Source organism: Vipera ursinii (genome assembly GCF_947247035.1).
Source record: "Vipera ursinii genome assembly, chromosome: 6".
Lineage (NCBI taxonomy): Eukaryota > Metazoa > Chordata > Lepidosauria > Squamata > Viperidae > Vipera > Vipera ursinii.
The window spans coordinates 61,818,043-62,106,400 of NC_139515.1; the positions used below are offsets into that span (position 1 = coordinate 61,818,043).

The 288,358-nt window shown below is 38.7% G+C and overlaps 12 protein-coding genes across 16 annotated transcripts; 8 read left to right on the forward strand and 4 right to left on the reverse strand.

The window, feature by feature from the left end:
* Positions 1–15,621: 15,621 nt before the first annotated feature.
* On the forward strand, positions 15,622–30,702 carry LOC310641992 (extracellular serine/threonine protein kinase FAM20C-like; the record flags this gene model as incomplete). Its single annotated transcript, XM_083365369.1, has 10 exons — positions 15,622–16,112; positions 18,581–18,741; positions 19,914–19,992; positions 21,582–21,674; positions 23,391–23,506; positions 23,844–24,024; positions 25,545–25,654; positions 28,093–28,174; positions 29,096–29,155; positions 30,465–30,702. The coding sequence occupies 10 exons, from the start codon at positions 15,622–15,624 to the stop codon at positions 30,700–30,702; spliced, it is 1,611 nt and encodes a 536-aa protein (XP_083221495.1).
* A 3,550-nt stretch (positions 30,703–34,252) lies between these two features.
* SUN2 (Sad1 and UNC84 domain containing 2) lies at positions 34,253–68,258 on the forward strand. 3 transcript variants are annotated; one of them, XM_083366488.1, is made up of 16 exons: positions 34,253–34,459; positions 39,702–39,873; positions 43,716–43,912; positions 45,336–45,473; positions 47,139–47,234; positions 47,754–47,847; positions 48,699–48,769; positions 50,704–50,825; positions 51,336–51,551; positions 52,751–52,828; positions 53,843–54,058; positions 55,356–55,440; positions 56,013–56,128; positions 57,145–57,312; positions 61,469–61,561; positions 63,023–68,258. In XM_083366488.1, exons 2-16 carry the CDS (start codon positions 39,740–39,742, stop codon positions 63,137–63,139), a joined length of 1,941 nt encoding a protein of 646 aa, XP_083222614.1. In that variant the 5' UTR covers positions 34,253–34,459; positions 39,702–39,739; the 3' UTR covers positions 63,140–68,258. The 3 variants fall into 3 exon arrangements, with proteins under 3 accessions (XP_083222614.1, XP_083222615.1, XP_083222616.1); XM_083366489.1 differs by having other exon boundaries at positions 43,716–43,810; XM_083366490.1 differs by having other exon boundaries at positions 43,872–43,912.
* Positions 68,259–68,381: 123 nt separating this feature from the next.
* Positions 68,382–95,680, reverse strand: GTPBP1 (GTP binding protein 1; the record flags this gene model as incomplete). The annotated part of the gene is made up of 12 exons (XM_083366486.1): positions 68,382–71,163; positions 72,964–73,164; positions 74,223–74,401; positions 75,148–75,283; positions 76,021–76,203; positions 77,800–77,944; positions 79,866–79,980; positions 85,872–85,995; positions 87,038–87,386; positions 90,491–90,671; positions 94,001–94,112; positions 95,456–95,680. 12 exons carry the CDS (start codon positions 95,678–95,680, stop codon positions 71,071–71,073), a joined length of 2,043 nt encoding a protein of 680 aa, XP_083222612.1. The 3' UTR covers positions 68,382–71,070.
* Positions 95,681–99,062: 3,382 nt separating this feature from the next.
* On the forward strand, positions 99,063–108,826 carry JOSD1 (Josephin domain containing 1). Its single transcript, XM_083365787.1, has 5 exons — positions 99,063–99,293; positions 100,416–101,236; positions 104,667–104,795; positions 104,889–105,083; positions 106,714–108,826. Exons 2-5 carry the CDS (start codon positions 101,052–101,054, stop codon positions 106,811–106,813), a joined length of 609 nt encoding a protein of 202 aa, XP_083221913.1. The 5' UTR covers positions 99,063–99,293; positions 100,416–101,051; the 3' UTR covers positions 106,814–108,826.
* Positions 108,827–109,229: 403 nt separating this feature from the next.
* Positions 109,230–114,028, reverse strand: TOMM22 (translocase of outer mitochondrial membrane 22). Its single transcript, XM_083365793.1, has 4 exons — positions 113,904–114,028; positions 113,333–113,451; positions 111,341–111,458; positions 109,230–109,803 (listed from the first exon to the last, which is right to left on the reverse strand). The coding sequence occupies exons 1-4, from the start codon at positions 114,006–114,008 to the stop codon at positions 109,729–109,731; spliced, it is 417 nt and encodes a 138-aa protein (XP_083221919.1). The 5' UTR covers positions 114,009–114,028; the 3' UTR covers positions 109,230–109,728.
* Positions 114,029–117,916: 3,888 nt separating this feature from the next.
* Positions 117,917–122,366, reverse strand: CBY1 (chibby 1, beta catenin antagonist). 3 transcript variants are annotated; one of them, XM_083366495.1, is made up of 6 exons: positions 122,256–122,283; positions 121,681–121,777; positions 121,049–121,208; positions 120,769–120,874; positions 119,532–119,647; positions 117,917–118,248 (listed from the first exon to the last, which is right to left on the reverse strand). In XM_083366495.1, the coding sequence occupies exons 3-6, from the start codon at positions 121,073–121,075 to the stop codon at positions 118,168–118,170; spliced, it is 330 nt and encodes a 109-aa protein (XP_083222621.1). In that variant the 5' UTR covers positions 121,076–121,208; positions 121,681–121,777; positions 122,256–122,283; the 3' UTR covers positions 117,917–118,167. The 3 variants fall into 3 exon arrangements, with proteins under 3 accessions (XP_083222621.1, XP_083222619.1, XP_083222620.1); XM_083366493.1 differs by lacking the exon at positions 121,049–121,208 and having other exon boundaries at positions 122,256–122,366; XM_083366494.1 differs by lacking the exons at positions 121,049–121,208; positions 122,256–122,283 and adding an exon at positions 121,913–122,249.
* FAM227A (family with sequence similarity 227 member A) lies at positions 120,247–150,488 on the forward strand (the record flags this gene model as incomplete). The annotated part of the gene is made up of 17 exons (XM_083365370.1): positions 120,247–120,295; positions 123,799–123,855; positions 124,005–124,126; positions 125,097–125,182; positions 126,742–126,820; positions 127,309–127,397; positions 131,432–131,578; positions 134,032–134,133; positions 136,126–136,230; positions 138,059–138,182; positions 139,195–139,302; positions 141,614–141,684; positions 142,054–142,165; positions 146,681–146,799; positions 147,636–147,819; positions 148,346–148,520; positions 150,371–150,488. Coding segments are annotated over exons 2-17 (1,743 nt in total). The 5' UTR covers positions 120,247–120,295; positions 123,799–123,853.
* A 15,067-nt stretch (positions 150,489–165,555) lies between these two features.
* Positions 165,556–186,104, forward strand: DMC1 (DNA meiotic recombinase 1; the record flags this gene model as incomplete). The annotated part of the gene is made up of 13 exons (XM_083366491.1): positions 165,556–165,612; positions 167,012–167,056; positions 169,557–169,703; positions 177,109–177,191; positions 177,986–178,038; positions 179,159–179,200; positions 180,215–180,287; positions 181,023–181,114; positions 181,919–181,992; positions 182,813–182,927; positions 183,446–183,506; positions 184,434–184,550; positions 186,035–186,104. The coding sequence occupies 13 exons, from the start codon at positions 165,556–165,558 to the stop codon at positions 186,102–186,104; spliced, it is 1,029 nt and encodes a 342-aa protein (XP_083222617.1).
* A 2,995-nt stretch (positions 186,105–189,099) lies between these two features.
* Positions 189,100–216,389, forward strand: DDX17 (DEAD-box helicase 17). Its single transcript, XM_083366487.1, has 13 exons — positions 189,100–189,404; positions 197,750–197,888; positions 198,991–199,090; positions 199,331–199,464; positions 203,670–203,735; positions 204,426–204,567; positions 204,940–205,100; positions 205,188–205,360; positions 206,352–206,462; positions 209,702–209,763; positions 209,912–209,971; positions 213,775–214,011; positions 215,029–216,389. Exons 1-13 carry the CDS (start codon positions 189,361–189,363, stop codon positions 215,544–215,546), a joined length of 1,947 nt encoding a protein of 648 aa, XP_083222613.1. The 5' UTR covers positions 189,100–189,360; the 3' UTR covers positions 215,547–216,389.
* A 1,510-nt stretch (positions 216,390–217,899) lies between these two features.
* Positions 217,900–227,700, reverse strand: KDELR3 (KDEL endoplasmic reticulum protein retention receptor 3). Its single transcript, XM_083366492.1, has 5 exons — positions 227,215–227,700; positions 221,161–221,261; positions 219,432–219,590; positions 219,028–219,280; positions 217,900–218,313 (listed from the first exon to the last, which is right to left on the reverse strand). The coding sequence occupies exons 1-5, from the start codon at positions 227,303–227,305 to the stop codon at positions 218,273–218,275; spliced, it is 645 nt and encodes a 214-aa protein (XP_083222618.1). The 5' UTR covers positions 227,306–227,700; the 3' UTR covers positions 217,900–218,272.
* A 41,813-nt stretch (positions 227,701–269,513) lies between these two features.
* Positions 269,514–270,653, forward strand: LOC310642479 (endosome-associated-trafficking regulator 1-like; the record flags this gene model as incomplete). Its single annotated transcript, XM_083366205.1, has 1 exon — positions 269,514–270,653. One exon carries the CDS (start codon positions 269,514–269,516, stop codon positions 270,651–270,653), a length of 1,140 nt encoding a protein of 379 aa, XP_083222331.1.
* Positions 270,654–280,113: 9,460 nt separating this feature from the next.
* KCNJ4 (potassium inwardly rectifying channel subfamily J member 4) lies at positions 280,114–285,507 on the forward strand (the record flags this gene model as incomplete). Its single annotated transcript, XM_083366653.1, has 2 exons — positions 280,114–280,151; positions 284,175–285,507. 2 exons carry the CDS (start codon positions 280,114–280,116, stop codon positions 285,505–285,507), a joined length of 1,371 nt encoding a protein of 456 aa, XP_083222779.1.
* Positions 285,508–288,358: the final 2,851 nt, after the last annotated feature.

Sequence of the window (288,358 nt, forward strand, 5' to 3'; positions counted from 1 at the left end):
TTTTTCTGATCTAAAAAATAAAGTTTGTGCCTGATTTCTATAAAGTTCTGCTTCATCTCATCCACTGTGGTTTCTAATCTGCATGAATTCAATTTTTTTCTGATGGAGTGTAAGGCATAACAAAGAGATAGGAAGTGACCTGTAAGTATAAAAATTAATTTCTGAGGTGTTTTATTTGACGCTTTACCATGTGGTTCAAGAATGAATTCAGCTCTGAGTTGTTTTACATTTTCAAAAATAGATTAAGAAGATGATTATTCAATACATTGAATGGCATTGTCACAAGGACATAGCAGGAAAAAAATGTTGCTGGGTCAGCCTCATGCTGTGGCTAGGGTGCAAGTAGGGAAAGATCCACAAACCCTTACAGTATAGTGATACAGTTCTACCACAGTATTCAGGAAATTCACAATGCATCAAAACCACCAGTTGAGGTATGCCTTCAGATCAGACCTGGTAGCCTTCATACACAGGGTAATGTTTTTTTACACCAGAATAGAACTACAAAAGAAAGCAAGGAGAATTGATTGCTATCAAAGAAACATTTTCCCAAGAAAAAAACAAAGGTTTCATATAAATAATTTAATTAAAATTATATAGTTGAAAGGAAAATTATAAATATCTATCAAGGTGAGAAGTTTCACACAAAGCAACAGATTGCCTAACAATAAGGAAAAAGTGGCATTTCTACAAAGATTGTAGAGTGGGGGAGAGGATGAGATGGAGCAGATTGATGGTTAAAAAACAAAAATAAAATAAAGTGTTTAAATTCCACATGGAACCTACTAAAGGATGCTAAAGGAAAGTGAATGTGATCTTGATTTTAAAAAGAAAATATAAAGAGAGCTGAAAAATATCATACACGTCAAAACTCTTCTCCTCTTAAAAATAATTAATTTAGTAAATGGAAAATTTTCAGATGGATACCAAAACATTCAGTTAATATAAATATTTATATTCAAGAGATTACTGGAAATTAAAAAGCTACCTTTTGTTCAGGAATATCAAATAGAAACCCATGGAGAAACTTCCAACCACAGACTTTTCTCAGTGGCCATTTGCACATTATCAAAGAAGAAGAAACTTTAAAAATATATTTGCATAAAATGAACAGGCATAAATTGAACAATTTACATAAAATAATCATATGCAAACATAGAAAATATATACATGATTTGTGCAAAAAGAAATTTACTTTTGTGCTCTACCCCAGTTAATGCACTGCCTCTATCATCTATCTATCTATCTATCTATCTATCTATCTATCTATCTATCTATCTATCTATCTATCTATCTATCTAATTTATATAGCCACTCATCTCACACAACAAGCAAATGTTGGTGGCTTACAAGTTAAAATAATCAATTAATACTTAAACATTATATTTCTTAACAATTAAAAATAAAAAAACTATCAAAAAGCTGAGTTACCTCAAAAGTAGACAAAGCGACTCATTTATTTATTTATCTACTTTTTGTTATGTTTTGAGATTTCAGGTCTTGTAAAAGGTATGAATTACTGTATCACTTTAGCCTATCTTTCCAGTTTACACATTTAGAAATCTCTCAGGGGCATTACTTATATTCAGTTCAGGAATTCGTCCAAAAAATATTATTGAACGCATAGAAACTGTGTCATGTGCAGAGATATTGTTCAACTGAAAGCTCAGGAGGTTGCCTTTAAATGGAAGAGAGGAGCCCTAATTCCATTACATAGATTATGTTCCATTAACTGTAGCAGTACAAATGGCGGACGTTCTTTGAATCATTACTGTAAAACATTATAAAATGTCTAATATGCAATTCTAAACAAGCACAATTGAGAAAGAATCAGAAAAACACTGACGGTAATCTTGACGGAATAAAAATAACCACAGATGCTAGCAGGAAATGAAAGCAGTAAAGCTCATGAAAAATTTAGAAGACAATCCCAAAGTACAATATAAAGCATATTTTCTGAAATACAAATACTTCCAATATATTCAAATACATTAATTGGCATTACTGATAGACAAAAACATCCATAATTATAAGACTATCATTAATGAATCTACTTCTTTACTGCTTTGTGAGGTCTGCTGAAATCCTGTCTTTCCAGTTGTCAAAACTGAACATCTGGGACACTCTTTTTGTAAAACTGGTGCTCTGTAAAACCTTTCCCAAAAATGTTACTTACTATATATATCTTAGGTATGAAGTAATCCTCTTATAGTAATTTGGAAATCCATGATTTCTTACAGATAATAGATAAGAATTTGGACAAAATATTAGCAATTTTATTCCATAGTTTTGAATGCTTGAGGACCTGAATGCATAAATCAATTTAGAATAAATAGATATTCTCTGAATTGAAAGGTGTTTTTTTTTAAATCTCAGGCTTCAAGACTGCTTTTCATTTTACTCTTCACAATTGTGTGACATATTTTTTGATGGAGGAGATTAGGTAAAATATGAGTGGAATAGCTCAATGGGGGAATCATATTTTGTATAATTTTATTGAATATTTGTTATGCTAATTATTCCTTTTATTTTAAGTAGCCCTTTTTACTCTTACAGCAACCTTCAACAAAGCCAGCTTGTTCTGAATTTTCCTTTTCCTGATACCTTCTCTGCAGTTTATGGATACCTGCATTTCTCCTTCTAAGTGATTTACCACCACCACCCTCTACTCTTTACCTCCTGTTTGTGTTGTTTTTCAGTTTCAGATCTTCATTAAGCATTTTGTACAGCCACACTGGCTTCCCCCACCATCCACCATTTCATAACTGGAATTTTTTGCAACTGTGCATGTATTATATTGCACCATCCAAAACCTTTACATATGTATAATCTCTCTCTCTCTCTCTCTCTCTCTCTCTCTCTCTGTGTGTGTGTGTGTGTGTGTGTGTGTGTGTGTGTAGGTGAATTGGGAATGTGGTGGTTAGTGGCATGTTTGTATACAGAGGGAGAGAGAGAGAGAGAGAGAGAGAGAGAGAGAGAGAGAGAGAGAGAGAGAGAGAGAGAGAGAGAGAGAAATATATAAATATACACACAAAAATATAAATTCTGTATTTGTTCTTGTTAAAATTCATCTTCCAGATCTTAATATTGTCCTCTATGAAGTTTATTATTTGTCCTATCTTTCCATATTATTTCTCTTCTCTTTCTCCCATTTCTCCTTTTTATCTTTCTTCTACCTTTCTATATTTACAGCATTATATTTGATAATGCTATATTTTTTAACCCATTACCCAAGTCCTGCATAAATTTGATTGAGAGCTGCCCAGACTTGGTTATAAGATGGGCAGCTATATAAATATTTTAAATAAATGAATTTGACACAACCTTTCAGCATGTATTAATATACATTTTGTACAGGTAGTCTTTGACATATGACCATAATTGAGCCCAAAATTTATGTTGCTAAGGGAGATATTTGTTAAGTCAGTTTTGCCCCATTTCTTGTCACAATTGTTAGGTATAAGTCTTTATTGATTAGCCCTTGGGCCATATCAAAACAATTGTTAGGTGAATCCTTGTAGTTGATACGTTAGTAATCTGGTTGTTAAGTGAATCTGGTTTACCCATTGACTTTGCTTGTCAGAAGGTAACAAAAGATGCTCATATGATCTGGGGACACTACAACCATCATAAATATGAACCAGTTGCCAAGCATTCAAATCTTGGTCACGTGACCATGAGGATGCTGCAATGGTCATAAGTGTGAAAAATGGTCATGTCACTTTTTTCAGTGATGTTGTAACTTCAAACAGTCACTAAATGAACTGTTGTAAATCAAGGACCACCTTTATATGATTGCTCTGAGAACTCTGGCTGTATAATCCAGCCAAAAATTTTGCCATACTCCAAATAAGATCTTATTAGATGCTGTCAAATAATTTACTGAAATCCATGTAAACTAAGTCTACTGCATTCCCATGGCCAGTTAAACTAGTCACCCTATGAAAAATAAAGTCAGGCTGGTTTGGCATGATTTCTTCTTCTTGGTATATCCATGCTGGCTCCTGCCAATGATTTTTTTCCTAACTACTCATAATTTGAGTGCTTGATAATATGTTATAGAGTTTTGCCCAGTATTGATGTGAAGCTGATTGGTGTGTATTTACTTAGTTTCCCCTTTTTTGAAGACAGGAACTATTGTCTTTCTCCTGGTGAAATGGCAGATTTGCAATTTGGTTGACTAGCCACTCAATTTAAAGAGAGCCTTAGATGTTTACTAATCTGCACATACAGACATAGACAGTATGGTGCTTACCTCAAAGTAAAATTAAGTAAAATTCAAAAAAACAACCTATTACACCAGACAAGAAGCCCAATTTTTTTCCCTTCTTGAACCCCTTCATAATTAAACCATGTATAACTTTAAGAAAGAAGGACATCAGTATAGCTGTTTCCACAAAAGATGAATGCTTGTTACATCAAATTATCATCATTTCAGTCCTGTAGCTTGATTTCAGTGGAGGAAAACACTTCTTTGTCATTTCTGTTATAAAATCATTGGTAGCCAAAACCCTTTTCCGATCTACCAGAAATCACCCTAAATCTATTAACAGCTTTAACATCTTGCAATTACCAGAGGAGCCTATAAGGAATAGAAAGCCATTGACATCTTCCCTTAAGGCTACCTTTATGATAAGAAATGATTGCTGGTATATCGACCTATTTTCTATTGCCTAAATAAATCACTCAGTAACAGAAGGACTCAGCAGCCTCCTATTCTCTACTGTTATTACATTTCCCCACACCACCCCCAGTCCTAACTAGACCAGCACAAACAAAAGACATGGTGGGAAGATTCAGTCTCCTGTGACTGAAGTTCTTTCTGTTTATTTCCAGCACTCACACCGGCTGGAAGAAATCTGAGTAAAATTGTTGTGTACTGGGTTCGTTGCGCAGAAATGAAGACGAGGCGAGTGAGTTCAGCGAAGATCATGGTTTATTGCTTGCAGGATCTGAACTAGAGAACAGGGCTGCAGATGCAGCAATTTATACCCTGGCCCCTAGGCGGCGGCTAATAGTTTGAAGCAACCTATTGCTGCCATGTTGTTGTTGTTAGCTGTGAAGTTGTGTCCGACCCATCACGACCCCATGGACAATGTTCCTCCAGGCCTTACTGTCCTCTACCATCTTCTGGAGTCCATTTAAGCTCACACCTACTGCTTCTGTGATTCCATCCAGCCACCTCATTCTCTGTCGTCCCCTTCTTCTATTGCCCTCAATCTTTCCCAGCATTAGGCTCTTCTCCAGTGAGTCCTTCCTTCTCATTAGGTGGCCAAAGTATTTGAGTTTTAGCTTCAGGACCTGGCCTTCTAAAGAGCAGTCAGGGTTGATCTCCTCTAGGACTGAACGGTTTGATTGCCTTGCTGTCCAAGGAACTCGCAGGAGTCTTCTCCAGCACCATAGTTCAAAGGCCTCAATTCTTTGGCGCTCAGCTTTTCTTATGGTCCAACTTTCACTGCCATACATTTATTTATTTATTTATTTATTTTATTAGATTTATATACCGCCCCTCTCCAAGGACTCGGGGCAGTGTACAGGGCAATTAAAATGCTAACAACACGCAAGGTATAAAAATTAAAATAAGATTAAATCAATAGCCCTAAGTAATAAATACAATCTAAAATTTAATTTTTTTTTAAATTTAAACACTAAAATCCAATCCCTCAGTCCAGGCTGGCCTGTTCAAACAACCAAGTCTTCAGGTCGCGGCGAAACAAGCGAAGGTCGGGAGCCATCCGGAGCTCAACCGGAAGCTGATTCCAGAGGGCAGGCACGCCCACAGAGAATGCTCTTCCCCTGGGGGCCACCAGTCGACATTCCTTGACCGATGGCACCCTGAGGAGGCCCTCTCTGTGGGAGTGCACAGGACGATGGGAGGTTAACGCCGGCAAAAGGTGCTCCCGAAAATAACCCGTACCCATGCCATTTAGGGCTTTATAGGTCATCACCAGCACCTTGAATCTCACTCGGAAGACAACTGGAAGCCAATGCAGCTCGCGGAGCAGAGGTGTTACATGGGAGTATCAGGAAACCCCCATCACAACTCGTGCAGCTGCATTCTGCACCAGCTAGAGCCTCCGAGTGGTATTCAAGGGCAGCCCCATGTAGAGAGCGTTGCAGTAGTCTATCCGAGAGGTCACGAGCGCATGAGTGACTGTGCGTAAGGCATCCCGGTCCAAATAGGGCCGCAACTGGTGCACCAGGTGAACCTGGGCAAAAGCCCCCCTGGTCACAGCTCCTATATGATCTTCAAAATTGAGCTGTGAATCAAGGAGGACGCCCAAGTTGCGAGCCCTATCTACAGGGGGTAACACCTCACCCCCTATAGATAAAGATGGAATAGAATGGACAACCCGAGATGCCAGTACGCACAGCCACTCGGTCTTGTCGGGATTTAGACAAAGCCTGTTCCTCCCCATCCAGACCCTCACCACCTCCAGGCAATGGGACATCACAGAGAGGGCATCACTGAGTTGATCTGGAGTGGAAATAAAAAGCTGGGTATCATCAGCGTACTGATGATACCCCACCCCAAAACCATGAATGATCTCGCCCAGTGGCTTCATATAGATGTTGAACAGGAGAGGCGAGAGGACCGACCCGAGGGACTCCACAAATGAGAGGCCTCGAGGGCGACCTCTGTCCCCGTCAACACCGACTGCGAATGACCCAGAAGGTAGGAGGAGAACCACTGTAAAACAGTGCCACCCACTCCCAACCCCCTGAGGCGCCGCAGTAAGATAACATGGTCGATGGTATCAAAAGCCGCTGAGAGGTCTAATAGGACTAGGACAGAGGAGCAATACCTGTCCCGAGCCCACCAGAGATCATTCGTGCGACCAATGCCATCTCCGTGCTGTACCCGGGCCTAAAGCCCGATTGGTAGGGGATTGCAACTGGGAAGACCATAGCATTGACAATACGCACTGCTGCCTTAGGGGCAACCAATAGCAGTGCTGGAGATGGGTTGTCTGAGATGCTGGGAGCCATTAGCTAGCTCCCTGCTCAAGCAGCCTACCAGCCGTTACCACGTGGTGTTAACAAGCAAGCCCAATACATTACAAAAATATCCCACCAACAAAATGAAAATGGTGGCTGGGTGGAAACATCTGCTGTGGCTCCATGGTTTCTTGGTGCTTGGTCTTATTTTTTCCCCCACCCACTATATTTGTTCAGGCTTTGGGGGGAGTTGATACCTTTACTTTATTATGGGTGATGATTCTCAGTTCTGGCTGTTTCATTTAAGAAGTGGTCCAGATAATCTACTTATGCTGCTCTTTTTAAAAATGTCTCCAAATAAAAATAAGATGGGATCAAGAGAAATGTAGTGATTGATCAAGGTTTTGTTTCAGAAGTCATTCGTGAAGTGAAGAATCTTCCTTTAGATGAAGTTTATCTGCTTATATTTGGAAGAGTTCTTGGCATACTCTTTCAGAATCCAAACTCATCCCACCCAGATTTTCCTCAGACTTTTTGTTGTATTTTTGGATCAGTTAACAATAGTAGATTTCTTTTCAGTAATTTTGGGCTATTTCTTATTTGTATACTGGTTTCATGAAAACTATTTTTGCGTTTAGTGTGTGCAAATTTATGTGAGTGGTTTAATATTGCTCAAAAGATGCTTGACTCTTATTGAACTGTTTCAAGGTGGAATAACGCAGGAGGGATTGAATTTATGAAGCTGTACATCATAGATAGTGTGAAAAAAGTTAAATCCAACTTGTTGCTACTCCTTGCTGTCGATCTGATTTCCTGAGAGCAGATTTGGGGAGGGAGGCAGTTGATTTCTCTCTGCTTGTATGACAGCTGTCTGGTTGTGAGAAATGTGTGACAGCTTGAAAATTTTGACCCAACGAATGGTTGCTAAGGTAATTGCCCTTCCACCTCCTCATTACACCTACAGAGCATTGATATAGTTTGTGAAACGCATGGCACACAAATAGAACTATTTTGCATAGCATGTGGGATAGAGTGGGAGTTTCACAATGCCAATATGTTGTTGAGAAACTGGAGGGGGAAGAAGCTGTAGCTAAACAACCAGTTTCTCAAACTTTACAATTGTACTTCTATTCTATAGAGACTAATAATGTTGTCACATCTGGTATTTGATCAAGAGATCTGTGAGGACATTTTAAAGAGTTAGTGTGCAGTTGCAACTACACATCTGCTGGGCCAGCTTGGTTTGTTTGCTTGTTTGTTTATTGCAGACACTCTGGTGTTTTGATGAATAGAATGGTCCTAACTGTATTTTCAACATAGCTTTTTTGAATTTGAAGAATTAAGGGTGTGTATGTGTGTATACATAAATGTTTGAGAAATTTACTCAGAATTGTATGTACATGTATTAGTGTTAGGGAAGTACATAAACATATTTCAATTTATGTCTCAAAAGACCTGGGTACATGATTTAGTTCAGAATTATGTGTCTAAATTATTGGCGGATTCTTTGATAGGAACTTGCCTCCAACCTTTCATTCAAGATATCAGAAATTGTCATACAATCCTAGGTCACATGGACATCTAGTTCAATTGGAACCTTTAGTCAAGAATTAAGTGACTTAGTACTTCAAATACAGTAAGCAAGTGACCCTGAAAAAAGAGCTGGGTTTATTGCCTCTATGTCCTGTTCATTTTCAACATCTCAAATGGGTTCTTTATTTTCTTGATCGCGATAGAACCATATGCTGCCCCTAAGTACTTCTGAAACCTGTGGCCAAATGGTAAACTCAATTTAACAAAAGAGGAACATTATTAAACATGTATCTAAGAAATAGCATTAACTAGAGTACATTGAAGTTAAACTGAAATTAAATCAATTTTTATTTTTTATTCCAATTCTATCCAACTCAAAGTCCCTTGCCTCAGGTAAAATTATGTCCACAGATTTAAAACCTACTCAACATTTCTCTGCTTTGGTCCACCTACCATCTGTTCTTCTTGCTATGCAACCAGACCATTTCCATTTCAGTTCTTTTGATGATATTGTATACTTTCATTTGTTCTCTAATCCATGTGCAGATCTTTCTATCTTATAGTGCTGAGCATGTATATTTTCATGGCTCTTTGTGCCACTTGTAGCTTTTGTTTCGAGGTTAGTGTACATGTTTCACCGACATATGTTAGAGCAGGTAGCACAAACTGATTGTGTGTACCACCTGCTCTAACATAACATAAAGCAGGCAGTACACACTGAGCTCACATTGTAGTCTCCTAGCTAATGTAACAAGGCCATACACTAAACAAAATAATAAATCTTTATCTAGTTTTAGGACTTTTGTAGGAGAGAGAGAGAGAGAGACAGAGAGAGATTGTTAACATGGAAATATACTGTGAAAAAAAATAATAAAGTAGTGAAAAACAAATATCATCTAAAGCTAACAGAACATTATATAAATTTCCTGTAAACAGTCTCAATTTAGTAAAAGATGAGCGTTAGGGTGCTGCTGTTATAGAAAAGGCCATTGTAATTGTGCTGTAAACAACTTAACCTAGTTTTCTGGGAGCAATAAAAGAATCAAACATTTTTTCTTCTGAACAGGTGACTTGATATCTCTCTGAAAACTATTATATGTAGAGCTATGCTTTGAAGGGGATAACAACACTGCCAGGAGAACTACAAGAACTTGAGAGACAAAAAATGATAAATAAAATCAAGAAAGAAAGAAAGGAAAAAATTCTCAAGAAATTCAAAGGGGTGAAACCTTCCTATAGAAACATCTTACCTGTTTTGCCTTCTGTACCTGCAACATTTTTAAGATTATGGAAAGATTCTTTGATTCAGCAAAGCATATTAATCAGGAAAGATGTTTGGTAAATTTTTTTTAAAAAAAGGCTAAAGTAAGAATCAAGAAATTAGATGATGGGATATGGATAAATATTTAAAAATTAAACATCTGTTTGAATATGGTTAAAGAAATAGAAAGATTTTGGATATAAATGAAGATTACTTTAAGAGATAGGAACCCCTCAAGTAACATAGTATTTTGCTTTCTTTTTTCCTTTGTGTTTGACATGAAACATATAAAAATGTTGGGATGCTTTATATAAAACAAATGTTTTCTCTGAGTTTTTTTTCCTTTCCTTTTTTAATGTATGAGAAATGTAAAAGTGTTGAGATGGCTTGTATGAGAAAAAAAAGACTTAAATACTTGTGTACTAATTTTGAGAAAATTTTATCCAGTAAGAATGCTTCAAATATTGTGGGGAAAACAAATTTAAATAAGAATTCTGTAAACAGGATCTATGATGAGGCAATCAGGGCAATCAATTAGAAAAGAAGCATTATATTGATGTGGTTATTATTTGCAGAAACATGAGAAAAAATGTCTATATTTAATTGTCATTTATTCAAATAATAAGAACTGTATTAATTTAAGGTTGGCAAAAAAGAATATTATTGGAAGAAGAGAAAATCAAGCAAAGCCATTATATGGACTATAGAATTATAGACATTAATTGATATTGGTTGTTTTTAAATACTAACCCAGACAACACGCTGTTTACCAAATATTAAGGTGATTGTGCTAAAAATCAATAAAACTTTTTTTTTAAAAAAATGAAAACCTAAAGGAACTAAAGGGTTCAATGTTCAATGTCCCATCACCAAGAGAACATGTTGTTCAAAACATCCTTTGTAGGACTACTTTCTTCCCAGCTAGCAGTGGAAATATCCCATTCACCTCAGTGACATTTCAATGATTTATCCCATTCAGAAGAATCCAATCAATATTCCACATATCATTCTTTGTTTCTCAATGCTACCAGGCCTGTTTTTCCCATTAATACATTACATATTGAGATGAGAAAGAGGGAGGAAAAATATTGTTTGATTATAAGATGAGGCCTTGGAAATCCTTGCTTTCTGAACATTGAATCTATTTTTGACTACGTTGAATTTATTTTTGACTATAGCTACTTTAGGAATTTTACAAAAACAAATTAAAATTAATTCTTTTCACACATGTATAAAAACGCATGCTCTTTTGTACACTGGTCATAGTGACCCATGTAGTAGCCAGGATGACCCACAAAAATTCTAATTACTAAATAGAAGCTTATCTAAGCAACCTATTTCTTGGCTGCTCTGCTTGTCTCTTATCTGTAACCAGTCATTATCATGTGAGGTGTAGCAATGACCTGTACCAAGCAAGCAAGAACAGCCTGTATTAGCTGATCTCCATTTTCTTCATCAAAACCCACCCATAAGAATGCTATCTGTAGCTGCTGCTGCTGATATCCTAATTACCTTGGCAATTGTCACAGGTTGTTACCTTTTGGCATGCTTCATCCTATTAAATCTTCATCTGATATAATTGGTATTTTCTTTATCTTGTCAAAATACTGGCATCTTTACTGTACAGCCTCAACAAACGTTTTGGCAATGATTATTTCTTTTTAACTCTGGAAGGCTGTGTTAAATTTTATTCTACTCAGTCCTTTCTCTCCCCCAAGTTTACCATTTTGACTAACTGGAAGGCAAAATCTAGAGAGAGCAAAGCAAATGTCTGTTGAAGGCTAGGTTGCAAGACTTTACATGCCATTGAAGGAAAACCATTGTTCAACCGTGTTTCCACAGCAAGGAGGATATTTGAATGCTTTGTTGCTAAGGCTAGAATGTTACTTACATACCCTATAGTAGCAATGGAAAAAGCTTTACAGGGTCGTCAAAAAGCTTTCTTTAGTAAAAAAAAAACATACTTGTGGTTTGACCATTGAGATTATGAAAAAAGAGAGCACTATCCCACTACTTTTGCAGGTTGACATTCTATAAATGTGCTGGTTAATAGTTTCTTAAAATCTCAGCAAGCAAAATCTAAATCTGGCTGGGAATTCTGGAAGTTGTATCCCAACAAATTTGGAGGGTTGTGCCAGCTTGGAGAAGGCTGCAAATGTCTGCCTTCAGGTTACAGTTTTATTAAAAACAATGCTAATGTGCATACACTCTATCATTCAACCTATAAGTTAAGTTCTTTTATTCTACATTATCCAAGAGTGTGAAGAAAAGAAACACTGCTTTTCTGTACATTTTCAGCTAGAAATAATTCCTTGCGTACTTAAGCATATGGTAAAGTGCACAATGCATGATATTTACCCTGGAGTTGCATGAGATGATGACATTTTGAACATGATTGTGCAAGAAAGCCACAAGCAAGTCCTAATTGGTTCATAAGTGCATTTGCTTTGGCACATATCCCATCCAAGCTGAATATTTGGCCATCCTAAGAGATTGCTATAACCTGCCTCAGTTCTCGGCAGTTAAGTGAGCCTGATGCAATGATTGTATGTGAGATGAATGCCTTGTTTTCCTCAGGGTCTATGTTGAAGCAAATTTCAGCCAAGAATCTCCTTTCAGTACTACATATAAGTTCTGAACTATATGCAATAAGATGTGCATTTGAAATAATGTGGGTAGAACACCTTCCCACTCACAAATCAAATGCAACCTTTATGGATTTAGGATTTATAGATGTCAGGTCCACACAGTCTGGGAGCTCTTATATAGGTAAAAAGAACAGATTGCCTCGATTGAAATTCATTCTATTGACTTAGAACATAATGCTTATTTCTCACACTAACCTATAATATGATTTGTTTTGTTTTGTTTCAGGGTGATATGTAAACCAACCATTCTGGCTTAAAAAGAATTTAGAAAAAGTGCACAGAAAAGGCCTACCTCTGCAAATCTAGAGAAAAACAGATAATCCTGCCCCCACATGTGTGAGATGGTTCCTCCTTCTTTACCTCATTGCTCTGCCCAACACAGCTCTTGACATAACAAAAAAGGCAGCCTACAGCCATAACAATGTTCTCCATAGCTAACTTAGTGTAAAATATGATCCCAACTAATGTGTAAAGTTCTCTTGAGCCTTGTGGGACTCTCAAATTTGGATAAATGGCCCCTAAATGTTCCATGCCCAGGCCCTACCTCATGTTTATCAGTCACCAATTCCCCCTTTTTCTGAGCAGAAAATTCTATTCCCAACAGGTTTTGTGTACAAATGCAGAAAAAAAGATCTGGTTGCTCCAGAAAAGCTTCAGGGAGAAAAACAACTTACTTTGCTTACTGCGGCCTTGATATGAAATATAGTGTTCTCAGAATCTGGGGCAACTGAAAATGTTAGCTGGAGACAGTTACTAGGCAACAGCTGCACCACGGGACATGAGTGAGCAGACAGCTCATCATTCTCTCAGCAGCTTGGGGTCTTTTTGTGGGTGGCAAAGGAAGCAAATGTGACATTATGAATGCTCACCTGTATGACGCAAGTGGCCTACATTTGAGAAACTGGCTGAGTATTTCTAGATAAAATGATATTTCTTGCATGTTGGATGTTCATCTCCCGTAAAGTCTTAGTAAGCATGTCTGACACAAGCATAAAAAGTTCTACACCGTCACTTAATTTGGAAGCTCAGTTGCTGGCAGGCAACTCACAAACTGCCATATGCTATAATGTTATGTGGATGTTTGTCACTTAGTATATTATATGATGGGTGATCCAAAAAGGCCTGAAGCAAATGGAGAAATACCACTTGAGCCATGAGGAGACTCTGCTATTTTTTCCCATGGTATATGTTTTGACTCCTTTTTGGTTGCTGTAGTGTTGCTTCTCAGACTGATAAGCAAATAGCTATTCTATAGATGCCATTCTGAGGGAAAACCTTTGAGAAGCTCATTCTGAGTGATCTGAGTTTTATTGATTTTCTCATTTTTACAATTGGATATTTAAAAAGCAATGTGATGACTGGGTTAATCACTAGTTCAATAGTGTACATAAATCTTTAGTATAAATCTCATATTACAAATTCAGATATTTCCTCTCTTTTTCCATTAATATCTGTTATCTGATATTAGGCTGGTTCAATTCTTATTGTTATCAACTAAATAAAAACATCTTTGTTACAGTTATCAATAATTTTTAGCTTATATGTATCCTAATTGCGTTTGTACTTAATCCTTGTATACAATCAATGTCCTGTTATTGCTTTTTTCAGGCTTTAATTTCCCATCAATATTCAAAGTAACACTATTATTTATGATTTCCAAGTATTTTATATTTAGGTGACCAAATGTTTCCCTTATCTCAACTTCTCCCTTTTTCCCTTATCATACTAAAGTCTAATATTCTGGTTACACATCTTATCAGTTTTATTATAATATTGCTCTGTTTTCTAAAAGTTATCTGTTTTCCACCATGTTCGATCATCTAACTGATAGTACTGTATCTCCTAATAAATCAAAACCATTATAGGTGTTGTCTGGGTTAACCAATAATTCAGTAATATACATACATTTTTAGTTTAAGACCTTTCAAAGCAACACCTGTGTAGTGAACAGCAAAGAGACAAGCTGTTTGGCTTGAAAGAGGGGTAAAAGAATCCATCTATGGATTCCTCCCTCAATAGAGGTGGGAGGAATAAGACAGGGCAGTCCTGCTCATTCTGCAGAGGAGATGGCCTGGATTCCTCTCCCATAATCGTGGTCTGATGGCATCAATTATTGAGTCTTCATTGACATATTGAAAGCCATTTTGAGAAGAAACTCCTGAAGTTAGTGTGGCAAGAGTTGGCGCATTCCAATGGCTCTCTGATTCTCTGCCTAACTAATTTTTCTCTGACTGATAAAGTTGCTTGGATGACAATGAAACATTACAAATTAACAAAGTTTGGTCCAGTTGCCATGATTCAACCTTTAGACAACTTTGATTTGGATGATTGAATTTTCGTTGACATACACCAGAGCTAATATATACAATTATGTTTTCACAGAGCATATGGGATTTGTTTAAAGTTATACAGTGAAATCTTGATTTAATAGGCCTCAGTTTAATGGATTTCAAATATGATGAAGACAATTTTAATTCAAACACCCTCATTTAATGATTAATGCTTATTAAATTTGAGGATGTGCTTATTAAAAAAGATGTTACAGCTACAAATAATGCCATTTGCTGTAATGATATAAATTCATGCAAATTATCTAATGGATATTCTGAAATAAAAATAAAATGTTTTATTTTTACGTTGTGGGGACAAAGTGACATGTTTCCATAATCAATATTTGTGAAATGACCATATGTGCCTACATCTTTACCTATACATCAGCCATTTGATAGCTCAAGCTTCATCTTTTTTTCAGCCAAAAAGTTCCAGTGCAAGTTATCATGCTGCAATAGCAGTTTTAACAACTGCTGTTACATGACACTATGATTTGAAGAGACCTACGGATTGGCTAATCTGCTACTATTGATTCGGAATTTGGCCTCTTCAAATTAACCTTGACTCCACCTGCTCTTCTCTTATCAACATAGTTAAAATTCATAGACAATCGCTCTTCCCCCTCTTTCTTGCTGTGGACTACTTGATGAAGGAAATTTTTGTAGCAGAAGTAGCTTTATTTTTTTCATAAGTAAGGGTAGTTATAACATAAATGAAGAGATTATAGTTGTTTATTTTACCTGGAAAAGGTTGAATTTCTGCATTTCTCCCTGGATTATAGTACTGGAAGTATTATTCTTACTGCTGCATTCTTACAATTAGGACTGAAAAAGAAGAGAGACTTTTTCCTATTTTTATGTGAATTTGTGATATTCCATTGCATCTTGCTGTACCTAAGAATCCAAGAAGATGGTACGCTACTTGCCTTTTTTGTTCCAAAGGAAACTCAAAGCCACCCTTTGTCTTTTTCTCCTTATGGTTGTCCTGATACACATTGTGTTGGATTTGGTGCCCTCTGCTGATGATAAGTCCTGCAGGTGTCTATCTAAAGCAACAGGTACCTTGGACCATTTATCACCCGGTTCTATATTAGCAGCTCAGAATAAGCTGAATCTGCGGAATCTTCAGGATTTTAGTAGCAGTAACAGTTCCCTGGAAAAAGGATTTCACTCAACAGAAGTTGAGTCACATGTGGATGGCCTCAACAATGTGGCTCTCCAAGATGCCAACATCAAGCAACAGGAAACCAAAGAAAAACCCAACCAGAAAATCAAATCCAAATTGTCTGCTCTTTTTGATCACCCTCTGTATAAGATCCCAATCCCAAAAGTTGGAAGGAAAGACAAACTATTTGGAACCAAACCAAAGATGAACCTCTTCATAAAAAGTAGTGATGAACGGTGAGAGACCCTCTTTTTCTTCTGGATGACTCCCTCAGTTTGGCATGTTCCTTCTTGGATGAGCTTGTGTCTATTCCTGCCCAGATTCTATTATTAAGTGCATAATATTTTATTTCCCCATTTTGGAAGGGTTTGGATCTCAGTAGATTATGTTGAAAAGAAGCCAGACTAAGATTATGTTATGTAATTTGATTCTGACTCCTCCCTGAGGCATAACCTCCCATGTGATATAGTATCACCTTCTCCTCATTAGTGATTGTAACCAGTTCGAGCAACTTTGTCATAAAGTGAAATGGTTGCTAAGTGGACATGTGACTAAGAGAGAGAGAAAGAGATGGTGGGAAGATCACTGATTGTTGCCCTTTCATTCAGATGAAGTTCTGTCATGCAATCTCCTATCATGACCCATTTTCCTTTTATGCCGTTGTTGAAATAAGAATGCCCACTTATTATGCAAAGAATTGTAATCCTAGCTGAAATGCTCTTATACCACTACTTCCTGTATAACAACGTCAAAGAACAATATATAAAATCAGTACTGCCAGGATCCAGATTCAGAGGGAAGTATTTTCCACAGGTTGCTGTGATCATATTATTATAATTTACCACTGTATATTATGTTGATTTCCAAACATCCCTCTGTATTCAGAATGAACCAACATCCTTGCACGTCTCCTCTCTTTCCAGTTCTTTTCTCTATTATTTCTAATAGACAATTATGATGCTACTTATGATGTATTTGCTTACATCAGGATCTGCTGAGCCTTATCTTTTCACCACACAGCATCATTGCTAAACACAGCAGTGCTATTTGATGTGGAAACCAGAAACTAGAAGAAAAAAGTATATATATTTTTTAAAATAAAGAAATTGTCTTCTGGAAAAACAGCTCCAAACTCCATCCTTCTGTGATATGATTTTGCTCATTTCTATCATTACCCCATCCTTTGTAGCTCTCATCTATTAAATACTATCCACTGACATCCCTAGCTTGGTCTGTACTACCATAGCTACATTCCCTGATGTACATGCCACCCAAAATGACATACAAATGTTTTCTAAAGTATTTCATTTGTTTAATATAAAAAGTATAATCTAAACAAATAAATGACTATAGTATCCTTATAAAATGTCAGTTGCTATAAAAAGGGGGCCACATACAGTATGCTGGCCAGAACTGAGATTCCATCAACCATAGTTATCTATCCAAATATATAGCCACACATGCAAATGCGCACAATTTTCTCTTCTACAGTAGAAACTATGGGATGTGGCTGCACTATATAAACCAGATACTGGTTTAAGGCTGGTTGTAATAGAAAATGAGATCAGAAAGCTAGGCCATGCAACTAGGTTTTAAAATGAGCCATCACCCCAATTCTAATGTTTAGACCCTTCATTCTATGTTATTACTATGGCTGGTTGCAGTCAGCCAGATGTTTAGCCTGGATCTGGCATTTTTGTCTATCTATCTATCAAGGCTTTCGCTAGAACCTGGAATAGGCAATTTTTATTGTTTAATAATATTGAAGTATCATTACTTGATGTAAACTGTTCTAAGCAAAACTGCCTTTTGCAATTGACTGATGATGATTTGATCAATGCCAATGTTGTTTGAGTGGTTCTCCAGATGTTTTGGATTTGTATCCAAGGCACCTATTACTGTTGGTATTGTTTTTGCTTTCATTTGCCACAGTTTTTCTATTATTTGCATGTCTTTATATTTTGCGATTTTTGTATACTTCTTTCTCTTCTCTTCTCCCAAAGATGCTTTCTTGTTTTTCTTTGAAGACGTTTCGCTTCTCATCCAAGAAGCTTCTTTACCTCTTTCTTTCTCTTCTGTTCTGCTGTCTCCAGATGTTGTTCTGGGAAAGATAAGAGGAAGACATATTAGGAATGTTCACTACTTGAATTATTTATAAAAATAATCAAGACAGGAAACAAACAAGCGCTTGTCTATTTGAATTCTAAGTCCCAGAGTACGTTAGCGTCTTTATGTTCTATTGCTTCGTCTATGTTGTTCTTGTTCTTGTTGTTCCATTGGTTCTTCCTTGGAGGCAAGTTGCCTTCCAGACAAAATACTTGCTTGCAGGCCACATCTCTTATGCAGACTTTGTTGTCTTTCTTACCCACAGTTGCTAAGTCTGGAGTATTACGTGTCAGCTTTAATTATTATTGTTATTTATGTGTCAGCTCTAATTATTATTGTTATTTGTTCAAAAATGTGAAATCACAGCTGCCAGTTCTTTAGCTGCTGTTGGCCTTCATATGCATTGAGTTATTCCTAAAAACCTAGGCTGTCATAATGTTGTGGGGGGGGGGTATTACTTCTCGATAATTCAGGATATGTTGATATCTTTAAACTGCAGCTTTGCTTTGCTTGTAACTCAGTGTGTATATTCAGTATTCATATATAGGATGTAATAATGACTTAACAGAATGCTTGATTTTGTGTGCTGGATCTGCAGAATCAGAAACAACAATGCAGAAGGTCTTCAGAACCACAGTGCTCACCCTGCTTGGCTCAGTTTTTACGCTGGAATCAATCGCTATGAACTGTATGCCCGCCATGATCCCTCTCGCCATGACTTGATGGAGGATTTGGCCAAACAGAAAATTATCAGTTCAGGTACTACTAGCATTTCAGATGCTCCATCTAACTCATTGTTTCCTCATCCTGTTTTCTCTTTTCAAGTGTTTGTTTTTCTAGTGTTTCCTTTCTTTAGTTCAGTATAAACCCAGTTAAACCATCCACAGAGAAGACTGCTAGAACAGGGAGTAGTACTAACCAACCAAGATAGGGACTATCTTTTTGTAGCCTACAGCCACACTTTTTATTAACAAATTTTGCCTGAAATCCAAGGGTACAGAGTAATGACATCTTGAACAGATTAGATTTCCCTGTTTGTTTTACTGGATGTTTTATTTACATGTGTTAAACCAACCTGACATCTTCTCCCCTCCTCCTCCACCTGCTGGGAAAATGAACTCTTTGTGTCTGGCAGTTTGTTTCTGGGCTATTTGATTTGCAAAAGTGAACTTTGGGAGCCAGATAAGCTCATTAATTACATCCCCCATGCCAGGAGTTTGCCAAGATCTTCAGTGCAAACAAAGACAGCCAGGTTTCTCTCTTGGTTATTTTTAATATTTTTTTTTATTTAAATACACACATGCCACTGGCAGATACATGACAGCAGAGTTAAACAGCTTGATAGCTATAGCGACTATTTAACATGTGGAAAAGCATATTATAATATATAGTATACATACATACTCTGTATTCTGTTATAATAATTCTAACAGAAAAATACTGAAAGTTGGAGATTGGGGAAATAATAATTTGATTTTGAATCTAAAATGCATAAAAAACCTGAAGCTAATGAAAAACACTTGTATTAAATAATTACTGGATGTTATAACTATAAGAGGACCTAGCACAATAGGTGGTCAGATCAAAAATTAAATTTAGGGGTCAATTATTATTAAATTACTGCAGAACCACATACAGAGGATAAGCAGTCTCTAAGTGGTAATAAAACCACCACAGCAATTGGTCACAAAACCCAGTTTGGCAGACATCATATTTAGGATGAAATTTGATATGAAACAGTAAAAGTGTGAGAAAGAAGTTTACCTTGTACCATGTAGGATCAGTATTTTTATTCAACAAACACTTTTCAAGGATGTATCCTTCTTTTTGAATGAATAAGATAAATGGATCATTTTACTCTCTTCTATAAAATGAAAATATCGCAATCTGAATCTCTTCATGAGCTCTAATGCTTGTTAATGTCATTTCAGTCCAGAAGCCTGGAGGAACTCAACTGAAGCTTATCATGACTTTTCCCAATCATGGCCAAGCTCTCTTCAAACCTATGAAGTAAGGCATCTTGATTCATTAATTGTGATCTCCTCCAAAATGGTTTGTTTGGATATGATGAGAGTGCAATTCCAAAGTTTGTTAGCTGAAAATTTGGGAATTTCAGTCTGAGTTTTCTTTATTAATATTCTGAGTTCTCTGAGTTCTCTTTATTAATATTCTGACCCTAAGCATTTTTTTATGCATTGCACCGATCCTTGATGGGTTTACATTAAACCTGCACTTTGTAAATTAATTGGCAGCTAAAGCATCTTTGAATAGCAACCTGATAAGGTAATCCTGGCCTTGGCATCTGTATCCCAAGTGAAAAAGAAGTTTGTACCATTGGCTGTATTTCTAAACACACTATGCAATAATTCTGTCAGAAGCAACTTAACTGTAAGCATCAAAATATAAAAGTCAAGTACATCTTCTGCTGACTACAAGGGTGCCTCCATATTGATTTCTTGGCAAAAGGGGATAAAACTAAATAATACATGTACCCCTTTGCTGGGACAGTCTGTTTCTATATTCCATATAGTATATTTTATAAGGCTGGCATTGAAACAGAAATGGATTGACTTGCTCTGTATTTCTTATGGGGTTTCATCTGCAGAAAAAAGGTCACGGCCACAGAAATAATAAAATTAGACAGAAATAGTATAATAAATCATCATCATGTGCAAATCTGATTACAAGTTAAAGACAGAATTTAAGTGTTCTTTCAAAAATGGGCAGGTTCTCATTGTATTGGGAACATAGGAAAATAGCTCAAAATACTAGCAGGCAGTGCCATATTTTAATTAGAATTAGAACCAAAAAATATTCAAAGCTCCAGACAAAAAAAAAAACATTCACAACCCTTTAAAGCATGTTGTAATTCCTGTATCCTAGCAAAACAACAGCAATCTTGCACTTCTGTTCCCTATCAATATCCCTGCTTTCCCCAACTTAGTGCCTTATTCATGAGTGTTCAGATTGATTGCACTAAATATTTAATAGAAATATCCTTAAAATTGCTCTGAAATTTTATACCACAAGATGGTTACATATGGCGCTGTAACAGTAAAAAATAGTTATCGTTATTACCACCCTAGCGCAGTTGTAGCTACTGCAGCCCTCATCAACAGTCCGGTTTTGATGGAGATGTGCGACCTCTGCTGGTGAAAGGTTTAAATTGAAGCTCTTAGTGTTTTTCAAACTGGAATTCAGAATCCCAACACTTCCCATTCGGAAATAATGGACATTGTAATCCAAACATTCCTGGAAAGGTCTGAACTGAGAAAAATACTTTAAAGTGATAAAATTGAACAGCGTCAATTGGATGCTAGTTTGTTTGAACAGATTCAGCTGAAAGACTGTAAGAACTTTGCACATTCTTATCTCATATGCACAATGATCTCCCAGGTGAAAGGAGATACGGCTTTGACTTCAGCCACAAGACACCTATTTTCCTGACAATTTCTATATGAGCATCTGCCAAATGTTGACATCTTCCCAGAATTCTCAGTAATGCCAAACTATCGGGGAATTCTGAGAGCTGGATGAAGTACATTTTAGGGAAACTTGTTTCTGATAATCCCATTCTACTCTTCTCTCTGCCTTCCTAGGCAAACCCGAGACCAGGAGACTTCAGCAGACTTCTTTTACTTTTCAGACTTTGAGCGGCACAATGCAGAAATAGCAGCTTTCCACTTGGACAGGTAAGTTCAGTCTAATTCTCTTGTTCAAAATACATCTATGCTTTGTTTTCAGGAGGTGTTAGTAAAAAAAAATAGTAGAATATACTCTTTGTCTGTAGATAGACTCGGCTTTTGGCATTTTCTGTTACAGAATAATCCCAGTAGTACAGGGAAATAACTCTACTTAGATTCTTTCGAGCTGTTGTTAACAGAGTAGATAAGGCTGAGCTAGTAGACGACAACTTCCTGCCCTGAATGTGAGCAGAAAGAATGGTGAGATATACATCATAATAAAAATAACAATATAACCAGCCTGATGCTTTAAAATGCTGCAGTTTGAGAAGACACCTGAAAATAACATGGACAGCACTGAACAAATGAAGCAAGTGTTCTCACTCAAGGATCAAATGACCAGATTCAAATTATCTTACTTTGGATATATTATGTGAAAAACTGGATCTCTGGAGAAGGGTCTAATTCTGGAAAAGTGAAAGGAAAGAGGAGGAGAAGAAGGTGATAGCAGCAAGGTGGTGGATTCAGTTACAATGGCAATGACTGCTGTTATGTACTGGACTCACGTGGGTTGCTGGAGCAGCTAATGGCTCTCCAGCAACCCAGACTTTTAGTCTCCTGTGCTGCAATTGGCTATCTCCAGGTGGCAATGGTTGTTTCAAACCTATTGGCTGCCGCCTAGGGGCTAGACTATATATTGCGGCTAGTTGCAGACAATTCCCCAGTACAGTTCCAGCACGAAATAAACAATGAGTTATCCTGAACTCAGCTTTGTGTCTTCATTCCTGCACCAAAGAACCCGCTATTTAACAACTGCAATGTTGAAAAACTTGGAAGACTAGATTAGGACAGATCATGGAGAAAATCTATGTGATTGCTAGGAGCTGAAAATGACTTAAAGGCACATAATCAATCAAAATAGTGATTTCAGCTGATATGAGATCCAGGCATATAACAAGTTATAGAACAGGATTCTATAATCTATAACCTTTTAGATTTTGTGGGGAAATAAATCTGAATACAGAATTAAAATGTTTACTTAAAGGAAACAGGAATCCTAGAACTTCTAGAAGGCCACAAGTTTTCATCATTTGATTTAGTATGTTGAGACCACGACAAAGTTATTAGTAGCCGTTCTGAAACTCTATCTCTGCTTGGGGTATCCAGGATTCTGGTTATGACAGAACCTGACTAAGTATTTCATGTTTATATGAGGCCTGACCATTTTAAAGCTTAGCCATCACAGATTAGACATCAGTAAAAACTATCCTTGAGGGGTACAGTCCAACATCCAGCAAGATTTACCACACCTTTGCCCTGGTTCTAACTAAGCAGCTGGGAAGCCCCAATTAAATTTCAGAGCAACGGAGCATCATGAGAAATTTAGGTAAGGTTTCTAATTCATTCAGAGCATTGCGGTTACAATCCAAGCCTCACAAGGTAAGAGGCAATCCATCAAGGAATCCTTCACCAAGAGTTGCATAAAGGGGCAGAAGGTGATTCAAGATACCTTCAATACACCCAGTCCATAGCAGTTTGCTAAGCTAGAAGGCAAACCTCAGGTCAAGCCCTGAGGCCCACATCATAATGTGATAGCTAATGCAACTATTAGAAAAAAGTTAATTGATATTGTTTGATTGTTGGCTTTATGATATTAATAGTGTATAGGCTAAGCTATCTGTTCTTTATTCAAACTTTTCTGCTGTATTTGCCTTTTCCATGCAGGATCCTGGACTTTAGAAGAATTCCCCCAGTTTCTGGACGGTTGGTGAACATAAGCAACGAAATCCGTGACATTACAACAGATAAGAAACTGTTTAAAACGTTTTTCATCTCCCCAGGTGCGTATCTCCTTGTCCCATTCTTGACACCAACTTTGGAAACAATGAATGATTGTGTCTTTGAATTTACGGAGATAATTGTATAAATCTTTCCCAATAAACTGGCCTCTAGATTTAGTGTGGCGCCTACAATTCCTGGCTAGCTTCACTACTGCATTGTAATAAACACAACAGGTTAGAGAAGGCAAAGACAGATTAACTCTGACAGGAATTTAAACTATTCCCTTCTCTCTTCAAATCTGTAAGGCAGGTGGTGGCATGATCTATCATAGAAAAAATGTTTCTGTATTGCAGTTCCCTAACTTTTGCTTCCCTCCATTTTGCCTGGATCAACCAGCTGGCAACATCTGTTTCTTTGGCGAGTGCTCCTACTATTGCTCTACTGAACATGCTTTGTGTGGCAAACCTGACCAGCTTGAGGGATCCATGGCAGCCTTGTTGCCTGACAAAGAGGTAGCTGAACGCCAGTCTTGGCGGAGTCCCTGGAGGCGTTCCTATTCCAAGACCAAGAAAGCTGAGTGAGTATCCAAAAGGAGAAAAGAAAAGCCAGAATAGTTTTTTTAAAAAAGATTTAATAGGCAAAAAGAAAATTCTAGAGTGGAGACAAATGAGATGGTTGGAGAAATAGGACAGTCAAAGAAAGGAGAAAGTGAGGCATGTAGTCTAAACATAAGGGAATCTATACAAACCATGAAGGTATACCCATCAGCCCATCATTTTGGATATCACTATTTTACCTCCTCTTATTTGTTTTGCACCTGTTTTACTGTTTTTATTCCCCTTGCTTTTATGCTCACATAGGCCCACAAGAGAAGTCTGGTAAGAGAACAAAGAACACCAAACCTGCAGAATAGTCAGTGGCTCCTTCATCACTAGTGATTTGGAGAACCTGATTCTGTTTAAAAAAGATTAGTATGGGCCTCAAGTAACTAATGGAAATAGCTTTTTATATTTTTTTCTAGATATAAATATATTGAGCTTCGGATGAAAAAAGTTTCAGAAATCTAAAATAAAAAAATGTAAACATATAACCGTGACAGAAGATGGATATCAACAGAAAGATATATTCTCCCATTTACCATAGTATGAATAAATTCTGATTTGTCACCTGTCTGACACTGTCTTCTGGAAATGAAGAAGAGGAAATTAATATCTTAAGAGGTTAAGATATACTGCTTCATACCTCTGGAAAAGACTCATGTCACAAAAATACATTATGTTTCAGGGAAAGCATGCCACTTTCTCTATTTCTGTTGCTTTTCCTAAGGTCCCAGGATCAAGGTTCACCCTATAAGCAGTGAGAAGTGCCAGCACATTTTCATTGCTTTGAAAAGGGAGTAGAATTTTATTGTACGACTCATTCTAATGGTAATTTTACTGGCAAAAAGAGAAAAAGATGCTTCAGAGATTTCTGATTTGTGTGTCATCACTTAATATGCATATCTGCATGAGTGAAAAAAGAGAGAAGACTCATTTGCAGCTCAGCCCACACAGCAAAGTATTTTGGCCTTTGCTTAAGTAACTGCAGCATCATGCAAACAAGCTCAAAAGAATCTCTGCACCCATACAACATACATTTGCAAAATGACAAAATGGATAAAGTGACATGAGGAAGGAGTTCAACCAAAGCTGCTTCTTTTTTCCAATATGAGATGTATTGTATTATTGCTGTTAAGACTTCATGTACTACTGTTTACCAATACACCTCAGCAGTTTAAAACAGAAAGACAAAAATGAAATTAAAATGAAGAATAACTTAATTATATTTGAAAACACACCGTAGATATTTTATGTTGGTAAATATTCTTAAATGCCACTGGAAAGTGTAGAACAGTGGTGGTTTAGAATTCTAACAGGGGGAAAGAAAACTGGATACATGGATAGAATACTAAAAATGAACTACTGTAAATGACCATCCATTAGAAAGAAGCCTGTCCAAAGCAATGAATTTTTAAGGCCTTTTGGAACAGAGACATTAGCAGATACGTTTAGCAGAAAAGTTTAGAGATAATATTTCACAATGGCTGACTTTTCCCAGGTGGGAACTGAATGAAAATTACTGTGCTCAGGTCCGAAAGACACCACCCTATGACAACACAGCCCGACTTCTCAGTCTCATTGATATGACCATGCTTGATTTTCTCATGGGTGAGTATGTTAATGAATTTATACTGGGGACAAGAAACCTGGATCAGTGGTAGCGAAAGGCAGGAGCAGAAGGCCCCAGATCATGCCTCTGATTCAGTCTCTGTCTGGCATTTCCACTGCAGATGTTTCAGCTCAGCTTGCAGGAGGGAGACTGGGATGCTAGAGTTTCTTAGCCATAAGACCCACTGCATCTTACAAAACAAAGGATCTCTCTCTATATAAAACTGGCTGCCCACCAGCTTCTCTAGAATAGGCTTTCACTGGCAATACATGGTGCTGAAATTCACAAGAAAACAATTGCTCCTTTAACCTTTCTCAGAGTCCCTTGTTTTGGCCTGTTTTTTGTTTTTAGCAGTGCAGTGCCTTACTATTCCATAAGGCAGGGGTGTCAAACTCAATTTCATTGAGGGCCGCATCAGCATTGCAGTTGCCCTCAGGGGGCCGGGTGGGTATGGCCAGGGTGGGCGTGGCCTACTGGGTGGGCATGGCTAGAGTGCGTATGGCCTACTGGGTGGGCGTGGCCTACTGGGTGGGCATGGCTAGAGTGGGTGTGGCCTACTGGGTGGGCGTGGCCAGTTCTACATCGTTCGCATCAAGGGTGCCTATGGGGGCCTGGGCAGGAGTGGGACAGATCTGAGGGTCTCTGGCAGAAGGAGGGTCTCTGGGCCAGGGCCAAGGCAGTGGGGGCTGTTCCCTCACTGTTTCCAGGATGGCTTCGCGGGCCACATGAAACCACTTCGCGGGCCGGGCCTTGTGTTTGACATGTCTGCCATAAGGGGATATTCTTTTTCTCAGTTGTTTATCCCATTTCAGAAGAACTAAATTCACGCCAGTTAAAACTTGTCACAATAAGGAATTTAGAAGCCTGCATCTTAAATAAATTTCTGAATAATTTCAGAAAGTACACTGAAGGGCCTTATATTCACCTTTTACCAAAGCCTACTGTTGGCCAATTTAGACCTGTTCTGTCCAACCAATTGCCAATGGCTCTGCCGGTTTGATAAATTGTCCATGTTATATAGCACAAAAGTGTAACTTATTCTTGCTCTTTTCCTCAGCTTCAGATTAACTTGCAAAGTCTCACCTTTCAGACTTACACAGAAGCAAAACTTAAACCTTCGTTGATTGTTTTCAGGATTCATGTAAGAAAATTCAGATAAAACGTGGCTAGCTAAAAACTCCCGTATTCAAAATACTGCTCAACATGCAATGTTTATTTTATGGTTTATAATAGCAAACATGTTTCACTATACCCTCTAGTGGAAGCACTGCATATTTTCATATTCATATTCTATATCCCATATTTTAACAATTGAAATATACAGTATAAGCATTTAGACCATGGGTATCAAACTCACTACGTCACGTGGCCTGTCGCGACATATTGAGAGTTTTCTCACATTGCTGGAGCTGGGATGGGCACAGCCTCCGGATGATGCAATCAGCCCACGGGCCGGCAGTTTGACAGCCCTGATTTAGAAGATTGGCTACCCCATCTATTCCCATTTTTTGCTCCAAAAATGCAGCTGCTTATTATGTATTGTCATTACAATGTTTAACTGACCAATCAGACTAACCTATTTGATTAGCGAGCAGCAGAAGCACAAACATAGCATCTTAAAAGATAATCTAATCTATTCAAATACTGATAATCTACCTTGGTGATGTTCCTTAGTTAGAGGCTTAGAAAAAAAGGTTTATTTGAATACACATACACATTCACTCTCCCACCCTATAAATCAGGTTATATACTACATGACCTTTGGCTTTGAAAATCCATATTCTTTATATCTTGCAGAATAAAGTATATTTGCTGAAAGCACATTATTTTTTGTAGATAGGTGGACTCCATCATGCACTTAGTTTATATATTATTAAATACAGACATTGTGTTTTGCCATCATAGCTTATAATTTTAAGTGTGAAAAGATAAAATTAAATTAAACATCCTACCCAATTTTGGGATGTGGTTCTTAGCATCTGCTCAAAGCCTAGCATACAGAAGCTGTAGCATCCTGTTCTAGCATTTATTTGCTGGCTATGTCCAAGTTAGGCTTGAAATTGTATCTTGGGCTCCAATTCATTAAGCAAAATATATGTTGTATTTTGTTGTACCTACTGGTGACTTATAGAAGAAATCACACCTATTCCTGTGTTTACATGGTAGCTATGTAGACTCAGACAAATACACTGATAGTGGCAGAAGAGCAGTGTATGTGTGTATTCCAATATTATATATTCTAATGGCCACCTCAGAAACGGGTCACTCTCAAGACAATTCTCTGTGTGAACAGATTCATTTCAGAAACAGAACTGAGTGATAGTTGGCATCCATATTTTCCAAAGAACAAATGTACTGTATACTTTTGGCCTTATAGTTCAGGTATGGACAAATTTTGGTGACACATTTTCTTTCAGTGCTTTTTCTTTATCTGCAGGAAATATGGACAGGCATCACTATGAGACATTTGAAAAGTTTGGTAACCACACTTTTTATCTTCACCTGGACAATGGCAGAGGGTGAGAAAGTGCTGCTATCTTCTTAAGGGCGGGCAAGAGATTTTGGAAGGCTTTTGAACTCTGACGTATAATGATCTGCATCTTTGAAAACATGGCTAACCTCAGCCCAACCTTCCCCAAGGTTATCTCAGTACATTCTTCAGATGTATGGGGGAACTGTAGCTCCAACACATTTTGGAAAGTCCCAGATTGGGAAAAAAAAACCCTATTCTGTCCTGTACTGCACTAATCCAAAATAAACCACCACCCCCATTGTGGGATAGTCTTTGAAAGCAAGAGTTTACAAGTTAAGGATTTCGAACAAGGAAGAGCTAGTTGCAATGTACTCTTGTGCTAGAATCCAGTGAACTAGTCTCTGCAGTCCCAGCACTTGGCAAATATTATTTGAATGCAAGGAATACTTATCTACTGGCTCTATTTACGTATGATAAGGAGCATTATAATTTAAGACTATAGTGATAATACTATACTAAAATTTAACAGTATGATAATGTTATATAAAATGTCACACTACAAGCAGTATGATTAGAATAATTCCTACCAACTTTATCATGTTTTGCCTCTGGATAATTCCGTTCTTCTTAGTAATACAATAAGATAGCTACATTATCCAGCTGTGCCTTATTTTCACATTTTATTTCAGTGGCAGCATTTGAAATGTGTACAATAATCCCTTGAGATGAGCCCATGTCAAATACTGATTAGTCTGTTGGGCTAGACTGGGAAATCCAGATCCAAGTTCTCAAGTAACAGGATTATTCAGTTTTAGTCCAGCATACCTCAGTATTGTTGTGGGGATAAAATTAAAGGACAGAATGCAGTTTTATGCTACCTTCTCTCTTGTGAAAAACAGGGAAATTGTAATGGATCAGTCCTCCCCCAAATTATGCCCTAATCTGTTATTTTTGTCCTTGTTTTCAGGTTTGGGAGACATTCTCATGATGAACTGTCTATTCTGACTCCTCTTCGGCAGTGCTGCATGTAAGGACAACTTTTTACCCCTCAAAATTTGCCCTTGCCAGGGTAATACAGTATGATTTAGGATAGTTTAAGAAAGGTCAAGTTTTCTGCAATGAAAAACTGATCTTGCTCATAAATGAGATTGTCAAGGTGCCCTCTCAAAAATGCTGTGTTTGTAGTAGGAGGACACCAAACATCCAAATCCTCCTCTGTTTAGTTTGTTCAGGAGAATAGGAGAGATTGTACGGTGGGAGCTGGCTTGATTTCTGTTGAACGGTTTCTCACCACTAGTCCACTACTGCCAAGACTGTTCAAACTTCTTTATTTAATTATGAGATTTATTTGCCACCCATCTCAACAATTTGGATACTGTTTACATAACAAAAGGCATGCCCATTAATTGTATTTAGTACTCAACTGACTATCATACTATGGCCCTGGTGGCCTAATTCAGTCTTTCTCAAAAAGAATGTCCTCAAGAGACATTGGGCTATAACCTCCTTAATTTTCACCCAACATGACAATCATATTTAGAAAATACTAAATCTAATTAATCTCAAATTGTAGGTTAAAAAAGAAAATTATCAGAGGTTGGAATATCCAATAGTACAGAGGATGTGACATTTGTGTATTTACTTCTGAGTGAACCTCAAATCCTCTTATAAAAGCTGAAGATTAATATATCTAAAGAGCTGCATATTGGGCAATGTGACTTAATGTGACTCTGAGTAGATTAATTTTGAAAGTCAAGTTTTTGTCTTTTACCCAGTTCTGTAGTTCCATGAACCAGCTCTCTTTCCAATTCTGAAGTATGAATTATCTGAGGCTGATGGCAGGTGCCAATTGACACATTTGGACGTAGGGCAATTCAGAATGCAAAGGAGCATGTAACCATGTTTCTGGGAGAAATCTGTTAAAATGCACATGCTCTGGGTAGAAAAATGCTTGCCAAACTACTTCCACTCTAGATCTACAGGAGGATGCATTTGTTTGTAATCTGAACCAGGGAACCTTTTGTAAACAGCACCAAATTAAGGTTGATTCAGCTGGGTCATAATAAGGAATGGATTTTTCCCACATACCTAGAGCAGAAAATTATTATCAAGCTTAGCAATCAGTGCAGAAATGACATTACTTTACTGAATTCCATAATAGTTATAAATATTTTTCACCTTGATAGTTTTAAGTCTTCTCATTACTGCCCTGATTCATACTGGTATTTCAGATCCATATATATTTATTTTAATTGAATTGAATTGATAGAAATACTAAATATGATATTTTCTCTCTTCTATACATATTCTCTTTTCCTTGTTGTTACTGTCTCCAGTATTAAAAAGTCAACTTTCCTGCGGCTGCAACTGCTTGCTACTGAGCCTTATCGCTTAAGTGACATCATGCGTGAATCATTAGCCTCAGATCCCCTGTCTCCAGTTTTATCAGAGGCTCATCTAGAAGCACTGGATCGGCGACTCAAAAAGATATTGGCTATGGTAGAAAACTGCAAGAAGGCAGATGGACATAAAGAAGTAATAGTTGATGACTTAAAAGGAAAGCAGTATTTTTAGTTTAGAGTAGCTAGAGAAGTGATAGTGATCTTACCTACGGTAGACACACAATATCCCCAACCTGCTATTTGTTTACTCATGAAGAAATTATTTCAGATCTACCATTGCTATTTATTGAGGATTTATAGTTCCTTCAGTTTATAGTTCCTTCAGGATTTATAGTTCCTTCAGTTCCAATATGGTACTGTGAAGTTTGTCCACTGCCAGAGTAGGCCCTTTGTTCATTTATAAGGTCTAGATGACTTATTGCCTTAACAATCATGCATAGCACTTGACCTAATTTCAAAGTCTTGTGTAAGAGATCAATTCAGATTATGATGTCAACTTTCAATCAATTCCTCCAGACTGCCACTTGAGAAAGGAAAGAATATCCAGAGTAAAAAGGGATTGGAGGCTTGGGAGAGTTCAGTGTCTCTTATGACACTAGTTCCTTGAAGTTGCTCAGGAGGTTGCCTCTGCAGCTCTTGATAGGAAAAATGCTATCTACTTCTGACAACTTCTAGTCAATATTACTTACTAAGGCCTCAGGCACCAAGTTTTCTATCATATGGTCTTTATAGAAAGGGCAAGATGTGAATGTGGAATCTTCTGCGTGCAAAACATATGTTTAGTTGAATAATTAGTTCAATGTATTATGCAGATAATGCTTCAGATAATGACCAACCAAATGGGAATATATTTATTCTGTACAGTACATAAACTGTTGTAGTGGAGCATAACAAGTTGATAATGAGCCATCCAACCTTTATTATTGACCCTGACTAGCAGTAGCTCACTGGTGGTTTTTTTTCCAAGTCCTTCTTGGTGATGCCAAGAATAAAATGTTAGATCTTTCATATATAAAGCGAAAATGCTTTATATGATATGTGAAGTCTATCCATAGAGGGGAATGAGTAGACTCAGGAAAGGCTCTTATTGGGCAGGTATCTCCAGATATTCTTGTACAACACCTGCTAGCAACATACAGAAGCACCAGTCAATCACACATCTAATGAAGGTTGCTGTTTAAAAACATATTGACAGACACAGGTTGCTTACTCCTGTCCTTGGATAGGTGAATTCAAAGAAAAGCATCCATACACAGTTACATGAATGATTTAACATGGCTGCCCATAAATTGGTTTTATGGTCTTTTTGGTGGAAATTTTGTTTAAAGCAATTGAAGAAGTACTATTATAGCTACAGTTTGAGACTAGTCAATAGCTGTATGACAAATTTATTGGGAATTTCAGGTACAAGTGTTTTTATTTCTCTAAGAATATAACAAATGAATGAATAACAAATTGTTTTAATGATATTTTAGGTCTTTAAAGGAGTTAAGAAGCCAAGGGCATATTTTCTGCTGAAAATAACAATGAAATGTGTTACGGTTTATTCAGGGCAATGTGTTCACTTCAAAAAGATTGTATCGTGTTTATTAATTGTGCCTCAGTGTTCATACGTATCTTTTTCAAGTTTTTCACAGTAACAGATTTTCTAGATCCTGTTAAATAAGAGTGTAAGATGAAAATAAATATCCAGGATATGATATAAATATGTTTAATTTCTATATTAGCCACACCTATGTAGTGCAACAGGCAATTTTCATCTTAAATTGAAAATTAATCTTCAGTACAGGGTCATCCTCAGGTTTGGCCTATTGAGGCCAAGTGGTAGTACATCTGGAAAAAAAGCCAAAAATTGACAAATCTCCTCCGATTTGATGTATATTCATTGTGCACATGAGTGCCAAAGAATCGAGGCCTTTGAACTATGGTGCTGGAGAAGACTCCTGCGAGTCCCCTGGACTGCAAGGCGATCAAAGTCCTAGAGATCAACCCTGACTGCTTTTTAGAAGGCCAGATCCTGAAGTTGAAACTCAAATACTTTGGCCACCTAATGAGAAGGAAGGACTCACTGGAGAAGAGCCTAATGCTGGGAAAGATTGAGGTGCAATAGAAGAAGGGGACAACAGAGAATGAGGTGGCTGGATAGAGTCACTGAAGCAGTAGGCGTGAGCTTAAATAGAGGACAGGAGGGCCTGGAGGAATGTTGTCCATGGGGTTGCAATGGGTCGGACACAACTTCGCAACTAACAACAACAACAACAACAACATTGTGCACAAATATATTGATATGGCTATAGCTCTTAGTCTTATGCAGTTAGGAGTCATGCTGGCATAAACTCTGCTTTTCCTTCACAGATGATCCCTATTCTGCCACAGCGATACACCTGCTGAACGATGCTGTTCTTATATACTTATTGTGGGCTACCCAAGGGAAAGGGATTGGCCGATTTACCAATTTTGTTGTCAAAAAGTACCAACTGCAGATGGGAAAACCATCTCTCCCTAAGTGGGATGAATTTAGGTGAATGCTTACAGCAAGTTTTACCTACCCACAATGTTGCTTAGCTAAAAAGTTCCAGGAGCCAAGGCGAACCACAAGATGATGCAGAAGGCAGGTTCCCCACTACTCCTTAGCACAGTTAAGCACAAGGAGGAGCCTTGTAAGTCATTCAACTTTTCCTCCAGCCTAAGCCTAAACAGCCATGGAGGGCAGTACCCAGCGCGGGGAGGACACGCCCTCAGCAAGTCTAAGAACATCATCACACCCCAGTACAAAAGTCAGTAAACCTGTCACATCACAACACCAAGTGTTTGCGGGCAAGAACGACCTACGACCCTGACCTACGCTCATTCCGCCGGGACCTGAAGACCTGGCTCTTTGAGCTCTCTGACCCAGGCTGAGAATTTTAACTGGGGTTTTATTTTCAGGGATAATTTAATCTTTTAATTCTCTTTTAACTTTGTATTTTATATTGATATGATTTTAAAATGCCCTGTAAACCGCCCTGAGTCCTTCGGGAAAGGGCGGTATATAAATCTAATAAAATCTAAATCTAAATGTAAAATGCTGCCTCATGTACGGGCGAGATTTCACTCACACACACACACACGCACACGCACACGCACACACAGACACACAGACACACAGACACACACGAATGTCTCAGCACGTTCCTGCAATGCTTGAAACTAACGCGGAAAACCCTCTTCATGTACACCCAACACCCACTGCACCCGCATGCCGAGCAACTCCTCCCAAAGTGGGAACGAGCGCCCCGCCTTCCGGCCTTTCTTCCTATTCCAGGGGTCTTCAAACTTGGCCCTTTTATGACTTGTGGACTTCAACTCCCAGAATTCCTCAGCCAGCTTTGCTGGCTGAGGAATTCTGGGAGTTGAAGTCCACAAGTCATAAAAGGGCCAAGTTTGAAGACCCCTGTCCTATTCTATGCCACGCCTAACCGGGGGGGGGGGAGGGCGGAGCCAGCCCTGCTGCAGTTTATACCGCCCCGGAGCTTTTTCTTCTTGCGCAATCCGGCAACTGACTCCACAAACCGAACTGGAAGGGCGGGCAAAAAAGGACAAGGCGACCAACCGAGAGCGTTTCTTGTTCAAACCAGCCAATAGGCGGAGGGCATGGCGGAAGACTGACAACCCGAGTCAGGTGCGGCTCCTGCCAATAAGCTCGCGCTGGTTGAGGTTTGACAGGCGCACGCACCGAAGAAGAGGGTGAGAGCCCGTCCAGGCTCTATTGTTGGCGCGCGGGCGCTCGCTGGAGGCTTCGAGCGGACCGAGCGAGCAACGGCAATTTCCTGGGATTAATCAAATCGCTTAAAAAAAAAAAAAATCCCGCTAACTTCGCGTGCTGGGGGCTGCTCGGGCTTTTGTTTGGAGTTCCTTTTCGCGCCTCTCTTCTGCAGCCGCTGTAAAAGGTAACTTCGTGCGCTTAAAGAAGAGAAAACACACAAGAGCACGGAGGAGTGTGTGTGTGTCTTCCTTGGCTTTTTGCCCCCTCTGTCTGTACCAGGGGTCGGCAACCTCGGCTCTTTTATGACTCGTGGACTTCAACTCCCAGAATTCCTGAGCCAGCTATGCTGGTTCAGGAATTCTGGGAGTTGAAGTCCACGAGTCATAAAAGAGCCGAGGTTGCCGACCCCTGGTCTGTACTGAGCCTCTGGCGGGACTTCCCCCGACCCTCCGTCGCTCTCGCCGGTGTCCGAGCTGTTTCCCGTTTTCCAAACATACCAGGCGGCGAGCTATTTCCAACCCCGTCCCCTTGCAGATTGTCGGGAGGGGTGACAAGTCCTATCTTGCCAGGGACAATCATTGGCTGGGGATGATGGAGCTTGTCCCACGTTTTGTTGCGGACTTCCCCTCCCTGCGGCTCATTTGTCTTGTGGCCTCTTCGAAGATTGCGGCTGCATTTCTAACCTTTCTGGTATAATAACGCAGTTGCTTCTTTTTATTTTTCCAAAGCGAGGCTCGGCTGCTTTCGCTTCCTTCCGGCAAGCGGTCGCTGCGATTGTTGCTCTTCTTCAAAAGCGGGGGGCAAGCTGCAGTTTGGAAGTTTGCATCGGAGATAAAAGAGGAGGGATCGGAAAGGAGGGTGGGGGGGGGTGGGGGTGGGCGAGTGAAACCAATACGCCCCGATCCTATGCAAGTTTCCTGCGTGGATTTGCAAGTTGTGCCGCGAACGTGCTTGCAGTTGAAAAGCGTGAGGCCGCCGTTGTGGATCGAAAAGAGGCAGAACGCTTGATTTGCTGCAACTGAAATAACGGAAACGGTTTGACAGTTTTGCTGCTGCCTTAACCATTCTTTTCCTTCATTCCTCTCTCTTGGCCTTTCTTAACATTTGTAAATTGAGAAGTGGTTAAAATTATAGTTACGAAGTAGCGAGGGATGGGGTTAAACTATAACAGTTCTAGACATGTTTAATTTATAAAGAGAAGGAGGGAGAATTTGCCGGCGGGAGGAAATCACGCCTCCTAATTTGGAAATTCTACCCGAAAGAGACCTAGATTCAAATTCCTCTTAAATGATCTTGGCTCATTTACAACTCAGTCTAACCTATTGGATTATTGTTGTGAGGGAAAGAATTACTTTGTTTTCAGGGAAATAATCCCGTGTACTGTTTTAAGCCACTGAAAGAAAATGTGGGATATTTATTCTATGTAGTGTTATGAAACTCCCAGGAGATTAGTGGTGACATTGCATATCACTTTTACCCCACTGATTTTCACCTCTCAAAAGAGCCTTACGATGTAGTCTCAGTGAAAAATATTCATATTTTTCTGATATGCTGATTTCTGCAATTTTAACTCTGCATTCCCAAACCACATAACCTGTTTTCTTTTAGACCAAAAAATGCACACAGCTTTGCTCAAGTGCTGAAACAGTTTAGGACTATTATTCCTATATGGGGGGGGCAGTATTCAAAATTGAAAGTAGGAGCAGCTTGACACCACCTTGTGAATACAACACAGAATCCAAATGCAGTCTGAATTTCTGTACACTACACTTTCTCTGAAATTTGTCTTTAAAATGTTCTATTTTAGCAAATTGACCTTACTGATGAAAACAGTAGAGCGGTTTTTGCTCCATAGGCCCTGAGTAGTTTTGTTTCTCAGAGGTTGAAGCATAAAAGTTAAGGGGAGAGGGGGAGAAGAACAGATCTGAAAGATGTGAAGGAAAGGAGGTCACTTTGTCTCCTGGGGGTAACGTACTCGATTTCAGTTGAATTGCCTAGGGATAAATGTGCATCTTAATTGAAATGAAAAGAGGCATTAGTACTTTCTTTTACTCTTGGGAATTTGACACAATTTTTCTTTGATTTTGTTCTTTGCTTCCTACATATTGGGGTAAAATTATGAGAAGGATTATGTGCTATAACAACAATTATGGCTATAATTATAGCTACTAGCTACTAACAATTAGCTACTACATTTGGGCTACAAAATCCTGACTACCACTAGTGCAGCAGAGAAGAATAACTCAAGAGTCTTGATATAGTGATGGTCCAAAGCAATGTTTCTCAGCCTTAGCAACTTGAAGGTGTGTGGACTTTTAACTCCCAGAATTTCCTAGCTAAAATCCACACATCTCCAAGGTGCCACGGTTGAGAAACTAGTGTGGACTTTTGCAATCCAGGTAGAGTGTTGAGAATAATGAAGAACAGGAGGGGATGTGGAGAATGGCAGCAGCATGGCTTATGATTAAGCAAGGGAAACCCTCTTGTACACACATGTAATATGACTTGCTGAACATTGGAAACATTTCCCAGGAGAACAGTTGTGTTGTAAGAGTAGAAATGCAGGCTGAGGCATGAAAGAAATATAATTGGAGTATTAATGATGTAAATGTTGATAAACAATTGCCAGGGAACAAACTTGTGACTTCATTTGCCTATATGGCAATGAGCAGGGAGGGAGGTTTTTTAACTGTATAAGGAGCTAAGAAGTGAAAAATAGGCACAAGGTCAGACCTTCTGCTGTTTGGGTTTTTTCCCATCTCAGCAGGCAAATCTGCAGAGTGGCTGATGCTGTATAAATAGAGTTGTTGTTGCTGCTGGGGGCGGTACTTGACTCCGTTCCAGACCAGCCTTGTCTTGGCTGGCATATGTACTGTATTCTGCCTTGCCCAAAAGCTCTACTGTTTCCAGCCAAGATGCATTTGGTTCATGATGCTCTGATGGGAGTATCTCATGAATCTGTCAGCGGGCTAGAAATTGAGCTCACATCCCAGTGGCAGTTGGAAGGTGACCCTGCAATGTAACTCGGTGCAAGAGCATTGGATATTAGTCCCCAATGCCTTCTGAAATGAAGAAAAATAAATCCTCAAATCAAGCTTAGATCCTGATAAATGTAGACAAATACAGTTATGCTGGTTTCTTGGCGATTGTACTGAAGTAGTTTGCCATTATTTTTGTTTCTGTTGTCACTATTGTTTATTTACCAAAAAGGAAGGCACTGAGACAATATTTGAAGTAGTCACTCAGGTCTTGCAAAGATGTGCCTGCCCTGATATTTAAAAAAAAGTTACATTTTTGAAATCATGTCTTTCAAATGATTTACATCAGGGGTGTCAAACTCAATTTCATTGAGGGCCACATCAGCATTGCAGTTGCCCTCAAGGGGCTGGGTGGGCGTGGCCTACTGAGTGGGCGTGGCTAGAGTGTGTATGGCCTACTGGGTGGGCATGGCCAGCTCTACATCATTCGCATCAAGGGTGCCTATGGGGGCCTGGGCAGGAGTGGGACAGATCTGAGCGTCTCTGGCAGAAGGAGGGTCTCTGGGCCAGGGCCAAGGCAGTGGGGGCCGTTCCCTCACTGTTTCCAGGATGGCTTCGCGGGCCACATGAAACCACTTCGCAGGCCAGATCCAGCCCCCGGGCCTTCTGTTTGACATGTCTGATTTACATAGTCTGAAGTTCAAGTCAGCATTGATTCTTGGTGACTGTCTGGACTAGTCCCTACACTTTTCTGGGCAAGATTTCTGTAATTGTTTGTCATTACTTGCTCCTTAGGGCTGAGAGTCAGTAACCGGTCCAGAGTTGCTCAGCTAGCTTCTTGCCTCAGGCAAGTCTAGAACCTATGGTCTTCCAGTTTCTAGTCTGATACCTTAACCATGAAACCAAACTGGCTCTTCACAGACTTAGTAGCTACTAGACAATCCATGCCCTGCTGGGTCAGAGGTAATTTCTTATCTAAACAGAGAAACAGAATGACTAGAGGTGAGCAAAAAAGCAGTGGGACTGGGAGCAATTTCTGACTTCCTGCTGTCTTTCCTAGTGAATCTCCTTGTGGAAAGTTGTCAGAGGGCATCAGAAAACTTCCTCCCTCCCTCCTTTCCCTCCCAAGAATTTTTGCCAGGTCCCCCATTTATTTTGCTTGCAAGAAGCTTACAGAGAGAAAGTCAATGGGGAAACCAATAGGAAGCTGCAAGTCCAGCAGGCTAGTAAGTGGCTGTTGCAAGGTGCAGGAGTGAGTGAGGGTGTGTGGGAGGGGGAGGGGCTGCAGGTAAGGAATTATATATGAAAGTGCGTGAGAGGTGTCATGCAAATTAGGAACTTATGTGGGTGTGCACCAGAGATGCCATGCTGGTCAGATAGGGTGCATGGGTGGATAGGGTAGATTGGGAAAGGTAGCTATGGAATTGTGCATTGGGGTCATGGGAGTGTGTGGGTAGTGCCATGTGGATCAAGAAGGGTGCAGTGTTTGAGCGTGTGCATGTGTCATGAAGAATGTAAGGGGAAAACAGTGTGTGAGAGGTGCCTCAGCAATTAGGCATAGTGTGAGGGGCTGTGACATGGGTTGGGAAGGTTGCCTGGGGGGGGTGCCTGGAGAGGACAAAAGGGTTAGGGTTAGGGTTGGGAAGTTATGTGGGCTATCGGGGTGCCCAAGAGTTGCTGCATGGATCTCGGAACACACAGCAGGTGATGCAGGTTGGAGAAGACACCCAGGGGAATGACACAGGTTGATCCCGCAGGACGGTGGCATGTTCTAGGAAGGGTATATGGAGCTCTTCCTTTCCACAGATAAGTGACTGCTGCTGGGTGGGGGAGGGAGTGAGGAATTGCAAGACTGGCTGGGAAACTGTCACATGATGTTAAAAATGAAAGTCATGTGACCACAGGTGCAGCTCAGCAGCAGCCAGTAGCACTGAAGCAGCCACAATTTCCCCAAATTTCATTCCCTCAAAACACATAGGTCACAGATATTGGATACTTTCTGTAAGTTAGCCTATTTGAGGTAAGTTGGCTCAAAAAATGTTGCCCTATGATTCACCAATTTGCCTAGTTAAATGTCAAGACAGTGAGAATTTTAGTAATATATAATTAGTTACTTCAAATAAAGGGAACTTCCCTATCTAAGAGCAGTATACATTAGAACAATGGTACACTTTGGAACAGGTTACTGGGATTCTTGGAACTGAATTTTGCTATGGATTCTGAAGTCCAGATCAGAAAAGTGGAATATGAGCAATAACAAGATTCCAGTTCCTAGTTCATTTAGGTAGCCTTTATAGAGAAATCGGCTTGACCAGTGGGAGAAAGAATGCTAGCCTTTGTAAACTTTTCTTCTGGACTCATTAAAACTGTTCAATCATAAACTATCTTCAGAATACTTATATCTGACGTAAGTCCTGATGTTTTCTTCTTTGTGTTGCTTCCTCTAAGAATCTTGACACAAGTGTGGCAGCCGCTCTTTTTTGATCATGTCTCGACGAAGCCAACGCATTAGTGGGACTTACCGCAATTATCAAAGTGAGGATAATGGCAACAATAGGATCAGTGGAGGAAGTTCTCTGTTAAGTGGACCTCAGCCCCTCTTTATAGAGAATTCAAACAGGTAAGTCAGAATGAAGGAAGAGGGAGACTCCCTCATCTATGTTGTGTATGAGTTACAGGGTTTCTTCATCTTTTGAGTGGTAAATTAGTTCATTATTGTTGCTTTCCATGCTTTGAATAAGATCGTTTACCCCAATTATCCCCAACTTGTTATCCATTATCAATGTCAGAAACAATTCCCATGATTGGGCTTGGCCTCCCGAATTGGGAAAAATATTATCAGGCAGCAGCATCTGTGTGGATAAAGGACTGGATAAGTCTAAAGAACAGAAGATTGCTAGCATTAGAAGGCCATGACATGCAGATAGAGTGGCATGCGATACTGTGGGACAGGAAACACAAGGCACATCAGTACTTTCAGAAACACTACATTAGACGGGCACTAATAGAGGTGTGGACTAAAATTAAAAAAATTCAACTATATAGAAATACCCAACTGGATATCAACATTGGAGATATTTATGCACCCAAAATTCATGAACTTAGGAAGAGTAATTACAAACAAAGATATTCTAGATAAGAATGGAGAGCTGAAAACAAGGAAAACACTATTAGAAGATGGTATAGAGCTGGAATGGTGGGCTTACTTGCAAATACAGACACGATACAGAAAAGATAAAAAAAAGAAACCGGGATAAAATTAGAGCACGCAGAATTAGATAAAATCCTATTAGAAGCAGAAGATAAAACAATAAAAAAGATATATCAATATTTATTAGAACAAAATATGTTAGAAGAACAGGTTTAAGATATAATGTTAATCTGGAGCAAACGTTTTGGCTATACCATTGATCTAGACAATTGGCAATCACTTTGGGACAGTGATTGCCAATTGACACTGAGCGGTGGCTCAGTGGGTTAGGATGCTCAGTGGGTTAGGATGCTCAGTGGGTTAGGACGCTGAGCTTGTCGATCAGAAGGTCGGCAGTTTGGCGGGTCGAATCCCGAGTGCCGCGTAACAGAGTGAGCGCCTGTTACTCGTCCCAGCTTCTGCCAACCTAGCAGTTCGAAAGCACGTAAAAATGCAAGTAGAAAAATAGGGATCACTATGGTGGGAAGGTAACAGCGTTCCGTGCACCTTTGGCGTCTAGTCATGCCGGCCACATGACCACGGAGACGTCCTCGGACAAGCGCTGGCTCTTCGGCTTTGAAACGGAGATGAGGAGCACCAGCCCCTAGAGTCGGAAACGACTAGCACGCATGTGTGGGGGAACCTTTACCTTTTACCTTTTATGGGACAGGAACAAGAGGCTAACGCTAGCCACCACCTATAAAGAAAATTTATACAAGATGTTTTATAGGTGGCACCTTCCCTCCACACGGCTAGCAAAAATGGATTAAAAAACCTCACTGACATGCTGGAAATAGTAGAAAGTTACCCGGGACCTATTATCACCTGTGGGAATGTCTAAAAGCTCAAAATTTTGGGCACCTGATAAAAAATTGGCTTGAAGAGATAACATTACGAAAAATTGAACTAAAACCCGAAACCTTCCTACTAAGGATTATTAATGATAAATGCAACAAAGGATCTTTATACTTAATTCTGCATATTTTGACTGCAGCAAGATTGGCTTATGCTCAAAAATGGAAAAGGAAAGAAACCCCTACTGAAGAAGAATTAGTAAGCAAAATCCTATCCTGCGCTGAAATGGATTAGAGATCAAAAACAAAACCGAAACTATTATGAAATTTAGAACAATGTACAAATGGCTAGGTTAAGGAAGAACGCTGGGATGAGTACGGACTGATTAGTTCAGCGTTTCCCAACCTTAGGAACTTGAAGATGCGTGGACTTCAACTCCCAGAATTCCCCAGCCAGCATAGCTGGCTGGGGAATTCTGGGAGTTGAAGTCCACGCATCTTCAAGTTCCTAAGGTTGGAAAACGCTGGATTAGTTGATAGTTTAGAAACCTTTTACAGGATAGAATTGAAAGATATTTAATTACATTATAGATGAATGAAAGAATGTTCACTAGAAAACTTACTGATGTTATATGCACATTTTGCTACAATGTAACTTTCCTTTTTTCTTTTTCTTTTTTTTTTCTTTATATAAGGTAATACTAATAGCAATGTTGAAACCAGGGAAGCTGTAACATGTCCACTTCTGTTTTTAATTGTATATTCAATAAAATTTGTTTTTTTAAAAAAAACAATTCCCATGATTATTAGTTGCTGCAGAATAAGCAGGCAGGAAGGAGAGTAGGCTGAGTATTCTCTCTGTTGGTACATTGCCTCCACTTGGTTAAAGAAGTGTGGGTGGATGAAAAAGATGTTACCACCTGTCTGTATTACTCCCACTTCCTCCATACCCATGAACTTTAAAGAAAAATTTTATACACAAAAAAGCTGCTTGTGTTATTTTATTCTCTCCTTGAAGTGTGGTAGAAAATTCACCCCAAAAGTGCCAATGTTTGGAGAGCACCCAAATGATTGTTTTATTAATTCCAAAGCCAGCAGGTTACAATGAGTCATTGGTCTCTTGCAAAGTGCAGAAGCTACAACATTACATAAATCTTAGGTAGAATGTTGCTTAAATACTGCATACGCAGCTACATAGCAGAAAACCCCAAATACAAAATAATGGCTTTACAATTAATAAGGAAACAAGATAACCACAAAAGGGAACCCGGGTATACTACTGTTTATGGAATGTGAAATCATTAAAGATGCATTCCTAGAAAGAAATACTGTGTAGCATTTTTGGTGTATGACTTAAACCAAGGCTTTGGTTGCTATCCTAACAGGCAACCGTGCATTCGCGGCCAGAAATAAGGAGGCACAACAGCTTATATCCTTGTGTTCTGCCCCCACTCAAGTGAATAGTATTATAAATTAATCACTGCCAGACACATATTACCACAGTTCAAATCATTATTAAAGCATGTTACATGAAGGTTACAGGAAAGGGCATTAAATAAATGTAATATACAGTACTATACTCATGTGAGCAATCATGAATATGGCTATAAACTGATTCAGTCCAAGTTCTTATTTCAGTTTACCACAGCAGCAAACTATGCTTCTTTTAATTCTCTACAAAGCAAGGTTTCTGGATAGTTCTAGTTTCCTCTTATATTCAATATGTCATAAACACTTCACTGGCTATTTCTTGAGTGCCTAGCTATAATATAGAACGGTGTTTCCTAAACTGGGATCTTCTGGATAAACTGGAACTGCATCTATCCTGGCCATGCTTGTTGGGAATTTTGGTCTCAGCATATTTGAAGGGACCCAGTTGGGAAATTTGCTGTAAAGTGTTGATGGACAGGAAATGGCCTCACTTGCCCAACCTATTACAGTTGTTCTGTTCCATAGTGAAGTTGCATGTGGCTATGGGGAACACCCTCCCCCCCCCACACACAATATGTAGTTTGGGGAAACTGACAGAGAGTACTACAACCCTGGAATTAAACAAGGCAAAATACAAAGCAGGCTAAAAGGAAATTATGCTAGAACTCATTAGGTAAAGAAAGTTGCAGTTGTCACATGACTGTAACTTTTTCCAGTCCAGCCTCATCCACATGCAATGGGATGGCAACTTCCAGAAATCCAAATTATATTTGAACCTTGTACCACAAGATATTTTCTCCACTTGTTTAGAGTGATCAGGTTCCAACTTAAAATATCTTAGGAGAAGATTGCTTTTCTTTCTTCTTATCTCTTTCCCATTCAATTCTATTCTTAGGGGTGTGGATTCTCTTAAGTGGTAGGAGTTTATTAGTGCTATTTCTAAATAGCAGCACTTATGCATGTGTACAAATGCATATGCCTTTGCACATTCTTCATCTAACATGTACTATCTTATCAATATGCCATTTCTGGTTTCTTTTCCTGCAGCCGAACTCTGAGAAGGAAACCAAGCAGCGTGAAACGTGTTTCTCCTGCACCTAGCCTAGGGTTCAGTTCTACTCCCCACACTACCTCCTACTACAGTGAGTCTGTAATTAGTGAGTCTTATCTGACTGATGACAAAGGATTTTCTCTTAAAACTAGCGCGGCCTTTGATGAGCCATTGGAAAGCAGTTCTTATTGGAGTAAGTATTTCTCTGAAATGTTCTGTAGCTTGCATGTCCTAAAATATATGGAAGATACTTGCTTGGGAGAAATTAATATAAACTGCAAAACAACAAATTGGAAACTCATAGCCCTTCAGATGTTTTTGAATTAGACTAGCAATTCCAGTTGGGCCTGATGAGAATTGGCATCTGCAACATCTGTAGGACCACATAAGCTTTTCATTCTTATTGACTCTAGTCATTGTACAAATTTGTTGTACAACTGTTTTTCACCTGTTGTCCAGTCTTTCAATGAACTCTGGTCTGTAGTTGGCATAATTCATACCCAAGTCAGAATATTCTCCTGCATCATCTGACCTACATGGGACTTGGACCAACTATTTCCAATTTGACGCTCTTGGGGGGGTGTTTGGTTTTTATTTCCCCCCCCCCCTTGCTGGGTGGTTGCAGCAGGTTTTGGTCACTTCACATGACCCTGGGACACTGTGACCGTCATAAATATGAATCAGTTGCCAAGCATCTGAATGTAAATCACAAGACCCTGGAGATGCTGCAACATTCCAGCTGATCGACGCTTCTTCTGGGCTCAGAAGCACCAGAATCAGTGTCCAGCTCCAGCTGGAGCCTGGTGCTGATCCTGGTGCTTTTGCTGAGCCCTGACAGCCCTGCAGCTCCAGCCGTCTGTTGCTCAGGCTTGTGCGGTGCTACCACTGGTTCAGCTCATTCCCCCTCCCCCGCTACCACTTTTCTAGGATGGTTGCGTACTACCTGCCAGGTGCCAATGTACCACAGGTGGTACCCATACCACTGGTTGAAAAGCCCTGATTTAACACTATTTATACAGGAGGTTTGAGAGAGTTGATTCAATATTTATTTCTTATATGTTGTCAATATACTTCTGACATTGTATCATTTTTTTTTCAATTGGTGCTCATGGATATCAGCCAAATGATATGGGAATACTAGTTCTGGCTGATGAAAGTTGAAGTATAGCAATACCTGAAAGGCCATGTATGGTCTTCTCTGGATTAGTCGGTGGGATTTTGAATGCAAGACAGTATTAAAGACAACTGAGGGAGAATTGGGTTGGGACATGTGCTGAAAATCCAGCAAAAGAAAGACTGTTCAGGGGATGCTGATTGGTGGAAATTCTCAAACATCCACCCAATTAATATAAAATATTGTAGCTCTTGAAGATGATATAATCCATCACCTGCATCATCAGCAACAGTTATTAAACATTGACATGGAGGGGAGGGTAGAATTCCAAAAATATACTCAAGGCACAAGGGCATTAATCTTAAACTCTCCTGCAGTTTTCACTAAATGGTATGCTTCATTTGAGCTTGTCTAAGGTCGATGGTATCTAGTTTTCATACAAGCTTTTGGTAGGAAATGTATAAAAATGAGTTTATTTTTAAAATAAATTTTTTAATGTCAGGTGAGGATCTTTCATCGAGAAGGAGAAGAGGTACGGGAGGCATCGAGTCCAGTAAGAAAATCAATGGATTAGGAGATAGGAAGACATACGACATCTATGGTTCTTCATCTGGTTATTCCTCTGAGGATGAGTACACAGGTATCGGGAAATGCTATGTGCCTAAGCAATCAGAGGAAATCCTAGAGGAAAAACATTGGGGATAGAATTTGTTAACATCATTTACAGCAAAAACTGGTTAGCCATCAGCTAACAAAAGGCCTGATAAACTACTCGAACTGCCCGTATTGAAGTTTGCCTGAAAGCTGTATGTACTTAAAACCTGATTTTTGGTTCCACCAGAGGTCCTTGTTATGCCATTCATCACTCAGGAAATTGCTTGTTTGATAGGTAGTTTTTTTTTAAAAGTTATATATTCATTTTTAGTTTTGTTTTTTTTTTAAAAAAAAAACAACTGTTGCAAAACTGACCTGCAGACTGGTAATGCAGAGACAGTAGTCAATACTTACCATCTTCATACAGTTGGCAAAGGATAAGTTTAATTTATACAGGGGAAAGATTAACAACCATGGCTACAACCTCCTTTCATATGTCAGACTAACTCAGCCTCCAAAACAGTACCGAGTTAATCCTCCCTGTGAACCTTGAAGTGTGGCACTCTATAGAGATTCAGTGGGCATGACTGTAAGTGGAATGACTGATTGTTTCAATAGTACCTCTCCACTGCATTTCTGTTCCCTTAGTTCATTTCTGTTGCTGCTGTGATTGATTGATTGAATTTATATAGTTGCCCGTTTCATGTATGTGACTTTTACTTACAAAAACCAATGTTCCATTACCCACTTGGTTTTGAGGTGGGGCATCACAGTAGCAGGTAGACCAGTCAACTCACTGACTTACTAATCCAAAGCTGATGTGCCAAATGCAACACTTTATGTTTGATTCTGGAGATTAATGTGCCCACAGTAGCCCGGAAGGGAGGGAGGGAAGGAAGGAAGATGACATGAAGCCCTCTAATACTGAATTATGCAGTTTCGTTTTTATTTAAGCCTCCAGAAACTTTGGGTAGTCAAAATATGTGTGTTCAGTGTGATGATTGGTCAACTGCCCAATGAAATTTAACAGTGCAGACTTCAGGACTTCAGTATGGGCAAGGAAATCAGGGCCAAAGAAAAGGGAAACTGCTAGAAGCAACTGAAGATATAAGATTCTTACCACAGGATCCAATCTGGGTCAGTCACCAGGACCAAAGTTTAGCTTTCAGACTTGTGCTGGAATCCATCCTCAGGGAACTAACAGAGTGTGCGCTTTGGGCTACTCTGTATGTGGTACTTATATGGTGCCTATATATATTTATATTTATACCACACAGAGAACAGCCCAAAGCATGCACACTGCTAGGGAGAAGTTCCCTGAGGATGGACTCCAGCATGAGTGTGAAAGCTCGGAAGGCTAAATCTCTGCTCCTGGTGACTGATCCAGATTGGATCCTGCAACATTATCCTGGGCCACATATATTTGCCTTCGTTCTTGCCACAGACCATGGAGTGTGCATGAGCTGTGCCCTCTATTAACTGCATGCAATGCCTTGAGGTGAATTGTGGGGAAAACCACTACTTTAAGAGCACCTTAACTTGTTGAGCTTAACATAAGGTGGATGTTGAAACAGAAGTTGTAAGATATAGACATATCCCTAGAGATGGTTCGTGGGCCATTATCATACTGGGGCAAACATGTGTGGATGTGTTCAGAGAAACGGGGGGGGGGATTACGACTTGTTAGCTGACTATCTTCTGCTTCACGCAGGTGGTTCTTCCATGGACCAGAATACATCCAGTTTTGGGTTCAAGAATGTCCTCTCCAAAGTAGGCTCCATTCTTTGGCTGGTGTTTACAGCCCCAGGTAAGTGGAAAAGAGTTGTTAGAAATTTGATTACAGTAGTTATTACACAAGTTAACAAAGGAAGCTATATAGCAGAGTCTATGTCTCTGTATTGCATTTTCAGTACTAAGTTATCTGATGTGGACTTCTTCAAAATAATGCTGAAAATGTTCATTTGGAGGAGATATAGAGATAGAGATATATCAAGAGATAGCCAGAGGCTTACAATCAAGTATCTTGAGAAATTCTAATCCTTCAGATTCATTCTTTGACATTAATTTGTCCAAGAATGCAATTCAACTTGGAAAATTTTTATTTAATGTTTTGAATAATTTATAAACTGTCCAGAATCATTGGGAGTCAAGGGGCATACACAGTATGTGTAATTAATATCTTGTGGTCTTTGAAAATCACCTTTTCTGCTATTGAATGTGCAAGTATGGCTTCTGAGAAATTGTGCTGTAGAGGAAGGGAAGAGATGGAAAGAAAGCTGAGCTGTTGCTCTTTTCAAAGCTGTTCTGTTGTTGTTGTTTTTTGCAGGACGGTTCTTTGGCTTGTTATACTGGTGGATTGGGACCATGTGGTATCGTCTAACAACCACAGCCTCTCTTCTGGATGTCTTCATTTTAACAAGGTTAGTGGGAATAGAATTTGAAATATAAAGGGATGTGGCTAACTTTGATTCCTGGATGGACTGGAAAAGTAACTGAAAAAGAGGGAAATAAAAGAAATTCCAGCAGGTGCACAGCTTGGAGTATCCCCAAATTGACCAGCATTTTAGAATGTGTGTGTGTGCTTCTGCTACAGCCCTATTTCATTTAATAACTGCCTTAACAACTAGATGCTTATCATGTGCAAACGAACAGCAGATGCTTAAGAGCTGTGGGATGGACTTAAAAGTTTGAAGTGGCTCAATTCTACTGTGGTTGATGATTGGGCTTACACATTTTTGCTAAATAATTTTTCACTGTTCAATTAAACCATGATTGGCTGGATTAATATAATACTGAATCATATTCCATGTACCGGTAGTTTACAAACCATAGCTGAGTCTACCCAACACACTTTAAGTCAAAACAACACAAACAGACTATAGTTACCTAAACACATTGGACATTGGGTTAGCAGATATAATCTGTGGCTTATAGCTTAGTATATTATATGTATTTAACCATACATATAATATACTAAGCTGTAAGCCACAGATTATATCTGCTAACCCAATGTCCAATGTAAAGAACACTGTACAATATGTGAACCAGGTCTATCTGTTTTGATTATTTCCAGTATTAACTGCAGCACTTATATTTGATATGACTTCATCATGCCAATAATATGAGGTTGGGGTGTAAACCTCACTTCTTTGTGGCTCACTTCACATGTTCTATTTTCATAGGCAAGCTGAGGTGCACTATTCTGCTTGTAATGCTTGATTATGCCTTGTATTAACAGTTTGCTCTCTCTCTCCTGTTGTTTGGTGCCCAGGAGCTATCCAGTGTTGAAGAAGATACTGTTGTTTATGCTTCTGCTTTTGCTCCTGAGCTCTGTTGGTTATGGTGAGTTTCAAGTTTGCCTTTGTCTGTCCTTTCTCTGTACCTCTTAGAACAGGGGTCGGCATGCCAGCAAGCGGTCGGCACAAACAAGCAAAGCCCCATCCACGGGATGTAGGCGGCACACAAAACCACCCACTCTCCGGTCTGCAGAAAAACCTTTCTCCATGGAACCGGTCCCTGTTGCCCAAAAGGTTGGGGACCTCTGTCTTAGAAAGTATGAGATGACATCACCCTGAAAGTAGTATTCTTGTAGATCTTACATTTCATCATGTGATTCTTTCTGCAGACTTTTGCCTTACATTGCACAACTGTTGAGGAAGGAAGGAAAAAATGTGGGAAAGGAAACAGCTTTTTTCTAATGTACTATTTTTTGTGTGTGTTAAAAATTGCTTCCTCTATAAAAAATTGTACTTCTGGTTAGAAAAAAATGTGGTTTCTTTTGCGACATTTGAGCAGATAAACTCAGCTGGAAATCTTTAATTAGGAAAGCAGTGCGCAAGAAGAATTGGGAAGTCTTTCCCCCTCCTTATACAGTTCTTGTTCTCAGGAAAATATTCCCACTCAAGCAGTGACTTGTCCTAAACAAAATGAGATAAAACTGTTTATTGGTTCAGATTGTAATCAAGTAAGTTCAAAAACTTGCCACTCTTGGAGATAAAAGCGTAGAGATTCTTGGCTTAGCTTCAGAAACATGGTTAACAATGCTGTAACTAATTCTATTCTGCAATGATATGAATCATATATCGGGGTCTTATAATATCTTCATTCTATCAAGTATTAAAGCTGACTTTTAAAAGACTAGCCCTTTTTTTAAAAAAAGGTGTTGGCTTCTTCTTTGAGAGAGACATGTGGGAATGAGTGAGGATCCAACAGAGAAAATATTGTGGAAGGAATCTGGGCCAATTTCTTAAGTATTATAGGGTTTTGGTATTTCCAGATATAACTGGAAGCTGAACTTAGAAGGACTGAATTCTGCTTTTCCTCCCAGAGTGGTTGGTGCTATCACTATACTATACTATGTTATATCTCCTTTCCAATTGCAGCCACAGCTCCATTTGATCAGATAATATCTACAATAACTGTTGAGGAGCTACATCTAATGTCTAGAATCACTTTTCTTGGAAGACCAGAAAAATATAAATATAATTTTAAAAATGGCTTTGAAGAATTACATTCATATAGCAGTGTTTCGTAGGGATGCGGTGGCTCAGTGAGTTAGGACGCTGAGCTTGTCAATCAGAAGGTCGGCAGTTTGGCGGGTCAAATCCCAAGTGCCGCATAACAGAGTGAGCGCCTGTTACTTGTCCCAGCTTCTGCCAACCTAGCAGTTCGAAAGCACGTAAAAATGCAAGTAGAAAAATAGGGACCACTCCGGTGGGAAGGTAACAGCCTTCCGTGCGCCTTTGGCGTCTAGTCATGCCGGCCACATGACCACGGAGACGTCCTCGGACAAGCGCTGGCTCTTTGGCTTTGAAACGGAGATGAGCACCGGCCCCTAGAGTTGGAAACAACTAGCATGCATGTGCGGGGGAACCTTTACCTTTACCTTTAGTAGTGTTTCTTAACCTGCAGGGACTTCAACTCCCAGAATTCCCCAGCCAGCAGTAGGATAGTAAAAGGAGCTTGTTTTTGGTGACAGGATTAGTTATTTCAGTATCTGATTTTTTTCTAATTATTCTCTTCTAGAAATATATATCTTTGCATTATACCTTTCTGAAGGCATGGTCCTAAAATCAACTTATGTTGATTTTGTTATCAACAAACAAGAACTTGAAAAATACACAGTGTAACACTGAACTCTACAATTATGAGATCAATAACTTGAGTTTCATTGAATACAGTCTGCCAGCCCTCATCCAACCTGTTTGGAATCTTCTGGAATATACTCTGAAATTATCATTTTTTATTTGATGTTCTTCCTTTTCTAATTATTTTAGGCGCCTGGTATTTTTATCCCTTTGGGCTCCAACCTTCTATGCTTCCTTGGGGAACAGTGAAATTATTTCCTTCAGGCACCAAGAAGGACCATGAAATGGGAGAGACTGCTATATTTTCTGAGGTGTGTATTATATGGGTATTTGAGGGACTAATCATGTTAGACATCAACTATTGCAAAATTCTCACATTTGCTGAAGATGGACAGTGTTTTAAGAGGAATCAAGGATTTCTCCACCTAAGTCATAATTGTAACATAGACACTTAACCAGCTTAGTTATTTTGGTATATACTTTCAGACTGAAAGGTGATGTGTAATGGTTAAAAAAATAACTTAGAAGTCCCCTAGTTTGAATATTGTTTTTGCCATGGAGTTACTACATAGAATATAATCTGAGTTTCAGATCCTTCTATTTGCAATGTATAATATTGATTTGATCTACAAAGATATCCCACAAATTTTAACTATCTAATGCACCTTCAATAAGCAGTAACAATATGCAGTGTGATATCAGTATCAAACAAGAATATGTATAAACCAGTGAGATTATATGTATAAATCTGGAGATAGTTAAACTATGGATGAGAACAGCATTTTATTCTTTTTTCTTTCACATTTTCTCTTGATTAAAAGGCCCAGCAACAGGTTTTGTCTAAGCTCCAGGCTCTGGAAAGACGTTTTGAGACCCTGGAAACTGCAGCTTCTATACCAGAATTCCAGAAAAGGAAGAACACAGAAGGTGCCACTCTGTCACATGAAAATATCCTGGTGCTTTTGAATAAGCTGATGAGTCAGCAAGAGGCAGCCATGAGAGAGAAGCTTCTCTCAGACACAGATCTTCATCTCCAGGTCAGAGAACAAGGAGGCCAGCTAGGACTAAAGGGAAGGTGCACTGTAAAAACTTGAATTATTGTGAACCATAGCCACTAATTTCGCAAAGAATGTTAAGCTCCAATCTCAATATATGTATTGGAACCCTAACTAGAAGCTCATCAGACATTGCAGCTCTACTCTACCATAATTTAAACAGACTTTTGGTAGCTTACCATAATATAAAAACTAAGACATATAATACAAAAAACAATAAATACCTAAAATACGTAAACCACTACCAACAATTAAGTGGCATCATGCTTCCCTCTGGAAGAATTCCATCTTCCACTTCTGGAAAGTGAGCAGTCTCAAAAATAAGTAAACCTCCAAGAAGAGGCCATACCAGAGGACTGGCCCAACCAACAAAAATGCTTCCAGCCTTTAGCCTCCTTGAGTTCCAGAAAATGGGGAACAACCAGTTGTTTCTTCTGGCATAGTCAAATTGGTCAGACCAATTTCAGGGGAGAAAGATTTAGCCTGCAAATAACTTGCAGAATTATGAGGGTTTTTTATAGGTTACAACTAGCATTTGAAATTGTACTTGGAAGCTAACAGGAGCTGATGCAGGGCGCACAATACAAGTATAATCTGATCCTACCAACTGCCACAGGTGAGCATTTGGGCCATTGCATTTTGCATTCACACAACCTCAACATTTAATAAACTTGACAAAACTTTCACAAGATAAAGAAATGGTAAAGATTGCATTGATATTGCCTGAAATCTCATAAGAACTCAGAATGAGATTGCCACTATTTCATCAAATATGTATGCATACAGACTCCTGATATCTGAAAATATTGCTGTTTTTTAGAATAAGAACTATGTACAGTAATGTGAAAAAAGTTGGACTCTAGATCATGGGTGTCAAACTCAATCACATCACGTGACGTATCATGACGCTTTTGCCTTTAGGGAGCCAGGGTGGGCATGGCCTACGTGTGATGCATCCGGCCCGCGGTCCACCAGTTTGACACCCCTGGTCTAGATGAACAGAAGAGAGGATTGCTCTTTATAAATTACATCTTTGAGTTGGATTCATTTTTATATGTTAAAGAATTTTGAAACTAATAAAATTTAAAACCACTTCAATTTAAAGAACACCATTTAACTTTTTTAATCAGCATTTTTCCTATTCATTAATGTTTGCGTTTCTTTTTTTCTCTCTTGTATAGAATAAGTTGGATGCTTTCCAATCCCAGATGCAGAGGAATTTTGACAGTCTCCAGAAGAAAGTCTCTCAGGCTTCTGAGGTAGAATTTGTTTACTGTTTGTTACACAGAGGGCAAGATGTAATGGTATGGGAAAGCCTGTCTTGCTCTGTAGAGTTTATGCATATAACCTTTATGTCAATATTTCAGAGCTGTTTTTCAGAACTTTTTGAAACATCTGGCAATACCATTGGGCATGATCAATTAAATTTTCCTATTTAAATATGAGACATGGATCTTATTCTATGTACCACTGAATTTTAGTGGACTTAATCCTAAAAAAGGAACTTCCATTTATAAAAATAGTTCAACTGTTATTAAGGACAGTGGTCCAAAAAGAATAGTATTTTAAATTCACTTCCTCTGTGCTGTCCCAATAGAGATTGGTGGTTGGGGGAATTGGAAGGATTGCAGTGAGTCTGTTTAGGGAAGCAAAGTCAGCTGCTCATGGCACCCTTGTGGAGGATTGAGGATTTTCTACCTTTCTTAGTAAGTGTGGCAGACTTGAGGTTTTCTTTTTCAGCCTATGTTTAGGGGTTAACTATGTTTAGGGGTTAACTATGTTTAGGGGTTAACTACAAGATGCCATTCCAGCTCCGTTGGAGGGAAGAGGGCACTTGGGAGCACTAGTATAAACTGAATAGGCTATGCCCACGTTTTGTAGATCGCTCGGGTCTTCAACAGTATTACAGAAAAGGCAGGAAATTTCTCAGGTAAATTTAGGAAACTTTCTAGAGTGCCTGGGTTTTAGACCATTTTAACTAAATCTACAGTGAGTTACAGTAGCCATCACTGTAAAAATTGTCAAAAAATCCATTCATGACAACATCCCCAGCCAACAAAGACATTTCCTAAAGATGATGAGACTAAACATATTTAAGGAGGTATGAGATTAAGGAAGATCTGTTCTTTTTAAAAGACCACAATAATTCAGAGATTCTTCTGAAATGGACAATACACTTGCTATCTCATTTGATAGAAAACCAGACATGATACAAAGAGTGGGGATGGAGGAACAAGCTGTTCATCAAATCTGTTCTTCTCTTAATGATTTAGATGGAAATTCAGTTTCCGACATGGTTTAGCCAATTCCTGTCCCAATCTAGAGAGGATAAAACGGGAATACCTTTTGTCCAGCATGAAGAATTACAGGAACAACTACGCAAATCGGAACACAAAATCCTTGCCAAGATCTTGAAGGACCAAGAATTGTCTGTGCAGGATGGTGGGGTCACCCTTCACAAAGAAGGAATTACAGGAGCAATTGAAGAGGTATGACAATGTTTTTTCCCAGTAGGCCCAAGAGAATAAATGGATGTTGTTTATATAAGATATTCTTGTACATGTGCAAATCTAGATTGTAAAACCTCTGTGATTTACATGTATATTAATTGCACTGTTTTGTATCTGAATGGTTAGCATCCATATCAGAGCACGAACGTGTGACAACCCAGAAGCAGACACAGCAAACAGTGGTTTGTAACAAATGGTGGTTTATCGACAATATCTACAGTGCTATACAAGTATCACTAGGAACAATATACATTACACGTGCTACGAGCAGAATCCAACAAACAGCAAATACAGCAGGAAAGGGAAAAGAAAGAAAAAGACACACTAGCAGAGCCTCCCCTTTTTTACACAGGCTCCTAGAGACAACAGCCAAAGACCCTGCTGACTCATTCCCATCACTGCATCAGCTGGTCAGGTCTTAAATCATCACCTTGACATTCCAGAATTAAACTATCATTTTGTGACATTCTGCTACCAACCATAAATAGAGCCTGAATAGAAAACTCATCCTACATTGGGCAGAATTTGGGCAAAAATCTTGGGCAGCAAGAAGAGGGATGACAGCCTTTAATTTTTTTCCTCTTGATCTCTATACTCATCCCATTTGTTAAATATAGACAATATGTTTATGCATCCTTCCTGTGTCCTTAAACTAGTCTCAGCTGCTTGAAGGAGGCTGTTCCATCACTACTTTTGTCGGCTTTTGTAGGAGGAATAGGGGTATATGCCCCTTACCTTGGTATCAAAAGGTTTTGACTTAACTTTGTTGAACATTTATCCTGACCAAGCTTGAAGCCATAAAGTTGTGAGAATAGCATTTGTTCCTTATCTATCACCCTGTGGAAGGGCAATCCTTGTGAAACATTTTCTGGCTGTTACCACAGGGATGGGCAGATTTTATATCTCAGCTTAATTTCCCTTTACACTCTATACCAGGCATGTCAAACGTGCAATGTCACGTGACGTCGTGTGACGTATCATGACTTTTTCCCCATTGCCAGCAATGGGGTGGGCGCGTTTTCAGTATGATGCATCCGGCCTGCAGGCCAGCATTTTGACATGCCTGCTCTATACAAACAAAAATAGATTATTTCAGATGTTTACAAGCAGTTTGTTTCTTGGAAAAGTGAATGTCAGAGAATAGGTGTCCCATCACTTCACGTGTTCCAGCTCTCACATGATCCTCAGGTAAACACCCTGAGAGAATGTGATCCTTTATAAATTTTGTATCGTTGTATCCCTTTAAATCTTGTATTCAGTCTTGCTGTTTTTTTAGCAAATTCATCATATTGTGAATGATGCCCTGAAGCGCTACAGTGAAGATCGCATTGGAATGGTTGATTATGCCCTTGAATCTGGAGGTAGGTTACACACAAAAACCCCCACAGCTTTCGTATCAAGAAACTAGAAATATTTCAGTCAGTTTCATCTACAAGTTTAAACATTTGGAAGGCATTTTTCCTTGCTCTCTCTCTCTCTCTCTGTGTATAAACTTTTTAAGAACAATAATAACTAATTCAACTAAATTAGAACAGAGACAATGAAAAGGGGAGAAGTAACAGAAAAAGTGAAAAGTGCAAGAAAATGGAAGAAAGAAAAAAGTTATAAAGAAAGAGTTAAAGGTATAAAGAAGTAGCTTCCAATATTCTTCACAGCACTTATAAATACAATTATACTGTAACTTCTTTCTCTAAAGTTACAGCATGAGTTCATAAGATGTGCTGCGTTTTCAGGCTTATTGCTTCCAAAAAGGTGGCATTTCTCTCCCCCCCCCCCCCGATTCATTCTCTGCAAAAAAAAAAAAAATCCCAAGCATGAAGTAGGCAAATCTGTGTAATAGTCTTAATACCAGCTTTTTAGTTCCTCATTTACAGAATGGTTTGGGAATTAGCACTGTGCACAACTTACCTTCATCCATTCACTTTAATTATAGGGGCCAGTGTTATCAGCACTCGTTGTTCAGAAACCTATGAAACCAAGACTGCACTTCTTAGTCTTTTTGGCATACCATTGTGGTATCACTCCCAGTCTCCAAGGGTCATTCTACAGGTATGGGTTCGTTTTCAAAGGAACAATAGAAACACTGTCCTTTTTTTCCACTCCCTGTTCACTCCCCAGAGCATTTTGCTTATGTCCCCTATTTGTCACTCTGTTAACTTCCTGTGGCTTTTGTCCCATGATGGGGCAGATAGGTTTTTGTAGCAAGGGGAAGGTTTCTTCCTTTCTCTAGCGTTTATTGCAATAACCATGAGATATCCATAGTTATTTTGTCACCTAGTTCATTCAAGAAGATAAGAAGCTTCTCTGAAATGTGCCATTTATAAACTAAACTAAACTGGAAGATGTACTTCGCTTGATAAAGATAGAGATGGAAGAATCCCCTGGCTTTGAAAAAGCATTTAGGGCAGACATGTCAAACACAAGGCCCGGGGGCCGGATGCGGCCCGCAAAGTGGTTTCATGTGGCCCGTGAAGCCATCCTGGAAACAGTGAGGGAATGGCCCCCACTGCCTTGTCCCTGGCCCAGAGACCCTCCTTCTGCCAGAGACGCTCAGATCTGTCCCACTCTTGCCCAGGCCCCCATAGGCACCCTTGATGCGAATGACGTAGAGCTGTCCACGCCCACCCAGTAGGCCATATGCACTCTAGCCATGCCCACCCAGTAGGCCACCCACACCCTGGCCATACCCACCCGGCCCCTTGAGGGCAACCGCAATGCTGATGCGGCCCTCAATGAAATTGAGTTTGACACCCCTGATTTAGGGAATGATAAATTTAGTTGAATGTGGTCCTATTATTCCACTGGGAGCAAAGCTCCAAACATGCTTCTAGAAGAATTTTTTGCTAAAATTCTTTTACAGTTTGTTTTTATTTTGAATAAGATGGTGACTTCATAAGGGTCAGTGATAATTTTAATCTGTGAATTTATATCAAAAGACTTCCCAGGGCTTGTGATATTCTCTCTTTTGGTTGAATAGTATATTCTTGTGCCTTGAAAGAAATAAATTGGCACACAAGGATTTATTCCTTTTACCTCACATTTTTGTTTGTCTTATTTGATAACAGCCAGATGTCTATCCTGGAAATTGTTGGGCCTTCCAAGGCTCCCAAGGTTTTGCTGTCATTCGCCTTTCAGGCAGGATCCATCCCACTGCTGTGACGTTAGAGCATATCTCCAAGTCGCTTTCTCCCACAGGAACCATTCCCAGCGCCCCCAAGGACATTGCAGTCTTTGTAAGTCTGGATAACATAGCAGGAAAGATCAAATTATAGTAAGCTCTTCCTTTTTTCCCATCACAGGGTAAACACAACCCACAATGGGCAATTCCTCTCATATCTGATTGGCAGTCAAGGACTGCAGAAGCTTCTGAACTTTCTCTGTTTGGGAATATCCTCTTTCTTGCTTCCAGTTTTGCTAAAAGATTGTAAAAAAGTTGTCAACTCTGTCTATATTCCAGTAGGAGAATAAGTTTCATTTTAAAATGTTTTCAGCACTTCCCTACCGATACAGTCTTCTAATACTCACACTAAATTAGTGAATAACTACCGTATATACTTGAGTATAAGCCGACTCGAGTATAAGCCGAGACCCCCAATTTCACCCCCCAAAACTGGAAAAAGTTATTGACTCGAGTATAAGCCGATCCGCCGTTCTGCAAGCCTCTGCCGCCAGCAGAGGCTCGATCCGCCATTTTGCAAGCCTGAATACACAAGAATACCCTGTGTGGCCGCGGCTCTCGGGGAAGCCCTGGCTTTCCGCTTCCTCGCTCCACGCTGCCATTCGGGGCCCGCGCGTTCCCCGGGCAAATCGCGGCGCCCAGCAGGCGAGGAAACACGCCCGCTCCAGTCGCCCCCCCTTCCCTCAGGAGACGCGAAGCAAGTGACCGCCCGGAGCTTACCGAGGACTTGCGCGCGGCCGAGGCTTCGGTGCTTCCAGGATCGCGCGCACCTCTCCCAAGCCGCCGCCGTCCGGAGACCTGCCGAAGTTTGGGGAGGTTTGGGGAGGTGCGCGCGCACCTCCCCAAACCTCCCCAAACGTCGGCAGGTCTCCGGACCTCCGCGCCCTGCCTGCCTGCTTCTTTCCGCTGCGGAAAGAAGCAGGCAGGCAGGGCGCGGAGGAACGGAGACCTGCCGACGTTTGGGCGCCTCCCCAAACCTCCCCAAACGTCGGCAGGTCTCCGTTCCTCCGCACAGACCTGCCGACGTTTGGGGAGGTTTGGGCGCCTCCCCAAACCTCCCCAGGTCTCCGTTCCTCCGCGCAGACATGCCGACGTTTGGGGAGGTTTGGGCGCCTCCCCAAACCTCCCCAGGTCTCCGTTCCTCCGCGCAGACCTGCCGACGTTTGGGGAGGTTTGGGCACCTCCCCAGGTCTCCGTTCCTCCGCGCAGACCTGCCGACGTTTGGGGAAGTTTGGGCACCTCCCCAAACGTCGGCAGGTCTCCGTTCCTCCTGCCGACGTTTGGGGAGGTTTGGGCGCCTCCCCAAACCTCCCCAGGTCTCCGTTCCTCCGCGCAGACCTGCTGACGTTTGGGGAGGTTTGGGCGCCTCCCCAAACCTCCCCAAACGTCGGCAGGTCTCCGTTCTTCCTGCCGACGTTTGGGGAGGTTTGGGCACCTCCCCAAACCTACCCAGGTCTCCGTTCCTCCGCGCAGACCTGCCGACGTTTGGGGAGGTTTGGGCGCCTCCCCAAACCTCCCCAGGTCTCCGTTCCTCCGCGCAGACCTGCCGACGTTTGGGGAGGTTTGGGCGCCTCCCCAAACCTCCCCAGGTCTCCGTTCCTCCGCGCAGACCTGCCGACGTTTGGGGAGGTTTGGGCGCCTCCCCAAACCTCCCCAGGTCTCCGTTCCTCCGCGCAGACCTGCCGACGTTTGGGGAGGTTTGGGCGCCTCCCCAAACCTCCCCAGGTCTCCGTTCCTCCGCGCAGACCTGCCGACGTTTGGGGAGGTTTGGGCGCCTCCCCAAACCTCCCCAGGTCTCCGTTCCTCCGCGCAGACCTGCCGACGTTTAGGGAGGTTTGGGCGCCTCCCCAAACCTCCCCAAACGTCGCGCAGACCTGCCGACGTTTGGGGAGGCGCCCAAACCTCCCCAAACGGCAGGTCTGCGCGGAGGAACGGAGACCTGGGGAGGTTTGGGGAGGCGCCCAAACCTCCCCAAACGTCGGCAGGAGGAACGGAGACCTGCCGACGTTTGGGGAGGTTTGGGGAGGCGCCCAAACCTCCCCAAACGTCGGCAGGAGGAACGGAGACCTGGGGAGGTTTGGGGAGGCGCCCAAACCTCCCCAAACGTCGGCAGGTCTGCGCGGAGGAACGGAGACCTGGGGAGGTTTGGGGAGGCGCCCAAACCTCCCCAAACGTCGGCAGGAGGAACGGAGACCTGCCGAGGTTTGGGGAGGCGCCCAAACCTCCCCAAACGTCGGCAGGTCTGCGTGGAGGAACGGAGACCTGGGGAGGTTTGGGGAGGCGCCCAAACCTCCCCAAACGTCGGCAGGAGGAACGGAGACCTGCCAACGTTTGGGGAGGTTTGGGGAGGCGCCCAAACCTCCCCAAACGTCGGCAGGAGGAACGGAGACCTGCCGACGTTTGGGGAGGTTTGGGGAGGCGCCCAAACCTCCCCAAACGTCGGCAGGTCTGCGCGGAGGAACGGAGACCTGGGGAGGTTTGGGGAGGCGCCCAAACCTCCCCAAACGTCGGCAGGAGGAACGGAGACCTGCCGACGTTTGGGGAGGTTTGGGGAGGCGCCCAAACCTCCCCAAACGTCGGCAGGTCTGCGCGGAGGAATGGAGACCTGGGGAGGTTTGGGGAGGCGCCCAAACCTCCCCAAACGTCGGCAGGAGGAACGGAGACCTGCCGACGTTTGGGGAGGTTTGGGGAGGTGCGCGCGCACCTCCCCAAACCTCCCCAAACTTCGGCAGGTCTCGGACGGCGGTGGCTTGGGAGAGGTGCGCGCGATCCCGGAAGCACCAAAGCCTCGGCCGCGCACAAGTCCTCGGTAAGTTTTTTTGTTGACTGGAGTATAAGCCGAAGTGGAATTTTTCAGCCCAAAAAGTGGGTTGAAAAATTCGGCTTATACTCAAGTATATATGGTAATTTGTAGTCATCAGTTCTAGTATTTTTAAATAGCTTTGAACTAGGTGGTCAGAAATAATGGCTGGGTGGTTCTCTGTGGTTTTTTTAAGGAACAATGTGGCTTGTAGAGTATTGCCTTAGCACAATAAGTGATATGTAAACAATGATATATGACTGAGCATTTGAACACAACCCTTTTGACTTTTCCAATAAAACATGGTTAAAACATACCACAGAGGATCACTTGTGGTGCTTTCAAGCACCAAGATAGAAACCAGGAAACCAAATTCTTATCCTCTGTAAAGCGTGAAGCCAGCTGGGTGACCTTGGACCCAAGATAATCTATGTAAAGAAATATTTAGACTAATTTACAGTTTAACTACAGTTAAATAAAGCCAGAGTAAAATAAAAATTGAATACAGTAAAACAATATAAATACAATAAAATAAAAGAGAAATAAATGTCATAATGTCATTCATCCAAGACTAGGACATCTTATGGCTTCTTATAGAAATTGCTGCAGGTAGAAACTTATAACTCTGTTGTTGATGCTGGATTTATTATTGTTACTAAACTATCATAACGGTATGGAAATTAAGAGGAAATAAAGTTCTTTGCTGGGGAAATTATTCAAAGCATACTGAAAAGTGGCTGATGGCAGCTAGACTGCAACAACTCAGGGAATTTCTCAATATAAATCTGGTATGGACTGAAATTCTGTAATTAGACCTCCTTGAGGGTGGTAGATTATATATTTATAATGATCAGACTTCTTTCTTTTTTGCTCTGTTGTTTCTATATAGGTAGTCCTCAACTTACGACCACAAATGAGTCCAAAATTTATGTTTCTAAGTGAGAAATTTGTTTCCCCCCATTTTACGACTTTTCTCACTACATTTATTAACTGAATCATTATAGTTCTTAAATTAGTAACGCGGTTGTTAAGTGAATCTGATTTCCTCATTAACTTTGCTTGCAGGAAGGTCACAAAAGGGGATCATATGGTTCTAGGACATTGATATGAGTCAGTTGTCAAGCATCCAAATGTAAATCCTGTGACCATGGGGATGCTGCAAGGGTCATAAGTGTGAAAAATCATATGTCACTTTTTTTTAGTTCCATTGTAACTTTGAACAGTCAATAAATGAACTGTTATAAGTCGAGGAGTACTTGTATGTCTCTTGCCACCTGTGTATTTTATTTTGGTACACAGCTACCCAAGTGGCTCTAGGCCTCCCTAGCCTCTCTCTCATCATGGTTTTTCTGGACTCCTCATGACCTTCAGCTGTCTCCTTTCCCCTCCCCATCCTCACTTCTTTGCTCAGGGCTTAGAGGAAGAAGGGCAACAAGAAGGCGTCCTCCTTGGGAAGTTCACGTACAATCAAGATGGGGATCCTATCCAAACATTCCACTTGCAGGTAAGAAAAAAGGAGAAGGAATGGGAGGGAGGGAGGGGAGGTAGACCAAGGGCTTCAGAGCCTGCAGGAAAACAATGGGCCTTATTTGCTGTTCTTATTCAGTATTGTCCCTTTTATTTATACAGTCTTCCCTGGATTAAAAAAAACAACTTTTTGTGAAATAGGCTTCAAACAATAAAATGTAGGGATTGTAATACAGTAGCAGTTTTTGTTTTTCTAAGTATAACTGTTTTGGTCTCACTGTGTTATGTCTTCAGAGCTACCCAAGGATTAGCCGTTATGATGGCAGCAGATGGATTTTACTGATGTTTTAAGGGACATAGCCCAAGAGTCTGTTCCTACTAAAACAATAATAATAATAACCTTTAATACCATCAAACATTCATATCTGCCTATCCCAGATCCTTGGGAAGGACTTGATAAAAGGATAAAAATGCCAAATATAGTCTGAACATCTGGCTATGCAATAAATTACAATAATACAATAAAGAAATTTATCATTTTACTATTCTGCCCCATTCTTTCTCTTATGTTAATATCTCATGGCCAAAGAAATGGACTTCAAAGCTTTCCCCAACCCAGTGCTTTCCAGATGTGTAGGATTAGATCCCCTACTATCTCTGTTCAAGACTGTCATGAGTTGTAGTCCAAACTATCTGGTCTGCATAGGTTGGGGAAAAAGGAAGGCAATTTGTACCCATTTGTCAATGCTTGCAGAGTTCTGACAGGGATGCTGAATTAGGCAGTTATTATATTTCTATAAATACTAGAAACAAATTAGAATCATGTTTGAGACCTTAATCCTATTGGTTTGTTTGAGACCTTAGTCCTTTAAAGTTTGTTTATACTTTTGGAGGCATGTACCCTGCATCTTGCCTTTAATTTGTGGCTCCTAAGATTCCCAGATTGCAAAATCAATTTTCAGCATTTTTACATTTAAAAAAAATGTGTACATCAAACATTTAAGAACTTATGACATGCACTTTTTCCCTTAAGGCAGGGGTCTCCAACCCCGTCCGTGGACTGGTACTGGGCCATGGCATGCCAGCAACCGGTCTGCACAAAGAAGCAAAACCCCATCCATGGGATGCAGGCAGCACACAAAACCACACACTCTCTGGTCCGTGGAAAAGCCTTTCTCCATGGAACTGGTCCCTGGTGCACAAAAGGTTGGGGATCTGTGCCTTAAGGGAAATCATATAAAAAAGGGCCCTGTTCCATGCAGGCTTTACTCTATAACCAAATATATTTCTAGCATCTCCAGGGAGGAAAGTAAAAATAAAGCCTGTGGCTGAATAGGTGACATATTCCTGTTTTAACTGATCAAAGACATGTTACTGTTCTCCAGGCACAAGTGCACTTTTGAAATAAACTAGGCCAAGCTAAAGGAGCAATCCTCCAGCATTCTCTCTGGGTCACATTTTTAAAAGTCAACTTTTCCTTCTCTTTTCCCATCCTCAGGATATAGACAGGGAGGCAGCCTTCCAGCTGATGGAGCTAAGAGTTCTCAGCAACTGGGGCCATCCAGAATACACCTGCATTTATCGTTTCCGTGTGCATGGGGAGCTGGTCTCGTAACATCTTCTTGAACCACTAACTCAAAAGTCACCTACCTCAAGATCTGCATTTCAGACTGTGAAAGGCAGTTGGGAAGTAGTGCCAGGAAGGCAAGCAACTTGGAATGGGCAATATATCTTTTTTGCTATGTTGCACGGAGACAGGATATAAGTTGTGGCTCTCCCTGATCAGTCAGTTCTTTCCTGGAAACAACAATCTTCTGAGTGCAGAGGAAGAAAGAGGCCTTTTGGATTTGGTATTTAATATTTAGTTGTTCTTAAAGCAGATTTTTATACATACTTTCAGATTTATACCCCATCCTTTATACTTCTCCAAACCTGATTTTTGGTTAATGCTCAATTTTCTGGGGACTGAAGGCATATTTAAACAAGCTAAGCAATGTAGAAAAAATTGGCAGTGACATAAGATTTGGTGTGAAGTAAGGATATAAACCTTTTGCCACATTCTACTGGCCTGTTTAGGCACTTATTAGTGTTCTGCTCCTCCCCCCCCCCAAAGCCTCAACCTCTTCATAGAAAGGTTCCTTTTACCTGTATCTATTCTGAATGGCTCTGGGGGATACAGAAGGTGTGCTGGAAACTCCATGCAGTTGAAAGTTTTAAAAAAGTGGTGTTGTAACTTTTATATCATCAGGTTGTGTGGAGGCAGGTAGAGGAATCTTTTCATGAAATCTGTCACAGATGAGGATTGTAGACTTAGGGCCATTCCTCTTCCTGTGTAGACAGGATCCTGGTGATTGTTTTTGGTAAATTATCCATACAAGATTGAGATTGAATTCTGTGGAAGCAACAATGCACAGATTCAAAAGCTATAGAGAGAAATGGTGGATTGTTCATTAGGGCAGGGCTTTTCAACCTTTTCACCCATTGTACCATAAATATGAATCAGTTGCCAAGCATCTGAATGTAAATCACAAGATCCTGGAGATGCTGCAATATTCCAGCTGATCTGTGCTTCTTCTGGGCTCAGAAGCGCCAGGATCAGCGTCAAGCTCCAGCTGGAGCCTGGCACTGATCCTGGCGCTTCCGCTGAGCCCTGACAGCCCTGCAACTCCAGCCATCTCTCGCTCAGGCTTGTGTGGTGCTGCCACTGGTTCAGCTCATCGCCCGCTACCACTTTTCTAGGATGGTCGCATACCACCTGCCAGGTGCCAATGTACCACAGGTGGTACTCGTACCACTGGTTGAAAAGCCTTGCATTAGGGAACTGTGATGTGTTTAAAAACTGGAAGCTGCAGTTTAGAGTTTTTCTATGGGGAAAATAGTGTTAATATGAATTAAGAGTTATTTGTATAGGTTAAATATGTAGTGTTTTGTTTCTTAGAAAATAAGATAATATTGTCAGGCCTTCATCGGCCTAGAAGCAAATACAGCAGTTCCTAATAAGAGGAAGATTGCTAATGCTCATGGCAAAGTACCCAGCATGTGTTCAGAGATGAAATATCTCTGAATTTTGTATTCTTGAATATCCCACATACAGTATTTCACAACAGTATTACCATATGGCCTCCAAAGATGAAACTTGTTTCATGTTAAACACTGTCTTTTGATCTGCTTGCAGAAGACAGAGAACAAGCTGCTTATTGTAGTTCACAAAAAGTTAAGACTCCTGAGTCAATTTCAACTGCTGATAATATAGATATATCAGAAGCTGCTGTAATTTGGACTGTATATGTTTGAAAGGGATTAATTGCTTTCTTTAAAGCTTGCATAACATATATATTAATCTCATAAACCATTAAGACTAGCAGGAACTTGAACTCCCAATGTTCCACAACCTTATATTTCTAAGCTATTTGAATTTTCAGCCATTAATTTGAATAGTTCCTTGAAAGAGAGAGAAATGCAACTGTGTATAACTTGCTAAACTAGTCCCAGGTATGAGCTGTCTAAATAGTAAAGAAAACTACCGTATTTCTGCAACTTATGTAGCAAAACATGAGGATTAGTTAGAGTCCTGAGATGGTGGCAGTGAAAATTGTCCAAGGGGAAGAGATAATTTTTAAAATATTCCTTATGGCATGAAAAAGCAGCCTCCCTTTAGTAGAAAACAAACACAGCAAAGAATAAAACAGCAAGCCAAAGAAAACCTAGCTATCTCCCTGTTATGCTAATAGTTGATCCCCAAAACAATTTGACAGGTGGAGAGATTTAAAAAATGGGGTTTTTTTTCTTTGCTCTAAAGTGTTACACTCAACTGCCACCCTTTTTAGGGAAAACCTTTGTTCTTAGTACCAGTATATACATATGTGAAGAACATTTTTCTTTTTGCTAAGTGAATCATCTTTGAATGAAATCTCTGCTCGATAGATAAAGCCTTCTGGATTGTTGCCTAAGTAATTCCTCTTTCCACCCTCAGTTCAGAAGGAAATAGCCATATATGGCCAAACAGCAAGGTGGGCCTCAAAATACCCAATTCTTCCTGCTTTAGAAAAAAGAGCCAAGGTTGCCTATCCCTGACTAGGTGCGGGGGAAGACATACAGCCTTGTCCAGCATTTCCAGTTTGGGTCACTCCAGATGTGTTGGTCATCCTAGAGGTCTGTCAGTGTGGTCATTAATAGTTGACTAGTTGACCCCTAATCCATCAGATAGGTTGGGATTACCAGAACAGAGATCAGATTGAAAATAATTGATCTGGCATTTGGAACACACTAGCCAACATGAATATTGTCTCTATTTTTGACTGCAATGATTTTAATTATTATTTAAATGAAGCCACTTAAACACTTAGTTAAGTAACCATGCTGACGACTGAAGTGAAAATGTAGAGATACCTGGTAGCAGGAGGGTATAGTGATCTATACCAAATATGCTTTTACATGTTGAATGTCCTGGGTTCAATCTTTGATATATCTGGTTAAAATTAGGAAAAACCTTAGTTCTGCAAATGAATGATTGTTGCCACCACTGTCCAAAGGAGCTGCAGCAGTTTTCTTGTAGCAGAAAAAAAAACATAGTCCAATCAGGTCAACTGGTTCCTTTTTTCCCTAAGGATAGATGACAGTGGACTAGGCTTGGCTTGGCCATTTCCCTGTTTTGGGGCTTTGTTTTAAAAGCATTTTTTCAATTGTAAATATAAACATAGTAGTCAATGTGCACAATGTGCACAGGTTTACTGCTGCACTTTGGTAGCTACAATGCCAGAATAGTATCTGTTACTCATTCCATGCACCTATTGAGAGAATAGGTATGGGGCAGAGGACAAAGTTTCTTGCAACTAGAACTGGTTCGTGATTATAACAGTATTATAGAAGAAATAGTATTACTTGGGCCTTGCCTCACTATTTTGGTTTTAAGTTGAATGTGACTGCTGTGACATAAGTGTGACATAGCATGTTAAATGCCTGAGAAATATTTGTTAACATATTTGTTAACATTATTGGACTCTATACACTTTGTTAACCAGCTGCAAAAAACAGAAAGATCTAGCTAGTATTTGTGATGTTGGTACAGTCCTCCGGTACTATTTGTCTTTCCTTGTGTGTACCTGTAAAAATAACAGGTGGGTTCTATCAGTCCATTTGTTAACAATAATAAGGAATTGCTAGCTGTTCATTCTTCCAGCATCTCGTCAGGTGCCTAGAATCAGGTAGCATCTTATTCTATCTTTCAGGCTCCAGTAATAAGTCCTATGTTCTTTGGCCTATAGTAATTTTTGAATTGATGGCTTCCCCTTCAACATTACAGTAAAGGCTGTTTCCAGCAGTCTTTTTTCCTTGCCAGAAGAACTCTAGTTAGAAAAATTTGTTTCAACATCTGAATTCTTATGCTCCTTCAGGCAAATTATAGGCCTGCATTAGTCCACTACTTGGAATAAATTTTGACACACAACCCATTCTCCATGGTCTTAATATATGTGTGTGTTTTTTGTTATGAAAGAGTGACTAATGGATGGTTCTGTCTAGAAGGAAACTGAAACTTCTGGAATAGTGCATTTTCAAAATATCTGATTAACCTAGGATTTAATATGACACAATGAACATATGGTGGTTTTGTGAAATAATGAAACAATATTGAGAAAGATAAATATCGTGAAGGTAAATAGCAGTTGTATTCTTGTGACACACAAGTTAAAAGGCTTAATTAAGGAGCACTTACTAGTATTTTATGCCCATCTGATCTTATTGTCCTGTAGTCAAACTTCATGGCTTACCACCATGTCCAGGTGCATCACTTGGAGGCTCTCCAATCTGGGGCCTGAGACTAAGTTTTATTTTAAATTAATTTCTGGACACCATTTGATTCAACCAATAAGTTTGGTTTAAGACCTCCATATGGTAGGGATGATAATAGCTACAAATGTGCATTTATTAACCAAGCTTTTTAATTTAAACATGTAAAATACAACCAGACTGAAAATCCAGTGGTACCAAATCAACAGTGATGTGGGGAACGATGCCCTTTCTGACCTGTGGACTACAACTCCCAGAATTCCTGAGCCAGCATGGCTGGCTCAGGAATTCTGGGAGTTGTAGTCCACAGCTCGTAAAGGGACCATTGTTCCCCACCCCTGCGTTACAAGTATTACACTTTTATGGTGCCAGTGCCTTCACCTGTCATTTGCATGCAGCTGCTCTCACTACTTGCATACCTAACCTTTTTCACATAACCACAGACCACTCATAGGAGTCATACATTTGAAGATACTAAAGTACAGATGGCTAGTTAAGACTGCTGACTGGGAAGCATTCTAGTAACTATAACTATACATGTGCAAAGGTTACCATCAGGAATGCTTTTATACAGGATGTTTTTCAAGTGGATAAAGAAGTGAAATATGAAAAATATGACTTCTCTAGACTTATTTTTGTCCTTAGGAAGGTACCCCACAGATTAACGGTTGTAATGATGTCCTACTCCTAAGAAATCTATTTGTATTGAGGGTTGGGAGGAGCGTATCTACGTCTATATATTACAAATGTTGTACAGTCTGCTATTTTTGTTGTAATTTATACCTATGCAAGATAAATCAATAAATGATTTTTCTTAAATGTGGTGAAACTAGTCATTAATGAATAAGGGAGCTTTTGTGTGTCAGGGAGGAGTAAAGTAGAAGTAGAGTAGAATAAAAATTCTGATCAAAGAATAGTGGCACTGAAGGTTTCTGTCAAACAGACCACAGACCATATGCATGCAGATATCCCCCTCTCGTATGTCAATACAACTCTCCTATGATAGAAGGGGACCGGAGAAGGGCCAATCGGCTAAAAAGGTTACATAATTAAAACAATTTATACTGCCATTTAAACTACTGTAGTTTAATTTTAAGAAAACATTTGATGTCAAGGATTAACTAAAATCAGGATTGCAACTTTTCCAATCTGAGGTTTTTGAAATAGCAATAGCTTTGAACTTATTTTTTAATTGTGCACATTTCTTATGAACAGCTGTTATGAATAGCCCTTGAAATGCTTCGTACAGTTCTGGTCATTGCATTTCTTTTGTAGAGCTAGGAAGGAAGTAAATAGGATACCCAAAATAATTAAGCTGTCTTCTAACTTGAAGACTACAAACTATTTTTCATTTAAAAATTGATAAATGCATATAAAAGCTATGTAAAAATTTTCCTAAAAATACCAGAACTTGGCAATCATGCATCAGGGTGAAACTCAGGGAGATACAAGATAATTCTTTATAAAGCACATAGATTTGCTTCTATAGATGAATGTGATTGGTGACACTGGTTTATATCTGTTTTTAAAAAGCTAGTCAAATCTGTAGAGGACTAGCTTATCAATGGCTACTGGTTTCAGTGAAAGTATAATACCTTCAGAATGAAAGGCAGCATTTGCTAAATACCAGTTATAAAATCTGACTTTGCTCATGCTTTTGAACGCCCCCTTAAGTCACAGTATAGAAAAAGGCAGATTTGATTCAGCAGGATTTTTCTTATGGCACAAGTTTCTTTTGTCAATTTGATTTTCTACAAGGTTCTGGAAGTATTTAATAATCCCCACTTCAGGAGAACAACCAGCCAGCCTTCAAGACTTTTCAGAGAAGAAACTTCAGCCATATTAAACATATTTACAAATTACATCTAACCTGATTTATGAACCAGGATTAGTGAAGTAATACCTCATTTCCTTTAAAATGGAGAGAACAACAAAATTTTATTTTTTACCAAATTGTTCTTTTTAATGTTGACACCATGCCAGCCTCAGTAGTCCATGTGTGCGGCTCAAAAAGGAGAACACAGCACTGTGACTTTCTTAATTCTTGCCAGCATTGTACAATCATCTTTCTGAACAAAAAAATGAAGTAAAGAAGACACCAGACTAAGGCCTCTGCTTCCCTTGGTATTGGAAGGTAAAGGAGACAAATGGAATACAGGGTAAAAAGCAATAGCACAGGTTGCTACCTTGCATTAATCATCCTTATCCTGATTTGTCCTCACAGGGTGCTCTTAATGCTGCAGGTGCTGAGCATCATGTTCAAAAAGCAACTTTCCTTAGTCTGGCGTCTTCAAGATAGATTGGTCTGCAATTTCCATGAATCCCATACAGCATATATTTGTTAATCATGCTTACTGGAGAATTGTAATTCAACAGATATACAGTGCATCAAATTTGGGAAAATGGCATAAGTAGTCCTACCTGCTCTTTAATGTTTATAACTTAAAAAAGACTGGTCATTCCAAAAATGCTTAGGATGGAATAAATCTAAGAAACACTATATCGTAGGGGAAAATGCTATTCAAAGTTACAAACCAGTTAACTACAAACCACATTTTTTTCATGCTTTCTCCTTTTTAAAAACATGATGCAGTTAAAATAAGTCAGTTCAAGAATCCGTGCCTTGAAGAGACGCTACTAAAGTTATAAAATCACAACTATGACTGTAAATTTTAATGGTGGATTCAAGAAACCTCAGCCCATCTCTATGAAATCTCTGTAACTGCCACAGGAAAAATATGGAGAGACTGAAACAAGTTTCTAAGTTGATTTCTAAAGCATTAAATTAATTAAACAGGCAGTTATTTCTGCAATGTGAAGGGAGCTGAATATGCAGAGGCCGTCAACAGCATCTATTCCTGGTAGGTAGGAAATGTGGCCTTCAAATTGGTTCGGAAGCCATGAAAATAAATGGGCAAATAACCAGAAACAACCTTGCACTCTTGCTGTCTTGTTCCTAATGTGCCCACATAGCTGGGTGCAAAACTAGATATAGCATGCAGCCTCTAGTTTGCTCTATAGGAAAAAAGATAAAATTCTGAACATAATATAGAAAATATGAAATTCTCTTCAGCCTCCAAACTCACTTTCAAAACTCCTTTTCTTTCAGAAGGATGAAGTGTGTGCAAACAAGCTTACAAATACACAACTTCTAGGATTTCATTGAAATCTAAGATTTGGAATGAGGCTGGTTTGGGAGCTTTCCTTTGTGACAGTTACCAACTATGGTCATGGTGAAATTACAGCGAGAGACCTAGTATCTGTTTCAAACCATTGGAAACATGGGGGAAGAACTGCTATCTCTTCCCAGCCAAATATCACATATTCTTACTCTTAAGGACTTGGGATTTCAGAAATTCCCAACTGCAAAAGAGTAAGTTAGCTAACCAAATGATGAACATGAGAATAGAGAAGACACAGGTACTTTTTTTTTCTATACCTGTATTCTCCTGAATGCACATGCTCACAAGCACACTCACATACACACCACCATAATAAAAACATAAAAATCATGACTAAGAGCTTGAGGTGTACAAAATGTTTTAGGAAAAGGGAGAAGGTGGCTGCTGGTCAGTCCCACTGTTCTTTGTCACCTTCATTAGTTTCACTTCCCTGGAACTTCCTCCCTCCCCCCCCCCGCCCCCCAAAATCTTCCACAGTAGAAGATCAGCTGCAAAGGATTTTGGTTAAGCTGCTCCCGGTTTCTGAATTGAAGAAATGGAGGGGGAGATGTGAATTTCTCAATTACTGAAAAGATGTTCAGCAACCACCAGCTGGAGTCACAATAACTGCTTGAGATTTCACTTTATGACGCTGGCCGCCACGCCTCCGGCCACCACCTCCAACCTTTGCCTGGGGAAAGAGGGAGGGGGAGAAACAAGAGCCCAAGTTAGAATAAGATGGACAAGAGATTTTGGATGACCAAAGAAATTGAAAAAAATGCGCAAACACAAGTCATAATGTTAGGTATTGGATATGTGTAAGCGCCATAAAAACATCTTCCATATAAGCCTTCCCAGTCCTATTCAGAAGAGGACATCTCCCCGATGCTTTGTTATGGTCAAGATGGTGGGGTATTCTCTGCTGTTGTAACTGCTAAGTGGAACAAACACCGCAGCTAAATAAAGAGGGCATGGAGCATTTCCACCACGAATTAAAGACCAGTGATACAAGAGTGATTGTCAGCTACCCTAATATTACTGGTATAGTTTAGGTTTTATTTGTGTATTTCTCTTTCCACTGTAAATTCCTTTGAAATTTGTGACAAAACAAACTGTAAATAAAATCAAATAATAAATGAGAAACGAGAGGATGAGAAAGCATTTTCATAACAATTCAACCTGAAGGTTCCTGAGCTTCATGAAAATTCAATTTAAAGGCTATGCTTGTATGCTCCTAAGGCATACAAGCCATAGTAGAGGAAATACCTTATTTCCCTCTTGATTGTGGGATTCTTCATCCAAAGCAGGCTGAAGGAAAGCATTGGGAAAAGAAAAGCAGAGGTAAGCTGAACACAGGACAGACACAGATAACCAAGACAAACAACTAAGATATGGACTGAGATTGAGAGACTAAAAGTTCTATTCCAATTCATCTGGAAAACACTAGACAGACAACACATGGCAGGAGACAAAACAAAGGCACACAGGCCAAAGAAAGAAAGGAGATTGACATGCTAGATCAGACATGTCAAACTCGTGACGTCACGTGACATCGTGCAACATATTGGAGCTTTTTCTCCATTGCCGTTTCCTGATGATGCGTCCGGCCCGCGGGACGGCAGTTTGACACCCCTGTGCTAGATAAATAATGATTGCATGTACAGAACACAAGTATCTGACTAAAGGAGCACTGCTATGCTAAAGCTCTAAGCTTTTGTCAATTTAACCAATTTATGCTACCTATCCAAAGTTTACAATGGCATCTTAACATTTGAAATACAATAGAATGCTATAAAATTCTGCAAAAGAAAACCTCGCAAAACAGTAAACCCCTCTTGCCAAAACAGAAATTTGAATTGGATACATTTTATGCCTTCAATGTAAGTCAAGGAAAGCTCCATAATTCAGAAGGGAGTTCATTCTACACTTTGGGACAGCTGTAAAATAAGACTCAGTTGGATCCACACACTGCAAAAGAACTGCAAGCTCATGTGAAAAAGATTTAATATCCCATGAACTATTAAGGACACTTAAACCTGAGGCAATCAGCTGTCTCGCTTTGAACTAAATAAAAAGTGTACGATGTTCACTATGGGATGCATGAAAAATAAGCTTCCATTTTAAAAGGAAACAAAGATACAGGCAGCTTCCTTGGCTACAAGATTATTGCCCTGGCATCTGTGCCTATGTTGGGACCCATTTTTATAATGTAATCATACCAATTCTGGACAGAAAAACAAATGAGAACATACACTATTAAAAATGAACATACCCTGCTTGGTTATTTTTTATTTCATTTTTTTGACTTAGCAGGGAATGTGAATCAGGATACGAAGGCTTGTTCAACCAGGTCTAGTTTAAAAAGCATTTTCTTAATATGAACTTGGCCAAAATCAGTGGAGAAACTGTGTTCTCCCTTTAAGGTAAGCCTGGGAAAGGTATGATGACACTGACAAGGGTACAAAGGCACTGCACAGGCCGCTTTATCTACCTGTGGTTGTTGAGCACCAGATGGTGCTGGGGCAACGGTTGCCAGTGACGCTGCATCCTCTGCCACAGTGGAAGTCAGCACTGGTATGCCAGCCTGGGCTCCACTCTCTTCGCGCTTGGTCAAGGGTCCTTTTTTTGTAGACTGCATCTTTATTTGCTGGGGCTTCGAGTTCATAGGAGAATTATTGGTGGTCTGGAGTAACTGCCAGTCAAAAACAGATAACCAGAATCAGGATCTTTGCTGAGTGTTGGGCTTCATTTTAAAGCACAGAATCAACCAAGCAAAGTTGATTAGACTTTTAAATACTTAGAAAAAGAAGCTAAACTCTCTCAGCTCATACAACTCCTGAAGCAAGAAGAGACTATTTTTTTTATTCCAGGAGCTGATAGGGAAGGTCAAACATTATATAAAAGAGAGATTTTAACAGCAGAACAATATTTGAGCCATTTCATTGTACATAGGATTCAACTGATCTATTTGGATCATATATAAAATTATATTCTGATTTGGCAACCAGGACCTTCTGAATTTGCCATGCTTAAAAAAAGGATGGTTGGCACGCTGCATTTATAAATACAAAGAATCCATTGGAATAATACCTTAATTCCAAACAGAAGTAGGCTTAAACGACATAGAACTGTAACTGGGTTTGCAAGCCTTTGGAAAATATGGGTATTGCAGCAATATTTTATTTCAACGGACTGAGGCAGGGCACCTAAGAAAATTCCATTTTGGATGGGGTGAAAATTCTAGAAGATACTTGACTTGTTGCAGCAACTCTAAAAAAAACAGAGGGAAAGGCCCAAAACAGCAGAAATAGACTCCATTCTTTTCTCACTAATTTCCCAGTGGATCCTTCCAGCACAGCTAAATGCAAATTCAGATAGACAAGCAACATTTTGCCAAACTGCGTACCGGGTTGGAGAAGGCTGGACTAAAGTTTCTTACTGAACAACCATGCTCAAACCTGTTCTAGCTACCTGGGCTGAAAGCTTTGAGAAAATGGGAGCAGAACCATCTAAGCATAGAACCTGCTGTAAAGTTAATCCCATCCAACATACTGTAAGCTTTAAGAAAAAAATATGTAGATACTGGAAAATAACAAAATTGTTATTTTGTTACGGTACATCAGTTAGGTACCCCACCAGTAGAAATAAGCAGTAACTGGCATCAAAGCAATAGACCATTTATTAAATGAAGAAGAGAAATTATGGAACTGCAGGTACCAATTTGTGAAACCCCTCCCCATCCACTATTACCTTGGTGATAGTGCCGACCGCTTTGGTACGCCCCTCACGAAAAACCAGCCGCTGGTCTATGTGCAAGTACTCTGGAGTCTTGATGAAGCGGAAGTGGACAGTGGCTTTATCCCCAGTGCGCAGGCAGTCTTTGTCCATGCTAAGGATAGTGGCTGTCTGGCGAATGCTACCACAATGTACTAGAAACAGTAAGAATCTCACTGGCACTCAGAATGTCCCCAAGGAAACAAATATTGGCAATATACATGAATGTTATTAATTCATCACACACAAAAATTCAATTTCCTTTGTTACGTATCTGCATCTCTGACTAACAGGATCAACATCGAAACTTTACTCTTGTTACTTTCCCTAGTGAGCCCAGATCTTCACTGCCCACTGGCATCCCAGTGAAGGATTCCTCCAGTGACAAATCTGAAAGCCTACTATATGTCATGCTTTCCTCAAAAGCATGTATCTTGTAACATGCAGGTTAAAAAAATCACATGCAGTCGTTCCCCTCCCCCCCTCCCCCTGGTCATCCGTCAAACCTAGCACTAAAATGGGATTTCTACAATGGTGCAAGTCAAGCATTCTAGACATGGATCACCCAACATCTTGACGTTCTGCCACATTCCAAAAGTTTCACAATGAATAGTGCTCTTTTGCTCATTGCTGGTGCTTTAAGTTAGAAATGCAAAATATTAAGAGCTGCACCGGGCCTCTTAATGTACGGTTTGGGGAGGGAAGGATTAAGATAACAGCAATCCTCCTAATCTATTTTAATTTTACAATTTAGAGCATAAGGAAGTGCAGAAGACGGTCTTGCACTTATGTTGTGCACTCCTACCCTTATGGGGAATAACCACTACCAGTAATATATTTAATATTTCAAGCTAAACTGCAGCAGGTGTATATAAAAGACATGGAAAGCAATGTCACATACCCATTGCCTGATAACGTGGACTGATAGTGGTAGGATGGTGAAGTACCAGAATCTCTGCTTCAAATTCCCAAGAGGCTTGAGGATTCAACCGAGGTGATACCATCACCATGCCTTTCCTGATAGAGGAGCGTTTGATCTGGTAGTGGAATAATTAGAAGAGAGTTATCAAAATCAAAAGTGGGTTCACTAGAAAATATTCTGTGGTATTTACAGAAGACTACACCAGCTCTTTAAATACAACCTCTTCTGGGAAGCAGTAGGATGGCCATCCATCCAACTATCCACACAGGAAACCATTCCAAGAAGAATAACTTAAGGTAATGATTTTGGTCAAAACCATTTACTAATAAGTCTTGGCAAGATTTTCAGAAGTGATATGCCATTGCTTTCTTCCTAGGACTGAGAAAGAGTCACAGGCCCACAGCTACCCAGCTGACTTTGTGCTTAAGGCAGGACTAGAACTCGTGGATTCCCATCTTCTAGCCTTGTGCCCTTAAACTACTATGCCAACTTAGGTCTCTACACTTACTTATCTGGGACTAAATCCAATTGAACTCAATTCATTTCCTAAAATATTAAGTAAAATTGACAAGTAGAAAGAAAATTATGTAAGAAAATAAAAGGGACTGCCTGTTCCCTCATGCATATATATCATATTTCTCATTAACTCATTCCCAGTGGGGGCAATTTTGGTGTGTAATTGCAGAGATGAAATTTGCTATACCTTAGCCATCTTAAATATACAGACCAAGGAATAAACCCTCTTAACCCAGAATCTATATACTTCTGGATACACATCTTTACCACTGCTTTGTCAGATATTGAATATAAATGCTTTTCAAAAAACTAGAGCCATAGCAAGTTGGCACTCACCTTTTTCAAAGCAAAAGAAGCAGTCTGACCACCCCGCACCTCTTTGACTGGCATGCGCTTGCGATGAATGGATTTCACTGCAATAGGCAAGAAGTTGCCGAGCGGATCTGGGCCTAGAAGCAAAGTGTCATTTAACTTGATTAGGCCTCTCAGGGTTGTCCCAGACACCACTGTTCCAACACCCTATACCAGGAAGAAAGTAAAAAAGGAAACAGGTGAATCATGTTAGGACAGCAAATAGCAGATAATTTCTTTACTTTTTTCATCTCTGTAAAAAAATGGAGAGTTAAATTTAAGATAATGCAAGATACGTGTGAAAGAGGTGGTCTTAAAATGCCTAATTTTAAATTATATTATGAGGCTGCTGCCTTGTCAGCGATAAGTGACTGGTTTAATTTAACACAAGGGAGATTATTAAATCTTGAGGGTCATGATTTGTTATTTGGTTGGCATGCATATTTATTGTATGATAAGAAGGTGGATAATGTGTTTAAGATACATATTTTAAGGTATGCTTTGTTGTATACTTTGGAAAAAGTATAGACATAAGTTAAATTATAAGATACCCATTTGGGCAATACCTAAACACGCAATAGAAAATATAAATGTGGGATTTAAACATGATGAGACTACATATAAGGAAATCTTAAGTTTAGAGAGGAATGTATGGCAATTAAAGCCATATAATATTTTAAAAGAAGAAAAGATTGTACAAACTTGGTTTCAGTATGGGCAATTACAGGCTAGATGGAAAGAGGACCAGAAAGTTGGTTTTTCGATGACTGATGAAAATTTGGTAAAACAAATTAGAGATCAAGGTCAAGCACATATAAAAAGGATATATAATGTATTGATAGAAATTGATTCAGAAACGGAACTTGTTAAAGACTGTATGATAAAGTGGGCTCAGAATTTTCAAGAAGTTATAACAATGGACACTTGGGAAAAGATCTGGGTTAGAAATGTAAAATTTACACAGGCCCAAAATTTAAGAGAGAATTTTTATAAAATGTTTTATAGGTGGCACTTAGATCCTAAAAAATTAGCAAGTATGTATCCAAACTGCCAGCCCAAATGTTGGAGGTGTGGTTGTGAGGATGCAACGTATTTTCATATATGGTGGACTTGTAAAAAGGTTAAAGCTTTTTGGATCAAAATTTGGTGGAATATGCAAAAGATATTTAAGAAAAGGATAAAGTTTTCTCCGCAATTGTTTTTATTGGGTATTATTGCAGATACTACTGTTATAGATACTAAGTTGATATTGAATTTAATTACGGCAGCGAGACTTTTAGTAGCGCAATATTGGAAGAAGGAAGAACTGCCGACTATAGAAGAGTGGACTTTAAAAGTTTCTAACTTGGCGGAAATGGCAAAGATTTCAGCGTATTTGAAAGACCAATCGCAACAGAGATACATTGTGGAATGGAGGAGATGGATTGAATATATTCAGAATAAATATGGGACTAAAAAGTTTCATTTAGCATTTGAATAAGTACTGGATCTATATGATGTATAACTAGTTAGTAGTTATTTTATTAATATTTTGACGATGGAGAGTTAAAGTGCAATAGAATTTAATGTCTTATTATTGTTAGCATATTTTAGATTATGCTTGTTTGTATTTTTATACCCTGTATTCAGCTCTGGGAAGTCGGGGGGGGGAGGGTAGGATGGGGAGGGGTTGGGGAGAGGGGAGGGGGAGGAGGGGGGGTTGTATTTAAAAATGTATTGTAAAACTTTTCAATAAAAAAAAATGGAGAGAATACTTCTGCTTACTGGCACAGAATAAGTGTCATCAATCTGGAATTCCGCAGGTTCTTCCTCCCGGTAACTTGTCCTTGGAGACAGGAGATTGAGAAACATCTTCAGCAATTCCAAATTCTCACCAGTGACATTGGAAATCTGGAAGATTGGGCACATCCTAGTGGGAAAAAAGATTATTACAAAACAAATGATTCAGGACTCTCTGCTATCTTATTCTTTATGTTTGGTACATCTCTAGATGATATAACAAGTATACCTAGTGATGGAAGAAAGGTGCCCTGCAACAGGGCTTCTCAAACTTTGCAATTCTGTGATCTAAGGCACGGGTGTCAAACTCGATCGTGTCACATGACATAGCATGACGTATTGCAGATTTTTTGCCTTTGCGGAGCAAGGGTGGGTGTGGCCTGCACGTGATGCATCCGGCCTGCGGGCCACCAGTTTGACACCCCTGCCCTAAGGCAAGGATGGGCAACTATGGCCCCTTTACAATCTGTGGACTTCAACTCCCAGAATTCCTGAGCCAGCCACTCCGGCTCAAGAATTCTAGGAGCTGAAGTCCACAGGTCATAAACAGGCCATAGTTGCCCACCACTACTCTAAAGTAATAAATGAATTTGGATTGCTTTATGAATAAAACTAATGATTTCATTGGATTAGGCTTGAATGAAAAAAATACCACTTTTGTTGCATTTTAACTTATAATCTGCGGCCCTTCGGAGGTTACTGAACTGCAAATTCCAGTAGTTCCAGCCAGTCCAGCCAAGTGTGAAGGACTATGGGCACCATAATTTGGCAATACCGGAAAGGCCACAAAATGCCTGCTGCAGAAACGGCATCTTTCAAATAGAAGTTTAATCTCCAAGGAAGCTACATTTGTTTTCACCCACCCTCTGGTCAAATTTCCAGTATTTTTCTTAGAAGAGACAGAAGTGGCCTAATTGGATATCTCTCCAATTGCTATCCCAAAACCCATCCAGGGTTTTGTTGCAGCTCATTCCTGCCTCCTTAACCTCAATTGTGCCCCCAAATAATCTTTTTCCAACTTTTGCCTTGCAGGAAGAGCCCTATTCCTTACTCCCCCCTCCCATGGCAAGTCTCCCATCACCATCAAGGACCCACACTCACCCATCCTCAAGCCCATTTTGTGGAAGACTGCTTGTGATGATGCTGAGTTTTGTTTTTTTTTTCAATCTGGGGAAGATCTAATACTTTCACATCACTGTTTTCTTGCCCATGAATGAAGGAGAATCAAGTGGCATCTTTCCTTCACTTTTTCTCTAAGCTTCCCTTCACCAAGACGTAGGTGTCAAAGAAAAGGTTGCATCAGTCATACATGAAAGATGACTTTCACTGGTCATACATGAAACTACATTTCAACCAATCCAAAGTTGAGACAGGGCTGCAGCCCTGTCTCTCCACAGCTTCACTTTGCTCCTACTGGTGACTGCTCTGGCCCAATGACTTCTCCTTGTTAACTGGGAGAAAGTGAAACCAGAGAGAAGGGGAATGGCATCTCCCTACCTTTTACACTTTTGCTTCCTGCCCACCTGTTTATCTACCCCCAGAAAGCCATCAAGCTTTGTTAAAGGGAAAGGCTGAGAATGAGGTGGTGGAGGCCAGCAAATCAGCACACACCAGATATTGGTCATGCCAGTGGATTTAGCATTGCTGGAGCTCTGGAACAGCACACTCCTTCTGTGCGTGGACGTGTGCTTGGATATGGAAGCCAAGAAAAAAACTGCAGTTTTGATAGGATTAGTTGAGAGTAGGAAAGACAGACGGAGAAGGATCACCTTCCTTTTGTCAAAATAGGATCCTAGGTGATGGTTCCTTTACAATTTTGCCAGCTTGACTATTGGTATTATTCCCCAGCTGACAACAATGTAAAGAGCACAATGAGTCTGATTCATTCAAATAGCATTTCAAGTCTGTTTATGAGACTTCCAGAAGATGAGGACCCAATTTGAAAACCCCTACCCTTCAAGGGACTCCAAGTATGTTATTCCTGCTGCCCCTAACACTGGTAGTCTGTTGTAAGTTATCAAATTGGGATTCAGCTTGCTTTCATTAATCACCTTTCAGAGCTGAAATTGGAGGCAGTAACGATGACATCATCTTTGCTCTGGACCAGCACCGGGATCTTCCTGCATCCTGGGGACTTCAAAAGTCGTTGCAGGAGCTTTAGTGTTTCTTCATGAACAAAATGAAAAGAATTAGGCCTGTTTGTAGCACTTAATTTTGATAGGGTTAGCTGAGAGCAAGGGTGGGGGGAGGACAGAATCATCTTCCATTTGTCAAAGTAGGCTCCTGGATGACAGTTCCCTTACAATTTTGCCAGCAGGACCATTTGTTCTCCAGCTGACAACACTGCAAACAGCACAATGGCTCATATTCAGAACTAATCAAGTACTATATAAAACCTGTTTGAGTTATACGGCAGATGTGTACACTTTCAATTTATTTGAAATATGTACATGCCTGGACCACCAGGATTTTAAAATTTATTTAAAAGGAGAAAAAAAGAAGTCTTAAGTAGAGCTAGAATTTAGAAGGTAAGATACAGACATCTAGCGGGAGATTTTAACACCACACGGTTAATCAAATTAAAATTTAAAGACTAATAAGAACTTTGGAGGGACTAAAACAGCTTCTTGTTTCTGCTCGCTTACAACTTTTATTCTCTATAATATGTACCTTTTTTAAAAAAAAATCAGTCCCAAAATAAAGCAATTCTTATAGGTAAAATTTAATCTGCATTATTACTTTGATCACAACTTAATTTCACAAAACACAATTAATAGTTTAAGAAATTTTACAAAATTTAATCTTGTTATGTGATCTAGGATCTTGTTTTGCTCTCAATATCTATTTTCAATAATATTTGTATTAAATTTTAAAAGTACAAACTAAAAGAAAATATTAAAAATAAAAAAATGAAAGGTGCAAAAAAGGATGGGGAAAAATATATAAGGAAAAAAAACATGAAATGACTGCCCCCTTCACTTAAAACAAACATTTTTAGTGATTGATCACCTTCTTTAACATTTCAAAGGATCTCATCTTCCCGTATCTCATTCTCATCTATGAACAAATTATGAAGACCGGTCATTCAATCTTAATCAGCAAAAGTCCACTAAGAGTTAAGCAAAATAACAACATATATAGTTCAACTACAATCAAATAAATCAATTTGTATTCCGGTTCAACACAATGATTTATTGTTTTCTCTAATACAAAAAAATCTTCCCATATCTTATCTCTTATATATAAACATATTTTGCCTCCTCTTTTGAACTGTCGAGAAAAATCCTTTAAGAGCTACTAGTAAAAGCAACAAATTTAAAATCATCTTTAGCCCCTTTGATTGAAGTTCATTTCTTATTGTTTTCTTTGTATCCTCTTAGAAACTCCTTTGCAAGTTTAACACATAACAGAAGCAACAACATATATATTTTAATCTTAATTATATAAGCCAACTTGTGTAATCCTTTACTTTTAACACCATAACTTATCACTTTCTCTGAAAAAATACAGACACACACAACCACCCTCCTTTAAAACCTCCTCATTCAGTCCTGCTACAGGTGTGATACTTATGGTTAAATACTTATATACTTATAACTCATAGATAACTTATAAGCCAACATAATCATCTGCCAGATTCTTAATTTTTTCTAGGTTTGCAAAATGCTTTGTAGAACTCACAAATTATATGCTACAAAACATTTCCAGAAGTAAAGCTGTTTATAAACTAGTTATTAAACAAAATATTTTCCCTATTAAGACCTAACCTCCGTAATTTAAGTCTTAAATACCTAAAAAGAAAAGAAATAACTATCACAACAATCAGGAAAAAAAATTAAAGACACCCAGGGAAAGGAATGCCCATAACTGTTCATCTTTCTTTATGAAATGGATGAAGAAAAATATAAACTTTTTTTCTTAAAAAACTTTTATCTATGAGACAGAAGGAAAAACAAGCCTATATACTGATTTCGAGCCATTTCATTGCACCAGTGTGGCTGTTTTAGTGATGGGATGGGGTTGGGTTTTTATTACTTTTAATGTGTTTTGACCTATTGTAAGAGTTGTGGGCATTTTGTTTAATCTCTTTTAATTTTTGTATTTTGTCTTTTAACATGTATTGCCCTGTTCACCGCCCTGAGTCCTTCGGGAGAAGGGCGGTATACAAATAAAATTAATAAATAATAAATAAATAAATTACAGATAACACAGGAGAAAAAGATGAATACAAATCTTACCATCTAAAAGAAAATTTCTATTTCATTTATTTATTTAATTTATATGCCACCCATTGTGCTATCAAGAGAGACTTTGGTGGCTGATTTAATTATTTTGATTAATCTCAATAAAGAGAACAGGAGTTTAAAAACAATACAAAGGGTTACAGAGCTGACCTTCGAAATAGGGAAGCAATGAGCAAGCTCTTAAGAGATCTGAAGAAAAGATTACACAGTCCTAAAATAGGGGGAAGTACAGGTAGTCCTTGATTCACGACCACAATTGAGCCCAAAATTTTTGTTCCTAAGCGAGACAATTGTTAAGTGAATTTTCCCTATTTTATGACCTTTCTTGCCACAGATGTTTAGTGAATCATTGCCCTTGTTAAGTTAGTAACACGGCTGTTAAGTGACTCTGGCTTCCCCATTGACTTTGTTTCAATAGGTCACCAAAGGTGATCGTATGACCTTGGGACCCTGGAACTGTCATAAATGTGAGTCCATTGCCAAACATCTGAACTTTGATCACATAACCACAGGGATGCTGCAATGGTCATAAGTGTGAAAAACCATCATAAGTCACTTTTTTCAGTGTCGTCGTAATTTTGAGCAGTCACTAAATGAACTGTTGTAGTTTGAGGACTACCTGTATAGCAAAGAAATTCAAAATAACCCCATCTTGACTTTGTTTAGGATAAGCTGAGACAGAGAGAATAACAAGATTCTCTAATTCGGCTGCTATGGACGGCTGGGAGACTTGCTCTCTCTTCCCCATCCAGTTTCACATTGCTGGGGGCCCCTGAAAAGGGCTGAAAGTCGCCCCGAAGAGGCAACCAGCAAGGAGGGGCATTTACTGGATTGCAGGAGAGCCGCAACTCTCCCGTTAGACCTGGCGATCCCTCCAAACTGGTAGACGAAAGGACTGGCCATTATGGCTCATCCCTAGGCTGTGAACAGCCGAAGTCACATTTTCCACCAGGCAACTCTTAAAGCAGCACGGAAGAGACTGGGTGAGATCTACCTCTTTTACACCCTAATTACTTTCTGTACCTCCTTAAGCTGCTAAGCATTCTCCCCCCTGCAGTGAGGGAAGGGGGATTTCAGCCCTCCCTCCAGAAAGAACAGCGACTAAATACCCAGGGGTGTTTTAAATGTTGAAAAAGTAACTGAATCCCAACTGGAACCTTACTTCTCAAAGCATGTGGACTGAAAGATTTTTTATTTTTTATTTTTCATTATTTACTTCTATTGGAAATCTGGGGTTTTTCTTATAAAAAGAAAAAAGAAAAAGAAAAACTGAAAAGATTGAAATAACTTTGGGACTCAAAGGGAAACTTTAAAAGGGGCCTGGCTGACTGCCCCGGGAAATAGATAAGATATAAAACCTTGAGAACTTTGAAACAACAGCTGTGAAAGGCTTTGTGTTCCCTACTTAGAAAAAAAAATTCTCTCTTGTGGATTTTCTAAGTGTAAAGCCTTTAGTTTAAAATACCAATATGGAAGAAGACCAGGAACAAAATTTCCTTATAGATGAAGATCAACAAACTCTCTATATGTTGAAAACACTAATTCAAACTCTTACCACAACCAATGAAATACTAAGAGGCTATGGAAAGAACAAGAAGACAGCCAGATATGAAAGCCCAAACTTTGACCACAACTAAAGAATCATCTATACAAAATACAATAGAAAAAAATGAAACATTCAAATACTATGATAGAAGGATCTACTATTCAACAAATATTGATATTTGAAAATCCAGAAAAGACATTCACAACTTGGAAAAAGGAAAAGGTTTCTTATACAACTCAGAAGGAACTAGAGGATCTAGAAAAAGAACAGTTGGATGAGAAGATAAATAATTCAGAACAACCACGTTGATATGGAAGAATAAAGGGATGACCCACTAGACCTACAAGTCCTCTTAAAAAAATGGCAACCAGATGGTTTTGCCAATATCAATTAATATACATTATATTACAAGGAGATTGGTTAGATGACCCAAAAACAAGGACATGGAAGATGATTTGGCAAAGGAAAAAAGCCAGAATAAGACTCAAGAAGAATGGAGTTTCGACCATCTTATTGAAATCCAAAACAGAATGTACTTAAATAGATAAGATGTGTATGTTGAATACAAGACATTGTTATGAACTGAGATAAAGAAAAAAATTTGGTCATTAAAATTTAGCAGTATAAATACTAATAGCTAATTTGAATATTGATTTGTACATAAAGGTCATGTAAAGGTGAATAATGTAGATAAGCTAAAAACCTATTGTTGAAAGTAATAAATAGGTCTACATGGAACATTAAAAATGAAAATTATTAGTTTAAGCAAGAGATAGCAGATACAAAGAGGAAGAGAGAGGAAGTATTAAATACTGAAATAAAAATAAATTTTGATTACTATAAAAAAACAAAAACTGAAAACTAGCAAAAAGGATAACATATTGTATCTTTAATTTGTTGACATAGAGGGTGAGAAGTTAAGTAGACGGGATGTGTATTTTGAATATTAGATTTTGTGAGGAATGGTGATAGATGAATTGGGAGTATATTAAAAATCTTGGGAATGATAAATATCAAACATTAAATCTAAATGTTAGTGGAAATTGAAACTGAAAAATCTATTAGGTCATAAAAGATTGTATGTTAAAACAACTAGAATATGTGTGAACTAAAAACTATGGATATGTGTAAGAAAGTTATTTTCTATGTGATTGATAGGATAAAACTTGTCTTTTTATTTACAAATAGCCAGTATATATGAAGGGAAAAAGAGAGGAAATGTTTATGGTAGCAATCTGAAATCTACTAATGATATCTGTATGTAATTGAATTACTACTCAGCCATCACGTTGCTTTTCAAATATGTGAATGTAATATTAGAAAATCAATAAAATTTGTAAAAAAACCCCAAGTTTCTCTAATTCAACCTTATGAAAATAAAGAGCATTCCTGAAATCGATGTGTCTGTTTTTTGATCTGAACTACCTCAAAGGGCTAGTGTCAAATTAATAATTGGCGGTGGCTGGAAATTAATATTTTAATATAATGCCACTACTTTATTTGAAAGTATCAACCACAAGGCATAGAAAAAGATCAGAAAAACAAAAACAGAAAAGAAAGTCAGGGTGGTTTAGTGATTAAGGCGTTAAACAGAATAGGGAGATTCAGTGTTCTGTTAATGCTATTATGGTTTCTTGCACAGTCAGCCAGAGGTTCACAACAGATTTCGCATTTTTATCTACCTATCGCAGGGATGTCAAACTGCCGGCCCATTGGCCGGACGCATCATCCAGAAGCCACGCCCACCCCATTGCCGGCAATGGCAAAACTCTCCTGATACGTTGTGCGACATCACATGACATCACGAGTTTGACATGTCTGACCTATCGAGTCCTTCCCAAGGACCTGGCATAAGGTGTTATTGTCTGATGGTGCTGAAGGTACCATCACAGAATGTAAGCTATTTCAAGTAAGGATGCCTTTTGCAACTGACTGGTGATTTTGTCAATGCCAATGATGCTCAAGTGGTGCTCCAGTTCTTTTGGGATTGCACCCAAAGAACCTATTACTGTTATTATTTACATTTACATATATGACTCTGAGTTCAGCCTTGCCCTCAGTCACAAAAGCTCTTTGGGTGACTTTGAGCTTTTCTCAAGGCTGATGTGGGAAACTAGGAATATTTTGTACTACTTATGTACTGAGAGTCAGTCTGATGCAATTAAAAAACTAGGTTAGAAATCAGAAGATGAAAAATTCTAGTCCCTCCTTAGGCACAACTGAGGTAAAAAGAACAAAGAGAAACTGTTGTAGCAATAACCATTTACCTTGAAGTATGTTAGCCGGACACATGTCAATCTTGGTCACCACCACAAAGACTGGAACATTTAGCGCCAATGCCAGACCTAGGTGCTCCTTGGTCATCCCAACAATTCCAGCATTGCTGCCAACCTGTATTGAAATAAATTTTAAGGTAAAACAACCATGACTATGACAGCATTAAGCAATGATTTATGGGTATGCCAAAAAAGATGGGTACGGACATGCATTTCAATCTATCAAAAATTAAGATTTGTAGCAAAGTAAAAGTTGATCAAGTTGCCATATGAGAAATATTTTTTCACGGTTAGTAACACCATTTGTGAGGATAATTTGAAGAACATAATTCAAGAAAAATCCAGACAGGCAACTTAGGACATGCACCAGAAAGAAGGTGTCTTAATGAAGTAAATATTCCAGTCAGTTCAAAATGTTAGCTAAAAAGCAATTTTCCACATTTAAAAACTTCTTTGTAGTATCTGCTCTTTGTCTCCATGCAATTCCCAAGCTTCCTTTTATTTTAGGATGGGATATGAACCTCAGAATCAGCACACAATGACAAATGGAAACAGCTTGCTTGCTACTGTCATGGAAGTAAAGTCACTGAAACAGACATAACCTAAATCAATTCTTATTAAGTTACCATGGCAAAGTTTCTTTTTTGCTCTTCCAGTATAAGGAAGAATGTTCAATAAGCAAACAGGGGCAAAAGTTTACATGCTTTGCACGCATTAACACTGATGTTTTTGGGACCATCCCACATGGCAAGGAGATATTTCTAAGTTTACATTTTGTATTTGAGCAGGAACTTTCATACATATTGTAGGCCACCCAGAGTAGTTCTTGATAGCGAGACAAGTGGCATATAAATTGAACCAATAAACAAAATACATTTTGTACAATTCAAAAACAAAGTTAGGCTGAGAGATACCTTGTAAAATCAAGACAAGCCGCAAAACACAGTTCTATGAGCAGAAGACAGACAACTGAAGCTTCCAACGTTCAGTTTGGTAAAAACAGTTTTAGTATGTAAATTCTACCCTATTATTTATTATTGTTACTGTTATTGCATTTAGCACATAAATTATATTCAACTGTTAGTGAGTCAAGAACAACATTAGAAAAGGGGCCGCTTCACCACAACCCCCCTTCCCCTACAACTAGCATTGCTTACCATTAGCATGCAAAAATCAGGGAGATGCCCAGTCATGCCAAAGACTGTAGTCTTCAGGTACTTCTCATGCCCAGCCAGATCAATGAAGGTTATGACTTTTGTTGATTTCTCACAAATCTTGGTCCACTCCAAACTCCCACCGTGGCTGTCAGGCTTGTTCACAACATTGCCTTCGCTGTCGAAGCCCAAAATGTCATTGCCCACACTGCTGGTACGGCCTGACTCAATCTCATGCTTGTGGCGAAAAAGTTTCTGTCGAGCAAAACCACGTCCATTGTCCAGTTCGCCATGGGTAAGAACACCCAGCAAAGTGCTCTTCCCAGCATCCACATTGCCAACCACTGCTACCCTACAGGAAGGCAAAAGAAAGTGATAAACTTCTTCGACTTCAATGCAACAATTGGAATCAATTTCCTCCTGTCACTATAAAATGAAAATCAGCAACAATTTCAAAATGTTGAAACATATATTTTAAGAGCCACTTCACAAGGTTGCAGTCACTACTTTCTAGATCATATAAAACATAAACAACTAAGACTAAGAGAAAAGGAGGAAAAAGTCACCAGTGCCATAGTTAGAACATTGAAATCTCACAAGGATGTGCACAAGGACATAATTAGTACCAAAACTATTTCCCAAATACCAGTGTCTTCATTCAAACCTAAATCCAACACAATGAGAATGTCCAAGGGTTACAATGTCTGTCTTACAACTCTTCATTGCTAGCACAAGTGCTAAAAGCCACCATGTCTTATGCTATAAGTAACATAGCATAAGCTATGGGATGGGGTTGGGTTTTACTGTTTTAACCTACTTTTAATGTGTTTTAACTTATTCGTGGGTATTTTGTTTAATCGTTTTTAATTTTTGCATCTTGTTTTTTTAATATGTATTGCCCTGTTCACTGCCCTGAGTCCTTCGGTAGAAGGGCGGTATACAAATAAAATAATAATAATAATAATAATAATAATAATAATAATAATAATAATAATAATAATAATAATAATAATAATAATTATTATTATTATTATTAATAATAATAATAATAATAATATTGTCTACAGCATACCATACTGTACAATGAGAAACTGAAATTGATCATTCATTAGCAGTTATTACATTTACATCTTGCTTTTTCTCATCAAGAGTATTCATCTAATTTTATCCATCAGCAACAAGGAGGTAGACTGAGGTTAGCTAGAGTGATATAACAAACAAGTCACCAAGTTACTTTCTTGAATCCCTGACCCAATTTCTGTATCTTAATGCCTGCTATTACTGAAAGTGGATATAGGAAGAGATGGGGAAGGAGAAAACTTGAATCAGAGCTTGATTCAAAAATTTATAAATTTGAAAAAAAACAAACTTCAAGAACTTGAATATGCCCATCAGACCGGGAACTAAGTTCAAAGCAGGAAACTGCAAATTCAGAAAAGCATATTCCGTTTTGGAAATTAGATATTCCTGCATGACCCTTCCCAATCTGAGTCCTCCTGCTAGCAATAATGGACTACAATTCCCATTATTAATTAGGCCTTCTGGAAGTTATACAGGTAGTCCTCAACTTACAACCACAATTGAGCCCAAAATTTCTATTACTAAGCAGGACAGTTATTAAGTGAATTTTGCCCCATGTTACAACCTTTCTTGCCATAGTTAAGTAAATCACTGCAGTTGTTAAGTTAGTAATATGGTTGTTAAATGAACTGCTTGTCAGAAGGTCACAAAAGGTGATCACATAACCCTGGGATGCTGCAAGAGGAGCCAGTTCCCAAGCAGCCAAATTTTGATCATGTGACCAGATAGATGCTGCAATAGTTGTAGCAAAATGGTCATAAGTCACTTTTTCGGTGCCACTGTAACTTCGAACAGTCATTAAACAAATGGTTGTAAGCTGTGGACTATTTGTAATACAACACACCCTTAAGGCTATAGGTTTAAAAAAGACTGCTCTCACAATGTAGGAAACACAAGGGATTTTTATTATTTGGACGTTTTCCTTTCACAGATACTGAATCACCAACATCATAGCCAAATCCTTAACCAAGCTGGACTGTTTTCTTTCTTGACTGCCTATTACACAATGTGAACATACTGTATAAGTACATGTTCCGGAGTCCCTACTGTATATAACTGGCACGTGGCATGTTCGTCCCGTACCTATCTACAATTTTTTTACATTGACAGTCATAATGGCAACCTGAGTGAAAACATCACTTACAGATACCCTGCAGATCTTAAGAACATCTCAAAAATGCTGTCCTGACCCTTCAATTAGATACAAGTTTTTTAAAGGATGGATCCAATGCAGTGTTATACTCATCAAGGAAACAGTTCATTGAATGATTTGCACAGAGCTAGTATAGTCAACCTTTGCTAACCTTAAAAACTAAATGGGTCTGACTTATTTATTACTTGGTTGGGAGATCATCACAGGAGTCCAGAACTGTGGTGAGAAGACAATAGCAGCCCAAAAAGAAAGCAGTGGTGAACCACTTCCATACTGTGACCAAGTAAACAACTTGCACATATTCATGAAGTCTCTAGGAATCAATCTGAATTTATAACTTTACCTTTTAATGTGTACATCAACATTATGTGTTTTAAAGATATCCCATTAACCATATACATTTTGGAAGCAAAGGGTGAAAGAGACTGTATAAACAGCATTTGCCAATGAATTGCAAATTAGAATTGAGTTGGAAGAAATTCTTAAGTACATTCCAAATTCCTACTATATTTCCATAAAGCTAATAAGAATGGCATAAGTTTTTTATCTTGATACTCACCAAGTACTATTAAACAAAACTGGAAAAATATTTCCAGTTCTTAACCGTCAGGATCAAATTTCAAGAGCTGCTATGTGCCAACTGAGTAAAGATAAGAAAAAGGTGAACAACTTAAGATACCAGTATCAACTTTTAATCTGAAAATCCAGATTCACGGAATGCTTCCAAATGTGTTTAAACTCTCATCATGAGCATATTTCCACGATCTGGTTCATACATAATACTGGTTTGTTGAGTGGCTGAGCTCACCAGAACACTATATCTAAACCAAATAAACTACGTTTTAGTTTAATATGCTGTGTCTATCCACAGTAAAAATAACTCCTGCCCCAGAGCATAAAATATATAAAACCGTTTAAGACAGATTAACTTAGTTGGAAAATCTATAAAGAAAGTAAATGTTTGCCTTTTGTTAGATATGAAAAATACAACTTGCAATGTTCTAACAATAATAACTTGGAAATGCCATCCAGACACTTCTTTATAAGAATATATACTTAGTCCCAACCATAAGTTTCTATGTGTAGTGTGAAGGAGAGAAAAAATGAATGACACAAAGTTACTTCCATAGGCAAACCAGAGTTACCAGCTTTCTGCCACTACTAGTACAAGCTGTAGCAGCAGATATTATGTTGACTAAGCAAGCCTCCATATCTCTTCTTACCTGACCTCTAGGAAATCGTTGTCACCCACACGTTTCCGCACCAAATAATCACGCACTTTGCCTCCGGCTTCTTGGTGCTCTCGCAAGAGAATTACATCAGCATCTATTTGTTCTGCCATGCTCTTCACTGTGGCATAGGAAGCTTCCATGTCTCCATCACTAAGCCCATAGTCAGTCCCATCTAATAAAGCATTAGGAAGGAAGGAGAAACAGTTACATGAAGTTATTGTAACAGATTTAGAGGACTTCAGAAAAAACTTCATAAATGTAATCAAGACAATTTATTGTAAACAAACAGCCAAAATAATTGTAAATGGAGATCTTACAGAAAACTTCAATTTTAAAAAGGGCACAAGACAGGGATGCCCACTATCTCCATTACTATTTATACTAACATTGGAAGTACTGGATAGAAACATTAGGCAAGCTATAAAAATTAAAGGACTGGAGATAAAAGATGAAAATCAAAACTACAAGCGTTTGCAGATGATCTGGTTTTTATATTAGAAGATCCATTGGAAACAAGCACTAAACTTCTGGAGAAAATAGAAAAATTTGGAGAAGTGGCAGATTTGATAATAAACAGAGAAAAGACTAAAGTGCTAACAAAGAATTTAACAGAAAAACAAAAAAATCAACTAACAAAAAAAATCTTCAAATAGTTAAAAAAGTTAAATCTTTGGGAATTTATTTAACAGCAAGATGTATAACAATAAAAGAAGATAACCATGTAAGACTGCTAAAACAAATAAAATTGGATTTGGAAAAATGGAAAAACTCCCAACTTTCAATGGTGGGGAGAATAGCAACAGTGAAAATGAATATCTTACCAAAAATACTCTTTTTATTTCAAACAATTCCTGTAAGGCTATGGAAAGCCTTTTTTGATGAACTAAATATAATAATATTGAAATTTATCTGGCAAGGAAAAAAAGCTAGAATTAAAGTGAAAATGCTACAAGAAGCGAAAGAAAGTGGAAGATTTGGACTGCCGGACTGGAGGTTATACTACCAAGCATCTATTTTAACATGGCTTAAAGAATGGATAATGCTTAGAGATAAAAGACTATTGTACCTAGAGGGGCATGACCTACAAATTGGTTGGCATGCCTTTCTGTGGTACGGGAAGAATAAAATACATAGATACTTTAAAAACCATTTTATAAGGAATGCACTTCTTTCAGAATGGGAAAAAATAAAAGAAAAAATTTATATTAAGATACTGAATGGCTCTCAACAATGGAAGCTTTTGCTTACCCAAACTTAATTAACTACGATAAAGTTGTGACTTATAAAGATATTTTGGACAATGAAGGAAAATTGAAAGACAGACAAGAGCTGCAAAAACAAGGTATTGATCTAGCTTGGTGGCCATATCTGCAAATCCAAATGAGATATGAAAAAATGTTAAAACAATGGGATTTTATAAAGAACAGAAAGAATTTGATCAGATACTGTTAAAAACAGATGAAAAGTTGATTAAGAAGCTCTACAGATTTCTGCTAAACTTAAAGATGGAGGAAGAACAAGTTAAAGAAACAATGATAACATGGGCAAAGGACTTTGGCTACAATATAGAATTAGAAGATTGGCAAAAGTTATGGGAAAGAAATACTAAATTAATTAAAGCAGTGGCATATAAAGAAAACTTATATAAAATGTTTTACAGATGGCATATGAAACCAATGAGATTAGCAAAAATGTTTTAAAATACTTCAAATAATTGTTGGAAATGCAAACCAAGACCAGGTACTTATTATCATATCTGGTGGACATGTCCTAAAGCAAAAAGATTTTGGGTTAAAATATATTTATGGTTGGAGAAAATGACTAAAAAACAAATAGACTTTAAACCAGAATTGTTTTTGTTAGGCATAATAGGAGCCAATTATGTGAAAGATTGCAGATATTTAATACTACATGTACTAATGGCACCAAGAATTGTATTTACCCAACACTGGAAAAATTAAAACTTACCAGCTGAAGAAGGACTAATTAAGAAAATTCTAGAGTGTGCAGAAATGGATAGATTGACTTTAAAGATAAAAGAGAAAGAAGAGTCAGTGTACTTTAGAACATGGGATAATTTCTATCAACGGCTAGAAAGACGAATTAGAGAGAAAGGAATGTGATATGTAATTTTGAATATATATTAGAAGGCTATTGAGTGATTAATACATTATGATTATTAACTATTAACTATTATTGTTTGTTAAATACATGAACCCAGACATTATGCTGTTTGCTAAATATTGAGAATGTTATTTGGAAAAACCTCAACCCCAACCCTAACCTTAATCCCAACCCTAACCTAAATCCCAACCCCAACCCTGACCCCACCTTATTCCTAACCCCATAAAAACTAATAAAATTTATACAAAAAAAGATTGTTTACTTAAAGGGCATTGATTAAAACAGGCAAGATGATGGCAGAAGAATAAAAACTCAAATTTTATTCCAAATGCTTATAGAGTCACTTAACAGTAAGGTGCATGGTATATAAATTTAATAAATAAAAGCATATAAAAACAACCTGTAGGACATGGAGGTATGTGAACCGGGAGGGGGTAAGTACACATTTCACTGATATAACCTCCCATTCTTTCCTTTTTCATTCATCTTTTCTACCAGCAGAATACTCACCCACCCAAACACACATAGCTGCATTTCTATGCAGCCCTTGTTTATTTGATGTATCAGAGGGAAAAGGAGTTTAGAGGCTACATGCTATCCTAAAATTACAGATTACACCCTCCAATTGGGCAAGAAATACCTATGTATTACAGGTAGTCCTTGACTTACAACCATTCATTTAGTGACAGTTTGAAGTTATGTCACTGAAAAAGTAACTTATTTTCACACTAATGACAGTTGCAGCATCCCCATGGTCACATGATCAGAATTCAGATGCTTAGCAACAGATTCATATTTATGATGGTTACAGTGTCCTGCAGTCAGTGGGTTTATCTTCTGTGACCTCCTGACAAGCAAAGTCAATGGGGAAGCCAGATTCATTTAACTATGTTACTAATTTAACTGCACTGATTCACTTGAAACTGTGGCAAGAAAGGTCATAAAATGGGGTAAAACTCACTTAACAAATGTTTCACTTAGCAACAGAAATTTTTGGATCAACTGTGGTCGGAAATTGAGGAGTCCCTGTATTTTTTTCATTTTATATGGATATTCTGAACATCCTTTATCAAAAAGCAGCACATTATTTCTATACATACACTGTTCATAAAGGATAGTACTCGAGTTTTGTTCAGGGAGAAAATATGAACATTGATGATTGATGTGTAACTAATAATTAGTTGGCACTGACAACTGAAAACAGTGCTTGTTTTTATGGTGTGGTTTAGGACTAGCTAGGAGGGAAGATGAGAAAGTCATCTTGTTCTATTGGAGAAGAAGACACTTATTATATATTAGCCTTTTCTTTTCTTAAGCACAATCAACTGAGCTGCTTCTGCAAAATCACTGCTATTTCTTAAAAGCTCACACACTTACCTGACCCTTGACCAATAACATAGATGGTCTCTCCACATCCTTCATCCATCCTCTCCCACATCTGTTGGAGTAAACTATCATACTGTTCGGATGTTGGGCTCACCATTACTAGCTAAACAGAGAGAGTGGGGATTTACTTTTTATTAACTATGTCAAGAACAAGTTATTTCTCTTAACATATTGTTTTACTCAATTACAATTCAGTGAACAAATACATCAAACAATACAGCTAAAACAATATTCAAACAATATATCACAAGTTTCTGTTAAACTGTTCCTAAGTCCCTTTGATGAACACCCCTTAAAATAATTATTCATTTGAATGGTATTGCTTTCAGAAGGAAGGAAACAAATGAAGAAAAACACCGATAAAATAAAAATACCCAGCTATACTACTTAATGAAATATTGTTTTAATATCTGAAACTGACTTCATTTTCAAATACTGTATTTTACATTATGAGGAATAAAGTTTAAGTCTGCTGCTTCTGATATGGTATAATAATATATCCAGTAGTTTATCATGTTTCACAGTATACATAAGCATTCCAACATTTTAACAAGTTTCTATTTACCTAGATGTGCAAAGTTCACTGCAGCATAGCAACAGAAGTCTGATCTGTATCTTGTCATCAGATTACACAAAGAGCGAAAATTGCTCGGATTCCATCTATCTCCAATCCATCACATAACCCTACCCAGCACGTTAACAAACATTGAGGTGCTCGCACCAATTCTTTGATTAGAAAAATGCAATATTAAAATACGATGGTACCCAAATATAACTATACACATAACCATACCTCAACTTTAAAACAAGGAGTGAACATATCAGAAAAAAAATTAAACAAGGTTACCATTCTAAAGTTGTTTGCAGAAGAGTCCCACATTTTCCTTATTTATGGGAAAACTCATTCAGGAGTACCATACGTGATGTATTAACTTTCTGAATCCAGACAGGTGCCAAGGGTGAATGCCACGTACTCCCGACTCAGATCCCGCGAATCACTCTTTATTACAGGGGTGTTCAAACTTGGCCCTTTTATGACTTGTGGACTTCAACTCCCAGAATTCCTCAGCCAGCAAAGCTGGCTGAGGAATTCTGGGAGTTGAAGTCCACAAGTCATAAAAGGGCCAAGTTTGAAGACCCCTGCTTTATTACAACCCTCGTAAGTATTTTCTTTCAGACACGCGTCTCACAGTTGTTATCCGTGACAAGGGCAGAAGAAGCCAACCTTTTATTATTATCTCCAAGCAAATTCGCCTACAATATGTTAGCGAAGCGACGCCGAATGAAGTTCCCGACAAGACTATCAGAAGAAGGACCGACCCGGTGTTGATGGTAACCGCTCAAATGAACGACTGAGACGGCCAACGGAGCGAGACCCGAAGTAGTCACAGCCGACCTCACCTCCTCCGGCCGTCTCAGCTTTCGTCCCCAGCTTTCCAGGCCTACCTTGCTGGTAAGATCGAGCTCCGGCTCTCCATTGAGCAGCTCGCCGTCCTCGCTGCAGTCAACTTCTGGGACGCCGCCGTGAGGCCTGGAGAAAGCCGCCGCTGTCCCAACGTGAGCCACGGGCTCCGGGGCGAACATCGAGGCCGGCACTGGCGAGCCCCCCACCGGAGAGCGACTCCTTTCCGTCGCCATCTTGGCAGTGCCAGCCTCCTTCCCCGGCCTCATTAGTATAAACCCCGCCCACTCAGGCGAAAATTACTTTCAAGAAGCCAGCAGGGCTTCTCTTCGCGTCCACCCAAACAGGTGGCTCAGTCATTTAGTCCTTCGGCCACCAATCAGGGAGCAGAGCCGTCAAAATAATCTTTCCTGTATCGCTATGACGACCGCGTTAGAATCGATTAATATGTATGAGCCACGCCTCTTTCGAATATTTTCTTTCCGCTTCTTTGCAGGCTGGAAGGAGACAGCAAGCAAGCGGGCGGCGGCGGCCTTGGTGTCGTTGTCGCCTAGAAACTGGAGAAAAGCACAGGCTAAGCGTGTCCCCCTTGGCGGCTGGGACAAACATAGAGGCTTCCCAATCCTGTTTTGAAAGGATTTAATTTAAAGCAACTCTGGGAGAGCGCGAGCCTTCAGCAATCATTGGCCGTAGCTTAGACCGAGCTAGTTAGAGGAGAGAAGGGTCGATAAGAAAGCTACCTATCTAAGCGAAAGCCAATATACCAGGGGTCTTCAAACTTGGCCCTTTTATGACTTGTGGACTTCAACTCCCAGAATTCCTCAGCCAGCTTTGCTGGCTGAGGAATTCTGGGAATTGAAGTCCACAAGTCATAAAAGGGCCAAGTTTGAAGACCCCTGCAATATACACTTAGAAGCCCTTCTACCGCAGTGTGTGGTTAAATGGGATTTCTCCTCCTCTGTTTACCAATTGTTTCGTCCGGGATAGTGTCTGTCAAAAATCCTACCAGTAGCAACAGAGGTTGTGACTTTTAACTCTGGCAGAGGGGGAAAAAAAATCTCTATTGTACGGTACACGTCTTTGTTTTGCAGCCTCGTTGTTGATTTGGTAGAGATGCCGTTGGCTCGTATCTGAACCTGGAAGTGAAATGTTTATTCGTAGAAGTAAGTAATCCTATAATCTCAAGATCTCTTGTTAGCCAAAGCGCGTGGCAAATATTTTTGTGCACAAATGCAGCCCTAGAGACTATGTTCCGTGGGGAAGCTTGTTGTCTATAATCGGCTCCAAACTGATATGTTTATGTAATGAAGCAGGGATCCATGACTTGACAACCCAGAATCGGATGCTGATGCCATTTGGTGATTCCCCTCCCCATACTGTATACAAGAACAGATGTTTCTTGGTAATGGGAAGACTGCTGCAACGGATTTTGCACCGCACCAGTTCTCAGAAAGCAAAAACAGGAAACATCTAATTTAGTAGTTATATCAAAAGTTCTGAAATGTGTTTCATAGTTTAGGTTTACCATTTTTTTTCCCTGCCAGGGTTAGGGTTAGGTTTTAAACAGCTATTGAAAAGTGAAGTTTGTAGGATCTTTATCTCTGGAGATTTTTAAGAGGATGAATAGCCACTTCTTGAGAACTAATAAACTTCATTGTGGTTCAGAATATAAAAAATGTGTAATTCTTTTTCAAGTTCCTTTTATTACTAAAGTAAAATATGTAGAAAAATGTATGACATATCAATATTTTGCACTCAACTACAGTCAGCATTTTTGTTTTCAGTTCCCATTTTTTAAAAATCAACACTCATATGGAAGAAAGTACAGTAAATCCACACAATATTTTCTGAAGCAGAACATAATGCCATGTTTATGAAAGTATTATATATGGGTGGATAATGGAAAAAAACAAACTTTTAGCCAAGTGATGAATCTGAAATTACTTTGGAGTTCCCAGTTTCTTAACAGAAAATGAGCAGTAAGATCTGATAAGAATGGCATGAGATATAGGATCTTTTCAGCACTTGGATAAGTATTGACTATCTTTATTCCCAAAGTAATTTTGAATGTATGTTGATAGAAATCTTTGTTCTGATGTCAGGCAGCAAGATCCCGACACAATTGTGATACACTGGCCCTTTCTCCAATAGCCATTTTACAGTAGCACCATAATGCCCTGTCAACCTCTTGGTTCCTCCTTGATCAGAAAAGGCTGGACTCATTTTATTACAACTTTATTTTAATAACATTCAATAGTTATTTTTTACACTCACAAGTGATTTTTCCCTTAAAAATCTGATTTTGCCCTGTCACAACTTGGGAGCTTCATTGTTTTATTCCTGAAAGAAGGGGTAAATTTTGCAGTTGTGTACTTGCTCAGTTCCAAAATGGCATTAGGTGAGATGCAACATCCCTGTTTTTTGTTATTTATTTTATTTATATCCCACCTTTTTTTAGGGTCCGAAAGTGGTATATATCATCCTGCCCCCTTGCTGCACAACAATGTTGTGAGGTAGGTCAGGCTGAGAGGAAAACTCAACTCAAAATTACAGTGAGCTTCTGTGGTTGTCCCCATGACAGTCCAACTCCTTAATCATTATACTAACTTGCTTTATATGTTATAGATTATAGAACACTGAAATGAGGGATAATAAGCCTGAGCTATTTATAATTATGTGTATTTATCAGTTTCAGTCAGTCCCTCACCTACTTAATCATTGAGCCAAAGGGCTTTCTGGGTATGTGTTTCAGTCATCCAAATTTATAGATATCTCTTTGCAGTTATCTAATTATGTCTGTCCAAATATGAATCTGGCACTATTCAGTTAATTAAAATAGATACATACACTTTTAGAATAAGTCACTTTCCCATTGTGCTTACTGTCAAGTTTTTTTATCTTGTAAGAGGTTCAAATGGTGCATGGGATGGGCAAGCAAACTGATTAGAGGCCAGATGCTGCAGAACTGTGCAGTTGCCACACCCAATCCTTTCCTAGTGCAGTTGTCCCATTGTGGATGACTGATGGTACTTTGAAGGGAAATGATAGAAATCCAGAGAAAACCAATCCTGCCTTTATAACGAGGCACTCACAAATCTGGACAATACAGTTGGGCAGGGAATTGCAAAAGGCAACAAAGAGACTGACAGAGTAGAAGGCGTAATAGCCACCCATTCTTATAATGGGAATATTTTATGGTAACGGGGAAGGCGGATGATGTTTTCAATTAATAGCTACACACGTGAGGAAGTTGCTCAACAAAGATGAAGGAATTCCAGTACATGAGGAAACGATCAGATTTTAAAATAGAGTGGTGTGTACAGGCAGAATCTTCTACGGAGCTCAGGAAGGATTAACTCCCATTTTATCTCCATACCAGCCACGCTCTGAAACGAGCCCGTAAAGGAATATCATAGTCAAAACGGAATTCCTGATCTCCGTGTAATGCAGGTTGGTGGCCTGAGTCCTCCAGTAGCCTGCGACAGGCAAGAATTCAGCTTAACACAGACCACCTTCCAGCGAGGAACGGCGGCTGCCTTCCCCCCCCTCCCCTCCAGCAGGCGCAGGGGTCGGCAACCTCGGCTCTTTTATGACTCGTGGACTTCAACTCCCAGAATTCCTGAGCCAGCATAGCTGGCTCAGGAATTCTGGGAGTTGAAGTCCACGAGTCATAAAAGAGCCGAGGTTGCCTACCCCTGAGCTGCAGGCGGATGGAAACTTGGACGGTCTCTGACATCAGGAGCACTGACGCTCGCGACGTAAAGGCGGCGGCGGGGCCGAGCGAGCGTTGGCGCGACGGGCCAGGACTCCGTGCAAGGCCGCGCATGCGCCGCCTGGTCGGTGGCTGTTGGTCCAAGAAGGCTTGGGGCTGCTACCTAGAAGGTGAGTAGAGAGAGCCGAGGGACGAGCGAAGTAAGCTCGCCAAAGAGGGGCGTCCTCCTTCCCGTTCCCTTCCGGCGGCGAGCCTGGTTCTTGGGGGTTTGGAAGAAGGCGGGTAAATCTCGGGGGCCGTTTGGGTAGTAGGGGAATCCTCTCCTCGGCGTTCCCCTGGCCCAGGGGTCGGCAACCTCGGCTCTTTTATGACTCGTGGACTTCAACTCCCAGAATTCCTGAGCCAGCATAGCTGGCTCAGGAATTCTGGGAGTTGAAGTCCACGAGTCATAAAAGAGCCGAGGTTGCCGACCCCTGCCCTGGCCGGTCGCCGTCCTGGCGGGTAGTGGGGAGGGGAGGGGAGGGTGTCTCGATTCGGTCCAAGTGTGCGGGCATCCAGCCCCGCCGCCGTCCTTATTTTCCTCTGGAAGGAGGGACTTTCCTGAGCTTTTCTTTGCCCACCTTGAGAAAGCGAGGGGCGCTTCGCAGGGCCTGCTGGCTCTCCCTCCCACTGCCGGTCTGGAGAGGACAAGCCAGAATTGCTGGGATTGTAAACACCAAAGCCCCCGCCCGACCTTCGCTCATTTCGCCGGGACTTTAAAACTTGGCTCTTCGATCTGTTTGGTCCAGACTGTGGGGTTCTTAATTTAACTGGGTTTTAGATTTACTCTTGGGGCTTGAATTTAATTTGTTTTAATTGTTTTTATTTTATTTTTTTTGTATTCGTGGTTTTAACTGCCCTGTAAACCGCCCTGAGTCCTATGGGAATAGGGCGGTATACAAATCCAATAAAATAAATAAAAAAAATAAATAAATAAAAGTCCCCTCCGCGGCCAGGCGCGCTTCAAACCACACGCGTTAAGGCTCTGGAGGCTTTTTTTTTTTTCTTCTGACAGCGCGTGACAGCTCGTCGTGGTAAAGGCTCCAAGTGTGTTGGTTAATTGTGAGCTTTCCCCCGAGGGTGGATCTTGGCTAGAAAAGCGCAGGCCTTGAATCTTTGTTGTGTTTCGTTCGGGAGTATTTCTGGCTTGAGAAGCCTACTGGGAGCTGTTTAAAAATTGAGGCTCCTCGCCTGCCCGCTCCGGTAATGAGCAAAATCCTATGCTTAATTGAATATTTTCTTTCTCCCATCAGGAATACAAGGACAGGCGAGGAATCTTTGCTTATTCGAAGGTGGATCAGTTGCTTTTTATTTCCCTCCTGTCTTGGGGAGAAGTAGTTTCTTCCCTGTCTTTTGATTGCTCTGTTTTGGAGGCCTTTTAAAACTCTTTCCAGAATGCAGAGATGCACTTGATGCTTTCCTCGGGGGGCCTGGTGTTGTTTATGAACAGTAAAAAGCCTGGGCTTGCTTAATTTCAGACTGTCTTTTCCTATATTGGGGAAAGAGGTAGGCCGTGGATCTTGGCTTTACAGTCATCATTAACCAAAAGAAATGGAGGAGAAGGAGCGATGTGATCAATTCAATCTGACACTCCTACGCTAAATTATCTCAAACAATTTTTCAAGGGAAAAATCAGAGAAGAAGAGAACAATATACTAGAAGCAATTTCTTCAAGTTAAGGAAACAGGAGAGTGGAAGAAGAATGGTTCAGATTTTGAAGTTGCATTTGCAGCTATCAAATAAAGATAACAATTGAAATCAACTGCAGATCTATTATTTTGCTCAAGTTGTCTATAAAGAAAAGGGCAGTTCGCTCTTTGTTTCTTTTGTACAAAAAGAACCTTCAGAAACATTATCTCCAATCTTCACATCAACACCACTTTAAAAAAATGAGTTGCGTGCCATGGAAAGGTGACAAAACAAAATCGGAATCGCCAGAAACGCCACAGGTGATGCCAGTGCGCATTTATCATGAAAAACAACGCAGAGAATTATGTGCCCTCCATGCTCTCAATAACGTCTTCCAGGACAGCAATGCCTTTACTCGAGACACATTACAGGACATTTTCCAGAGGTAGGAAAAATGGTTTTATCATATTATTGTGGAGGGTTTGCCTACATTTATTTGGTAGACTAGAGCTTTTGAATGTCTAGATTTTATAGTGATTTTCTGATGTTTTATTATTAAGCTCTTCTACCATTCAGTTCACTTTGATCTTTGTAAATTAGTCTACCTGCCTGTCTTAACTTCAGACAGAGAAGTAAAACCCAGTTAGGATTACATTACACATTTTTAATGTAAAGAATGTAATGAATGAGTCAATAAGGTAAAATTTTCTGTTAAGGGGAACCGATACCAGTTCATGATATAAAATTCACCTCTAGCTATTGAGCATTTGGTGGCCCATAATCCATTAAGCTTTTGCTGGCAAACCTAATCAGCAGGTCTGCAAGTGTTCCTGCCTTTCCTGTCCCCTTTTGACTGCAAGGGTTCCTGTCAACTGCCTAAGACATCTGACTTTGTGATTTACACATGAAAGAAAAGCTATGAAAAAAGGCAATTGTCAGTTTAATGTCTATATGCTACTAAAACTGTATTTATGATCTTTAACTGGGTGATACTGTATATCATAGAGCAACAGTTTTCAAACCAAGATAACTCAAATGGACTAACTTACAGAATATGTCCAGAATCCATGACCCCATGACTCCCAAGGAATGAAATTTGGGGAAGTTGTAGTTGCTTCAGTGCTACTGGCTGCTGCTGCACTGCTGATCTACTGCTGCAGTCACATGATCTTCATTTTCAATGTTCTGTGACAGTTTCCCAGCCAATCTCACAATCCCCTGCTCCCCCACCCAGCAGCAGCCACTTCTGAAAAGGGAAGGGAAAAGAAGAGAGAAAGGAAGATCTCTGATGCTCCCTCCCACAAGAAAACGTAATAGGAAAGCCATCAGGAAGTCAGAAGTCAGTTCAGTTCTCACTGCTTTTTTGGTCACCCTTGTTCATTCTGTTTCTCTGTTTAGGTAAGAAAATATCTCTGAAACAATGACCCTGTGGGACGCAAATTGTCTAGTTTCCTTATAAGTTTGGCTTTAACTGCTAGCATTTTTCTACACAGTAGCTATGACACTGTCACAATTCATCTCTAAAAGGAGCTGGTGATATGTCTATTTTTATATAAGTAACCTAGAAATCATCTTGATGCATGTTAAAATATAGTATCATTGAAGATTTTTTGGATAAACAAGTGTTTGAGATATTAGTCCAATCCCTTGCCTTCCTTAAAGAATTAGAAAGATAGAGAGACCATCTGCTGTCACCCAAGTGCCATTCCTGTCTCTAGGATAAACTGATACTTCCTATAGGACCCACTGAAATACTTATATGTTAAAACATCTGATTTGCATACAGAACAGTCCAGATTCTTGCAATTACTAGGTAATGCTGAGAAGAACTTCAGCTATCCATCTGAACTTTTCTGCCAGTCAGTACTGAACTAGATGAACCATTGGTTGGATAAGGCTACTCTCCATGTTTTACATTTGATACCAATCTCTAAAGTATTAATGGATAATTTTTATCGAAAATTGTAACTGTAGATTGGCTTGAGTTGAACAGCTATTTACAAACTTCATTTTTCAAACACTGCTTTATGGCTAGATTTCTTTGTACATTTATAAGAAATAATGTAAATGCATAAAATCATGCTTTATATTTTGAAATATGGTAAGTCATTAAAATGAAAACTATAATGCACTTGATTCAATAGCTCCTTACACTGTTTATACAATGAAAGTTTTACCTTATCTGGGCTTTACAAGACTCATTAAGAAGCAATGCATTAAAAGTTAATTCTTGTGACTTAAGGAATTTTGAATGATAAACTTAGTGAAGTTTATCACTGGTGCGAGTGGGACAGGCTTCTCCCATCAGGGAGAGACAACTTCTCAGATACCCTAGACCCATGCCATTTAGGGCTTTAAAAATAACAGCATCTTGAATTGCATCCAGAAGCAAACTGGTTATAATACATTTCACACAATAAAGGAGTTACATATGCAGGCCTAGGAGTTATGCTGCTGCATTCCGGATTAGCTGCAACCTCCAAATATTCTTCAAGGGTAGCCCCGTGTAAAGGGTGTTGCAGTTATCTAACTGAGTTATGACTAGGACATGAGTGACCATGTGCACAACCTTGCAGTCCAGATAAGATAATCTTTATTGTCATTTATTTTACTGTGGGCACAACGGCACACATCAAAAATGAAATTTAGTTGCCCGCTGTCAAAGTGAAACATACATGACACACATTTAAACATACTATATACAACATATGTATAGACCCACACCCCTACGTATACATAACAAATATTAAATACTGTCCATCTTGAATATATAACGGAAGGAGGAAGCTTGAGAGTTCACAAGGTTAATGTTGTATGGAATGAAACTATGGCTAAGTGCACAACTGGTATACAACATGAAGTTGAGCAAATGCCCTCTAACCATGATTGCCACCTACTCTTTGAGCAAAAGTTGTGAGTCCAGGAGGACGCCCAAGTTGCACACTGGATCTGTCTGGGGAATGCAACCCCATCCATAACAATTTTATGATCTTTCTTGCAACAATTGTTAAGTGAATCTTGCTTCCCCATTGACTATTAGATCATGCCTCCAAAAGCTAGGATTTTCTTTTTTTCCTAAAATGTTTTTAAAAGTGTTGTATGCTAAAGTCTTTGTTACAGTCATGATATTTATTTAACATATTCCTGTTTTAAGATAATTTGCAATCTTGTGTTGCAGGTTCTGTAATATTTTCTGTGTGTTAGCAGTATTTTTTCAAGAAATACTTGAAAATAGTAAAAATACAGACTTATTAATTCATACATGGCAAGAATGTGGAGAGAACAATGCAAAGGTTTGGTCTGCAAGTGCATATTTAAAATGTACCTTTATTCAACCTAGCTACCTAAGTACCTCTTTCATATGATTTGGGATAGCAAAATCTTTGTTTCAAGCACTGCTACTCCGCAAGGTAATGTCTAGAAGGGTCTTCCCTAATTTTATCTTTACAGAAAATAGCTTTGTGTAACTTGGTCTGTGTGTGTGTAACTGGTTTAAGGTAATCTAGTGAACTCTGTGGTCAAATGGGAACTTGAACCGAGTCTCCACATGATGGCTGAACTGGAGAGAAATCTGCTTTTTAACTAGCTAGTCATTCCTCCATTATCAGTTAAGAAAACTCTTCACGTATGAGTCATTAGGATATGGAGAAAGTCTCTGCCTTAGGAAATAAACTCTACAGGAGGAAAACAAACCAGTTGTTGAAGTTTTTGTAACCTTATTCTGGCTTCTTTCAATAAATCTTTGTAAAGGTTTTTATTGGAAAAATCATGCTTTCTGTGAGATGAGACAGCCAAGAGCTTGACAAGTCAGCACCTTAATTATAGTACATTGTCTCACTGTTTCTGTTTATTTGTATTATTTGTTTCATGACCAGGCTATCTCCCAACACCATGGTGACACCACACAAGAAAAGTATGCTGGGGAATGGGAACTATGATGTGAATGTCATCATGGCAGCTCTTCAGACCAAAGGTTATGAAGCAGTTTGGTGGGATAAGCGCAGGTAAAGTAATCCAGAGTACAAATTTATTGCCATTAGGGATGGCTGATTTAAAAGGAAGTAAAAAAGTATTTTTTTCCTTCTTTCCTTGTTCAGGGATGTTAACGTGATTGCCCTTTCCAATGTCATGGGTTTCATAATAAATCTGCCGTCAAGCCTCTGCTGGGGACCACTGAAACTTCCTCTTAAACGGCAGCATTGGATCTGTGTCCGGGAGGTGGGAGGAAACTACTATAACCTTGACTCCAAACTAAAGGTTCCTGAATGGATTGGTGGTGAAAGTGAGCTCAGGTAGGTTGTCTTTGTTAATCTGTGACCTGAGTGCTATCATCCGCATACACTGTGAATTTATCATCTGAATAACATTGTTTGGCTTTAGGCCAGCGGTGTCAAACTCAATTTCATTGAGGGCCGCATCAGCATTGCGGTTGCCCTCAGGGGGCCAGGTGGGTATGGCCACGGTGGGCGTGGCCTACTGGGTGGGCGTGGCTAGAGTGCGTATGGCCTACTGGGTGGGCATGGCCAGCTCTACATCATTCGCATCAAGGGTGCCTATGGGGGCCTGGGCAGGAGTGGGACAGATCTGAGGGTCTCTGGCAGAAGGAGGGTCTCTGGGCCAAGGCAGTGGGGGCCGTTCCCTCACTGTTTCCAGGATGGTTTCGTGGGCCACATAAAACCACTTTGCGGGCTGGATCTGGCCCCCGGGCCTTGTGTTTGACATGTCTGCTTTAGGCAATGAAATCTCTCTTCCCTCTCCCCATTAACTCCTCCAAATTAATGAAATGTTCCAACAAAGGAAATTGTCTCACTTTGGATTCATATCTTTACATGTCAACATAATAAAATAGCTACATTTTGTGTAACTATTTTCACTGCTTATGGCAGATAAAAGTTTTGAACTGAGATACCCAGTTGTTTGGAAATAGTATCAGTTGCCGAATTCAGTGGATTACATTTGAGTTAAAATTTGTACAACTCACTAAACTATCTAATGCCAAGATCAAGCCACTAGCAGCAGTTAGATTTTAGGCAAGTTAGCATACTAGTTGCTTTGGCCTTCAGCAAATCCAAACCACAGCTTTGCTATTGTTGATGTGTTTAAAATAGTTTGTTCTCAGGACTATGGAAGGAAATCGCCCATCTCAAAGCATTTGTTTCAAGTAGCAGCTGCTGAATCCAATAAAGTTCCAAAAGCAGTGTATGAAGAGCGTGCACTGTTTTCAATGCATGAATCAAAGAAATCAAAGAAGAAATAGACTTCTTTGATTATTAATTTATGACTTCTCCCAATAGCACAGGCAATGTGTATTTTTACAGTGACATTCTATAAAGCTCAACAGAGTAACATAGCTTTTATGCTTAATGTCTATGGAGATTCTGTCATCCAGGTCATAGTTATCCCAAAGGTGCTTTTTCACATGGCCTTGTGAAAAATCACCTTTGGGATAACTTTTATGCTTCATTACCCATAAACTCAACAGTATGAGCAAGCTATTTTTGAAGTAAAATGCACACTGCTGTATTTGATAATCTGCATAGAGAACAATATCATATATCATATTGCAACTCTTCAATTCTTATTCACTATAGAAATTTAAGAATAGCACAAACTTACCAATGGACAGCAGTCCTGTTCTTCTATTTAAAATGATTCTGTCTCTGAATATCTTAGTGTTCTCTTCCATTACCACTTTATTCCATTAACTAGCTCCAGTAAATCCAGCAAAAATGTTATCTATGCCTCAATTCATAGATTACTACACTTTCTCCAAGTCTCTATAACTGGAGAATGTAATAAAAAAAGCAACAGGTAGGAGAGTGGAACTTTTCAGAATAGTTTGCGTATTCCTAACACTCAGCTGTTTACAAAAATTCCAAAATATTCTCAAACTTCATTTGTGCTTTCTTTTTATTTCCACAGGAAGTTTTTAAGAAACCAGCTGCAAGGAAAGAACTGTGAACTTCTGCTGGTAGTACCTGAGGAGGTAGAAGTACATCACAGTTGGAGAGTTGATGCATGACCTGCAAAATATCATATCTTTGCACTACAGTACTGGTCCTTCTCCTTTCCAACTTCTAATGTCCTGTGATATGGATAATGAGCACTGTTCTCTCCCCAGGAACTTTCCATTATGAAGGTGCAATAAGGCAGTCACAAGGTAGTCAGGGCCAAACCAGATTATTGAAGCTGGATTTAGGGAAAGAGATAGAAGCCAGTTTTGCATTCTTTCATTGTAATGCATAATGAATTGGGAAAGGGGTATTGGAATCCTCTCCATTAAATTCTGATTCACTTTCTTACCCCATTATCCTAAAATACTTTATATTGAATTGTACACTACTGTCTCCAGGAGTCTCTATATTAGGATGGTTTGTCTCTCCTTCAGGGGAGGTTTGAGGCCAGGCATGTTCCCTTCATATCTACAACTCCCTTCTCTACCAAACTTATGTTGAAGAAATTTGCAAACAGTATGGGTCTCTCAGGAAATTTTAGATACTCTTAGCAATGGTATGGTGCTTGTGGATTCCCTTTTTAAATAGCAATTGTGCCAAGAGTTAGGGGACATATTGACAAAATGGGACCATAATTCTGGAACTCCTATTGGACTTTGGGGTTTTTCTTTGTCATACTTGACATTTTTGTTGATTTGAGAATGAAAGAGTGAATAATTTGGGGAGATAATTGATGCTTATTTTTCAAAAACCTCAAATATTTTTGGTTAGTAGGTCAGGTACAGCCTCTTTATTTATCTTGTCTGTCCTGTAATTCAGGGAAGTAATTCACCGAGCAGGGAATATATCAACAGACATCTTAAGGATGAAATCATGACATAAAAGGAAATTATAGCCAAGTTTTTGTAAGGTAGAACATTGTTGAAAAGGCAAATGTTAATTTTGCAAGCTATTGTGGGGGAAAAAATCTAAGGATTAGATTTTTGTTCCTATTTCAGCTGATAATAGCTGAGGTTAAAAAGTTTCTAGGAAAGTTTGATGCGGGTAGATGAAGACCATTTAAAACAGGTAAGCTGAGTTACATTCTTCCATTCCATATGGCAGGAAAACATAATCTTCTCTTTCCCACTAAATTACGGTAGTAAAAGAGCTGAAGATTGGCAGGAACCTTAATAGTTTTCCCTTTCACTTCATCTAATGTGCCTCATTTATTTTTGTCAGTTTACCCTGCTGTATTTTTCATTAAGTGTCATTTACGTTAGTACTGATACATCAATAGAGCTTGTTTCCACCATCATCCTGGTAAGGTAAGGGCAAAAGTAACTCGTGACTGTAGAGGATGCCTTTTGCTTTCTAATCTGAGTGAAAGCGAGATAGACACCTTTCAATTTTGTACTTGAACTCTCCTTTCAATCAAATACTTTGAGGATGACAATGAGATGAAGACGAATCTTGTTTATGATGCCTGGATAATTTGCAGCCATATACTGGGAAACTGAATTGACTCTTCTCTGCATGTACTACAGTCCAAACAAAATACTTCTAGTTTAATAGAAGCACTTTTTTCTTCTGGACTATACATTCCAGTAGTAAAACCAGCTGACATTTTTACATATTACGTTTTTCATAAGCAGAACATTAGGCCTGAAGTTCTACTTCTGACTTGAAGCCGTTTTTCTCATGAATTTTTAAAATATCAGCAGTAAAGATGATTCTTTATGCTGACTAAAACAGCACTTTGGAGAGACCCTGTTTGCATGGAAGCCAATGGACCAGTGCATAATATACAAATATCTTTTTAAAAGTAAAGCTATTTCTTTCCTCTCAGTATATTGATGTCATTGTTCTGCCCATAAGGAAAGTGGTGTGATTCAGCAGCTCAGGAAAAGGGAACATGTAATCATACACACTTCAGAACCAGAATTATGGCACGAGGAGAATAATCAGCCCAGTCCATTTGCTTGGGAATAGAAAAGCTCATGACTGTTTTCTTGCTTGTTTGGTTTTGTTATAGCTTTGTCTTGGGTTTGTTTACAGAGATGTATTTTGTTTAACCAAATATTAAAAATGAGAAAACCTTTCCCAATGTGCTAATACTTGTGTGAAATTGAGCTGCTGTTTGTAAAAGGTGGAAAAATTGTGCATCTCATAAATTGACTATAACTTTCCTCACCAGTCTTTTAAGATATTCCACCAGTGAAAAGTTCAGAAGCACACATTATTTTATAACTCTGAAATTGGCCTAATAAAGTTATTGCCTTACTAAGGATTTAAGATTTTTTTCCCCTATGACCAGCTCAACTATCTCAATTTTTTATGAAGCTATTGAAGACTTAAAACTCTGCTAGTAGCCTTTTAATGTCCAGTTTGAAAATGTGGCTCAACAGAGAAAACAATTGCCCATGTGGTCAACTTTTTATCGTAACATGCAATTAAACAGAAACTGTATAGCCACTAAGCTGAAATAATATAGAAAACATTCCATAATTGCACTCTATTTATTACAAAAGGGCTGTTGCAGACTTCAAAATTGGTGAAAATGACTTAAGATTCCCTCAGCATTGAAACAACAGTGAAATTTAGTGTGCACCAGATTGTTCCATTGTACTTGTAGCATGTTTACTTCATTTTTTGCTGTTTCTATTCTAAAATCCATCCTTGGTATATCAGGAGAGAAACACAGGACTATATAGACAAACATTGCTAACTAAATTTGGCCAGAATCTGGCATGTCCTGAGGTGATTTCCTAGAAATAAAGATATCAAAATAAAAGCTTCCAAAGTTCTTGTTAATTGCTTGGATCATCAGCTGAGGGAAGGAATAAAAAAAAAATCATGACTGCCTAAGGATTAAAGAAGAGGTCAGTTTCATTAAATACATATTGGGGTTTGCCTCCATCATGAACAGATGTCCAAGAAAAGAAAAAAAACCCTGCCTAATAATTTCAGTATTTCCTTCCATAATATGGCTCCAGTGATTGGATTAAATCTTGCCAGGAAGAGAAGGCAGAGCACCTGACATTCCTCCAGAAAGTCCTGTATTTGGTCCTAATAAAATCTGTAAGAAATAAGAACACGTCAAAATGATTGAAATGCCAAACATTCAAATTTCTGCAAAATAATTGAAAGAATTTCTATTTCAAATGTCATAAACCCAACAATTATTTTGCATCATTTTACCCATAAAAATACAAATGTAGCATTTCTGTTTGCAATCTGTTACTACAAAAATACAATTAATGGTTTATAGGATTATCAGATTTACTGTATATGAAGCAACATTTGCAAATGCACTCATGTTTTTGATCCTGCAGTGTCCCAATACCTTACTGTGCTAAATCTTAATATTCTGGTTAAGTATGAGACCTGGAAAGATTGTTCTGACAAAAATTCATTTAAATCTTTGGTTTTCTCAGAAAGTGGCTGCTATTGTTCAATTTCCTATTTTATCAGATTGGCTTTATTTTTGTATTTTAAAATATGTAAATAATCCTGTTCATATTCTCAAGACTGGTGTATGAATCCAAGTAATTATAATATTTCAGCAAGAGAGGGAAATTAACAATCAGAAATAAATTTATTCATCCCTGAAAGAAAGCAATGTGTTTACAAAAATGACATGATGAAATAACATATTTACTATGTAAGAAAGGAGTCAGAAACTTGAAGTTGTTTTTCTGAAAGCACTTACAATAGAATATTACAGCAGCCATACCGGTCACCCTAAAATGTGCTCCTTCCAGCTGAGAATTATGGCCTCTAGTATAAAGGCTAAAAGATAACTATTACATCCAGCAATAACTGGAACAATAAGTAGACTTCACTGTGATAAAAGTGCGCACATTTATTAATGTGAATTACTACATATATTAATGAGGTTACATTGTTGATACTACTGTGGGTGAATATTTTAAAGGGATGGTATACACACACACACACAGTATATAGATATTATCTTTTAGTCAGCTTTGACTTGTGCCAGCTACATGGACAATTCCGTTTTCTTGGCAATTGTTTCAAAAATGGTGATGAGCTAACAGGCTAAATAGCTGCAGTCTTAATTTTTTTGGTATCCTAGTACTGCCAGCAGCTGTTAGGATTTTAGAATACTAGATTAAAGCCATTAAGTCTGGATTGATGCCAGCCATGAAAGTCTGCAGCAGCATATTTTTAGTAATAATTTGCCATTTCATTTTTCTTATGGCTGAGAGGGCAATTGGCCAAAGTCACCTAGCTGCTTTCTGTATCAAAGGTAGGATTAGTTTCCTGGCTTCTGGTCCAATGTATTTAACTATTACGCTACAACTAACTCTCGTGGTTAACAGATAGATATACAAAACTTTAACCAATCTTATGTTTTCCAAATGTGTTGGACTAATAATGTCCAGAATTCCAAGCCAATACTGCACATGAATGAAAAACTGGAGAAGTATAGAAGCTGAATTACAGATGAAAAATTACATTAAATAAAATGTAGCTTTCCAATGAGTCTCTTTATAATTTCTTGATGGGTTGGCGAATGAAGGATAGATGAAGTTCACAGACAAAAGGAAGATTAGATTCATTAAATTAGAGCTATAAGAGACAGTATTCACCTGTCTTTGTTGTAACTGTTGCTGCTGCTCCATTTGCAGTTTCTCAGTTTCAAAAACAACAGGAAGAACTAGGATCATGAAAGAAGTGGTCCCAATCCATAAAGCTGCCCTTGAGAATCTTTGGGAAGATGTAAAAAAGAAGTATATTCTTACTCATGCTGAGATGGAAAGTAGCTACTCTACAGATTTCAGATGTAGTATGTACCCATTTCACATCAAAAGATTCATATACAAACTACATATTCATAACAATTTGAAAAATCAATTTTTTAAAATTGCCAATATGCCATTTAGGCCTACCATAAAGCATAAATATATATTAATTTCACCCAATCTTTGATCTTATACATACCGTAATTAAAACTAATGTTTTCATACTGTAATGGATTTTTAAAATTCTTACTGTTTGTGGAACAAGTTGTTACCATAAGATTGGTACTCTTTAACAGGGATGAACAGCACTTAGGATTTGATTTCCAAAAGGTACTTCAAACACATAGCAGCATGTACATAAAACATGTCTGCAATGTTTTAAAGCAGCTATAACTTTTTTTTATGGGATTGCAAATTATCCTCCATTTTTCATGATTATAGGAAAGCACTTTTTGAAGATTGAATGCAAAATAATATACACTCTTCCTTTTATAAAGAATATAGCAGCATTTTTATTTTAATCTGCAATCTAGCCACCAAAGATTATAGGATACCTTTCCTAAAAAGAAATATGGAATAAAATCCAAGTTTAGAAAATCCAAGTATAAAAAAGCTGTTATAAGTGAGATAGACGTGTCAGAGAGAGAGAGATACAGGAAATTGCTGTGGTTTAATAGGTGCATTGTACACAAATGTGAAATATATTTATATACTGCCTTTTCTTTAAGGCTTCAAGGTTTTATATGTAGAACCCACTCCTCCATTTTCCCCCCGACAACAACTATCCCATGAGTTATCTTGGGCTCCTTTAGTCATACTACTGAACTTCAGCAAGACCAGAAAGGCTGTAATATATAGCTACCTTACTATCCAAAAATATTTGAATAGTGTTATTTCATTACATTCAGGTAAAAAAAGCATTCTCTAACGGAACATTTTTGGGAGGAATATCTAGAAATTTAACTATAATTTATGAGATAGTGATATTTGGCTTCTGTTTAATTATATAGCTTTTTTCTACATACATGAATATTTTGTGTTTAATTTAATTTTGTGTTAAAAACAAAGACTTCAATATATTTAATAATGAAACTTTATTGACTAGAATATTAATAAATATACCTATGCTGAACACAATCACATAATTTACTACAATTTATGAGGTTCTAAGTCCATCTCTCCATCACAACTTCAGTGACGCCACGCTAGCATCTCAATCATAATTAACAGTCAAGGCTGTCTGGGATCTCTTATCAGCTTTTGATACCATCAGTCAGGTATCTTTCTGCATCAGTTTCAAAAAAACTCCTCAAGCAGACTCAATCCTTATTTGGTTTGCATTTTTGTTACTTTATTTATTTGTATCCTATCCTGCCTTTATTTTTACAAATAGCTCAAGGCAGTGAACATATCCAGCACACATTCCTCTCCCTATTTGCCCCACAATAGCAACCCTGTCAGCTGGGCTAGGCTGAAAGAATGACTGGCCCAAAGGCACTCAGCTGGCTTTCATACTGTTAAGACGGGACTTGAACTTATGGTCTGCTGCTTTCCAGCCAGGTATCTTAACCAATAGACCAACTATTATTACAGGGAATAACCTGCTATATTACATGCTGTAAGTTTTATTCTTAGCTTTATCTGAACTGCTTAAATGGAACAGATTGTAGCCACATGCTGAAGAAACGTCTCTCCAGCCAATTGGGATGCCTGAAACAGGTTCTGTGTTCCTTTTGCAATAATGGCATACAATAGTAGTAGATTACTAAATCATTCAGGACATCTCAACGTCTTTGGACTAGCGACTAGTATCTCTACTTTCCCATTTCCTTATCTCACCTGTACATTTTCTGAGCTACAGAAAGGGACACATCGAAGGTAGCTCCAGCTGCCGATCGAAGGCTCTCCGGAAACATCTCTGTCAGACCCCAAAGTCTCTCTGCCAGGGTCTCGTCCAGCTGCAACAAGGCGAGAAAAAAACGAAAACTAGGAGCCTGCCTGAGCCTCCAGCCCAGGGGTCTTCAAACTTGGCCCTTTTATGACTTGTGGACTTCAACTCCCAGAATTCCTCAGCCAGCTTTGCTGGCTGAGGAATTCTGGGAGTTGAAGTCCACAAGTCATAAAAGGGCCAAGTTTGAAGACCCCCTGCTCCAGCCTGTTCTCCCTACCTGACGTTGAAGACGTGTGGGCTCAATCACTGGGATCACGACTATTCAGGCGTCCCTCCGAGGAGACCCTCTTCCAAAGCACCGGGAGCGCACGGCGCCCTGACAAACACCTTCCAACTAACCTCGTGGGAGCCCCGGCCGTCTCGGCACGCTCTGTCCCGCCCCCAGGAGAGGTCAAGTCTCGCACGGCTTGGCATTCTGCCTACACCCTGTACGGAGTTCCGCGGCCACGACCCGCTCACCTCGTCATCCTCCTCCTCTGTATCCTCTTCCAGCTCCTCCGTTTTGCCAGCGCCTCCCTTGGCTGGCAGCAGGTCTTCGGGAGACAGCGGCGTCGAGGCGGCCATGACTGCAACCGAGAGAGTAACGAGCGCTGAGGTCCCGCAGCGGCTAGCTAGACCGTTACCGGAAGTTCAGATCTAGAGGCTGATAGCCCCGCGGCCCTTCTGTAATTGCACAGCGACGCATAGCGCACGGGAGGAGCAAGTGAAAGTAGCGTGAGGGCTTAGCCCTGCGTTTCTCAAGCTCGGTAATTTGTGGAGGCGTGGACTCCTCTTCAAAGTTACTGAGGTTAAAAATAATGGCCTAGACCAAGGGTAGGCAACCTCGGCTCTTTTATGACTCATGGACTTCAACTCCCAGAATTCCTGAGCCAGCATAGCTGGCTCAGGAATTCTGGGAGTTGAAGTCCATGAGTCATAAAAGAGCCGAGGTTGCCTACCCCTGGCCTAGACCTAGAGCAGGGTTTTTCAACCTTTTCACCCATTGTACCACTTTTAGGATAAGGCAACATCCGAGTACCACCAGTCGCCTAGCAAGGTGTAAAAACATGATGACCCCCCCCCCTCCCAAAAAAGAAAAAAGTGATGAAGTACAGGTAGTCCTCAACTTACAACAGTTCGCTTAGTGACTGTTTGAAGTTACATTGGCACTGAAAAAAGTGCCCCTCAAGCCATAGCTGAGCAAGACACCTGCCTGCCTGCCCGGCAGTGCTCTTCTTCCTGGCTGAGGTTTTCATTGTTGTGAGCATTTCTGTTGAGGACTGGCAGCGGGGGTGGGGTGGGGGGTGTTTGGTTTTTATTCCCCCCCCTCCTGCTGGGTGGTTGCAGCAGCTTTTGGTCACTTCACATGACCCTGGGACACTGTGACCGTCATAAATACGAATCAGTTGCCAAGCATCTGAATGTAAATCACAAGATCCTGGAGATGCTGCAACATTCCAGCTGATCGGTGTTTCTTCTTGGCTCAGTGGAGCGCCAGAATCAGCATCAAACTCCAGCGGGAGCCTGGTGCTGATCCTGGCGCTTCCACTGAGCCCTGACAGCCCTGCAGCTCCAGCTGTCTGTTGCTCAGGCTTGTGCGGTGCTGCCACCTGTTCAGCTCATTCCCCTCCCCCGCTACCACTTTTCTAGGATGGTTGCGTACCACCTGCCAGGTGCCAATGTACCACAGGTGGTATCCGTACCACTGGTTGAAAAGCCCTGGCCTAGAGCAGGGATTTTCAACCGGTGGTAGGCGGCACCTGCGTGATCTAGACAAGTGGGGTGGGGGTTGGAATGAGCTGAAATGGCTGCAGCGCCGGCACAGGCCTGGGAGATAGTCAGTTGGAGCTACAGGGTTGCCAAGGCTCTGCTGAGGGGCCAGGATCAGGGCACTTGGCTCCCGTTGATAGGCACTTCCCGCTGCTATCACCGGGAGCAGCGGACAGGCCTTGGGGTGAGAGTCAGTTGGAGCTGCAGGGCTGTCAAGGCCAGATCCAGTTGATCAGCACTATATACGTTGGCCAGCCATGGGTGACCGCATGGGGGAGTGAGGCTAGGGTAGTTTCCGACAGCCAGAGCTCTTCCTGAGTGGCGCACCTATAAGAGAAAAGGGGGGGGAGAGAGGATATAAAAGGTTTTGGCAGGAGAGGCTTCTGTGAGACAAGCAAAGGGATCCACGAAGTAACAGAGACTGTGGAAAAAGACCCCAGCAGACAGTGGAGGAAGGAAAGAGGAAGAAGGGCTGACTAGTCACCTGACTACAAGGTAGCGTTACATATTGATAAATATAAATTTGTCATGTTTGTCAGTGCAGAGGGAAAGTGATTCAGCAAAGGAACCACCACCAAAGATATTAAAACCAGCACCAAACTGAAAATACAGTGAAAATTATTTGAAGTTTAGATTTTATTTCATGGAAGAAAATGATCAGCAATTGCCTGTTTGTGTTATCTGCAATGACGTACTATCCAAAGCATTTCATGAAGCCTTGTTTGCTGCAGACATTTAACAAAAAAAAACCCTAAAGAGCACACTGAAAAGCCAGTAGTATTGTTCTTGAAGAAGCGAGACGAATTTATAAAATGCCATGCTGCTTTCATGAAGTCCACAACCATCTCGAAAAAATGTCTGGAAGCATCTTATGTCTATCAATTGTCCTTGATAGCAGCTAAAAGAAATCAGCCTCACACAATCACTGAAGTCATGGTTTCCTCTGTCATTGCAATTCTTCAATTCTCTTTGATGAAAAAATGGCTGTTATTCGTAATATTCCATCTTCTAACAACACCGTCCAAAGACAAATACAAGGTATGGCCACAGACATTACTCAGCAAGCAGTGGAAACGATCACAGCAACAGAAAAGTTTGCATTTTAATTGGATGAAAGTATTGACATCACCAGTGAAGTGCAATTAATTGTCCTTGTGCGTGTTCCTGATTCGGGCTATATACTGGAACATGTATTATTTTGTCTTCCACTACCAGGCAGAATGACTGGGGAAGAAGTATTTACAATAATTGACAATTTTTTCAGTGGACATGGAATATTATGGACTTGGTGTGTAGCAATTTGCTCCGATGGTGCAGCAGCTATTACAGGAAGAGCTTCGGTCACGATAACACGAGCTAAGACAAGAAACAGTTCTATTATTTCAAATCACTGCATCTTGCATAGACATGCACTTGCTTCTAAACAGATGAGTCCATACTATGGCCAAAAGACTGATATTGCAGCATTGGACAGATGAACTCATGGCCCCTTTGACTCAATGGATTGAAGACTCCGGCTGCCTATGAACAGATTCTTTCTAAATGTAGCCTTTGCATATGTTATGGACAAATATAATGAAATTGGAACTCATTTATACAGAATACAGTTGTTTAAAAAAGTCATATAAATTTTATCAGAAATATATACATCTTAAATATTTGTATTAGACAAGTGTATGATTGTATGGGATTTGTTGTAATTTTTTTGTTACAGCATTTTGCGATTTTTTTTCTTTTTGATGATGTATATACCACTATCATTTTTGTTTTGTTCTTTGTTAATTTTAAAATAAGAAAAATAATTTTAAAAAGTATTTATTATGTGATGAATTAAGGATCCAAAATAAGAATTGACTATTCTGTGTGAAGATCGAAGAAAATCAAAGATAGGTATATAAAAAATGTTCTTGCAATTTACAGGTAAATTATTGTAGTTATAAGGCAACCCTAATGAATTTTGTTGAATTATAGAATAAGCCATTTTGAGATGAATGTGTTACGTCATTTAAGTATCTGTGAGCAAGTGACTAATCTATTAAAACAGATCCCACAACATTTTTTTTAGCTTTTAAGGTTCCTCAAGATGTCCTTTTTCTGATTTAAACATTATCTTACTGATGGCTTTCTATATATGTTCAGGGAAAGTGCAGAGGCATTTGTGATGCCTCCTATAACACAGGAACTACATGAAAACATATGGTGTGCTATCTATTTTGTCTGCCATATACCAAGTCATTGGCAGAAACTACAATCCAGAGGTATTTTGCAATCTAAACATTAAGACTCCTAGATGCCAAGGCATACACGGATAATGAACCTAAAGTACATTAAAGAAAGATAATGGCTTATTTTAGACACAACATGAGTCCAGGCAACCAGTTCCTCTATTTGTATGAAGCAAAAAGAGGCTATGTTGCTATGGTAGTTCACACTTAACCCCTTTCAATCAAGACAGCATTTATAATTTAAAGTTGACTTTCAGTCCTGCCTTGTTTAGAAGCAATTTACCATGTTTTCAGTTTTATGAATTATGAGTAAATTCAGCTTTCTTGCTTGTTTCACAATATATATATATATATATATATATATATATATATATATATATATATATATATATATATATATATATATATATATATATATATTCATTCTAGCTTAAATATCCTGAGATATATTGCAAGAAATGTTCATATCTTCTCACCTGATCTTTCAGAATGGTTTCTATCTGCTTGGGATGGTGACATACGTTTTCTATACTTAATCATCTATTAATAATATAATGAATATTAAGAGCACTTGGAAAGAAGTTTCACAAAAAAAGTAGATACCAGCTTCCTCACAACACTATAAAGAGTCCAGAATAGCAAAGTCTTCCAAGGCAGTTGTGACTTTACAAGTCTTGAATATCATTGCTTTAAATCATATTTGCCTGTTATTTCCTCCCTCTATCTCCTAGTGATTGCCAATTTATAATTCACTTTCTCCTTCGGCTGTAATTTTTCAGTTCTTCTAATTCCTTCTCCATGAGGTGGGATTCAGCAGTTGTCTCAGAGAGCTGAAAGTGAAAGGCATAAATGGTAATGGAAATACATACATACTAATGCTGTGGCACACCCAGAAGTATTTTTCTTTTGGTTTTATTCCAAAGCAAAATTATTCTAAAAGTTTGGATAGATGGGGCTGGGTTTCAATCATGTGTTTGGGATAAAGGTAATACTTAAAAAATAAGTCATCAGCCGCAGGTAATGTATAACATATGGTATTCTGTTCTATATTCTTAAAATACATTTTCAGACATTGAATAAAAAATCTGAATGCTGCTTCCTCCTGTTTCTGCTAACCAGTAAGAACTGTCATTTCTAAGTTCCCCCCCCCTGCAAACCAGTATGATCTTGTGGGACCTAGAACACAGATGATCTCTATAGCTATGCTTGGCCTGTGAAACAGCATTCCACGTAAGTCCATATATCCTGACTCTGCTGTAGTTTCACAAATTTTTAAAGCTGGCTTTTGCAACAAGCCTCAGAGTAGTTTGGGTCATGATCTATTCTCTGTTTATTTATTTTAGTTAGTGGGTCTTGTTTTGTTCTTGCTGTGTAGTTAAATATTATTTATTTTTTATTACTCTTGTTTTTAACCCTCATGTTTAAGCTATCAAGAGATGGTTTGTGATTTGAGATGGCATACATGCTTAACAAAACAAACTATTTGAAAATTATCTGGAAAAATTCTCTCTTTCATTTCTCACTCAGAAAAAGCCTGTTGCCAGTAGTAGTTTTAATTTTCCAGATTTATAATGAGGTATCTAAAGTATCTTGGATTAATGAATGACAGGTTTTGTTCACTGGGAAATTCTTCTTATGGGCTGTCCTGTGTTGTGGCCAAAAGCTGGCTCACCTAAAGCAATCAATTCACTTTGAAGATACAAGCATGTAAAGAACAATATACACTGGGCTCCCAACAAAGCATTTGCAGATTACTGAGTGCCTTGTGCTAAAAGCAGGGGTAGGCCTTTTATGACTCATGGACTTCAACTCTCAGAATTCCTGAGCCAGCTATGCTGGCTCAGGAATTCTGGGAGTTGAAGTCCATGAGTCATAAAAGAGCCGAGGTTGCCTACCCACACCTCATATACCTTTGGCCTCAAACTTTTTACCACCACACCTGGAATTGGCATGTGTGGCACCCACAGTAACTGATTCAAGAGGTGTGGAATGCAATAGCACCACAAATCTTCAAATCATACTAATTTGAATTTTCAAATTGTGCTAAGAAATCATTAAGAAACTAAATAACTCCTGAAATGTGATAAAAAGAGAGATGACACATTGACCTTACCATATCCAATAAAAGATCCACTTTCAGCCGAAGAAGATTGTTCTCTTCTTCTAGTTGCTGATTCCGTTTGCGAAGACGCTGTGTCTCCCTGCGGTCCCCATTGCTTCCAAATGATTCTGGAATTACATATCCCAAAATTATCTAGTTTGTCTTGCTCTGGTATGTAATGGAAGATGAGAGCCAGAACCCCAGCAAAACCCAACCACATTAGCTTTACTAAAATAGACAAAATAACAAGTCATAAAAACAATAAACTTCTGATACAAAATAACACTTTATATAGAATAATCAAAGCATAATAAATAAATATACTGCAAACAATATATTATAGCAAATGACTTAGGTCTGGCCTAGCATAAAACCGAGGCCAAAAGAGGTATCTTTGAATATGATAACATTTTAGTTGCAGCTAAAAATTCTACAATGACAGCGAAGACAACCAAACGTTTTAATGATGTAAAAATAAGGTCTTTATTAGTATTCTGAGTTTGATCCCTTTCTGCATTCCAATCTGCAAGATAGTTTTACCTTTCATTTCCCAGGTGGACAGATAGAAGCCTATTGTAGTTCTCACATCAAAGGCTCCAACACACACTCCATTTCATTCAGGCCCAGAGGCCCCTGTTGTTTGTTTACAGCATCTCAGAGTTTAGAATATGTCTCTTAAAGTTTCCAAATATTCCTTATATTTGGATACAGGTAGTCCTCAACTTATGATGACATTTGGGACCCAAACTTGTGATTGCTGAGCATGGGATTGTTAAGTGAGTCACACCCAATTTTACAATCTTTTTGCCATGGTTGTTAAGTGAATCACACAGTCATTAAACAAATCTGGCTTCCTCCACTGTCTTTCAAATAAAATTGCACATCTACCAATAGATATCCCTATGGGTATGTTTTGGTGTATATTAAGACTATTTTATGCCTCCAAGAGAAAATGAGATTTGGTGTTATATAAAGGATTAGAAGGAACAAGGTCTGTCTCAACCTATGATTTAGCAAGAATACCAAACCGGATTAAACTATAATATGAATGCCACCCCTAATATAATAATTACTACTTGCACACCCAATCCAATAACAACCAGTTTTTGCAAAAGCACATTAAAAAAAAGATGATGGCAGGAAACTCATCAGGCTGATTATGCACCTGTTTGGAAGGAATCAGGATCTAAACCATCTCTGACACTGCAGAATATTGGAGTCACTGAGATAATTGCTCTTTCTCTCTTACCAGTTATCCATTGGCCATTCTCAAACTTCAGACTCTGTCCAGTAAGTGTCATAACAGGAGTTCCATATTCTAAGCCCAACTCAATTTCACGGGTAGATCTGTCCAGCTGTAAAACAGCAAAATCACTTCAGTACTTTCACAATATTTTGTCTTCCGTAATTTCTATTTATTTTCTTAGCATGAGGCAAGCTTGTACAAAAATGCCAAATCCATTTATTCTAGGGGATAAAAAGTATATATCTTATTTAAGTATGCATAGGAAGTTGTTTAGCATCCTCACACTGATGCTCCCATAATATTGCATCATTTTAGAGAAATATGGATGCAATGTTATAGCTTTAGTGTCCAGTCATTGCAGAATATGCTGAATTCCAACCATCAAGATCAGGAAAGCTCCAATATCACATTTCTTTTCCAACCTCCTCTGAAACCAGCTCCACCTAAGATTGGGAAATGGAAACTATAAAAAGTTCAAAACAAAACAGTAAGAGGTGGACTAGGCTGAGCTAAGATGTAAACCCCACTCTCTTCTCTAACATGTTACAAAACAGAATAAAGATTTCATAGAACTTGAGAACTGCTCTAAATCTCTTCTTTTCCACACAATGAAAGTAAAACATTATTTTTATTTATACAGTTCTTTCTTCAAGTGGGGATAGATGGCCAAATACATTTTGCTTTCAAAATAGAAATATGTGGTTGTTGTAGCCAACATTTTTGTGTTTTTATGTTCAGTTTTACAGTTTTTTATTGTTAAAAGGATATTTTATTATTTAAATAAAAATGGGTAAAGATGTGTAATATCACAAGTAGGATTCAACAAGTAACAATATTGTATGGGACAATAGCTTAAAGATTCTTATATTCTGATGAAAAAGATAGCATAGATCTTCAGTTTCTTCTAGAACTTACCGAATGGAGGTTGGAAAGTGAGGCTGATTTTCTGGGTGGAGTTTTCTTTGGACTGAATGTCTTTCCAAAGAGTGGCATCCTTCTAAATTCCTCTTATCTTTGAAAAAAAAATTCCCAGATATTATTATTTTATTGAAAAATGCATAGATCAATCACTGTCCACAAGGGTTGCAGACAGAGAACTTTTCGACCTCAACCAGACTATAAATTCCCAGTCTATATAATAACCTACATCTCCAGAAGATACCAGGTTTGGCCAAATAGCCCTGAGCAACCACAAACACTGCTTTAATCACATGCAACATGTGAGTATCTGTGCAATAGTGGCTGCTCGGCTGAATTTCACTGATGTGTCGCTGAGTAGACCGTCTCAAGGTAGCGGGTGGCAATTTTAATACATCTTTCAAGCGATCCAGCCCTATTACCGTCTCTGCCCCGAGCAATACCCCACTGGAGGATTTTTGGAGAATCAGATATATCCTGTGCCATAAATGTCGAATCCAAGTTAACACCACATTTAAAGGAGCTGTATGAGAAGGGGCAGCATTTTCTTGAAGCCACCCTGCATCTCATACCTAGTACGTCAAACCAAATTTAGGGAAGTTTCACAGCATGATCACGATCTCAAAGCATACAACCGTTCCAACCTTCGCAACCAATCTGCGCATGCGTACCCTTAACCGGTGTTTGAAGCTTTGCACCCCGCGGTATCCCCGGGAAGATAGCGCAAGATAGTTGGGACAGCAGACAGTACCACACGAGGGGAGGGGGAGATTATTTTTATTGCACAATTCGGAAAATAAGCTTTGATATACACTCATTCAAACTGAAAATATATAAACTAAGAACGCGTAACTAAATCTCTTAACAGGAGAAGATGGTCCTATGAGTAGAAGGCTTACGAAGTTATCACCCGTATCAGAAGATACAGCCCTCCTCCTCGTGTAATGGTAGCGACCTAAGTTACTGTGAAAGGAGGCGTGAACAGCAGCAGCGGCAATAGGATCTTACCATCGTTGTAAACTGGGGGAGGAAGAAAGAAAGAATAATAATGTTGATGGAGATATTTTTAATGTTGTTGTTCAGAAACTGTGTTCTCAAATAAATTATTCCCAATTTATCACATTTTCCAGTAATAGCGAAGCGGTCCTAGGCTCCCCTTTAGTCTGGTGTAAAGGTAGACTAAGGAAATAGTTTCTTCCATTGGTTGCTACGGTAACAGAAGGACGCCAAGCGAGGGAGCGAAGCTCGACTCTTCCGGGAGAGGGCGGTCCATGGCGTGATTCGAGCCTTGGTTGTTGTCGGGAAAGTGAGCTTTTTATTCCGTATTAGCCGTCCCCAAACTGAACAATGGCTGGGAGCTCTGAATGTGGTGTGTTGTTCCTGAGCGGGCAGTGCTCAACAAGTTGTAGTTCCCACGTACCAAATTAGAGTCTCAGCTCGTCCAGTTTGCTCTTGGACAGATCTAGGCAGAGAAAGGAGCGCGATACTTTGTTCCACTGTCGAATTTCTGGTATTGTTAGGAGGCATTTTTTAATAATCGGAATCTTACGTTCTAATGACTTAAAATCCATTATTCTGGATCCTACAGTTCGGAACAGTACAGAATATATCTTCATTATCCTCTAGTCTATGTGATCTCCTTTTTATTTACCATGCCTAGATGTAAGGCAGCGGACTTCATTTCCACTGTGATTTACAGATATTTTATATCATCACGTAAACATGTATCTTCCCCACAGTGCCCCATTTTCCTATATAAATGTTTTAAGTAAATAAATTCATGTTGGAAACTGAGCAGTAGGCTAGCTATTAATATAGTTAAATCCAAGTTCATTTTTTTAAAGAAGATTGTATTGGAGCCCACTTCAAAGTCCCCAGCATATTGTCCCCTTTCCTCCACCTCCCCCATTGCATTCATGATAGTCCCAATTCAATCTTCACTTCCCTCCCTGATAGCTAATGCAACTGCTTTTTACTTTGGCCACTTCCTCACCTCTTGCAGACTCTTCCCAGATGATATCACAAGGTGTCACCATGTCCAGGCAGCTTCTAACTCCTATGAAAAATAAATTCCATCTGCAAAATTTCATTAATACTGTATATCTTCTTTAACAGGGTCCAAGCTATTGTGAAAAGAACTTTCAACAGCAAGTTGCCACTATAGTTTCCTATGTAAGTGACTCCTTTTGTTTCCACATTCCAACACAAGCTGATGATAATTTGTTAACTTCAAGGATGATTGAGAATAAAATGACTGAATAAAAGTGTGTTTAAATGAAACTATGCTTTCCTTCCTGATATTTTAATGTTGTTTTCTGCAGGATGGATTTAATACATACTAAAGCATTTTTAAGCCCCCTAAGTGGGTTCTTGATTTTGCCATCCTCAACCCAAGAAGAGAGAAGCAAAACCATGAGTTGCAATTTAGATGACCTTCCACGCTGTATCTTTTTTTCACTAGTTACAAATAACATGAACTTTGCATGAAAATATTGTTTTATATACACGTGTATATTTCCATTTAGCAGAAATATGCTTTTGTGATACAAATTGTTATTTATTTTAAAAGAGACTTGAATTGGATCTCTGAATTAAGTGTTTGTTATGAAAAATACAAATAATTGCAACCAAATAAACTAGATTGTTTTAATTGTGATAAAAATAATTATTTGTTCAGAGCCTTACAAATCAGAGTAACCTTCAAATCTGTGATAGGTAATAGAAAGGTGAAATCTGGCAATCAAGTGGATGTCCTTTGGTCCCTTACACAGTTATGAGAAATACCTTGTATGGGAAGTTAGTGTCTTGGGGCCAAGAAAAGAAGCTAGCAGAGTTAAACCCCAACAGCTCTTTCACAAAACACTAACTTACAGCAAATCTAAGAATTTAATAGTATTAATTAAGAGAAGATGGAATGGAACTCAATTTGAACTTTGCACCAACCAAGATCAGTATTCTAGAAAGTCTAGTTTCTATATACTTAAATGTAGGGCTTTTTTCTCATAGAACGCTCAGAACGGAGTTCCGGCACCTTTTTTGGATGGAATCTTGTAGGGTAGGCAAGGCAGGTTGTATGACATGTGTGAGTTCCGGCACCTTTTTCTTTTACAAAAAAAGCACTGCTTAAATGACTTTTATTTTCTTCCATTCAGTTGTATTCAATTCTTGGAGACTGCCTGGATAAGTCCCTACAGTTTTCTTGGCAAGATTTTTCAGAGGTGGTTTGCCATTAGGACTAGAATTCATGAGCTCCTGATTTCTAGCCTGGTGCTTTAACCACTACACTAACCTGGCTCCCCAAATAAAATAATGAATATCATATATAAAAGCAATATTAAAGGAAAAAGAAACAGAAATAACAGCAACATTTGTATACTTTATAGACTTGAAAAAACCCTTAACAAAATTGTTAGTGTATGTCATTGGCAATATACAAAATGTGAATAAAAAAATATCTCATTTAGAATTGGGACTGAGAAGATACGACAGTAGTGATGTGGTAAGTAAAGATATATTGCAGCATTTTTAACATGCAGAATTCCAGAATGTTTTTCTGATGTATTTTTAAACAACTTAGGGATTGTCAAATACTTTGCTTAGCCTTTCTGATGACAAACTAAAAATCAACGCAGCTGAGTAGATGCACAAAATAAAAAGCAGATACTAAGCTGATACAGCTACATGAACAGTTTAAATAATTAAAACTTTTCAGCTTGAGAGTACTTATGCACAAATATGTATAGTAGAAGAGCATATAAATAGTTATCAGACTTTGGGGAAGCGTATTGGTGGTTATTAGTTGTATTACTTTTCTTCACACCAGAGTTAGATCATTCTTGTTCCACATGAATGGGTTATTTATCAGGTTGGACATTGTTAGAAATATGGAGATTTGGATTTCTTTAAGTAAATGAAAATTTATAGAGCAACTGAAAATGAAAAACGTGATTCTAGGAAAGGCAAGCGCTTTAAAATTCCATTACTTTTGATGGAGGAGATAACTGTTGAGATAAACAGGAATTACAGAATAGAGAATATTTTCTTTTTTCCCATATATTTTATTGATTTTTTAAAAAACATAAATCACTTAATAGTTGGTAAACAGTGTGTTGTCTGGGTTTACATTTGTAAAGAAAAATCATTAACAATTGGTTTCTACAATCCATAATCCACATAGTACATTTAGTTGATTCCCCTTTTCCCTAAAATGTCTTATTTGCAAACCTTGAAATAATACAGTTTTAATATTCCTAAAAATCACATCAATATATTTCTTTTCTATCTAATCATTCTGGTTGCCTCATCATATATCCTGTTACAGTCCTTATTTTTTTAAAAAAGTTTATAATTCTCTCTTTATCTGGAGCCCAGATTGTTGTCTTTTTTTTTTTTTGGTCACAGCTGCTCTTTGTTATTAAAGCTTTGAAGGTCACAAACACAGATTAGCTTTTCCCAGGTTTTGGCAAATTCTCTGTGGAAATCATAACTGTCATAATCTTCATCCACCACTAGGTGTCAGCATCTATTTAGTTTTCAATATGAACAATGGTCTTTAAAATGAGAGTTTTAACTATTCAACAGTTTTAAACTTATCCAAAATTAAATTTTAACTTTCAAGTTTATATATTTATTTCACTACCATATATTTTGATCCCCCAGGAAATTTTAATCCGCCGCTTTTGCTAGTATAAGGGTGGGGCGAAAGTCCCCCTCCTTCACTTTTAGAGGTATTTTGCTTCTTGGTGATCTTTTCCAGGAAATTAAGTGTAGAATAGAAAAGGGAAAATCAGATTCCTCACCCAGTTTCAAGCACACTGTTTACTGTTGTGCTGGTTAGTTCTTTTGGACTTCAGTTGCAAGTAGCTTGGGCTGATCGGTGAAATACAATCTTTCTCCTGTTGAGTTAGAAGGCTTTCCCCAAGACGAACGGAACGACCACCATCATTCCAGAGTCGTCGGGGCACCCTTCCTTCTTGGTTCTCCATAAATAAGATAAATTTCAGAGATTTTAAAGAAGATTGTATCTGTTTATCTTTTTCTTCATTGTTACGACTTAAGGTGATTGAGGATATGATGCAGAGGAAATATGCAGGGTTGAAGGGTCCTAGAAAAGGAAGACGTACAAGCAGAGTAAAAGGTAAGCATAATGACAATATTAAATTAGTGGTCTAATTGTTCAAACATAAGGTTTCATTACATCATATTTAAAAATATCCCTTTTTGTCATTGTTGCTTAAATCAGATGTCTTACCAAACTGTTCTTCTAGTAACCATAGTTAAGAATCCAGAATGTTTGAGGAAACTGCTGTTTGATGTGAACTTTTACCCCTCTTCTATCTGCTTAGCATACATCTTCAAAATTTCATAAGTTCACTCCTAGAGCATGAGTACAGTTGGGGAACATAGAAATGGTCCTAATTTTGGCTTATTAGAGGATTGTGAATCAGGGCTAATACCAAATTACAGTAGCTGATTTTTTTGTACAAATAGGCTCCATTTAGGTTTAAATGCATGACAAAACAAAAGCTATTCTATGCCTGAATAATTACATACCAATTAAATTTGCATATTAAGTGAGCTTCTACTCAGGTGCTCAATATGAGTGTTCTTTTTCTTATATTGCAGAGAAGGAACAGGTGGTGATACAAAAGTATGGAAGGCTTGGGTCAGATGCAGGTACTTTAAGAAATCAGAAAAAAATAGCTCAGAAAAAGGTATGATATTGAGTGACAAATCAAGAATCATTCTTTCCTATAAGTAATAGTATTTAGAAGCTATATTATTCTTAATGGTTAGAAAATACAAACTTTACTGTGGGATGTATGCTATGATGAAATCATACAGGATAAGAATTTTTATATTTAGTGACTATTAAACTATTCCATTAACCTATTCCATTAATTATGCTGATATTGCAAAATATTTTATTATGCTTACTTGGAATTCTGGGTGCTTCTGTACAAAACTTCTATAATTATGCATGTCTGAAAGAAATATAAATGTTTTCTAATAGTACAGGTAATCCCCGAGTTACGAGCGTTCACTTAACATTTGTTCAAAGTTATGTGATGAGTGCCCCCTAGTGCTTATGAGCAAGTCCCAAAGTTACATGCGACCGTAGCGGCTCTGCAGCATTCACCCTCCCCACCCCCGCCTGCCCCGGGTCTCCCTAGGCACCAGGCCTTCAATACCCTGCAAAGATTAAGATCCTTCACTTTGTTGGCTGCTCCAGACCTTCGGTGCATTCACAGAGAATGGAGGCCTAAAGTAATGCAAGGTCACATGAGATCAGTGGGGCGAGGATCTCACGTTACTGATCTCACGTGATCTCATGGTACTTTAGGCCTCTGTTCTCTGCAACACAGAATGGAACTGAAGCTAGGGGACACTTCCATGTGCCTTTGGAGGCTGGATTGGGGCTCTGGACACCTTTTTCAGGCTGCTGCCGCCTGGATTTAAGGTCAGGGGATGCTTCTGTGACCTGCTGCGGCCTGATCCAGGCTCCAGTGGTGTTTTCCAGGCTGCTGCCACCCAGATCTAAGGCCAGGGGATGCTTCTGCACACACACACCTGTGGCTTGATCTGGGCTCCAGAGGTGTTTTCCAGGTTGCTGCTGCCTGGATCTAAGGCCGGGAAACGCTTCTGCATGCCCCCCCCAGGCTGATCCGGGGTCTGGAGATGTTTTTCAGGCTGCTGCTGCCTAGATCTAAGGCCAGGGAATGCTTCCGCGCACCCCTGGGGCCCGATCTGGGCTCTGAAGGTGTTTTCCAGGCCCCATCGGGCCGCGGGAAGGCCGCAGAAGCGTTCCCTGGCCTCAGATCCAAACGGCAGCAGGAACCGTGGCAGAGATAATACGGATCTTTTCCTGGTGAGTCTGGCGTGGAAGGAAGGGAGGAGAAAGCATGTGATATCTTAGTGGGTTCCCTGGCCTTGGGGGCCTGTTCCATCACTAGGCCCTCCATGGCCTTCCCTACCCTGAGGTACCTCATGTTTGCTTAATGAGCCACGTGCATCTTAACGACCAAGGGAGTGATCTCGTTCAAGGTACGGGATTCACTCTATGAGTTTTCGAATTACAAGTTGAATGGGCAGGCTCCATTTCACACATAACTCGAGGACTACCTGTATTTAGCATTGAGTAAAGAGTAAGCAATCTATGACCCAGATTTTTTTTTTAAAATCCGAGAACCTGATCTGAGTCTGCTTATTACACCTTTACAGTATAATTTGCCACCATATTTAGGCAAAATACCTACATCATCATAGTGCAAATCCTCTAAAATAAAATTAAAGTAGTTATAAAAAACAAGAAACTCTGAAGGTATAGAAAAAATAAAATCTTAGCTTTCTCCATGTATATGTAACATTAAATAATCAATGAACCCTTGGATCATCATTTCAGAGAGATTTCCTTACCAGATTCCTCAAACCTTTAGCACTGAGTTTTTCAGTAAAGCTTCTAATGTACTTGAAAAGTGCCTAAAATTCAGGGAGATATTCAGAGATGCATCTGCCTTGAAAGTAGGTCATACTGAATTGTGTAATATAATCAAGTATCAGGAATTGACCACAAGAAATGTGCTATAACATTTTGTATTATGTCATAAAATATTTTATGATGATTTTATAAGATTTGCCAAATTTCAATTCTATGGGGGTCATGGGTCCCAGATTTTGGGGGCATTTTATAAGTTAACCCATATGAGGTACCTTGGTTGAAAAGATTTTGTTCTATGTTGCACCGTTTCACTGAGTTAAAAGTTACAGACAAGAGATAGATAGATATTCATATTCATTTTATATTATTGCCACACCTGCTGAAGATTTGGCCTCACCTCTACATGTTAAATCATTCCTTACTCCTGATTTAGACAATAGTTTTGAACATTAACATTTTTTAAAAAAAAGTATTGTTAAAATACTGAAATATAAAAGGAGGAAAAGCAATAAGACAGAACAAAGGAAACACCATATATAGATTTTAAAAAAGAAAAAGACATAGTAAATAGATTTTCCCCTTCCTTTCCATTGTTTCCTCAACCACTAGCCATAATATATTTATACTTTAAATATAACATTAGTGGTTGTTGTTGATTTCCAGTTAAGTCCTAAAAACGCTATTCTATATTACATTCAAGAAGTTATCTTAATGTAGTCTATAAAATAACCCAGAATCTATATTATAACTAAGAGTTGTGGTTAAAGGCCAAACCAGGCATGAACTGAAACACCTGGTAGATAATTATTAGCCCAGGTAGATATGAATTCTGTTAGAATTACTATATGTGGCAGATAATAATGAGATTCAAGGTGCTGGTAATGACCTATAAAGCTCTAAATGGCTTGGGTCCGGATTATCTAAGGGAACACCTGCTGCCGGCATCAACTTCCCATCGTCCTGTGCACTCCCACAGGGAGGGCCTTCTCAGGGTACCGCCGGTTAAGGAATGCCGGCGGGTTATTCCCAGGGGAAGTGCGTTCTCTGTGGGCGCGCCGGCCCTATGGAACCAACTTCCCACGGAACTCAGGACTGCCCCCGACCTTCGCTCATTTCGCTGGGACTTGAAAACCTGGTTCTTCGAGCTGTTTGGCCCAGACTGAGGGGTTTTAACTAATTTAATTTAATTGGGTTTTAGTTTAACTTCAGGGACTGTAATTTAATCATAGTTTTTAACTGCTTTTAATTTTTGTATGCTATGTATTTTAATTCTCCCTGTAAACCACCCTGAGTCCTACGGGAATAGGGCGGTATATAAATTTAAATAATAAATAAATAATAAATAAATCCTTTTCTCCCCTGAGAAAATTTTCCTCCTAGTTGTACTTACTGCTAAGCCCAGAGAAGTAAGCTCTGATTGGTATAAATGACAGATTACTTTATCTACCAGGATCCAACCTTTGTTTCAGGTATACCATAGCTGGACCTGGAATGACTTTATAAAGCTCCATTTGGTACACTCATGTTGGTCGTTCGTGCTAAAGGAAGATCTAGACTTTGTTATGAATCCCATGCTTTGAGGTTGGACTATAATATAGTCTGTACAAAAATAAAAATACTATTTTCCTAATAATTATAATTATATTAAATAAAACAGTATTCATAATAGTAAATATTGTTATGGAAATAATGTAGAATTTTAAGGATGTAGAATTTATTGTTGTCATCGTGCACCACTTATATGTGAGGAAGAACCTAAAATACTCCATACATACTAGAATAATCATATGCATTGTCCCTCCCCTATCAATTTAAAATCTCCTAATAGTGTTTTTTTTAGTAAAAGAAGTGCTTAAAAGAGCCAATAAATGATGTAGCTTGGCCCATAGTCACACTCTGTGCAAGCAAATGTAATCTGCAAATTCTATAAAGATCAGGAAGCATAAGGCAGTATGTTCTGGCTTATTGTTGTATTTGGTAACTGTCATTTTACTTAGCTTTTACTTACAATGGCTGCTTTAATCGGATCTGAGGCCTGAATCCTGCTTAATAAGCCTTAGTTCATCACTACAAGAATAATAGGGCTTTGCTTGGTACAGTGAGTCCCTAGTTTGACTTATTTACCAACACATTATACATTGAACTTAATATATTCTGGGCAATATTGCACCTTGATTGAAAGGTAGCTAACCACATCCATTTTATTAGGCAGACGGACATTCATTTTTTTTAACAGATTGCTTAAGTAGAACCTATTGAATTATGGGCTTCCTATGTTTCTCATATATTATTTCTTCCTTTGATCCTTAGATGATCACAGAAAAGAATAAACTTGTAGAGTTGTATCATTACCCAGGATATCATGAAGAGGAAATGACACCACTGCCTAATGGAATAGAGCTGAATGCAATTTTGGAGAAAGTGATTCGTGCTCAGAGTAAAACTGTAGTTGGGAAGGTAGTTTGGACCTTCAGGGTTTATGTGGCAATACTCTTAGTTCTGGAGAAAAATAGTAGGGATAGATTAACCATATATTTACTTGCTTTAATATCTATTAGCACCTGATATAATATATATGGCCATAATGCCCCCTGGTGATGACTGCACAGGGATTTTGTTTTTTTACTTGCTCAGTTTCAAATGAGTACAGTAGATCTGGACGAGGGGATAGATGGGGAACTCATGAAATTTGCAGACGACACCAAGGCAGGAATAGCCAACGCTCCAGAAGACAGGCTTAAGATACAGGAGGATCTGGACAGACTAACACTGGGCGCTATCTAACAAAATGAAATTCAATAGTGAAAAAAGTAAGGTTCTACATTTAGGCAAGAAAAAACAAATGCACAGGTATAGTATAGGTAATACCTTGCTCAATAGTAATAACTGTGAGAGAGATCTTTGAGTCCTAGTGGACAATCACTTAAATATGAGCCAGCAGTGTGCTGCAGCTTCCAAAAAAGCCAATACAGTGCTGGGCTGCATTAACAGAGGGATAGAATCAAGATCGTGTGAAGTATTAATACCAGTTTACAATGCCTTGGTAAGACCACACTTGGAATACTGCATCCAGTTTTGGTCACCACGATGTAAAAAAGATGTTGAGACTCTAGAAAGTGCAGAGAAGAGCAACAAAGATGATTAGGGGACTGGAGGCTAAAACATATAAGGAATGGTTGCTGGAATTGGGTATGTCTATTTCAGGGGTCAGCAACCCGAAACAGCAAAAGAGCCACTCGGAACCGGTTCTGTCATACACACAAAAAAGTGGGAGCCGCAAAATGTGTGCGCGCATGCGCATGCGCAAAACAAGCAAAAAATACACCACCCCCTACGCCCGCACCGCATCCTGAGCTGCACGCACCTGTCGCTGCCCAGTGCCGCCAGCTTACATGGGGGGGGAGAGACGGACTCGCAGGCGACGGGCACTGGGTTGCGGCGGCGCCTTCAGCCCGGGCACCGCCAGAGCCACCCGAGCGCCCTCCCCCTCTCCTGGGACCTCCAAACCTCTGCGTTTGATGAATGCAGCAGTTCTTCAAATGTGGAGGCGGAGGTGTGGGGAGCTGCGCAGCTCTCTAAACCACCGCCGCCCTGTTTGCAGAGCTGCTGCATTCCTCCACGTTTGAAAGAAACACGAACGAACGCAGCAGCTGTGCAAAGAGGACGGTAGCAGTTTGGAGAGGTGTGCGTGCGCTCTCCAAACCGCCGCCGCCCGTTGGGAGACCTGCCGCGCTCGTCAAACATGGACGAACACGGCAGCTGTGCAAACGGGACGGCGGTGGTTTGGAGAGTGCGCGCGCACCTCTCCAAACTGCCGCCACCTGTTGGGAGACCTGCCGTGCTTGTCAAACATGGACAAACGCGGCAGCTGTGCAAACGGGCCGCGGCAGCTTTCCCGACGAGCGGCGCCACTGCCCGTTCGGGCGGAGGTGCGCGTGCACCACTGCCCGTTTGAAGAGGTGCGCGCGCACCGGGCGACTGGGAGCCGCAGGAGACGGCTCAAAGAGCCGCATGTGGCTCCGGAGCTGCGGGCTGCCGACCCGTGGTCTAGTTTAATGAAGAGAAGGACCAGGGGGGACATGTTAGCATTATTCCAATAGCCACAAAGAGGAGGGTCAAGCTATTTTCCAAAGTGCCTGAAGGCAGGACAAGAAGCAACAGATAGAAACTAACCAAAGAGAGAAGCAACCTAGTACTAAGGAGAAATTTTCTGACAGTTAGAACAGTTAATCAGTGGAACAACCTGCCTCCAGAAGCGGTGAATGCTCCAACACTGGAAGTTTTTAAGAAGAGACTAGACAGCCATTTGTCCAAAATTCTATAGGGTTTTCTGCCTGAGCAGGAGGTTGGACTAGATGACCTCCAAGGTCCCTTCCAACTTTATTGTTGTTGTTGTTGTTATTTAGTTATCTTTCTAATTAATAGAGTATCTAGATGCAACCACCTGGTATGCACAAAAGACGCCATCATTTAGTTACACAGGATAAAGTTTTACAGTTTGAATTGGTTCATTTGACAGCATGATCTTAACTATTCTTTTCAGGTTTTAACTATGCTTACTTATTCAGATTAGTTCACAATTCAGAGAATTGAGATTCAAGATATAATTTAAACCCCTTGTTATGACTGCTTAATATAGTTCTGATTAGGGCCCCTAGGTCTAAGGTAAAACAAGATGATGGAGTAAATATACAGTAAAATATTCTTTTCAGACAGTTCTTAAAATATCTTGACTAGTACTTTCCAGCTGACCTCCTTCAGATGTACAAGATAGCAAGTCCCATTATTGCCAGGCTTTGTCCATTCATAGAGGGAAGTCAGAGAATTGCAATTCCACACTTGTGGAGGGTTCGTAACATAGGAGGGAAGACAGATATAGACTATGGTGTTACTCTTTTGTTTCTTTACAGACGAAGTGGGCTGTGAAAATGCTGCACAGGTTTTTTGATGCTCCAAGCATCCGAGCTGTTTTGCTGGATAGTTTCTGGTGGCAATTCCTGCACTTATATCATGTAAGGATAGGAGGTGGTTATTGATTAGATTATTAAATTCCATTTCTCCAATTTTTCATTTTTGGTTCACCATTTTTACATCATTTTACCTGTTTTAAAATAAATCTATATCTCTAATATGTTCTATATAATTATAAAATTATAATAAGCTATTCAGAATTTTGAAATATTGGCAAAGAAAAAATATAATAGTTTTTTTTTTAAAAAAAGTCTTATAACTATTGCTTTAATTTGGATTTTTGCATTAATAGGCGTACAGGTAGTCCTCGACTTACAACCTTTTGTTTAGTGAGGTTCCAAGTTACAACACTGAAAAGGTGGAGTGAGTTTTTCACACTTTCAACTGTTGCAGCATTCCCATAGTATGTGATCAAAATTCAGACACTTGGCAATTGACATGTATTTGTGGCAGTACAGTGTCCTGGGGTCATGTGATCATCTTTTGCGACCTCCTGACAAGCAAAGTCAATGGGAAAGCCAAATTCAATTTAAACCATGTAACTAACTTACTGCTGTGATTCACTTAACAACTCTGGCAAGAAAGATCGTAAAATGGGACAAAACTCACTTAACAACTGTATTACTTAGCAATGGGAATTTTGGGCTCAATTGTGATTATAAGTTGAGGACTACCTGTGCCTTGCTGACCTAAGTTTCCTTTCTAGCTCTGTGATTCTGTATCGTATAATGTTAAAACAATGATGTTATTAAAACCAGTGAAGTACATATTTATTATATTCACTAAGGTATTATGTTAACAATTTTGTATAGGGGAGAGAAAAAGTCGTTTCTGACCCAGATTGTTGGGGGCAATTAAGCTGACTTTGTAATAATGCCGCTTGGGGTGTGTGTGAAAGCCCTAATAAGCAGGCATATACATAGAATGAGGGCTACTGCTAAGCTTTTAAGCCGCCCTGAGTCTTCGGAGAAGGGCGGGATATAAATGGAATTAAAATTAAATTAAAATTAAAAAATATATCTCAAAAATGTGAATATTGCAATCCAGAGCATCAAACTTACAAATTTAAAAGATTACTACAAGGATAATGCAGGAGGAGAGAATCAGACAATGTCTGTCTGTCTGTCTTGTTTTTGGCAGACTGATACAGTATATTGGGTGTCAAACTGGCAGCCCCGCAAAGCCCATGCCCACCCCGGCTCCGCAAAGGCAAAAAAGTCACAATACATCACAGTACATCGTATGACAAAAATTTGACACCCGTGCAGTATATAATCCTTCCTCCTTCCTTCCTCCTGCCTTCCCCCTTCCCCTTCCCTTTTAACTCCCTCTCCCCTCCTTCCTTCCCTCCCTTCAAATTTATATTTCTTAAGTAAAATTGCCTGAGTAGCCTTGAATTGAGGGATAGCTTTCTTTTATTTAGGAAACTTAAATTACTGGTGTATTGGAGGTTTTTTGAAAAGAAAATTAGGAACATAGAGAAGTAGATTTTACTAGAAGTCTGAGATGTGTTAAGTTTTATTTTTGACAACTGTGAAAATAAAATCCATCTACAATCTAACTGTTCATATAGAACTGTATAAGGTCTGAATATAGGATACATGCTACAAATGTTAATTCAAAACTTAGATAGATTGTCCTTAAATGGTAGCACTGAAGAGGGCTGATGAACCTCCGAAGTCTATAATTTAACATGCAAAAGGTGATCATATGACCCCAAGATACTGTAACCATCATAAATATGACTCAGTTGCCAAGCATCTGAATGTTGATCACATGACCATGGGGAATGCTACAACATAAATGAGAAAAATGGTCATAAGTCACTTTTTTCAGTGTTGTTATAACTTTGAACTGTTGTAAATTAAGGACTATCTGTATTCTCAGAGGCAGTCCCATTTACATCTAATGACAATATGCTTTTACTTTAGGCTTCTTGTCATTAGTTTTCCTTCCTAAAATTCCATTGCCACGGCACTGTGGTTAAATAAATATGCCTTCAATAACCATGCAATTTATACTTCTCCCAATAGCCAAATCGAGAAATTCAGGGGCACTTGTTTGAACGCATTGCAGAAAATTATGCCAGCATTCTATTAGGCAATCACAGCATTTCAAACCAGGAATGTATCCTCAAGGTGAGTAAAGATTTTAAGAAATACTGGACTATAAGCAATATTAGTGTTATTTTTTTAATCAAATCTTAAGTGTGATATGATTTAAATTTTAGAAATACAGGAAGAAGTTTTAAATATAAGGTTAAAACTGGGACACTATTGAATATTACACTATGGTTTCTTTTTCAATAATCAGCTTATGACTTCTTATTGTGTAAAATGTATGCCATCTCTTCTTGATTTCTGGTTAATACCAATGCTTCCCCCTCCTAAGAATAATAGATAAAAATAAAGATGAACTTTATCTTCATAAGTGGTCAGTATTTCTGTCAATAACTTTCCTCTGTTACAGTACTTATTTCTAGGAACTAGTTTTCAAGCAATATGGAAGTTCACTTGAATGTGAATTTCTCTCTACTTTTCATTAATACCAACTCAGTATCTATGTAATTTAATTTAATTTTAATTTAATAATATTTCTATACCGCCCTTCTCCCTGAGGACTCAGGGCGGTTCACAGGGCAAGAGTAAAATACAAAATACAAATATTAAAAAGAAATTAAATGATTGCCCAAGTTTAAAACAATTGATATACAATTATAAAACCCCAAGATAAAATTAAGAATACATAAAAAATAAAAAAATAAATAAAAAAACCCCCACCAATCCCCATCAGGCTAGGCCGGCTTGTACAAACAAAAACGTCTTGAGATCGCGACGAAAGGAGTGAAGATCGGGCGCCATCCGGAGCTCTACCGGTAACTGATTCCACAGCTCCGGAGTGCCCACAGAGAAGGATCTCCCCCTGGGGGCCACCAATCGACATTCTCTGATCGGTGGCACCCTGAGGAGGCCCTCTCTGTGGGAACGCACAGGGCGCAGGGAGCTTGATGCCGGCAGCAGATGTTCCCTGAGGTACTCCGGCCTACATCTTTTTTAAACTGTAATTTAATCCGCCAAAAGTATATATTTGCTATCTTTACTTTTGTGGCGAGGGAACACCTACTGCCGGCATCAAGTTCCCTTCGTCCTGTGCACTCCCACTTGGAGGGCCTTCTCAGGGTGCCGCCTGTAAAAGACTGCCGGCGGATAACATCCAGGGGGAAGGCCTTCTCAGTGGGTGCGCCTGCCCTGTGGAACCAGCTGCCCGTGGAGCTTAGGACTGCCCCCGACCTTCAGTCATTCCGCCGGGACTTGAAGACCTGGCTCTTTGAGCTTTCCTGCCTAGGCTGAGAGGTTGGTTTTTTTTTTCCCCCTCAGGGATCAAATTTAATTATTTTAACTGTTTTTAACTCTTGTATTGTATTGATGTTTTTAAATACTTTGTAAACTGCCCTGAGTCCTATGGGAAAAGGGCACTATATAAATTCAATAAACTTAAAACTTAAACTTAACTATGGTTTTGGAGGAGTAAGTTAAATGCAATATCACCATCTGAGTAATTATGTAATGATTGCTACTGGAATAAATCATTGCTCAAGCCTATACACAGAAATCTTCTTGTTTATATCTGAGCGAAACTAGATAAGATTCAACAGTATTCAGGGGGAGAGGGAATTCGGACACCTTCGGGCCCATGTAGGAATTCTGGATTAAGTCCCCATTTGACTCTTCCCACTCGCTCTGTCAGTTCTCTCCTGTAGAAGGTTAGGAGAGAAGATGACGATTATCTGACTGCCAATCATTAAACTTTTAATTGAGGGACTTTTGAAAAGATTTTAAGGAGGTTTAATATTCTTATCATACAGGTTGAAAAATAATTGGTTGAGAAATTTAAATACTCAAATACAATTGCCATAGATTTATTTGAGATTTCCCACCCACACTCCTGCTTTGTTTGAGTTTTTAGTTTTTTCCATCACTACTGAGTCAAGCTGTGTACATCTGCTTCTGCTCCTGTTTCCCGAGGTCCTGGTTTAATACCTCTGAATTCAAAGCCCAGCTCTGTGATGTATTCTTCGAGTGGCTGGGAGGTGAGATGCTATGATATCCTTACTCAAGGAATGGTCATATAGGTTTTGAACACGCAGTCACTGCCTTTCTGCTTACTCATCCTAGATGGGAATCAAGGGATGAATCTACTACTTGCACCTTCCAAAAATTAGTTTTTTAAACTATTGCAACAAAAATGTTGATTATTGCATAGGTTTTTGTGAACTAGAGGCCAAAGTGTGCCATAATAATAATTCTTTAAAATGTTTTTTTTAAGATTCTTTGTTGTTTCAACTAGTTATATGCCAAGAGAATTTGTCCTTGTATTTCTTAAGCACAGTATTTTTTATGTCACTTAGGTAACTTTATGAAAAAAACATTTAAACACAGCATGTAATATGGCATATGAAAGAATGCTGTTTATAAAGACAGCATACTCCACACCCATACTGTAGTGTTTTATTAACTTCTGGTGTTATAACCTTTTAACAGTTATCCTGTAGTTAGTAGGTCAGGCAAAAGATCTAAAAAAGGTTCTCCAATTTTTTTCTGATTGCTTGAATACTTGGAATTTTACTGCCTTAGGCAGCTAATGTACCTTTATTTAGGATGGTTGTCACTGTCTACCAATATATGAGTTAAAGTTCAGTTGTGTTGCCTGGGCTGCTTAGAAATCATATCAGTTGGAATCTCAACATATGTGGATGGCCCAGGTTGCAAGATATATGCACCAAAGCCTTTTTCCCAGTTATGAACCCAAGTGGTTCATAATCTGAAAAAAATATGATGTTGTGCTGGAACTAAACAGATCTATCCCTCTTGGCTGTATGAATACAGACTTCTTGGGAACAATAAATGTCAATCTCTTCAAATGATCTTTACATAATCAGATAGAAGGTGCTATTTGAAAATACATGTATATTAATTTGAATTCATTTAGTTCTTTAAATTTCTCCCTCTCCTTTTGTTTCCGCATATAATCTAACTCATACTCAACAGCATCCACTAGATTATGATTTTTACTATGAATTCTTTTTTGCACAACCTTGTTAGGTACACTGCATGAACCAAGAAGTTTCAATAAATGGGATTACTCCCAGCTGGAACCAGAACGATCAAGGAGAGAAGATTTGATGTCAAGAAATAAAAAAATAGGGACTGGTAAAAATCCTGATAACATTTATGTTATCTTTCTTACATAAAGGAAAATGATCATTGATTTTAAATGAAGTAGTTTCTCATTATGAACTATTATAAAGTATTACATGGTAAAGGAAAAAAATTACATCAGTAAAATTCAAACAATATGCCAGTTTCCCTTTTATTATATTTATTATATTATATTTATTATATTTCAATCGTGCCAAGAAGTGAAAATGAAATGTATAGAGCTGTCATAGATTAGTGTTAAATATATGATTTGCTTGCAAAATTAGTTTTAGTAAAATATTAATAGTACATCTTAATCAACTGTAGTAAATAGATTAATCTGAAAAACAGTGCTCAATTTGTCTGAGATTTTGTAGAATGTGAGCATCTAGATGTAAATGCTATTGCAAGTCATCTTACTACTTTCTAATCCACTCTATTATACTAACTATAATATAAGTCTAGACACTTGGTTTAATTTTCTCAGGATTATGTACCTACACAATACCTGAAATTTTCTGCATATGGATAAATGGCAAGTTAAAACAACCGTGATCATAGATGAAGAACAATCTATAGCAGTAATGCCGAACCGTTTAGAGACCGAGTGCACAAACTGCAACCTCAAACCCACTTATTTATCACAAAGTGCCAACATGGCAATTTACCCTGAATACTGAGGTTTTAGTTTAGAAAAAACAATTCATACATTAACATCTTTTACCTTAAAAGAAAAACACAATAACAAAGCTTTCAATGATACAAACAACTTTTTATTGAAAGGTAAAAGTTTGCATTTGGCATGCTTTTGAACAATTAATGTGATTTTTGCTGTTGTATGCATGCTGATCATTTGTTTAAAGTTGGCCCATACTTCGTACGTTTGAGAGCAACACATGCAGCACTCAGATCATCTATTAGTCTGTTTCTGGTGTCAGATTTGATATAATTCAAATCTGAAAACAGCTGCTCACAAGCATAAAATGATTCAAACAAAATAAGGAAAGCAATCCCAAGTGCTTTCATTGACTTAAAATTATTTGGCAGAGAATTCCACACTTTAAGGATTTCATCTTTCGAATTAATTGTGCTTTTCCTTTGTCATCCTTGTTGTCGCAGGATTGCTCTCAATAAGAGCGAGGCACGCTTTGGCTATGTTTTTGCCAGGAAGGGACTTGGGAAATGTTTTTTTCCTGGCGAAAACAAGACTCCAAGTCCTGATGCTGGTGGAGTGAGGCAGCAGAGGCCACAGCAGACCCTTCCCCATCTCCCCTCGCTTCCCCAAAGCCTCCCTTCACTAACCTCCTTTCCAGCTCTGTTCTCCACCACCGCGTGCAGAGCAACAAAAGAAGCTTGTGGGACTACCAATTTTAAAAAAAGTTCAACCATACCAGGGGTAGGCAACCTCGGCTCTTTTATGACTCACGGACTTCAACTCCCAGAATTCCTGAGTCAGCTATGCATAGCTGACTCAGGAATTCTGGGAGTTGAAGTCCTTGAGTCATAAAAGAGCCGAGGTTGCCTACCCCTGAACCAGACCTTCCAACTTTGCAAGATCTTTTTTTTTTTTTTTTTGGCGAGAAGTTGGAAGGTCAGATTGATCTTTTGTTGCTCTGCACACAGAGAACAGAGCTGGAAAGGAGGTTAGTAAAGGAATGTGGTTGCCCTGGGGTGAGGATTAGGATTTGGCATTGTAGATGCCCTGGGGTGTGGTGGGGGTTAGGGTTTGGCATTGTGGATTGTGCAGTGTTTGTTTTGGCTAGGAAGGGGCTTGAGAAATGGCTTTTTCCTGCAAAAAAGTAGCCAAAGAGTGAGGCATGCTCACTCTGGAGGCTTATTTTGGCTAGGAAATGGCTTGAGAAATGGCTTTTTCCTGCAAAAACTTAGCCAAACAGCAAGGCGCACATGCCCACAGAGAGGGCTCTGAGTGCCCCCTCTGGCATGCATGCCATAGGTTCGCAACCACTGGTCTATAGGTTATGTGTTTTCACCACTTCCTCTCTTAAAAATAGGTTCCAGTACAATAATGTAGTAAGAATGCACTGGATTTATTTTATTTATTTATTTATTTTATTAAATTTATATACCGCCCTATTCCCGTAGGACTCAGGGCGGTTTACAGGGAAAATTAAAAGCATAACATACAAAAATTAAAATCAGTTAAAACAATTAATTAATTCAAGTCCCCGAAATTTAAAACTAAAACCCAATAAAAATTAAAACCCCTCAGGCTGGGCCAGACAGCTCGAAGAGCCAAGTTTCAAGGCAGGAGAAGCGTTCCAGTCTTTCTTGATTAAATTTCACATTTATTTTATTTCTATAGGCACTGGTATTTCGTTTGAGAGCTACAAGCAATACAGTTCAATAGGAAAAACTCATTTGCAAATTAAGAAGGTAAAATATGAATTAGTTTATATTAGTATTGAGATAAAGCCATTTCTATTTCATTTGGGATGTGAAAAAGAAAAGAATTTATCAAATGCTAAAGCTAAATTTCATGCCTATTAGCCCATTAAGAATTCATTTTTACAAAAAAATCAAACAATGTTTGTAGTTTAGCAATCAAGCACAATTATTTTGCTTCTTTTCCCAGAGCAGAGGATCTTAACTTGCCAAATATATTTAAACTCAAATTTTCTTTGAAAAAATGCCAACCCATAAATGATTGTAACACACCTCCAGTTCTCTTTCCTAAAGTTTGATATTCTAATATGAAGTGATATTTATGTTTTATTCATCTTTCTTTTTCTGATATTGAAATAGATCCCATCAAGGAAAACATTTAACATATCTGTTAAAAAATCCAAGAAAACTGTATCTGGGAAAAAATATCAAAAGCAGCTTTCCAACAAAGTTACCACATTGGAAAGTGAAGGTAACATCTGCAGAATTTTCTGTAATACCAGTTTTAATAGTGCATGTATGTGGGACTTTGTTTTCAGACTAAGCAAGCAATAATAATGGCGAATGCTTTCTCCAATTGAATGGATAGTAGTAGTAGTAGTAGTAGTAGTAGTAGTAGTAGTAGAAGACTTTATTGTCATTTCAACAATATACAGTACAGTACACAGTGAAATGAAACGTTTCCCCAAGACCAAGGTGCTACATCAGAGGACACAAATCAAAAAAAGAACAGAACACAAACTACACATAACTCTAAACTAAAAACTTAAAAAAAACTACAAATACAAGTATTTATAGTTCCAGTTTCTTCGTGTTGAGAATTCTAATGGCTTGTAGGAAGAAACTGTTACACAATCTGGATGTCCGAGCCCAAATGCTCCTGTACCTCTTTCCAGATGGCAAAAGAGTGAAGAGTGTGTATGAAGGGTGTGTGTAATCAACCACAATGTTTCTGGCTTTACGGATGCAACGTGTGATGTAAATATCCGTGACAGAGGGAACAGCAACCCCGATGATCTTCTTTGCCATCCTCACTATTCGCTGTAGGGTTTTGCGATAATCCATAAAAAGGTGTCTTATTTTTATATATCATGAAACCATATTCCTATGACAGAAAGATACAAATATGCTACATTTAGTTGGTTTGTAAAGAATTCACAAGCTTAGATCATAAAATACTGCTTTTTTCCCCTAAGGATTGTGTGGAAGCACAGAAGTTCTGCACTGGTTCTGTAGCATTAACATTGTTGAAGATGAACTGATTTACAGATGAACACCCTGTGAAGCTCCATTTATTTTAAAAATACTGTCTTTCTCCCCTTTGATGATTGTACAAGAATTTTTATTTCTTCTCTCTTCCTAGTGCTGGAACTTCAGCTAGCTTGATGGCTTTGTAACTCCACCTCAGTAGCCAGTTTCCCAAAGCTCTTGTCTACTGAGGGTTTTTTTCCCCTTTCCCCTTGGTAGGATGGCGATGGTAAGGAGATTTGTGTTGTTGCACACTAAAATAAGTAGGCTTGTTTTCAGCATTTCAGTTTGACAGAACAATCAGAATCAGAATCAAGCTGGAACGGACCTTGGCGGTCTTCTAGTCCAGCCCCCTGCTCAAGCAGGAGTCCCTATATCATTTCAGATGTGGCTGTCCAGTCTCTTCTTACAAACCTCAAGTGATGAAGCACCCACGTCTGAAGGCAAGCTGTTCCACTGTTTAATTGTCCTCACTGTAAGGAAGTTCCTTCTTAGTTCCAGGTTGCTTCTCTCCTTGATTAGTTTCCATCTGTTATTTCTTGTCTTGCCTTCTGGTGCTTTGGAAAATACATTGATCCCCTCCTTGTGGCAGCCTCAAATACTGGAATACTGCTATCATGTCCCCCCTAGTCCTTTTCTAGATTAGCCATTCCCAAATCCTGGAACTGTTCTTCATATGTTTTAGTCTCCAGGCCTTTAATCATCTTAGTTGCTCTTCTTTGCACTTTTTCCAAAGTCTCACCATCTTTTTTATAATGTGGTGACCAAAACTGGTTGCTGAAGTCTAAATATATTATGTCCACAGCATTTTGTTGGTCTACTAATTTAGTCACTTGATCAAAGAATGAAATAAGATTGGTTTGGCATGATCTGTTTTTAACAAACTCATGTTGGCTACTAGTTATACGGTAACTTTATTTGTTTCTAGATGTTCACAGATCTGTTTTTTGATTATTTTTTCCAGGATCTTCCCAGGTATTGATGTCAGACTGATTGGTCTGTAGAATAATAATGATAATAATAATAATAATAATAATAATAATAATAATAATAATAATAATAATAATAATTATTATTATTATTATTATTATTATTATTATTATTATTATTATTATTATTATTAATATAAAGTTGGTAGGGACCTTGGAGGTCATCTAGTCCAACACTCTGTTCAGGCAGGAAACCCTATACCATTACAGACAAGTAGCTGTCCAGTCTCTTCTAAAAAACTTCCAGTGTTGGAGCATTCACAGCTTCTGGGGGCAGGTTGTTCCACTAACTGTTCTAACTGTCAGGAAATTTCTCCTTAGTTCTAGGTTGCTTCTCCCTTTGATTAGTTTCCATCCATTGCTTCTTGTCTTGCCTTCAGGTGCTTTGGAGAATAGCTTGATTGGCAATCCCTGAGATATTGGAACACTGCTATCATGTCACCCCTCATCTTTCTTTTCATTAAATTAGACATAGCCCATTCCAGCAACCATTCCTTATATGTTTTAGCCTCCAGTCCCCTAATCCAGGGGTCCCAAATGTTTGGGGCACCAGGGACCGGTTCCGTTGAGAGAGGTTTTTCTGTGGACTGGAGGGGGCATGGTTTCATGTGCTGCCTGCATCCTGTGGATGTGACTTTCCTTGTTTGTATGGCCCGGTACTGGTCCATGGATTGGGGGTTGTGGACCTCTGCCCTAATCATCTTTGTTGCTCTTCTCTGTATTCTTTGTAGAGTCTCAACATTTTTTATATCATGGTGACCAAACTGGATGTAGTATTCCAAGTGTGGCCTTACCAAGGCATTGTAAAGTGGTATTAACACTTCATGTGATCTTGATTCTATCCCTCTGTTAATGCAGCCTAGCACTGTGTTGGCTTTTTTGGCAGCTGCAACACACTGCTGGCTCATATAGTTTCCTGGATCTGTTCCCTCCCCCCTTTTTTTTTTGAAGATGGGAACCACATCAGCTCTTTTCTAATCCTCTGGTAGTTCCCCAATGCTCTAAGTTTTTTTAAAGATATGATACAATGGTTCTGCAATAACATCTTTCAGCTCCTTCAGAACTTTGGGATGTAATCCATCAGGTCCGGTGATTTATATCACAGATCACCTTTAAACTATTTCTGATAATTTTGGAAGTGCAAATAATAGCTAGAAGTGCCTTTAAAGAAATTTCAGGATTTTATAGACTACCATATTTTGTCTATGCTTGTTCCTTCCCAGATGATTGTACCAAGTTAGTTAGATACACAGTCTGGACATTCAAACTATATTAGATAATACAATGCTTGTCTGCCACTATAGAATACATAGCAATACATAGGAGGAGAATTCCTTTTTCTAACTGTGCTACAGATTAGAGAATTCATGCATAGATGTGGTTCATTTCAGCTGAATAGAAAATCCCTCAGAAATCATAGTCCAGGAAGAGGGATTAAAATAAAAGATTAAATCATCTTGGTAAAGATTTCTTTAATCTTTGCCTTTAACTTGTGAAAAGCCATTTCAGGATTCTTCTGAGAGAAGCTTCTTCCTCTGTATAGATTACTTTTTGGAATGCCACATAACCATGCAACACTATCAATGCGGGGCAGGCATTTTGGGAATTTTGAACAGGAAGTGTAGATAAGAAGAGTTCCAATTACTGCAAGAAAAAAAAAAGGATTTTCTAGTGTTGAAATCATGCTAATAGCACACTGGGCTCTCTTAATATATGCTTTTTTTGTGTGACATTTTCTGGAGTCTCCACTTAACTAAGAAATGTCAGTTGACAGTTCTCATTCCAGACAATGTTTCTGAAGCCCTTCTCTGTAGAACCACATGCCATAGTGAAGACCATAAAAAGCCGGGGGGAGGGGAACCAAAAGCTTCTTTACCACTTCATATATTTAATGAAGTAAATGCAAATCTCTAGCCCTGCAATGAGAAGGCTTTCAAAAAGACAAAAAAAATTCCAAAGGATTAATGAGGATCCAGATTGCTGGGGTCAATATGGTGACTCTGTAAATCACTTACACAGTGCACTAAAGCACTACGAAGCAGTATATAAGACTAAGCGCTATTGCTGTAAAATTTTGAACAGCATTAGCAGAAAGATTCTGTATATTATTGTATAAGATGTGAATGCAGTTATTAACATGTTTTTCTATGGATTATTTTTTTAAAAACCATAAAAAATCTTGCTAAATAATACAGATAGAAAATTGAATTAATTTTTTATTGATCTGCACATCTAAAATGCATGAAATTTATGCTGCCTAGATTTGATGTGATGAACAGCCATATAAATCTAATGCAGGTATTCCTTGATGTAGTTGTTCATCTACGAAAATAAATGATGAACCCTACACAATCAGCACTCCATTGTTCTGGAAGAGTTTTCTAATTATAGACCAGTCTCAAATATTCAATTTTCAAATAAAGTGATTGAGAAAATAATGATTCTATAGCTCCAATTATATCTGAATGAAATTTATTTTTGGACCCGTTGGTTCCAAGATATGATAATAAATGTAGTAAAAAACTCTGATTTTGGTCTGCTAATAAAATATAAATCTAAATAATAAATAAATAAATAAATAAATAAATATGTATTTGCTCATCCATGAGGTCACTTTTCTTCCATACCTGAATATGAGTAATAGCTCCCCTTGGAAAGTAAACTGTGTATGTTATTGATTAATTAATGGTTATTTGAATATATAATTCCTAATAAATGATTAATATTTATCAAATGAGTGCTCTTTTTAGAAATAAAGCATACCATATCAAGTAGTGACCAGTTTAAAGAGGATAATGAGAAAGATGCATGGAGCAGACACCAGAACTTACCCAAAAAGAAACTGAAGATAGCTATGCTTCCTCGAGAGGTGACATTATTTATGGATAATAAAAATGTTAAAATAATTATTAATGGATCTGGATAACATAAGAATGTATTCCTTATTCTTGTGCAAATTAGCCTTTGACTTCATAACTTAGTTTTCAACATATATTTGCTTGATTTATTTTGTAGCAAAATAAATCAGCTCTCTCCCAGGCAATGAAAGTTATTTGTCTAAAATGAACTAATGATCCAGAAATGTTTTGCAAATCTGAGAGTTGTTCAAAACTCTCTCTGTTTGGGTTGGTTCAGATTCAGTATCAGTCTCTTTTAGATCGTGATGGGTTCAGAGTCAGCCTGACAATAAACATCACTCATGTAGAAAGACTGGCTATATTTAGATGACTTATTTTATGAAATAGTTAATTAGGATATTTTGGATATTGTATATCAGAAAATTCATATATGTGGAGAAAATTATTTTCCAAAATTCATAGGACAATTTCAGAAGAAAATTATTCAGATTACAGATTCTCTAATATATACATATATATATATACATATATATATACATATATATATATATATATATATATATATATATATATATATATATATATATATATATATATATATATATATATTCTTCTGTTCAATCTTGTCCAATTCCTGGAGACTAACTGAAAATGTCCTGGCAGTTTTCTTGACAAGGATAACTATAGAGAAACAAGATCTAAAGGGGATGATTGTGAACAATTTTAAATATATTACCAAATTTGTGGAATAATCATTCATCTAAGATAAAAATTATTCATTCTGAATGTTGCTTTAGTAATAGATCTAGCCCTGAAGCACTAATAGTCATGTTTATTTACGTTCTAGTCACACCCAGCTTGCTATGGTCCCGAGTTGACGTGGCATCGCTTCAATATTAGTGGCCACAGTCCACTAATTCAACATTACTTCCAGAAGCATGGTACTGAATCAAAATCAGGATGTGACATCTTTCTCTCTAGGAGGGAGATATACAAACCAATGCCATATCCTTATGATATTCCAAAGAGAAGTATTGATGTCTATGGAGATTCTCAGTCATCCAGGTCATGGTTGTCCCAAAGGTGGTTTTTCAAAAGGCAACTGGACTTTTCTTGTTTTTCTTTGAAGAAGTTTTGCTTCTCATCCAAGAAGCTTCTTCAGCTTTGATTGGATGGTGGGGAATGGAAGGATTTATATTCCTTGCAGACAGCTGGTCATTTGCATTCTTTTAGAGAATTGTTGAAGCCGCTTGGAGGTTTATCTATGCAAATAGATGTGGAGCCTTCTTGGAACTGCTGAAAGGCCTGTGTTGTAGACTGGAGATAGATGGTGTCATATCCTCCCCTTCTGTTGAGAGAGGGCTGTTCAATTTTGACACAGATGGCCTCTTTGACCCCTTTTTCTCTGTCCAAAATGTGGAATTTGCTGTCTTCAAAAGAGTGGCCTTTGTCTTTTAAATGCAGATGGACTGCTGAATTTACATATAAATGTCTAGGTCATTTTGGGAACCCATTACTTTTTCTTTGTGGTTTGCTTAAGAAAAAAATTCTAAGTAGAAATTTCCTTTACTTTTAAATTCACTGATTCTGTCAAAACATATGCAGAAGTGATCAAGGAAAGTTTTCATATCCTTCATCAGAATCACAAAGCCTTCAGAAAATGTTATTGGCAACAATACAGAGAAATGAGAAATTTTGATGAACAGAACAAATGTAACCAGGAACTTTACAGGTACCCAAAAGTGTATATTGAAATGACATAATTTTATGCATATAATGCCCACATTTTAAAACTGTTTCCGGATATAGATATAGTTTATGTAACAGCCACACTGTTTTCTTCCTCTACATTTTCAGATTTTGTTCCATACCATCTTGTGTGATGAAGAGATCTTACCCATCCTTTTGAATTGGCTGACATTGTTTTAATAAAGAATTGAAATGAATTCTAGCATCATGATATCAACATGAGGGAAACAGGGCTCCCTCTAGGAATTTCCTGTTTCTTACATAATGCATTTAATGTTAATTCTTATTTCATTGGCCACTCTGAATTCATTACGCTAAAACCCAATACATTCCCTTAAGGATTCTTGTACTTGTTTGCTCTCACATTTACATACTTGATTTACCCCAAGCTTCACGGTTCAACAAAATCCAAGCTTTACTTTGTAACATCCATGTGTAATCTATAAGAATTGCATTTCTGTTGTATGGATGTTACACTATTCCTGAAATTAATGTGATATTTTTTACTCTGTAAAAAATCCCAGTAACTTTTAAATATATTACTGTTACTGGAGAACTCAACTGCTTAAATAGGATAGATGGGGAACTCATCAAATTTGCAGATGAGACCAAGTTGGCAGGAATAGCCAACAGTCCAGAAGAAAGGCTTAGATACAGAAGGATCTTGACAAACTTGAACTTTGGGCACTATCTAACAAAATGAAATTCAATGGTGAAAAAAGTAAGGTTCTACACCTAGGCAAGAAAAACCAAGTGCACAGGTACAGTGGTGGTACCTTGCTCAACAGCAGTAACTCTGAGAAGGATCTTTGAGCCAGCAGTGTGTTGCAGCTGCCAAAAAAGCCAACACAGAGCTAGGCTGCATTAATAAAGGGATAGAATCAAGATCATGTGAAGTACCATTAATACCATTTTATAATGCCTTGGTATGGCCACATCTGGAATACTGCATCCAGTTTTGGTCACCACAATGTAAAAAGATGTTGAGACTCTAGAAAGAGTGCAGAGAAGAGCAACAAAGATGATTAGAGGACTGGACACTAAAACATATAAAGAATGGTTGCTGGAAATGGGTATGTCTAGTTTAATGAAGACAAGGACTAGGGGTGACATGATGGCAGTGTTCCAATATCTCAGTGGTTGCCACAAAGAAGAGGGAATCAAGCTATTCTCCAAAGCACCTGAAGGCAGGACAAGAAGCAATTGATGGAAAATAATCAAAGATAGAAGCAACCCAGAACTAAGGAGAAATTTCCCGACAGAACAATCAGTGGAACAACCTGCCTCCAGAAGTTGTGAATGCTCCAACACTGGAAGTTTTTAAGAAGAGACTGGACAACCATTTGTTTGAAATGGTATAGGGTTTCCTGCCTGAGCAGGGGGTTGGACTAGGATCTCCAAGGTCCCTTCCAACTTTATTATTATTATTATTATTATTATTATTATTATTATTATTATTATTATTATTATTATTAATAAATGACAACAGCAAGTTCTTATACCTCACTCCTGCAGCCCAGTTTCCTCCCCACCCTCCCCCCTCACCCACTATATTTGAATGAAATAAGTATTCTATGAAAAACATTCATTATCTCATAAGTAGCTGGATTGTAACTTGGACTCATTGTGAAAGGCTTTATGTATACATATATATACATATATATTTCAAGAATTTACGAGTTGCCTGCTTGAGAGCTTTATCAGAAAATATGGCTTCAATTTTTAGCTGTAATCATAATCTAGGTTTATTCTCAGCTTTAAAATTCAAATATCTCTTCTGCCACTTTATGCTCAAATTAATTTCAAATTTTTTCTTGTCATCTTATTCTGCAGACAAGCTATAAAAGAAGAGATGAAAAAGAGAAAGGCACAAAAACCAAAAGAATTGCTTTCTTTGAGGGATGCAGAACCTTCCCTGTTTTCAAAAGATTCATCTGGGAAACGTAGTTAACCTAGATCTCTCCTTCTGAACTGACATTGATTGAGTTCACTGGAAGCATGTTACAGAATGACAATTTAAATAAAAGTAATGAATCTAGGTTTGATACTAAATGAAAATATATTGCTAATTAGAAATAAATGAGTGCTATTACATTAAGGGGGAAGAATAAGATAATGTTTTGGGAATGCTAACTGGATATAATTTTGTTTTATTCTGAATATAATTTTTCTCATTACATTTCATTTTATTGTTATATCCGTTTCATTCTTTGTCCAGTTTAAGAATATATTGACTCTAAATTGGATTATTTGCAGCTTTTCTAACACCAATTTCATAATAAGTATACAAAACAGCAATACTTCTTTCCTTTAGAATTATAATATCTAAGTTTGGAATGTTTGTTAACTGAACTCTACATTTTAGCTCTTATGCGCAAAGTGTTATTTTTCTTTATTCTCCCATCTTAGCCCCAGTAAATGAAGTTTAAAAGAGCATCTCTTTTAAAAGAAGAGCATTTCCAAATATTAAAAATTTTATTCTACTAGTATGTGTGTAATAAGTTGTAATTATGTTGTAATTTATGTTGTAATTTAATCATGACAATATATGGATTGTAAATATGTATAGCAGAGAAGTCATTGTTTTTATTCTATTTGTCAAAATATAAAATAATATTTTGTTAGGTTCTGAGCAGTATCTTTCAAGGAGGATATTCCTAAACTGGAGCATATGCAGAAGTAAACAACCAAGATAATTAGTGGCCTAGAAATTTACATTTCTGAGGGGAAACTGGCTAGACATGATAGGTCCTCTGAAAGTTCTGAAGGACTGTTATATAGAAGTCCAGCAGAATTGATCTAATTGTTCCTGAAGATGTGCCAAGAAAAATTGAGCTTAAAGAAGGTAGATTTTAATTGATCATAAGAAAAAAATTCTAAAAGCTGTTCTTCTGTGTAGCTGCTCTTAATTGTTAGGAATTATTCTATATCCTTTGGAATGGTATGTCAATGTTTACCAATCTTGGCAATTTACTGTGGAATTCTGGGAGTTAAAGTTCACACCTCATAAAGTGGGCAAATTTGAAAAACACTGTTTGAGAAGCTAATTTCTTTTTTCCCTCCAATTTGGGAGCTCTGTTCACAGAAGCTGTAAACTGTGCTTTTAAAGTCAATGTCTGAGCTGCAGAGCAGTCTGTTTCAACTTGGGTCAAACTTAAATGCATATAAAACAAGGTCTGAGCAGTATTTTGAATGAAGGGAAATCAGCATCTCTGTCCCTAAAGCTGCAGATTATTTCCCCCCCCCAGATTTTCTCTCCCAGCCCAATTTACTTCCAAAATTATTAAAAAGTTACTAACAACTTTGCATAAAGGTGACATGAGAGAGCTGAGAGGAGATAAACTTCATCTTCTTAATTTACCTCAGAGCCCAACTCTTCACTTTACCTATCTAATTTACCTCATAGCAGAATGTCTGGTTAGGGAAGCAATAGAGGTATGAGCAAGTGAGTAGATATGATATGCCATTCTGAGCTCCTTTGTGATAAAAATGTAACTTTCATATGGCTAAAGGAAGACAGCCTTTGCCAACTTTATGCTTCTAGCTTTCACTCTGAGACAAGACTCCAAAATAAAAGTTGGCCTCCATAGAGAAAATCTGTATTAAAATCACATATAGCTTGTATACAGTATACCAGTTTTTTTCAAATTTTGCATTTTAAACAATATGTTATTTCTAATTTATTAGATGGCTATTGCAGATTTAGACAGGAAAATGTGGCCTATGATGGAAGTTAATAACATTTTTATGTGTATATGATAACATGTAATACAATAGATAATACTGCATAATTATTATCTATGTACACACACAATTATAATACAGGAGTGCAATTTGAAGATGATTAGATAAGTTATTAATCTCACTATAATAAAATTCAATGTGAACATATTAGTTTATTGTTACCATAGTTTTATTACCACATTGTTATATCGTGCATTTATTGTTACTACTCTTGTTAATTGGGATTTTATCTTGCAAACAGCATAATGACCCATGGGTTTTAGTATTTAATTGGCTATACTATGTTCCTTGTCTTCCAGCTAACTCAGATTGCCTCCTTTTATTCCACCTATTGATGGGACACAGTGAGGTTCTTAACTTTATGTGTGTATAAGTATATTTAAATCTAAAACTGCATAGAACAGTTTTATCAAAATGGGTTTCAGAACACTGGAGGTCACTGTGAATATATTAAAAATCCTAAGAGCTTTATTAACAAATTATTTTGCCTAAAATGCAAGAAAGCTAATATATAAAATATGTAAATATTAATTATAAAGCAGAAAAGATTCATATGAAGATAAGAACAGGTGGAGATGTTGTTTGATGCATTTTGAGTAACCATAGCTTTATGCTCACTTCCTTTCCTCACAAGGAGTTAGTGTCTCTGTTAAAGTACATTTATTAATTTCATTCAGAGGATCATCACTTCACAGGTTTAGCCTAGTTAAACATATTTTCTTGAGGGACGTTTGGCTTTCTTCAAACATGAAAGTGAGAGAACTGTATGGGATAATCATTATTTCAATAAGACAGAAGTACCATTAATTTTATAAATCTCCAGGTTTAACATTTTAATTATTGCCCATATTCTGGATGCTAATTTACAATATTCAAATAATTGTGAACATTAAAGTTAAAACATATAGTAAATATATAGTGTTTAAGGACTGCCTTCATGTGTTATAGATATTCATAATTACAGTGAACTGGATGTGAAAGAAGATTTTTTTTAAAAAAAAACCTCAAATTATGTTGCAAAATTTTTGGTAATCATTTTAGAGTAGAGTAGAGTAGAATAGAACAGAACAGGAAACCCTATACCATTTCAAACAAATGATTGTCCAAACTCTTTTTAAAATCTTCCATGTTGGAGGATTCACAATTTCTGGAGGCAAGTTGTTCCACTGATCAATTGTTCTAACTGTCAGGAAATTTCTTCTTAATTCTAAATTGCTTCTCTCCTTGATTAGTTTCCACCCATCCATCCCTAAGATATTGGAACACTGCTATGATGTAGTCTTTCTTTTAATTAAAGTAAACATACCCAATTCCAGCAACCATTTTTTATATGTTTTAGCCTCCAGTCCCCTGATCATCTTTGTTGCTCTTCCCTGTATTCTTTCTAGAATCTCAACAACAGATAAGTCTGTCAAGATCCTTCTGTATCTTAAGCCTTTCCTCTGGAGTGTTGGCTATTCCTGCCAGCTTGTTGTCATCTGCAAATTTGATGAGTTCCCCATCAATCCCCTCATCCAAATTATTGATGAAGATGTTGAAGAGTACTGGGCTTAAAACAGAGCCTTCTGGTACCCCACTGCATAATTCCCTCCATGTCGATGCAGTTCCATTGAGGACTACGTGTTGAACGTGGTTGGTCAGCCAGTTACAAATCCATATGGTTTCTTTTGAGAACTGTTATTTTTCTTCTTCATTGATATTGTGCTAGACTGGACTTTTATAATCTCACTTTTCAAAATTTCTTGTTTATTCTTTTTCTTTCAACCTCAAAGTAAATCTGTCCATTTCTGCACGTTCTAGTATTTTTAAAATTATTTCTTCCTCTGGTAGTATTTCTTCATTTTTCCAATATTGTGTGAATATGATTCTTGTCGCTGTTATCACATGTGGAATCAAGTATACTGTATACTTTATTTATCAATCTTTTCTGGCATTATAACTAATTAAAAAACTTCAGGTTTACATGTTTCCCAACATCTTTTCTAGCCCAGTATGTATTTTTGTCCAATATCTCTTTGCTTTAACAGATGTCCACCATACATAATACCTGACGTGTTTACATTCCCAATATCTATCTGACATATTTTAAAAACATTTTTGCTAATCTTGCTGGTGGCAAGTGCCATCTATAAAACATTTTATATAAGTTTTCTTTGTAAGGCATTGACATTGTCAATTTAGAGTTTCTTTCCCACAAGTTTTGCCATTTTTCTAAATCTATATTATATCCAAAATTCTTTGCCCATGTTATCATTGTTTCTTTAACTTGTTCATTTTCCATTTTCAAATTCAATAAAAAGTTATACATTTTCTTAATTAATTTCTCATCAGAGGTTAATAATGTCTGACCAAACAAGATCTTCTCTTTATAAAATCCGTACAATTTAACATCTTTATCGTATCTAACTTGCATTTCTAAGTATGCTCACCATGTTAGATCAATAACCTTATTCTCTATCTCTTGTTTAAGATTTTAAATTCCCTTCAGAATTTAGAATATCTGTATACATCCATATTTTCTCAAAACTGAATAAATTTGGATGTACAAATGCTTCCATTTGTTGAAAGCCATCCTGGAATTTTCAAGTATATTTTACATTTCATTTTTTCCCATGTTAGTAATAATGTGTTTCTGATATAGTGGTTTTGAAACTACTTATGAATTTTATTTTTCCCATACCATAAGAAAGCGTGCCAACCAAATTGTAAATCACATCCCTCCAAATACAACAACCTTTTATTTCTAAGAGTTATCAATTCTTTTACCCATGTTAGTATAGATGCTTGATAATATAAAACCCACTCTGGAAAGCCAAAACCTCCATTTTCCTTAGCTTCTTGTAAAATTTTCAATTTGATTCTAGCTTTCTTTCCTTACCAATTAAATTTTAAAATTAGTGAATTTAAATCTTCAAAAAAAATTTCTTGAGTTTTATAGATATCATTTGGAATAAAAACAATATTTTTGTAATATATTCATTTTCACTGTAGCGATTTCTTCCTAACATCGACAGTTGTAAGTTTTTCCATTTTCCCAGGTCCAGTTTTATTTGATTCAGTAATTTTATATAGTTACCTTCTTTTATCGTTGAACATCTTGCTGTTAGATATATTCCCAAGTATTTAACTTTTTTAACAATTTGTAATTCTATTTTTTCTGACATTTGTTTTTTTTGTTTATCTGTAAGTTTTTTAACTATCACTTTAGTTTTTTTCTCTGTTTATCTTCAGTCCTACTATCTCTCCAAACTATTCTATCTTTGCCAATAATTTAGGGATCATTTCTAAAGGTTCTTCTAGGATGAATACTAAGTTATCTGCAAATGCTTGTAGTTTATAAGTTTCACCTTTTATTTCTAGTCCTTTAATTACTGTGTCTTGTCTAATATTTCTATTTAAAACTTTCAAAGTTAGGATAAATAACAGTGAAGATAGTGGACATCCTTGTCTTGTGCCTTTTCTTATATCAAAGTTCTCTGTATAATCTCCATTTACAATCACTTTTGCTGTTTGTGGTATATTGTTTCAATCATATTTATAAAGTTTTGTCCAAAGCCCATTGTTTTTAGCTGTTGAGTCATACATTGCCAGGAAACATTATCAAATGCCTTTTAAGCATCTAGATATACTAGTGCCAATTGTTTCCCTGGATACATTTAATAATATTCTAATATGTCTGTTACAACTCTTAAGTTATTTTTTATTTGTCTCTGGTAGAAATCCATTTTGATCTGGATGTATAAATTCAGTTAAAAATCTTTTCAGTCTCTCCGCTATTATTGAAGTAAAAATTTTATAGTCCACATTTAGTAATGATATCGGTCTGTGTCAAATCTGAGTGTTCTTTTGGTATTAAAGTAATATTTGCTTCTGTCCATGTATTTGTGAGTTTAGGTAAAGGTAAAGGTTCCCCCGCACATGCGTGCTAGTCGTTTCCGACTCTAGGGGCCGGTGCTCATCTCCGTTTCAAAGCCGAAGAGCCAGCGCTTGTCCGAGGACGTCTCCGTGGTCATGTGGCAGGCATGACTAGCATGGAATGCTGTTACCTTCCCACCGTAGTGGTCCCTATTTTTCTACTTGCATTTTTTTTTACGTGCTTTCGAACTGCTAGGTTGGCAGAAGCTGGGACGAGTAACAGGTGCTCACTCTGCTACGCGGCACTCGGGATTTGATCCACCAAACTGCCGACCTTCTGATCGACAAGCTCAGTGTCCCAACCCACTGAGCCACCGTGTCCCTTTTTATTTGTGAGTTTAGCTTCCAACAAAAGTTCATTACACACATCTTTCAACGGTGTACTTAGTGTATCTTGTAGACATTTATACAACTCTGCTGGTACCCATCTAGTCCCGCTGCTTTTTCAGTTTTTTGTCTTCTTATAGCCTCTGTAAATTCCATCGTTGTTATTTTTTCATTTAACATAGTCTTGAAGTTTTCTGAGAATTTTAGTAAATTATTTTTTCCCATCTATTGAATCATTTTCTCCCATGAAATTTCTTCTATATCATACAGTTTCTCATACTGTTTAATTATCTTTTTTATTTCTTCATTTTTAAATTGTAAACAGCCTTTTTCATCTACTAGATTGTTTATCAATTTTTTCTCCTTCTGTTTTTTAAGTTTGTAGGCTAGCCATATTCCTGGTTTATTTGCATTTTCAAAAAAGTTGTTTTGCTCTTTTGATTTGGTGTGCCAATTTTTCTGATTCCATTAAATTTAATTTATGTTTTATTATTTCCATTTTCTTTTTAGAATTTTCTTTTGTGTATTTATTTGTAGTTCTAATTCTAGTTTTTTGAATTCTTCCCTTAACAATACATGTTGTCTTTTTTGTTTATTTTTTTCGCCATACAATAGCTACAGCTCTAAAATATGCTTTTGGCTATATCCCATACATTTTGTAATGTTCTATTTTCTTTTTTATTTTTGTTAAAGATATTTGTTGCTATTTTTATAAGTTCTTTTTCTTTTAATATGGATTAGTTCAAGGTCCATCTTAGTTTTTTTTAATTCCATTCCACATAATTTTTAAAGGGTTATGGTCTGCCCATGTGCCTAATTCTATCTCAATCTCCTGCATATTGGTTCTTAATTCAGACTTTATCCAAATCATGTCAATTCTGGACCAAGATTTATGGCTATTTGAATAGAATGTGTATGTAGTTTTTCTGGATTAGTTTCTCTCCAAATATCTTGTATCCCAATTTCCTCTATCATGTTAGAAAAAGTCTTAGGTAATCTTTTTCTTCTTTTTCCTTTTTTGCTTCTTTTATAGTCTAATGTCCATCTACTATTGCGTTAAAATCTCCTACTAGGCAAATATTTTGGTATTCCATTTCTACTATTTCTCTATGAAGATTTTGATAAAAATCTTCTTGTTTATTGTTTGGTGCATATATTACTACCAAAGTGTTTTTGATGTAAAAATATTTCTACCTTCTTCATCTGAATAAATCATTTCAGAGTCTATTGTCTCTTTGACGTATACAACTGCTCCTCTTTTCTTTCTTTCTTTTTTGTGCTGATGCATAACAGTTTTCCAATTTTGGGGTATTCCAAAAGGTTATAGTATTGTTTTTTATATGTGTCTCTTGCAAACAAATTATATCAATATTTAATTTCTGCAATTTTTAAAAAAGATTTTATTTCTTTTTGATGAGGAATTCAGTCCACTTAGTTCACTGAAAAAAATCTGTTTTCTTTCTCCATTTTGTTTATGTATATTTAGATCTTGTCGATCTCATGGTCCTTTGCTCTCTTGCCATTCCCTCACCCTCTTGATATGGCTTTTCTTTCTCTCCTTCTGTTTGTATAGTTGTTTCCTCTGTTGTTCTGTCTGTTTCTGGCCTTTTCTGTCCTCTTGTTGATGTTGTACTCTTTCATCCAGGAATGCTCTGTTTCTTTCGTCAAAGTCTTATGCTTTCCAGACTGAATCCAATCAGTATCTTGTATTGTTCCAGTTGATTAAGATCCCTTCTGGCATTAACCATCTAAAGTTTACACATTTTGCGATTAACTTTGTAGTCAAAAAGTGATAATGTCTTTGGGTGTCTCTTATTCTCTTAGAGATCTGCTTCAACACCACAATTTCTTTATTTTTATATTGTAATGGTTCATCTCTAACTCTTCTCAGTATCTCATCTCTTATTGTTTTCTTTATAAATCTTACATGGACTTCTTCCAGGTAATTTGTATTTCCTTGCCTAGCTTGAATTCATTCAGAATATTTCATCTATTTCCATTTGTATCTCCATTCTTTCTGTTTTTAGGGCTTCCATCAATAGATTAATAATCACTTCTGATATATCTTCCTCCTTGTCTTCAGGTATATTTTGGAATCTTAGGTAGTGCATAGCTTTCTCCATTTCCAAGGCTGCAACTGCTCCTTCTAAGCTTTGATTTGCTTGTTCTAACCTTTCATTTTCTTCCATTAATGCCTCCATTTTTTAATCAGTTTCTTCTGATTTGTTTTCTATTTTCTGAATTCTTTGTTCATTTTTGGCAATCATTTGTTGATGGATGTCAATTTTTGTCTTTTTGTCCAGCATCTGCTCATTTAAGTTATCAAAGTTGTTTTTTGTCTCTTCATGGTTTTTCTGTATTGATCCTTGAATTAGCTGTAGTGTAGCTTGCATCTCTTTTTGAGAGCTGTTTATTTTTTTCTCACTGCAACATTTTTTCAATAGATCCCTGACTTGCTGGGCTGGATGTTCCAGAAGAGGGTGCAGAAGAGGGTTTTTTTCATAATTTTAGTGAGATTTGGTGCACTCATTTTTCAACTGAGCAAGTTTTGTAAATCTACAAAGAGAAAAAAAGCAAAAGAAAAAAAGCCAACTGCCTTAGGCTATAATCCAGCCGTGAAACAAGCCAACTGCTTTAGGCTAATTCAAATATTCCAGTTAGTTTAAAGATGTAAAAAGTCCTCTGTTTCCAAATAGTTTCTATTGTAGTTATATCCAGGGTCAGAAGATATGATTGTAGAGAGTCTTTTCTAGCATAGAGTCACAAGATTCTTTCCTTTACAACAGGTATTGTTTCAAGGTCAAGAGCTTCTCTGGTTCTTTTAGTATTTTAGTATTGTTGTAGTATCTACTTTCACCACTAGATGTCCTTATTTACTGTTTTGTCTATATCCAGGTTTAGAAAAAATCTTTTTAAGTTGCTTTCTCACAGAAATTAGATAAGAATTTTTTTCCCATGCCATTAGAATTAACCAAATTTTCTTTAAATCAGTCCCAATTCCATTTTTATATATTCTTTTGTATTCCTTAGTTTTGTTCCCCCATTTAAAATTTTTCACCACTTTTAACTTCCTTCTTCCCAAATCTTCCTGGGGTCTTTGCTTTGGAAATTTTATCCAATCAGGGGATCTCTATTTCCAAGTCCATAGGGTTCCAGTTCTCAGCACATTGTTGACAATCAGCTGTCTGGCGGCATGCCATGGTTCTCTGCTTTTTTCCTGGTTGTTTATGACTTGGGCTGCCTGTGCGTTACAGGCAGCCTTCCATCCATTTGAAGAGGTTCCTCGGTTTGTTTGGCCCGACTGCCATCTGCTCCAAGCTCCCAAGGCTTCTCTTCTTCTTTGTCAGCTCTCCAGGGCAAATTTCCGACCCCTTGGGGTCTCCAGACAGAGCGAAATTGAGCTAAGAAGCCAGAGCTCTGGTGTCTTTCGCCCATCTCATCGTGACATCAAACCCGTTTTTCAAAATTTATTGAGTTGTTTTCCCCTTGAGGATTCTCATCCACAGAATCCTTCCCAAATTCTCTCTAAGTTTATTGAAATTAGCTCTCTTAAAGTCCAAGACTCTAGTTTGACTATGTTCTATTGCTTGTGTTTGCATAATGTTGAATTTCAACATTACATGATCACTCCCCACAAGTTTCCTGTAGCTTCAACACCTTCTATCATTTTGTCTCTGTTACTGAGAATTAAATCCAATATGGCTGATCCCCTAGTTCCCTTTTCTACTTTTTGGGAGACAAAATTGTCTGCTAGGTTTTTGTCAGGAACCTGTTTGATCTTCCACTTGGTGCAGAGTTTATCTCCCAGTTGATATTAAAGTCACCCACTACTATTGTGGTGTGCTTCCTACATATCTTAGTTAACTGACTAGCAAAAAGTGTTAGTGCCCTCCAATGGCCATTCCAAGATGGCAGCAGCATAGGAAGCAGTATCAGATCACAGGGAGAGAAGTTACTAAACAAAGTAGGATGGTACAAGGAGAGAGGGAAAAAGGGAGGAAAAAGGAGCAGAAAGTTAGATAAGGAAAATAGAAAGGATAAAGGAAAAGAAGAAATTGGGGTAAGGAGGAAAACAATTCCTGCAGTTCTAACTATTCGTTGAGGTCTATGTCTGTCTTGTTTGGTTGCAGTTCTAACCAAAACAGTTATAGAGGTGCAAATGACAGACTCAATAATTCCTTTGTACAACTGGATCAGCAGCTCATTGGGCAGATGTAGCTTTCCTTTGGCTCAGGAAGAACATTCTTTGTTGTGCTTTTTCTATGACATTTTTGATGTTAGGTGTCTGTTTTAAATCTTGAGATATTAATGAACCTAGAAACTTGAAAGTCTCTGCTATTGATATTGTGTTGTCTAGTATTGTAAGAGGTTGTAGAATAGTAGGGTTTCTCAGTGATGGGATTCAGCCAGTTCACACCAGTTCGGTGAACCGATTGTTAAAATGGCACTTGAAAAAAGAGGAGTCAGTGTGCACACCTTCCTCGCGCTTGCCCCGCGTCCACCATGCTCTCCATGGCACACTGCAGTTGATCTGAGGCAGCCGGCCAGACAAAGAAGCGTTGCCGAAAACAGCGGAATCTGTGTGCACGCCTGCTATGCATTCACCCGTTGCACCACAAAGATCAACACACCAATCATGCCAGTTCCACCACTTGCAGCAGGAGGCTGCAAGGCTCATCACACCAATTGCGCCCTGAGCCTCACGGCCTCCTGCAGCAAGCAGCAGCACCTGCGCAATTGGCACGATGAGTCTCAAGGCATCCTATAGCAAGCGGCAGCACTGGCGCAATTGGCGCCCAACAAGAGGCGTCTCCATCCATGCCACAGCCCTGTGGCAGCCTGAATCCAGGATCTATAGAAACCCAAGAGGATCCAGGGAGCAACTTACCCACATTCCTTGACCCAGAGGGCTTGAACCCAGGGTGCCTCAGAGCCTCTGCCAGTCAGCAAGAAGTCAAGTTGCAATCACCACAGTAGCAACCTAGGCAAGATTGGCACTGCCAAAGCTGTCCTGGTGCCTAGCAGGAATTTGCACCACTGACTTCCGATCTTGCACAGTAGTGCAGCAGCCAAGGGATTTGGGGGCTCCGTACCCTCTGGCTGAATTTCTTCCTGTTAGTAAAGGTAAAGGTTCCCCCGCACATGCGTGCTAGTCGTTTCAAACTCTAGGGGCCGGTGCTCATCTCCGTTTCAAAGCCGAAGAGCCAGCGCTTGTCCGAGGACATCTCCGTGGTCATGTGGCCGGCATGACTAGACAGCAAAGGCGCACGGAACGGGCCAGAAGTCACCCTGAAGAGATGGCAAAGAAGGAAGTCCCGCAGACCATGGAGAGACAGTGGTTGACCTGATCGGTCCAGGAGAAGCCTTCCAGAAACCAACAGGAGAAAGGCTAGCCTAATTTCAGAGTCTAGACTCTATTCCAAGCTACAAACAACAAGTCAAAAAGCATTATTTTAAGCTGATTGTAAACAGCGCATTTGAATCTGGATAAGATCATAGATTTTCTCTATCCTGCTTATTAACTTTCCTGGGGGGAAAAAATCCCAAGAAGCAAAAAACCTCTGAATGTGAAGGAGGGGGATTTTTGCCCCACCCTTTTACTAATGGAAGTGGCGAATTAAGCCTTTTATGGAGGGCCAAAACATACAGAAATGAAATGAAATGAATATAAAACCTAAATCTGGATAAGTTTGGAATTGTTAAACGGTCAAAATTCTCATTTTAAAGGCAATTTTCTATTTTGATAATTTGAAAAATAAACCAGTGCTGACATCTAGTAGTGGATAAAGACTATGACAGCTATGGCTATTATACAGGACTTGGCAAAATCTGGAAAAAACTAATCTGTGCTTGTGACCTTCAAAGCTATAACAATAGAGAACGGCTGTGGGTGGGGGGAAAGAAAAGAAAACAATTTGGGCTGCAGACAAAGAGAAGATTATAAACTTCAGGAAACTTTTCTGAACCTTTTTGGACTATAAATATCTAGTAAACTGTGACTCTAAAGCTATTTGCAGGGAAAAGAAAACCTCAATTCTTGACCACTATGGAAAATCAGAGACTTGCAGAAAGAACTTATCAAGAAAAAATAAATACTTTTCAAGAGGAGACATATGAGATGCTGCAACTAATTCAAACAACAATGACTTCAAACCACAAAGAAATCCAAAATAACTTTCAAAACATAAACCAATTCATCTCCAATTTAACCTTCCAAAAAAAACAACCCAGGAAATAATAATAGAGAAGGAGCAGATAAAACAAATAACTGAACACAAATTCAAGAATACAGACTCAAAGATGGAACTTAACACAACAAAGTATGATTTCAGTTGAAGTTGAAATTTTTTTACAAGAAGTATTGGTTTTTGAAAAGGCAACTTATACTTTCCACAAGATAAATTTGATTATAAGAAAAAAGACTGGTCAAAATGGATGGCAGAGACATCAGGAACACCACTAGAACTGGAGAGACAAAAAATGATAAGAAATACAGAGAGAAAAAGAAAAAGATTTTCAACAAACATGAAAGAGCAAATGCCTCTTACAAAGATATAGTACTTGACTTATTTTTTATATCTACACTGACACCTACAAGAATATGGAAAGACTCTTTGATTCAGCAGAATATATTGATTAAACATATTGGGCAAAAAAAGAAGGCCAAAGTGAAAATAAAGAGACTTATCAGAGAGAATATTTAAAAAAGAAACACCTGTTTGAATATGGTTAAAGTAATAGAAAGATTTTGGATATGAATTTTACTTTAAGAGAGAGGAGTCCCTCAAATAACATAGTACTCTCTTCTCTTTTCTTATTTTATTTCTTGATATGAGCAGTGCTTTTTTTGTAAAAGAAAAAGGTGCCGGAACTCACACATGTCATACAACCCGCCTTGCCTACCCTACAAGGTTTCATCCAAAAAAGGTGCCGGAACTCCGTTCTGAGCGTTCTATGAGAAAAAAAGCCCTGGATATGAGTAACATAAAAGAGTTAGAATGGGGCATGGTAGGCCTGGCTGCAGGGGCCCTTCGGCATGGTAAGCAGCACGGTAAGTGGGGAGCATGGGGTAGCTGCCCCCTCCCCCACCTGCCTTGTGGCAGCACCCCCATGCCTCCCCTCCTGCAGAGAATCGATTGTTAAATTATTTGAATCTCACCACTGGGGTTTCTCCTAAAATCTACTATCATGTCTACAGTTTTGAGTGTGTTCAGTTTAAGATTGTTCCAGCTGCACCACAACACTAGTTGTTCAACCTCCCATCTGTTCAACCTCCCCTCTACAGACTATATACCCAAACCGAACCAAATAATTAAAAAATAACTCTCAGAGGATTTGAACCTACTGATAAACCCTTGGCTGAAGAAAAATGGAGGTGTGTCACACATAGAAGGAAACACAATAATCAAAGAAAGAAGCAGCATACATCTAACAAACTCCTACTGCTCAATCTAACCCAACCAGAAGCAGCCTGATTAAAACTGAGCAATCGATTTCTCCACCTAGATGGAAATATGCAGACCCACAACCTCCCCCCCAAAGAAAACATGCAGACACCTAGCAAAGAATCATCAAATATCCCTAAAAAAGTCACCTCACAAATACACCTGAGATAAATAGAAAAGCACCCCAGATTTCACCCCACCCCCCCAAAAAAGGAAGGCGAGCATTGGTAATAGGAGATTCTATTCTCAAAAGAACAGAACCAACCATCTGCAGACCGGACATACAATCTAGGTCCAGTATAGTTTTACTTCTTGTTCCCTCCTCTACCTTTTGGATGACAAAGTTGTTGGGTAAGTTGGTTAGGAATCTGTTTGATCTCCCGCTCACTGCAGAGTTTCTCTCCAAGCTGATATTTGGGTAGTTGAAGTCTCCCATTACTACTGTGGTATGCTTCCTACATACATTTATTAACTGGTTGGCAAAGAGTCCATCTAAGTCTTCTGATTGGTTGGGTAGCCTGTAGTATACCCCTATGGCAATGCCACTTTTTTTCCTATTGATCCAACAATGGTTGGAAACTGGTCAAAGAGAGAAGCAACTTGGAATTAAGTAGAAACTTCCTAACAGTGAGAACAATTAACCAGTGGAACAGCTTGCCCTCAGAAATTGTGGGTGCTCCATCACTGGAGATTTTTAAGAAGAGACTGGACAGTCACTTGTCTGAGATGGTATAGGTTCTTCTGCTTTAGCAGGGGGCTGGACTAGAAGACCTCCAAGGTTTCTTCCAGCTCTATTCTATTCTAAATTCATCTATTTCCCTTGTTTGGTTGGTTGGCCTATAGTATACACCTATGGCAGGGGTCAGCAACCTGAAACAGTGAAAGAGCCACTCGGAACCGGTTCTCTCACAAAAGGAAAAACTGGGAGCCGCAAAAAATGTGTGCGCATGTGCGTACATGCGCGCATGCGCAGAACAGGGTTTGACTGAAGGGTGGAGCCAAGGCGAGATATGCACCTACCCTGCATATTTGAATTGATTGGTTGAACTTTTTTAGTCCCACTTTTTTTGGGGGGGGACTGCACATGGCAGAGGACTGGGAGCCACAGGAGATGGCTAAAGAGCCGCATGCGGCTCCGGAGCCGCGGGTTGCAGACCTGTGACCTATGGCAATGTCATTTTCCCCCCCCACTTTTATATTGACTGAAATGCATTCAAGACAGTTTTTATCATTGTTGTGCTCCATTTCTGTAGAGATGTAGTTATTTCTTATATGTAGTGCAACTCCACCTCTTTTATTTGGTCTTCTTTTAAAAAAATTAATTTTTTCTCCTTTTGAATCTTCTACTTGGAAAGGATTTAAATCAATGATTCAAAGCTCAGATCACTGTAGTAGTGGATGGTATATTTATTTTTGAATGAAATTTATCTGAGTTTATGTATTTCAGCAATCTACATAGCCCCCTCTAGACTAGCATAATATGGTAAACATCAAAAATTCATAAAATAATTACCTTATTTATGCTTTTTAGCAATATTGAATTGATTTCTGCAGCACTGACTGAATTCTATTAGTTCTGTTTTCACAATGAAATCTCTAGAAGACCAAGTTGTACAGGAAGAACTAGGATACCAAGATGAAGAGGTATGGAAGTATATTTGGTTCAGTAGTAATTTTCAATGTAAGCTATTGACCATGGTATCCTTTTGGGTCAACTTCAGAAGTTGAGGTTGGGCAGCACAGTTTTGTGCTGTTTCCTGTCCTTCCTCCAAGACCAGTCCCAATTGGTACTGATAGGAAGTGAAAAGTCCAGTTCATGGCTCCTTTGTGGGGTGCCACAGGGCTTGGTGCTCTTTTTCAACATATACATGAAACGACTGGGTGAGATCGTCCGGGATGAGATATTATTAATATGTGGATGATACCCAATTATATATCTCCATATCTGGTGAAGTGAGTGCTGGAGTGGATGTCCTTTCACAATGCCTGAATGCTGTGGAAGTCTGGATGGGTCACAACAGACTTAACTGAACCCTAGTAAGATGGAGTAGGTGGTCCATTCTGTTTCCAGGAATTTATTATCCCTGGCCTTGGATGGAGTTGCACTACCCCAGTCAGACCTGGTGCATAACCTGTGGGGTCCTCTTGGACTTGCAACTCTTGCTCAAAAGCAGGTGGCAGCTATGGCCAGGAGTGCCTTTGCCCAATTCCACATTGTGCACCAATTATGCCTTTCTATGTTCAGTCATTCATGCCCTGGTCATCTCTCAATTGGACTGCTGCAATGTGCTCTACATGGGGCTATCCCTGAAATGTATTTGGAAGTTTCACTGGTGCAGAGTGTGGCCCTATGGGCCATATCAAGTGCCCAAAGAAGGGCATATATAATACACTTGCTCCATGAATTGCACTGGGTATCTGTTTTCTTCTGAGTCCCATTCAAGGTATTGGTCATCACCTATAAGCCCTACATGGCATAGGACCAAATTACCTACAGAACCAGCTTCACCTCATCTCATCAGCCTGTCTCACTCAGTCAGGCAGAGAAGGTACACTGTAGGCCCCAGCAGTGAAAGAATTTTGATTGGCAGGGTCTAGGAAGAAAGCCTTCTTGGCCACTGCCCCTGTTTTATGGAACATCCTATTGCCAGAGGTAAGGAAACCAACCCCCCAGTATTTTGACTTTCTGTAATGGGGCTAAAACTTGGCTCTGCAGCCTTGAGTGGGAGGCACAGAAGAACATGTAACTGTGGTGCTGGCTAGTCCCATGAGAACCCCCCTTCTCCATACACACATCTGTAAAAACCATCTTGGCATCACCATCTTAGGATTTTTTTTTCTTTTTTCCCTTTTGGTGTTTGTCATTATTCTATAATTTTAAAAGTTTTTACTGTAATTTAAATTTTATACAAGGTTTTATTTATAGGTTATAGTTTATTGTACTCTGTGAAGAATCCCTCTCTGGGGGAGATGAGCAGTTTAAAAATATGAATATAAATATGTAAATAAATAAAATAACCAATATTCTGTCCTCATGCTACAGGAATCATTTTTCCAGGACATTGATCTGTTACAGAAGCATGGAATTGTAAGTACATTCAGGGATTAATCCACATCTGGTTATTCAGTTGAGGGAAGCCAACCTACATTTTTATTCTAATTTGAAAAGCCCGATATAAAATTACAATATCATAACGAGAACAAAAATGTATGTTTTCTCAATAGATGTAAACCCTTTTGATACACATAAACATGATTCTTTCTGTCTCTTTTATTGTTTTCACTTATATTTATCTTAAAACTTTTTCTTCTTCTATTTGTACTAAAGGAGGAGGTTGTGCATATGTTTGCCTTTATCTTATCTTTGTGAAAGTGGTTTGTGTGTGAGAGGGAGAGAATGGCTGGTGTGAGAAAGAATACTTGATATAAATAAATATTGTAAAGGGAATATCATATTTTAAGGCAAGTAATTATTTACGTATTAGATTTTTTTAAAAACCACATTTTTTATAAATAACTGAAGACAGCTTTCATGCCTAAGGTGGGACTAGAACTCACAGTCTCCTGGTTTCTAGCCTGGCACCTTAACTATTAGATAAAACTGTCTTTTCCTGACCAGGCCTTTTTTGATGTATGGATTATAGCAGTGAACCTATGCATATAGGATTATAACTTTGCCTCCTGCACACATTTATTGGTGGAAGAGGGATGAAATCTGCAGCACTGGTTTCACCTGGTGTTGGCAAGATTAGGCTGACAAGACGCAAGACATCACTCCAAAGAATATTTACAAAGTACAAACCCTTTGTCTACTAAATTTGTATATAAATTTAGATGTATCACCTCTATGAGGGAGATGGGCTGTAAAGAAGTTTAGGAAGGAAGGAAGGAAGGAAGGAAGGAAGGAAGGAAGGAAGGAAGGAAGGAAGGAAGGAAGGAAGGAAGATAGATAGATAGATAGATAGATAGATAGATAGATAGATAGATAGATAGATAGATAGATTCTGGCGCTATATCATTTCAGAACAAAGAGTTTTGCCTCTGTCAGAAAAAAATAAACATTGAAGATACCTATGAAGTATTTACCCTGCAACTGAGATACAAATTATAATCCTCTATAGTAATTATCTTAATAGACCAAATACTTAGGGTTCATAAATATGTGAACTTAGAAAAAATAAATGGTGCTGAAGATGTCAACAATCTCCACCAGTATTTGGCCTTGGAAAGCAATGGATTACCTACAAAGGAATATAGCTCTTGACCGAAAATAAGTTGTATTCAAGAACTTGGAAAACACAGCTTGTACATATTGTTATAGCACATGGCCTTTACTATGTAGCTAATATAAACATAACATACAAATTAGGAATGCTTTCACAAGGAGCTAGTCTGTCATCTGTCTAACTAGGATTATTTTCAGATTTATAGTATATTCCTGACTTCCAAATGCAAAATCTCTCATCTGCTTAATATTCCTATATCTCACTGTTGGTAAACTCTTATTAGGTTGGATTACCCTCTATTAAGACATGATTGTCATATCCTGAATTTTGAGAAAGGAAAATTACTCTTTTCAATATGACTTGAACTAATTTCAGGTCTATCTCTTAACATGCTAATATTGCCACAGCAGCCAATGTGGTATCAGCAATCTAATTAGTATTTTCCTGATGTGTTGGACTATTTTAATTCCCACACATAGGGATGATTTTTTGGGGTGTTTGCTACCAAAACATCTACAAAGTAATATTTAGTTGGAGGATCCTGGTTTATAAAGCCACCATTTGAATTCAATGTATATTCCTTAAAACTGGCTTTAAAAATCTCACTAGGGTAATTACCAAATATACTTAAAATAATATAATCCAGCATAAATCAGTATAGTATGTACCCCATCCCAAGTCTACTAAATTGAGATAAGTGGCCTTATGAGAAAAGGTGTTCTTCGTAATAACATCCTGGCTACAAGATGTTATTATAAGAGCCTTGCTAGGTACCTTGTTTTTTTTTCTTTTGCAATAAATTCATTGCTCTTATAATTGATTGCAAAAGGGGAATTCCAATATTTGAGGTTGGTTTTGTTCTATATTCTGAGTTGCTAATTGGTTTTACTTCCCCCTTGTAGTGAGGGACATAATGCTGCATTCATGATTATCATATAGTGAATGCTATACAAAAACCAATCATTACCAGGAAAAAAAAGAGGGGGAAAAAGAACAAATGCTTGATTTTTTTTTAAAGACACATTTTCCCATTTTTAAAAAATCACTATATCAAGTCTCACCTTTTGACTGTTCATTTAAACCCTGACATCCATGTAAAGCTTATACAACAGTAATAATAATATTAATTTTAAAGATTAAGATAACATAAGATTGAAATTATGCTATGGATCTCTTCCTTTCCTTTTTCCTTTGTTTTATTTTTTCTTAATTTTTACTTAATTAATAAAAATATATATTTTAAAATAAATTATTACCAGCATTACCACAAATTCTTCTCATTTTGATAAAAATATGGTTAAGTTTTCAAATATAAAATTTTATTAATATCACTACTTTAGACCATATTTATTTTCTTCATAGAATGTAGCAGATATTAAGAAGCTAAAATCAGTAGGAATTTGCACAATCAAAGGGATTCAGATGACAACTAAGCGGGCATTATGTAATGTGAAGGGACTTTCTGAAGCCAAAGTAGAGAAGATAAAAGAAGCAGCCAACAAACTTATAGTAAGCAAATTATCCCTCAAGATTTTCTTTGTAATTATTTCTCACTGGAAGCCTGAGAATGTAGATAGTTCTCAACTTACAACTGTTCATTTAGTGACTGTTCAAAGGTACAACAGCACTGAAAACAATAACTTACAACCATTGTTCGCTCTTACAACTGTTGCAGCATCCCCATGGTCACATAATCAAAATTCGGATGCTTGGCAACTGGTTCATGTTTATGATGGTTGCAGTGTCCCGGGATCATATGCTCATCCTTTGCAGCCTTTTGACAAACAAAGTCAATAGGAAAGCTATATTCCCTTAACAACCATGTTGCAGTGATTCACTTAACAACTTTGGCACAAAAGGTCGCAAAATGGGGCAAAATTCATTTAACAAATATCTCGCTTAGCAATAGAAATTTTGGGCTCAGTTGTTGCCATAAGTGGAGGACTACCTATATATAAAAGTCTTCATTACTTTCAATATAATTTAAAACCAGTTAAACAGGTATAATCAATATATTCTAAGAGAAGCACTTCTGAAAACAAATAATCTATGGACAGTGATTACAAATGAACAATGACTATAATGAATTTTTATTTCCTGTTTGGCAACATTGGATGAAATTTTTATGTGACATATGTTGGTCCCTTGGAATTTGATTAATTGTAAGTTTTAATGAATTTCTTAGCTACACTTTAGCCATTTTCTTTTTCCTTAGCCATTTTTCAGCCATTTTCTTGGGAATCTCAAAGTTGTTATTACAGTATTATCTTCTTGGCCTTGAGTTTTCCCATTAGTTCTGATTTCCAGTTTTCCAACTGATCCTATTTTTTTATTTATTTTATTTATTTATTTAGTTATATTTATATACCGCCCTATTCCCTGAGGACTCAGGGCGGTTTACAGGGAATTAAAAATCCAAAATACAAAAATTAAGAACCAAATTAAAAAATATTAAATTAACCCTGTAGTCAGTTAAAAAGAACCCCAAATTAAAATTCCTCCTCAGTCTGGGCCCGAGAGCTCAAAGAGCCAGGTCTTCAGGCCCCGGCGGAATGATCGAAGGTCGGGGGCAGTTCTCAGCTCCACTGGCAGCTGGTTCCAGAGGGCAGGCGCTCCCACCGAGAAGGCCCTATCCCTGGGTGTCACCCGCCGGCAGTCTCTTACCGGCGGGACCCTGAGCAGACCCTCCCTGTGGGAGCGCACTGGGCGAAGGGCATTTGATGCCGGCAGCAGGTGTTCCCTCAGATATCCCGGACCCAGGCCATGTAGGGCTTTATAGGTGATAACCAGCACCTTGAATTTCACCCGGAGGGCAACCGGAAGCCAATGCAGCTCACGGAGTAGAGGTGTTACATGGGAGTATCGGGAAGCCCCCATTACAACTCGCGCGGCCGCATTCTGCACCAGTTGAAGCCTCCGAGTGGTCTTCAAGGGCAGCCCCATGTAGAGAGCGTTACAGTAGTCCAAACGGGAGGTCACAAGCGCATGAGTAACTGTGCGTAGGGCGTCTCGGTCCAGATAGGGACGCAACTGGCGCACCAGGCGAACCTGGGCAAAAGCCCCCCTGGTCACGGCTCCTATGTGATCTTCAAAATTGAGCCGTGAATCCAGGAGGACGCCCAAGTTGCGAGCCCTATCGACGGGGGGTAACACCTCACCCCCCATCATTAAGGATGGAATAACTTGGTTAACCCGAGATGCCGATATGCACAGCCACTCAGTCTTGGCGGGATTGAGACGAAGCCTGTTTCTCCCCATCCAGACCTGAACCGCCTCCAGGCATCGGGACATCACGGAGAGGGCATCACTGGGTTGGTTCGGGGTGGAAAGAAAAAGTTGGGTATCATCAGCGTACTGGTGATACCCCACCCCAAAACCACGAATGATCTCGCCCAGCGGCTTCATATAGATGTTGAACAGGAGAGGCGAGAGAACCGACCCCTGAGGGACTCCACAAATGAGAGACCTCGGGGCGGATCTCTGCCCTCCTGTCAACACTGACTGCGAGCGGCCCTGGAGGTAGGAGGAGAACCACCATAAAACGGTGCCTCCCACTCCCAGCCCCCTGAGACGCCGCAGTAAGATACCATGGTCGATGGTATCGAACGCCGCTGAGAGATCTAATAGGACCAGGAGAGAGGAGCAACCCCTGTCCCTAGCCCTCCAGAGATCATTCATTTTATGTTGTTGTTTGTAACTTTTTGATGACTTTTGCCCATTCTCTGCTTTTTCCAACATTTCTCACTCATTCATTATACTATAGAAACAATTAATATAAATATTACAGTAGTAATAACCAACATATCTGTATTTATAGAATTTACAATAACTAAAACACTAATAAGTATTGTTTAATCGAGTTACAATACTAATGAAGCCTCTCCAATATGGTCGTAATTTGTGATGGTTGTAAATTAGGTCATCCATGTGACCAAGCAGATTTAATTGCTTTTTTGTGGTGGTCATTAAGTAAACACCACAGTCATTAAGCAAACCAATGGCTCTCTAGGGACTAGTTTTGCAAAAAACTAGAAGTAAATGCTGGTTTTCGGAAAAACATACAAAAAGAACACAATCACATAACTGCAGATGGGTGTATGTGTGTGTTTGGCCATTGGAACTTTAAATCTAGGTTGTAAATTCCGCCGGGGAGATCCATCATAATTTTGAATGATCACTAAGCAACTAGTCATAAGTCAAGGACTATCTGTATGTGACTCACTAAACTTGAATATACCACATTTTCTAGGCAAGCATTTAGAATAGAATAGAATAGAATAGAATAGAATAGAATAGAATAGAATAGAATAGAATAGAATAGAATAGAATAGAATAGAATAGAATAGAATAGAATCTGGAAGGGACCTTGGAGATCTTCTAGTCCAGCTCCCCGCTCTAGCAATAGAACCGATACCATCTCAGACAAGTGACTGTCTAGTCTCTTCTTAAAAACCTCCAGTAATGGAGCACCCATGATTTCTGGAGGCAAGCTGTTCCACTGGTTAATTGTCCTCACTGTTAGGAATTTTCTCCTTAATTCCAGGTTGCTTCTCTCCTCGATTAGTTTCCATCCATTGTTTCTTGTCCTACCCTCTGTTGCTTTGGAAAATAATTTGACCACCTCCTCTTTGTGGCAACCTTTCAAATACTGAAATACTGCTATCATGTCATCTCTAGTCCTTCTTTTCTCTGGACTAGCCAAACCCAAATCCTGCAACTGTTCTTCATATGTTTTAATCTCCAGGCCTTAGTTGCTTAGTTGTTCTTCTTCACACTTTTTCCAAAGTCTCAACATCTCTTTTGTAGTATGGTGACCAAAACTGGTTGCAATATTCCAGGTGTGGTCTCACTAGGATTTTATAAAGCGGTATTAATACTTCATGTGATCTTGATTCTATGCCTCTGTTTATTCAACCGAGGATTGTATTAGCTTTTTTGGCTACTGCTGCAAACTGCTGGCTCATAGTCAAGTGATCATCCACTAGAACTCAAATGTCCCTCTCACGGTTACTGTTTTTGAACCAGGTCTCACTTAATCTGTACTTAATTTTTTTATTTTTCCTGCCTAAATGTTAAACTTTGCTTTTCTCCACATTAAAACTTATTTTGTTGGATAGGGCCCATTGATTAAGTTTGTCAAGATCTTTTTGAATCATGAGCTTGTCTTCTGGGGTGTTAGCTATTCTTGCCAGGTTACTGTCATCTGAAAATTTGCTTAGTTCCCCTTCTATTCCCTCATCTAAGTCATTGATGAAGATATTGAAGAGCACTGGGCCTAAGACGGAGCCTTGTGGTACCCCACTGCTTACTTGTCTCCATGTGGATGTAGTACCATTGAGGACTACTTGTTGAGTATGGTTTGTCAGCCAGCTACAAATCCATCTGGTGGTGATGTTGTCTATTCCAACTATGTCACACCCAACCTTGTGTACTATTGCTTCTAGTTCACCCTGTTTGTTCTTCAAGCTTTGAGCATTAGTATATAAACATTTAAGACTTTTTATGTCTGTCCATGGGTATGTTTCCTGGATCTCCTGATTGTTTGATTTTTTCTTTTTTCTCATCACTCCCTACCTCTTTGTTTGATTTGTTTTCTTGGGATTTATGTTTGGTTTTGTGTTCTAGAAATTCTGCTGATTGGTCACCCTTCCCCCTCAATTTTAATTTAAAGCCCTTCTAATGAGTTGGGCCAGTCTTTTTCCGAGTACATTTTTCCATTTTTGTGAAGTGCAGCCCATCCCTTGCCATGTGTCCGCGTAAAAAATGAAGTCCATGGTCCACTTTCCTGGTTTTGGTTTGATACTTCTTTTCTCTTTTCTCGCTCCTCAGAAAAACTAGCAAAAAGCACTAAGATTTGACACTGACTTGCACTGTATTACCCAATTAGGCATTAATATGGTATGGGAAGAATGCAAACGATTCTCTGTCCTGTTGTAAACATTGGCTAACACCACTACTTCCAGCTTGGACATTATTGGTTCTGAACTCACTGCAGTTCGCACAACTGTTTTGCAGAATCGTTTGGCTCTTGATTATATTTTAGCCAATGAAGGAGGTGTATGTAAGCTTGTGGGTTCATCATGTTGTGTTTACATTCCTGATGGCAACAGTGGTCTATTCCGTAATATTGCTAAAATACAGCAAGCAGTACAGAATTACAAAGATGGACCCCTTTCTCCTTTTGGCGATTTTAATGACATAGGTTTTTTAGGGCCTTTTCTAAAATGTTTTCTGGTCTGGGAGGCCAGATTATGTTCTTTTTGCTATCTGTTCTTTTTGTCCTTTTACTTCTATATCTGATTTTTTACATAGTTAAGAAGAGATGCATTTCTTCTGCTGTTCCTATCTCCTCTCCAGTACCCATTATGACGGTTAGTGCCCATGCTGCTGCTGCTGCTCGTCTTGCCTTCCCGTCAATTCTTTGTCCAGTTCTCCCTCTTTACATTCAGCTAGCTTTCGGCCTCCCTCTGCTAGGTCTTCTGTGCATTCAGCGGTCACCTCAGCTGCAGAGGATCCTACTTATGTTGCCTTGCTTGCAGGTGATCTTAATAACGCTCCTATGCGCAGATCCTCTACTTTTCGGTCTGCTTAAAGCATTTTATTTCCTTTGTAACTGTAAGGTAAAGGTAAAGGTAAAGGTTCCCCCGCACATGCGTGCTAGTCGTTTCCGACTCTAGGGGCCGGTGCTCATCTCCGTTTCAAAGCCGAAGAGCCAGCGCTTGTCCGAGGACGTCTCCGTGGTCATGTGGCCGGCATGACTAGACGCCAGAGGCGCACGGAACGCTGTTACCTTCCCACCGTAGTGGTCCCTATTTTTCTACTTGCATTTTTTACGTGCTTTCGAACTGCTAGGTTGGCAGAAGCTGGGACAAGTAACAGGCGCTCACTCTGTTACGCGGCACTCGGGATTCGACCTGCCAAACTGCCGACCATCTGATCGACAAGCTCAGCGTCCTAACCCACTGAGCCACCGCGTCCCTTTCTTTGTAACTGTAACGCCTACTAATTACAGTAGTTTTCCTACTTAATCTTAAATGAAGGATGTGATTTGCTTTTTACGTATTGTTTACTGATTATGTGTGTTGTCCTTATGGACAAGAAGTGGGGACTGTGGGAAATAAAAAATATAGCCCCTTAGCATCTAATAGGATAGGAATGAGCAAACATAAAATAGGCTCCATAATTGTGATTTAAAGCTTTAACTTTGAACTTTATGCTGTGTCACAATAAGAATGTGCTATTTGCAATCTGCTGAGCTCTGTAGAAATATATATTGCAAAGTATGTAATTCTATATATATTTGAAACTTACATATTTTAACTGTAGGAAAAGAGGAAGAGAAAGTAGCAGATGCATAGAAGTATCAGATGGGAACTGCCAGTGCAAAGCAAAAATTATGAGTGGGTGGTAGGTAGAAGGAAAGTATAAAAACTTACCTCTTCGAACAAGCTGGCCTGGCCTGATGGGATGGGGTTGGGTTTTATTAATGTGTTTTAACCTACTTTTTAAATGTGTTTTAACTTATTCGTGGGCATTTTGTTTAATCTTTTTTATTTTTGGTATTTTGTCTTTTAATATGTACTGCCCTGTTCACCGCCCTGAGTCCTTCGGGAGAAGGGCGGTATACAAATAAAATTAATAAATAATAAATAAATAAATAAAAATATTGGTTAAAGTCTGGCTCGTAGCCATTGGTCTATAGCTGTTCTATTGGAATCTGCTATTGCCATTTGGTCCTCATTGCAATGGGTTATTGATGTAAGTAATGCTATGTTAATATACTATGTTCCAAATTAGTAGAAAATAAACCTCTGAATCTTAAAGTAAGAATTGTCTTTGTGTTACTGTCTGTTGTCTTTTCTATTGGTTTTTTCCACGACAAAGGGTAGCCCCATTTAGACCACATTCCAGTAGTCTAAGCATGAGATGACCAGGGCTTGAATGACTGAGTGCAGGGACACTTGATCCAGAAAAGGCCACAACAGACACACAACCCAAAGTTGTGCAAAGACTTCTCCTAGCTCCACCTGCCACCTGCTTTTTCAGCAGGAGTCCTGAGTACAGGAGAACCAAGTGGCAGACCAGGTCTGTCTGGGGTAGTGCTACCCTATTCAGCTGTCAAAGCCCCAGATCTTGAAGTCCATTCACCCAGTCACATTCGGTCTTGCCAAGGCTCAGTCAGACCCTGTTGTTCCCTGTCTAGGCCCCCATAGCCTCCAGGTACTAATACTTTTCCCCTATTCTCCCCATTTAACCATTTTTCTTAAAATGGACAGTTTGTGACAAAATTGGTTTTTGCAAATTGTTCTAAAGTAATTTGGATTCAGTGGCGCCCCCTACTGGCCATGTCGAGCTAGCGGTTTTGAGTCCTCCCCTTCCGGTCTAGGAGGCCCCCCCAAGTTGTACACTGGCGTAGTGCAAACCCATACAGATTTAATGATGATAAATAATTTTACGACTTGCCTTGCCACAGTTGTTAAGTGAATCACTGCAGTTGTTAAGTAAGTAACACAGATGTTAAATGAATCTGGTTTTCCTATGACTTTGCTCGTCAGAAGGTTGCAAAAGGTGATCACATAACCTTGAGATACTGCAACCATCATAAATGTGAGTCAGTTGCCAAATGTCTGAATTTTAATCATGTGACTACAGAGATGCTGCAACAGTTAAATGTGAAAAATAGTCAAGTCCCTTTTTTCAGCGCTGTTGTAACTTTGAACGGTCACTAAATAGTTGTAAGGCAAGGACTACCTATATACTGCTATCACTATTACATGGTTAGGAGTTTTGATCAAAGATAATATAATTGTTTGCTTTTATTATTTGCATTATTTGTTCAGTGTATAAAGCAATTTACAAATCTTAAATGACAGTGATATCAAGACATATTAAACATTTTCACCTTTTTCCCCAGGAACCAGGGTTTCTGACTGCTTTTGAGTATAGTGAGAAGCGAAAGATGGTATTCCATATTACCACTGGAAGCCAGGAATTCGAGTTAGTAAACTGTCAGCCCCATAACCCTATTTTTTCATTTCCTTCATGTTTAAACTTTTGTTATTGTTTTGATTTTAATTTAGTTTCATCTGACTGTCTTTATTGCCTCCCCAGTACAATAATGAAGCATTCAACAGTGCCCCTGACATGTAATCTTAGTCCCAGAGATTACACTTCTATTAGGTAAAATGAAAAACTGTTAGAGAATGGACCAGAAGATACCTAGTCTGCCTATTAAAGAACAAACTATACTATATAAACAACTGAGAATCACTAGATTGTAATGGGGTACAAGTTTAATAAATTTAAATGGTTTCTTTTGATTATAAATAAAGTTCTGGAAAAAAACAAAAGGGAATATTTTGATTAATATCCACTCTATTTTAGTTCCCTTTTTTGTAATATCACATATCAAGTAAACAACTGATTTTACTACCATCTCTTGGTATTGTTAAAGTTACATTTTTAATCTCATTTTTCTGTTAAGCAATAAATTATTCCTAGCATCCTAGATACACACTCCATCAGCTCCCATTCTGTCAGATGCAAGCAATCAGATCCACGTGTGAAGAGTTCACTTAGGAGTTCAATTAGGTGTTTTATTGCTCAAGCCTATAGGCAGGAATCTGCATGAGACTAGATAAGGTTCAATGGCATTCCTAGGGGAGGTCAGATTTTGCCCTCTTTTGTCCATGTAGGAATTCCAGATTAATTCCTCCTTTGACTCCTCTCCCTGGCTTGGTCAGTCTCACTCCTATACATCCCATGATTTTAAGTTTTTTTCTTCCTTCCAGTAAACTCCTAGGTGGTGGGATTGAAAGCATGGCTATCACAGAAGCCTTTGGAGGTTAGTGAAAATATTAGGGAATAATTCCCTAAAGCTATAGGAATTGTAAGTATATTGAACAGGCACTGTATTTTGATTTGTATGTAGATATTTAAAAGTCATAATCTTTTTAGAAATGGAAAGAGCTATGCCTTTTTTTGTATTCCAGGATATACCATAAACTAATTTATAATCTAGATCAGTTTTCTTAATGTGATACCATTCAGGCTGGGTAGAATTCCCTGAAGATATTTGGGTTGTGAATTTTCGTGGTAGTCATTCTAAAGCATCTTTATCATGCCTAACTGGGAAAGCTGCTTTAAACCTTTAAATCCATTATTAAAATGATTTAATACCATCTTAATAATATGTAAATATTTTTTAAATATTTGAAATCTGTATCACTTCATAAATGCAGTTTCTAGTTGAATTGAGTGGAACTTCAAGTATATACTAGGTAGATATCCACTAGGTAGACCACACCTGAAAATCAACTTCACAGGATGACTAAAGCTATACTCAATAACAGAATCTTGCAGTCTTTCTTCTTATACCCCAGTGAATCAGGAGGACTATCTAAATCACTTCTGAATACTATCTTCTTTCTCAGACTTCAAGAATTTCAACCATATCTGTCTATTTCTGTCAAACCATTTTCCTCTCTGCATCAAATGTCCCTACTGAGTGGTTTTTTTCGGATGACATTCTGTATGTTATCATGCAAATACAATCAATCCTTCTGTTAGAATATAAATAATGTTTTTATATAAATGCATAAAAAAAGGTAAAGGTTCCCCCGCACATGTGTGCTAGTCGTTTCCGACTCTAGGGGCCGGTGCTCATCTCCATTTCAAAGCCGAAGAGCCAGCGTTTCTCCGAGGACGTCTTCCGTGGTCATGTGGCCGGCATGACTAGACGCCAAAGGCGCACGGAACGCTGTTAAATAAATACATACATCCCTATAAAAGGGAGTTCATCTGAACACTGGAGATTTTGTGCCAGTAGATACGGTTTCAAAGAGGTAGTTGTGTTAGTCTTTGAAACAAAAACAATAAACTTTGGACTAACTAACTAATGTATCCTTGCATGACAGACTTCCCTTATTTACAATATTTCACTTTTTAAATTTTTGTTTTTATAGAATTCCGAACAGGCAAAACTCAACTTTCCCATACTCTTTGTGGTATGTAACAAGTAATAGTTATATTGAAAATTGCATGTTCAATATGCAAAAATATGCTGATGGTATTTAAAATCAAACACATACAATGTGTGAACATTCTAAATATCATAGTAGCTGAAGAAATCACTTTCTTCTTTACAGTGGTGGATTGTATCTCTTACTTGGTAAGGATAACACTAATCCTGCCTTCAGCCTTTCTGACTCCTTAGTATGAAAGCAAGTCCCTAGGTGCCACATTACAAAGAAATGAGATATACCGTGTATTTAAAGCAGCCATATTCTGAGAGAAAGAATTATAGGAACTGCCTTCTAGTCTTGGTCTGGCATGTTTCTTAGCAATATCATCTACATGGAGGTATTTTCCAAAATCATTACAATAGAAGAAATGTTTTAAATGCTCAGGCTCAGAACTTTATCAGAATCTCCATACTGGTGGAAAGAAGAGCAGCCAGGCTAAGCAGATTATACTAGGTATGCAGCTGGAATGTCAACAGGTCAGAATACTTGATATGATGAGATTTCTTCCATTGTTTCTGACAACATCCATTTTACAGCATCCTCAGAGTTTTCCATTTTTCCATATTATACAAGGTGGGTGTGAAGGAAACAGTACCTATACCACTAGAATATTCTCAGTTTCATCCAGGGCTGCAGCAATATTTCCAGTCCCGTTTTACCTGCAAATATTTATTTGTACAGAATTTAAGACAACATACAAGGAAGAAAATACACATATATAGCCAATATAAAATACAATAACAGAAACAAATCTATATGATGGCCTTACCACCATTAGTATTCATACACCCTGGGAAATGCCACATCTAAAATGATTTTAGAATAAATTAAATTCTTTCATTTTGATGTTTACGCCTACTTAACATAATAGCATGGAGCTTTTGATACAGAAGACCATAGAAAAAGGGAGATTTAATGTAAAATCCATTCATTGTTTTGACAGTAACCCTTCAATTTTGGATATTTGAAAATTTGTTACTATTATTATTCATTTAGTGACAGCCCAACTTCCAGGAGCAAATGGATATACAGGAGGGAAGATTATTTTCATTGACACAGAAAACACATTGTATCCTGAATATATTATTATGTCGACTGAACACGGTGAAAGGATTTCCTATACAGTGTTAATAAATACATTTTAAATTTGAATTTATGGTACAGCATAAGCAGAAGAGACATTTAATGTATAGACAGGAGAAGGTGAACGCTAACAAATTTACTATATGAAATGCAGTGGAGAGGTCTTCCCATTTGCCACTCATTTGCAATGTATTGTAATACTTAGTTGGATTCTATATGTTGTTCTCCCAATTTTCAAGACACAAGCATTTTCACCATGAGGTTTGTCAGTATGGAACTCATGGAGAACATCTTCATGTGGTCAATCAAGGTGAATCCAAAGTTGTGAAAACAGTGTGTCAACTAATTTACTTCCCTACGTTAGGCAGGATGTTACATGCAAGAAACTTAAAAGCAGGTGATATGGCGAGAAGTCACTAAAATGGGAAAACACATAAACACAGGATGAGTTTAATGGAACATGAATTTAATTTGTCCTTCAAGTCAGGTAAAAATACAAATATATTTTTAGCCTGTAAGTTTGGGAAATTTGCATTGCATCAAGACTAGTTTGCAAGTAACATCTGGCAATTAAAAGAACATGGTTACTAAAAGGGAAGGGGGAAATTAGCATCTGGAAGTGCTCAATTTTGAGGAGATATTTGTTTTTATATATGGGCTTCAACTATATATCTGAGAACTGAATTAAAAATCAGATACCTTAACTAAGAAACAACTCCAGTCGTCCCGACCGCTTACGTGACATTGCTGATCGCTTCAATGCAGATCATGAGGCAGTTCTTGACAATGTATTGTATGCACGGGCTTATACTAGTAAGATTGCAACAAGGTGGCACAGAAATCCTGTTCACTTTAAGGAACAATTACGCATCAAGGGGTTATCACTGGAATTATGTCTATTTTTCAATTTGTGTTTCTGTTTTGAATATAGTCAGGGTACTTTTCACATAAGATTGAGTTATAAAATTTCCCCAAATCTGAACATAGTATCTATCAGTTTATTTCTCCTCCCGAAAGAAATATTTATATTGCCTTCCCCTGAAACCATATCACTGCACTATATGAATTTTGTACAGTGAGGTTTGTTTATAACACACAGGGGACTCTTTTCTTAAGGAAATTCATGTAATAAAGCTAATTAGTTTTCTTTTCTAATATTCTGTATAAAAACTTTTAAATGTTTATTTTAAGTAATTGTGATAAGACCGTATTTTTGCAAGCTTTACAAAGTCAATTAGATCTTCTTAAGTAAATTAGGTAAGTTACATCAAATGTCTGAACATGACATTACACATGACTTCTATATGGAAATATTGCAGAATTATAGGCAATATTTATAATTAGGCATATATATACATTAATGTGACCTGAGCTAGAAATGAATATTAAATACCATACTTTGCAGAATTTTCAAGAGGATTTCAAATATTCATTAAGTATTTAGCTTCTTTTGGAATTATTTTATAGTAATGTTTTAAAAATAATGAGCTAAAGATACTAAAGATTTAGTTATGTCTGTTGTAACAGAACTCAACTACAATACATCTTGGTCTATCTAGTAAGTACTTTTTTTCTGATTTAAAACAAGTGTTATTATTATTATTTCCTCATTGAAAGGTGAGCATCAAATGGAACTACTTGATTATGTTGCTGGCAAATTCCATGAGGAACCTGGCATCTTCAAACTACTGGTATATATTTTATAGTCCTGATTATTATATGCTTCAATCAATCAATCAATCAATCAGTCAATCAATCAATTAATCAATCAGAATAGAGCTGGAAAGAACATTGGAAGTATTCAAGTCCAACCCCCTACTCAAGCAGAAGACCTTATACCAGGGGTAGGCAACCTCGGCTCTTTTATGACTCATGGACTTCAACTCCCAGAATTCCTGAGCCAGCTTGGCTGGCTCAGGCATTCTGGGAGTTGAAGTCCATGAGTCATAAAAGAGCCGAGGTTGCCTACCCCTGCCTTATACCATTTCAGACAAGTGTTTGTCTACTCTCTTCTTAAAAACCTCCAGTGATGAAGAACCCACAATTTCTGATGGCAAGCTATTCCACTAGTTAATTGTCCTCACTGTTAGGAAGTTTCTTCTTAATTCCAGGTTGACTAATTTCCATCCATTGTTTCTTGTCCTGCCCTCTGGTGCTTTGGAAAATAAGTTGACCACCTCCTTTTTGTGGCAACCTTTCAAATACTGGTATACTGCTATCATGTCATCTCTAGTCCTTCTTTTCTCTGGACTAGCCAAACCCAAATCCTGCAACCGTTCTTCATATATTTTAGTCTCCAGGCCTTAGTTGCTTAGTTGCTCTTCTTCACACTTTTCCCAAAGTCTCAACATCTTTTTGTAATATAGTCACCAAAATTGGATGCAGTATTCCAGGTGTGACCTTACTAAGGCTTTATAAAGCAGTACTAATTCTTCAATTCCTTTAATTAATGTTAATCTTTTAAATAACTTATTCTCATGAACAAATGTCTTTTTTACATTTAATGTACAGATAATAGATTCCATTATGGCACTGTTTCGTGTGGATTTTAGTGGTCGTGGGGAATTAGCTGAAAGGCAACAGAAACTTGCTCAGATGCTCTCAAGACTTCAGAAAATATCAGAAGGTGGGAGAAATATTTCTCAGGTTAAACACATGATTTTATGTAATCTGTTTTCTCTTTTGAAAGTCCCAGTGAGACTGACAGACATAAGAGATGGAGCATTTTTAGTACTTCCTGCAAATTTCTACTCTGCACAAGGACACTGGTTTTTAATTAGACCTATACAACAACTTTTAATTTGGTTTTAATGATCTGGTTTAAGTTGATACTGCTGTTTTTTTAACTAGTATTTCTCAATCTTGGCATCTACCATATATATACTTCACTGCAAGAATTCTCAGCAATGGGGAAATTGGAGATTTGATGTCCACACATCTGAAAGTTAGAAAACTTTCCATAATACTATTTTATCTGTATAGGTAATTAAAACTGGTCTTTGTGCTGTTTCCATATTGTGGAGAGTTTTATAAGCATAGTTTATTCGAAATGATTTTAAAAAATTGTGGAAAGAATACTAGTAGAATATTTTTTTCTCTCTCTTTATGTCTATCGCACCTTTTGGCCTAATTTTCCTTCTGCAGAATATAATGTGGCTGTGTTTGTGACTAACCAAATGACCTCTGATCCTGGAGCAACCATGACGTAAGCAAATTATTATTAATGTTGTTCTTAAGTCACATGAATACGATCTCTTAAATGATATTTTAAACCATAGAAAAAGGCTTTAGAACCATACTAATAAGGGATTCTAGGAAAATAGTTCATCTAAATGTCAATTTAAATAGGAAAAATGACTGAACAGTCCAAACTAGATATGTAGTTTAAATGGGTCTTTATATTTAAAATGCATATGTTAAAAAGTATTTTGGAAAATGAGATGAAAGTTACTGAGCAAAACTGGGCACAATGCAATTACTTCTCTTGCCTCATGTGGAGAAAAGTCCTCCTATTAAAGCTGTTATTTGCATTTAGAGTAGAGGATTCTCAGATTGGACCAATTGGAATTCTCCTTCAATGATCTTGAAAGGGATCGAGACTCATACAGTATCTTGTTTTCCTGTTACAGATTATTTTTAGTTTTTAAGTTCAGAGCAAGCTTGCTACCAGAGCTTACTTGCAAATGATGTGTTCCTGGTTCCCTGCATAAAGATAGTAGTTGATGGGTCAGTTTCAGAAATAGGAAAGAATGTTGAGTCAAAAGCATTAGTTGTCAAGCATTAGTTCTGTTGTACACATTGTCATTTGTATTCAGATTCAGTTTTGTGCTATAAATTGAGAAGTGATTGGTTATTATTTTTTATGTTTTTGCCCCTCTTTGTCCAACATTAATAAAGTTAATGAGTGAGAAAGTGAGTGCTTAGTATAGTGGTCAAACTGTAGGAACGTGTGAAGGAAGCAACACTCATCTAAAGGCATATAGACAAACACACAATAATTAAAAGAAAGTTAATTTGTTAATATTGTTATTTCTCATGGCAAACTATATATCAATATTATTTCAAGATTTTCAGGAATTTAGGGCCATATTTCCCACTTTGAATATAACAGCTATATCTTTATTTAATGTAGCTTTCAGGCTGATCCCAAGAAACCCATTGGAGGCCATATCCTTGCTCATGCTTCTACAACGAGGATTAGTTTGCGAAAGGGAAGAGGAGAATTACGTATTGCCAAAATATATGATAGGTAATATATAAACTGACTGGTACAGTACACTATACTTCAACATATTCTATGTTATCATTGTATCTTATTTGGGTTCTAGTTTTTAAATGAGTTTGTAAAAAAATTCAGAAATATGACTAAATTACTTTAATGTAGTCATTTGTGACAGCACATTATAGTATACTTTGCTGTATAGAATAGAATACAGTAGAATAGAATATTTATTCGGCCAAGTGTGAAGGAATTTGTCTCCAGTGTATAAGCTCTCAGTGTACATGCAAAACAACAGAGTAATAATAATCATAATAATGATACCAAGAAGAGAATTATTATCCATTTATACTTGACACTATCACTTCTTGTTTTATGATACACACTTCTTTGTAACCCAATTCTGTGGCATTAAATGTTTATGCTTCTCCTGACATCTCCAACTCTAACTTCTTTGTTACACATTGGACAGAAGCATGTTGTTACATGTAGCCACCCATGTTTGCTTTTTCAGCAAGTGTTCATCCTTCTCAAGAAACTGTATGCTACCCATTACCAGTAGTATGGTTTCAAAGATCAAACTGGTTATCTCAATGTCTGGTACTCAATGTAACTGAAAACACCACCCATCATAAACATTGTAAAAAAAATAGAGAAACATAGATAAAATTTCCCCCTCCAAGGGGTTTATATGAAAGTAATATAAAACTCTGCAGATGGGGGCATAATATAATGTAACTTTCGATACAATCCTTTTATCATTGACCTTCATACAGGTAGTCCTTGGCTTGCAACCATAACTAAGCCCAAAACTTTGGTCGTTAAGTCATAGTAACCATTAAGCAAGACACCCACGACTGCTTCACTTAGCAACTGCAATTCAGTTCTCATTAACTACCACATGGATTGTTGTTAAGCAACCACATGGATTGTTAAGTAAACAGAAGCCTTTTTTTGAGGCAGGGTAGGCAATTCCCCTCCATATACAGAATGAGAGTTTAGTCGCTTAGGCCACAGCCCGGGGGTTGGGGACCCCTCATGTATAGGTTATAGGATATGGGGTGCAGAAATCCCACCACTATATGGGGACAAAATGATACAGAAGACTAACTTTTTGCCCCCATCTAGTGTTTTTCTAAGGGACGCGGTGGCTCAGTGGGTTAGGATGCTGAGCTTGTCGACCAGATGGTCAGCAGTTTGACGGGTCGAATCCCAAGTGCTGCGTAACAGAGTGAGCGCCTGTTACTTGTCCCAGCTTCTGCCAACCTAGCAGTTCGAAAGCATGTAAAAATGCAAGTAGAAAAATAGGGACCACTACGGTGGGAAGGTAACAGCGTTCCGTGCGCCTTTGGCGATGAGCACCAGCCCCTAGAGTCAGAAACGACTAGCACGCATGTGCGGGGGAACCTTTACCTTTACCTTTATAGTGTTTTTCTGGATTTCTGCAGCCAGTTCTATTTATTTACACAATTCCAAAAAGAAAGTAAAAGAATGAATTTTTGTTTTTTTTCCAGTCCTGAAATGCCTGAAAATGAAGCTACATTTGCAATAACCGCTGGAGGAATAGGAGATGCTAAAGAGTAGGCTGATCTTAGTGATAAACAACTGGGAGATTCCCATCAAATTATATCAAATGTTATTTAGTTCCTAGTTACTTATGTCTATTATTTCAACTTTAGAAAAGTTAAATTTGAGGGGCAGCAATATGATTGCTAGAAATGTTACCTTTTGATATTGATAAGGATATTTTCTTTGTTCACAGGATAAGTCAATCATGTGTAACCATCCTTTTCATAACAGCACTAATTTTGTGCAGGGAATTTCTACTAGAATTAGAGTACCAATGCACTGCAGTTTTAAAGGTCTGGAAAAAGTCTAGAGGTCATAAGAATTGAAAACATTTTTATAGAAAATATCTCAAAATGCTTTACGGATCCTTAAATACTTCAAGGACTTTTAATGTATTAATTTTAGCTTTAATGTATACAAGGATATGAATCGCAATTGAAAGTAATTGACCAGCATTTAAAAATAAATACATTTGTCAACTCTCTAAATAAGAGTTTCTAGATAGTCAACTGGAATTAAAAATTGGAAATTGATTTTACTTAAGGAATATTCATTGTTTGCAAAGTTTAAACATTTGCTTAATTATAATTAAAATACCTATACTTGTACTTCATGTAAAATCAAACAACTGCCTCTTTTTTCTTTGAAAGCAAATTTTATTGTCTATTCCATCTATGGATGTGTAGTAAGCATCAAAAATCTAAGTAAATATTTTGTGGCTTATTTTTTTCTTGTTCTCTGTTAAAGCAATATTCATATATGGATCATTATTCATGTATGGACCTGCTTTTCTTGAATAGAGTTACTCACCAGGAAATAACACCTACATACTGAACGTAAGTGGGAGTTCTGGAAGTGCATGACCTTCCAGAATAGGTTATTTCTCTTTTTAGATTCTAATGCAGCAGTCAGAAGTTGAAAGCACCCACTTCCCATTTGTGAATTAGTTGCAATGGACAATACGATTTTTAAGCTATGATTATTGGACCAATACAGCAGGGCTTTTCAACCAGTGGTACACGTACCACTTGTGGTACACGTACCACGTGGCAGGTGATACAGTCCCAGAGAAGTGTAGCGGGGGAGGGGAATGAGCAGAAGCCACCCAAGCCTGAGGGAGAAGCAGCTGCAGCTGCAGGACTGTCCATTGGCAGAAGCGCCAGGAGCCAGCAGGGCTCCAGCTGATTGGCTCCAGCTGATCCTGAAGCAGCCCCAGAGCTGGAGGTGAACTGAAGAAAAAGGGGAGGGGGGAAGGAGAGGAGAGCCTATAAAAGGAGGTGGCTTGGGTGGGAAAAAAGCCATGATGGCTGAGGAATTCTGGGAGTTGAAGTCCACAAGTCTTAAAAGTACCAAGTCTGAGGACCCCTGAGCTAGCTGGTAGTGGTGCATATTAATAAACATGGATAAATTCATCATACATTCGTCAGTGCAAAGGGAAAGTGATTCAGCAAAGGAACAGCCACCAAAGAAATTAAAACGTACTTTTTTCCTTATTTTCTCCAGTTTGTAATAATTTATCAGATTATAGAATAAAGTACAAAAATAAAAAAGCAAATAGTAGGACACAGTGGGGAGGAAAAAGGGGGAAAAAGTGAGGGGGAGAAGAGAAAAAGAACAGACTTCCTCTGTTGCAGTGGAAGGAAGCATTAAAATTGAACCTCAACTTTTTACTTTTCCATAATATTATAAACTAGCCATTTCTATAACAACAAATGAATCTAATCAGTAAAACCCAAGATCCCCCTCCTTTTTTTAGTCAAGTTTTTGACATCTTGCTAAGCACCGATGGTACTCATATATTGTCATGTCCTAAAAGTGGTACAATCTGTGAAAAGGTTGAAAAGCCCTGCAATACAGAACCTCGAGACCATTATCTATCTAGTAAGTGCCCACACGAAACAACCAAGTGTTTATGGCATCAGTAGATTAATAAGTTGGAAGGGACCTTGGAGGTCATCTAGTCCAACCCCCTACTCAGGCAGGAAACCCTATACTATTATTTAGTGTCTGTGAAAAATTTTGGGCCATAACAGTCACTGTCTTGCTATGGCCATACTGGCTGGACTAATGGGCAGGTTCCACATACTGAGAGGCTACCAGTTTTCCTCCCCATCCCAGCCTCTTTTCATAGAGCATAAGTGAAAAACCACCCTTCTGCTTGAAAAATTATCTTGCTTATGTACTACGGTTCAATTGATAGGAAAGTCCATAGAAAGTGTGTAGCTACCATGGCATTCTGTGGCATTCCTACCTCACACCCCAAGAAAGAAAGAGACTTCCAGGACCACAAAGCCAGCACAACTGCCAGGGTTAGAATATCAGCTCATGGCATGTGGAAATGAAAGGAATTCTGGGAGAGGAGAGACCTCCCAGGGCTCAGTCCTCCTACAGTAGAATGGTAATTACAACCACTCTTTGTATCGTTCTAATAGCTTTCAGCTGGAAAGGTAAGCTGAATTGTGTAGGAGAGAATTGTTTCTGTATTTTGAAAAGAGTCAGTTATTGGGGAAACCAATTCTACGTTATAGATATTGGAACTATTTGTCCTATAAACCCGATGCCTTTTCGTTCAACACAGCTGATGAGTGTGATTACTAAACTCTACATATTGCAGAGCACCCATAACTTGCCAGTTTCTAAGGAAACTGGGCAATTTTTCCACTCAAAATGTGGCGCTGAACTAAGCGATGGCAACGGAAATGCTATGGACTTGCACTTCCGTATTTCATTGCGTTTAAGATAGCTAGCACTGAAACTTGACGTACATGTATTTCGAGAATACACCCCCCCCCAAAAAAAAATTGGCTGTTCACGTAGAGTTCTTAGATAGCTTCGGCGCAACCTAGCGAAATCTTCTTAAATCGCTCCTATGAAGCGTGATCAGCGTACGCGATCACTGCTAGAGAATAAGCGTAGGGAAACCCTTTCTCTTTCCTCGCTAATTTAAGAGACGTATCTTACGCAACAATCGGACTGGCCGACAGCGTAAGAGGCGGCAAACCGAGGTGATGACGGCCATTTTGTGTCTGGAGGCCGGAGAAGAAAGGCTGGTTTGCTTTTTAACGAGCGCCAAGCAGTTCCTGACGCGACTCGGCTCTCAGAGGCTCCAGAAAAACCAAACCCGTCGGCTGTTTAGCTGGGAAAATTAAGTCCCGGGAGTTCTTTTTATAGCCACAAAGCAGCAGGAAAGTTCAGAGTAGGCGCGGTTGAGTCTCTCAGCGCTACCTTTCACGTAGTCGCGCACAGAGGTCCCCTTTTTCTGCTTGGGAGAATGCGAGGCTTCGGTGACCGAGGCCGCGATCGCGATCGTGGCGGGTAAGGAAAAGGGAATCGGGCTTCTTTCAAGGGTTTGTCGTATCTCTGCCACCCCCCTCCACCCAGTCTCGCCTCTTGTGCTGTTTCTCCTGCGTGGCAGGCAGAAATACTGGGGCAGCCAGGGCTGCCTGAGGGCTGATCGTGCTAAATTTCTGCCTTTCTCGTAGTTATTAAAGCATCGAATGGCACCAAGAAGAGGGGTGGGGTTCTGCCATTTTGTCGAAATGGGAAAACGTCGAAGTTGGGGAGCAAGTTCCTCGGAACTCTCCGGGACTTTTTCAATTAATCAGCACAATGCTAGGCTGTGTGGAGAGCTGATGCAATGGAGGAGGGCTGCCAGTTTGTAAGGTTTGGGCTTTTATGTCGTGGGGAAAAGAGCACTTTTAACAACGGGATCTTTTGTCGTAAAGAAAAAAACAAAAGGCTCACGCTCTGCGTTGCTTTTCTTTCTGCCTGTATTTCTAAGATTACGGAAGCTTTGCCAGAAAATTTTATGCGGGTGGTTGAAAGATGGCGTCACAATAAGGAGGTGACCGTTTGACTGGGTGCCAGGTTAATGTCGGCCTAGAAGAAGGAGGCGGAGAAGGAAGTGCTGGGTTTTGGAAGGACTAGGCGCCCCGCAGACAGATTTTGCATTTTCTTTCCTTTGAGCAGAGGGCTTCCATAACATTACTATGGTTGATTTACCGGGGACTCTAACCTTCAAAGGCTATATAGTAACTTCTCTTCTGATCCCGCATACCCTGTTTTTCTTTCTTTCCTGGTGAATAGGACCAATATAATTACTTACTGCCAAAATCAGAGTGGGTGCTTTGGAATAATAAGCTAAAAATAAGAAGTATTTTAATCCGATTTGCTATACTGGCTGCTTACAAAATTTATCTGCTGTGCTAGTCAAAGAGTTGGGTAACTTCAAAAATCGTAAAAATGCAATACAATGCTTATAATCAACAATCGCCGCTCATTTAAACCAAAGGCCAGATGGAGAATCGGCAGCCATGCCAATATTGTGGCATCCTAAGTTTGGAACCCTTGGGTGAAAAACTCCCCTTAAAAGGATATACTCATTGTATTTTACCTCAAGATACCTATCAGTTCTGATAAAATAAGTTAAACTTCCAAGTAAACATATTTTTGGATTAGTATTTAATTAGGAGGAAGTTATGGATCATTGATACTGGGCAGTCCCAGGGATTACGGTAGTTCCATACCATATGAGAAGCTACCTGGATTATTTTGAGAGATGTTTATTGTAGTGGGTGATTCTGAGGGAACTGTAGTACCATTATTGCAGTTTTATCCAACTTTAACATAATCTTTAAAATATGGGATATGTTTATTGATAATAGTGTGGCTGATAATTAAAATTCATCTCGTACTGAATGGAAGTGCTCTACTAAAGCAATACTAATTATATTTATGCAGAAATCATTAATTGCATACTTCAGTGCTTGCACAAGAAGGGTGTGCTTTCACTGTAACTCACAAAAGCAAGAGTCAAACTGATTAATTATTACATGGTGTAATCTATTCGTAAGATAAATAGAATAATGTGAGCAGCTTAAAAGTCAAGGTCAAAGTAGTTGAAAAAAGATCTCTCCTGCCTTCAAATGAAGAACCCAAAAACCCTGATATTTTTCTGAAATAACAAGGCTGTGTGAGCACTACAGTATAACTTAAGTATGTTACTACTATATATTAGAAATACAAGTTTAACTGTGTTCATTAATATATACTTATTGTATTTAGCAATATATGGGAACTTATCTCTCAGGCTCCTAGGTAAATCAGAAAGGAAACACAACTAGATTTGCTAAATCTATTTTAAGATTACATTAACAGAATCTTGCAACTCTGAAAGTACAAAACATCCCTGCTGTCATTTTAACTGCTTGATCTATTATGGCAGATCCTTTCTAAGTTTCTTTCTCTCTAACTTAAACCAAATGGGAGCTCCTTCTTTTCTTGCCTGGTTGCTTCCCTCTTCCCCTTTTCCCTAAGGTCATTTCCACATTCCAATGTGGTTATTGAAGATAGTGGATTTTGTTTTGGTTAAAATGCTTGGTTTCCTGTACTTGGTTTCTACATGGCTTTGTTGATGTTAGGTGTTGCAATTAAAACTGCATTCTGATGTATTTTTTTCAATAATTCGTTACTCTTAGAATATTGATTAAAGACTTACATTTTTTGTATATTTTTATGTAAAACTTTTGAACATTTGCCCTGTTTTGTAATTTCCATTGGAGAATGTTATGGAACTACATATACATAATAATGTCATGTTCAAACATGTTTATTCTTTTATTGCTAGAGATAAAATGCAAAGCAAAGAAAAGCGCAAAAAACCACCAAAAAACCCCAACCAATTAACAAATATCCAACGCTAAGAACAAATGAAAACCTTTGTGTATAAAAAAGAAGAAAAGCCCAAATTCAAAATATATCTAACATTAAACATAAAAATTCAACCCCAGCTGAATGCTGAAAGATATATCAAAAAATGTAATATATTTCCTTCCCCTTACAAAACTGGTCTACAAATAGTCAAACTTTTCCAGCTGTATTTAACAGAAATGCTATATTATATAAATAAATATCCCCAATGTGGAAATCTATTTATCTAACAATTGAAACAACCCAATATCAATTTTAAAATCCCTCTGTTAACCATCTGTCATTGTATTTAACATGCAGAAAATCCACAGCTTCCAGTCTCTTATACACTTGTTTAATCCATTGTCTCTAACCAGAGCAGTTAATTGTGCCATCTCTGCTAATTCAGATAATTTTAAAATCCACTCTTCAGCAATCATTCTCCTTTTTTCCTTCCAATGCTTAGCATATACCAGTAGTTCTCAACCTTCTCTTTGCTATGGACCCTTTTTGTGGCCACAAAACATGGCCATGGACCCCCAAGACATAATTCAAAATATAAATTATAAAATTTCTTCAAGCTTTCATGGACCCCTTGTGATGATGTCATAGCTTCCCAGGGGTTCGTGGAGCACATGTTGACAACCACTGGAATATATAATTCTCCCAGCAGTCATCATGAAAAAAAAAGAACATCCTAAACTGTTTTTAATTGGTTTGTATATAATATTTAGAAGAAAAGCTTCAGGTTTCATTAATATTTGTATTTTAAATAGTTTCTGCATTGTCAATATATTTGTCCAATACGATTTAGCATACTTAACATGACCACCACATGTGATAGAATGTACTTGGATTTCAGTTGCATTTCCAACATTTATTGGAAATCCCTCTGTTCATTTTCGCCAGTCTATCTGGAGTCAAATACCAACAGTCATCATTTTATAAAAAAATCCTTTTAAACTGTAATTCAGAGGGATAAAGTACACCCTTGTCTTGTTCCTTTCTGGATTTCATGGACTTCAATATCTGTAAAAAGCCCATTCCAAAATCCAGTTTTTGACTACCTTTGACTATCAGTTCAAATTATCAAAAGTTTTTTCTGCATCTAAGAAGATTAGTGCAACCTATTTGTCACTGTAGTAAAGCTGTGATACTAGTATATTTTATATAATGTATTAACTAAGAAGAAAATGGATAAAAAATTCAAAACATGCTAGATGAAATTAAACTGAAGGAAAGAAAACTTCAAAAATTACCAATTTAAAATATACTTAACCAATTAAAACTTTTGCAACAAAAAATTTCCTTGTTGACTGTTTCAGATATTGAAACTGAAATACACAAAACATTGTTTTGAACATGCAAATAAACCAAGGAGATGTTTGGTATGTAAATTAAAGAAGCAGACAGACAGGAGGATGATAATTAAATTTCAGGAAGGAAATAAGACTAAAATGAATAACAAAAATATTCAAAGATTCTTTTGGAACTATTACACCAATTTATATAAGAAACGTGAAGTTCCATTAAAACATATTGATTATATATAGACTCAAAATCTTCCTAAGCTATTGGAAAACTACAAGCAAATTTGAACAATCCAATAACAATCTTTGAAATAACAGAAGCAATTAATAGTGCTAAGATAATAAAGTGCCGGGACCCAATGGTTTATCGAGTGAATTCTATAAAACCTCTGATGAAGGATTTAATGAACTCTTATTTTACAAGCAAATTTTATGCCTGATTCATGGAAAGGTGCCTACATCTCTTTGGTACCTAAGGAGGGACAGGAGTTAACGTATGTGGGGGGAAAAATTCTTACCAAGGACCATAAATTGTTTACATCAGTTTTAGCTGAAAGAGAGAAATTTTACAAGATTATACACATGAAGGCCAGTGTGGTTTTCTACCCAAAAAGCAATTAAAGAGAATGTGAGAGTAATCTTGGATATAATTGAACATTTACAACAACATAGTGACATTTTACATATTTTCAACACTTCTTAATAATACTTTCCAAAACACTCTGTGATACTTTTTGCTCATACACTGTATATAAATTTTATTGAATCTAGACTTCATCATGCATATTCAGTTAAATGAATATCATTTTTCAGCCATGAGTGATTTTTCCCATTCATTTCAGAGGATCTAAATTAAGCATGGCTTAATGGAGATCTGGCATATTATATACCGTATTTTCCGGCGTATAAGACGACCCCCTACTTTTCCTGTTAAATTATAGGGTTTGGGCTATACTCGCCGTATAAGACTACCCCTCTTGCAACGCTCACCAAATAAAAATTTAAAAACATCAGATTTGATTTTAATATGGTAATTTTATCAAATGCTTATGACATGCAGGTGCTTAGTAGGAAAACTGTCACTTATAAGCATAAGGCTGTGTGTCATCAAACATGTAAACATAAAACAGTGCAAGTGGATTAAACTTTTCCTAATTCACTCTAAAGCTGAAAGGAAGGATAAGACAATAAACCCATGGGAGCTGCCATGCTGTTTGTTTTCTAAGCTGTCAACCAAACTGGAACTGATGATGATAGGAGGAAGATAACAAACTAGAGAGAGAGAGCAAGTGCAGGGCAAGTCCCTGGCGAGTCAGCAACGCCCATCGTAACTCCAAGCTATTTTTACAGGATTTGCTGGCGTGACAGTTTCCCTTTAAAAGCCTTCAAAATCCTCCTGTTCATCATCTGATTTCATTAGTACATCAATGACATCTTGTGATACACTTGTAATGCAGTCATCGTATGGATCTAATTCCGTATCAGATGGTGTGGTCTCAGCTTTGGCTTCCTCTTCATCTTGCCACAAGTAGTCGTCCTACATACCATCTAATGAATTTGATATGCCACACTTCTTGAAAGACTTGATTACTGTTTCTGCATCAATATCATTCCAGGCTTTTATGACAAACTTGCACAAAACATCCAACTGTGGAGCACGCATGTTTCCTCCTTTTGTGAATGACTTTTCGCCGCTAACCATCCACTCATTCCACTGTTCTTGAATGTGATCTTTAAATGGATTATTTAGGCACACATCCAGTGGCTGTACCAACCATGTCAATCCTGCAGGAATAACTGCTGCATCTGTGTTCATTCTTGCCAGCCTTTGCTTGGTGCTGGGAGTTAAATGAGCCCTGAACATATCCCACACCAGTAGACTACGTTTTTGAATAAGTCCACCTGGTCGCCTGCTCCATACATTATCAAGCCATAGCTTTACCCCTTCTTCATCCATCCAGCCTTTTTCATTCACATGTACAAAACAACCAACAGGGAACTTGAGTTTCGGCATTGTTTTTCTTTTAAAAATAATCATTGGTTTCAGTCTGGCGCCATCAGCTGTGCATGCTAGTACCACTGTAAAATTGGACTTCTCATGTCCTGTTGTTTTAATTAAAATTGTTTTTTCACCTTTTGGATGGACAGTTTTATTTCCAACCATATCAAAACTCATTGGAGTTTCATCCATATTTCCGATACTACTTAACGCATAGCCATGTTTATTGCGCTGTTGTATTACGTATCGATGGAAACTAATTACTTTGGCATCAAGATCTGCAGGTAATTTTTGTGAAATTTTTGTCTTTTGCCTCAGTACCAGATTATGCCTTTCCAAGAATCTAGTACAACAGGATACAGTGGCCTTAAATCTTTTGCTGTGATCTGGGTTAGATTTGGCCCACTGAAGTGCAAACAAACATATTTTATTTCGTGTCACTATATAACCGCTTTGGCGATGCTCATTCACCATGTCTATTACATGTTTTTCAAGTTCTGGCCAATGTGGAGTGCCTCTTCTTAATGCACACTTACCCCTTGGCATACTCTTTAATGCTTTTTCATTTGCTTTCCAGTCCCGAACCATCTTTTCTGTTAACTCCATATTGTCTTGCAGCAGCACAGTTATTATGTTCTATGGCAAAGTTTACAACTTTAAGTTCATATTTCTTTCTTCTTACTGGTGGAGCCATGATGGGGCCTTGACTGTTAGCCAGTTGTATGAACCGGTACAGATACTGGTGCTGTGCTGTACTGTATTCACCACCACATGTATCTGCTCACCAGACAGACTACCTTCCCTCAGAATCACCATTCCCAGTATAAAACAACCAGCCAACCACAACAAGCAATGTATTTCCTGCATACAAAATCTGCTTGCATTGGGTGGGTCAGCTCTCCCTCCCTGCCTGCCCAGCCCTCCCTGTCTCCAAGATGATAGCGGTAGTATGCAATGTGTCACAGGAGTGTTTGGGAGTCAATAAGCTGAAGACTTTGAGGAACCCTACCTTATAGCAAAGGTAAAGAATCCCAGTTTTATAAAGTACCGGTAGTTCTAATGTGCTTCATTGAGAATTCACCCCAGTAGGAGGAGATGCAGATTCTATGCATATTTACGGTACGCAGAAGCGAAAGGAAAAACTCAATAGTTCACTTCCTGGCTCACAATCTGCATATTAACAACTCTTTTAGTACCCTTTTTTTATAAGTGCCACGATGTTGCTAAAATAAAAGAGGTGAACTTCGTGACCCACCCAGCCCATGCATAAAACAGAAATGAAAAGTCTTAAGCCTTTTCGTTCCCAAATACCAAGGTTTCCCCCAAATTTTGCGCGGTTAAATAAACGGCATTTGCGTATTGTTTCTCCACGGAGCAACGACAAAATTCGCTCAAATTAAGGAACGTGGGGAGCTAAAGAATCGGGCTATAGGGAATGTCTGGCATGACGGGCAACCCTGGGAAACGCGAGGACTGTAGTGGCACCCTCAGTTCGCACGTTCCGATCCGGGAAAGCACCCGGAGCCTCCTCTGTTATGGTATTTCTAACGGAATGTCTCCACGCCCACGTCACACCTGCCACGCCTTTTAAATCCAGCTCCCTTTCCTCCCGTAACGTTTCCCTGATCCGCCTGCTCTGTGATTGGCCCAGCTTTGCTCCTTTCACGCCAAAGGGGCACCTCGCCTTCTTTTCTCTGAGCTCTCTCGCCTGGTGCGCTGCTGCTCTCAATTCCGCACTCCGTGACCGGGCAAGCAATTCTTCTGGTCGGCGCGGGTCAGGCCGTGCCTCGGCGGGAGCAAAGGTGCTCCCTTCCTACGGTTGAGCGGGGCGCCTCTGCGGACCGCCTGCCCCTTCTCTCGTCAGGGACCTGACAGCCAGCATTGGAGGCGTTAGCATGGCCAGTCCTAGAGAGAGCAACGGCGGCAGCTGCAGTAGCCGCCCCAGAAGCTGACGAGAGTTTGCCTTCCATCACCCGTTCGCCGTCAGCCGCTTTACCACGGGTCGCCATCGCCTACCTCCATTCACCCAGCGATCCCGCCGCCCAGCAGAAAAGAGAAAAGATCCAAGAGGTATTTTCCGGCGTATAAGACAACTCGGCGTATAAGACGACCCCCCAACTTTTGAGGTGATTTTCATAGGTTAAAAAGTTGTCTTATACGCCGGAAAATACGGTAGAATAAACATTTATTAACATTGCTATTGATGTTTTTCAACATAAATAATTTAATAACACTTAATCTTCATAAAGGTACAGGTTCTCCCGCACATGCGTGCTAGTCGTTTCCAACTCTAGGGGCCGGTGCTCATCTCCGTTTCAAAGCTGAAGAGCCAGTGTTTGTCCAAGGACGTCTCTGTGGTCATGTGGCCGGCATGACTAGACGCCAAAGGCGCACAGAACCCTGTTACCCTCCCACCGTAGTGGTCCCTATTTTTCTTCTTGCATTTTTATGTGCTTTTGAACTGCTAGGTTGGCAGAAGCTGGGACGAGTAACAGGCGCTCAATCTGATATACGGCACTCGGGATTCGACCCGCCAAACTGCTGACCATCTGATCGACAAGCTTGGCGTCCTAACCCACTGAGCTACCGCGTCATAAATTAATGCTATTTCAGGTTGAACAACTTGAGAAAATGAAGTAATCATTTCTATCTAATCCTTTAAGGTTTGGTAGCCCTTTGCCTCCTAAAAAATTTGGAAACCCAGGAGAGCGTTTGCGTAAGAAGAAGTGGGACTTGAATGAATTACCCAAATTTGAGAAAAACTTTTATGTTGAACATCCGGAAGTAGCAAGACTCACTCCTGTAAGTTCTGCCTTTTCTTTCACCTTTGTCTTGCTTACTTATAAACTCCAGTTTTAATATCTCCAATTGCTGTAGCAATGAAAATGATTAGAATTACCACCGTTATAGTAATGAGATTTTTTATTCTTTATTCATTTTGTCAACATGATCTGGGGGTGTAAAAGGATGCAAAAATTTGGGTGCCACTAGGTGGCAGAACAGAAATACTGCAAATGGAATTTTTGCAGCCTAGTTCTACATTCCTATTCTGGTCCATCTTTTCTGTATTTTGTTTTAATACATTTCATTTGCCGTTAGTTTGGAGTGATTTTGTTCAACTGAATCTCCTGTCTTCCTTTTTTTCTAGCTGCTATTTTCTAACTTTCAGGAAAGTTTCTGATGGTGTTTTGACCAAAGTAGAAGTATTCCAAGTTCAAAATACATGGGTATAGTTGGAAAAAGGACATTTTGAGTTGGGACACAACATTAAATTTGGACTGGTTTCTTCCATTTCAGAATGTATAAACCTGTATAAATCAGAGTATTTCCAATCAGATGCATCATCTTCAGTGAATGCATCTGCAGAGAAAACAATTTGCTCTACTAATTTAATACAGGTCAAAACATTAATACAGTTAAACCATCTTTAGTTGGTAATTGAGATGCTTGATTAATTTATTACTTTGGAAATCAGTAATTCACTTTTCATGTCAAAGAGTACTTGAAATATACCTAGTTTGTGTAAAGTTTTTGCTGTAGACTTACTTAAAATCCTTTGGATGGCAGATTTGAAGGAAAACAAAGTAATGTGTATATGTGTTCATCTGCATATACAAGGTTATATTTGCTAGAAGTTACAGTGAGTAAATGCATGAAGTGAATATTTTCATTTTATTTTTTACTCCAATCTGTATTTCATTGTACATTTTGATAAGTTTCTGAAAATGAAGTCAATAAAAGGAGAGCTCTCAAAAGAATTGCTAGACCAAGACTTTACATTATTTATGGAGAATACAAAGAGATAGTAATTACTTGAAGTAAAAGAAATGAAAATTCATATTCATAAAGAGAAACTACAAATTCTGTTTTTCACACTTTACTTGCGATTTTCACTCTTGAATAGTATGAAGTTGAAGAGTTGAGAAGAAAGAAAGAGATTACTATAAGAGGGTCAGATGGCTGCCCCAAGCCCGTATTTGCCTTTCATCAGTGTAACTTTCCACGTGAGTATTCTGTTGTGCCCAAAACAACAGTTTTGGAAGATGAATCGGTATGCTTAAATAGCATTATCTGGCTGGATGTATTTAGCTCTGGAAAATTGAGCTTAATGACACAGAGTTTTGGGGAAATAGTTTTTGAAATTAATGCTATAATCTAAATTTATTTCAGTACAAGCTTTACTTACATAGCTACATAGATACCATGCTGTTCATTTGTATATTTTTATCTGTATTAATTTTTAGAATATGTGATGGATGTCTTGATAGACCAACATTTTACTGAACCAACTCCAATTCAGTGTCAGGGCTTTCCCTTGGCCCTTAGTGGGCGTGATATGGTGGGCATTGCACAGACTGGCTCTGGGAAAACATTGGCAGTATGTATTTTTCAGTTTCTTTGAATTTTCTTTTGTCTATTGATCTGTAAAGGTATTTTTATTGTATTTTGTTAGGTAGAATGTAATTCATCAACAAAATGAAAAATGTAATTTTTTAAAGTTTGGAACAAGTCATCTTGGGGTTCCATTACTTTATGCTATAGAAAGAAATGGAAATTTGTGGCCAGCTGGTGGCTGTTGTTTGCCTCCCATGGCTGTATCACTATGTGGAGTGATAATGCTACTTGCCTACTACTAGCCAGCCAGTTTTCAGAACTTTGCCAAAAGAGTGATTTCTAAAAATGTTTATAAAATGGTTTTTACAGGAAAGCATTGAGATAGGAAAAAAAATGCATTAATCTGCTAGAAAAGCTAAGTTCTTGATTGTTTTTCAAATGAATCCTCTGGAGCATTAACAAACAAGATAAGAGAGAATGAGATAGTCTCATCAAGTACAGCCTACATTTAGTTTATTACTATAAGCAGGCCAGTTGTTTTTTTAAAAATACAGGTATAAATATCATTGGCTATGTATGTTTCTACTATTTTGTTTAACTTAGTTTTAAAAGTAATTTTTACCTAAGTTCTGCTACTTGGAATTAATAACTTACATGGTGATCATATGATTATTTTATAATTTGTATTGCCTTAATAGAGCAAGCTCTACTAAATGCATTCTGAAAAGTACCAATTGGGACAGGAATTGCACAGATACATTGCTGAGCCACCAAAAGTTAAACTGAAAAGTTGTACAGTGCAAGACAGTACAAAAAATCATCAACAATCCCAAATGAAATCAAGACTTAATATGAAATTAGTTTGCATTCATTTATCCAGATTTTTATATTATCATAATTTTTTTATAAAAATATAGGTTATATCTACAAATAAAGCAAGCATGAAGCCTCATATTTGCATGTACCGTATTTTTTGGACCATAAGACGTACCTGACCATAAGATGCACCCAGTTTTTAGAGCAGGAAAACAAGAAAAAAATATTCTGAACCAAATAGTACCTGTATACTAAAACAGGGCTTTTCAACCTTTTCATCCATTGTACCACTTTTAGGACAAGGCAATGTCCGAGTACCACCAGTCGCCCAGCAAGGTGTCAAAAACTTGACACCCCCCCCCCCCAAAAAAAAGGAAAAAAAATGATACAGGTAGTCCTCGACTTACAATGATTCACTTAGTGACTGTTCAAAGTTACAACGGCACTGAAAAAAGTGACATGACCATTTTTCACACTTATGACCGTTGCAGCATCCCCAGGGTCATGTGATTTACATTCGGATGCTTGGCAATCGATTCATATTTATGATGGTCACATTGTTCCAGGGTCATGTGATCGCCTTTTGCAACCTGACAAGCAAAGTTAGTGGGGAAACCAGATTCACTTAACAATCATGTTACTAATTTAATTTCTCTCTCTCCTCTCTCTCCCCCCCTCCCTCTTTCTTTCTCTCTCCTCTCTCTCCCTCTTTCTCTCTCTATTTTCTCTTTCCCTCTCTTTCTCCCTCTTTCTCTCCATTTCCCTCCCTTTCTTTCTCCTCCTCTCTCTCTCCCTATTTTTCTCTTTTTCTCTCTCCCTCTATTTCCCTCCCTCTTTTTTCTCCTTGTCTCTCCCTTTTTTCTCTCTCCCTTTCTTTCTCTCCCTCTCTCTTTCCCTCTCCCTCTTTCTCTCTCTCCCTCTATTTCTCTCCCTATTTCTTTCTCCCTCTCTATTTCTCTCCCTCCCTCTCCCATTGTCCCTTTTTTCCTTCCTTCCTTCCTTCCTTTCCTCCCTCTTTGTCCTTCCCTCTCCGCGTTAGAGCAGTACCCGTGGAGGCGGCCCTGCGGCCTGGCTTTCTCTTGCAGAAAGCAAGCTGAAACGGAGCGAGGGATATTGACAGGAACGCGAATTGGCCGATCTCGCGCTCCTGCAATCTCCCTCGTTCGGTTTCAGCTTCCCTTGCTACAAGAGAAAGCAGGCTGAAATGGAGCAAGGGAGATTGCAGCAGCGCGAGATCGGCCAATTCGCGTTCCTGGCAATCTCCCTCGCTCCGTTTCAGCCTGCTTTCTCTTGTAGCAAGGGAAGCTGAAACCGAGCGAGGGAGATTGCAGGAGCGTGAGATTGGCGTTTCTCAGCACGTGCCGATTCGCGCTCCTGGCAATCTCCCTTGCTTTCCACTTGCGGAGGTTGGGGCTGGCCATACAGATCACCTTCGGACCATAAGACGCACCCTCGTTTCCCCCCCACACTTTTGGGAAAAAGTGCATCTTATGGTCTGAAAAATACGGTATTTTCACATATGATAATATAAAATTTAATTATTTACATACTTTTTGAGTAGTAAATTACTTTTAGATCATTGAAATATACACAGGAGAAGCTAAAGTCTTGGGAATGTTTGGATATGGAAGGTATCATCACATACGTTTGTTTAGGCTTTCTAGTGATGGAGAGAGCACTTATCCATTTCTCATGAATGCAAGACTTCTCGGTATATGATGATAGTACCATACTGGATGAATTGGAAAAAAAATGGTACTATAAGGAGAATATTTACATGGCTCATGACATTTATTATATATGCTACAGTATTAGCCATAGCTAATTGTGTTTTAATATATTGTGCAAGGGGTGGAGATTTCAGATTCCGATTCCAGCTTGATGTCAAGTTTCCGACGTATGGGTTTTTCAAATGACTCTGAGGCATTGTTTACCTTAAAAGTCCTTTATTAGCCTAATACACCGGCAAATGCTTGCTCGAAGGAAGCTGGAATCTGAAATCTCCACCCCTTTCACAATATATTAAAACACAATTCTCCACCTTTCTAATTTTGTCATTAATCATATTCTCCAATTAATTTAAAGAATCAGTTTCCCTTCCGTTGCCTTATCATCTTTAGTTAGAGAGATGGCCTTGAAGGTGCAATCCTACTCATTCCCCCTTTAAACTAAATCTTTTAAAGCAATACACAAGTTTAACATATGAAATGGCTACTTCTTCATCTCTTGTCAAGCAATAACATTCGATGTTAGCAGCGTTGACATCCTTTTAGTTTTTGTTTCTTTAGGCTAAAGGATCAGATACTACCTCTGATGTATAGGTAATGCTCAAGACAACATTAGGTGTTTTATGGCCTATAAAGCACTTTTGGCCATCACAAAATGTCACCACTATCCCCACCACCTGCAGTCACATGATCATGGGTGCTTTGGCAGCCTGTTTTTGCAAGATCAGAGAGGAATCTGGCAGGGAAGGTTGCAAGCTGCGGCTGCTCCCTACTTGAGGACTCTCATGTCTGGGGACCGGCTTTAAGAGCTCCCTGTCGATCAGTGCCTGCTTGGAACTCTGCACCTGAAATTTAAGCAGGCATGGAATTTGGAATCCTCTCCCTGTCCCTGCAGAGAGTTCCAGTGAAACAAGGATATGGGGCTCTGCATGCTTGGATTTTGGCAGCCAAGCTCTAGGCAGGCACGGAGATTGGGATCCGTTTCTTTTTATCCCCCTCAAAAGTTTTCTGCAGAGATGGGGAAAGAAACTCTTGTGTCTGCTTGAACCTCTGCAGCCAAAATTCAAGCCTGCACAGAGCCCCAAATCCCTCCCCCTGCCTCCGTGGAGAGCCTCACAGAGGCAGAGAAAAAGGATTTTAAAAACTGCATCTACTGCAGGCAGGAAGCTCAAAAAACCCCAATCTGCAGCTCCATAGTCAAGAAAAACGATTCCATTTCCATGAGATCACTTAATCACTACAGTGGGGACTGCTGGGATCACAGTCATTGAATGCAATGATCACAGCGTTTTGCTTAACTTCTGGTTCACTCAGGAACCAAGGATTTAGTCTGAATTGTAGTCATTAATTGACTACTACTGATAAATAAATGCATGTTTACATGATCACATTTAACCAATACAGCTTGTTCAGGAACAAGGAGCATAAAAATTATCCTATTGGAACACTAGTGCATTATTCCTCTTACTATTCTGTTTTTAGTATATCCCTCTGAGATTTAAACTGGAAGAAGCTATAAGCTGCATTTTAATTGAAATTATATGCTTACTGTTGCCATGCTTAATCCAGATCTTTCTTGTTTAATTTTATGTTTAACTTCTAATGTCTTCTTGCTGTTTTCTTGAGAATATAAGAATGGATGTACAATGATTTAAAACAACTAATTAACTGTCACAGCTGAAATATGCTTCTCTTCTTTTTTTAGTATTTGCTACCTGCAATTGTTCATATAAACCACCAACCATATTTGGAAAGGGGAGATGGTCCAATTGTGAGTATTATTATTATTATTATTATTATTATTATTATTATTATATTCAGGGGTCCCCAACCTATGGTCTGCAGCCCAGTACCGGGCCCGGGGAATAGCTGGCGAACCCCACCCCACTCACGGTAGCAACACTGAAAGCATTAGTGGCCCCATTTGTGCATGCGCGGGGACACTAGCACCACCGCCAATATCACATGGGTGCCAGTGGCCCGTTTCTGAATGCATATGGAAGCCAACGGGCGTGCCATATGTGCGTGTGACCCACATGTGTATGCACATGCACGCTGGCGACACTGTCATGTGCACGCCCATTTGTGCATATGCATGCAGGGCCACACGTGCAGACATTTCCCTGCTGCTCCCTTCCAGGCCGCCAAGCTGGAAAGGTTGGGGAACTCTGATTTAGGATTTAACCTTCAAATTGATTCACAGTCTGGGACTGGTAAAAACGTAACAGTTCAAATCTTAACCAAGGACCTAAGAGCTGTTAAGCTAAATACTGAGTATTGACGTTAAAGGCAGTTTCGAGTAGAGTTGTTATTGATTTTTGTGCTTACATGCTGTCTATTATATTACAGTTATGGGTCTTATTTATGTAATTGGAGATGGCAATTTTGTAAGTTCTGCTTCTGAATTTTAAGCAGAAAAATTTAAGAATATCACTCACTGTTATGGATGGTTTCTTCCCAGTGTTTAGTCTTAGCTCCTACCCGAGAACTGGCGCAACAAGTCCAACAAGTAGCTGATGATTATGGTAAATGTTCAAGATTGAAGAGTACCTGTATATATGGAGGAGCACCCAAAGGTCCCCAAATTCGAGACTTAGAAAGAGGTAATTATGATGGACTTATATATTATAGGGCAATTGTGATGTCTAACTTCCTTTATTAAAATCACTATTAATGTGACTAATGCTTGGGAATATGTGTGCATATGTATGTATAAAACATGCATGTCCAACTCTAGTGAGTCTTTTTTTTTTAAAAAAAAACTAATATTTTTTTTAAAAGGAGCCAGGATATGGAAAATGGTGTTTTATTTTTGTTAAATAAATTGCATTTGTAAAAACAAAAAAAATTGTTATAGTCGGTTTAGTAGTATAAACTGAAGTTGCACAATATGTTCATGAAATGGTCCATGTATTTCTACAGCCCTGCAAGAGACTGTTAGATTATTGTCTGACTTTTTGAACTCTCTTTGGAAGGTGTTGAAATTTGTATTGCTACACCTGGTCGTCTGATTGATTTCCTGGAAGCAGGGAAAACTAATCTTCGCCGCTGTACATATCTTGTACTGGATGAAGCTGATAGAATGCTGGATATGGGTTTTGAACCTCAGATTCGTAAAATTGTTGATCAGATACGGGTCAGTATTTCTTAATATAGTTTAGGTTTCTTCTTGCAATCTTGTTTAAAGATCACTTTCAGGATAATAACACATTTCTTTTTTCAGCCTGACAGACAAACACTCATGTGGAGTGCCACTTGGCCAAAGGAGGTGCGCCAGCTGGCTGAGGACTTCTTGCATGATTATGTCCAGATCAACGTGGGGAACTTAGAGCTGAGTGCCAATCATAATATCCTGCAGATAGTGGATGTGTGCATGGAGAGCGAAAAGGATCATAAGTATGGATGCTCTTATATTAACTTCAGATTTTATCTCTATTCCAAGTAGTCCTTGACTTATGACTACAATTAGGACTGGAATGTTAGTTGTTGAGCGAAGTGGTCATTAAGCAGGGTGCCCATGTGACTTTTCCTCAACAACCATAATCTCAACACTCCAGGTTGTGGTCATTAAGTAATTCTTGGGTTGTTAAGCAGATGGACTAAAAGAGCTGCCTGCCCAGTTTAGTTTTCCTTGTGAGTGGAAGGGAACTGCTTTGACAGGCAGCTTGGATTTTTGGGATCTGCGGTCTATTTTTCCATCCTGCCAGAGGAGTTCAGTTCCCCTTAATAGACTACTTTGTCAGCCAACACCCAAAATTTAGGCTTGCAGCCTTCCCCACTGTATTGCCCATTGACTTTTCTTGGAAGGCCAGTAGAGAAGATTGCAAGTAGCCATCATATCATTGTGGGGTGTTTGATAACCTTGATAAGTGCAAACAGGTTGTCAGGCACCAAGATCGCAGTCGTGACCACAGACTGTGTGAGAGACTTTTTATGATGACTGGAAGTACTCTTCCTAAGGCCACTATGAATAGCTACACTTTAAACAATCATTAAATGATGATAAGTCAAGGACTAGCTATAGAATCAATGTCTTTTTAAGTTTAGCGTTTTTATATGAGCTGTGATGGTTTAGTTACACAAACGGACCAAGTTTTATAATTTTTTAAATATTTTTATTCTGTCTTTTTTATCTTAATTGTATTTAAAAGCCTCCCTAAAAACACCATTAAGTCAGTGCTATCTGCTTTGACATTTTAGAAGTAGTTCAAACCACACCCCTAAATTCCTTAATTTTTTTTCTGTCAAAGGATGGGGGGAAAGAAGCTTTGATTCACCCTTTTCACATTGTAGCCAATTACAGTAATTCATTAATTGTAGAGGGGTGCATAAAATGGGATATACAGAAAAAGAATGAAACAGTATACTGTTTGTGTTTGTTTAAAAGATTAATACAGCTGATGGAAGAAATTATGGCTGAAAAGGAAAATAAGACTATTATCTTTGTGGAAACAAAACGGCGATGTGATGACCTAACACGAAGAATGCGTAGAGATGGGTAAGATTTGATTCACATTTTAACAGTGTTAAATTGGGAAAGACAGATTAGTTTTGCATCCTTCACCATGTTATAGTAAAGAGATTTTAGTGAATTATAATTAAATCCTATGAAAGAATAGATGAGACTGATTACTTGAAAAGTTAAAATGCCATAGGTCATTTAAATAATAATAATAATATTTGCATTTGTATACCGCCCTTTCCCTGAGGACTCAGGGCGGTTTACAGGAAATTAAAAATCAAAACATACAAAAGTTAAAACCAATTAAAAAGCATTAAATCACCCTGTACATTAAAACCCCAGTTAAAATTTTCTCCTCAGCCTGGGCCCGAGAGCTCAAAGAGCCAGGTCTTCAGGCCCCGGCGGAATGATCGGAGGTCGGGAGCAGTCCTCAACTCTACCGGCAGCTGGTTCCAGAGGGCAGGCGCTCCCACTGAGAAGGCCCTATCCCTGGGTGTCACCCGCCGGCAATCTCTCACCGGCGGAACCCTGAGCAGACCCTCCCTGTGAGAGCGCACTGGGCGAAGGGCGTTTGATGCCGGCAGCAGGTGTTCCCTCAAATAACCCGGACCCAGGCCATGTAGGGCTTTATAGGTGATAACCAGCACCTTGAATTTCACCCGGAGGGCAACCGGAAGCCAATGCAGCTCGCTTATGATAACTACGGGTAATCCCCGAGTTATGAGCATTCACTTAACGCTCATTCAAAGTTTGAGCACCCCCTAGTGCTTACTACAAGCAAGTCCTGAAATTACGAATATTGCAGTACCACGGCAGTCGTTCGCCCTTATGAGCGACCACAGTGGCCCTGCAACATTCACCCTGGTTATTCCCTCCCTCCCCAGCCCCGCCTGCCTTGGGTCTCCACAGGCACCAGGCCTTCAATACTTACCCTGCAAAGATTGAGATCCTTCGCTTCCTTGGCTGCTCCAGGCTTTCAGTGTGTTCACAGAGAATGGAGGCCTAAAGTAACGCAAGATCACACGAGATCTCATGCTATTTTAGGCCTCTGTTCTCTGCAACAGAGAACGGAACCGAAGCTGGGGGATGGTTCCATGTGCCTCCGGAGGCTGGATTGGGGCTCCAAAGGCCTTTTCCAGGCTGCTGCAGCCCAGATCTGAGGCCTGCAAATGCTTCCCCCTCCCGCCACGCTGCCCGATCCATGTCTGGATCAATCCAGGCCGCTGCCACCTGGATTGAGGCCGGGGAACGCTTCTGCGGCCCAATCCAGGCTACAGAGGCATTTTCCAGGCCGCTGCTGCCCGGATGTGAGGCTGGGGGATGCTTACATAGCCCTCTGGCTCCCTGTTTCCGCGTGGCAGCAACCTGAAAAAGGCCTCCAACACCCGGATCGGGCCACAGGAGGGCACGGAAGCATTTCCCATCTTCAGATCCGGGTGGCAGCCTAGAAAACTCCTGGAGCCCGAATCAGGCAGCCGCCTGGAAAACGCCTCCAGAGCTTGGATCAGGGCACGGGGGGGGGGGGGGGGGCTGTGGAAGCGTCCTCTGGCCTCAGATCCGGGCGACAGCAGGAACCGCGGTAGAGAGGAGATGGAACTTTTCCAGGTGAGTCCGCTGCGGCATGATGGGAAGGGAAAACATGGGGTATCTTGGTGGGTGGGGGAGGCCTTGGGGGCCTGTTCCATCACTAGTCCCTCTTCCCCACCCTGAGATACCTCATGTTCACTTAAAAATGAGCAAGGGAGTGATCTCATTCGAGGTACGAGATTCACTCTACGAGTTTTCGAGTTACGAGTGGAATGGGCAGGCTCCATTACACTCATAACTCGAGGACTGCCTGTATAAATGATAAAAAGAAAATAAGATAGTCCTTACATAATGATTCTTTCAGCGACAAGTTATGGTAGCAGTGAATGAATGGTACTTACATCTGGTCCCTGATGTTATGGCTGTTGCATTGTCCCTGCAGTCACATGATCAAAATTCAGGCACTTGCCAGGTAATCCATTTTTACAACTGCAGGAGCACTGCAATTCCCATAGCTGCTTATCTCCCCCTCCCCCATCTGTTGCCCTTTTGGCCACCCTGCACAATGGCACACAGGAGTGGTGGTCCAGGGGCTAAAGTAAAGGTCCAGATGCAGTGGTGGCTCACTGAGACTGCTGAAGTCCTGGGTTTCCGCTTCAGCCCCAATAATGCTAACACCACCGAGGAGTGCTGTTGTGCAGGGTGGCTAAAAGGGCAAAGATGGGGAGGAGAGTTGAGTAGGCAGTCCCTTATCTTGCCAAGATTAGGAGTTATCAAGCTGGCAATAGCTTGGATTGGGGTGTATCCTTGCTTAACAAATGGAAACTAGGACTGCTGGGTTGTTGCTAAGCAATGCAATCACATGATGTCGCTCTTTACAACTGCATAGTTTAGAGATGGAAATTCCAGTCCCAGTTGCTGTTCTAACTTGGGGGGAACAAATAGTATCAGTTTAGTATAATTAATTTGAGGGGATCTGAACTTATGCAAAAAATAACATTTAAAAGTGAAAAATAGAAACTTATTTCTGAATTATTGCAAATGATAATTTGATTATAAGCAAAGGACAGAACATGCCATGATTCCCAAACATTTTTGATATTACTCTCAGATGTAATCATTTAAAATACTCTGTCCCCAAAAGTGTTCTGCACTTACATTAGCCTCTGTTTAGTTGCATATTATGCTAGTACTGGTGGGAATCAGGCATTATTGGAATCAAATACTTGGTTTGATTATTTGAATTGATTAAAAAAATACCTCCAGTGCAAAGAAAGTAAAAATACAGATTTCTGATTTCATATAGAAAAAGCTGTTTCAGTGTATGAAAAGGGCATCCCTTGCTTCAGAAGCATGGTATTGTTTTGAAAAGTAGTTTCTTGGCTTTTTGTTCTGATTTCTAAATCAAAATTTTGTACATTCCAAACCAAAAAGTCTTCCTTTAGAATTCCTGAAAATTACAGTAAACACTTGGTTTAGTAGTTCTCGGTTTAATAGATTCTGAATAGCCTGGGCAAATTTTGTATTCAGAATTTATCCTAATTGAATAGCCTTAACACCCAGAATTACAGAAATGACAATGCAGCTGTCAAAAATGAATTATATGAGACACCTTTAGATTTAACAGATCCCCAAATGTAAAAATTGAGGTTATAAAATATTTATATTCATTTATATCATTAATTTGTAAAAAGGTTCATATTTTGAAATATGTGGTAGCTGAACATACTTAAAACTCTTCCTTACAGTTGGCCAGCTATGTGTATTCATGGAGACAAGAGTCAACCTGAACGAGATTGGGTGCTTAATGGTGAGTTGTAGAAAAAAAATAGTTTCATTTACTTAGAGAATGCTCTGTTTTATTCAACCAACTGTTTAGTCCATCTATGTACATTTTTATTGCATAATGTGTTTTTATGAACTAGAGATTTACATCAAGATTGTTCCTTTTCTTTCAGAATTTCGCTCTGGAAAGGCTCCTATCCTCATTGCCACAGATGTTGCATCTCGTGGGCTAGGTTTGTACACATGGGCTTCCTGCCTATTATTTTTTTAGATTGACAATTTTTCCCCCAAAGAATTTGAAAGCGTGACTTTATCTCATATATGAAATGCCTTTTTAACATTGATCTTTTTTTTCTTTCATATTCAAAATCTCTTCCTGCTCCTAATGAACAGGCTTTGGTCTGCAGCAAGGCCTAGGCATGACTAATCGATCGCCAATGGGGAGAAGAGACGTCCAATTACTCAACCCAATTTTTCCACTATACCCCATCTTCTTTAATTCCAGCTTTGTGGCTGGGTGGCTAGGACTGAACTGTATTCATTACGTTGTTATTCAGAATTACCAGATGGTAGAACAAGCATCGCTTTAACAATCCTTTTTTGCCCAAATGCATTACTAATGTAACTGCACATTATTTTTAACAGCCCCACTTCAGTATCACAGGACATAGATTTATATGTGTGAGCATATTTTGCTTTTTTACACATATTCTTTTTCACTTTTCTTCCTCAGTTGGATTGTTGAAGTTGTAGTAAAAACTCTTAAGGGGAGGATTATAATGAAAATCAGTCAAGTGTTTCAGTGCTTTCATCTGGATGTTTAAGCAAACAATTCCACTGCTCTTTACATTTAATGTTCAAATCTCTACCTCTAGTACAATCAGAAAGTAGATTTAAATGGTGTTGTAGATACTTGAAAAACTTTGGAGAAGACATTCCTAAAAGGTCTTCAGTTAATGTTGAGTTCAGCAGGCTCGATCAATCTTTTATTAAAAGTAATCTCTCAAATATTTCAGATGTACTTTAAATATAGGATCATTTAAACGCTGATTCTTGAAAATGCTTAAAAGACAGCTGCTTGTTAGCATTTCTGAAAAATGACAAATAAGTTGCTAGTCTTTTCCTCACAGAAAATTCATTCTCCCATGCCATCTCCCAAATTATCCCAGTGCTCCTCTAGTTCATGTGGTTTCAGTCTCTGTCTTCTGGGGTCATGTCTGGACCTATGCAGGTAGAACTTGGCCCTGTTAGGAGAAGGGGTGAGGCCAGTTATTTTTTTATTAAAAAAGGACAATATTTTGGTTGGCAACATTTTGTTTTTTAAACAGGCTTGCTGTGTGCTGGTAGCTTCTTTGTGCATCTTGCCTAGACACTTAAATCAGCCCTTCTCATATATTTCCCCAAAACAACTCATTTCGATACTATTGGAAGAAAACAGTCTCCCCGTTCTGCCTTCTCCACTTGACTGAGGCTGTGGGGAAAAGGTTTCAGAGTCTGTTTCTTGTTACTAATAACATCTTGGCTTGTTTTGGGGCCCAGAGTTTGCTACTTCATAAAAAAAATATAATATCTGACTGGCAAATCTCTGGACGAATTCCTCCAAGTTCCTGGAAAGTGAAGGCTTCTACCTAAAACATAGAACAGGGGCGCGCGCTTTTTGGCTGAGTCACCAGGGTTTTTCCTTCTACTCAAATGAACATTGCTCTCAGAAAGCTCCTTCCAGGTAAGTTGAGTCCCCCATAATGGCTTGTTTGTGAATCACCCCCAGGGCAGAAGATTTCCCTCTGCACTGTGCATTAAAAATTTGGTTACGCTTCACTCTGTTAAAGTCAAATCATTAAATTTCTTTTTGTTTGTTTTCTTTAACAGAAACTTTGATATCAGCTGCCGATCACTCAGTGCAGGTCTGGGGACATATCTACATTGGTGGTCGAAGCAGCTTTCTAGATGGTCGAGTTTGCTAGTTTCTGCCCCTCCCAATTAACAATCAGACATTCCTTTGGGGGGCATCTCAGTGGATAAGCATCCCCAGGTAGTCATATTCCTTCTTAGAATGAACAAATTCTGTGGAAGAAACACTATGATGAATTTTACACCAGTGCAAGATAGTAAGATAGTAAGAAACCTGCATTATAACTGCATGTTCTCTCCCTGGGTCACCAGCCATATAATATGGATGTCATAACTGCCATTCGAAGGTGAAAACTAGCCCCGCCTTCTCCTCTTTCCCCTCCTTGTTGTCCTTTCGTGGATTTCTTGGCAAAATCCATTTCCCAATACCTTCATTGTTGACAATGTCTGTATTTCCTAATAAGCAAATGCTCTCTGGTATTCATTATGACCATTTTGCTAATGGATGTACATAATGGGATTGATTGAGGTCCCCAATCTGCTCTCTGTCAGACTCCAGTGAAGCTCTAGCTATGAAGATGTGAGTGCACACGGTGTGCTGTCCTGTCCTTATCTAATACAAGCCCTTTGCACCAAGGACCCTAGTTGGAGACTCGCGCTGCCCCCTGTGAAATCTGCCTTCTCACTTTTTGGTGTGATTCAGGACTTTGGAGTCGGGAAAGATTGAGGAGCCCCCCCTTGCTGTAATAAGAAACAGACATAACATCCCTTTGCCACTACTACAACCCACTTTCATTTTTGCTCTCCCTCCCACCCCTTTCCCTTTATTTGAAATTGATGCAGTCTGGGCAATAGATGCAGCCTGACCTGTTGGATGTAATTTTTTGCATCTTCAATTTTGGCCCCTTTAAGCCCTATGAAGGGACAAAAAGTGTTGGAGGACCTGAAACGTTTACGTGAACCCAGGTTCTCAGGCGCTTGACGGCCAAATAGGCTACAGAGAAGCATCTAAGCCAGTTCACAGAGCGAGCGTGTGTGGGGACTTCTCGCTGCCATGGACCCTTGATGCATGCTCCCCGCGCTCCAGTGGTCCCGTGTCAGAGGGCGGAGTTTTCGAAAGGAGGCCGCCAAAAATAAAAGGCAAAGAGACGGGATCGGCTGCAGCGATTTCCCACAGGAGGAGGGAGTGTGCATCGGTCTGGTAACAAAACAGGGAATGTTTCTCATTTTTTTAAAAGAAAAGTCAATCTGTGTTTTATCTTGGATATATTTGGAATATTCTCTGTAAAATGCAGATTTTAATGGGTTGTTAATTTTTAATGTAACTGCTTTGTCAGTTTTTTTTATCAAAACAGTACACTAACATTTACTTGTTTTTCTGTCCTCATTTCTGAAAACTCAGATATTTATGACTTTAAATGTTTGCATCTGGGTTCTCTTTGTTCAGGTTACACTGTAAACAATATGCTAAAATTTTCACTAAAATGAACGTGGTGATGTGATCAAATGTTAGTGTGTATTTTTGTAAGGAAGATTAAAATAAGCTAATTATCTATTTACCCAAACTGGCTATCTTGAGATATCTTTTGGATATCAGGAAGAGGGGAAAATATATTAATAATTATTTTTAAACCTTTTTGGAAAAGGTTTGTGTCCTATCCCTTGTGATAACCTGAAGGTAAGTGATCTTGTGTTGCTAGTTTTTCTAGACTTCTCCTAACAGAGTTTTAAGTATTCAGCAGTTCTCTCTCTTACTCACTCTGATTTGCTGCATTTGTAATAAAAACAGCACATTTGTACCATTTTGAAATGCTGTTGTGGAGCAAAATTGCCTGAATTATATAAGACAAGGTTTCAAAGATGACAATTTGTGTGTGTGTGTGTGCGTATGTGTGTATGTTTGTGACATGCATGCAGCAAAAGATGGATGAATTTGAGAGGAATTATGAACTGCTTTGACTTAATATTTGCTTTCTCATCACAAACTCCTTTTTGTGCACAATTATCTCAGTTTAGCCTTTTGCTCTGTTAGGAAGAGTCTATACTGTCTTTGTATTTTACAAATACTAACTTTTTTCTTTTCTCTTGTTACTGTCACTTGCATTTGTGCTCCCCACCTTCTGTTGGCACATTCTTCCTCCACTGCTCTCCTCAATTCCTCACTGTGCTTTGATTGCCTTACAAGATGTGGAAGATGTGAAGTTTGTGATAAACTACGACTATCCAAACAGTTCAGAGGATTATGTGCATAGAATTGGCCGTACTGCCCGTAGTACCAACAAAGGCACTGCCTACACATTCTTCACACCAGGAAATCTGAAACAGGCTAGAGAGTTAATAAAAGTTCTAGAAGAAGCCAATCAAGCCATCAATCCAAAACTGATGCAGCTTGTGGACCACAGAGGTGGTGGTGGAGGAGGAGGTAAGAGATTGGGAGTATTTTGACTTTTCCTGTGTCTTTAAGCTGTGTTTGGTTTCCCAGCACGTGATAACACTTCATTAAATTTGTTAAGAGGCTAAATCATTTCTTAAAACAAACAATTTTCTGTATATCTCACCTCATCTAAGCTTTTTGTTTTGGGGAGATGTTTCTACAGCCCAACATCTGCATATTATGCGTCAGGAATATTTCATGTATTATCAAAGGATATAACTGGAAATCCAAATTATATGGTATTTCTCTGGAATGATGCCTTTAGAACTTTGGACATTTTAAACATGCTGGGAGAACAAAATTAGAATACTGTTTGTGTCATACCTCCTGCAGGCTAGTCATAAAAGAGTTTCGTCCTTGCAGTAATGTGAATAACAGCACTCCATGATGTCATGCTGGCTACACAACCTCGGAAATGTCTTTGGATAGTACTGACTCAACGGCCCTTGAAAGGGAGATGAGCACCTCACCCTTATAGTCAGCAACCACTAGCGGAGTAAAATCTGCAGGGAGTCCTTTACACTTTACCTTTAGTGTGAATAAATCTACAGTTTAACTAATCAATATATTTGCACCCAAAACTTCTTGCGCGTCAGGTTAGCTTGCCTATTGTGGCTGCTATTATATATTTTTTATCTGTTCTTGGATAATCTGATTTAAAATTATAGCAAAAACTAAAGATAAATAATAAATTTCACAACTAATTTTTTTGTAGCCAGTAATAGCCCATTCTACTCACTCTATCATGCCAGAATAAGACTGACAAACTAGGCATTTGATAGGAATAGGAAATGGCAGCTTTTGTTAACTGTGAAGTAAAAATGACTTTCAATCTTTTGCCTGTGTTTTTAAGAGTAAAATGTGTATTATCAAAATAGTAAAGAAAAACCCTGTTAAGTTACATGAGGCCTTTGTGATGAACTAGTAAACACGTCTAGTTTTTGCATTGAAAATATTCAGTAGAAATTACTAAATTCAGGTCTGTATGTATGTATATGTTACCAGGTGGTCGTTCTCGTTACCGCACAAGCAATTCATCCAACAATCCTAATTTGATGTACCAGGAGGAGTGTGAGCGAAGGCTCCGGGGAGTTAAGGATGGCCGAAGAGACTCAAGTAATTTCCGAGACCGTGATCGCAGTGACAGTTTTGCCAATGGAGCCAACAAAGCCTATGGTGGTACTTATGGAAATGCAACTTCTGCATTTGGGGCACAGCAAGGCCAATATGGTTATGCCCAGGGAGCCTATGGAACTGCAGCTTATGGAACAAGTGGTTATGGGGCAGAATATAGTGCTGCTGGGTATGCGGGAGCCAGCACTGCCAGTGCTGGAAGAAACTCACAAAGCACCAATCAACAGCAGCAATATGCAGGGATCGGCCGTTCAGGCCAGCAGCCACAGCCTCTCATGTCACAACAGTTTCCTCAGCCTCCTGGCACCAGTGTGATGGGCTATATGGGGCAGACTGCCAACTACCAGTATCCACCACCACCACCACCCCCTCCTCCTTCACGCAAATGAAGCCACTTCATTTAGTGGTTGTCAGTCAAGATTTGCATCCCTTTCTCATTTTTTCTGTCTCTTCCCTTTCCCAACCCCATCTCCATTGTGATGTTTTTCTTAATGCAGGTTAGCTTTAGAGTTTATCATCCAAATTCTGCCCACAAAAATGGTCTTGGTACACATTGCTGATTTTCTTTTTAAAAAGTAGTATTGGCTGGGAAACTAATTTCCTTATGCATATTTTAGCCTTGCATGTTATGAAATTTGAAATTTCCTGTCTCAAAAAAGAAAAACCTACAAGGCATATTTGTCCCATTCCGGCTATTATTGTGTCTGAGGCTTATGTATGAAAAATTGCTGCAGAGAGGACTTCTCTATAATATAAACATTGAGAAAGATGGTGCTAAGGAGTACCTCCTTTTTAACAATATTAAATTTGGTGTGATTTTTGCTTATTGAAGTTGAAACGTATGTTTTCTACAGTTAATGAAATGAGGCCTTGGATTTGGCATAGGAGAATTTGGAAGATAATTTCTTTGGTTTGACTCATTTTTTCAAACTTCTACAAAATGTAAACATAATTTTGAGTTTAACTAGCGTTTCTGCAGCTCCTTAATGTCTTACCAGCCCTATGCATAAGGGATATAAGTGTTGAAGATTAATTTTCTTTTCTGTTGCAATGTGTTTTTACTCTAGATATAATCACAGAATTGCTACACTTTATTTTTATTGGGATTTTTCTATGGCTCTTAAATTTCACCCAAGATATCACAAATGACATCTGTTCCATAATTTCAACTCTGAGGTTAAAGTTGTACCTATAACAAAAGGTATATATATCTATAAACATGGGGGAATCTATACAGTTCCTTGATGTTCATCTTTTGATCCATTTACTTGGTATCTGGTTCCTCATTGGACATGCATAAAATCCCACTGCATTAAGCAAAAGTGTTGCGTTTTTCAATTTTAAAGGTTTATTTTAAGCTAAACAAAATCTTAAAATCTCTTAAGGGGATGGTGAGGAGATAGCTAATATGTCTTGAAGCTGCATTTATATCCACATCTGACTAGGCTTTCCAGTGGCTTTATGAGTGAGTTTCTTCAGCTGGCTCTTATACTCAGCTTTTACAGGTAGGTAGCACCGTAGATTTTAGGAAGAGAGAGAACTTTAGCAAATTCTTTCATTAATTCTTGTTTTTTTCCCCAGTCTGAGAAAGGTTTAAAGTTGGGGGAGTGGGGGAGGGTGGGGTGGGATTATTCAAATACTAAAGTTTCTGTCTTGTAACTACAGGAGAAAGTTGATAATAGTTGGTTCCACCTGTTAACGTTTAGATAAACATGGCAGGAAAATCTCTTCTGTCCTAAGAGAACCTATGGGGTTTTTCTTTTTTAAAGTTTTGGGAAACAGGTTGTTGAAAAAATTCAGTTATTTATAGCAGTGTGGGTTTGGATTATAAAAATGGGATTTAAATACGTGTTTCTGAGTTAAGAGCAGGCTGTGGAATAATAACCACTTATGTGTCTGCGCACATCATACAGGTAGGTTGTTGGTACAGACCTTGTACAGTAAAGGTTTGCTAGTTAAATTCCTCTTTCTCAGTTTGGTTTCCATAATCATAATTAAGATATATATTTGGCAGTTATCTTCATTATTGAAAATATTAGAAATGAACATTCATATACTGAACACTGCCTGAGTTGTATTTCCTTTCTTAATAAAAACATCATGGAGCTGCTGTTCATGCAGAAATGAATATACAGGCCTAGAGAAGGGGGGGGCAGAATAAATTCTTCCCCATTGTTTTTAAAGGGATTTGGTCTTCATCTTTGCCAATAGAAAATTGTATTAGGGCCTTACGTTGCTGTACTGTAGCTTATAACTAGAGATTGGTGTGCGTTGTGCTCAGACTGAGCATTAACAGATAATTGATCTCTGACATGTACAGCTTGTTTCCACTTACCAGCTTAAAAAAATGTGGCCAATTGGTAATATTCATTATTTGCTCAATGAATATACCAATATCCAGCCTATATTCCCTTCTACAAAAGTCATTGTGTAGGCTTTATTTAGTTAAAAGATACAGACTCTTAAAACCCTGTGGGCTTCTTAGATTGAATCATTGGGGACTTTTTTTTTCCATATTGGTATTTGAACACATTCCTGTTCTGTGAATAAAGACTTGAAAAGAGAGATTCATAGGTCTGTGATGTTCAGGCACTGTATATTAAAAAGCTATGTTACTATTAGTTTGTAAATTGTCCTTTTGATACCATCTTGTTTTCTTTTGTAGGTATGAATAAAAACACTTGTCAATAAAATTCAGAAATCTTGTTTTTTATTTAAAAATACAATTGAATATTTAAAAATGTTTTCTCTAATGGCTTGAGGGAACATTGATAGTTTAGGAAAAAGTGCTAGTTCACAGCTGTTTTAGTCTTTAATCACTTGAAATTTGGATATAGCCATTATAGAGGATACAATGGTTAAATATAAATCATAATCTGGTTTCTAGTTTTGAAGGAACACTTCTTTATAAAACTACTGTAGAGGAGTTGTCTTCCACACTAAATAAGTTCAAAAATGTTAGTTACTTAGACCACAGTCCCTTTGGTGCAATCATATTTTCTAATTGAAATGGAAAGAAAAAAAGGCATATGCTCTGAATTCAAATAGATTCAAGCAAAAGTGTCTTGAATCCTGAAACATGGACTTCATCTGCTTTCTTCCATTGTTTGCATTTTCATATAGGCATTGGGAGACTCAATTTCTTCCCTTTTAGTACTAAAAGAAGAGGAGGAAAAAAGTTAGCCTAATAACAGAAAGCAATGGCCTTTAAGTTTCCATATTTTTATGCTATACAAAGAACATTTAGTGATGTCTTTAGCACAAGAAAGTACATTAATTTCTACACAAGGTATACTAAGATTAATGGTTTTTTTCACCTATTACTCAAAGTCAGTAATATCTAGCAATTCTAGAATGCAAAGATTGAGATGGGGGGACAACACAGTATAATTGGAAGTTAATATATATTTTATTTCTGCTTGTGATTTAGAAGTGATGGCTGTGATATTCCCTCCAAAATTCATTTTTTCCCTTCGTATGTGCATTATTTTTGTTAGAAGTTAGGAATGAAAAGGTACAATTAAAGCGATGGAAAAGCTGCTAGGTTCACAAACTATGACTTCCCTCATAAATAAAACAAATATTCAAATAATCAAAAATTAAATCACTGATTGACAGCCATCTTGAAGCTGTTTGGGGGAAGAAATATTCAAATTTGGAAGCGGAGCCTGCTGTGGGCTGCTTAGGCCCAGCTGAAGTAGGTTTTGACAGTGTTCCCCCAGGGCAGGAATGCTGTCTAAAGTTGGTCTAGGAATTTTAGACCTCTTAAATTGCTCATAATCCAAGTAATAACCCAAACCTGTGACTCATAATGCCACAGGAGATAGCATGTTATAATCCATTTATTCTTAATCTTTTGGTAATCCTTACCTTTGGTGACATAGAGATAAAAAAAGTCACAATAGAAGATTGTCTGTACTACTCCAGAAACAACAGCAATTTGATCAAAGAAGTTTTCTGTGTGATAACGCCAGATCCAATTGGCAAGGTAAAGTGCACGATAAAGGCCCAAGAAGAAAAGGTAATGGGTTGTGATTGTCTCAGCTTCACCAGTTTTACTAATCATAAAAAGTTGTGGAAGGATAGCCACTGATTCTAGATAAATTGAGAAAGTCCATAGTATCTGAGGGAGAACAGTAAATCCAAAATAAATATCCAAAATATTGACACAAAAAGTTACAAATATGCATAAGCTATTTAAGAAGTGGTTTTAGAAAGCTGGGCTCACGAAAATAATGGACGTCCTTATACTTAAGCAGAAACAAATATCTTACCTCTAAAGGAGTGAATTGGTAGTTTTGTAAAAATGAGAGGCCTGTGACAGGAACCAAAAGGAACTCGAGACGGAAAGTATCCTTTTCACTGTCAAAAGTTTTCCGGAATTTTCCATAGATCAGGTACACAGTAGCATAGGCACAAAGTAAGAAAATAACCTACAGAAAAACAGAAATAACAGCATGCTATTTGTTAGATCTTTCCTGTCCAATGGCAGCTTTTCATAGTTGGTCAGTGATACTAATTGGACACAGACTTAACATCTGATAAACTGAGTGCCAGTTCCAAAAATCTTAGGGACCCATTAAAGAAAGTTAATTTTGAAGTTTCTACTTGATTTTATAATGTTAAAAAATTTTAACAGTTAAATACCTTTCTATAAATTTTCTAGATGTGAAGCAAGTGGAGGAAAGATTTATAGCGTGGAAGCAAGAGTTGCTATACAGGTATTACCTAATCATTGCAGGTACATTTATATGACTTGCAATACTCCAGCTATGTACCTCATGTATTGTCTTCCTAATCTATCCACCTTGTTCAGCTGTGGATAGAACAGTATAATCTTTTTCAGAGATGCATCAGTCCTTACAATTCACGTGGATTTCCAAGTATGATGTTTTTGTTTCTTGATTCTTCAGTCTGACCTGATTTTTTTCTAATATTGAATAGTTGGCTTTCGTGGCTGTTGAATAAACACATGGCCTCCTCCAGCACTTTTCAAATGTGTCAATCTCTCTCTCGTGCATAACAGGAATGCCACTCCTGTTATGAGTTGGCCATTAAATGCTAGTACTACTTAATGGCGTTTTCATACATTGAAGTAAGCTATAGTTTTAATTCTGTAAAGTCCCTGAATATTCCGACTGCTTTCACACCATCATGCATGCTCTGTGCATTGCAGTGAGAGGAGAGTAGCATTTTTAAAAAATCTCAAGTGGATTACTCCTGGAATGTGGGTGCTTAATCAGCACTGCTAAGAGAAAGGTATACCTTGCTGCTCTTTCATTATTCCCATGGAAATGGGAATTTCTGCATCACACTAGCTCCTTCCTTCCTGAATATAAGGCTTATCTTCTTTCCAGTCTTTTTTATATGTGTCTCATTCATTTCAGTGTGTTTTGTGAGTTTTATAAGTTTTAAGATAAATTAACGATATGGGGATTTAGCATAACTGAACTTTTGGAAGCTTGAGGGCAGTACTACCCGGTAAATTTGGCAGTAGGAACATAGAAATAATTTGCAGCTTTCCACTTTTAATCCCACTGGATATGAACAGCTGGAAAAATTTAAAAAAAAACGACGATGGTGCTGAGCCTTTGCTGCCTGAGAATTTAATTGCATTTGTTAAGTTAGTAAAAGCGAATCTGGCTCCCCCACTGACTTTGCTTGTCAGAAAGTTACAAAAGGTGATCACATGACTCCAGGAGACTGCAACTGTCATAAATGTGAGTCAGTTGCCAAGCATCTGAATTTTGATCATATGATCCTGGAGATGCTGCAACAGTCATAATGTGCCGTTGAAACTTTGAACTGTCACTAAACAAAATGTTGTAAGTCAAGGACTACCTGTACATTAATAATGTAACATCACAGTGTTTTTAATTTCGAAGTGTGGGGGGGATTATTTAGCTATCCCTTACTCAACAGAGGCTACATTTAAATAATTGCACGGATTAAAACATCTGAATTAATTAATGAATGAATTAGCTTTTTTTTCTGTTTCCTTACCTTCATGATGGTATTGTAAAAGGAGATGAAGTTTGTGACGAGGTCAAGGTAACGGCTTGTGAAAACAAGTGCAAAAAGGATCTGACTCTTTCCTGAAATACCTACACATCGTGAGATATGAATAACAAAGATAAAACAAACCAAGGAAAGGCTGCTTGAGGCTTTAAGCCTAAAGATGCAGATTGCTTAAGTTGACTGCGGGAGGCAGCAAGTGATACCTGACGCCACAACCACTCAAGAATATTCTGAAATCAAAGCACCAGCTTCTGTCATGGAAAGAGACAGTACTGGCCATTCACTCAGGCAGCTGAGTAGTCCAGCCCAGGTTCATGTATTATTCTGTTCTATTTTGTTTAATGGTTACAATTACAAAGGTGTGTTCCTTTAAAACAACAAAAAAGCTGTTCTGGCTGAATGAATGCATGACATTAGGAAAACACACACTTCTTTTTGCAAGGCTCAGAAACTTACTCAGAGGAAACTTCTTTATAACCTGGAAATAGCATTTTCTCTCAGAAATGGAACTTCTGGGGTTACAAAACTTTCAACTACTTTGCTGGTTACCCAAATGTTTACATTGGAGATCTGGCAGCCCTGCTCAAAAAAAAATTTTTGTTTGTGCAAATGGTTTTTATAAATAGTGTGATTCAGTAACGGAATATTTGTGTGTGTGTGTGTGTGTGTCTAGTTTAAGATATCTACACATGTATATATACAGTATAGATACAAAAACATTTTAAGAAGAAAAATCACTAAAATAGTTTATTTAAAAATTTTAGACTAATGTCTACCTAAAGGTAGTAACATCAAACAAAGCTTGATACAAATGAATTAAAGTAGCTGAAAATAAATATTAGGATCAACTCTTTAGAAGTATCAGAAACAGTAGTGATTGTCCCACAAAATCTCAGTAACACTTAGCTACTTCCTACTACAAACTGACTGGTACTAGCAATCCTTTTTAAAGAGAGAAGAATGGTCAAGTAAGAACAGAGAAAGTTAATCTTTTAGTCTTGTCTTGGAGCAATGATTTCTGGAAAGTTTTTAAAAGCAGTTATATGTGTATACAACAGGTTCAAATAATTGAACCACACTGCCTTATTTTGTGATGTAAGAACTGCATCAGGATAATTTAAAAAAATAATGTTTATCCAAAGTACAGGCTGTACATATGGTCTTTTGTCACAATAGAATAGTCTGCAATTGTAAGGAAAAAGGAATAAAGAGGCATGCTTGATTTGTCTATATAGAATGACTCTTCTTTATTTATATCTCCTTTTCATTCACATATAAATACACCCAAAATGTCAAATGCTTCCATTCTGTCTGAGAAGGGAATCATTGGATAATTCCAGTGATTCAAAATCTTCCTGTACATTTGTTATTTCCAAAACCAAATACTATTAATAAAAGAGAAAAGGCATGGATGGGTGAATCAGCAAGTTGAAGACAAATTTTCAGACATTGTAATTCAATCATTAAACGGGCTGGCAGGTCCTTTTTTTCCTGCATTCTCACAGTGTCACTCAGGCTGATGAAGAACATTTGAACATTGGTTGCAATCCACCGTAATTAGTTACAAAACTTCCATTTTGTTTGGCTGGACTGCAACCAAATTATACAAGGAGATACAGCACTTTGGATTTAAATCAGTATCTATTAGAAACTATATCTTAAAATTGTGCCTGTGATTTTTATTCTCAGCCCAGCTGAGGGCCACAGGATGTTTTACCATTCATTCTGAACACTAAAATTAATGGAAAATCCATTAGAGTCTCTCCATCCTCTTTCCATTCATTTAATCCCTCTGGAGGAAAAAAAAGCTTACAACATAGAAGACACTTACTTTGGAGTAAGCCTCACTAAATTCAATAACAGTAAAATCAGTTTCTAAATGTATGTATAGCTGAATTGAGCATATATGTCTATCATTTATTGTACAATTTTCAACAATACCGAGCAGAGTGTTGCAGCCCCATTAGTGTTTATTAGCCCATTTACATGGCAAGCACTGTGCATTGATTTGTGTGTGTAAGAAAAAGGTGAAGAGAGAAAGCTGGAAAGGACATTAGCATTACATCTGGCTTTATTCATTAGTGGATCTAACTCCACCCATCATCTGTTAATTTGTTAGCACTCCTTGGATATTCTTTCTGAAACTTCAAAAAATGTTCAGCACATTGGATGGGAAAAGAAAGAATCTGGAATACATTTACAGATACAGGGAGGGGAAAGAGTGCCTTAGCTTTTTAATTATTACTCTGAGTAGATTCTCTCTTTGGAAACAATTTGAAATTGGCTGGTAGCTTCAGAAAAGCACAGGCATAAAATGATTGCAAATGACAGTATAAGCAAAACAGGAAAGGAAAGCAACGAGTTGTAGAACGGGTGTCAAACTCAATTTCATTGAGGGCCGCATCAGCATTGCAGTTGTGCTCCGGGGGGCAGGGGTGTGTGGCCAGGGTGTGTGTGGCCTACTGGGGGGGCGTGACGAGTGCATGTGGCCTACTGGGTGAGCATGGCCAGCTCTACATCTTTCACGTCAAGGGTACCTATGGGGGCCTGGGCAAGAGTGGGACAGATATGAGGGTCTCTGTCAGAAGGAGATGGGACCGGGGCAAGTGCCAAGACATGGTCCACTGGAGGAGCCTCACTGTTCCTCTTAGGCCATGCGGGGGGAGCTGGACGATGGCGTAGAGGTCAAATGCCCAGCTCAGCCCTCAAGTACCCGCGGCACTAAGCCCAGCCCCACTTCCCCAAGGGGGTGCCCAGCTGCACTGCTGCTGCTGCTGATGTGCTTGCTCTCCTTAGCCAGGTTGTTCATGAGAGGTACGAGGGCAAAGTCAAGAGGGAGGCCCACTCCCTCTCCATGTGAAGAGACCTGGCTTTGTATCCAAAGCTTCCTTAGCAATAGGATGGGAGACCCCCCAGGATGGGCCAGGAAGAGGGGGCAAGGGGATGGTGAAAGGGCAGCAGAGAAGGTCTAAGGCAGGACTTCCCTCAGACCCTCCCTCTCCTTCCTTCCTTCCTTAGAGTGGTGGGAAAATATTTGAGACGAGGGAGAAAAACAGGCAAGAAACGCAGCTGGGGAAGTGTCATCCTTCATGAGGAATGAAGAAATGCACCATCGCCTAGAAGTGACCAGCACTTGGCCTTCACCTTCACATATCTAGCTTGGTGGGCTCTGGGGGAGGGGATGCCATGAGCAGCATGAGAGTCGATGTTACCTGCACAATGCTGCCCAGCCCCCAGCCTGCCTGGTTTTGGCAGGCAGCAGGGCGCTCTCCTCACAGTGCCGAGAGACTGAGCCGGGTGGCACGAATCTGAAGAGAAGCGCAATGCTGCCCAGCCCCTAGCCTGCCCGAAGTAAGCAGGGCCATGTGCTGGCCACTTCCAGGCAATGGTGCATTTCTTCATTTCTCACAAAAGTTGATACCTCCCCAGCGTGCGCCCAGGGGGCAGTGCCAACACAGCACGGACCGGTCCCTCGCTGTTTTCAGACAGCCTTGTGGAGCTAAGAGTGAATGCGTTTCAGCATAGATGGCCACCACAAAATTGTACATTGGCTCCTGGCTGGCCTGGGCCAGGGCCAAGGCAGCGGGAGCCGTTCCCTCGCTGTCTCCAGGATGGGTTCGTGGGCCACATGAAACCACTTAGCAGGCCGGATCCAGACCCTAGGCCTTGTGTTTGACTTGTCTGTTGTAGAACATACTCCCTGAGAAACAATCATTTTATGAGCTAGAGCAGTGTTTTCCAAACCTAGCAACTATAAGAGGGATGGACTGCCTGGGGAATTCTGAGAATTGAAGTTCACACATCTTGAAGTGTTCAAGTTTGAAAACACAGAGCTATAACATAAAAAAGTTCTTACAAATTTTCAAGGTCAACTTATTTATTGTACAGCTAAGGCCTACAAGCAATCTGCTATTTTTTTGAGATGCCACAAAATTCTTTTCTCTTTTCTCTAGACAGTTATTCTGGTGGCCTGTTTGGATCTTATTGGGGTTTCTTTCCCATTGCTTTGCCTCAAACACAATTGTGAAGGCCTTAACTAAAGTTTTAAAAAAAATAAAAGAAGACACCTGGATGGAGGATTGAGAGGACAACAGGGAAATACAAAAACAAGAGGAATGTTAACGCTTAATTCAAGCTTGTATGTACTGTTGCATTTTAAAGAGAAAATGTGTCACAGGTTATCCCTGGGTCTTTGACAGCACATTCCAGTTATTGAATTGGGGAACAACATACCTGGTCCTCCATCTTTGCTATCCAAAGTGGGACTGGGGAAAAAGACTAGAAATTCACCACTTCAATACTACATCTATTTGAGAAGAAATTGAACTCCATGGACACTGGTGGAAATTGGTTACTGCTGATGCTTGAGTCTGGAGTTATCATTGTCTGCAGCTGCAAACAGCATAGGGATGGACTTTACGTGGAAGAAATTAAAGATGAATAAAAAGGTAAAGGTAAAGGTTCCCCCGCACATGCGTGCTAGTTGTTTCCGACTCTAGGGGCTGGTGCTCATCTACGTTTCAAAGCCGAAGAGCCAGCGCTTGTCCGAGGATGTCTCCATGGTCATGTGGCCGGCATGACTAGACGCCAAAGGCACACAGAACGCTGTTACCTTCCCACCGTAGTGGTCCCTATTTTTCTACTTGCATTTTTATGTGCTTTCGAACTGCTAGGTTGGCAGAAGCTGGGACGAGTAACAGGTGCTCACTCTGTTACGTGGCACTCAGGATTTGACCCGCCAAACTGCCGACCTTCTGATCGACAAGCTCAGCGTCCTAACCCACTGAGCCACCGCGTCCCTAAGATGAATATTCCTATTTAATAGTGCAATTTTTTCAACAATGGTGACTCTCTGGGTAGGCTCTATAAAAATCTATGAATTGAGAAACATGATAGTCTCTGGTTATTTAAACTCCTGTAGTATTATCAGTACACATCAACACATCAACATCAGAAACTATACAAAGTTTGCATTATATAACTTCATAGCACCACTTCTTCTAAACACATATTTCATTCTTGGAATCAGGAAGGAGATTGGTGTGATAGAGTGGGATGGGCTTGCAGAAATGAAACTGGGCATAGAAGGATTTTTTTCAAGGTCTAGGAAATATTTTTATGGAAAAGAATGTAACAGGTGAGAAGAAAGCAAGAAAGTTAAGCAACTGATATGAAGTTGGAGCCTTAGAAACTTTTCTCAGAATACATTTTAGATTTTAGTGTCTCAAATTTAACATTTTTTGTCTAGACTAATAAAGATGATATTGTTAAAATGGATTGTAATTAAAAAAAACCTTTATGGTTGTTATCTAAACTCAAAACAAGACAGTTTTTCAAAAAAATATACAAATTCCAATCTATCTCAGCTCCACTCCAAATGTCAAAGTGTGGGTTGCTATGGTACTAAGATTTATGCTTCAAGTTGCAAACACTGGAGGCCAGGGGAAGGGGGCAAGACGGTCAGAAAGGTGGGCAGGTGGGGAGCTATTCTGCCTTCCTTGCATTCCCTTGGCTAGCCTTTTGCTGTTAAGCCTGTTGGAGCACAACTTTGTGAGCTGCTTCTCCAGTTGGTCCTGGCCCCTAACACTGGTAGACGGAAGGGATACCATCTTTTTTTGCTTGCCTTAGGCTGCAAAGGCTCCTGGCTGAGTCTAAAGTTTCTTAGTTGGGTTAAATTGGATTAAATGTGTTTTCTTGTCTCTTCCTCCACAGCAATAAAAGCTTCTATCTAGATTGAGATACGAAGAAATTTATTTTTGTTTAAGGAATTACAAAGTGCTGCTGAGCTTAATAGCTCACTTTCTGATTTCCTTCCCATATTCCTTCTTCCATATTTATTCCTCTATGATTTATTATAACCTTGTGCTATACATCTAGGATGAATGTGACTCCAGCAGCCTAAGGCTAAATCCCAAATCTGACACTCTGTGGTCCATTTGTGTTCAAGTAAAAAAATTCTGGCTGGCCTGCCACTCTATATGGCTTTCTCATCAGCTTCAGCAAGACAGAGAAGAGAATAATGATAATCATAATACCTACCAGCACATGACTTTGATCTCCAGATTTTCACTATCAAAATGATCATAGCTAAGAGATGGGAGACATCTCCAAGGATCCGAAATACATTCATGATGGCCCAAGAATATCCTACAGGAATCTGAAGAAGAGCAAGTTAATGTAAACTGAAAAGGAAGATGCCGCTTCTCCACTTTCAAAGCTTGGGAAAAGGTGCAGCTGGTCCTCTTTGTCAGCTTCCTGCTTAATGATCCCTTTTCATTAAATTTCTTTGGATATGCCTGTTTCTAGGTGAAGAACTCTCTCACAGCAGAAATCTTCGGAAATATTGTGCACGGAAGTTTAAAATTAAAACTTGATTGTACTCTGCACGGAACAAAAGAAAATCTTTTTTTACTTCTTCTGCAGAAAGTTTCTGGCTTCTCGGAAACTGATTAGCTCCTCTCGACCAAGTAATGGAAGACCATTGGAGAACAGGCTCAGTGCAGACACTGGGTGACGTGGCATAGATGCTGTTTGTACAGAGACGATGGTGGAGAGAGGCGGGAGCAGCCGCTAAGCCAACTTAGCTAAACTTTCTCTTGCATCCCTTGACTTCTCAAGTTACAGCTTGAAATGTCCTTAAAGGGAAAAAGACAGGGAGGAAGCAGATTTCTCTTTCGAACTGGAGGGTGGGGGGAGGAGAACTATTTAAATGGATCCAGATTCTGGAGATGGTGGAGGGCCCACCATTAAATAACAACTCTCCCTTGGGATCATGGTGAGGCTCTGTGCAAGGTCATATTCCCTTCAGTGTTCAGTATCCTGTGCAGATTTCTTTAGTCTTGTTGCAAAGAGATTTAGAAGTCAGTGGATGCCTTCTAACTGTTAAACGAGTTTATAATGTTCCAAGTTAGACTGTTTGCATTTCAATCTATGCAAGGAGCTTATTTCCTTGATTTAAGTTATTTCGAAGAGGAAAACACATACTTGGTGATGGAAACAGAATTCATTCATTCATTTATACCTAATGTTTCTTCCATGAAGCTCAAAATGATGGTCCTGGTTCATCCAGGACTATTCACTCCACCCATGCAGGCTGAGATTCTTGTGGCACTTGAAACTGCATCTCCTCTGATGGGAGGTCCTTTATTTAGTTGCCGGCATCAACTTCCCTCCGCCCTGTGCGTTCCCACAGAGAGGGCCTTCTCAGGGTGCCACCGGTCAGAGAATGTAGATTGGTGGCCCCCAGGGGGAGGTCCTTCTCTGTGGGCGCCCCAGAACTATGGAACCAGTTACCAGTTGAGCTCCGGACGGTGCCTGATCTTCGCTCCTTTCGCCGCGATCTAAAAACATACTTGTTCGAACAAGCCCACCTGGCCTGAGGGGGGATTGGTGGGGTTTTTACTGTCATTTTATTGGGGTTTTTATTATGTATTAATTGTTTTTTAGTGGGCATGTATTTAATTACTTTTTAACTTTTGTAATTCTGTGTTTTCATTCTTGCCCTGTACACCGCCCTGAGTCCTTCGGGAGAAGGGCGGTATACAGTAGAAATATTAATAAATTAAATTAAATTAAATTTATATAATGGGTTAAGCCACTGATATTGTGGCAGTGCGACTAGCATGCGTTGACAGGGACAGGCCAGGTTCCCTTTGCAACAACTTTCCAGGATGAATCCTTTATTTGGTCTCATATTTTCCCCCCCCCTCCTCCCACCACCATTTCTTGACTTGCATCTGGATTCCTTCTTCCACACCTACAGCTTTTTAAGTGCATAATTAAGGAATTGTTGAGGATCGGAAAGAGCGGAGAGAAGGATGGAAGAGGCTTACAAGCTGAATCCCATAAAGAATAGTTAAAAGATCCTGATGTGTTTAATCTAAAGAAGAGAAGGCTAAGGGTTAGAAGGGCATCATTTGAATGCATGAAGGAATATTAGAGGGCAGAGGGTTCTTTTACCTCCATAGCACTGACGGTAAAACAAGACTCGATGGTGGAAGCTTTACAGTGAGATCTAAATTTAAATCAGTGTTTCTCAACCTCGGCAGCTTGGAAATGTGTGCAAGCTTGCTGGCTAGAGCACTATGGAAGCTGAGATCCACATTCCTTCAAGTTCACACGGTTGAGAAACACTGATTTAAAGCAAAGAGGAATTTCCTGACTGTAAGAATTCAGAGACAGTGAGATAGCCTGTCTCCTGAAATTGTGCTACTCTATCCCTGGAGATTTTCAAGAAAAGATTGGGGCAGCCATTTCTCTAGGATGGTATGAGGATTCCTGTACTTGTCAGGGATTTGGATTAGATGACTTCCAAGGTGCCTCCCAGCCCCATGATTCAGTGTATTAATGATGCAATATAACCCAATCTATTGTAGAAAGTAACGGCACCCATGGATAATCTAAAAGATGCAAATAAATTAAAAAATGAAAGAACTTTAAATTTAAAATGGCTCCTCTTAGTAATATTGGGTGGAGGGTGCTGAAAAATAAAGTAAGCTTCAAAAAGATTGGTTTGTAAAGATGTGGACCTTTTTCAAAAGCCAGTACTAGATATTCTTGTATCTTCAGAAGATCTTAAAATCTCTGGGTCTCAGTCTGAGCAAAATATTACAGAATGCTTTCTTCTGATTCTTTCATTCAATATAACTGAGTGATGGGAAATTCAGGAGGAGTAGAGTAGAATTCTTTATTGGCCAAGTGTGGTCACACCAGGAATTTGCCTCCAGTGCATAAGCTCTCAGTGTCCATACAAATAGCAAGTGATAGATCATAAATCATAGTTACAATCATTAATCATAAGATACAAACAACATGTGATAAATCATAAGGTACCAATGGAAGAAGATGGTAGGAAAGATGAGAAGATGAGAAAATATGGCAAATGAGAAGATGAAAAAATGGAAAGGATAATAGCAATATAGCTCTACTACATGGGTAAATATCCTTAGGCCCAAGATAATGCTGTGAGAGTTAGGTGTTCACAGAGTGATGGCACAAAGGGAAAACACATGTCCATGCAATTTTTAAACTTTGGAATGCAAAGAAAAGGTGATAATCACCTCCTTAGATGGGCTTTAAAGAAAGTTGGGTTGACTATTGTGAAAACAGAATATTCAGACCAGACCAGGAAATTTTGCTTCCTGCATATCACCAAAATATACATATTTTTGGCACTCTGCACCTTTCTGCCATTTGCTCACTACCCCAACTGGGAGTAGAGTTTCTTATCTGCTCAAGCATGCTACTTTACTGTAGCACTAGTATGTGTGATGTGAACAGAGCAATACTGAAGTATGAGCAACTCCTGATGGATGTTATGGCGTGGGAGAAATGCCTGTTTGCCAGATCTCTGAACGATTCCCCCCCAATTGTTTTGTCAATTCTTTATAAATTGATCTGATACCTCCTCCATTACACATCAAATGTTTAATTTGTTTCAGAGCTACAGTATGTATCTTGCTTACAGTACATTTACTGTATCTGCTTTTCTTAACAGTCAGTTATACCCTCCAGCTTATTCAAGCTTCTGTTCTTATTGGACTTCCCCTTGTCATATAAAGTATTGGCGTTCTCTATTCACTAATCAGGATCACACTTCACAACAGTGAATTCCTGAGATAAGCAGGCAACCCCACCTGCAAAAAGCAAACCTCTTAGGAGGCCAGGAACTATTAAGAGAACAATACTTTCCTCCTAGCCTCCTTGTTTAAGGGCAGCATCCCTCTGCCTCAAAGTAGGACCTTGACTTTCCTTTGATACAGTATGATTATATTTAGGTTCTTAATGTTGGAACTACTTCATTTGCATTTACTCTTCAGTATCTCATAACTTATTGTGCACGAGAGGCAGTGGGTGTAATCAGAGAGAAATGTACTTTATTACCCTCTTTATTTTTATTTGCTCTCTGTTAAATTGTTAAGCTCAATACCCTTGCTATAAAATAGGAAGTAGCTATGAGAAAATGTTTTGTAGCTGTACAGTACAGCTGAGGTTTTGGTGTTTGAAGATTGCTCTTTTTGAATAAATCTAGAACACGGTATTTTATTGTCAAAAGTTCTACAGAGTTAAAATTATTTTTGTTACCCAGAAGAGTATTCTATTTTCAAAGTCTTGTTATTTATTGTGCCCTGCCAAAACAGAAATTCAATAAAACATGTGAAACAAAATTCAGTTTCTAACATCTTCTGTGCAAGGCAGAAAACATATAAAGCCATTCAGAAAAGAAAATCCATATGGCTTTTGGGAAATGTGTGTCTGTGATCTCTCAATAACCCTTTGTGGTTTTCATGATGTAAAGAGGTATAATGTTACTAGAAAATATAAGGCCAATGTGGAAAGTCAAAGTAGTTTAAAAATCTTTCACACAAATACAGGAGTTTAAAATCCTTCACATAATCCAGTAAAAGAGCAAAGAAAACAGAATTACTTTCTCAGAGTTCTTATTTTTTTAATTCAGCAGCACAATTTGCCACTTGTTGTAATTGTCAATTTCAGTAAATATGTAGACAGAACATTTAATTATCCATGCAGATATACAAGATCACCTTATTCGTTGCAATGAAATATACAGCATAAGTGTCATTCCAAAATAATTGACACAAATATTTGCTTGCTCTTGACACAAAGGAGGGTTTCATTTTGAGTTATTGATGGCTTGTTTGGATTTACAATTTTAAGACTTGAGGAGCCAACAAAATGCATCATTTTGTTTGGGGAGAAAAAAAATATTTTAAGTGGATGCTGCCCTCCTGACATATTAAGAGATATGGGTCCAGCCCTAGCTGCGCCATCACACACTACAGAAATGGTCAACATCTGGGAAAAGGAAAAATGCCTTTAGAATACTAATATATTTTGTTTGATTTTTGTATGTAAAGTAGGAACAAAGAACCTGTATTTTTTATAAATAAGTATTCTCCAGAAGAGTAGAAAATATAACTAAGAGTTATTAGTGGAGCTAGAAACATGAAGCAGGGATATACAACCTAAGGAAGGCCCTAAAAATGCAAACAGCCCCTCCAATAATGCCAACAAACTGCATTTTTTTAATAACAGAAGGAAAATATTACACACAGAGACACAGACACCCAATTTATTTATTATATAATTGCTATTTATTTTATCCTGGTTTCGTCCTGTACTGTATATATAGGATGAAACCATATCGATTGAATTTGCCCTGGTTCTGCTCACGTCCTTTATCTGACAGCTTTTTTGGAGTGTGAGTCTCAGCTTGTCTATCAAAGCCCAAAAGTGATGCACCCCTGCGTTATAAAGAGCTGATTTTTGAGCAGGTACTTAGCGTGACATGACATTCCCTTGCTAAGCAAATTATCCCTCCCCACCCCACCCCCAAAGTATGGAAGCACCCCCTCTGGCTCTACTAGTCTTAGAGTGAAAATTTGCTCTGCAATGGATACCACACTAGCCTGCCTCAAAAGGAAGGAGATGAGTGAGCAGGGGCCCATCTCTTTCCCTTCAAAGCAACCTTGTGCCACTGCCCTCAGTGGGCTGCCTTTTCATGCCATGTTCTTCAGGCTGAAGAGAAGGCAGAGGAGGAGGCAACCAAGGCCTGAGTGATCCAAAAGCAATGATTGTGACATCCATGTGCCATCAAATGGCTGAGGGAGGATGTGGGTGAAGACAGGCTTGAAAGAAGGGGGAAGAGTTTCCAAATTTGGAATAACTGAGAAAGAAAAAGTTGGCACATGAAGTGGGAACAATTAAAAATAAACCTTCCCCCACCTCCTCTCTTGCTACAAAATAAGCTTGAAGAGCCTCACTCCAGGTGTCTCCCTGTCTCCTAAAATAACCCAGAATGCTGCTACTGTCTCTCTCTTTTTCTCTGTGATGCTTCCCTCCCCATCTCAACGAGTGCCTTGAGTTTCCATGGTGACTGCAAGCCATGTCGCTAGGGTGACAAGAAGGAAAAATATTTTAAAAATCAAAAAGAGAGGTATTTTTCGGGAGGCTTTTTTTTTTACTTGAAAGATTTATTTATTCTTTTTTACCAAGATGAGGCCTAGTCATTTTCAACCCTTGTCCAACTGAGTAGCTCTTGGAGGTCATGGCCACGCTGCTTAAGGATCTAATATCCCTAATGATATTATGCTGAGGAAGACATTCTTTTTCCTAGGACCTCTTCTCCATCACAGTTGCTTGGTTGATAAGCCACACCACTGAGTGGTTTATAAGCCCAGTCAAATAAATAAATAATCCAATCCTTATCTGTTGTGAATATAAAGATCCTGCATATGCCACTTCAATGTCTGAAGGAATGTGCAAGAAGTTGGGAATTGCAAAACATAGATCTGAGTCTTGAATTAGGGCCTCCAAGCATGGAGCTTTGCTTTATGTATTTATGGTAATATTTATATTCTTCAGTCTTCTGAACAATTCTAGGTTGCTCACTAATTACTAAGACAGAAATATAAAACAATGAAACAATTGGAGAGAAACACAACAGCAGTAATTTAAAAAAATGAAAGCAAAGTGATAAAAAAGCAACAAGCTTATACACAGAAGGCCTTCCTCTGAGGAACTTCATTAACTTCCTAAATTTCTAAGGCAAAGCTACTGCAAATGATATCCTAGATCCTTTAAGGAGTTCTCTCCAACACCAAAAATGTCAATTTTCTTTCTATCCTGCTTCTTCAAATTCTAACAATTATACCCATAAAGTATTACAGGGAATAGCATTACTTGCATTATTCTGATCTTTGTAGGTAGACAGATCGCAAATGATCTTTTGGTTCAAGGCCTCAAGGCTTTCATGGCTGTTCTACTCTTAAGTGCTATTTGATATTTTTAACTACCTATCTATGTTTTATTGCTTTGCCCATGTTTTAACTGCCTTTAACTGCCTTGAGTAGTTTATTACATCACATTATATATATTTAGTTTTATTTAGGCCAATGCCTTTCTTCCATTTATCTCCTGGGGCCTGAAAACTAAATGAAAACAGAAAAGTATTAGAGATAAAGAATGGAGTTTTTAGATAGGCCCTAATTCCAGAGGCCTTTTTAAGATTTTGTCTAATTCTTGGGTGGGGAATCAACACACTCCCAATTAAATAGTTTGCATGGCATGGAGATTTTCTTTATCCTTAGACAAGACTAGGAGTCATTGGAACTAACTCTAATTTGCCTCTGGGTTAACTACAGAATTAGCAGAATATGCTTCCTATCCCATGGCCACGTTGCATGAACAAGACCAATGGAAAGCAGAGACTTGAGATAAAAATCCATGTAAAAATTTGCAGCTGAAAGACAAAATCAGTGAGTTAACAATGGCTATTGAAATAATAAAAATATCTTGGAGTAACAGTAATTTAACAATTGAACTCCATAGAAAAGTTCCATAAACTTGTATGGTTACTTAAGTGTTCTGTGTTTCAGCCAGATTCCCTCCTGAATATTAGCCACACATATAATAGAACCTCCCAATCTATATACCTCTTTCTTTCTTTCTTTCTTTCTTTCTTTCTTTCTTTCTTTCTTTCTTTCTTTCTTTCTTTCTTTCTTTCTTTCTTGTCAAATATAAGTATCACCCATCTCACTCTCAAAGTCACTTTAATGTGACTTCATATGGATTATATGGATCAACTTGTTCTTAAGCCATTTAGGCTGTAACTAAAATAATAATTTTCATTTCAGAGTGAGTTTGGATATGAATGAGAAGTCAATAAATCCATAAAGGCTCTTGATTACTATGTGACAAATTGATGCATACTCATGGGATTCAACAGTATCCCCCAGAGTGTCTAATCAATTGGCAATGTTTGAATATAGTGAATCTTATATTTTTTTCCTGATATGTATTCAGAAATTAAGCTCTATCACTTATACTTTTGCCCAGTTGTCCTATACTTTTATAAATTGAGAATAAGGTCCTTAAGAAAATGGTTCCATTAAAATTTAATTTTTTAAATAATAATAGAGGATTTTCAGAATGAAAAACATCATTCTGTTGGATAAAGTAACAGACAGACTTTGCTTTGCTAAGAAGCTGGTTTTCTGGTTTTCCACTGATTTTAGTTGTTCCTGAGTCTGAATGTTGGCTCTTCTTCTGTATCCTCCTATTAAATCAGAAAGCCAAGATCCTTTCTGTCTGGCCGTTTTCTTTGCATCTTCTCCATGTGTTCTGAAAACAAGGTGCTATTTATATAACTTGTTGATTAAATAGCTTATATTCATTTTATTTCTTATTCTATTGCACATAACCATATTTTTCACTCCCCAAAACTCAAAAATAGTTTTACTCTAAACTTTACTCATCTTTATCACTCTCATTAAAATACTAGGAATAAGGAGCAAAGCATGTCAGACTATTACTTCCCTGCCCCAACTGTTGCAGGTCCTGGAGTTTAAAGTAAATATCTTTATCTCTACTTTATGGAAGTAGAAAATATTTTTTTAAAATGCCCCACCTCTGTTTTGCATGTTATATGTTCATTGCTGGGGGGAGGGGGGAATCTAGGCACTTTTCTCATAAAAGTAGCCCAAACTCAAGAGCTGGGAGGCAGGAATTCAGCTAGAGGGTCTAAAATACTAGCAGGATCAGTTCTCCAACACTATCATTCTCTTGGGATTGAAAACTTACTTTTTTATTTATAGTAATTTTATTAAAAATTACAACTAAAAAGATAAAAAACTAAAACTTAAAAAGAAAAAATAGAAAAGAAAGAAAAAATAAGAATATAGAAAGAAACAAAGAAATAAAGTACTTCCCCCTTCATTACAACAAGTATAAAGAATTTATCACCTTCTTTTAAAATATAACAAATGATCTTTTCTTCCTATACCATTTCTTATCTATAAAGGAATCCTTAAGGCCTTGTTCTGCTCAGCAAAGGTCCATTTAGGTTTACCAGAAATAACAATTATTTAAGTCTTGATCCATTAAACAAATTTAAATTTCTTCCATTTACTTTTAACACCTTGATTTTTAATTCCTTCAAATAATATCCTAGATTTTAATTTCTTTTCATTTAATTCTTTGTCGCTTCTCACAAAATTTTTCAAAACTTTAACTTTGAATTTTTCTAAATTTAATATAGGAATGCTGTCTGGGTCACTTTTAGTTTGTTATTTGTATATCCATTTTAATTATTAAGACATCAGCCACTTTCATTTATATTTTTTTATTTTTATTTTATTTTTATTACATTTATATCCCGCCCTTCTCCGAAGACTCAGGGCGGCTTACAAGCTTAGCAGTAGCCTTCATTCTATGTATATGCCTGCTTGTTAGGGCTTTCACACACACACGAAGCGGCATTATTACAAAGTCAGCTTATTGCCCCCAACAATCTGGGTCCTCATTTTACCTACCTCGGAAGGATGGAAGGCTGAGTCAACCTTGAGCCTGGTGGGATGCGAACCTGCACTAATTGCAGGCAGCTGGTGTTACTTGAGGCATCAGCCCACTGCTCCACCAAGGCTCTTATATCCAGTGTACCATCTTTTCCAATATAACTCTTGTAGCCTTGCATTTTAAAATCCACTTTCTAATCCAGTAACATTTGTTTCTGTTCCATAACATATTTTAAACACAATCTATCCAAAGGCGCACGGAACGCTGTTACCTTCCCACCGTAGTGGTCCCTATTTTTCTACTTGCATTTTTACATGCTTTCGAACTACTAGGTTGGCAGAAGAAATTTGAATTACCAATATAGAATTGAGCAAAACATTGTAACATTGGACATATTAAAAGATATTTTTGAACAATCGACCAAGTTAATTTTAAAGGTGTTTGCCTCCATGGATAGATTGTGTTTAAAATATGTTATATTTGGCGTCATGACCACGGAGACGTCCTCGGAAAAGCGCTGGCTCTTCGGCTTTGAAACAGAGATGAGCACCATCCCCTAGAGTTGGAAACGACTAGCACGCATGTGCGGGGGAACCTTTACCTTTACCTTTTAATTCAAATTTAAGTGTTCTTCTCCTTTATCCTGAATTGTGGTAGCACCTCAGAAAATCCTGGGAAAGAAGGGATCAGTTGGCAGGGAAAGCCATCCTGTTTTCTGTAACTTTGACAGACTGGTTCCAGTTATTCTAACTGACTTATTCTGCATTCCATTTCTCATAGTGATCAGTTTTATTCCTATGACTGAGACTAAAAATGTATATTGTTTTCTATATAAAAGTATCTCAAAGTGCTTTACCAAATATAAAATAAGTTAATGATATACATACATATAGTAAAAAGTAAGGGTGAAATAAAAAGCAGAACTAAAATATATTTTATCAAATATAAAATAAGTAAATGATATACATACATAGGGCAAAAGTATGGGAGAAATAAAAAAAGCATTTATATAGAAAAGTCCTAGTTAAAAAAATAGTTTAAAACTGTTGTTTAAATCAGGGATCCCCAACCCCCAGAGCACAGACAAGCACCTGTCCGTGGCCTGCCAGAAACCAGGCTGTGCAAGACAGTGAAGCCCTATCTGCACACATGCAGGATCTAGGCAGTGTGTGAAACCATATCACACACACCCCCAGCCCATGGAAAACCGTCATCCATGGAACCAGTGCCTGGAGCCCAAAAGATTGGGGGCTGCTGGTTTAAATGGTTCTTCTGTCTTGGGAGGAGAGATAATATGAGGTAAAATCTATACATCAAACTAATATCAGCTTGCCTTTTCTGACTATCCAATGCGCATTTACTCCCTGAAGATACTTTGTGCTTTGAGAAAGGAATCTCTTCAAACTCCATGGGCACACAAGTTGGCTTTAAATATACAGAAACTATATGGCAATGCTTTATTAATAAAAAGTGTCTAGAGACTAGCTAACATCACTGAGCACATAACAGTTAATTTCAACAATTGGTGCCAGTCTTCCCCAACTTTGTCCTCTCCAAGTATTTTCTGATTTAATTCCAATATTCCTTACTGTTATTATTGAGGAAGCTGTTTTACCATATCCTGAGCAGAAATTAGATTAGGGTTTTTTTAAAAAAGATACATAAAATTGATTGAAACAGAATACCAAACTTCATGTTCAGTTAATTATACAGCAAGTAGCAGTATGTGGCATTCATATTATTTTAGCAGTGGAAGAGATCGATGTGTATTAACTGAAACTACAGATATCAACTGCTTAGATGATGGTGTGAATGAATGGCTCACATTTTCCCAGTTGTAATTCTCTAATTCTGATTCCAGTTGAGTCAGCTTAATATTATGGAAAGGTCTTGACAAGGAACAATGAGAAATTCCAGCCATTGCATCAACTTTTAAATGTGAGAGAGTAAAGAAATTACTAGGAGAAAATGTGTATACCAAAATGCAGAATTTTTAACTGCAGACTTGATGTGGCCTTCAAGGCTCCTCATTGAGCCTTCTGAGCAGAAGTTCATTTCTTTCCCCCATTCTCCACATCATTCTTGGAACCTTCTGCTTTTCATATTTTTTCCTTGCAAGTCATATCTTTCTGTTTTTACAGTGTAAACAGAATTTGATACTGGAGATTTCAGTTTTTTCTAATGATAGGTCATTGATCCTGAGGGTTGAGATTTGCAGTAAGGAAGAGTTTGGAGGAAGAGGGATCAATTCTGATACCAGGTTTTCTGGGAAGCAATTTGCCCTGGAAATAACCTTCATCCCTACCCTCACTTTATTCTTTAGAAAAGTAAGTTCTGAAAATTGTCCTTAACACCAATAAGAATATAGCTACCTATTATCTCAGGCTGGAAAGTGGCATCAACCTCAGCTTGGGACAGGCAAATGAAAAGGTTATTTTTTCTACTTTTCCAAGGAGTTACTAGTTCTCCATTTCTACACCTCCCCCATCCCCACAACATTAGCAGCAGGAAAGGTTGGCGGAATGGGACTATTTTGGGTAATGTCTCCTTAGCAACGGCTGCTGCCACCGTCTGTGGTGGTTTATCCATAGGTGCTAAAATATTCTATGCTTCTTAATAAAGAAAGCAGCTGGTAAAGCAAAGATGGAGGTAGGAGGGGATTGTCTACCCAACCACTTTGCCCAGTGGCTTCAACCCTTGGAGCTTGGAATTCTAATAGTAAACCCCTGCTTAAAAAATAAGTATAATGTAGAGTATGAATGATGTTTTAAGTCAGAATTAATTTTGGCAATAGTTTCATTAAGGTCTTCCTCAGGAAGCAGACACATAGCCTTTTACTGGTGAAAAGTCTCAGTTTTGTATTTACAGTTCAAGAGGTTATCCCCCAATAGCAAGTTACAGGTGATTTTTTTTAAAGTTTCTTTACCTCTTTTGCTTTACCTTCTTTACTTCAGTTGCTTAGTTAGATTTGCAGAAGAAGGCACTTGTTTTGGAATGGAAGAACTTTATGATGAATTCTTTCCTGTGGGCTGTGTGCGCGAGGGTTTCTAATTAATTCTTACAGATTAACAATAAAGTTTAGCAGGTTAAGAAAGTCTGAAAAAGAAAGTGCATACTCTGAAAACATATACGTTTCTCTTAATTCTTTCTAAATTCTGAAGGGAATGTTGAGCAGGAAAGCAAGTCCTTCAATGAGGTCTGCAATTGCCCCCAGATAGAAGAATAAACTCTTCCCACACCAATGATGAAGACGAGAGTCCTTAGGAATTTCAGGATCACATAGAACCTCCCTATGCTATCTGAAGTGAGTTTATTAAATAAAAGCTAGAAGAAGAATATATGTAGGGTTTTTTGTCCTTATTCCTATATTATGAATACAAGTAATGAAACTGTTTCATACAGCATTATCCTAACCTAGATTGAACCTATTTAGGTTAAGTGTGAAAACAAAGCGCTCTTCCCTGTGTAATTGCTGTTTGAAAGATCCAGTGAGGTTGTGGTTGTGGTTATGATGGTTGCTGACTGACTTTCCCTGCTTTGTAATCCCACAAAGGGCATTTTAATAATGTGTACATGGCAACTTTTTGTATCCTGTATGAATGCTGCTTAGAGTCACATCACATGAGAAAGGCCACCATATAAATAAAACCTACTAACTGGTGGCAAAAGCTGATCCATGAAACTGACCATGTTCCTGTTCTGGTTCCTTTTTAAGAAGAGATTGGACAGGTGGTTGGACTAGAAGACCTCCAAGGTCTCTTCCAATTCCATTATTCTGGTATTTTGTAGTCTTAGAGGCTGAGTGTTGAAATATGGAAATGTGACTTCAATTAACCATGTATCACTCCAGCCACTCCCATTGCCTCTAGTTGGGCATCCGACTGGCAGGACACTGGTATCTGCAGCCTTAAGAAATCTAGTGGGAATCACGGTGACTCTCATATAAATAAAAAGTACAAATGTGCAAACATTACATTGAAAAAGTAGCATTTCAGTAATGATACCAAATGCAATAATTAATAGCTACATCTGAAAGCACACATATGGGTATGAGGTATTTGATCACTTACAACATGCATGACAATACATGTGATTGTTTGCATGGCTCCATGAGAGTGAAATGCAAGATTTGGGTAGAGAAAGGTACCAGAGGATAAGAGGAATAGTGAAGAACAAGAAACAAAATTTTAAGTTCCAAAAAGGACAGAAATAAACTTGCATCCTTTTCATGATTAGTCAAAACCTTTCTGACATCTACACATAAATTAATTGTAACATTGGACTACAATCATGTGAGGATCCCAAAGTTGGCTATCTTAGGCTGTGGTTAGGCTAATCAAGTCCAATCAGAGTTCAGCTTCCAATTCTACGCAGAATTGCTCTGACCAAAATACAACTTACAATATGCCATACTCTGTACAGAACTATTCAACAAATATTTTCACAAAAACAGTTTAGTTATGGTTGAGGAAGCTATGCAGGAAGCCAAAATATCTCCCTTTATAACACATTTGGGGCACAATTTGTATTTTATATTATTCATGGGGTAATTTTAATTTTCTGCCACAAATACAAATTGATTTGGTTTAATCCTGGGTTGTGATGTCACATTAAGGCATCCAAGGAGAAGGTTCTGGAAATGCAGTAGAACTTACTTTTACCTCTACTACTACAGAACTGACTCGGGTTGCAACAGTTAGAAAAAAATAGGAAAACACAAGAAACACATTTTTCCAGGGCTTTTTTTCTCATAGAACGCTCCGAACGGAGTTCCGGCACCTTTTTTGGATGGAACCTTGTAGGGTAGGCAAGGCAGGTTGTATGACATGTGTGAGTTCCGGCACCATTTTCTTTTACAAAAAAAAAGCACTGCATTTTTCTATATATTTTCTGGAAGTGACACCAAGCCTCTTCAGTCCAGAGCATTCTGTGCTATGATGCTTGGGGCTTTACACTTTGAGCTATATACATTCCCACTACTGTTTCCATTGCTTTGGATTGTACTCCTATCGTTCCCCATTGCTGCATCTGCAGCTTGTATCCATGGTTTTGAGATCACACACAGGGATGGGTTAAAGTAGTGGAAGGCTGTTGGATTCTAGTGGAGTTGCTGACTTCTTAGTTACAGACTGCACAGCAATTAGATAACGGGAAGCAAGCAATTTGAAAAGAAGGAGTGAAAAAGAAAAAACAGAAAAAAGCAAGAGGAAGAACTAACCCTGAAAGAAAAGTCTGAACGAAACAGCAGGAGTGTAAAACAGAAGGCAAAAGGGTAGGGGGTGAGAAAGAAAGGCAAAGGAAAAACTAGAAACAATATGGTTTGAAAAGTCTACGACTGGGCTGCCGATTTGCAAGTGGGAACTTCTAACAGAGCATGCTAAAATCAGAAAACTACCAAACGAAGGAGAAAAGAGAAGACTTGAGAAAACAATGAAGGAAAGTTGGAGGAAGATCAAGAGCAGAAGAAACTATAGTGAGCTACTTGGAAATCTGACAAAAAAGATGGACCTAGAAAGGGAACACTTTTAGGGGCTAAAAATGAAAGTGAATGGGATACAGACATTGCTCTCTTCTCCTTTCCCTTGCTAGCTGGATTTTGCAGGACTCTGATGGAATAAACTGGCTTCAGAACAGGTAAGAGATCATTTGTGCAACTTACGTACAATGTATTTGCTTTATCCTGAAGTTGATCTGATAACAATGCCTGTTTGGGTAAACAAGGGTACACTGTATGTTTTTGTATCTGTTTCAGTGAAAGCACATAATCTATTATTGGCTGAAATGCTGAGCATCGCTGCTTTGTTCTAGCAAAAGCTTAACGAGGGGTGGGGGTGGGGAAAGCTCTGATTCATTTACAAAAACTTAGATTACCTGGAGATGCTACACTACTTAGAATGTTACTTTAAGAATATGTGCTTGCTTTATTTTATAAACTCCATCAAAACAACAGTGAGCCATGTTTTAATACGAGTTTGTAAAAAGATAAGTTCGGCATCTATGTTCTTCCTTGTCTGGACAGCTGTTCTTTGGCACAGCTTTCTAATCAGCAGTTTTCAAGTTATTTTAGAAGGCCTGAAATCATTTTAATAGAATTAACCCAGACTAAAGGTTTTTTTTGGCGGGGGGCTCATAGGATTCTCATCGGAAGACCAGGTCAAAAATGTCAACTTACTCATAGAATATAGGCATACCAACATTCTTTCTTGGATTAGAACTAACCTGAATTCATCTTCTCTCCATCTCTCACATTGCGGTGCCAAACATATAGTGACCCATTTCTATTAATTTTCTATTTTCTTATTTTAGAGCAACCTTTCCCAACCTGGTATATCCCAGATGTGCTATGACTGCAACTCTTGAATTGATTCCAGAAATTTAGAGGGTACCAGGCTGGAGAAGGCTATTTTGTGCTCTGAAAATCAATCACTGAGCTGTTTTTAGTGGTGGTAAAAGTAAATCCTCACATGTGACATCATCTTAAATAACATCAAATGCCAGAGTTTCTTTAAAGAATTCAAAGGAATCTTTTTTTAAAAAAAAGATATCTTGAGTGAAAATATGGGAGTACAGCATCAGTGGTCTCAGACTGAGAGCTCTGGACTACATTTCACTAATACAGCAGGAAACGGACAGCTAAATATACTTTGCTAATTTCAAGTATTTTTTTATTTTTATTTATTGCAACCATAGTTACACCTCCCTTCATCTTTGAATATAATAGAATGAAATATGAGAGTATGCTTAGAATCATAATAGGATATAGAATTAATAGAAAAAAATGATAAAGGGATCCTTAAAATGAAGAAGAAGTAACAAATGTGATGAAGACACAATCAGACTACTCATTTAAAACACCTAAGCAAGCGAAAAAAGTTTTGAGCTAATGTGAAAAAGAATGCAATGCAATGATACCCTCTTGGGTATCAAAAATAAGATAGCTTTTTCTCTTCTATAATTCAGGCTACTTAAACTGGGCAGGCTGATATAAAGATTCCTTCATATCTTTGATTCCCAACTCTTTATGCTTTAAAGGTAAACACTACTTGATCTACAGTGAATAGTTATTCCAAAAACTTACTATAGGACTACTTTTAATGATAAGGAATCTAAAAAATAAAACATGCCTTTGGATTCAGTGTAGTGTGTTTCTATCCGGCTGTAACAAATGTAATACTGGCTGTGGTATTCAACCACAGATGAAGTATTCACATTGTTTTCAAGGGCAGTCCCACAGAAAATCCTACTGAAAAATGACTAAAGTATGAATTAATATGGCGAGATTATTTCTGCCCAAGAAAACTCACAATGGGCAAACCAGACAATGCTAGTCAAATGCAACCCTAACATGTGCTATTTTGTCTTGTGGCACCTTTCTAGATGTAGTGATTTATTTATTTTTCCTTTTTAACAACCCCATAATTCCTTAATTTGGAGTTAAATTGTATAATTTTTTTTCTCTTGCCAAGATATTTGTTTCTTTGTTGATTGATTTGATTTCTACCCCATAGCAATCTAACCAGACTCTTAGTGGTTTTCAAATAAGGAAAAATACAATATATTATCAAATTTGAAAACAAGAGCAATAAAATATAACCTAAAATGTGTTACATATGTGGGTGTTCCCTAGGTGCCTCTTGCTGAATCCCTGGTATTCTGCAGGTATGTTCAGATAATTAGGATGCAGATCTTGGGGCTGGTTATCTTATCTTACATTGCTGGCAAGAGGGAGACCATTTAATCATCTATCTAATTTTACATAAAACTGAATAAATTTAGTTGTGATTTTAATTTTTTTTAAAATCCTATGAAAACTCATAATACAGCTTTCCACAATCTGTGCCTGGCAAGTCTTTTAATCCTCTACAGTATATACATGGCTAATGTCTATTGTCTGTAGGCAAGGCTGTTTGGGAATGAGAGACATTCTGCTCCAACATCTTTGAGGTTAATAAAGAACTATACTGACATGTTTGAATGCATGCATTTTCCTTGAATTATGGAGATGCACAGGTTAAGAATGTTTCATTTTTCATTTTTGGAACTATGCACAACTTAAATGTTTCACAAGTAGACATTCTAAATTTTGAATTTTGCATATACTATAGACGATTAAATGACCAGGTTCTCATAGGTTAAAACAATTTAATATGGAATTATTGATTTTGAAGATCCAGTTAAAAATCATTTCAGATATGGGGCATTATATACAGTTAAATTCTGAATGCGTTTGCTTCTGATGTTATGATGATTAATTATATGTATAAGAGGGAATTTGGCCTAAATATAATTAGGGTGTCCAATTGTGACATATTGTAAAAGCAAATGTATGTCCATTTAGCACAGTTTTGTACAATAGCATTAAGAGTTCATAATGCGTGAACATAAATAAATGAAGAAAGGTTAAAGATATAAAATCACATGAAGAAGAAGGAGAAGGGGAAGGAGAAGGAGAAGGAGAAGGAGAAGGAAGAGAGTGGTGGTTGTGGAAGTGTGTTTTGTTAAAAGAACAAAAGAGAAATTAGAGAGAAAACTTATACATGCACTATTTAACCTTAGAGTCTATTTGCTGAAATGCCAATCAATTACATTTTGGCTTGTGACTTTAAAAAAATGCATTGTGTTATTATTCTGCAAATTGGATATTTATCCACATAAATTAGGTGGGAGCTTCCAAGAGATAGTAAAACTGGCACTGAATAGAGTCAGTAGAAGACAGAACTTACAATTACATGTATTATCACAGCGGAGCACTTTAATTTCTCTGTGATACTTCTGAAGTTTTTGCACAACTGCAATTCTTAATAATATTTCAAAATGCTATAGTGCATCTATATTTCTCAACACTGGGATGTCAGGCAATGTCCTGCCAAGTTTCATTCTGCTCATCTAGCCCAAACATCAAAGAAGGCCTGCTAAGGATTTTGCCCCAATGAGAAATGAAGAATTCCTCAAAAAGGAGACAAGTATAGTAGCCGTCATGGTCTGGAACATGGTGCTGCTAGAAGCTATAAGCTATAAGCTATAAATTATAAGCTATAAATTACTTGCACTTTGAAAGGCATTTGATCAAGTAGACCACAAGCTACTATTTGATAAGATAGAAAAATGTGGGTTAGAGAGCATCACCACCAGTTGGATTCATAGCTGGCTGACCGGCTGTACTCAGTATGTGGTCCTCAATGGAACTGTATCTACATGGAGGGAAGTGTGTAGTGGACTCTATTCTGGGCCCAGTGCTCTTCAACATCTTCATCAATGATTTGGATGAGGGGATAGATGGGGAATTCATCAAATTTGCAGATGACACCAAGCTGGAAGGAATAGCCAACACTCCAGAAGATAGGCTTAACATACAGAAGGATTTGACAGACTTGAACACTGAGTGCTATCTAACAGAATGAAATTCAATGGTGAAAAAAGTAAGGTTCTACATTTAGTCAAGAAAAACCAAATGCACAGGTATAGTATAGGTGATACCTTGCTCAATAGTAGCAACTATGAGAGGGATCTCGGAGTCCTAATAGACAATCAGTTAAATATGAATCAGCAGTGTGCTGTAGCTGCCAAAAAAGCCAACACAGTGCTAGGCTGCATTAACAGAGGGATAAAATCAAGATCACATGGAGTGTTAATACCACTTTATAATGCCTTGGTAAGGCCACACTTGGAATACTGCATCCAGTTTTGGTCACCACAATGTAAAAATGATGCTGAGACTCTAGAAAGAGTATAGAGAAGAGCAACAAAGATGATTAGGGGACTGGAGGTTAAAACATATAAAGAATGGTTGCTGGAATTGAGTATACAGAAGCCTTGGTGGAGCAGTGGGCTAATGCCTCCTTAAGTAACACCAGCTGCCTGCAATTAGTGCAGGTTCGCATCCCACCAGGCTCAAGGTTGACTCAGCCTTCCATCCTTCCGAGGTAGGTAAAATGAGGACCCAGATTGTTGGGGGCAATTAAGCTGACTTTGTAATAATGCCGCTTGGGGTGTGTGTGAAAGCCCTAATAAGCGGGCATATACATAGAATGAAGGCTACTGCTAAGCTTGTAAGCTGCCCTGAGTCTTCGGAGAAGGGCGGGATATAAATGGAATTAAAATTATATATATATATATATATATATATATATATATATATATATATATATATATATATATATATATATATATATATATATGTTTTCTGAGGTTTTCGCGGGTGTTCATATGTGGATCTTTGGTTATTAGGGTTTTTTCCCCGCGTAGAACTAAAGGTGTAGGGGCGACGTTTCGACGGAATCCCATCCGTCATCATCAGGCTGGTGGCTTCTCCCAGAAGAAGGAAGCAGAAGCCACCAGCCTGATGATGACGGATGGGATTCCGTCGAAACGTCGCCCCTACACCTTTAGTTCTACGCGGGGAAAAACCCGAATAACCAAAGATATATATATATATATATATATATATATATATATATATATATATATATATATATATATATATATATATATATATATATATATATATGTTTTCTGAGGTTATATTATATTTATATTTATATATAAATATATATATATTTTAATGAAGAGAAGGACTAGAGGTGACATGATAGCAGTATTCCAATATCTCAGGGGTTTCCACAAAGAAGAGGGAGTCAAGCTATTCTCCAAAGCACTTGAAGGAAGGACAAGAAGCAATGTATGGAAAGACCTACAAGGTCCCTTCCAACTGTGTTGTTGTTGTTGTTGTTGTTTTGTTATTATTATTATTATTATTATTATTATTATTATTATTATTATTATTATTATTATTATTATGGTTCTCCTCCTATCTCTTGGGCCGCTCGCAGTCGGTGTTGACGGGAGGGCAGAGATCCACCCCGAGGCCTCTCACTTGTGGAGTCCCTCAGGGGTCGGTTTTCTCGCCCCTCCTGTTCAACATCTATATGAAGCCGCTGGGCGAGGTCATTCGTGGTTTCGGGGTGGGGTATCATCAGTATGCTGACGATACCCAACTTTTTCTTTCCACCCCGAACCAACCCAGCGATGCCCTCGCCGTGATGTCCCGTTGCCTGGAGGCAGTCCAGGTCTGGATGGGGAGAAACAGGCTTCATCTCAATCCTGCCAAGACTGAGTGGCTTTACATATCGGCATCTTGGGCTAACCAAACTATTCCACCTTTAATGATGGGGGGTGAAGTGCTACCCCCCGTTGATAGGGCTCACAACTTGGGCGTCCTCCTGGACTGACAGCTCAACTTTGAAGATCATATAGGAGCCGTGACCAGGGGAGCTTTTGCCCAGGTTCGCCTGGTGCGCCAGTTGCGACCCTACCTGGACCAAGATGCCCTACGCACAGTCACTCATGCGCTTGTGACCTCCCGTTTAGACTACTGCAACGCTCTCTACATGGGGCTGCCCTTGAGGACCACTCGGAGGCTTCAACTGGTGCAGAATGCGGCCACACGAGTTGTGATGGGGGTTTCCCGATACTCCCATGTAATACCTCTACTCCGTGAGCTGCATTGGCTTCCGGTTGTCCGGGTGAGATTCAAGGTGCTGGTAATGACCTATAAAGCCCTAAATGGCTTGGGTCCGGGATATTTGAGGGAACACCTGCTGCCAGCATCAAGCTCCCTTCGTCCAGTGTGCTCACAGAGAGAGGGTCTTCTCAAGGTGCCGCCGGTAAAAGATTGCCGGCAGATAACACCCAGGGGGAGGGCCTTTTCTGTGGGTGCGCCTGCCCTCTGGAACCAGCTGCCCATGGAGCTCAGGACTGCCCCTGACCTGCGTTCATTCCACCAGGACCTGAAGACTTGGCTCTTTAAGCTCTCTGACCCAGGCTGACAATTTTAACTGGGTTTTATTTTCAGGGATAATTTAATCTTTTATTTGTCTTTTAACTTTGTATTTTGTATTGGAATGATTTTAAAATGCCCTGTAAACCGCCCTGAGTCCTTCGGGAAAGGGCGGTATATAAATCTAATAAAATCTAAAATCTAAATCTAATTATTACCATCCTCTTTTGGTTTAAAAAGGCTCTTAAAACTATCTTCTTTCAGAGGCTCTTTGGACCCTAGGAAGATTGAGGAGCCCATCAATTCTAATTATTGTGATTGTTTGGATTGTTTATTGATTATTTTAACTGCTGAGAGTAGTCTATTTGTTTCATTCATGTGCTTTATTCAGACTCAGTTCAGACTGAGATAGTTTATACATCAATACAATAAGATAAAATAAAAGTACAATAAATGCAAAGGGACTGATCCAAGCTATACTGTGAAAGATTGCAAAGTTATGCACATTGACTTAGGAATAGCTCCATTGAATACACTATGGGTTTTACATCAGAATTAATGCACATTGGATTTTGCTGTCCACCATTTTTCTCCCTGTGGAAATTTCTCATTATGGTGGTTCATCAAGGGGATCATAAATTATTTTTAATGTATTTGTATGCAGGTGGAGATAAAGTTCAGAGCCCCTACCATAATGTCAATTCTTCTATATGCATATACCTGTTGCACATGCCAGTTATTAAATGATTCATGCAGTCATTAAATGAATCTGGATTCCCCCATTGCTTATTGCTTGCAGGACGTGAGCTGAGAAGTCACAAATGGCAATTGCATGATCCTGGGATGCTACAACCATCATAAATACATTTCTGTCACCAAGCACCCAAATTTTGATCATGTGACTGTAGGGATGCTGTGATGGTTGTAAGTGCAAGGACTAGTCATACGCCATTCTTTTCAGTGCTCTTGTAACTTCAAATGTTTGCTAAACAAATGGTTGTAACTAGACAAGGTCTACTTGTATTTCCTCTATTTCTTTTCCATGAAAGTAATGACATAAAACATTCCTTTCTATTTAGAAATATTCCATCTCATTTCTTATTTATTTATTTATTTATTTATTTATTTATTTATTTATTTATTTATTTATTTATTTATTTATTTATATAATAGCCCCATATTTCACTGGGATCCATCCTCAGAGCTACCTTGTGAAAAAGGTTGAAGTAAGAAATGGTGCCGAGCAAAAAATCCTTAAGAGTTGGTCCTTACTTTTTCCCCCCTGAGAATTGCCTTTATCTCAGTGAGCAGGAAGGAGATGTTGGCCTACAACATAAGGGCAAGGTCTAGTTGGAAGAACTGACCCTTCAGAGCTTATATAAGAAAGGTTGAAGTGAGGGGGAAAAATCAGGTGCCAGTGGACTGCCCCCGACCTCCGTTCATTCCGCCGGGACCTGAAGACCTGGCTCTTCGAGCTCTCTGGCCCAGGCTGAGAATTAATCTTAATTTTAACTGGGGTTTTATTTATGCAGGGACAAATATAATTTTTTTTTAAAATTTGCTTTTAACTTTTGTATCTTGGTTTTTTAATTACCCTGTAAACCGCCCTGAGTCCTTCGGGAAAGGGCGGTATATAAATGTAATTAATTAATTAATTAATTAAATAAATAAATAAATAAATAAATAAACAAATAAATAAATAAGGATTTTAAAGGTCCTCTCTGTTGGAAATGGTGCCTTCAGAGGAGTGAGTCATTGACGCAAGAGGCCTTCTCTATTGAGCTTCTGACAATGGTAATAATTACACAGCAGAGAGAGAACAAACATTTTAAAGTGTAATTCTGATGGGGATGGAAAAAGGGAGGTTAGTGAAGGAAAGGAGATGAGATGAACACAGGAGAAGAAAAAATGATAAAACACAGAAACATAGAAAACTGATGGCAAGAAAAGACCCAGTGGTCCTTCGAGTTTGAAATTTTTGTTTTTATTTTCTTATTAACTTATTCATTATTTTAAAGAATAAATAAACATTTAGATGTTTGTTTGTTTGTTTGTTTATAATTTTTTATTTGTCAGATGATAGACATGTGTTTAGGCCAAGCATATTTAAATTCAGTTACTGATTATTACTGACCCAATGCCTACACTAGAAGTTGGTTCCACTACTCTTTCTGTGAAGTAATATTTCTAACATTACTTCTGAACTTCCCTCCCTGCCAGTTTGAGTATAATGCCACCGAGTTCTTGATTTTTGCTTAATATTGAAAATACTGCCTCCTAGAAGCTTACTCACATCCTTAATATATTTAAAGGTTTTAAATGCTTTTCTCCTTTTCCTTCTGTCCTTCAGGCTGTATGTATTCAGTTCCTGCAATCTTTCCTGATATGTTTTGTCTCTCAGACTTTACACCATTTTTGTTGCCCGTCTCTGGACTTTCTAAGTCTTATCAATATCTTTTTTTAAGTGAGGTGTCCAGAACTGGACACCGTCACTGGTTATTTTTATTTATTTATTTGCATTCCATCTCTATTATTTTTATGAATAACCCGAGGCAGACATTCCAACACACGTTCCTCCTCATATTTTCCCCACCATAAACACTATGTGGGATGGCCTGGGCTGTGAAAAAGTGACTGACCCAAAGTCATCCAGCTGGCTTTCCAGGCTAAGGCAGGACTTGAACTGATGGTCTCCTGCTTTCTAGCCTGGTGTCTTAATCACTAGATCAGATTGGCTCTTCATTTGCTAAAAAAAATGGATACCTTTCACAATGAAACATTTTGGAGGTATGTACTTTTACTTAATCCAACCTTCTTTAAGCTGATGAAAGTTCAGGTGAATTCCAGAATGTTTTGGCACTCCACTGTGTATTTGTATAGCCATTATTCTAATTGACCTCAATGAAGTAAGAGACCACAGAAGATGCTGGTGTCTATGTCTTCTGGAATTCACAGAACCTGTTAAGGTTTTCTCCACCTCTGTGGAGCATCTATTGTTTTAATGCAGAATAATTCATATTATGGAAACCCAGACATCTGTGAATCCCTGCTAGGACACACAGAAAAGTTCATATCCAAATAATACAAATGATATTGAATAAAAGGCTGAGTAGAAACCCAAAAGACAATTATTCCAAACAGTAATCCTTGATCTTTCAGCCCTGTATTTTACCTTATAATTGCAGTGCAAACAATCAAAAGGCACAATGACTTTTTTCTATTTTTTCCTTCCAATGCTCTGCTACCCACCAACACAGAGAGGGGATTCTCACAATTAAAGATGGTATTAGTGGCATAATTATTACTTGTTCAGTTTTGCAGATGAAAACCAAAACTGCAAAATCAACATTTGCTCAATCCTCATACATAACTGGAATTTCAGATTCTCAGACAATGATTTTTTTGTCCACTATACTGTTAAGGAAGTCATGCTAACCACAAACCAGTTAATACCGTAATTACTTTCTTGTCCATGTTTTGAATTGACTGTGTTTTAACTTTGCTTGCTTGTAGCTAATTAAAGCACACAAAGCAGGGAATATGACCATTTTTTTTCTTATAAATCAGTTCTTTATTTGTAAATGTTCCCAGAATGCTCCATATATATGTATATGATAAAAATATCTTCGCCAACACACAAATGTCTGTCACCAGATTATGCTAATAATAGCATGTCACCTTATTGTTGCTTCTGCTGCATGAAATTGCTTTAAACTGCAGTTGACCAGACTCAATTTAGAAAATCAGATCCAACTTATCTAATAGCATAAATCATCCCTGTTTTGAGGAGTTTATCCATTCTTTTACACCAAGGGTGAGAGATCCATTGTTCCTCCAAATGTTTGATATTTAAATTTCCAATTTTTTTATTGGCCAGTTTGGATTGGTTTGATAGGAATTAAATTTCAAAACAAAGAATGACAAGTTCCTTGATGGCCATCATTATATTTTGACCTTTGTAAATTTATTTCACGAGTCATACAGTACAACCATTAGGAATTGGTAGATGGTTTTCTTGCCTTAGGAACTTCCACAATGCTAACAATTTCATTCCCCCAATGCTTAGAAGCAGTTTGAAGGAAAGCTATCATTGCATTTTCTTCTTCCAGTTTGCGATATTGAGGAAAAACAGCAAAAATCATTACCTCACCCCAAACTCCTACCAGTTCTATAGCAATAAAAATCCCCTTATATTTAATCCACAATAAAGGCAGACAAAGATATTCACATCCCTGTAGTGCATGCCAACTCTTCTGGTGTTGAAAAAGGAGAGAAAAATTGACAAACATTTGTCAGTTTCATACTTGCTTTTTATTTAGGATATATAGACGGAGCTGCAAAGGTAGCAAACTACTCTTTTTTGATAGGACTTAAACTGCAGAGGTCCAGAGAAAGGATAAGGCAAGAGTTTTCCTCCAGCATATAAATGAAGTTACCATGGCTTAAGCCAAATCTATACCACAGGAAAGAAACCAATTTTATGTTTTCTTAACTTTGCCAACACTGTAGTAAGACAGACATCTGGACAGCTTTTAAACTGGCTCTGGATTCTGGTGTGAAAGAACCATTACTCACACAACCCTGAATATTCAGAGTATTAAATATACATGGCACAAAAACATAAAGCCCTTGTTCTTTTTTTGCCTAACTTTTCCTTAAAAAGTAAAGTTTCCCCCGCACATGCGTGTTAGTTGTTTCCAACTCTAGGGGCCGGTGCTTATCTCCGTTTCAAAGCCAAAGAGCCAGCGCTTGTCCGAGGACGTCTCCGTGGTCATGTGGCCGGCATGACTAGATGCCAAAGGCTTACGGAACGCTGTTACCTTCCCACTGTAGTGGTCCCTATTTTTCTACTTGCATTTTTACATGCTTTCGAGCTGCTAGGTTGGCACTGAGCCACCGCATCCCTTAACTTTTCCTTACCTAGTGTTAAAATCTTAAGTCCAAAAAATATATGCTTTTCACTGACATAATCAATTAGTGCGATAGTCTTCTTGTGAGTAGGGTGTGAATACATAATTTCATTTGTCTTTTCCAGCTCTACAATATTCTTTTAAAAAGGGGTGATGAAAACTGTATTCCAGATTCTGCCAGTGTTTTGTATAACATTCTCTAAGCCATGGTGGCACAGTGGTTAGAATGCAGTACTGTAGGCTGGCAGTTTGATTTTCACCTGCACAAGGTTGACTCAGCCTTCCATTCTTCCCAGGTCAGTAAATGAGGAGCCAGCTTGTTAGGTCTGTAAAGCACTGTGAAGCAGTATATAAGTCTAAATGCTTATTGCTATTTATTTTCAATTCTTTTTCTATTATTCATGAACATAGAATTCCCCCCCCCCAGCAGCCATAAGCTCTATCCTGGTCACTGCATAGTCTACCACACACCTGCATGCTCTTTGATGGTCTGCCACAACTAGTTTAGACTCCATTGGCATGCATTCAAAATTAGGGTTTTTCTCCTCAATTGGTGTTACACTTTACACTTAACATGTTTACACCATTCCTTCCATGTGAAGAAATGATTTTCTTTTTGTTGCGTGCTAGATAATATTTCTCTTGAGTCATATTCCATCCTGACTGAACTACCTGGGTATGTTTATGTGGTTTTCTTTAAAAAATTGTACAAAAGCTGCTTGCCATGGCATTTTCTGAAATGTTGTTTTGAAATTTCAGTTATAGCCTACAGCCTTGGGATTTCCTGGTTGGTTTTAATCATAGTACCAACTAGGTCTGACCTACTTAGTGTTGTTTTTTTAGTTAAATCAATGATACCAACATGAAATATGGCATTCTTGGCCATCTCACAGTTCATCCCTTTATTCTTCACATCACTTATGAATACATTTTAAAGCTGCGGTCCCAGTTCAAGTCTCTGAAATGCTCCAGGTGTCTTCCATTCATTTCCACAAAGCCTGGCTATGGTTGCTCATAGTATAAATATAAAAACTGCAAATGAATGATAAAACATCACATATATTTTAACTATTATAACTATAGATAATAATACTATATAGTAATAAAGCATTCATGGTTTCAACCCCAAAATATCCTAGTAAGAATTTTAAAGTAATATATTTTTGATGGGGAGACTTGGGCTTAAAAACTAAGTTTTTACCTTAGAGCAAGGCAGGGAAAAACCATGATCTAAATTTCTAATAGGAAGGGATTACAGAAATCTACCTCCATCTCTGATCAAACTTGCTCCTAATTAATTCTAAAGGAGTCTCCCTTTGGATTAGACTCTCCAAGAAACCACAGAAGATGATCAAGGGAACCCATTCCACCAGATATGCAGGCCTCAGGCCATAAAAGTTATATATATATATATATCAGCACAGGCATTTTGAATTTTATAGATAGGTAAACCTGTACAAACTCAGCCAATTATAATTGATTTAATATACCATGTTTTTATATGGATTAATGAGATGTTCAAGAAAGCAATGTGGTAATTCCTAGGAAAATCCATTTGTAGTTAAAAATGTTCTATTGCTTACCATTGTTTTTAGTTTAGAGTGATGGTGGAACATCATACTGACACCCATACTAACTACACATGTGCACATGTGCACTCATGCACACACACACAGTTGCATAAGGTTTAACAAAACTTAGATTAAAGAATTAATATTTTCCCAATTACAGTACCATCTCCTGGTTTATAACACCTTGGGTAGTCCTAGGAAATACAAGTGACCAATGGGAAGAAGTTGCTGAGCCTTGGTCCTAACTCAATGTCAAAAAACAATGAAAACCTCACAAGATGAGAGTCTAAGGCAGAGGTCTTCAAACTTGGCCCTTTTGTGACTTGTGGAGTTCAGCTCCCAGAATTCCTCAGCCAGCGTGCCTGTCTGCCTGGGAGTTGAAGTCCACAAGTCATAAAAGGGCCAAGTTTGAAGACATCTGGTCTAAGGCTACTTCAGTTATGAATACAGCCATTATGCAAGACGGTTAAATTCAGGGTAAAACACAATCACAACTGTGCCTGTTTGCCTATTATCTTCATTTTATTGAGCTTTCCTTGCTTGTGTGGAAGGAGGTAACTGATTTTATAGGCAATGTTCATCTGTGCTATCCTCAAATTGGTCAGACGTGGGGATCCTACTCCTCCTTCATGGGTCCCTCATCTCGTTGCACTCTGAGCTGACAAAATTCCTTAACAAAATTCCATCCCTTTGATAGAAAGAAAATTTATTTTTTTATTTTAATCCCATTTATATCCCGCCCTTCTCCGAAGACTCAGGGCGGCTTACACTCTAAGCACAAATCAATGTGCTTAGCAATAGCCTTCATTCTATGTATATGCCTGCTTATTAGGGCTTTTGCCCCCCCAAGCGGCATTATTACAAAGTCAGCTTATTGCCCCCAACAATCTGGGTCCTCATTTTACTTACCTCGGAAGGATGGAAGGCTGAGTCAACCTTGAGCCTGGTGGGATGTGAACCTGCACTAATTGCAGGCAGCTGGTGTTACTTAAGGAGGCATTAGCCCTCTGCTCCACCAAGGCTATAAAATAAAAGCTTGTCAGCAGTCCATGTTACCACCTTCATTCATAATCAATCTAGATTTTTCCTATGAACCTAGGCAGGTGGTGGATTGAAAGGCTAGGTGACTATCGTGCCTGAAGAGTGGAAATAAAAAATTCCAGGAAGTAAGGAGAAAATAAAATAAGAAGTAGGGGTTGAGTTTGTAATGCTGTCCTCCAAACAAGGCAAAGAACAAACATCATGTTCACTGCTGCAAGCATAACAGAAATGGTATTGAGAGGATTCTGCAAACATGGAAGTCGTAAAATAGTTTTTAGGAATATTCCATTCCAAATTATCCTGGAAAAGTCTATGTAGTTGCTAAAAGTTGACACCAGCTTGATGGCACATTGATTTATCTGCTGGCTGGAGAAAAGGGCAATGTCATTTCTATTAATGGGACATATTCCCACCCTCTATGTGATTTGGCAAACATTAGAGGTACTGAATCTTCTGCCTTTTTGCTTTTTACCTACATTATATTTTGGCTTATTCTGGCTGGCACTGACATCTTTATTTCTGCAGTAGAAACAAAAAATATATATCAGGTCTGCAAGCTTAGAATAGATTCTCCAACATGGGGGAGGTATGAGGTGACAACTCTCATAATTTTTAGTAAGGATAGCCAAAAACTGAGAATTAGGAAATTTAAAATATAATACAGTTGAATAGCACTGGGTGAGGAAAAGATGAGACAAATAATGAGCTTTGTAATATAAATTCCATTCATTTGTAACAGAATAACAGGGTTGGAAGGGGTCTTGGAGTCTTCTAGTCCAACACCCTGATCAGGCAGGAAACCCTATACCATTTCAGACAAATGGTTGTTGAATCTCTTCTTAAAATCTTTCAGTGTTGGAGCATTTACAACTTCTGGAGGCAAGTTGTTCCACTGATTAACTGTTCTAACAATTAGGAAATTTCTCCTTAGTTCTAGGTTGTTTTTCTCTTTAATTAGTTTCCATTCATTGTTTCTTGTCCTGCCTTCAGGTGCTTTGGAGAATAGCTTGATTCCCTCTTCTTTGTGGCAACCCATGAGACACTGCTATCATGTCACCCTTAGTCCTTCTTTTCATTAAAATAGACATACCCATTTCCAGCAACCGTTATTTATGTTTAAGTCTCCAGTCCCCTAATCATCTTTGTTGCACTTCTCTGAACTCTTTCTAGAGTCTCAATATCTTTTTTACATTGTGGCGACCAAAACTGGATGAAGTGTTCCAAGGGTGGTTTTATCAAGGCATTATAAAGAGGTATTAATCTTTCACATGATCTTGAAGCAGCCTAGCACTGTGTCGGCTTTTTTTGGCAACTGTAGCAAACTGCTGGTTCATATTTAAGTGATTGTCCACTAGGACTCCAAGATCCCTCTCACAGTTACTATTATTGAGCCAGGTACCACCTATACTATACCTGTGCATTTGGTTCTTGCTTAAATGTAGCGCCCAAAGTTCAAGTCTGTCAAGATCCTTCTGTATCTTAAACCTATCTTTTTTTTTAATCCCATTTATATCCCGCCCTTCTCCGAAGACTCAGGGCGGCTTACAATCTAAGAAGCACACATCAATGTGCTTAGCAATAGCCTTCATTCTATGTATATGCCTGCTTATTAGGGCTTTCGCCCCCCCCCCAAGCAGCATTATTACAAAGTCAGCTTATTGCCCCCAACAATCTGGGTCCTCATTTTACCTACCTCGGAAGGATGGAAGGCTGAGTCAACCTTGAGCCTGGTGGGACGCGAACCTGCACTAATTGCAGGCAGCTGGAGTGTTGACTATTCCTGCCAGCTTGGTGTCATCTGAAAATTTGATGAGTTCCCCATCTATCCCATCCAAATCATTGATGAAGATGTTAAAGAGTACTCTGCCTAAAACAGAGCCTTGGGATACTCCACTGCATACTTCCTTCTATGTAGATGCAGTTCCATTGAGGACTACACATTGAATGCAATTGTCAAATCCATCTGGTGGTGATGCTGTCTAACCCACATTTTTCTATCTTATCAAGTAGTGAATTGTGGTCTACTTTATCAAATGCCTTACTGAAGTCCAAATAAATTATATCCACAGCATTGATCTGGTCCACTATTTTTGTGACTTTGTCAAAGAGTGCAATAGGATTTGTCTGGCATGATATGTTTTTGACAAACCCATGTTGGCTTTTGGTTATGACTTTGTTTGCCTCAAGGGGTTTGCTGATTTGTTGCTTATTTATCTTTTCCAAAATCTTCCCAGGGTTTGAGGTCAGGATGATAGGTCAGTAGTTTCTTGGATCTATTTCCCCCCCCCTTTTTTGAAGATGGGAACTACATCAGCTCTTTTCCAGTCCTCTGGTAGCTCCCTAGTGCTCCAGGTATTTGCAGCCCCCTCTCTCTTCATGTGTAAAGCAGAAGGTTGCTGTTTTCTTTTAAACACTACCTTAGTTATTTGATTGCATAACCTTTGAAATTCCTAAGTATGCTAACATTCTCTCTGAAAATAATAAAAAAAACCTTTTGTGATTGACCTATGAGCCTTGACTTTTGGTATATTGCACACACACACACAGACACAAACAGCTGGAAAAGACAGCATGGGGTATGATTGTCCAGTTTTATCTGTCTATTGTAGCCATAATCTGCAAAATACTATTTGTCACAGGTGGTGACACAGTGACTGGGAACATGTGGTAAGCAATGATTCATTTACTCACAATATATTAAATAAAGACATATCACATTTAGCCATAAATCCTTATTTACAAACCATAATACACAATAGGATGCATGTAGCAAGCTAAAGAAAATCTAGTTAGTAAATTCAGCCAGTGATTTTCCCTTTTCCATCACTTGATATCAAAGACATGATCAACAAATTCTGCCATTTTGTGAATGAGTATGAAATTGTTTGAAGACTGTCCCTGTTTACTGCATTCTTACATGTTGTCTAAAGCTCAGTGTTTATGTTGAGTTGTCCTCCATTTAGATCAGGGCTTTTCAACCTTTTCACCAATTGTACCATTTTTAGGATATGACAATATTAGAATACCACCTAGCAATGTGTCAAAAACTTGACTAAAAAAAGGAAAAAAGTTATAAAGTACAGATAGTCCTTGACTTACAACTATTTGCTTAGTGACTGTTCAAAGTTACAATGGCACTGAAGTGACTTATGACCATTTTTCACATTTATAACCATTGCAGCATCCCCAGGGTCATGTGATTTATATTTGGATGCTTGTCAACTGATTCATATTTATGATGGTCACAGTGTCTCAGGGTCATGTGATCCCCTTTTGCAACCTTTTGATAAGCAAAGTCATTGGCAAGGCTGCTGATGGCCATGCGCTAAGGCGGGACTTCCTTCAGACTCTCCCTCCCTCCTCACTTCCTTTTTGTTTCTCTTCTTCCCTCCTTCCCTGCTTCCCTCTTTCTCATGCCCACCTCCTTCTGAAGGAAGAATTTGAGCACCCCCCCTCCCATATCTTCCCTCTTCCATATAATTATCAAACAAGGAAAAACTTCCAGAGACAGAAAAGACAAGCCACTGAGGGAACTAGATTAAAAGGGCACATTCCCCTTGAAGAATTAGCTACTGGCTAGAAAGGAAAGTTAAAGAGCCGGCAGCTGGCACTTAAGGAAAAAAAATGCAGCAAGTACTGGCTGCCTGCTAATGCAGCCTCCCCAAATGGCTCCATTCATAAGTAAACGAATGCTACAGGCAAAATCCATTCAGGACAAAAATACTTCAAAAACCCTTGCAGCAAAACTTACAGCTAGCAATAGCAGAGCAATAGAATTAAAACCAGTAACCCCTCACCCCAAAAACCAACACAAGCCATCAGCCACAATATAAATTGCCAAACCCTCCTTAAGAACACAAAACCAACATTGCACAAATCCCAGAACTTCAAAGTCACAAAATCACATAAGAATCCTTCTACTCTCCCGGTTTGCTGTTCAGCTGATCCAGAACCGAACTGCTGAAACAGCACTTTGCTTCTGCCAATAAATATCTCCTCTGGAGCAGCCGGCTTCCTCTTGCCTATTTCAAACAGAGGCACTTCATTTTTTTTCACTCTCTTAAAGGTATAGCCTCCCAGTTGGAAAGCAAGCCCCCAGCTTTTTCTTCCAACACTTTTTTTCCTTTCTGTTTCTCTCCCTCCCTCCTGCTCTCTACCTCCCTCTTTTTCATTGCCATTTCCTTCCTTCCTTCCTTCCTTCCTTCCTTCCTTCCTTCCTTCCTTCCTTCCTTCCTTCCTTCCTTCCTTCCTTCCTTCCTCTGTGCTTCACCTCCAGCCGATGCTGCCTTTCTTCATTCCTCGTGGAGGATGCTCCCCCGCTGCATTTCTTGCCAGTTTGTCACTGTCACCTGTGTGCGCGCCTGGTGTGGATGGCTGCCACAGAAGTTGTAGCCGGCCTGTTTGATCTCCTCTCCTCCCCCCCTCCTTTTCCCTTTGGTGCAGTTCCAGCTGACACCTCTTCCCAAGGCTGCGTCTTTTTCTCTCTCTCCCTCTCTCATCCAAACTGCCTCCTTTTATAGCCTCTCCTGTCTCCGGCCCCCTCCTCCTCCTCTCTCTTCTGGGTGAGCCACAAGTGCCGATCCTGGGCCCTTTGTCTTGCTCCAAGCAGCCCTTCAGCTCCGGAGGACTCTCTCATGGCAAGTCCTGTATTGCGCCACTTTGGCTCGTTCGCTCCCCCACTACACTTGGCTGGGCTGGGCTGGGCTGGGCTGGGCAGGGCTGTGTACCACCTGTCACATGCCAATGTACCACCAGTTGAAAAGCCCTGATTTAAATGTTGCACTGATGTGTGTTTGTACTTTCACCATTGGTTTGCTTAACTAAAACTGCATTTCTTTTTAAATTCTTTGCATAGTAGATAATAATAATAATAACAATAACAATAACAATAATAATAATAATAATAATAATTTTATTTATATATTTATATATATAAATATATAATATATAAATATATAAAATATATAAATATATATATATATATTATTTATATATTTATATGAGATATATGAGTGTATTGATAAGTATTGAAAAAGGGCTTCTCCAATGGGATTTAGATATGAAATCAAAGTCTGATCAAAAGCATGAAAGCTATTCAAAAGATGGGCCACATACTTACTGATATTACATTATTATGATAATGGAGGTAGCATATTAAATAAGACTAAGACCAAATACCATGCTAAGCCATTGCTAATGTATGGTTTACTGCAGGGCTTTTCAACCTTTTCACCCATTGAACCACTTTTAGGATATGGCAATATCTGAGTACCACTAGTCGCCTAGCAAGGTATCAAAAACCTGATGACCAAAAAAAAAAGAAAGGAAAAAAGTGATGAAGTACAGGTAGTCCTCGACTTACAACAGTTCGCTTAGTGACTGTTCGAAGTTACAATGGCATTGAAAAAAGTGCCCCACAAGCCACAGCCGAGCAAGACACGTGCCTGCCCGCCCGGCGGCGCTCTTCCTTGTGTCTGAGGTTTTCATTGTTGTGAGCATTTCTATTGAGGATTGGCGGTGGGGGTGGGGTGGGAGGGTGTTTGATTTTTATACCCCCCCTCTGCTGGGTGGTTGCAGCAGCTTTTGGTCACTTCACATGACCCTGGGACACTGTGACCGTCATAAATATGAATCAGTTGCCAAGCATCTCAATGTAAATCACAAGACCCTGGAGATGCTGCAACATTCCAGCTGATCTGCGCTTCTTCTGGGCTCAGCAGAAGTACAGGGATCAGTGCCAAGCTCCAGCTGGAACCTGGCGCTGATCCTGGTGCTTCCGCTGAGCCCTGACAGCCCTGCAGCTCCAGCTGTCTCTCGCTCAGACTTGTGCGGTGCTGCCACAGGTTCAGCTCATTCCCCTCCCCCGCTACCACTTTTCTAAGATGGTCACGTACCACCTGCCAGGTGCCAATGTACCACAGGTGGTACCCGTACCGCTGGTTGAAAAGCCCCGGTTTACTGAACAAAGAAAGCTGGATGTGTTCAGATAATATGCTAAGCCATAAAACTTAATTTATCAAATCACAGTATCTGGGGTTCATATAATATGCTAAAGCAAAATGAAATAAACCACTTTGTTGCTTAGCATGAAATGCAATCCCTGTTTGAGAAAGAGAAAAAGAGAAGGAGAGAATAGGTAGCATCACCCATTTTTGGTATCTCACTCATTTTTGCTCTGGTTGTTTACATCCATGTAGCTGATGGGATTTTGGAAGTAACAGTCTCAGTTCTGCTCTGAAGGGTGTCAGGATAGGGAAGACTGCTTCTTTAGTGTTTGTGGTCTGCAAGATGCAGAGCCTTGGAAATGAAAAAGAAAATGGAAAATGGAATTGTGGAGGTCTGATGATAAGTCTGATGATGAAAAACTACAAGGGAACAACCACTCATTTCAAATGCAGATATCCATTTTTCCATAGAAGGAGTTGTGAATTTTGCAAGAATTGATCTGAAAGGTTGATCTATCACAGAAAACACAAGGAAATACAGCACAAGGTGTTTTCCACACACTACGCCTACACCATATTTAGTATCAACTTTTTTTCCTGAGAATCCGGTACTAAGTCCATCTCCTCACTATAAACCCTGTGGACTTTTGCTTTATTCAGCTTTTTCTAAACATGTTTTTGGAAGACCAGCTAAATATTGGCAGGGGATTATTGTGGGAAAAATTAAATGTACTCATTTGTTACAATTCATCACCAATGAGCCTTGGTGGAGCAGTGGGCTAATGCCTCCTTAAGTAACACCAGCTGCCTGCAATTAGTGCAGGTTCGCATCCCACCAGGCTCAAGGTTGACTCAGCCTTCCATCCTTCCGAGGTAGGTAAAATGAGGACCCAGATTGTTGGGGGCAATAAGCTGACTTTGTAATAATGCCGCTTGGGGGGGGGGCCGAAAGCCCTAATAAGCAGGCATATACATAAAATGAAGGCTACTGCTAAGTTTGTAAAGCCGCCCTGAGTCTTCGGAGAAGGGCGGGATATAAATGGAATTAAAATAAAAATAAAATAAAATTGTTCAATTCCTCAAGTAACCTGAATCACTTAATTGGGGACAAAGAATATTTAATGCACTCCAATTCTTACATGCAGTTCTTTTACCTCATCTTCTCCCTGTCCGTGAGCCTTTCATCTATGGTCACAAAAGGATTTCTAATCCTTAATTTGATTATAAATTCTGTTGCATAAAGTACTTCTACTTAAGGCTCATATATACAATTGCTTTGTCCAATTAAAGGAATTTTACAAAGGATCTAGATAATATTGGCTTCCTTTTGTAACTTTCCTGTTTCTGCCCCATATTTTCCATCTTTAAGTTTCCGGGGGCGGCGGGGAACCAACCATTTCCATCTTATGATGAAAATATGCAATAGTTATTGAATAGATTTGGACTGTTACTGTGAAATGTTTTCTTGCTTGAAAGACCCCAAATCACCATGTACCTTTTATTTTCAAAGCAGCTTTGCAGCACATCAGTTATAGCCAAGCTTTTTGATGTGCTGCATAAACAGACAGTGCAAACATTTGGAAGACCTGTGCAGTCAAACAACAGTGATTTCACACAAACAATAGTTTGTGTGTGAAGTGCCTCTTGAGAAGTGGGAGCGTTACGTTGGCAGAGAGTCATGTGAGGTGGCAAGATGATTGCTCCCAATTTGCTGTCTTGCAAAATCAGGTTGTAGCAGATTGTTCTCTTTTACTTCTGCATGAATGCTGAAAAAACAAAGATACATTGCAAACATATTGTAATACATGAGTAAAAATGAAATGTGAAACAAATGAATTAAATATATGGTCCTTGAGTCTAGTTGTGTCACCCTACAGAATAGTACCATAGGGCTGATTCTCACTATCATTTTCAGTACATGAAGGTACAACTATGCAGCGATCTGAATTTGAAGGGGAAAATGTGATTTGGAACAACTACTAGAGCACTCTTGTAGCATCTGTTGGTAACAACCTGAAGAAACAGTGCCTATACCTGGGGCTCCTATAGCAATTGTTATACAATTCCAAGGAAATACGCATTTGCTGTATAGAGGTGTTTTCAAATGCTACACAAGGGCCCACCTGTGTTATGTCTACTTCCAGATCTGGATTTTTGCATATAATAAGTAGAGAGTGACCTGGGCTTCACTTCTCACTACAACATAGTAGGCCTAACTATTGTTTGTTGACACAATATATCCAGCCATAGACCATACAGTGCAGTGAGTGAAAAGAAAGAAAATGTGTTTTGAATGAGTGAGATGAGTGTTCAGGGGCTGTGCATTTGACAGTGGTTTTGCATATCATCCTAAGTCACAGTCTGTTTTAACCATGGCTTAACAAGACATAATGGCATGGTTCACATCCAAGGCTACGCCATAAGCACAATGACTGGGTTCTAGCAAATGCTAAGTCAAAAGCAAAAGAGCCATATTATAGGGTGGCATAATACCTCTACATCTATAAGTGGGAATAACAGATTAATTTTATCATCTGATCTCAGCAAATGGTTGCCCTGCAAATTTCCATAATTAGAACAGTCCAATTAAATAATAATAATCTGGAATTCTAGCTAAAATGAAGATCTATCTATGCCCTCTCATGTGTTCTACAGTTTGATTGACTCAGGAGGACTGTGGATGATTGTCTGAAGATTCTGGTGGAGATTTCATTTTCCAAGTTATGCTTTCTGTCCTCTTAGCTGCTTCTCCAGAAACAACAGTGGTACAGCTTCTGTAGCCACAAAATTTGCTGTCTGTGATATTCAAGGAATTGGTTAGGAACTCCTCTTATTTCCCCAAGCTGCCACCCAGGATACAAGTTGTTGCTTGATTGAAGGACAGATATAAGTCCATAGCCTGACTTTCCCTGTGTTTTGCTGGGTGTGTGCAACTGGGGAGGCTGTGTCTTTGTGAACTTTACCTTTGCCACATGTCAATTGTGTCATCGAGTAGGCCTTGGTGAGCCTCTTTGGCTTGTCTGCTTTTTCTTCTTCCTTCCCTTTACCATGTGGGCTGATTGAGGCTCAAACTTTTAATTCAGATGGTAATTGAAATAATAATACGGGCAGAACCCTTCTGTCTCTGATACTGCAGCTGGCTTTATGGAGCTATGAATAGCTCTGAGTCACACTCTGAAGATGGTTTTGCTTCCAATCGTTTGTTTTCTTTTGGGGGTGGGCTTTTTTTGGTACTTTTCTAATGACTATTAACGAAAACAGAGGGGGGAAATCACACCCTGTTCTTTCCTCAATGTATCCAATTAGAGATGTGTTTATAAAATTGCTATTTAACCATAATGGCATGAGTTAACCTAAAGAAATCAGTCTATTAATAATGACTGTAAGGACAGATGGAGACTGTTGGCATAGATTTGGTATATTTATAATTATTTTTTAAAACACACATTTGGTTACATTCCCCTCTATGTACCTTTCATATGCCACTTGGCTGAGCGAACCGAGACCCTGGTTTAACACATGTTTGGCATTTTTCGATTGCTTAATTTATTTGTATCTTGCCATCTCCCTAGCTTGTTGAAACAGCAATAGCAGTAGCAATCACATTTAGAGTTGTATATGGCTTCATAGTGCTTTACACCTCTCTCCAAGCGGTTTACAGAACCAGCATATTGTCCCCAACTATCTGGGTTCTCATTTTACTGACCTCAGAAGGATGGAAGGCTGAGTCAACTTTGAACTGGTGAGAATCGAACTGCCAAACTACTGGCAGTCAGCAGAATTAGCCTGCAGTACTACATTCTAACCACTGCGCCACCATGGCTGATTTTCTCCAGTTTGTCAAACTGCTGACCCGCGACTGGATGCGTCACATGGAAGCCATACCCACCCCCGCTCCGGCAAAGGGGAAAAAGTTGCGATACATCACCACTTGTCACATGATGCAGCAAGTTTGACACCCCTACTATAATTCAAATAACAGTTTCCTAGTCTGTTAGTCTATGAATAGAATACCACTGAAGAGATCTCCATCTTATCCAATATTGCATTCTTGAGCTGTTGTTTGGATTACATATCCCAGAATTCTTATGCTGGCTAAGAATTTTGGAAGTCATATCTCCAGCTTCCCTGACAAACTGGAGAAAATCAGCCATGGTGGCACAGTGGTTAGAATGTAGTACTGCAGGCTAATTCTGCTGACTGCTGACTGCCCGTAGTTTGGACAAATATTTAGTTTGGAATTTTCATGAAAATTGCTTAAAAACTATATCCCAACCAAATGTAGAATTCACAGATATGCCTCTTCATTGCTCCCCCCATCCCACTGTGTTATTCTTGTAATAGTAAAGGTTGATTTAATTACTGCATCTAATTACTTTTCTACAAACCTGCCTCAACCAGTTCTCCTATTATGTAACCTCTAAAGAATTCTTAGAGATTTTTCTACTCTAGGATCTTAGTTCTATCCTATTGTTTGAATGCTAATACCTGCTAACATTCAAAAGAGCCATGGTGTAATAGTTAAGGCGCTGGACTTGAAATTGGAAATTTATGAATTTTAATCTTCTCATTGGCATGAAAACCAGTTTTGGGACAAATGTCTATGGAGATTCTCAATCATTCAGATTATGGGTGTCCCAAAGCTGCTTTTCCTTTTCTGTTTTTTTCCAGAAGAAACAGGGGTGACATGATAGCTGTATTCCAGTATTTCAGGGGCTGCCACAAAGATGGCATCTAACTATTCTCCAAAGCACCAGAGACCAGGACAAGAAACAATGGTTGGAAACTGACCAAAGAGAGAAGCAACCTGGAATTAAGGAGAAACTTCCTAGCAGTGAGGACAATTAACCAGTGGAACAGCTTGCCTTCAGAAATTGTGGGTGCTCCATCACTGGAGGTTTTTAAGAAGAGACTAGCCCAGGGGTGTCAAACTCAATTTCGTTGAGGGCCGCATCAGCATTACGGTTGCCCTCAGGGGGCCGGGTGGGTATGACCTGGGTGGGCATGGCCTACTGGATGGGCATGGCTAGAGTGGCCTACTGGGTGGGCATGGCCAGCTCTACATCGTTCGCATCAAGGGTGCCTATGGGGGCCTGGGCAGAAGTGGGACAGATCTGAGGGTCTCTGGCAGAAGGAGGGTCTCTGGGCCAGGGCCAAGGCAGTGGGGGCCGTTCCCTCACTGTTTCCAGGATGGCTTCGCGGGCCACATGAAACCACTTTGCGGGCCGCATCCGGCCCCCAGGCCTTGTGTTTGACATGTCTGGACTAGACAGTCACTTGTCTGAAATGGTATAGGTTCTCCTGCTTGAGCAGGGGGCTGGACTAGAAGACCTCCAAGGTCCCTTCCAGATACTATTGTATTCTATTCTGTTCTGTTCTATTCTATCTTTGATGAGAAGTGAAATGTTTTCAAGGAGAACACCAAGAAAGTCCAGTTGTCTTTTGGAAAAATATCTTTGGGACAGCTTTGGGATAGTTATCCCCATTCTGGGTCATTATTCTGAGGAAAATAGAAAATGGGAATGCCTTCAATTTTACAAAAATAAAGGTGGGATTAGATCAAATTAATAATAAAAAACAAGCATCATTTTAATGGCATGTGTTTGGTTACTGTATTTTCACTCTAAAAAGAATGAGATTTAGTTATCAGAGTCTGGAGAAGGAATGCAACAGTGTGGAATAACAACATAAACTAGAAACATAATCTGAAAATAAAGGCACTATTACAGAAAAGCAAGGGAATAGAGAAGAACACCTTGTAAAAACTGTTTCTAATCAGACAGATTTAATCTAAGCCTAGCTCAAAAGGAAACTCTTTCAAAGCAGCATCTAAAGTTAACTTCAGCCTGCAATTGTACCAGCCAAAATTAATATTTGGATATATATGTCACATACTGGGCGTCTCAGGGGATTGGGAGTGGGAGGCACGGTTTTTCAGTGGTTCTCCTCCTATCTCCTGGGACACTCGCAGTCGGTGTTGGCAGGGGGGCAGAGGTCGACCCCGAGGTCTCTCGTTTGTGGAGTTCCTCAGGGGTCGGTCCTCTCGCCTCTCCTGTTCAACATCTATATGAAACCGCTGGGTGAGATCATTCGTGGTTTTGGAGTTGGGTATCATCAGTATGCTGATGATACCCAGCTTTTCATTTCGACCCCAAACCACCCCAGTGATGCCCTCGACGTGATGTCCCATTGCCTGGAGGCGGTTCGGGTCTGGATGGGGAGGAACAGACTTCAACTCAACCCCGACAAGACTGAGTGGCTGTGCATACCAGCATCCCGGGATATTCAGAATATTCCACTTCTTTCTATGGGGGGTGAGTTTTTACCCCCCGTAGATAGGGCTCGCAACTTGGGAGTCCTCCTAGATTCGCGGCTTACTTTGGAAGTTCATATAGTGGCTGTGACTAGGGGGGCTTTCGCCCAGGTTCGCCTGGTGCGCCAGTTGCGGCCCTATCTAGACCGGGATGCCCTGTGTACAGTCACTCATGCGCTCGTGACCTCTCGTTTGGACTACTGCAACGCTCTCTACATGGGGCTTCCCTTGAAGACCACTCGGAGGCTCCAGCTGGTACAGAATGCAGCCACGAGAGTTGTCTTGGGAGTCTCCCGATACTCCCATGTTACACCTTTGCTCCGCGAGCTGCATTGGCTGCCAGTTGTCTTCCGGGTGAGGTTCAAGGTTTTGGTAATGGTTTTTAAAGCCCTACATGGCATGGGTCCGGAGTACCTCGGGGATCACCTGCTGCCGGCGTCAACTTCCCTCCGCCCTGTGCGTTCCCACAGAGAGGGCCTCCTCAGGGTGCCACCGGTCAGAGAATGTCAGCTGGTGGCCCCCAGGGGGAGGGCCTTCTCTGTGGGCGCCCCGGCTTTATGGAATCCGCTGCTGGTTGAGCACTGGATGGTACCTGACCTTCGCTCCTTCCGACGTGACTTGAAGACCTACCTATTTGAACAAGCCGGCCTGGCCTGATGGGGGATGGGTTGGGGTTTTTTATTGGGGATCTTTTTACATTTTTCTACTGTTTTTAGTGCGGGCTCGTATTGAATTCTCTTTTTAATTTTTGTATTTTGTATTTTTATATATGCCCTGTTCACCGCCCTGAGTCCTTCGGGAGAAGGGCGGTATACAAATATAATAAACTTAAACTTAAACTTAAACTTACCTCCAAATAAACTTAAAAATGATTCTCTCTTGGGAATCCTTGAAAATGTGGGGTGGTTGGAATTTAGAGATCTCTACTAAATTGTTAAGTCTCAGCTGAACATTTCCAAGGATAGGGGTGAAGAGGAAATGACCCACAGCAGTTCAACTCACATGAAAGTGGCATTACAAACAAAAAAAAGATGGGCCAGTATTCTAGGTTATTAGTTCTGGAGACAGGGAAGGAATGGTAATTTATTCAAGATTAAAGGAATTGAGTATATGATCATTTTACAAGTAGTCTCAGCACTCCACTTGAGCATTTCAGCTAGCAAAAAAATATTGTGAGAGCTATTCTAATTATACATTTCTCTCAAGCCTGTGAAGTCACAAAATGAAGCACTGACAGCTGATGACATCATAGATCATGGTAACTTCTGCTTCCTCCACTGTTAAAGAGACACATACATGTAAGGATTAAATTCAGATGCTTCAATAGACCATTAAATAGTGTTGAAGCCAACACCACTGGCTCTGCAATCGACAGGGCTGTTTTAACCAGTGGAGAAGAACTGGGAGCTAGCCTGGGGCTATCTGGGGAAGAATGCAAATGTTCTAGATGTCAGTTGTCTGTCCAAAATGCCCCGGCCACCTCTTGCCAGCTGCTCACATACCCGAGGCCTAAAAGACGATGAAGAAGAACTCCAGCCCTGTTATCACCATCATGTTCCAACTACTCCAGGAGACCATGTCAAGAATCATAGCAGCTCTGGAGACAATCAGACCAAAAATTTAAATGACCCACCTGCATCTTCCTTAAAAGGGCTGGTAAAACCCAAAAATCGTGGTGCATCAAGACAACACGAAGGAAAAAACAGAAATAATAAGAAAAAAATGGCCAGGCAGAACCTTGTCCTTGAAGAAGTGTCTCTGTCTCCAGAACCATTTGGCTTGAGTTTGGAGTTTCAGGAGCCACTATACAAAGAGACAACAGTTTCTACTCATTTATCAGATGATGATGATGATTGGAGAGAAAAATTCCCACCCTCTTCCTATGATAAAACACATTTATCCAGGATCTCTAATGTTACCCAGTGTGATCCTTTTGATTACAACTCAGCAATTCTTTCAGGAATGGAAACTTTCTCTTCATGGCCATTCAATGATAATGATCCATGCATTGGGTGCCCTTCGCATGCCAAAGCCACAGAAAGCTATACTTCCCATGAAGAACCTATTGAAGAAGTGGATTTTGTGTCCTCACAGTTGAGTTATCAAGAACTCAAAGAGGAAAACTCCATGCTGAGGAGAAAGATCAAAAGAATACAGAACTTCTCTGAAAGCCAGACCCAGATGGTACGAAACCTTGAGAGGACCCTGCAAGCCACTATGAACAAGGAGGAGAAAGAGGCTCAAGATTTGGAAGCATTGATGCAGCAGGCAGAGCAGAATCTTCAGTGTATGACCCAAAGAGCTCTGAAGGCAGAAAGCAATACTGAGAAGCTAAAACAAGAAATGTCCTTCCTTCAGGCAGAGTTGACCTGCTACAAAGTGGAGAACGAAAGCCTGCGATCAGGCCAATCTACTAATATGGGGGCAGTGAAGCAGCATGTGGACATTGCTTTGCAAAATCTTCTTAGGGTCACCAACCATGCTCATGCTACGATTCACCAGTTGGTCTTCGGTGCAGAAACACTGACACTTGTTGCTGACCTACTTAAATCTGTGGGTAGAATGACAGAAGTTGAAAAGGAAGAAGAAATAACCAAACAAACTTAGGGGACTCTCTTGCCTATGAGCGTAATGCTCCTGTAGTGCTCTTGGGGCTTAAACCATTTGCTCTCCTAATGTATGGCTTCAAATAAGTAACCTTTCTCTTTTCCCCAGAAGTACTTTTATTACATAATGGAATATTAATTTCATACTTTAACGCCTTGGCTGCTCTTTCAAAGCTGCACTGTTCAAAATGTATAGATCCCAGGACTTCTTTTGGTTCAAAACTGAGACTTAGCATCAAAGTTAATGTGTTTGGAAAATATGTTGGGTTTTTTTTTCCTCTTAACTGAATAGTTGCTGAAAGAAAAAGGACTGAGACATCCAAATTGGAATTATGGTACTGGCGGGTGGGCTTTGCAGTCCTAGTCTTCAATCCTTCCTTCCACTCCTACCTTCCATAGTTTATGTTTATATAGAGCGTAGTAAGAAATGGGAGGAAAGACATTTCTAATGAGAAAGAGCGTTCTTTTCAGGATATTGCACTCATATGAAGAGCCGTGGTGGTGCAGTGGTTAGGATGCAGTACTGCAGGCTAATTCGGCCAACTGTTAGCAATTCAGTTCTCACTGGCTCAAGGTTGACTCAGCCTTCCTTCCTTCCGAGGTCGGTAAAATGAAGACCCAGATTGTTGGGGGCAATTTGCTGACTCTGTAAACCACTTAGAGAGGGCTGTAAAGCACTGTGAAGCAGTATATAAGTCTAAGTGCTAGTGCTACTACAAATGCAGTCCTTTTGTTTCTGGCATGTTATCCTGTCATAATTCAATTTTTTTTCAAGAGCAATTGCTGTTACATGGCCTCATAATAATGGATAAAAATAGTCCTTGCTTAACAACCCCAATTGGTCCAAAAATTCCATCGCTAGGGGAAGTAGTTATTAGGCAAAATATAATGTAACTGCACTACTTAGTGACAGCAGTCCTGGTACTCCCTGGACTAAGCCAGGACCTCATGCTTCCCCTGCCTCCCCCATTTATTATTTCTTTCACAGTTTTTAGATACCACTCTAATTAGCATATACTGCACAGGGTACAACCAAAAATCTCTAGTAATCTCCCATATGAAACGAAAACAATAATTGTGTCATTAAGTTATTCAATTCCTTCTAACTCTTTGTAGGAGGAGGACCATGCTGGTCTGGTGGCAAAATTTCAAATTTTTTCTGAACTACCAGACTTCTGCTTCCCCCCTCCCCGCAATTCTGTGATCTGATCAATATTATTTTACTAGGAATTGTCTGGCAATAATTGCCTCTGTTAGATCTTGTAACAGAACTAACCAAAGGGAATATGTTTTTGTAACATTGTCTTCTTTTCCTAATGATTGGTTCTTCGCCAGTGATTCTATTCCTTACCTTATGTACCTAGAGTATTTAAGTCTTAACTTTATTATTAAGGCTTCTAGTGAGCAGTCTTGTATTATGCTATCTAGAACTGAATGATCTGTTGTTCCTACAACTAAGGCATCCTTAACGATTTTCTCCAATATATAATAATGTGATAAGTACCAAATCCCAAAACGTAATATTAGAACAGGCCCTATTATTAGACAAAGGACATAGTGGCTTTAAGCAGCAGATGTGATACAAAGTTGTCCACCATGTGACCTGCCTTTTCTCCCTGAAGTGTAACACAGAAAGATCTCATCACTAGTGGTGAAGTTGCATCAGCTGTCAAGGATCAAAGGGACTATCTTCTTCACCTCAAGCAGCAAAACATCTTGAGACTACTTACATTGTATTATAACTGCTAGAGAAGGGAAAGTTCACGTGTCTCATTTATGTTTATAAGGGGACCAAATATCACAGCTCATAAGTATTGAGCTGGAAGTGACAGGCATGCAGGTTATTTCAGCCTGCCTTTCCTTCCTTCCCCTCCCCTCCCCTAAGGTGCATATTTGTTTACAACTTCACAGCGGTGTAAGTGTGCAAGGCTTTTACAAATTATTGTTTTCCAGTACCTGAAAAAAAATGTATATCGGGAATAAACAATGTTGGAGAAATAATTTGGAAAAGTGCTATGGGCTATACAAGTAACCAGATGTTCCACCATAGCATAAAAAAGTCACCTTAGCATAGATTGGCTTGCAATGTAAACGTGCTTCATCGGGGTGTTAGTTTACTTCGTCTCCATATGACATTGCCCTCCTGACTTCAACCATGACTGACTCAAACTTAAGTTGTCCGTAAGCATTCCAGTGTTACTGTAGCATTTTTCTGCTTTAGCTGGTGGCAGCTAACACAGTTTCAGTGTAGATAAAATCTAATATGCATCTATAGACTACCTGTGGGGTCAGAGCTGGCAGCCCGTGCTTATTGCCCATTTCGGCAGATGCACTTCCTCTACTCAGTCCTACGCGCTCTCTCTCCTCTGCTGTTCTTAACCAACTCCCTGATGAAAAGGCTGGGACATAATTTTGATATTTTACTTTACTGGGCAGCCCCAAATTTTTGTTGTGAGAATATTAAGCCATACTCAAACTAAGCCTACTGGGAAGTCTGGGGTATGGTGGAAGATAGATGCAAACAATAAAAAGATGGATCCAGTTTTGTTCAGAGGAATCTGATTTGAGCCATATGGGAGGTTCTAAAGGTGATTATGAGATGTAAATGATACCTTTGTGTCTCTTCCCAGCCTTTTTATAATGAGTTTTGATTTTAAATGCTGCATGACAATGGAATAATGACTTTTGTGTAACATTTTTTTCTGTATATCCTACCTTCTTAATTTTTTAAATTCTTTCAGTGTTTTGTCTCACTTTGTAATTATCCACAGAACTCTGTTTCTTGAGTGGATTAAAAACATAACCATCTATGAAATGGACCTTTTGAAAACAGACTTTTAAGAAGAACTGAATTTGCATTCACTCTTTATCCCCCAAAGAATGCACAGGTTCATTGTTTCTAATGACATAATTGATGTTTTTACATCATTTATGTCAATTTGCATCATGATGTAAGAACATCAGTTATTTTATTGTGCAAATGGTGCAATTATATAAATATGGATTCAATGGACATTTTGGGTTTAACGTAATTCCTTCCCCCCCCCCAAAAAAATGTTTCATTAAATCACACTGTCCTAATCTTTTGTCTTGATGTAACGTACAGTCCCACTCATTATGAGTAAAGCATGCAAATTAGGCCATAATCCCCCATTCAGTTAATTGTGGTTATAAAATACTGGCTTTGTAATGTTGCATTGTTTTTGTTGTGCCTTCCTTTATCTAGAATGGGATGAAATATGGTTCCAATGGGGATGTCAGGTGAGGAAAAGCTAATCAGATCCTAGTTGCCTCTTGTCACTGTTAGTGCTTCTATTTCCAGTGCAGAAAACAGTCAAATGAAAATGTTTATGTTACCAAATTGGTCTGCTGGATTTGATATTTACAGCTATATTTCGGAAGCTTATTCTCATTTGAAACCTCAGAGCCTGATTATTTCCAAGCTTGTGTGTGTGTGTCTGTCTGTGTGTGTGTGTGTGTGTGTGTGTGTGTGTGTGTATTACACAAATTTTTGGATTGCTAACAAAGAATTAAAGGGAGACTGATATAGCCATTTCAAACTTATTTGTTCTCATCAGTCAGCCACACCCTTCTGAGATTCAAACCTGGGCTGATTGCACATTAGGCAGTTGTTTTAACCTCTAGGCCACAGGCTCTTTCTCACTTTGTCAGCTACATTGGGGAGGGAAGAGGCAGGGGAGATATGTTGAGTGTTTTGAACACCTTGCTGGCCCAAATATGGGCCAAATCTTTTTTTAAAAAAATTTTATAATTAAAATACGAATAATTTTTAAATAATTTTAAAAATACGAATCCCAGGCATATTTACTTACCGTAAAGTATAAAATCTTTGAACACTGGGATGGATATGCTTTAAACGGTTACTTTTTATTGCTTATTATGATCTTTTAGCAATAAATGACTGTTTTTTATTCATCCTGGTGTTCAAAGATTTTACTTAAAGTATATATATGAATATGAAAATTCGTGGTGCAAAGGGCCTATCCTTTCCTAGCAGAGCTTCTGATCAGCAAGGTGGGCATGATTTTTTTTAACAGGATAACAGAGTTGGAAGGGACTTTGAAAGTCTTCTAGTCTCACCCCCTTCTCAAGCAGGAAACCCTATACCAGGGGTAGGCAACCTTGGCTCTTTTATGACTCGTGGACTTCAACTCCCAGAATTCCTGAGCCAGCCTGGCTCAGAAATTCTGGGAGTTGAAGTCCACGAGCCATAAAAGAGCCAAGGTTGCCTACTTCTGCTCTATACCATTTCAGACAAATGGTTGTCCAATCTCTTAAAAAATATTTTAAACTTGCTTTTAAATAAAAGTTAATAAAGAAAACATAAAGATAATCCAGTTTTTCATACTCTGATAATTTCTAAACCTTTGGATTACACATTCATATTTTAACTCTCATTTTCCTTGATTCCATATTAATATTATGAATATTAAATCAAAATGGTAACTATACAACAAGTCCCACATTTATGAGTCATCATTCCCTCCAAAATGTTACACTTCTAAAACAAAATTTGAAACCAAACTTTTATTACATCTCCTCTATGGTGATCTCTAAGCACACAAAATATTAAGTTACTTTAATTAATGTATTGTTGCATTTTAAATTACAGGATACCTATAAACATACAAAAGTGTTTTGTTGTGTTAATTATATTTGAGATCACGCAATACCAATTTAGTTTTATTTAAAACCCTTATCTATTGATTTGTTAAAGCTATTTCAACTCATTGTCCCAAATTACCTGCAGTTTTCCATAGTTATCAGGCATAGCAAATAACTGTAAATAGTGGAACCTCCAAATATTTATCTAGTAATAATAATATAGAATTTGGAACACTTCTAAAGCATGTCTCAAATTTTAAAGCCAAAGGATATTTTAATTGAATGCATTGCAATTTACCTCTTTTAAATAACCCAGGTTCTTTTTGCAAAAAGAAAAATATTTTAAAAGACTGATTAATGTTGAATTGATCCAAACTAATACTGCCATGAATTCCAAAGGAAAGATTTTTCAGGCTACATTATCCCATAATATTGAATTCTCATGAGAACTAGTTTGGATTTAAGTCTGCTTCCCATTATCATCCACATATAATTTGTAGCCTTTAGTGCAGTAAACATAACTGACTTATATTTAAATAGGAACCAAATCTGTGCTGAGAAATCAAGAAAATCTATGAGAAAAATCATAGCCTTCTTATAAGAAAAAAGACAAGGAAATATGACTAAATCTAGCATTATTCTTCTCCATAACTTTCTTTCCTTGCAGACCAAAGCTTTTACCATGTCCATTCACCTCTTTTGTTCTTGAAGCTTCTCACTCTGTCTGAAAATCTCATCAACTCCTTTTAATGATGACTTTCTCAGTCTCCCTCTTTCTCTTGACTCCTTCATTCTTTCTACATTTCTTTTTGGATTCAATTTTCATTCCTTTTAATAAACATTCCTTGCAATACACAACCTATTATTATTTTTCTACCATATGCATGTCTCCATCCATTTTCCCATTAAACATTCCACTAAATACCCAAATTCATCTACTTACTACGAGATCCTATTTTGTTGTTTAATTCACTTTCCAAGACTATTTTGGTTTTTAGTTTTCAAATCTGTAAATCCTTGTTGCATCATATAGCTTCTCTATATTCACTGCAAATCATTCAGGTTCTTGTCACTTTTATTTTTATGTCAGCTTTTGCTTTTATTTTTATAAAAAAAATCTGGAGGCAGTTTCTTCAAACATCTTCATCCACTTTCAAAACAATTTTTAAACATTTCCATTAAAATCATTCTGTATTTTCTCTGCATTTTTAAATCAAAACTATTATTTGCTCTTTTTAATATATATTCTTTGCAAATCTCTTTTTGCTTTATAATATTATACAGTATTTTTATATGACAATTTCTCAACCATAGGTTTTTTCATTTAATCCTTTCATATCTTATTAATCTATCTATCTATCTATCTATCTATCTATCTATCTATCTATCTATCTATCTATCTATCTATCTATCTATCTATCTATCTATCTCATCATCAGCATCTATCATCTATCTATTCATTTATTCATCCATACAAGTTCCTTACTATTTCTGACTGCAGTTGTCATACATTTATTCTCATTTCTTTCATTTTTTCCAGAAATCCACTTTGACTCTATCAAAACATGATCCATCCCACATTCAGAATCTTTTATCACTGTTATATTAATCACTAGTCTCCCACTCTTTCCACATAATCAAATCAATCCTGATATTTTTTTTCTTTTTCCATGTAGACCACACTATCTGGGATGACAATGAAGATGCTTATAGGGAAGAGGTGAAGGCTTTGGTGGACTGGTGCAATAAAAGTAGCCTGGTTCTAAATGTTGATAAAACAAAGGAGATCATTGTAGACTTTAGAAAGAGCCAGCATAGTCATACTCCATTCAGTATCAAGGATGCAGCTGTAAAGGTGGTCAACAATATTAAGGATCTGGGGGTGCAGATAACTAACAGTCTGAATTGGTTTCTCGACACGGCATCCTTAATGAAGCATGCAAACCAGTGTCTGCATTTCCTGCCTCGGATGAGGAGAGCATATCTTTCTCCTTCTGTCCTGGCCACTTTTTACAGAGGCATAGTTGAAACCATTTTAAAAAACTGCATCACTGTCTGGTTTGGTGGCAGCAGTGCCTCAGTCCATACAGAGAATGGTAAGGACAACCAAGAAGATCATAGGAAGCTCACTTCCTGGTATTCAGCATGCTGCTTATAAGCGCTGTATGCTTAGAGCTCAAAGCATTATCAGAGACCCCACACACCCACTTTATGGTCTGTTTTTGTTCCTTCCCTCTAGGAGGAGGTTTCAAAGTATTTCTAGCAGGACTACCTGATTCTGTAATAGCTTTGTTCCCTATGACATCCGTCTGGTAAACTCACAAGATTTGTTTTTCTCGCCATGCACATGTATACATAACCTGAACTAGACTGTTGTTTCTCTGTGTCATATAATATATGTGTTTATATGCATAATTCTGTAGTTATTTATTATTTGTCATACTTATGTAGTGTATATCGGAGTTGGTGACCCTTTGAGAGCTGTATGCAATGAAATTTAATTTTAATGTATGCCGATTAGTGTACATTTAAGTGACAATAAAGTTATTATTCTATTCTATTCTAGACATATGAATAGCTTTATGTTCATACCATAAGCAGATGCTATTGGAATAGTCACTATTCACCAATAGTCGCCAACAATATCTGAATGGCTAAATCATTTTTTGAACTCACATCTCAATTCTATCTACCCATTCACATCACCTAGAAGAATATATTCCTCCCCTTCCCCCAACTACATTCATTCAAACTATTGCAGAATTTTCCCCTAAAACTTATTATTGTTTTTTCCAGTATCACTCCCACTAGATTATACCATGCAACTATTATCAGTTTTATGTATTCCTACTTTCACATGTACCCTCAACCTAAGTATTCACAAGAACCTAGATGACAACAATTCATACTTGCTGATACACATTTGAGCTCTTTTGTTCATAATTAAACCATCACCTAAACTTGTCTGCACTTATACTGTATTTATACAGTATATTCCATTACATAAAGTCAGATTACCTTCATTTATTTTTTTTCATTAATTCACGATCTTTACTTCACATACATTCCAAATCAGTCTTTTATATTCCACAGTCATCACCAGGTAATGCCATAGATACTAATGTCTGTGGTCAACCAACATTTCACATAACTAAAGTAGCCACACAAGATCAAAAAATGTGGACATATCTGGTCCATAGAATCGCCAAGAACTGGACACGATTGACCGGATGGCATCATTGTCAACTTGCCAGCATATTCCTGACACTTTCCCTGGTAATGGAAAGGACTGTATTTTAGGCTCATTTTGGACAGTATGCATTAAACGCAATAAATACCTTGTTTCACCCCATGTTTACTCACACTTTATTATGTAAGCTAGAATCCTAATCTAGAACTGCCTTCCAAGCTAACCTGCTCTTACCCTCATCCCACTAATTAGGAGGAATTTGCAACACACATTCAAAACACCATCCCCAACCATTTAAGAAATTTAATTTGCATTGTGAAGCAGTTGAAACCAAACCATTTTTAAATCTCAGCAGTCAAAATGCCTAAAAGTCTAAACATAGACCAAGGAAGCACAAGATATAACAAACTCTGAAGCCAAGAAAGTCTAGATCTGATATGATTGGATATGAGACGGCTGGGGAAAAATGGCTTTCAAGATCTGAGGTGAATCTGTGCTTTCCTGCCTTACTTGTTTCCTCCGATACTATTTATTTTGCCACCACTGTCTTAGTTTCTTATCACCCTGGATTATTTGTCTCCCTTTCCTCTCCCCTTCATTCCCACATGATATTCATTGCATTAAAGAAAAGCCTGGAAGTCAGAAGTTTATTATTACGGTTGCCTGCGAGTCAGCCAGATTGTATTTGGTGTTTTGTTCATCTATAGTGTCCTTCCCAAGAGCCTGGTATAGGCAGAAGTTGTTGTTTAATAATATTAAAGGTATCATTGTAGGATGTAAGCTGTTTCAAGTAAAGCTGCCTTTTGTAATTGACTGATTGTGATTTTGTCAATGTCAATGATATTATAATTTTTAGCTAGGAATTTATGTTGTGCAGGTAAGCAGACATGGCAGAAGTTCGCAACCTTCATCGTCTATTCAACATGAGTTTGATTGGCAAGGTTCCTACATACCAAAGGGTAAAATGTGAGAGGGAGGACACACACACTCACACACATACACACCTCATTGCAGTAGCTATTACACAGTATACAGCTGCTCACTTGCAGTGTTTCCTTTCTCACCTACTGCTACTTGTTCTTTTCATTAAACGGTTCCTTGAGTCGATCTCTGACCTTGTGCTTCCAGAATTGGCTCTGACGTCCAACCCAGGAGAGCCTCTGGCTGATGAACTCAATGGCTGTGTTGTCACTGGTTTTATATGTGGAAATGGGGGCGGTGGCTAGTCTCCCACTGTCCACTCATTGGCATAACATATTGTGTAAGCTAAGTCATCACATTAAATCCATAACATGGATTATCTGTTTGGGCAATGCATGTTATGTAACACTGCAAATGTGTTTTCTTTATCCAGGTTTGGGGTTTAACAAGTTGTAGGAACATAGCCTATATATTCCTTCCTGAATTCTGTGCTAGAGGAAAGATGAAAAATTAATAAATAGAAACAACAATACAACTGGGATTTTATTGATTAGGGCTTTTTTCAGTTGCTGTGATTTTTCTTCTGCATTTTTTGCTTCTAATCTAGGTATCTATTCTCCAATGAAAGGAACTGAAGCTTTTACAGCCTCAGGACACCGGTGTGTGATACTCCCAATCATACACAACATTGGAAGCTGTTCAGCTTTATAGTAAGAAGTACCTCATGATAAAACGAGTCATGGGCAGCATCCGGGTAAACAGGTGAGTAACGTCTCCCATCCATTTTTTACTGCTCTGTAGCCACCTTAATTTTCTGTGGGCTGTATGGCTCCCCATCCCTACTGTCCAATTAGGTATTTAAAATGTCTACAAAAGATATGCTGAGGCACAGTCATGGAACTCACAGCACAGGTTCTAGCTGTATGAATTGTATGGCAGGGAGTCTTGTATTTAGGACTTAAATCCAAAGTACCATTTCTCTCTCTATATTGCCAATCTCTGCCTCTGTTTCTCTCTCTCTCTCTCTCTCTCTGGAACACACATGCACACACTCATTTTGTTGTGGTTATTGTAAATAACCTCCAGGAAGGCTAACAAAAAAAAGCGGTCGCCAGACCTCAGCCTTGACAACCACATCACCAAAGGCAAAGATTTGTCTGAATAGAAATGCTTTTGCCACTCAATAGAATGGAAACTAAAACAGAGCTGTTCAGGTATGAGAGGTTGTGGGAAGGTGGGGGATGAGGCATTTGAAGGTTCAAGATTGTCAAGTCTAGCTAGTAACACAGATTTCAGGAAAGCATATTAGTATCTACCTCTGGGGTATGAACTGAGTTTTTAAAATGTAAAGAATAAATCTCCAGTTATAGTCATTTAATGATTCCTTGAAACATTTTTTTCCATATAATCTGACTTCACTTGACTCGACTCTTTTGGGATAAACCCTCAAGTGCCTCCTCTCCTGCTTTCCCACAGCTTCTCATAGTAGGTTGCCTTTAGTAGGGCACTCCAGAACATTTGAATAGCTGTAAGATTTAGATATGAATTCTTTTTTACTTAAATTATTTTTAATATTTGATTAATCAAATGGTAATCAAATCAATTTTAGGAAATGGTTCAAGAAAGTATTAATGGGAAGGCTGGATATACTCAACTATGTTATATAACTAACCCATTTTCTTAGTTTGCTTATACCGTATAAGCCATAAAAACCTAATGATAATTCATGTTTTGCAAATGCCACTGCTACATCTTCACCTGACTAGGTGATGTATCTTGTATAACCAAAGCCAGTACATTTGCAGAGATTTAGCACTAATTGAGCTTGATTTGTATTTTAATAATCCCATTGTTTCATGGGAATTATCTGCAATCAGTATAGTAGATATATCTGAATTAGGTTTAACTATTAACATTCTAACTGTTCTGTGGTGGATTCTCTCTACCTCAGTAGCTGGATTTAAACAATTTCTTTTGCTAAGAGTGTTTTCATTGGAGTGGTACACATTGTGCATATTATTCTTATTCTTTTTTATAGCTGCCCTACTCAGAGAAAAATTGAGTCTTCAATAAATCTGTCTTCTATGAATTTACCCCCATCTCCTTTTTAATATATCCAAGTTAGTGGCCATTACTTTGTCATATGTAATTAATTCTGCAGAAGTTTAAGTATAAAGATGCATTTTGCTACACACATGCACAGTGTAAAGATCACTTTTGTTTACTCTAAATCTCCTTTCAATTAATTTCATTGGATGACCCTATTCCAAGTGTTTTGAAAGTGAGAGAAAGCCTTTATTCTGCCCACTTTCTCCATGCTTTCCATAATTCTGTACATCTCAAGTATTTCCCCATTTTGTTAAACTTTTTCTAAGCTCAACTGTCCTAAACTTTAAACTTTTTCTCATAAGGAAGATCTTTTGAGTTCTTTAGTTTCAACATTAAAGGCCCACGGTCATGAAAATGCACAGTAGAAATATTTACAAACCAGATTTTTGTTTGAGTGGCTTCCTATAGCTGAATCAGAAAGAAAGACCCCTAAATAAAAGTACAGGCTAATAGTCAAACAACATGGGATGGCAAGGAAAGCAGGACTGGTGGATATACCCAACCACCTCCTCCACATTTCTGAAAAGCACTGCCCACCATGCTAGATCTCCCATGGAAGCTTATCCAGATCAAGTTCATCTAGAAATGAGTTTTGTTTCAACCTTGCAGGATTTATGTCTCAGGAAAAATAGTCTGTTACCTGCTATCAAGAGACACGGCATTGAAAAAAGACAATAAGATCAAGGACTCACATTTCACTAAGCTCTAGTTCATATAAATAGTATAATGAATAAATAGAGGTTGCAATACACTGTCAAAATCAAACAGATCATAGAATGAATTACAGTAATGCAATACATAAACTGTTAAGACTTGCTGATATATCAGTCTGGCTTTGTCCCTGGCCTGCCCTAACTCAACCCCAAGAAGCACTGTTTTAAATTTATGGCCTTATATCTTTGATCTTTAGAAAGTGTAATTCTGTAACAACGTGATATAAGCACTTCTGCTTGGAAATTCAGTCAAGTTTGTAAAGTGTTCGGCTGAAACAAACAGCAAACAACACAGATTAGAAATATTTTGATCTTAAGATATTTGGCATTACCAAAAAAAAGTTTTGGCAATTAATCTCTTATACATTGTCTCTGTGTTTCTTCTCTGTCTCTGCCAAGGTACTTTTAAGATATCAATGATAGATATTTGCTGTGACCACCTCTTATGTTCAAATGATGTCAGGCAGAACTTTCTGTGATGAAACCACCCAGCAGCATTTCTCAGCTATGGGAAGAATGAATACAGAAAGAGTGGAAAATTTTGAAGAAGGAGATAAAGGCTAGTCACAGCTCTTGGGGAGAGGGAGTTTCTTTCAGGATATCTGGCAACTCGTTGTCTCTTGATCTCTAATTACACCTTAGGTTTAGATATTGGATGCTGGGAAACATACTTGTTGCTGTAGCAACAGAATTGTCTAGAACTCTGGAAGTGTATAAACATTGTCACAGATGCACGATTAGATCAACAAATGCAAACCAAAGAGAAAATAGAAACTTCCAGCCTTACGCAATTCTGAGCAAAAATGTTACAAAACCGTATTCATATGGCTTTATCTATCCCAACTTTGTGTCCTCAGGTGTGTTGGAATGTAACTCCCATCAACTATAGCCACTGTGGCAATGATAATTTTGGTTGGGTACAATGGGAATTATAGTTATATAATTATAATACACCTGAAGTCTGCTCTAGCGGGTCCTGTTAATTACAGGTCAAATCTTGGAAGCAACCAACTTAGACTTTTTTGTTGGAGAATGGTACATTCATACCAATCCCAGAAATCAAATGTCTTGAACTGCTAAGTGGACATCTTTAATAGAGCATTATTCTTCATTGCTTTAAACAAAGACTTTTTATTCAGACAATATGGAGATTATTGTTTTAAACTCTTCTAATCAAACATACTGCAACACTGCAGAGAGAATAACTCATACGTCTTAAAGGCTTACATGGGGGTGAGTCCTAAAACTCCTATTTTTAAGATTATTTTAATGGCTTTTTTCTCTTTCTCATACCAAACGTAATATATGCAGTAATTTTTTAAAGATAATCATCAAAAACTGCAGGAAATAGAACATTATTTAATTGCAAGTATTTTGAACTTGGAGTGATTCACCCTTCTGTAGTTTTGCACAGTACACATGAATGTCAGTGCTATATTATTTTATTAGTAATGCTAAATCTACAGTGTGCATGCCACATATATAAAGGGTCATATACAGAAGCATCAGACATCTGGGGTGGTTGAAAAAATGAGATACCGGTTGTCCTCGATTTATGACCACAATTGTACCCAATTTTGCCTCATTTTACGACCTTTCTTTGTTAAGTTAGCAACATGGTTGTTAAGTGGCTTCCCTATTGACTTTGCTTGATAGAAGGTCTCAAAAGGGGATCACCTGACTCCAGAATACTGCAATCATCATAAATATGAACCAGTTGTCAAGAATCTGAATTTTGATTACATGACCATGGGGATGCTGCAATAGTCATAAGTGTGGAAAATGGCCATAAATCATTTTTTCCAGTGCTGTTGTAACTTCGAAACATTACTAAATGAACAGTTGTAAATTGAGGACTACCTATACTGGGTTTGGGTGTATGAGTACTTACAATGATTTTTTGAGAAATCACAACTTATCTTCCTCCCACTTTTTAATTATTACTTTTTTCCCTGTTCATAAGGTACAGCATTGTTTCCACTGAAGAGGATGGGCACAAAGTCTCGTCCCTTGGCAGCCTTAATGAGCACAGTCGTAATGGGAAAGGTCATGCCCCTCGACGGAAACGACGTAACCGTTTTGTCAAAAAGAATGGCCAGTGCAATGTCTACTTTGCTAACCTAAGCAACAAATCTCAACGTTATATGGCTGACATCTTCACTACTTGTGTGGACACTCGTTGGCGCTACATGCTCATGATCTTTTCAGCAGCCTTCTTGGTCTCATGGCTATTCTTTGGTCTGCTGTTTTGGATCATTGCCTTTTTCCATGGTGACTTAGATGTCCCAGGTGCAGGAAGTGGCTCCGTTACTACGAAATTCTGCATCAAACATGTCAACGGGTTCTTGGGAGCTTTCCTCTTCTCAGTGGAGACCCAGACAACCATTGGTTACGGTTTCCGATATGTGACTGAGGAATGCCCACTAGCTATCATGGTGGTTGTGGTACAATCCATTGTAGGCTGTGTTATTGATTCTTTCATGATTGGCACCATCATGGCAAAAATGGCACGTCCCAAGAAAAGGGCCCAAACCCTACTCTTCAGCCATCATGCTGTCATCTCTCTACGGGATGGCAAACTCTGCCTCATGTGGCGGGTTGGGAATCTAAGGAGGAGCCATATTGTGGAAGCTCATGTTCGGGCCCAGCTTATAAAACCCTATATGACAGCAGAAGGTGAGTATCTTCCAGTAGACCAGAGAGATCTGAATGTGGGCTATGACATTGGCCTTGACCGTATCTTCTTAGTGTCTCCCATTATTATTGTTCATGAGATTGATGAGGAAAGTCCACTCTATGGGATGGGCAAAGAAGAACTGGAGAGGGAGGACTTTGAGATTGTTGTTATCCTTGAGGGTATGGTGGAAGCAACAGCCATGACCACTCAGGCTCGTAGCTCCTACTTGGCTAGTGAAATCCTTTGGGGCCATCGTTTTGAGCCTGTTGTCTTTGAGGAGAAGAAACATTATAAGGTGGACTATTCACGTTTCCACAAGACTTATGAGGTGGCTGGAACCCCTTGTTGTTCTGCTCGGGAATTGCAGGAGAGCAAGATTACCATCCTGCCTTCACCTCCTCCACCTCCTAGTGCCTTCTGTTATGAGAATGAATTGGCTCTTCTCAGCCAGGATGAAGATGAGGATGACTTGGATGTTGGAGTAGATTTGGGAGGAGGTCCAAAGGATGATGCAGGAGTCATACCAATGATGGAGTTTGGGAGCCATATGGATCTGGATCGATTGCAAGTCTCCATTCCTCTGGATGCACTCTCATACCGTAGGGAATCAGCCATCTGAACTGCAATCTTGATTTTCATCCCACTTATAATCCCTAAATGATTCCTTACTTCTCTAGCATAAGCTTTTGGTTGGAAAATCCCTACTGTACTTCTACCAACTATTGAATATATAGAGACATGACACTTGTCTGGTGTTGGACAATCCAAGCTTCCTGCCATGCAGTTATCAATTGGTTTTAAATATCCTGAATTTAGAACAGAACCCAGGTCATTTCTCCTCATTTTCACACTTCTCTTTGTGGCTTAAAACTGTGACAAAGCAGCAACAGCTGTGGCACATTAAGATAAGATGGGACATGTTTTGCTAAACTGCCAACAGTAGCAGAGAGACCAATAATGTTGCTGCAGGACAAGGAAGCTGCAAATATTAGCAGGCTAGAATGAAACTGATGTTTCTCATAGAGAGATCTGGAAGCGGCATATAATTTGCATGTATATTATTTGTTGCATACAAAATCTTCAGGAGAAAATAGCTCTAGCTTTCTCCATCTTCAAACATGTACAGTTAATCTCAGTTTCATGCTGTTTTTTTGGTATTCATGACTCCCTAAGAAAGTTCATACCAAGTGTTCTGATCCATTTAAAATTTCTGTTCCTTCCAATAGAAATGCAAACAGGACAAACCAGAAATATTTGCAAGAGGAGATGTTACAAATTGGGTCAGAACTTAAATGACTTTTAACTGGTCCTTTCTCAGCAATGCAATCTATATGCCCACTTCACCTTCCAATGAATGTTCTCATCTGGAAAATTGATTTGGAACTGTTTATTTTTAAATAAAGTATACCATTTAATAAATGTAAAAGTCTGGAAACAAAGTGGGGAGGGGCCTTTACTGCATAATACTTTGTTTACTGTTTGCTTAACGATGGTGAGTTACCTTTTACCTAACTAAGTGCCCTCCAGCTGCATTGAACTGCAAGTCCCAGCATCCTCAGTTAGCATAGCCAATGACCTAGAAAGAGAGAGAGGAAAAAGTTCGATACTTTGTGTCTGGATTAGCATCTGCTTGATGGTTGCATAATTCAACCTTAATTGAATAATCATGCAAACAGTTGGCGGAAGCATCTGTGGCTTTTCAAGTGTTAATGAAGTACTACTTGCAATATCTTTTACCCCCAGTTGGCTGATAGCAGTTGGCTTCCAACATGATCTTGAAGGCTGTAGGCCTCCCATTTCTATGATAAAGGTTGAAAACATGAAATAGTGCTGGCTCTGGCAAACACAAATGTGAAACACTGCAAAACTCAAAATCTAAACATGAATAACATAGTATACATTGAATTGAGGTAAAATGAGGATAGGAACAATTTATTTCACACATACCATGCACAGAAATGAATTTTAAAAAGTTAACAAGAATTCAATTAGCTTGGCAAGCTTAAATGAAAAAAATATTATGGATGTGATTTTTTTAGAATTGAATGAACTGAAGAGTTGATTTGAACAAGAATTTAGAGAAAAAGAATTGTAGGAGAAAATTAGTGATGAATAAATAAAAATAGAATGTTATTCTAAAAGGGGCACTTTTGTACATTTTAACCATCTTTTATCTAAGTGACTAATTAGATAACAACAAAAAGTAAGTCTGTTTGAGTCAAGGTCAACCCTGTGTTTTTCTTGACAACCATACAAAAGTGGTTCTCTTCTTCCAGAATGTTTTCTTGACTTCTCGGTCTGACCTACAGCCTTGGGCCTTCCTAGTGATCTCTCACACAAGTACTAACCAGGTCAAATTTGGCATAACATTTTGAGATAAGATTAGCTAGGTCATCACCCAAAGACAAATTTTTCATTAATTAGGCATTAAACAATAAACATGTATGGTATTTACATGCACATTTAAAAAAAATAATTGCTGTGTTTTAAAATGTAAGAGTTTAAAAGAAATGTAATATTTCTGGTCATTGTGGGAAAGAATGAGACCAGTATGGATGAATGACCTTAAAGCTCTTGATATGTCTCCCAATTGATCTTTATGCTGAAACTGGCCTTGAAATGCTTTCATGCAGAAAATTGTTCTCTGACAGCCTTTTATGGAGAAAACAATAGTATCTACTCGTCCTCATCAAAGATCACTTGGCCATACTCTTTTGGTTACATGTTGCTGAAAATCTGCTCTATTTATTGCCTTAAAATTGCCCATTTTAAAATCAGATTTGGCTCTCTACTTTTAATAACACTAGCTTGAATTAAAGAGTTCCTTTAAAAAATGAAAGATTCCAAAATACCAAATTTCCAAGCATTCAATACAACGTGGTGAGTCCTCCTATCATAATATGCTCCATTTTTGTAATAATGGATGAAGATATTAGTGTCATCAATGAAGTTAGCTAGAACAGTATAATATGTGAAAGAACTGTTGCCCGCACAAGATGTGGATATTATCTGCCAAAAACTTTGATTACTCCTGTTTGTACCTCTTTCCCTTTTTCCAAATCAACACTGTTATATTGGCATACAGGATTTTCTTTTAGAATGCTAATTTGAATTGTACGAATGCTGTTCCTTCTATTCTGAAATAAGAATTGGAAAGAATGTTGTACTGTATGGACTTGCAATAATCAGATTGCTTGGATAAGCATTTTCCATGACATGGACATGATTTTTGAGACAGGAATCTACTTGAAGGAAGCTTTGGCTTCCTTCAACACACATCTATTCTTAGGGCATACCATGTGTATTTTGATTCAGGCTTTCAGAGCATTAAAAATCATATCCCTGCCTAGATAGACAACTTTCTGTGCTCTTTTCAGCTATTGCAAAGGCTTTCTTTCTTTCTTTCTTTCTTTCTTTCTTTCTTTCTTTCTTTCTTTCTTTCTTTTTCTTTCTTTCTTTCTTTCTTTCTT

Bases quoted from the DNA above. Each gene is read 5' to 3' on its own strand.
- DDX17 (XM_083366487.1), top strand. From the start codon at position 189,361: ATGCGAGGCTTCGGTGACCGAGGCCGCGATCGCGATCGTGGCGG. The intron at 204,568-204,939 runs GTAATTATGATG...TCTCTTTGGAAG, and splicing joins AATTCGAGACTTAGAAAGAG to GTGTTGAAATTTGTATTGCT. The intron at 205,101-205,187 runs GTCAGTATTTCT...TTCTTTTTTCAG, and splicing joins AAATTGTTGATCAGATACGG to CCTGACAGACAAACACTCAT.
- JOSD1 (XM_083365787.1), top strand. From the start codon at position 101,052: ATGAGTTGCGTGCCATGGAAAGGTGACAAAACAAAATCGGAATCGCCA. The intron at 101,237-104,666 runs GTAGGAAAAATG...TTTCATGACCAG, and splicing joins TTACAGGACATTTTCCAGAG to GCTATCTCCCAACACCATGG. The intron at 104,796-104,888 runs GTAAAGTAATCC...TTCCTTGTTCAG, and splicing joins GTTTGGTGGGATAAGCGCAG to GGATGTTAACGTGATTGCCC.
- KDELR3 (XM_083366492.1), bottom strand. From the start codon at position 227,305: ATGAATGTATTTCGGATCCTTGGAGATGTCTCCCATCTCTTAGCTATG. The intron at 219,281-219,431 runs GTAAGATATTTG...GTTCTCCCTCAG, and splicing joins ACCAATTCACTCCTTTAGAG to ATACTATGGACTTTCTCAAT. The intron at 218,314-219,027 runs GTAAGGATTACC...CTCTTCTTTTAG, and splicing joins TTATCTCTATGTCACCAAAG to TACTAAAAGGGAAGAAATTG.
- TOMM22 (XM_083365793.1), bottom strand. From the start codon at position 114,008: ATGGCCGCCTCGACGCCGCTGTCTCCCGAAGACCTGCTGCCAGCCAAG. The intron at 113,452-113,903 runs GTGAGCGGGTCG...GCCTTGTTGCAG, and splicing joins CAGAGGAGGAGGATGACGAG to CTGGACGAGACCCTGGCAGA. The intron at 109,804-111,340 runs GTGAATACTGTC...TATTTCTTACAG, and splicing joins AACAGTTACAACAAAGACAG to ATTTTATTAGGACCAAATAC.
- CBY1 (XM_083366493.1), bottom strand. From the start codon at position 121,758: ATGCCACTCTTTGGAAAGACATTCAGTCCAAAGAAAACTCCACCCAGA. The intron at 119,648-120,768 runs GTAAGAGAGAAA...ATGTAATTCCAG, and splicing joins GAATGGCCAATGGATAACTG to AATCATTTGGAAGCAATGGG. The intron at 118,249-119,531 runs GTAAGGTCAATG...TTTCACTTTCAG, and splicing joins TGGATCTTTTATTGGATATG to CTCTCTGAGACAACTGCTGA.
- SUN2 (XM_083366488.1), top strand. From the start codon at position 39,740: ATGTCTCGACGAAGCCAACGCATTAGTGGGACTTACCGCAATTATCAA. The intron at 43,913-45,335 runs GTAAGTATTTCT...TTTTAATGTCAG, and splicing joins GGAAAGCAGTTCTTATTGGA to GTGAGGATCTTTCATCGAGA. The intron at 55,441-56,012 runs GTAGGTTACACA...CTTTAATTATAG, and splicing joins TTATGCCCTTGAATCTGGAG to GGGCCAGTGTTATCAGCACT.